The following is a 255943-nucleotide window of genomic DNA, read 5'->3' on the forward strand; positions in this document are numbered from 1 at the left end:
ACTCTGCCGGTCCTGATACCTTCCCACAGAGTTTTTGGGGAAGAAAATAATTTGGATTTGTTGTTCAGAAGGTCTGATCGTCTTGCTGCTAAATGGATTGTATAGAAGCATCAGAACTTTGTGTAATGTACTGTTACCTGAAAAGCTGCCGAGCCAGAAGAATACGATTTTTTTTATCCTTCTGATATTTACGGCAAAACAAAAACTTGGCTTAAAAAGGGAGTTGCTTTTCCGGCTCTGAAATAAGAGAGTAAGAGACTAATTCTGTGCTTGTAAGTGGACTAATTTCAAGTGACTGTCAGGATTCAAACCTTGATTTCTCTCTTTAACATGGCTGAATTAAGCATATTTTGATGGAACTCTGGAAATCTGCTTGTAAGTAGGAAAAGTCTTTTATTTTTTCCTACTTGACAAATACCAATCTCCAACCTCACATATCTTTTGTTGTTTAAATATAGAAATATGCTGGCGGTTATAGCGTAGCACTATTTACATTAGCTGAGAGTACTTTATAAGTGGAATCTCTTTTGCAAAATAAAATCAGGGTTGTTAAGGAGAATATATTTGACAATAATTGCTACTGAATATTGATTTATCATCTCTGCTGGAAAAATGGATTACCTTGGAGACAAACTGACAGTGGCACAAACTCACATGACCCAGTGGATGGGCACAGTGCGGAGATCCTTACAGGAAGCACTAAATTTAGTCACTACTGCGGTTGCTCATGAACGGACTAGCGGGGAAGGTGGAAGCAGGACTCCCTTCAAGCGCACCTCTTCCTTCAGGCACTTTGCATCCCGGAGCAGAGAGTCCTTCAGAAGGTTTTCAGTGCGGAGTCAGCAGAGGTTTTCCTCTTTGAGGAAGAGGCAGACCAGTTCAGAGCCACCTGAGCTTGTAAGCTATCCACCTTTTTGAGCCTCTCGAGGTAGAGAATACAATGCAAACCCCTCTTGGTTTTATCGCAGCATTTTATCTAATAACAAAACCTATACCGTGTCTGCTTTTCAATTTAAAAATAGCCCCCGAAACACTTCCAGGTAGTGGTGTGTGTCTGCCTGCTCCCAGCTGGTTTCTTTCTGCAGCGCAGGTGGATGTTTTCATTTGCCAGGGAACGCAGTTCATCAAGGTTTGGGGCATGGGGAAAATGTTGTTGTTCCTTGTTAAAGCAACGCAGTAAGGTAGGACAAATGTTTGTGTAAAATTAGAAGAAGAAAGTTAGTCTGAAGCTGCACTTGCGTGGGTCATTTCAAACAGCACAGGTCAGCGTGACTTTGCACATCAGTATTTGTAATCATTCAGTAATGCCAGAAGCTAAATTTGTAAAAAGAGTTAAGCGCTGTCACTCTGCAGTCAATGGTAAATGATCGTTAGTCTCTTCTTTTATTGAAAAGGAGGTGTTTATTCTCAGTATAATTGATACTTTGTCATGAGACAGAAGTTACATGACCAGCGTGACTTGTGAGGGCTGTAGCGGGGCAGAGGCAGGGTGTAACTTCACGGGAGCAAAGGAAAGGTGAAGAGCTCTTGGTTCACCGCGACGGTGTGCCACGCAGAGCCCCCCGCCCTCCCTTTTTCATTAAACGCCTTTCCTAGTCTGTAGGTGTTTTTCAGGAGGGACGGTCTGTGTCAAATGGCGTGGCAAAGCGGTGGGGGAAGCGCTGGTTGTGTAGGGAGAAGCCCCATCCCGGGTGGGCTCCTGCAGCCGGGCCGGGGTCTGCCGTGCCCCTGCAGGCATTATTCGACAGCCCCTGTTTCTAGTTCCAGCAAATACTGCAAAGCAGCATTGGTTTTAGGTTATAGTGTGTGAAAGGTAAACTGCTCCGGTTTATTCTGTTTTATTTCATGGAGAGGAGCCTAAACTGGTGATTTGAGTTGTACTTGAAACTGGTGATTTCGGACTAACGCTTGAGCTATGGGAAGTGGGTGAACTGTGATTCCTTGAGTGTAATTGGGACCAAAGCCTTGGTACCAGTATGTGAGTGAATCCTGAACTGCTTGCTCTCTGAACTGGCCAAAATGTTGGGGTGGTGTGTGGTTTTTTATGGTTTTTGTGTTGATTTTTTTTTTTTTTTTTTTTTTTTTAACAAAGAAGTTATTCACTGTAAATACATAAAGTTCTGATGTGGCCTCACAGAGGTTTGTTCACTGGATGATTGAAGGTATAGTTGCATTCCTTGGGCAGGCGTGGCGTTTGTGTACAGGCTATTTCCAGTACTTTTTTATCAGTTATGCTTATAGCATTTTTGTCCTAGCTTGCTATTAATCTCCTGCTTGGCTGTACTGGAAAAGAAAATACCGTCAAGTGAGCACAAAAGAATGAAGAGGAAAATATTTGGTAACCAGTGTTACAGTGTTAGCGTGCTGAAGTTCTGTTGGTTTCTTTTTTAAGCTGATATTTTAGCTTTATTAGAATGATCTGAATAAGAAACATGTTTAAAAGAAATTGAAGACGGAAAAATGGAAATGTGGAACCTGCAGAGGGCAACTGTATGACTTTCCTTACTTACACTGCACTGCTTACAGAGCAGAAATGCTGAGACGCAGGGTGACCTTTCCAGTTCATTCACTGGTGACGGCCACTGGAGCTGCTGTTCCTCTCTTTCAGCAGTGATTTTGTATGTGCTTGGCTTTACACATGAATTTGGCTTTACCTGTGCTCCAGCTTCAGGTCTCGGCGCTTATGAAAGTTCCTATTTTCTGCCATCGCATTTTCCATCTGGCTGGAACATGGTCCTGGTTTTACTTAGTCCTTGGCGCTCCTAACATTTTTCTACAAAAAAACCTATGGAATAAGTATAAAGCACACAATTCATCGTAAACTGCCTTCTAAGTTGTTTTAGGGATGTACTGAAGAGTAGTCACTCCGTGCTGATGCTTCAGCGATGCAGTTGTAAAACAAGGAGCGAGTGGGCTCGCGGGCTTCTGAGCCAGATGCTGCCGCGCGCCCGACCCGGCGAGGGCCGGCGGCGCTCAGCTCCCTCTCAGCTATCGCTGGTGGCTGCTGGATTGTACAGGACCAAGAAACCCATCAAAACTCAAGTCAAACAGCACAATTTAAGATAGCGTGAGTGAACTTGCTGCTGAGGTTGAAGGTAGTGGAGGCGTGAGAGCGCATTCCGCTGCATCGATGCAGCTGTCTGTCCCCTCTCGTGACTTCGGTGGACTTTCACATTAAGTACCAAGGGAAATAATAGGTTGCAGTTTGTATGGATCCCCTGTCACTGCTTCAGATATCTTGTAGAGGAATTAAAAGTATTCATCCATTTATTCATATATTTGCGACTTCTAAAAAAAGCTCAGTCTCAAAAATTGTCTTGTTTTCTGTTTAGTTCTGTACTTAAGTTGCCATCCTATGTTTGTAGCAACTTTTATGGCAAAGGGCTGATGCTGTGCGTGCTGCCTGCTGGGTCCCGCAGGGGGAGAGTCGGGGCTGTTCCACAGGTCTGACATAGGTGCAGTTCCCAATCTTTCTAAACATGGGGAAACTGGGAGGTCAGCACCTTATTGATAACATACTGCAACATATTTTAGCTGGGAACTACTGCAAGCTGTGTAGCTGGGAAGGGGCTCATGGGTATCGCATTTTTTTCTGGGCTGTAAGAGAGATTTTTATCTGCTACAGAGGAGCTCTGGGATTGGAGTGAAAGGGATTTGACGTAATTGGTTATTTCCTTGCTGGAGGTCATAAAAGTAGGAACCAGGCTGCAAGAGAGAAGAAATAATTTTCTTTTTAAACAGTTCTTGTTAACAGCTCAGGGATTACGTGTTCACTTTGTTATTCCGTTCATACCTTGTCACATTTTCCTATTCGATGTCTGCCAGGGCTGACGTCCTGACCCAGCTCCGACTCTATAGCGCCACAGAGAGGAAGTTCTGCAGCCGATTCCACCAGTGTATCTGAGTGGATATACCTTATTTAAAATGCAATCCTCTAGCTTTTGTATGGGAAACAGACTTTATACACTGGACATTGTGAATTTCATTTGTGCCTTATAAAATCTCTTATACCCCCCTTTTTTTTTTAATTTAAATCCATATGCCTTAAATTACACCTAGATAAATAAATGTCTAACACAGGGCAATCTGATCCTGAATCTAGAGAAAGTATAGCCATGTTTTTAAGAATTGATGGAATCATAGAACAGTTTGGGTGGGAAGGGACCTTTAAAGGTCATCGAGTCCAACTGCTCTACAATGAGCAGGGACATCTTCAACTAGATCAGGTTGCTCAGAGCCCCGTCCAACCTGGCCGGGGATGTTTCCAGGGATGGGGCATTGACCACCTCTCTGGGCAACCCGGGCCAGTGTTGCACTATACCTCATTGTAGAGAATTTCTTCCTTTATATCTAGTCTAAATTATTCTGGCATATTAATATCAGATCTGGGAATCTGTAGCTGAGCTTGCAGAAGTTTTTGCCTTACAGTCAAACCTTTTAAATGGAAGTTAATTTTTCTCCCAGACATTTTTATTGAGGCTTTTTTCCATTTTCTGTCTCATGTCATCAGCTTGGTGTCTTTGTTGTAAGAGGAGCAGAGATACTTTCATTAAACGCCGCCTCTGTTTTAATCATGATAATACCAGTCCTCTTTCTATTATAGGTGTGATATCTGCTTGCGTGGCCAACACCATTAGTTCTAGATCTCCAAGTTTGTTGCCAGGCAATAAAACCAGGGTGGTTAATACTCTCGGTTCCTTCGCTGTCCCCTTACGCTGCTAAAAAAGTGTGCAGTTTGTTTCTTTGCAAGAAGTTTAACTACTCCCAGAGTGGTAACATGGACAACAAAGCCTTGGAAAACCTCAGAGGTGTTTCAGGTTCTTTGGGAGAAGATTTTGAAATAGGACAGAAACAATTGATTCTGTGGCCGCTGGGGCTGCAAGCAGTCCCTGCGTTTTACAGGAGTTGTTCTGCTCTGTGTTAAAAATCACAGCAAAGTGCACTTCATTGTGTTTTGTTTTCTATGGTACTGGTCAGTTGATGAAAGTGGTCTTTTCATTCAAGCTTGATATGACAGCATCAGTTATTTTGTTTGGATTCAATTTTAATATAGTTCCAAAATAAAGATGGAAATGGAGTATTGTGTTTGACTGCACAAGTCCCAGGCGTGCTGGGAGGGCACTTAGTCCTTCCGAGGGGTTTTGCTGCATCCTGCAGCCCTTTTCCCTATCATCCTCCACTAGAGCCTGAAATTCCCATCGTCCCTCTAAGCCGATACACGCTTGTGCGGTCAGCTTGTTTCCTGGGGAAGTTGGTGGGCTCTCACTGTTCCCTTTGTGTGCTGGAGAGCAGGTGAGGGACCGAGAGGAGCCTGGTTCGAGTTATACACGCGCCATTCACCTGCGCATCGCCTGGGATTGTACCTCTGCTTGTAAAAGAGCATTGATCTGTAGTATCTCTTTTGGTTTTACCCAAGGTCTGTCTGCAAACGTTTGTCCTTTATGGTGAACATCCTTCAACAAACTGTTTGTAAAATGAAATTAGTACAAGTTGACATTTTTATTCAGAGCTTGGCTATTTTGATACAGACCCTACAACAAACAGTTGCTGAACTGTTTTGTCCTAATATCCACTGAAAGCCCAATAAATTGCTTTCAAAAATATTTTTTTTTTTACTGTACCATCAGTGAATGGAATTTTATCTTTAAATTTCTGGAGAGCTGTTACGGTAGCGTGAAGCATGTTTGCAGAAAGCGTGCTTTTAAAAATGAGTTGTTTGTCTTGTTTCAGGATGGGGGGAGAGGAGTAAAGCTGTTCAGTTTAATTAATGAAGATACAAGGGCCAATACTGAAACAGTTTGTGCTTTTTCATTCTTAATAACTTTTCTGTGGTTTAACAGGCCATGAACATAGCTGGCAGCATAAATCTGGGCCATACGACTGTAGGGATGGGTATTTAGTAGGCTGCCTTTGTTGTTCCCTTGTTATTTTGACAGGAATAATCACTTGGACGACTTTACTCTGTGATTTTATTTAGGCTGGCTGCAAGGAGTTGATTTTTACCATGTTCTTAGAGCATAAGAAAAGAACATAAATACATTTAGAGCTCGTCATTTTGTGCTCATTCACCTTGCTTTTTTTTTTTTTTTTTTAAAGCACAAAGCGATAGCAGTTAGCTTTCAGAGGAGAATGAATTGCATTCAACAAAAACATCCCTGAACACAAGTGGACACTGGCAATCCATTTTTAGGGAAATTTTGCAACGTTGTGATAGTTTCAAGAAGTACTAGTGGTGTTTCCTTGGCCTGTGTGTATTTTCACTGCTCCTTTCTAAAGTATCTTCCGAGTTGTCTGAGATTTTTGTTTAGACGAGCAGTGCACAGTTTCCAAAGTCTGTTTGTTATTCACTTGTTGTCAAGAAATGGTATCGCTTTCTGTACGTCCTTAAATCTAGATGTTAAAGAGCCCTTTTTCCCAGGAATGTTTGTTTGAAGTTTAACTTGTGGCTTATATGCAAAAACGTTAACTGTGCAGAAGAGCTGTGAAATAAAGTATATCAAGTGGGAGGTGTTGATTTCAAGCATGCAGCTTTTAAAAAAAAAGCAAATATATTGGCTTCCTAGCATAACAGTGTAAAATTGCTGTGTTCTGGCTTGTGTCTCTTGCGATGTTGGAGACGAGGGATCCTGTTCCGCTCCTAGTGCCAGCTGGTATTAACGCTGATGAGAGCTGCATGTGCCCTCCGGGAGAGCGCGGATTCCTCGGTCTCGGAGGGACAACAGCGCGATGCCGCTCAAAATGTCCCTGATGGACAAGCTGGCGTGCCCCTGGCTCTCATCCTCCTGCGTTTGGGTTCTCGGGGTTTCATTTCTCTTTAGTTTGACTGCCTAAGGCTGAAAAGAGAATTTAGTGTGTTGACACAGGAGGGATTTTAAAGGTGTTCCCAAGTATTTCCTCTGCTCCACTTTGGTTTTCTACTTCCCCACTTCTCAGAGGAGGTGCTGTCGGGCTCACTCAGCCCTAACAAGGTATATATTTAGAACTTGGTTCTTGGCTGCATTTTGCACATCAAGTCAACCTCTGCTCTGTCTGCAGCCTTGCACTGAAACCACATGATCTGTGCGTGGTGAGTGTTCGCAGCAAGTCATAGCAGCTCTATTTTCAGGGTATAAAAAAATGACAAACTCAAAAATGTCTTTGAAATCCTGAATGGAGCGAGGAGGGCACCTTCACAGAGAGTCACTGCAAAAGCAGGGAGTAGATTGCATAGCACGATGGTAACCAGATTCCTGGCAAAACTAACTTAATCTGGATTAATTTGGCCACATTCTGTTGTGGCCAGAGTCAGCTCAGGGTTGACTTTGGGTCTCTCTTTAGTGTTGCTGCCTCTCAAATTGTTAAGACTCTGGGCGGACCCAGCTCCTGCGAGGCACGGCAGAGCTGGGGTTACGAGCGAACGACCCGTTCCAGCGACTAGCTAAAGACCAGCAGGCAGGGCAAGTCATTTTGTATGTTCAAAAGGTGTGAAAATGATGGAGTCTGGGGAGCTGTGATAGTATTCAGCCTCTTGGGGGTTCAGGTTTCGGCTGGAAAGGTGTTGCTGGGAACACGCTGTTTGAACGCGAGTAAATCATTGAACTCACTGGCAATGTTTGCCTCTGGCTCCTTTTTTGCTGTTTACAGTGAATGTTCTGCGCTGGCATGGCAAGGAGGATCCCTCTCAGCTCTGCGCTAACCCACTTGTCAAATCGTTCGTAGTGGTTAGCTCTGCTGTGCAGTTTGGGTGTTTTAATTAAGGTGAAATTATTTTTTCCCGAGCATAAGGCATGTACGTGTTTCAAAGGGATCTGTGTTAAATATAGTGGGTTTAGTTTTGTTTGGATTTGATTCAAATATAGTACTGAAGCAAAGAGTTTTGTTCCGAAGATTAAGGCTGGTTTCCTATCGGCAGGGCCTCGGGAGCGGTGATCAGGTCTGTCGTGGGTGTAGCGTAAAGGGTTTTAAAGGGGAGCGGGTGAGTGGGCGGTGCGCGGGGTGCAGCCGCTGGGGATGCTCTCTGCCCTCCCCGTCCAGTTCTCTCGGGTACCAGCCGTTCCCAACCGGCTCTTGGCGTTTGTTCCCTTGGGTTCGGGGCTGGAAGGGACGCTCGCCCTTCCTGTCATTTCTGCAGACATGGCTCTGCTTTTCTACCTTTTTTTTCAGTGTCTTTTGGAGGGGGGGGGGTGGGATTCAGGCCTGTGCCTCAAGCTGGGAAGCTGTGAAAAGATGGGGAATTAAACCGGTCACCCTCTAAAAACAACTCGTGTTTGGTAAGGTAAACGTTGTCAGTTTTTAACATTAGGAATATAATTGGTTGTTGCTTATCGCATCCCGGTGGAAGAGGTAGAGCAAACACATATGGCTGAGACAGCCCTGGGTTGCATAGCAACAGGGAGGATGTAGTGCCTGATCGAATTTATGAGAATGTTTTATACCGTGGGACTTGGGACGTACTCCACTGCACATGGAAAAATTAAACATTTATGATTTAAAGTTTTTTTTTGAGTAGAGCAGTGTGGACCCTTAGGATGTAGCAGTGTTAAAGGTGTTGTGTGAGTGCTTTCGGATGCAGGCTGATGCAGTTGGGGCATGCTCGTGTGTTCATCCGCCCCTGCAGCGGCTGCAGTTTCCTGTGGTAAACTGGTTTGTCCTCTCCAGCCCAGGAGGACACTGGGGCTGGTGGGACCGTCCTCTTGAGTGGACACCAAGGCGGCTCCCTGCTGTCTCCTTACCTGAATCACAGAATCCCAGACTGGTCAGGGTTGGAAGGGCCCTCTGGAGCTCATCCAGTCCCACCCCCTGCCAGAGCAGGGGCACCTACAGCAGGTGGCAGTGGGGACGGTCTGTATGATAATGAAAAGACCTTGAGGTTATGAGACTGATTAACTCAATTTTGTGACTGCTCTTAGGCTTGGTCTCCAGTGTTTGTAGAGTGCTTCCTTCGTTGGGAGGTACCGCGCTGAACAGGGTTCTGGACGGGGCTGAGCAGTTCCTCCTCACCATGGATGCCAAGGGGTGGAGCCTGCACTGGAGGTCTCTTAACTTGCCTCATCAGTGAGGTCAGAAAGAAAATGTATAATTCCTGGAACTGTTTATCTGTCACTGCAGCATGGAGGGTGGGGTGGGAGGCAGAAGGTGCTGCCTGGGACATTACACTGAGGCTCTTATTCCTTTTAACAATTTATTTAAACACTGGGTTGGTAAATCTTCTCGCCTGATTGCTGGGAACCAACTGGAGCTTCTTCAACCATGACTTATTCCTTGTGGGCAGCACTAATTCGCCGGATAGTAAGTATACGTGGAAATCCTGGGATGCTGATTCCACAGGGTTAGACTCCCACTTGCTGTGTTGGCATTTAGATACTTACAGAGAAAAATAACATGGGCTGTGAAATGTATGGTTTCTAAGGCCCTCTTTTTGTGGTGGTTTTTGTTGGTTGGTCGGTTTTGATATGGTGTTATGTTCTTGCTAATTCTGTTAGCGGTCCAAAATATATAGCTTGCCTTTTAGGGGTAATCCTTGGACTCATTAGAATAATTGTAGAAGAATTCAGGGTAGGAAGGACCTCTGGAGGTCATCTAGCCCAGCATCCTGTTCAAAGCAGAGTCAATGATGAAATAATAGAATTAAATTTTAATAGAATAGGGTATATTGCCAGCTTCCTGGCATATTGCGGGGGAACAATTGAGACGGGTTTCTGGATTTGTAAGGGCTTGTAAACTCTCCGTAAGTGCAGTCTTGCACTTAAGGGGCAGGGGAGTTCTGAATCTGGGCAATTTGACCAAACTTCTGACTTTTTTTAATTAAAAAAAAGGAGAGAGAAAAAGGAAAAAAAATGCTCTTCAAGAAATTTGCAAAATTTTTTTTTCTGAGTTTTGTATTAACAGGGCACACAGTCAAAGCTTCATTCCATTGTGCAGTTACCTATTCACATTCAATTTGTGCCAGTAGATTTTAACTTTTAATTTTTGCACTTCAAGCTATGGGGTATCATTTTGGCTGTCTGATATCTCCGTCTCTTTTGCAAACAAAAGATATTTTTGAAACTGTCTGTGTAGGTTCTGACTCATGAGATCTCTTTCAACTGTGTTCCTCATATGCCGGGTCTTTATTTCACAGCAGTGCAAAAGAGTTTTTCACATAAATGTATTCGTTCATTCTTGGTTATGGTTAATTTTTGTGCTGGAGGAACCAATATTGTGTGTGCATCATTTTCAGGAACTGGAAATTGCAGGAGTAATCAGTCCTGGGCAATTGCCAAACCCAGCTTAATTCCAAGGGAGTACTGAAAGAGGCGTAATCATAATGTCTCATTTTAGAAGGAGAACTAGAGGCAAATCAGTATACAACTCGGCTGCTTTATTTCATGGGAAAATTAAGTTGATTTCTTTCCTGGCTATTGTTGTGAGAATTATGAAGTTAAAGAGCAAAGCGTGGAGAATTACAGCATTTGAATACTGGATCGAGAGTAGTATTTATTTGATTGGTGAGATTTTTCTGTGATTATAAATAAGAAAATTCATAATTTGGGTTTATCTTGTGCGCAGAGAAGAGACCAGACTCCTCTTTTTATTGCCTTTTCCTTTGAAATGTCTGGTATTACGATATCATGGATGTTCTGTTTATCGAGGCAATGGCTGTATCTGGCCTAGCTCCACATGTTGCACATCTCTTCTTTCAACTTTGGTTTTTTCTTCCAAGGGCAGGATAAAGAGCCAGAACGGATCACAGATATTAGCGCAAGTTTGTTGAGTTAATGATGGGTGGTTGTCTCTTACAGAAGAAAAGGTTTCTGTTCAGAGCAGATCTGTTCTCAAGAGAAACAAAAGTCAGAGCCAGAAGTGTCAGTTCTTTGTCTCGCAGGATCTCTTGTTCTATGGAGGTAACACAGTAAAAAAGAAAAAGAAAATATTATTTTCATCCGTGAAGAAGTGAGCTTTAAATTAGGATTTAGGATAGGGAACAAAGTTTGAAGCAGAAACTGGTCACGTTCGGGAGCAGTACATGTCAGAAAGGATTTCCCTCTTTCTCCTCCCAATACTTGGGTAAAAACTGGCCTTAGTGCACCTTATTGTGCCACGGGATGTGCTGCAGGTGCTCCGAGGCGATAGGTAGGGTGCTTCCATCTGTCTTCGATGGTTTTATGTAAATTAACATGATATAGGGCACTGTGGGATGTGAGATATAATGGGCTTGTGACAGACCTGAAAATTGTCACTCCGGTACCTTCAGTAAGTCTTACATTATTTTCCTCATCTGTCATATGTTTTAAAGCTTTCGATTTGTAATCCCGGTGTGTTCTTCATTCATGCTCTTTGTAACACCAAGTTGTTCCAAAGAAATGTTAATGCCAGGAAATGCAAATGTGCCTGTGTGATCTAATTTGAGTTGCTTGTGTCTAAAAGCATCTCAGCCATAAAACACAATGCTACATATATATATAGTTCTCTGAGAATTTGTGTAATTTTGACTGGAATTTAAAAACCCAGAAGTTTAATAGCAACTTTTAAGTGCCGTCCAGAGAGTATGAAGGCTGAAAGAGACTGGAAGTAGAGAAAATCATCCCTCTTTTTTTTTTTTTTTTTTTTTTTTTGCTAGCCTTTACTGTATTTTTAAAAATACAGTTATAGTTACTGAGGGTAAACATTTTGAAAACAAAGGGAATGGATTTTTCCCAGGCACCGCCAAGGTCCCAATGCCCAGTGCTTCTGGACTACCAGATTGCCTTCAGTCTTTCTGGGGTGCCGTGAAGGTGATACAAAAGAGATCTTGCAAAGAGAAGCTGAAACTCATCGTTCTCATGCTTGTTAATTATCACGGGCTGGAAAGAAGAATTTTCTGGTTTGTTGTCGCTTCCTTCTTCAACACACGCCATCTCCTCCAAGCTGCACGGGCTATAAATTGCCTTCCTGCGTCACCCTCGGTCCCCCCAGCTGACACCTCCTCCGCACACTGGGGAGAGAACCGGCTCCTCGCGCCTCTCCTGGTTTTGGCTGTAGTCAGTACCTTTTTCTCTCAGCGAGCTGACCAGGTTACTGTACCTCATTAAACTCGCCGCAGTTCTCAGCTGGTAGAAGCTGGAGTCTTTAAATGGTTTAGGAGCGGTGATCTGTAGAATTGAAAGAATCTATATTTTTTCCAACTAATCAGTTGGCTGATTAAAAAGTATGCGTTGAAAGGGATCACCAGACACACAGTCCTCTGCTGAAACGAGTAGCTTCCTCCAGAAGCAAAATGCAATAACGTTACTCGATATAGCAAAGTAACCTCTTAGAATTTAGAGTGTCTTATTCCTTACATTTAGGCTTTTCAGTTTGTTTTATTGGATTTAAGTTCACAATGTCTACAGAAGTAGCGATGGTATTTCTTTTTTGGTTTTAGCTTGTTTTGGTTTTAGCGTAGAGAATTGCTATCTGTGTGTTAATTGTGTCATTTCGGTTATAAAACAGCATCTCAAAGTTCAAATATATGTAACATCAAGTAAAATGTTGCCCAGAACTGAGGCATATGTGCTGATGAGTTTGTCTGCAGTGTAAAATTTTATTAAGAATTACTCGTCCTTCAGATGAGTGATATATTTGCATCTAAATTTCTTTCCTGTTGCTACCGAAACGGTATTATCTAGGTTGTGCATGTTTTCTCCTTACAACCATCACATCGCTGATAACACTGCCCTTTTTGTAAACGATGTCTCCTAAACACAAAGTTGCTTTTCTGATGCTCCCGTTCCTATTTCTGAGCTTTTTGGACTATATTGTCTAGTTAGAAACACTGTGAGTAATTGCAAGTAATACGGTCATACCATGCGTAGAGATAATGGGCGGTAGTGGTAGCTGGTGGGAATTACTGGCTTCCAACAAAAAGGGTAGAATCATAGAATGGTTTGGGTTGGAAGGGACCTTGAAGATCATCTTATTCCAACCCCCCTGCCCTGGGCAGGGACTCCCCCCCCCCCAGCCCAGGTTGCTCCAAGCCCTGTCCAACCCGGCCTTGAGCACCTCCAGGGATGGGGCAGGACACGCGTGTGTCTGTTGGTCGTCTCTTTGTGGCAGTAAGTGTTCCCGCGAGTATCGGGCTGTGGGGTGAGTGTGCTGCCACTGAGACTGCCGGATGCTGCAGATACAAGCTCTTTGCACAAATGCAACTTGTTCTGTGCAGAAAGTGGCAAAAATTGATAAATACTCTGTACGTATTGATTACAAGAATGCGGTAGCTTGTAATATGAGATTGGGATTGAAAAAAATTCATAACAAGCATCAAGTTGAAAAAAACCCCGAAGCAGCATGGACAGGAGGGAGGAGAGTGAGAACACCAATTTGCATTTGTTAATGCCTTTCCTAGACGGGAACCAACTTGCCAAAGGTTACGTGGCCACCAAGTGACAGCAGAAGGCTGAGCCCGGGAGCGTTAGTTGAGCCCTTGGTGCAAAGCATGAAATCAGGGAGCTGCAGAGGGAATTTCTGGAAACACAGACATATGCCTGAGCCAAGTAGGAGGAAATGCCCTGTGGTTTCCAAGAAATACAAGGCTATTTCCCCGGCCGCTCACCTAGACGAAGTGTATGCCTCGCTCACGATCGAAAGCTTGTACCTGGAATGGACTGAAAAGTGCAAGAACTTAGCTTACCTCTGGACTTGCATGGATGTATCTATATAGGAAGTGTAAGAGTTACTGCCAGTGAATTCTTAGGCTGTGGGAACATCTGGAAAATTAAGAGCAGGAAACTTCTGTTTCTTGTAACCCACTAACTGAGCCCTCTGCTTCACCTGAGTATCGCAAACTGAGAGTTTTGCTTTGTCTAGTAACAGTGCATTGCAATAGTTGGAATAAATGGTGGAGCCTTTTGTTGCTTATTTCACTCAGCGTTAAAGCAGACGACTTTGGCAGCAGCGAAGAGCGATAGAACTGGAGCATGGCAAGGGCTGATGGTACCGCTGGGGAAATAAGCTGCAAGCGTAGGACTTCTTCAGTAACCAAGAATCAGTATTGGTGAATTATCCTTAGTGTCAATATTTTCATAATCTTAAGGCAGCATTCTTTAGATTTACAAAATTAGGACACAAGAAAACAGGCAATCTCTTTTTTCCCAGTAATATTAAGGAATCCTGTCTCATTGAATATGGTCGTAACCTGGTGTGTGCTGTCTGAAGAGAAATAGATGTGTTGGTAGTTTCCACCGGCAGGTTCTGCTAGGGGGATTTGCGGGGGTGCTTATTTTTTTCCCCCTTTTTTTAAAAGAGAAAAAAAGCTTAGGACAGGTGGGAACCAATGAAATCTGCTGTCAGATGAGATCTTCCTAAGCAAAGTTGACAGGGCACTGGGAACCATACTTGTGTTTGTTCAGGATAACGAATGCAAAAGGGGCCAACATTTAATTATCTCTGCACAATGTATTATTTCAGTAACTATCTAACTTCAGCGTGTAACTCAACCCAACTGCAAAACAAAAGGTGCGACAGCGCTATATTCTGGAGCATATTAACGTTGGTCCGCTGCAGATCTGGGGTGCGGCAGCAGCTGACCCACTTCTCTCCCCTGAAAGGGAAGGCTCCCTGCGAGCTCTGGTTCCCTCTTAGGAAAGCAGTAGAGCTATGAAATAAAAATAGTTACTTAGGAAATGAAAGGTCGGAGTAGTACACAGAAGAAACACCGTGGTCTGTCCTTCTACATTTTACATTGTTTGAACATTACATTAGCACACATCAATTTGTCAAAGACTTTCTAGTGTCTGGCACTGTGCTTATTTATTTAGTTAGTTATGCTTTTTAGTTTGAATGTCTTCCAAAGAAAGACCTTAAAAAAATAAAAGGCCCTTTTATTAAACCCAGGAAAAAAAGCAGTAGAGTTGATGTTTCCCTTTTATGCTTGGGGAGATTACATGTCGTCCCCAGCAGAATTCTTTGTGTTTGCATAGGTGCTTCTAAAAATTTTGTGCAGCCTGAGATAAGAATAGATGTAAAGCATATATGCAGTTACTAACACCAGGGAGTCAGTTCCTCCCTCTAGAACCGCTTATTTCCCCAGGAAAACAGTGCTCATTTTATGGAGAATCATTGTTCTGACTTCATAGCCGTTTTCATGTTTCTTTATTCCCAGTTTTATGTTGACGAAGTTTAATTGGTAGATTCAAAAAAACTACAGCAAATAAAATCTGCTAATCATTTAGCCAAGGGATAAAGGAATGATGAAACGTTTCAATTGTTTCATTGCAGGATCAGCTGAAGCAGTGCTTCTCCAGACAGCCCGCGGGAGCGAAGGACACAGACACGCTTGTGCAGGAGCCCGACAGCCAGTACGGCACCTGGAACGAGCAGCGGCACAGTGGGGACAGGTATGGGCATGCCAGGTCCCCTCTGCCACGCGTGCAAGCTCTTCCCTAGCTGAGCAAGGAGAAGAAACTGTTGGTTTGGGGGTGTATGTGTGTGCGTGTTTGGTTTTTTTTTTAAAGTTGCATGCTTGGTTTCAGTGGCTATACAGTATATAAGGGAAGAAATATTTCTTTAATATCTGCAAATTGCAGTATGGTTTGAAATTTAAACTCCATCCTCCAGGGAGAATGCAGTATCTCCACTTTTATAAGTAATGACAAAACCAGCTTGGGCTAGAATAGATTTAACAAGTCCACTAGTACACAAAACACAAGTTACATGTTATTTTTTAGTGCTAAAATGGGAGAAAGAAGATATGGGAAAACATTTTTTTTTTTTTCAATAAATACACCAAATGGCTTTGACTAGATTAACATAGCTAGTAAAAACCTTTTTAATGCTTTGTATTTATGTGTTTGTAATTATAATTAGAAATGTACATTTTCACATTTAGAAAGTGGTTACCTGCCTGTGTGCTGCGTGCCTCTGACGGGCAGAGCTAGGGTGTGGGGAGACGTTGCTACCATTGTCTGATTTCCTCCCTCTCAGGTAGGTAAGGAAGTGTCTGATGATGGTTAGACAGGGGCCACTAACAGTTTTAGGGATTTGGTTGGGTTTTTTTTTTTGGTAAATTTGATCTCTCCCGTACCAATTACCCTTGCCTTTAGAGCTGGGCTACAAGATAGGCTGAATGGCAAAATGTGTTTGGGATGGGTGTGCTGAGGTCAGGCACCTGCTCCACCGGCAGCATTGCTTGGAGCAATCCCAAGCACAAATCCAGGCTGAGCGGAGAATGGCTGGAGAGCAGCCCTGAGGAGAAGGACCTGGGGGTGCTGATTGATGAGAGGCTTAACATGAGCCGGCAATGTGCGATCGCAGCTGAGAAGGCCAACCGTAGCCTGGGCTGCATCAGAAGTGTGGCCAGCAGGGCGAGGGGGGGATTCTGCCCCTCTGCTCTGCGCTGGGGAGACGCCACCTGGGGTACTGCCTCCAGCTCTGGAGTCCCCAACACAGGAAAGACATGGAGCGGGTCCAGAGGAGGCACAGAGATGCTGGGAGGGCTGGAGCCCCTCTGCTGGGAGGACAGGCTGGGAGAGGTGGGGGGGTTCAGCCTGGAGAAGAGAAGGCTCCGGGGAGACCTCAGAGCCCCTTTCAGTGCTCCAGCAGAGCTGGGGAGGGACTTCTTACAAGGGCATGGAGTGATGGGACAAGGGGGAATGGCTTCAAACTGGAAGAGGGGAGATTTAGATGAGATATTAGGAAGAAATTTTTGACTGTGAGGGTGGTGAGCCCCTGGCGCAGGGTGCCCCGAGAAGCTGTGGCTGCCCCATCCCTGGAGGTGTTCAAGGCCGGGTTGGACGGGGCTTGGAGCAACCTGGGCTGGTGGGAGGTGTCCCTGCCCAGGGCAGGGGGGGGCACTGGGTGGTCTTCAAGGTCTCTTCCAACCCAAACCACTCTGTGACTCTATGATTCTATGTGTATGGGGGCCCCTTAGTGTGTCCTGCCGAACCTCCAGGCGCAATGTCCGCGTCTCACAGAGTCTGAAGCATTTTAGTGTGTTGGAGGATGAAATGGAGTATCAGTTGAATGAAAGATTACTGATTCTTTTCTGTTGTTAAAACGATTTAATGAAAGAAAGCTAGAGCTTTAAAGTGTGAGGTTTTTTATAATTTACACCTGTTGTGTAAATTATAGCTTGATCTGCACTGTTTGAGCCAATATCCTGTCTGCTCAGTCTAGTGTGAAAACAGCATTTTATCTGGTTGTTTTAATGCTATACATGTTGAGATCTTATAGCAGACGTTAATGTCAATTATGTTTGGTGTGTTCTACACTTGAGAAGTGTGCGTTATAAATATTTTATTGCTTATAAAATCAGGGTAGCTTTCAGCTTGAAGTTCAGTGAGCTAAATGACAAGCCAACAGTGACATCCAAGTCTTCTGTAAAATTAACTCTGATTTCAGTGTGTTATAGACATTTTCTGAAATCAGTTTCCTGACAAAGGTGTTTGTCTCAGCTCCAACACAGGCAGTGTTTGAATGCCAGCTCAAACCTGGAGGATTCTTCCCAGTTAGAAAAGCTCCACCAAAATATTCTGGTTTATTGAAGTATCGAGCTCAGTCCCCATGGCCTAGAATTTTGTTTGCACTGTAAGAAATGTTTATTTTTTTCTTTTTTTAACAGTGTAATGATGACAGTATAGTGACTTTTCAGCATCTTGCCACCCCCTTGCTCTGCTTTAGCTTGACTTACGGTTCATTGTGGAGGAATTACTGGTGTATGAATTCAAGCAGTTGGAGAGGAATCAGAGTCATGTACTTTTAAATACTAAATTTATAATGGAAATCTTCCTGGAATGTACTGAAACTGCATTTTGTTTGCAGTTTATTTTTTATGAAGTAGAAGTCAGGCCAAGCGCAGGCGCTCTCCTCCTCTTGCCGGGGGTGATTTGAGAACATCTCTGCGTTTGGCCGCTGCGAAGGCGGCTGTTGTCTCCTCTGCTTGGCCCGGCGGCAGGAACTTGCAGGAGACTTTGATAATTCAGCTTTCCTGTTTTGCCTGGCTCACTTCCCTTCGGCTTTGTATCTTGCCAGCCCGTGGCGTTGCGTTCCTCACGCGCCCGATCCGCCCTCTGGGCTGGGGTTTGGCCATGAGCTGAACCCACGGCTGAGAGCGCGTGGGGGGAATGGGCACCGCGACTCGGCTTACCCGCACCCCGAGAGGGCACCCGGGCAGCAAGCGGGGAGCACCGTGACGGGGGACAAACCAACACCACCAGCCTACTGCTGCTGTGTGGGAAGAACTTCCAGTTTCTGGTATTTTCCAGCATTTGAGTCGTGAAGTGATTATTTTAGCCTCTTTAGGAGCATTTCATTGATGCATCTGTGAATGAACTCATTTTCTCTGAGAGAGGAAGAGAATTTTAAAATAAAAAGCCATGACTACATGACAGCAGGATAAACATGGTCCTTTTGCTAGCTAAGCTCCCAGGAAGGTGGAGGAAGGATGGTTTCCAACTAGAAGTTAGTCACTGCTGGAGTAAGCGTAAGGGGCTGCTCTTGGCTGGGTGCACTGAGCTTTGGCAAATAACTTCTTCGAATGGAAGGAGATAGTTTAATTTGGAGGCATTAATTGGATTTCTCTTATCCAAAAGATTTTATTTTTACTTTTTCTCAAGTGCTTTAGTAAGATTTTCCAAGTTGACATCACAGAAAATTCTTCCTTTTAGATGAGAATGGTCTTCATAAGGAAAAAATGGTTCCCTTTTACGGAAAAGGAACGGTGTTTTTCAGTGCTGGACCTATACGGCACCTGGATCTATACAGGTGGATCTATAGAGCTCTGACTTTGTAAGGTTTTAGCTATTTGTTTCTTCAAAGCCTTGAAGCTTGTCTACAACAAAGTTTTAGAAAGGAAAACCCACTATAGGGTATTGACTACCTGTAATAGATGGGAATCTGCAGTTACGACACGCTGGAGGGGAGGGACGCCATCCAGAGGGACCGGGACAGGCGGGAGAGGTGGGCTGGTGTGAACCTCATGAAGTTCAACCAGGCCAAGTGCAAGGTCCTGCACGTGGGTGGGGGCAATCCCAAGCACAAATGCAGGCTTGGGTGGAGGATGGATGGAGAGCAGCCCTGAGGAGAAGGCCCTGGGGGTGCTGAGTGATGAGAAGCTCACCATGAGCCGGCAATGGGCGATGGCAGCCCAGAAGGCCACCCGCATCCTGGGCTGCATCCCCAGCAGTGTGGCCAGCAGGGTGAGGGGGGGATTCTGCCCCTCTGCTCTGCTCTGGGGAGACCTCACCCGGAATATTGCATCCAGCTCTGGAGCCCTCAGCACAAGAAGGACATTGACCAGTTGGAGCGGGTCCAGAGGGGGCCACAAAGATGCTGGGAGGGCTGGAGCCTCTCTGCTGGGAGGACGGGCTGGGAGAGTTGGGGGGGGTCAGCCTGGAGAAGAGAAGGCTCTGGGGAGACCTTAGAGCCCCTTCCAGTCCCTAAAGGGGCTCCAGGAGAGCTGGGGAGGGACTCTTTACAAGGGCATGGAGTGATAGGACGAGGGGGAATGGCTTCAAACTGGAAGAGGGGAGATTTAGATGAGATATTAGGAAGGAATTTTTCACTCTGAGGGCGGTGAGCCCCTGGCGCAGGGTGCCCCGAGAAGCTATGGCTGCCCCATCCCTGGAGGGGTTCAAGGCCGGGTTGGACGGGGCTGGGAGCGACCTGGGCTGGGGGGGGTGTCCCTGCCCGGGGCAGGGGGGTTGGAATGAGTTGATCTTCAAGGTCCCTTCCAACCCAAACCATTCTATGAATCTATGATAAAAGGGCATTTTTAAACAGAGGTTATTTCTTGTGTGATGCCCTGGGTAGTGAGAGCAGTAGTGAGAGCTGGCTCTCGATTCTAACTCTCCAGCAGCATAAAAAGCAGGATTACGTTACTTTTTGACTCCTAATCTGACATGATTAAGCAACACATTCTTTATGGCCTCTTAGCACTGTCTTGCTAAAATGAATTAAATTTAATTGCAATTGAAAGTGAAGATCGATCTTAGTCTATTGCATATTTGTGATAACCATTCTGGTGATAATTGTGCGCACTACATGATGAACAGTTCCTCAGAGAAGCAGGTATCTGTAGATGACACCTGTTGAACATTGGTGGGAGCTTACGGATATGCTCATAAAACTCGAAATCTTAATGAAGTAATAGAAAAAGATGCATAATACATCTCAGTTACGAGATCTGAAAACATGTTTTACATCCCAATATTTGGCCATTTTTCTGAAGGGAATTTTTCCTCTAATTTGCTGTGCAGATGGAAAGAATCCACTGTGCATAACAAAGTGTTTGTACTCAAGCCACCCTTGCCGCCTTTGGTGATTAACTGTGCCACAGTGTTTAGTGTGTAATGATGCTGTAATTGTGCAAGAGCTCCAGAGGAGAATCCATTAGAAAGGTTTGTGCGTTGGAAACTACCAATCAGTGTAAATTCATTTGTATTTCCATCATTTCTTAGTCCCATGTATTTCCGTTTGAAAAAGTACACTGAGTTGTATTGGCTGAAACTGTAGGATGTAGAAGGGAAGAGGCTTTCTGGAGATATGCAAATCAGACAGGATCCTTTTAATATACATTTTAATTTCCATGAAAGGTGATAAGTCTGCAGATTGTCTTTCGTCTCTCCATTCTTCCATATTCTAGTGGATCTAAAGCCTAACGCTGCAGTTAACCACGTATCGTTCGAAGCAAAAATACTGGAAAAAAACTTCCCCCTGGAGCTCATTAGTACCATTTCTTAATTATCCTGGGGCCCACTGCTGACAGAGGGAAGAGGCATTCACCCTGCTGGTGTGCTGGAAACCCTCTGTGCAGTGCTCGCTCTGCCAGGCTGGAAATTATATCACGTACCGCAGCTTGATAGAAAGTTGTTATTCAACAGTAGAGTCCTGAGCGTTTTCCTCCCAAGATTGCTATCGCTGTGGACTGTACCAAGTACTAAGGTCTATTGTTTAAAAAAATGTGCAGATGTTCATACATAAATGTTCAGTTTTCTTTTGGTTTTAGAACAGTTTTCCTAGATATTTACTCAAGAAAAGGTGCTTAGTAACAAGACTCTTGTTAAGCAGAGAAGAAAACTCTGAACACCTTGAATACTTTAGGGTTTGTTTTTTAAACTAAAACCTAAAATTAGAAGCGGGACAGCCCTATTTTTCCTGACAGTAGAGTCTTACTGTGTTTCCTACCGTCTCCCGCTGCTTAAAGGAACACTCCGATCTATGTGACGAAGGGAGACACGTAACTGTACAGCTTTCAGTGCTGACGCTGCGCCTCCTTTCTGTTAGTTAGGCAAAGGGAGGGTTCCTGGGGATACACTGGGAATGTCGCACCACTGGGGTGTGGGTCCCACTGCCCCCCGACGCTCTTCCCAAGCACCCCAGCACGTCTCTGCCCCCCAGCTCTGCCTTCGGGGGCCGCTGCTGCCCCTCTGTCCCTCGGCTCCCCCACACATCCTCCAAAGGCAAAACTCACTGGCTGGGCAGCTGCCTCCGAAACATACTCTGAGATAAAAGAGCAGCTCTTGGGGAAGTGGTCGGTTGCGAGAACTGGTTCGGCAGTCCCCTGGGCATCTCTCAGGTTATTTTCCGTGATACGGATGCGCGTGGTGGGGGAGCACGGGGCATCTGTCCCTGCCGCTGTCCCCAGCCCGGCCACCGGCTCAGCCTCACCCCGGCAGAGCTTTCTGTAGTCATTCCCAGCCCTCCCCTTGCCCCCTTCTAGTTCCCTTCCCTGCCAGCTCACTCTTTGCATGTTTTAGAGTCACCTCGTCGGAAGCCAGCAGCCCTCCTGCCTGTCCAGAGGGAAGGGATGGGCCATAGCACGTCTGCGTGACCCTGCTGTTGCTTAAACACCGCTGAACCTCCCAATAGCATCTGATCCACCTCAACTGGCCACATCCTCCCTCCTTTTTTGCACCTTGGCAAATGGCTCACTGGATTACTGTTGCTTGTGTTCTTTGTTGCTTAAGGACCAAAATGAGAGGCAATGAGAAACCCCAAATCTAACACAGCTTCAGTGGAGGAGTTACTGGTCTCAGGACAGCACCAACAGGGACACTTCTTTCTGGCAGGACACAAGGGATGCATTTTTTTTAAATCTAATACTTATTGGTATCTAAAAATCGCATCCCAAAATGTTTAAGTCCTCTGTGCTGCTGAAGATGCTTCAGTTTCCTTGGAGTCATGTGAAATGGAAATTACTCACACCTGCGGCAGGAGCTGCCACGGTGGCTATGGCCATTCCCAGTACACCCCCATTTTCTTCAGGTCCAGGCACATATACACAGCCATGTTGTGATTTCAGAAAAGTGCGCATAGAATTTTTGTATCAACTCTCTATATAAAAATATATGAATATATTGATAATAGGTGAATATCAATTAAAATAAATATAATATAAATATACTTTAAAAATATCTATATATTGAAAAGCGCCCTCCTAGGGGAAAGATGTGAACATGAACAACAGAGGTGTTTGTAAGGTGTGCTCGTGAAAGGGTTGCAGGTAGCTTGTAGCATCCTGCAGGAATTCACTTACAGTGAAAGAGTATTTATTGTTTTGTATTTATAAGCATTTATATGGATTTAAGACAGTGTTGGATGAGCAAGGAGGAGGATCTTTTCAGGGTTACTCTTTGCCTGAGGCCTGCGAACAGGGTATTACCCTTCACAGTGTTTTAAAATGTATACAGTGCCAAAGTGTAAGGTCTGCTGCTGTTATATATCAAACGGGCAGATTTAGGCAGCTTTTAAGCAGCTCGCTATTTCCCTCATCTCACTCCGTGTATATATTTGAAGGGTCTTTGTGCTGGGGAAAAGAACCTCCAAGCAATAAAAGCATGTTCCAGTCAAATTATTACAATTTATCTGCATATTTGTATTATTCAATACACTGTAAATCCAAGCGGATAAAAGCTGTGAAAATGAAGTGATTCACGCCCTTGCTGCTGGTTCCTGCTGCCTCCAAAAATGCCTTTGTTTCTTTAACCGTAGTTTCAGTCCTGCCTTTGTTTATCATCTGCTGAGTATGCCTGATCCAAACGCTCTGTGCATGTATTTGGTTTCCCTGAAGTCTCATAGATTTTGTTTTCTTAATTTGCAGCTTTGCACCCGAATCTCCTTCCTCGGAAAATGATGTCATTTCGACGAGAAAGCAACCTCCAAATAGCCACGCGTCCTCACTGTCCTCTCAAACGGAACCTGCCTCCCTGGTTGATCACCATGACTTCTCCAAAGACCAAAGGAGCGCAAGTTTGGACCGTTCCAGCACTGACATGGACTCTACTGATGGGGCTGATTTACCTCCTCCGGGAGACACATACCCCGATGAAAAGGCTGATTTCTCTTTCATGGATGTAAGTTACCATAATGGGAAATGGAAGGTCTTCTATGTTAACCGTATTGTTACTGCGAAGCAGTATCTTCTGGAAATTTTGCGCTCAAGTCTTTCTCTGCCTTTTCTTTATCACATTGAATTTTCCCAGCTGACTTCCTGCCTGAAAAGGTTAAGATCAAAACTACAAAGTTCTAGTTCCTGTAATGCTTAGGTTCTGAGAGATTCCAAAAAGCTGTTGGCCCCTGGTAATGTCTGCCAGTGGCTTCATAAAGTTGCTCTTTCTCTTTCTGCTTCTCAGTGAGCTCTAACAGAAGAGTTCAATGGCTCTATGAACATTGGAAACATAATTAAATAACACAGCTAGTGACTGCTGTGGTATAAGCTGTGCAGTTTTAAGGCTATAAAGACATTTACTAATATTTTTCTTATTTACAATTGGTCTCTTTCTGTAATAGCTTACAATTGCATTTTAAAGGATTTTTTGCGTACTTAAGAATCTTGCAGCTGGTAAGTAAGAACAGTAATTTCTGGCCATACACACTTAGATGAGGTTTAGTGTTCTTTGAAAGCACTAACACAGCCGTAGATTTTCAGTATGGCATCTAGGAAGTACTGCTTTTTCTTTAGTAAGACTTGGTGCACCTCTTTTTTATATAATATCTAATGGCAGATATATTGGTAAGTGCAAAATTCCCAACTTAAATGGATGGTGCAGCTGCTGGGAAGGTCTCGGGTACACTGCCTTGCCTGCCGAAGTGCCATAACGCCTTCTGAACTGAGGAGTAGACTGCTCTGTGAAACGTGGGCAGGATGCGAGCAGGTTTGTGCTGCAGGCAGTTTGGTCTGGTGCAGCAGAATTGACTGTGAATATCGCAGCTGCTTCCTGCGTGGGCTCTTGGAAAGAGCCTCCAGCCCGCTCCGTTCTCCTCTGCCGTTGCCATGTACGGGGAACTGCAGAAACCTGCGTTCTGCCAAAGCAGGGGCTGTGCTCGTCTTCCAGCCCACTCCGGCTCTGAGACAGAGGCCACATTTGGTGGTCGTTGCTTTGAGATCCCCAACGGCGTGTGCCTCGGTGGTGGTATCAGTTGGAAGTTCTTCAGCAGGGTGTCCCAAGTGCGCTTTCGGCTCTGTAAGGGAAGGGTTAGTAGCCCATAACAGTGCGGATGGCATTTTGTCCCTGTCCGTCAGTGGTTCTGCAGGTAGTGGAGCTGGTCCTGTGTTGTGCTGTTCCCTGGGCAGCTAAAGGTGTCTCTGTAAAACATAAACACCTTCAAGTACGGCTGGCAATATGCTGTTTTAATAGGTAATTTGTTCCTGACCTGAAATGTTTTGAAAAGAAACAACACCACATCTTCCGGAGAAGAGGCTCAGCGATGTTTGTTGATGGCAGGCACATCTCTAACAACAAATTGCTTTCAATAAATAAATTACAGTTCCTTCTTTTGGTCTGTAAATGTTACTGTCTTACCGTCATGCCCAGAGATGGATGTGTTTGAGATGACCAGTCACAGAAATTTTCTGCATGCTGTGACAGGTAACTTGCCGTCCCCTTGTTGCTGGTGAGCAGCTTGAAATTTCTGTGGATGGCAACCTGGCAGAACAATGAAATGGCAGCACTATACCACAAGACAATTTTGTGTAGTTGCTCTTTTTAGATACCAATCTTCTTATTGGCCTTCAGCTGTGACTAGCTAGCAAGGTCTGTGTTCTTAAAACACTTTAGGAACCAAAATCCTGTTTATTGCAGTTATTTTTTTATTAATTTGGTAAAAAGAATTCATGCAGATTAGACAGCCACAGCCAAGAGAGATCAAAGAACCACCATTGCACCCAGTTAGCCACAACGTAGCATATCCTCATCATAAATTCTCTTTAATGTAGTTTTAAGTTACTACAAGAAGAATAATCAGGCAAATATATCTGGTTTAATTAAACTGAATGGGTTAATGCATTAAAGTAGGTTGGGAAATCATTATGGAGGAGATGATTTTTATTTTCAGACTGGTTAAAAATAAAAGCTTTGTTTCTTTTTATAGCAAACCACTGTTCTGGACTCCAGTGCGCTGAAAACTCGGGTACAGCTCAGCAAAAAGAGACGCCGTCGGGCTCCTATTTCCCACTCTCTTAGAAGAAGCAGAGGGCTGGAATTTGAAAACAGATTTTCTTTAACGGAAGAAGCAGATAATACCTGGATGTTTAAAGATTCCACAGGTATCCCTCAACTATCTGAAATAATTTGCCGTAATCAACTTGGCTGTAAGGGCAGGAATTTCTAAATGGTATAACATACCTGAAGCTTCATCAAGGTTTAACAGCTGCTTCTCCCACCTCGGGGTCATCCTCTCAATCGAGTCTTCCCCTCCATTCCTTGGAGCCTTTGGAGCGAGGGAAGCCGCGGGAGCCAGACCTACAGCAGAGCAGGGCGATGGAGAGCTTTCCTTTAGCTTCTGGCTGCTGATTTAAGGAATTTTGTTCACTGAGAAAATACTGCGTTTAGAAACTGCGATGGTTGGATGCGTTCTCCAGCACATTCTTCATATCTAAGCCCGCGTGTTATTGATAAGAGCAACCGTAATTGTTCATGTTCTATAGGTTGTCATAAATATTGTTTCTTTCTAGCATCTGTAAGTACTACAGCACTAAAGAGGCCTAGTTAAGGGCAAATCAACTCCTTCAAACCCTTAAAAACGTCCCCCACCTGGTGTGTCCCGTTCCTTAGGGTGCAGTAAGGAAACGCATCGGGCAGGGATAATCCCTGCGCGTGGCAGTGAGTGAATGGCTTGATGCACGCGCTCATAGACCTGTGATTTAGTACCTGCAGCCCTTTGGTGCTATGGTGATACGCGCTGCGGGTACCCTTGTGATATTCCCTGAGCAGAGGAACTCCGGGTGTTGCAGCCTGTTCTGTAGAGAGCATGGTGAGGTTTTTGTAACTGAGGGGCCCTCTTGAAAAGTCAGTTTTGTGACCTGCAGTTTGTTTTCCCTTAAAGCCTACGAATATAGAGAAGAGTGCGTGATCAAACTGATCTCTTGTGTAGCCGCCTAATCAATGGAAAGATGGTTATCTGTGTGGTGTAGTTTTGGAGCAAGTCTAACAGACCTAAAATGTTTTGAAGACTTCCCTTGACAAGCAGCGCTGAGCTGGAACTGGAGTGTAGTTATCAACTAAAGACCCGGGGGCTGTAAGGGCAACCGTACCACCGCATCTTTCCCTGCAGCACGCCGGCTCCTCTCTGCCTCTCTGCATCAAAGCCCCGCTTAAGAGCAGGGGGTGGACCAGATAACTTTCCGATGCCTCTTCCAGTCTAAATTAACCTCACGGTCTATAATCAACTGAGGTGTTCAGAAGCAGCAACGTTCATTAAATTAGGAGTACTTTCTGCTCCCTCATCTCTGTCAACCAGAAATCTTTCTGTCGCTGAGTACTGAGTGTATTTGTTGTTTTGATCTCTATTGAAGCATTGATCTCCATCCAGTGGTGTGTTAATATTACCCTTAATATGCTTTTGAATGGGAGAGATTTAGAACAAGGTATAGATGAAAAGCGTGCTGACTAAGGGTTTTTTTTCCCCTCTGCTATTTTTTTTTAAACAATTAATTAGAAGAGAAGAAAACTATGCAACAGGAAGATTCTGATGAGGAAGAAAAGATACAGCATACTGCAAGATCGCCTTCTGTACATGCTCAGAGACTCCCCGTGTTCCCAGGGATGGACCACGCTGTTCTCAAGGTGAGCCTGGGCAGGACACGTCAGGTGAGGGTCACACGGGTTCAGAAGCTGCAGGTGCTCTCTGGCAGAATTTCCTGGCTCTGCTCCTAAAGATGGCAATGTTGTTTGTGGGGTGTGGGTGTGATGCGCAGAAAAACCTTGCAGTTATTTTTCTCATTTTTAACTGTTGCCTGGAAATACACAGTGACGTGGAGAAAAATTAGCTTTGTGATAGCAAACATACTTTCAAAACTGATGCCTTTGCTGATGTCCGGCATGGATTTTTTTTTTTTGTTTGTATAAATCAGAGTGATTTGTTTTGCATTCCAAAAAAAGCCTGAATGCTGGCATAAAAAGGAACCCTTTCTTTATTTTTATATTTAGGCCCAACTGCGGAAAAGACAAGAGTCTGAGAGTGCTGGTGAAGTAAGTTCTGCTCAGCTGTTCAGATCCCCTAAACCGCAACTGCAGCTTGGAACTCCTGGTAGCAGACTGCTGCCCTCCAGCGTAGAGAAGGAGGACAGGTGAGAGACTTCACCAGTGCCAGAAAGATGCTAATACTCATTCTGCTGGAAGAAAAAAATAATACACGTTGGCTTCCCAAGACTGTAGGGGAGATTGTCTATTTCTCCTTTTTTTTTTTTTTTTTTGTTTCTGTAATGAGTTTTCATAATTAAAGAATAAGGAGTATTTTTTTTTTTTTTTACATCTTAGGTCAGAAGAAAAGTCTCCTCAGTGGCTGAAGGAGCTGAAATCGAAGAAGAGACAGAGCCATTATGAGAATCAGGTTTGAAAAGGTACTTTCTGACACAAAGAGGGGCTTTGCGAAGTGAAAGTGTACCGTGATAAACACACACATGGGAAGTGTTTCCTTAGTGTGTCAGTATAACACCTCTGTAAGCAGAAGCATTAAAGCAGACTTACCGTGAAGGCTGCACCCAGGAACGTAAAGTAATTCTGTGCTGAGGCAGAACGGTTTCTGTAGAAGTGAACTTTTCATCCACAGGTGATATCAGCTTCACTGATTCTCTGCAGATAATTTTATTTTAACAGCACTCTGTGCTGCGATTTCATAGCACTTCTGTCAAGCAGGAATGAGTCTGTCAGAATAACTGAGGATTGCACATGTTTTGAAAAACCTTGGTGTGTGTTGTTTCTGCAGTATCACGGAACCCCAGACTGGTGGGGGCTGGCAGGACCCTCTGGAGCCCCCCCAGTCCCACCCCCGCCAGGGCAGGGGTGCCCACAGCAGTGGCACAGGACACCTCCAGGCGGGTTTGGAATGGCTCCAGAGGGGGAGACTCCCCCCTCTCTGGGCAGCTGTGCCGGTGCTCTGCCGCCCGCACAGGAGAGAAGTCCCTCCTCAGGCTGAGATGGAGCTTCCTGTAGCCACGTTTGTGCCCGTTCCCTCTTGTCCTGTCACTGGGCACCACTGGAAACAGACTGTTCCCATCCCCCGGGCACCCGCCCTTTAAAAGCATTGATAAGATCCCCCCTCAGTCTTGTTTTCTCCAGACTGAGCAGCCCCACGGCCCTCAGCCCTTCCTCAGCAGAAAGGTGCTCCAGTCCCCTCCTCATCTCCGTAGCCTTTGCTGGACCCTCTCCAGCAGTTCCCTGTCCCTCTTGACCCGGGGAGCCCCGAACAGGACACAGTGCTCCAGATGCAGCCTCAGCAGGGCAGAGCCGAGGGGCACATTCTGGGCAGCTCTTGAGCATGTGGCACATTAAATAGGACGAGACGAAGCTGTCACTGTGACAGTACCGTGTGTGCGTTTGGGGGGGGCTTTCCTCTTACAGACACCGTGAGGGGGCTGACTGCTTTCTTGACCATGTCATACCATTACTTCAATTGCTTCTGGTTTTATTTTCCAGATAGTGGTTCTAACTAGAAGAAGATAAAGAAGTTTAACAGAAGCCTTAACTCATCTGAACCTAAAATTCACACGTCATGTTGCTGCTGTTTGCTTCCTGCCTCAACTGCTATGTGCATGGTGCCTTCCTGTTTCGTGGAGAAAGCTGCTTCATATTCATAGTCAAATACAAAGCTGTACCTTCTCGGATACGGGAGGATAGTCGCTTTAGACCCGCCCGGAAGAGGAACCGGTGGCTCATAGTTAGCACCTCAGAAAGTCTTGAACGATTGAAATATTTGGTGGAGGAGTGCTGAGCGCCAGGAAAGTCCCCGCGCTGTTGAACAGAGACTACGTTTCTACACAGGTGTTCAGCAGCTCAAAAGTACGACTTGTGGTAGACGTGTCAGGTGTAAGGCTGGGCTTTGTGTTTGCTTATGAAAATAACAATTTTAATCAAATTTATCTTTTTTTGTGAAAAAATAGTAAGCTCCTATTTAGAAGGAAGTTTGTGGAAGGTGAGAGTGAAAGAACAAATTCTGTTTACTGCCATATTGAAAAAGGAAACTTGATTATTTTTTTGTAAAATGTATTTTTGATTGGCTTATATTTACATGTGATCTGCTGACCCAGCAGACGAATATAATTTTTAGATGAACAAAATGTTAACTTTTGTCACTCTTGAAATGGTATATTCTGTGTTTTGTCAGCATGTGGAATAATTGCTTCATTGGAATGTCTTTCCTAAAAAAAGGATCAAGCAATAATGTCAACCAGTTCTCTTTAAAAAAAAAAAAAAAATGTAAATACTGTTTTTATAACAAGAAAGGAAGGGAAGAGGGAGGATGTTACACTCATATCAGGGTTCCAGTTAATTGTTGAATGTCACTTTAATAGCAGTTTGGATAGTCCCACTTCATATTTTTATTCGTTAATCTGTAAATACCAGGTTTAAGTTTTTATTTTTATGCTGATTTTGTGGGATAACCTAAATGTGATCTTCAGTTTCTCTGATGATTTACTTTTCTTCTTTTGGTAAGACCGATGTTATAATAGCGGTATAGATATCTCATGCGTAACACGGGTGTTATGAATATCACTAATATCTCAAATATGTTAATATCTTTCAATACAGATTCTGAAACATCAACCAAGATGTCCATTTAAGACATACTTTATTCTTTCCCCCAAATAAGTGCTCTTTTCAGTAACCCTTTACAGACGTAGCCCGACGAGAGAGGCTGTTGTGTTGGGTCAGTGTTCCTCTTGACTCGTGTTGGGACGCAGCGAGCCAGGGGGGCTCTGCGCCCCCGGTGCCCTCCCGGAGGGTGGTGGGGCAGCGGTGGGGCTGGAGCGGGGGCAGATCCTGCTCCTTGCGTTGCGCTTTCCATGTCCTGCTGATGGGCTTCTCTACGTATTAAAGATAAAGCACCAGCACTTCAACTCATTTTCTTTTTTTTTTTTTTTTTTTTTTTTAAATTTTATTATTACAATCAGCGTTTGGGAAAGCGTGATTTACGTGGGGTGACCACGACGGTGCGCCTGCTCGCCAGAGCGGCGTGCCTGGCCTGCTCTCCGTCGAGCTTGTAGCTGCCAAAACCGTGTGCCAATTCTTCTCATGGAGAAGTCTCAGACGAGGTGATTTTTCGCCCCAGTCTGCTCATGGGGAATAACAGCAGTATGTCAGGAGACAAGTCCCATATGCGCATATCGTGCTCTCCCAGATTTAGTTCTGATAGCAGCTCCCGGTACTTAATGGAGATGAAATGAATATGTTTCCCCGATGTAAAAAAGTCCTTACTTGCTGCTTTGCCCTATTTCACATCAGAGCTGTTGCCACCATTACAGTTTTACGGCCTCTTCTGCTACCAATTAAGAAATGATCACCTGAGATTTCTGCCAGGCGTTGCGTTCTGTGCGGCTCCTGACCCCGGGCGGCGGGAGAGGGACTGCCGATGGGACGCGCTCCCCCGGACTGTTAAAGAGCTACTCTTAGCTAATTTTAAAATGCTGCACATATTTTCTTCTTCCCCTTTCTTTAGATGTTGGTGGAAAAGGCGACTCTTTAAGATAAGCTTTGCATATGTGTCTTTCGGGATAGTTTTTAACGGCAGCGCTCAAGGGCGGTACCATCAGTGTTACACCACGTGGGACGCACGCTCCGCTCGGCCGCGAGCCGCGGCGTTTGCAGGTGGGAGAGCAGAACGCTGATTGCTTTTCTCAGGCAGATGGAGCGGGGCTTACTTTACCCGGCACCTAGAGATCAGGTGAATTCCCCCTGCTTACGTGAATATTTACACAGGCTTGATTTTCGAACTCGGCAGGTTGGCAGTGTTGCGTTAGCGATAGTTGGAGGATTTACTGGTTTTTGGTCTAATAAATGAAGGCCAGAAATTCTGTAACTGCAGTGTTTGCTCTGTGTTTGAGGAAACTGAGGGGATTAACACTAGGTTTCCACAAAGCCCTTTGAATGTGTATGCATTTCCACATCTGCTTGGACAATGCACTGAAACTTACTGTATTTAGTAGTTTAACCTACTACTGAGAAATGTTTAATGCTTAAATGTCTAATTAAAAAGCATCTTTAGAATGTTGTTGAATGGGAAAGTGTTTTTTCTGCTCTGTCATTTCTTTATATTGTACATGGATTAAATACTTCCTTCTCTTCGGGTTATCGCTATGTAATAAAAGATATATAAATATTATTACTTCGTAAATGATAGAACGTACTGTAATACACTTTATATAATTCTATTTTAATTCCAAATAATGCTTCTTTGAATTTTTTACGCTTTTACTTTTGTTGCCACCTACTTTTTTTTTGCTGATAGTACGAGATGGCAGTGAGCTCTTAGCTTCAGCACTCTCTTCAGGTACGTGTTTTCATTAATTACTGGAACGTGCCGCAGAGCGGGTTTCAGCTCTTGTCCTAACGAGTAACAGCGACTGCGATGGGGATCCCGACACTCCCCGTGGAGCACAGTGCCCTCGGCCCTTCAGTTACAAGTTTTTTGGTTTTTTTTTTTTTTTTTTTGCTTGCTTAAAAAGCTGCATCAGTAGAGTAATGTTTTTTTTCAGAAGTGAAAGTACACGGTTTGTGGAATTTAGAAATACTGCTTTTCTGATTGCGCTTCTCTCATTATTAGCAGAAATCCTCCCTCTGTTTTCGTTTGTCCGTTGGGGATTACATGGACATTCTGCTCCTTTTTATTGGAATCCCCAGTTGTGGATTTTTTCCTTTTCATTTTTCTGTTTGCAGATTCACCTTTTTAAGGTCTCTGGAGCTTTAATTTGAGTCCGAAGCTGTTCAGAGTTTTGCTGCTTTGGTTTTACTTCCTGCAGAGAAAGAGGTGATGTTTCGGTTCTTCAGCCTTTGAAGTCTGAAACCTTCTTATAAGGTGGCCCTATAGGAATTACCCCGCCGCATGCCCCTTTTCGCTTGCACAAAAGTTCGCTTCACCCTGTTATTTGTTTGCAAACAATTATTGGCAAACTGTTAAGTGCACTGTGTGTCAGATTTATAAACACAGACTGTTAATCGCCCATTGCGTCTGGTGCAGCAGCACCAGGTAGTTTATAACCTTTAGTACTTGGGCAAACGCGCTGAAATACGCCTCCTGTCTTGGGTATCAAACGGAGGATGTGGTTTGATGTTAAAGTGTTACATGGAGAGCTGATACACCAGAATAGCTTAGTGGGGATGGGGGCAGTTCTAAGATAAATACCATATAAATAGAATCATCAAATGGTTTGGGTCAGAAGGGACCTTGAAGACCACCCAGTGCCACCCCCTGCCCCGGGCAGGGACACCTCCCCCAGCCCAGGGTGCTCCCAGCCCCGTCCAACCCGGCCTTGAGCACCTCCAGGGATGGGGCAGCCACAGCCGCTCGGGGCACCCTGCGCCAGGGGCTCACCGCCCCCACAGCCGAGAATTTCTTCACAATATCTAATCGGGAGGGTGGAACTAGATAATCTTCAAGGTCTCTTTCCAACCCAAACCATTCTATGATTTTGGGAGATGGCAGTGTGTGGTGGAAGGGGTTTGCTGGTCACCTGCTGCAGATACCTGACTTGGAACAGTAACCCCACACTTTCCCCTGGGCTGGCTTGTTCTGGGAGCTGGGGAGCGGAGCACGCTGCCGTGCAGTGTGCCTCCTCCTCAGAAGATGTATCCCGGTGGAGAAGCTCCTGGAGCCAAGGTTTCAGTGCAGGTACTGCTGGTGCCGAGCCAGCCCACACGAGTGGAACAAACTATTCCAGTAAAAGCACAGTGCTGCCACCAAAACTGTGCTCGTGTGAAGAAGATGCTGTTGGCCAGAGATGGCTGTCTTCGCCTTCCTGAAGGACACTTGTGCAAGCCTGTGGTGTAGAGGCAGCAAAGCAGCCCGCAGTCCCCCTGGGGGCCCAGGGAGCGAAGGCTGGGTTTGTTGGGCACGTGACCCCAGGCGCTGCCGCCGGGGCGAGTGCCGCAGGTGGAGGTTTTGCTGTCCTCAAACAGAAACGCTGTGAAGGAGAAGCACAGGTTGGTTTCCTCATCGACTGGAGCTCTGCACTCACGAGAGCTGTCGGTTGTTCTTCCTACATCCTCATGTGGGTTAAAGGAGCAAAGGTGGGCTTTTGAGGAGGACAGGCCTCTGGGGGCAGGAACCAGCCCCCGTGGAGCTTTAACATGGCTTTGGGGACACGGTGTTCTGTGGCCTCTCACCGAGGACTGCAGCATCCAGGAGCCTCTGGTCCAACCTAGTGCTGCCTGCGGCGGTGGGAGCGGAGGGGTGAACGGTGGGAACCCCTTCCGAGGTGGGGCTGGAGACGCGCTCCTGAGGACACCTGGTCCCTCGTGTCCCCTGCTCCCATGGCTGTCCTCAGCCCAGAGCATCCTTGCCAAAATTTGTGATTCTTCTGGTGGGGTTGGAGAAGGAAGAGAGATGAGGTCTAATGGCTTACGGTTTTTTCTCTTTCCATATTAAATGTGATGGTATCAAGCCTGTTTTTAAAGGAGCTGGGACTCTTTAGCCTGGAGAAGAGAAGGCTGAGGGGAGACCTTATTCATGCTTACAAGTATCTAAAGGGTGGGCTGAAGGAGGATGGAGCCAGGCTCTTTTCAGTGGTTCCCAGTGACAGGACGAGGGGTAATGGGCACGAGTTAGAACACAGGAAGTTCTGTTCAAATACACGGAAACACTTCTTTACGGTGAGGGTGACAGAGCACCGGCACAGGCTGCCCAGGGAGGGGGGGGAGTCCCCTTCTCTGGAGGTTTTCAAGACCCACCTGGATGCAGTCCTGAGTCATGTGCTCTGGGCAATCCTGCTTTGGCAGGGGAGTGGGGCTGGGTGATCTCTAGAGGTCCCTTCCAACTCTGAAAACTCCGTGAGCTATCATATAGATTAAAATTTTATACCATTCCACATAGCCTTATGGAATGTGTAAATATGGGTCACAATAAATACATTGTTCTATAGAAAATATTTTGTACTACGTAGTTTCCTAATAAACATATTCTGGCTGTTGGGTATTGTATTGTACAATTACCATTCTAGTTTAGCTTTACCAGATATGACGAAAAAAAAAAATATCTATTTTCTAACACTATACTGTAAGCGTTTCTCAAAGGGATTTAAGAGGCTGACAGCAAAAGGAAATTGAGCTCTGTTAGGAAGACAAATCAATGAGATCGAGTGCCCCTTCTGTCGTGTTTTTGCAATTGCCTTATGAACGTGCGAGCTGCGGGAGTTTGGGAAAGGCGTATTCAGGGACTGCAGCCACTACAGAGCTAAGTGTAATGGGGACGCTGGCGAGAAAAATTCTGCATTTATAATCTGTTGAAAACAGACGCTATTGCGTTTGGTAAGAGAGACAAATTAATCCATTCCACGCTCTCCTTTGCGTCCTCCTTCTGTACAGAAGTGGTTTTCTGTTTTACAGCCAAGCCGCTTCGTACTCAGAGAAAAGATGAAAATGTGAAGAGGAGCTGCAACAAGAATGGGCTCTATCAAACCGCGGTCTGCGCTGGGGTCTCTGTGGGTATAAATGCCACTGGAATAATGACAACAAACGCGTTCCCGCTGCGCTGCGCAGTTAGCTGTACACTGCAATAGACCTCATCCCACCTCCCCGGACCCCCGTTGCTCAGAGATGCGCAGTGTCCCGCGGGAACGCTCCCATGGCGAAAAGCAAAGCTCCTTTGGAGGCGATTTCTCTCGTCCTTCGTCAGAAACTGCAGCAATGGGCAGCGGTGGGAAAGAGTCTGTTGGGGCGCGGCGGTACCACCGGCGCCGTGTGGGTCATCTCTGTCATACCGGGTTTGGTGCATCGTCCCCGCGGCTCGTCCCACTCTGTGCCGCGGCTGAGCATCCCCGGGGACGCCGCCAGCGCCGCCGTACGTTGGGGACGGGACGGGGGTGAAGAGCTTCTCCACAAACAGCTCCAATGTGGGGTACAGTACCGCAAATTGCCGCAGAGAGCTCCATCGGGTGCGCTCGCGGCTGGGACAGGTCTCTGGTCGCCTCCCAACCAGAGGAACTCCGAGTTTGTCCAGCCTGGCCAAGTGGCGTAGCTTTTTGGTGATTTCAGTAAATGCGTGGTGTGTAGCTGTCGGTGTGGAGCAGACAGAAAGCGCTGCAAGAGCCGTACTGGGTGGGGGTGTGCGGGGCTTGAACGTGGCTTAGCGCTCCCCGAAGAAGAGGGGATGGGGCCCACTCTCAGCAAAGTAAAATGCCCTCAGCTCAGCACCTGGGGGGGAGGGACTGCGCTTTCCCCCTGTTAGATCGTCCCTGTAACGAGGGATGAACCCACCTACGAGGCGCTTGGCTCCCGAAAGACCCTGTTAGTCTCCGTGTGCCCAGGGCAGCGTGCGGCCATGCTCCCGGCGAACGCGCGGGGCAGAGAGAACTGCGATGCAAAGGGACTCAATGGACATAACATTCCCCATAAGGGTCAAAGCTGAGGTGAGAGCCCAAATCCTGAGCGCCAGTCTCACCCTCCTGCCGTGGTCCCAGCTGCCCCCGTCCCCCACCGTGCTCCCAGCAGAGCCCCTGGGGCCGGCACCGACCCCGCGCCTCGTCTTGCGTTCGAGCCCAAACGAGCTGTAAATATTTTGCATGTGGTTTTTTTGGTTTTGTTTTTTGGTTTTTTTTGTGTGTTGTGCTGTACTTGATTTCCAGGCTAAACCCCCCCATTAACTGCTGATGGGAGAGTTTTCCAGAGAACCTGGCAAGAAGCAGCGTGAACGTGCTGATGCGATTTTCGACGTTAATCTTCTGTAAATCGAGTGGCACATTTTTAAGGGACAGCCGGGAGAAATCTGAATAACGTTTCCATAGCACGCTGCGAGCCCGCGCTATTGAGATGAAATCTCATGGATGGAATTCAGTGGACGCAGCTGCTGTATCAGCGTCCAAATAATGTGCTGTTCTGTTCAGAAGCAACCCATAAATAGCAGGGCCGCCCGCGCCGGCCGGCAGAGCGGAACCACGCCGGGAGAGGTAGCGGCGGCACTGCTTGGACTGGAAGGGGCTTTAAAAGAGAATTAGCATGTCTGAGTCGAGGTCTCGCTACAGCGGCTGTTTTGCTGATGCTTGGCGAGGTTTTGATTAAGGACACCGGTCAAACTCGGTTTCTTTTATTCGTCTCCTGTTAACCTCTCGACAACCCCTTGCGTTAGCGGGGCGAGAGCAGGCGGGGGAGGCGCGTCCGGACGGGCTTTCCTTTTCGAGGGGCAACTTTGCGCGATGTTCCTGGAGAGCGAGGGGAGGGCTCTCGCTGCCGTCCCACCAGCCGGCGCGGCGGCAGCGGCTCCACCGCCGGGCTCTGACGCCCCCCGGCACGCTGGAGCGAGGGAGAGCCGTCAGGTTTATGTCAGTGGGGAAAGATGCCCGTGGCTGGAGCTGGAACCTGGCGAATTCCTGCTGGAAATGCAGGCCAGGCCGGTAGACACGCGTTTAACTGAGCCACCGGGCGAGCTGCCCAGGCTCAGAGGGGGCTCCGTGTCACCTGGAAGACGGCTCGGGTTGGGGCAGGGGCTCTCCGGCCCCACGGTGATGCCTGGGGGGGGATGCGGGGCCCGTGCGCAGGAGGGAGAGGAGGACGGATAATGGAGCGCTTCCTTCTAGCCTGGACGTCCCGGGGGATTTATAGCTGCTGCACTCGGGGGAACCGTGTTAACTTTTGCTACCTGCTCCCGTGCCAGCTTCATCTTCTGTGTTTTATTAAGTGCTTTATAATTTAAAGGCTGATACCTCACATGAAAGCGATGCTGTGTTAACCTCCTACAACTTGGGTTTTCCAGGCACAATGACTGAGCAGCAAAGTCCCCCCGAGCAGATGGCGACCGGGGAGGGTGCTGGCGAGCGAGCTGGCAATTACAAGGTATACTGGGGGCAACTGGTTACGGACGGACTTTGGGTGATGCTGCAGGTCACCGTGTGTTGCAGCGTCTGTGCAGCAGGCTGGTGCCAGCCTGAGAGCACTGCGGGTTGTACTGGGGAAGCAAACGGCCTCCGGCTCTCCCGATGCAGCACCGCGTTAGTGTCACCGCTCTGATAATTAGCGTCACCGCTCCGATAAATCTGCCCCTCGCCCGCCGAGCTGATCGGTGCGGGGCTGCGGGCTGCGGAGGGAGGCTTCGGCCGAGGGATTTGCTGCTGCCTGGCAGGAGGAGACGCTGCTCGCTGCGTTTGCGGCTGCCAAGTGCGTTTGCCTGGCAGCCCGGGGTGCAGCTGCGCGGCGGTTTAATCCAGGAGATAAAGTATCCCGTCACGGCGGGGATCAGCTGTAGGTTTGAGCAGTGAAAGGCCCTGGGCATTTTTTTAGGTTGTAATTCTTACACGCGTAGGCCGGTTAGGGGTAAATCAGCTCTGGGTGCCGCAGTGGCTGCAGCCCTTCCCGCAGCTCGGGACGCCGGGCAAAGCCGCTCCTGGCCGGGGAAGGCTGCAGCGGGGAGCAGACCCTGCAAATGGGGTAAAGAGGTGTCAGGAGCCTGGGCCGCTTATTGCTTTGGGGTGGAAGGAAGTTCCTGAGGACCATGGGTGGCACCTCCATCCCTTGGTACCCTCCCCATCCCTCGGTACCCCCCCATCCCTTGGTAACCCCCATCACAGTACCCTCCACATCCCTTGGTACCCCCCCATCATGCGGTGTCTGCAGGAGGCTCTGCCCTCGTCCCGGGCTCAGGGGTTTCAGCTGGGACCCCTTTAGGGCAGGGGCTGGGGGTGCAGCCTGGCTGCTGTCCTGACCCTCCTGGTCCCCGAATTGTGCGGGGCACCCTGAGCCCCGCTCCCCGCCATGCTGCGGCCGCTGGCGCTGGCTCGAACTCGTCCCACAGCTCAGCCTCGGAGCTCTGCCGAGAGCGGGATGTTCCGGGGAGGTGTTGTGGTCTCTGCACCTGGGAAGGTTTAGATGAAAACACTGAAAAATGAGCATCTCCCAGGCCAGGCCAGGGGAAAGAATGGATCTAGAGGGAGCAGCGAGAGGGAAAGGATGGGCCATGACCGGGCTGGGGGCACGACACCGCAGCCCACCGCCCCAGAGGTTTCTTGGCACAAACCCTCTGCATTTTCGATGCTGTGTTTGAGCCGGTCAACTTGTTTTCAGCCCGTCACAGGTGAAATATCAGTTTTTGTGTTACCGAGCAAACATTTTTGGCCCATACACAGCTGCAGAGTGAAGCCCAGGAGCCGTCTGTCGGGGCAGAGGCACGTGGTGGGATCCGGCGGTGCCACAGGAGAGGAGCGACATCGGCGCGGGGCAGCAGGGATGGAGGGGATGCGGCTGGACCGCTTTGCTCTGCTGCTGCCGCCTGTGTTTGCCAAGGGGGGTCCAGCGCTGGTGCAGCGTGGCTGCAGCACCAGCATCAGTTGATGGCATCTCTTCCCACCTTAGATCACCATCTACGAGCTGGAGAATTTCCAGGGGAAGAAGTGCGAGCTGACGGAGGAGCTCCCCAACATCACTGAGAAAGACCTGGAGAAGGTGGGCTCCATCCAGGTGGAGTCTGGCCCGTAAGTCCGGGGTGTGGAGGACGGACAAGCCCCGGGGTTGGGGGGGACGGGACAGGGAGAGCATCCCCCTGCAGCGCTGCCTCGTGCTGGGGTGCTCGCCCTGTGCGTGGGTGGCCGTGGCGTCCCCGACACTCTGGTCCTGCAGGTGGCTGGGCTTCGAGCGGCAAGCCTTCGCCGGGGAGCAGTTTGTGCTGGAGAAGGGGGACTACCCGCGCTGGGACTCCTGGTCCAACAGCCACAACAGCGACAGCCTGATGTCCATCCGTCCTCTCCAGATCGTGAGTAGTGGCTGTGTCGGGGTGTCTGTGCCCCCTGGGACAAGCAGCACGGCCACGGCGATGGGGACCGCCCGGCTGGGAGGCTCTCGGGGGGCTGGGGGCACGCAGGGCAGGGCAGGGCAGCCCCTGAGCCGTGCTTTCTTGCAGGACAGCCCCGACCACAAGATCCACCTCTTTGAGAACGCAGGCTACACTGGGCGGAAGATGGAGATCGTGGATGATGATGTCCCCAGCCTCTGGGCCCACGGCTTCCAGGACCGCGTGGCCAGCGTCAGGGCCCTGAATGGAACGTAAGGACGGTGGCGCCGGGGGCATGCGTGGACACCCTAACGAGGTCCCATCCTGTGGCACCGTGGCTGGTCCCCCCGGGGCAGTGGCAGGGACGCCTGGCACAGACGCTGCAGTGGGGATGGGGTGGCTGTCCCCACGATGCTGCTCGTGCCCGTCATGTCCCTTGCTCTCCACCTGCTGCCACCCTTTCCCTGGCCCGCAGGGAGCAAGGGGGACCAAGGCAGTGTCACTAGGGCTGTGTGACAGCTCCTTGCCCCGACCCAGGGCTCTGCTGGGCACCGCCGCAGGAGCGGTGGAGCCGTGGCCCCTTCTCTGCGTTGGGCTCTCCCACCCCTCCCGGCACCGCGGCGTTTCCCGCCCCGGCTCTGCAGCTGCAGCCCTGTTGCAGTGACACGGTGGTGATGGAGCGGTGGTCCCGGGCAGCGCTGCAGAGCATCGCACGGCTGCGGCGGGCACAGGCGCTGCCACGGCCTCTGGGGTGGTACGGGGATGTCGCCCTCCCGCTCCGGGGGGGGGATGAGCCCCCGGGGCGGGGGGTGCAGGAGGGCAGCTGGAGCCGCCCCCGGGGCGCTGCTGAGTGCCGTCTCCATCCCCTGCAGGTGGGTGGGCTACGAGTACCCCGGGTACCGGGGCCGCCAGCACGTCTTCGAGAAGGGCGAGTACCGCCACTGGAACGAGTGGGACGCCAACCAGCCCCTCATCCAGTCCGTGCGCCGCGTGCGGGACCAGCAGTGGCACCAGCGGGGCTGCTTCGAGAACAGCTGAGGGACGCCCTGGCCCCGCGCTGCCCCCGCTGCCGCCCGTGCCGGGGGCTGCCTGCCGTGCTGCTGCCGGCTGAGGCCGTGACCTTGGTGTTTCTTTGTGCAAAAACCTCAATAAAGCTCTGAGCTGGAGGCTGCCGGGGGCCTTGCCTGGTCCTGGGCTGGGGTTGTGCTTGGAGGGGGGGTGTGCAGTGTGTGGAGCTGCGGTCCGGGGACGGTGGGATGCGGATGGGTGCCATGGCAGCGCCCCCAACATCTCCCGGGCAGAGCAGCGGCAGGGAAAGAGCGAGTATTGGCAGCGTTATGTAAAGGCTGCAGCTTTCCAAAACTAACCCCCCCGGCGGTGCCGTGGCGTGGTGCTGGCGTGGCCGGTGGTGTGGAGCGGTGCGGAGGCGAATCCTGCACCGAGGGCAGCCCAGCCCGGGGGGGGGATAGCCCTGGGGCACTTGCCAAGGCTTTTTCCTGTGATTCTGCCCCTTCTCAAAGCATCTCCCCGGGCCGGGGGAGGTCTACTCGGGGCTCCATCCCCACTCTCCCCAGCCCCCCCGCTCCCCTGTGGGAGGGCGTCCAGCCCAAAGGGCACGCTGGCGGCTGGGGGTCCTGGGGGACACGGGCAGCCTCGGAGGCGGTGGCCCCGGGAGCAGCGGGGATGTGCAGAACAGCCATCCCCAGGCGGTGTTGGGTCTTGTCCACCCCAAAGGGGGACTTGCCCCGTGGGGTCAGGGCTGTGTTCGGCCCCAGCACCCTGCAGTGCCCCCAGCCCGGCCCCGAGGAAGCTTCCCACCAGCACCGCGGGTTGTTGCTCCATGGGGTGACCCCTCTCGCGTGTGGGGCAGCTGGTTGGGTTGCAAAGCTTGGGCTTAGAGGCTCCTCTGGGCTACGAGCCCCGAGCATGCCGGCGGGGAGCTGAGCACCCCGGCACTGAGGCACGGCGAGGTGCAGGCAGAGCCCTGCCGCGGGGGCACAGCGGCCGCGCTTGGGGACCAGCCGGGGATGGGGGAGCTGCTCCAGGCTGCCTGAGCGCTTTGTGCCAGCCACCGGACAGCCTTTCCAGAGCTTTTCTTATTGGGCTCAGGCTGGCGACTGTTAAGGGAGATCGGGTGGCCCTGAGTGGCAAAAGCTGCCTCCAGGGCAGTCCATGGGGGTGCTGGAGCCCCGGGTGGCTGCGGCTGCCCACGGCATTGCCGCGGCTCAGATGAGCTAAAATCGTCCCGGCAGAGCCCAGGGGAGGTGGCAGGAGCTGCGCCGGGCACCACGTCTGCCACTCGCTGGGGTGCACGAGGGGACGGGATGTGCCCGACGGCAGCCGCAGGAATGCGAGTGCCCCGTGCTGGGTCCTGGGGCAGGTCCATGGGGGTCCCGGGCCGGGGAACCCTATCCATCAGCCCGGGAAGATGGGGAGGGCAGTGGCTGTGTCCCCCCGCAGTGCCGCAGCCGGAGGTACAGGGAGCGGAGAAGGATGGTGGCGGGGCTGGGAGCGTCGTAGGCACAAATCCGACTCGCCCAAACCTGTCTGTGGCGTGGCGTGATTTCTTGCAGAGCCGCACGGTCGCCCGTAGCCCCCGCAGCCCCATGAGGCCCTGTCGCCCACCGCCGGGGCGGCTGCAGCCCGTGGGCGCCGACCCACTCCGCATGTCGCTGCCAGGGCGGGCGCTGGTGGCAATGTCCCCGCCAAGGTGACCCCGCGTGTGGCTGTCCTGGGCACCAGCGCTGTGGGAGCAGCCAGAGGGGCCGTGGGGGGGCCGCAGCGCGTGGCTGGGGCTGGCAGCACGTCTGCTGCGGGACCCCCAAGAAACGTTGCGTGCGGGTGAGAGCTGGTCTGGGCCGCGTTGACGCTCTGTGACACTCGCTGGGGTGACAATGGGCATCCCGCTCTGGCGGGGGCTGAGAGGGGGCTGTGGCGCACCCCCTGGGTGTCTGAGAGCTGTGTTGTCATCCCCCCCCAATTTCCTGCAGCCAAAATCAGCCCACAGCCCTGATGTGTGTCCCGAGGTCAGCTGGCAGCAAGGTGCCAGCAAAGGGGCTTTGCTCATCCTCAGCTCGTCCCCGGGTGGGTGCTGCCCGCAGTGGGCACAGCCCGGCTATGGGGACGCGTGCCCGGCTGCGACCCCCCACCGCTGACCTCGGCTTTGTCCTGGTGCGATGGAGGGACCCCCGAGCTGCTGTTCCTGCTGCCCCGTGGGGCTGGGGCGCTCCTCGGGGACCCCAGAAGGGAGGGGGATACCGAGGAGGACCCCAAGACCTGGCACCCGCGTGCCCCCGCGCTCAGGCTGAAGGTGCTGCCCCACTGCATGGTGCCACCAGGACCAGGTCCTGCCCCTGCCCATCCCCGAAGCCCCCGGGTCGGCCGCGGGAGGCGGCAGCGGGAAGGGGGTGCCGTGGTGGCCCCGTGCCCGGGAGCCTCGCAGGGTCCCTCTGCGGCGGCACCGGCTCCGGCGGCGTGGCGCGGGCGCTGCCTCGCTGGGGACGCAGACGGGCAAAGCCGGACGTTTACCAGTTATTTGAAGGCCGGTTTTATCGCGCATGGAAAGAGCCAACTTCAGCAGTTTTCGGCAGTTCCAGCAGCGGGGCGGCTCGCTGGTTTGTCGGAGGGATAAAGTCTCTGGCTCCAAAACTCCTGAAGCAGGGCTGGCGGGCGCTTTGTTTGCAAGGGCCAGTCTGGGTCTTGGCATGCATTCGGCTGATGCATGCAAACTCCAAATCTCCTTGCCAACAAACCCAACAAAGCGGGCGACTCGAATGTGAAAGCTAATGAAATAACTGCCCGACTTGGTGTTTGGGGAGACAAAGGCTGCAGCCGATCAGCTGACCTTGGTTTTCATTGGGTTTTAATCCAGCATTCTCGCTTTGAATCATGCTTTAACTACTTTGTAAATAGTTTTGGCACCATTCTTCTGCGGCTCGGTATAAATTCTACCTCTCGGCCCCAGCCCTTCACTGGCTCAAGCGGGTACTGGTATAACTGGTAAGACTTTTCTATTTATTGTCCTCTTTTCTGTCGTTGCCTTCTCCTGACCCCCGCTGCCGGCGCTCCCTCCCGCAGTGCCGGGCAGAGGTGCGGAGGTGGCAGTGGGGTGCGGGCACGCAGCGGGGTGAGCCGTGGGGACAGTCCCGGTCCTGTCCCTGCAGCTCGAACCGGGCGGCCAGCTCAGGAGTACCGCCGCCTGGCCACGGCTCCGTTTCTGTTCTATTGGGAACGAGCCCTTTTCACCTGGTTTGGAGCCTGCTCAGACACGGGGGGTCCCGCTGGGCTTGAGGACGAGGGTCCTTCGTAGGGGTGGCTGTGCCAGGCGGAGCCGGGAGGGCTCAGCACCGGTGACACTGCACACGCACACATACGCGCACGGCCGGGGCTGGCGGGGGGAGCCCCACTGCTTCTCCCCGTCACCCCCATCAGGCACCCACGTGGGACAGGGACTCCTCGGCTGCCACTTGCTGGGCAAGGACAGTGGGCAAAGCCTCGGCCGCAGGGGCTGGGCTCCCCCGGGGACCAATTCGGGAATGCCCTGTGCTCACAGGTCCCCTCGCTCTGGGCTGGAGAACCTTTGCAGGTCCCATCACCGGCGATGCTGTGCTGGGACCGTCACCTGGGCTCCTCCTGGGCCTGAGCCTGGGGCGGTTCACCCCACGAACGAGTGGTGCTGAGCAGCCCTGAGTGGGGACTGCCCCGGTGATCCCCGTCTGTGCCCGTCCTGCCGCCAGCCCGAGCTCCAGCGCCCCTCTCCATGCTGCCCAGCATTAAGGAGCAGCCCCGGGCCGAGCGCGGGGTGGGCTGGGGGGTATGGACATGGGTCACGGACGTGGGCTGTGATGACAGTGCCGGGCGCATCCTCAGTGGCAGCTTTTAACCTTCTGAGTTTCCCTCCCAAGGCAGAGGACAACCCGGCTTATGATGGCTTCCGAGCACCAAATGCCAGCCTCCAAGCAGCAGCAAGCCAGCTCCAAGGTCAGTGTGTGGCATCTCCTCCACCCTGCGGCCGGGCCGGGGCACCCTCAGTCTCCCCAAGCACCCAAATTATCCTCCCGGGGTGTCCCAGGGCGCCAGCCGGGCTGGAGACATCTGAGCTACCACCGTGCACCCCTCGCCATCACCCCGCAGTGCTCCCGGCCGGTGCCGAGCATCGCCGGCTGCGGTGCTGAGCTGTTTGCAGAGGGAGGAGGGGATGGGAGTGGGGTGGGAGACGCACGGGACTTTGCTGGCGTGCCCCGGTGCAGGTGGAGCGTGTGGGAACGGATCAGCGCCTAATCTCCCGCCACCTCTGCAGACACAGCAGATCTGTCCCCCCGCCCCCCCGCCGCCCCACTGACCCGTGAAACGTGTGCTGAGCTGGCGGCGCGCGGCCCCCGTGGCTGCCCCGGTGCCTCCCCCGTGTGTGCCGGGCGCCCCGCTCGCTGCATCCCGCCGGCGGCCGCGGTGCTGGAGCCGGAGATGCTCAGGGGTTTGAAGCCCGGTGCGAGCGTGGGCATCACCCTGCGAGCAGCACCGGGGCGCTGGGCCGGCGCCGGAGGGGACGCGCAGACGTGCAGGAGCGAGAGCTGCGCGCTCAGAGGGATGGAGACGTTGGTTCCCGCTCGCGGGCTGGTTAAAAGCCACTGACGTGCCGGTTTTGGGGGGCGGCGTGAGGTCCAGGCTGCAGCAGATGTGGGGCTGTGCCGCGGTGGGGGCTGGGGACAGCGTGTGCCCCCCCTGGTTGCCTGCCCCGCTCTGAGGCCCCCGCTCTCTTCCAGATTGCCATCTTCGAGCAGGAGAACTTCCAGGGCCGCTGCCATGAGCTGAGCGGAGCCTGCCCCAACCTGAAGGAAGCCGGCGTGGACAAAGTGGGCTCCATCCTCGTGCATTCCGGACCGTACGTGCTGGGGGCCGGGGGGGGGCCGTGGCGGTGCGCGGGATGGGGGCAGGGGCTGGGGCACGGAGGGGGTCACCCCACTGATGGCACCTGCACCGCACCCCACATGTCACACAGCCGACGCTGCTGTGCGGCTTCCCCACCTCACCCCGGGGGGTGCCCCGTGCCCGGGGATGCCAGCGGGCGAGCCGGGGGTGACGGGGGCCCCTGGGCAGGATGGTCCCCCCCAGCCCTGCTTGGTGGGAGAGGAGCTGGAGGGGTTTGGGCATGGACACGGATCGCAGCGTTACCCCCAGTTCGGTGCAGGGACAGGCGGCGATGGCACCCCCTCGGCGGTGTGCGGTGCTGCCGGTGGCACCTCCTCTCCCCATCCTGACCCCTGCGTGTGCTCCCGCAGAGGGGCTCTTCTCCCCCCGCTGGGGGCTCTGGGCAACAGGGACCTCCTGAAAACCACCTGGGGGACCCGGGGGCTTCCCTGCCGGCACCCCACGTCCGGCAGCGCGCTGCACCCAGGAACAACGGGGCAGGAGCGCAGCCCCAAGTGGGATGTGGGGATGATCCCGTCCTTCTGTGGGTCCCCGGCCACCAGGGACGGGTGGCCACCGCGTCTGACCATCTACACCAGCAAGGCCGGTGCTTCTGCGGTGCCGTCGCCAGCGGAGACCCGGGACTGGCTGTGCCATGGGCAGCGCTCTGCGGGCAGGGCTGCCCGCTCCCGCCCTGGCACCGCCGCCGGCACCTCACCGGGCACCGCGGGGCTCATCTCCAGTTTCCAACATTGAGCAGAGGGGCCGGCGCTCCGCCGGGGGGCACGGCCGGGGGCTCAGCCCGTGGGCGTTTGCCGGGGTCGGTGCCCGGGTGCTGCTGCCGCCGCCCCGTCTGAAGCTCGTCCCCTGCTCTCTTCCAGCTGGGTGGGCTACGAGCAGGCAAGCTGCAAAGGGGAGCAGTTTGTGTTTGAGAAGGGGGAGTACCCCCGCTGGGACTCCTGGACCAACAGCCGGAGAAGCGACAGCATCACTTCCCTGAGACCCATCAAAGTGGTGAGAGCACCCAGACAGCCACTACCCACCCGCCAGACCAAGGTCTGCAGCCAGGAGTCTCGCCCAGCCTTCCCCCGCCCTCCCCTGCCCCGCGGGCGGAGGGGCACCCCCTCCTGCGCACCCTCGCCCCGGCCCTCGGGGCCCGGGGAGCCGGTGGGGGGGTCGGAGGGAGCGTGGGGACGGGGGCAGTGGCAGGTGACCCCGTGAGCGGAGGACGTCTGCTGGTAAGTCTGGCGGTGCCCACGCAGGCGCCGGCTCTCCGAGCCGGATGGAGGGATGCGGAGCGCACCCCCGGCATCGGCGGGAGCGGTGGCGCACGGTGCCAGCCCCTCGCCTCGGTTTCCCCGTAGCCCTGGGCTTTGCCCCCCCCTCCCTCCCCCGCCAGCCCCGGGCTCCGGCTGCTGCTGACGCCCCATCTCTGCTCTCCCCGCTGCAGGACAGCCAGGAGCACAAGATCGTGCTGTACGAAAACCCCAGCTTCACCGGCAAGAAGATCGAAATCATAGATGACGATGTGCCCAGCTTCCACGCACACGGCTACCAGGAGAAGGTCTCATCCGTGAGGGTGCAGAGCGGCACGTGAGTAGCGGGGGCGGTGGGACCTGGCCCATGCCGGAGCATCTCACGGCTGAGCAGCCTCGGCTGTGCCGTGCCGTGCCGCGGCTGCTGTGCCGGGTGATGATGCGTGACCCCCATGCTTGCCTTGGCAGGTGGGTGGGATACCAGTACCCTGGCTACCGGGGCTACCAGTACCTGTTTGAAAAGGGGGACTACAAGGACAGCTCAGATTTCGGCGCTCAGCACCCCCAGATCCAGTCGGTCAGGCGCATCCGGGACATGCAGTGGCACCAGCGCGGCGCCTACCACCCCACCAACTAGAGCCCCCGGCCCACGCCGGGGCACGGGGAGCGGAGCAAGCTTGCCCCCGGCCGCCGCTGTCCCCCCGCGGCCTCGCCTCCCGCCTCCCTCCGTGTGATGCGCGCCGCTGCCAAAGCAACTGAATAAAGCTTGGAGTTTCAAAGTCCCGGCTCTGGCCCCTTCATTCCTGGGGGGGCGCAGAGGGACCCCGCCAGCGGGATGCCCGTCCTGCCCCTGTGCTTCTGGGTGGGGAGGGGCGCCCATTGCCGCAACCCCAATGCTCTTACTGCCGCCTGCATCCCACGTGCTCGCCACCGGCGGCATCCCCGTGTTCACCGGCCGGCGCTGACAGAGCACCAAAGTGGCTGGGGGTTCAGCAGGAGGGATGGGAGCTGCTCACCTCCTCCGCCCCCAGCACCCCTGGGGGGGTCCGGCCCGACCGCGACGGCTGCGGGGCTCAGCCCTGTCCTGGGGGACACAGCCAAGGGCCAGCGGCTCCTCTGCAGCCACGCGTCCCGCTGCAAGAGTGTCCCCAAAGCGCTGTGGTGCCGGGGTGGATGCACCGGGGGCTGGTGGGGTTCACCCTCCCGGCTAGGATGCCTCCAAGCCAAATAATTGCTTTAATTATTAAGTATCAGCAGCTTTAATCATCAATGATGCTTTAATTCAGCATTTAATTGAGTGTTTAGCCGCTGCGTGTCACTGCGGCTTGGTGGGGCGGCTGTGGGGTCGGGGGGCTGCTCCCCAGCTCCGGTGATGGCCATCTGATGGGACAGCCCGGTTGCCCTGCGCTGGCTCCTGCCGCGCTCCTCTCCCGTGCGCCGCAGCTCCCGGGGAGCGGGGACCCGCCTGCGGCTGCCTGGCTGCAGCATTTTGGCGTGAAAACCAGCAGAACTGGGAATCGCGGGGAGGTGGGCATGTATCCCCCTTCTCTCCATCGGCTCCCACGCGCGACCACCCCGCCGGGCGGTGCTTTGCCCCCTCGGAACACGGACTCCTCCGCGTTTCAGAGCCTTTTCCGCCGTGCTCAGGATGACTGAGCCCAGCATAAATCAGCAGTTTGGCAAGGCCCGGCTCCACCAGGCGATAATCCGAATTAATCATTTGCCAAACGTTGCTGTGAAATGTCAGCTCCTCGGCGAGTCGTGCTTTGGCAGCGTGCTGCCGCGTCGCCCCGACCGAGCCGCTTCCCCGCCAAAATCTGTGCGTTTCCCTCGACGGGGAAAATTCAGAATGAGCCCCGACCTGGCAATTTCTCGTGAAAAATGGGGGTTTGATGGAAGCGGTGCCACACACCCCACTGCGCTGCTGCCGGGCGAGCTCTGCCCCGTCGGGGCGTTCGGCTGTGCATCGTCGCGGGGAATGGCATCTTCTGGGGGTGCAAGCTGCTAAAGTCAGCAACGAGGCGGAGGGCAGACGCGCGGTCCCCGCATCCGGGGAGCAGGGCAGCCCCCTCGGGGACCGCAGAGCCCGGCTGTCAGTAGGGGAGGAAAAGCACCGAAAGCAGAAGAGGAAAATGCGACTGAGCCCCGAGGCGGCTCGTCTGGGACTTGTCGGGGGAATTTCCACATCTGGCGGCTGGTTGCGCTCTGGTGGGTGCCCTCGGGTCTCCTCAGCGCAGCTTCAGCTCTGCTGAGGTGGCTTTTTCCACCTTTTTTTCTTCTGTTAGGTGGCAGCTGCTCCTGCTCGGTCTCACAGTCGCTCACTGGTAACCCCAACCCCAAAACCTGCCCTCGCCGAAGGAAGTCACATCCCATCCTGCAAACGGCACTGACAGGTGTCATCCCCGGCACAACCGGTGTCCCCGCGCGCAGCCGGTCCTTGGCCAGGCTGGAGAGGTGCTGTGCCAGGACAGAGCACCACGTTCCCCTCTCCCCGCTGCCCACGGAGACACCCCGACCTGTGGGGACGGCAGACGGACGACTGTGTGGCTCCGTCGCTCCCCGTGCCACCGCGGGTGCCGGCTGGGACCGAGCACGGCCATGCTGCTGGCAGGTCCCCAGCTCTCCTCTTGGGTGGGAGCGGCGTTGTTCCCTGGTCGCCATCCCGGCATCGCTGCTGTTCCCGTCTGCTGCGGGCAGGGAGAGCTCCGGAGAGAGCCGCTTCCCCGTCTGGTTGCATTTTTAAGCAGACACGGATAAACGTGAAGCCATCTGCCCAGGCGGGGCGGGCAGATCTCCCGGTCTCCCCACAGGCAGGGTCTTGGCCGAGGGGGGCGAAGAGCCAGGTCCGGCCTGGGGAAGGTCAGCAGTGAGTTGCCGCGCGGTGACAGCCCGTCCCTGCGGTCCCCACGCCCCGCGGCAGAGCTGCGCCTCCGGTCTCGTGTCACCCTGGGCCAAACACCGAGGTGGGAGCTCTCAGATGCCGGGACGCGGTGAGGACCCGGTGGGGCTCCGGCTGCCGCCCAGCTCGCCCAGCGGCTGCCGGCAGCACGCGGGAGGTGATGGCGTGAACGACCGCTGCAGCCTCTGCCGCGGTGCCCGGCCGTGGCGCCAGCCCCGCTCCCCGGGGCGGGTGGGGGGCACAGGGCAGGGCACCCACTAGCGCCTGCCCCGGCCCGGGGTGGCTGTGCCGTGGGAGCGGGGAGAGCCGGGGTTCAGCTCTCGGGGGAGCAACGCCGCAGGCACCGTTCAGCCGTTTATGGCTTTCCCGGGGGTTGGGATCCGCCGGCCGCGAGCGTGGGGCTGCGGAGGGCAGCGTGGGCTGCTCGGTGGCCTCCTCCGGGACACCTCCTCCTTCCGGCTCCCCTTCCCCTTTGCCTTCTGCAGAAACTGTAGAACTGGTAATCGCTTCCAACCCTGACCGTTCCGTGATTCTGTGGCGGGACCTGCGGGGGAAGCAGAAACTGGAGGCTCAGCGTGCAGCACGAGAGCCGCCGACTGGCACGTGAAGCTGAACAGGCCGAGGTGAGGAGCGAGGGCTGCGTTTGAGGGTGACGGCAATCGATCCGTGCGAGAACCATCCTCGGCTTTCGGGGGGGGATGCGCCGCCAGTGGCGACGTCACCACTGAACCGAGGGTTTTGGGAGACGTAGTCGCCCTAAAGGCGCAGCCCCTCGGCACTGCTGAGCAGACGCCGTGGCTGGCTCAGAGCAGAACATGCTGGCATTTTTTTTTGTTTTTAATTTTAATTTTTTTTTTTTTAATTTTTATTCAAAAGCATAAGATCGCCTCCGTCCCACGCGAGCTGCGGAGGTGCCATCTGGCACACTGCTATCCTGCCGCTCACTGCTCACCCCCCCAGCCCGGCCGCAGCGGCTCGGTACCCCCGGGCACCCCAAGCGGCGTCCCCTGGACCTCCTCCCTCCCCGCTGCCCCCCAGGTCTCGCTGCCGCGGGGCTGCGGAGGCAACAGCGGGCGCTGTCAGCGGCGGTAGCTGGTGATATTTCAGCAGTCCCACGGCTCTGCCGGCGGGTGGGTGGTTTTGCTGTCGTGCCAATAGACGGGAGAGCTAAAGCTGTTCTCCAGACTGCCGAAGTGTGGGTTTTTTTTTTTTTATTTTTTTTTCCACCCTGCAAATACCACGGGGAGGGCTCAATGCCCATTGCCACCAGCCGCGCTGGGTTTCAGCCCCCTCGGGTGGCTGTTCCCTCCGCCACCTGCGGTGGCTGCGGCACGGTCGGTGCTTGCGGGAGCTGGAGGTGCCACCGGGCGCTGGGGGTCTCCCGGGACCCTCTGCAGGTTAATCTCCCCCCCCCTCCCCGAGCGCCGGGAGCCCACGCTGCGCCCGCGGGCCGGAGGCAGGGACGGGAGCTGCCTGCAGGGGAAAACGCAGCAGCAATGTGCCACGGAGTAATTCACGCAAGAATAAAAATACTGCCAAGCCCCTGGTGATTTATCGCCTCTGAGATTTAGGTGCCTTTTCCTTCCTGGTTTATTTTTCAACTTGAGCATCGGCCATTGCCTGTCCTCAGAATGTGCCTTCACGGGGGACCGTGTCGGATGCAGGATGGCGAGGAGGAAGCAAATGCCACGGAAAGAAACGGAAAAGTGCCCGTGAGCTCAGCCTGGCTTTCCTGCGCCCTCCTGCGGGGTCTGCCGAGCCCGGCGGCGGCAGCGGGGTGCATCCCCCCCCCGGCGCGCAGGGGGCCGAGGCCCCGGGAGACACGCCAAGGTCGGGGAAATAATTGGCTAAAGAAACAATAGTCTTGAAAAATATGAAATGTTTACACTTAGTCACAGTGGGGGGAAGTCTTATCTTATCTGCAGCCTGGATACTTTGGGTAGTGAATGCGCCTTGCCAACTGTTAGGGGTTTACTGCGGGTTTCACAGATTTTTGTCCTTTGAAAATGATTGTTATTGCTATGTGTAATTCTCCAGCTTCTGGAGCCACGTGATTACACGAGGCTCTTAGCTTAGATTTTTTTTTTTCTTTAAATTAAATTGAGCCTCTAGCCTCATGTTTGTGCATGCAGGCACAGACCCCAGCCACAAATATTAAAGACTTAAGAAAAGGAAGGAAAAAATAAGCAGGAACCCAGCATATATTATTAAAGCCTTGTGGTTTTCAGGGCGGATTTGCGATTCATCAATGCTCAGCTTTGGCGTGCAGAGCAGGGAAGTAATCTCACCTCTGATTAATGCGAAAGCTGGGATGAGAGTGAAAGAAGCGGGCGTTATTTCTCCAGCCGAGGAGGAGCCTCTCTGTGCTTCGGCGAGGGACGCCGGGTTCCCGCTGTCCCCGGGGCGGCGGGGACCCGCGGCGCTGAGAGCGGGGCTGGATGCTGAGCTCCCAAGGGCCGCTGCTGCCTTGTTTTCCCATTCTTCTGATTAGCGAAAACATCTGTGGGGAGATGCTGTGAGCGAGGGGACCTGCGGCGCGGTGGGTCCCTGCCCCTGGCCGGGGGCCGGGGAGGCCGGGGAAGGCACAGCGGGCGCTGGCACCATGCCGTGTGCTGGGCAGAACGTCCCTCCTTGGCTCGTCTGTGTAAAACCACCTGCTTAGAGTGAACAATTTTTAATGCTCGTACGTGAAGGGTGCGCGGGGTCAAGCGATTTTTTTTTTCCATTTCAGGCTCTGACCGCCGCAGCCAAAACCCAGGATTAGAAGAGGAGAGGCAATAAGCCGGCACCGATGGCTGCTGGATGCCGGCTCAGGACTCGTTAGCGTCCCTGGATCAGTGCCAGCCCAGAGTACGGCTTCATCCGTCTTACAGGGGCCGTGCGGGTCAGCGGAGGAGATATTTATATATTTGTATTTATAGGCAGAGGTAATACCGAGTCCCGTCCAGCGACCGGTGAGACAAACGCGCCTTCATCCCCTGGTGGCACCTGGGGCTCTGCGCCGTGCCGGGAGCAGGTGACCGCAGCTGACGGATGCTCTTGCCCAGAACGCCAGGCTCCCCTTTTCTTTCCTGCTGCTCATTTTTGTTCCTAAACATTAGCGCGAAGAGGGAGAAAAAGGAAGGAAAGAAAGCATTACAGCTTCCTAGGCTTCTTCCAGCAAGTAAAACTCCTGTCCAGTTGAAATGCTAATTAAGAAACATCACTTCTTCAAAGGCCAGAATTGGAAACAGCCACATGGAGACATAATGGGATTAAGATGTCCCAGGGGATTACAGCAGCAGCGAGGACTCAGCGACGCTGCTCCTGCCCCGTCTACTGCAGTCAGTCAGTCGCTCGGTGTGTTTTTCCCAACGCTTGATTATGAAACGCTCAGGGCAAAACCAAAACGCTTTAATAATATGAAAAGTCAAAGGTATGGGCCGGGAAATAGCGAGTCGGCTGCAGCCGAGGGTGAGGAGCCTCCTGCTCACGGCTGCAGCGCTCAGCCCCGTCCCCCCCCCGGCGCGGGGGCTGCAGACCCCCCTGTGCCGTGCTCCGCTGCGGGACGAGGCTTTGCCTCCGGCGGCTTCGCCCAAACGCATCCGAAAAAAGAAAATGTCGTCTTTCCCTCTGGGCGAGCGGCCAGGGCAGCCCCGATTGCTTCCTCGTCCCGCCGCAGCCGGCAATTAAACGCCGGCGACGGCCAGCAAAGGCGGCGTGACCCGTCCGTTGTGCCCACGCACCCGAGCTGGGCTCAGCGCTGCCGCCTCTGTACGGAAAACAGCAGCTCGAGGTGGGTAATTGGGATATGAGCAGCCAACGCCATTAGATAATTTGAGGCTGTGAAAACCAGCGGCGGGGTCTCGCTTTCAATGCCAACACGAAAGGCAAAGAAACTATTTTCAGTGATGTAAACTCCTGGGCAGCAGAAGTGCCAATTAGGAAACATCTGTTCCTCATAGTCCAGGCAGACTACGAGCAACCACATGGCAACATAATGGGATTAAAATATAACACCGGATTATGTTAGTGCTGCAAAGATCAGCTGCTGTGGATGTTCTTATGAAATCAGGGAAAAAATGAAAAACAAGTTTCTCTCTTCAGGATGGACATAACCTTTTCTTTTTTCTTTTTTCTTTTTTTCTTTTTTTTTTTTTTTATATTTCTTCATTTGTATCTTACGTAACGTGTGGGAGCTGGTGCCATACCTTTGCTCTGTACGGTTCAGTTAATCTAAAAAGACAGCCGGCGCTGAGCTGAGTTTAAGCAATTTTAGATGAAACGGCCACGTGAAGAGCTGGTCCCTCCCGGTCCCTGGGCGCTGCCGGCGCGGCCGTGGCTGCGCGGTGGGCGGCTGCAGCCTGTGAGAATTGGCTTTACCGGGGTGCCCGGGGGTACGGGACGGTGCCTGCGACTTCTGCCACCTCTGTGTGGCCTCTGCTCCCGCTGGCGGCTCTGGGAGGTGCGGCGTGGGCAGGATGGGGTCCCTGGGGCAGAGCAGTGCCTGGCGCAAGGGTCAGGAGCCCCGCAGGGGTGGGAGGCTCCTGCGGGAGCGGGGCCGTGTCTGTGAGCATCCCCGGGGAGCAGCGGCCAGAGCCTCTTCCCCTCGGGCTTTTGGCCGGTAGGAAAACACCGAGCGAAGCATTAGGAAAGAGGAAATTCCAGGCAGGGAGAGAAAGATGTTCCGAGCAAGAGAGGAAGCGGCGTTGTATCCCGCGCCCTGCAGCTCGCAGCGCTCAGCCCACCTGCCCCATCCCGTGCACGGGGCTGCCCCGCCGCCGGGACCCTGATCACCGCTCGGCTGGTCCGGGGCTCCCCATCCCTCCCGCGCCGCAGCCCACCCACCGCAAAAGGGTTTCGCGCCGCACCGAGCAGCGGTTTCCAGCCATCAGGCGCTGCAGGCGCGGCAGACAATAGGGACGTTCTTCAGAAAACCGTACAAATAACACAGAAACGCACACACTATTTTGGGATGCTCATATGCTCTAAGGCAAATGTCATTTATATGTAACATCCATTTAGGGAGCCGAGTAATGAAGTCGTGCATCATAAGGAGGGAACCGCTCGCTTAGCAACCTTCCCAGCGCATGACGTCTTCCCTCTGCAGGACGGGATTGCTCCTTCGACAGCCAGGAGAGCAAAACGCTGCTTGCAGCTGCCATAAGAGGCATTTTTAATTGAAAGACACACCAGCTCCCATTAACATCAAATTCTCGATTCAGGCGCGCGCCCCGAGTTAGAGCCCAGGCAGCCCTTGTGCGGCGAGGGGCGGTCTGGGTCCTGCTGGCTCTGACTTTCCCCGGGACACTCGGGTGCTGCCTTCCTGACGGCGTCCGCTGCTCTTCCACGGGTGGAAAGAGCCTGGGGCATGGTGGGGAGGGGAACGGAGCCCTTTCGTTTTGGGGACTGAATGGGAGAGCTGCGATTTCAGTTCCCATCGAGAGCTGCTGAGCGCTGACGGCAAACGCAGCAGCGTTGCTTACGGGAAGCGCAGCTGTAAAACCCTCCCGGCATTTTGTTCACGACGAGCATCTTCGGAGAAGCAGGTTGAAAACCAGTCCCTGGTCTCTGCTGGTGCCGCTCGTGCCACCGCGGATTTTGACTGCCATGTGCCACGCATGGAGGCGAGCAGGCGCAGGGGTGCACTGGGTGCTCTGGTTGCACTGGGTGTGCTGCGTGTGCTGTGTGTGTTGGGTGTGCTGGGTGCGCTGGGTGCTCTGGGTGAGCTGGGTACTCTGGATGCACTGGGTGCGCTGGGTGCGCTGGGTGGGATGGGTGCACTGGATGCTCTGGATGCACTGGGTGCTCTGGATGCGCTGGGTGCACTGGGTGCTCTGGGTGTGCTGCATGTGCTGTGTGTGTTGGGTATGCTGGATGCTCTGGGTGCACTGGGTGCTCTGGGTGTGCTGGGTGTGCTGCGTGTGATGTGTGTGTTGGGTATGCTGGATGCTCTGGGTGCTCTGGGTGCACTGGGTGCTCTGGGTGTGCTGGGTGTGCTGCGTGTGATGTGTGTGTTGGGTATGCTGGATGCTCTGGGTGCGCTGGGTGCGCTGGGTGCCTGCTGGCAGCAGGACGGTGGCAGGGAGGGAGAGGACGGCTGTATCACATGGCGGGGAGTGTCTGTCCTGGCTCACTCCGAGGTTTCCGGATGATAAGCAATTAAGGGAGAGAGATTTACAAAAGATTAAGTCAGGAGGCAAAGTCCATTATCTGCCGAGATGAGCTCCGAAGGAAGAGGCTGTGCTGGACGAAGTAGGGCGTTTTAACTGTTGAAGTCCCTTCTGACACCGCTCTCCTCTTCCCGCGGGGGTGGAGGGCGCTGCAAGGACGCCGGCATGAGGACCGCGGCCGATCCGCGCGCTGCCTTTCCCTTGCCACCGTAATGGCATTTTGGTACCTGAATTAGCCCCAGTTCTCTTGTAAGAGCCCGGCTGCACGAGAAACGGGAGCACACGTGGCCGCAACGCTTGGTTTAAGCACTCCGTATACCCGCTGTGTGCAGCGTGCCGGCCCCGCTGCAGCTCTCACACAGCGAAAGCAACACGAACGGTGTTATTTGCCGAGTTTGCCACGCGTGCGCCTACACAACGAGTGTAATTAATAGCTTGCATTTCCCTCTGTGTGGTTCAGAGGCATTTAGTCCTTCTCTGCCCTACCCAAGCAGAAAGGAGGTCCATGCTTTTAGTGTTTAATTGAAGCGAGTGTCTTTTCTACACCCCGTGGTGGTTTGATTCACTGGTAATGACTGCGTCTTTCAGAGGACAAACGAAATTGTCCTGTAGGAGAGGTGCTTTTCGCCAGTGCCGGGGGCCAAGCTGAGCTAAGGATGCTAAATCCATGGGAATGCGTTTTAGCAGAAAGATGCTTTTGAGGTCATTGACAATTTATTCTCTGCGCTTTTTTTGACATGCAGATCCCGCTGTGAACTGTCCCTGTTTTCCCAGGCGGGCTGCCTTCAGGACGCTGCAGCTATCTGCCTGGATGCGCTGATGGTCCCCGTCCATGGACAGTCCTGCCGCCGGCTCCCGCGCGGCCCCGGGGCAAAGCAGCCTCAGCGGAACCGTTTCCTCAGCTGTGAAATGAACGTAATTTACTGGTTTGCTTTACAAGGGCATTGAGAGGGCAGATTAACTGTTTGGCATACGGGGACCGCAGCTAGGATGGGTTATGATCCTGAAAATCCTTCTGCTCCATTGTTATGCGCCATGCAGCAGGAGCGCGGCTTCGCTCCGCAGCGACGGTGGCCCTCGCCTGCGGGGTGGCTCCCGACCAACTGGCCACGGACTCGGGTGCCGACACGAGGGCAGAACCAGTGTCCCGGGGCCAGCGGGGCTGGCGGCTCTGGTGGCCTCATGCCTGGCACGCAAAGAGCAACTCGGTCTCCAGCATCCGCGCGTGGGGTGGTGATGACGGTGATGCAGCCGTCCCGCCTGCTGGAGGCACCGCCTGCCACGCGTACCTTTGGTGTCGGGTTAAACCCGGTACCTGGAGCCTGAAAATCTGCTTCGGGGAAAGCTGGCATAATTCTGTGCGCTGCAGGACGTGCGCTGCGGAGCGGGGGCAGATCCCTCCCTGCTCTCCCGCTAATCCGAGGGGGGTGCCCATGGACGGTGCGCCCGCGGGCTTTACCCGGGGCTGATACAGCCGCACGCCCCTTCGCACCATCCCTCGCAAATCCTCCTGTGGGATGATGTCAGGTGCCTGCAGATGGGCAGCGGATGTCCCCGACGTGGCCAGCCTGCCCGCAGCCCCCGGCCCTTCCTCGCTGCAGCGAGCTCCTGGGTGGCTTTGCCCCGTTAGTCCGTGGGGGGTGCGGGACCGGAGCCACGCCGCACCCTCTTGCTCCCTGCTGGCTCCTTCCCCGGTAGGGATGATTTCCCGAGCATCCCCGCGCCCTGCTGCCGGCACCAGTCCCTCACCGTCCCTGCGGTGAGCTGTGCCCCCGCTTTGCCGACCCATCAGCTTGCTGAGGTGCTCCTTCCCCTCGCTCCGAGCCAGCCCTGGCCGTGTTTGCTGCAAAATCAGGAAGATTTGGGGGAAGGCAGCGCACTGGCCCGCGCTGGTGGCTCTCCGGGCACGGCGGCACCGTGCAGCTCCTCTGGGACCTGGGCGCTGCCGACACCGAAGCGGGTTGTCGCTGTCATCTCCTACCAAACTGGAGAAAGCAGTAATTAAGGCTGCTGAGCACACACTTCTTCCAAAATTACCTCATTTATTCAGAGAATCAGATGCCGCAGTCTTTCATGGCTTCTTGCGAGGCTTGGATCTTGTGGGATGCGTGGCTATTAATAGGAACCAATCTTTCACCTTCTTCTCCTCCAGGCTGAAGGGAGAAGAATTCAAACAAGGGCCCCTTTGATGTGATGGAAGCGCAAATAAACTCCATGCCATTTTGTTCCCAAGCTGGCAGTGCGTTCCTGCCCCGTCGCCCCGTGTTTCTGGCGGGGTTTTGCCTGCGCGAGCGCTCGGGCCGCCCCACCTGGCGTGTGCCCTGGAGCGGGGCGGCTGCGGCGGAGGAGCAGCCCCCGGCAGCGCTGTGCCATCAGGGGACACGGAAAGACCAGGTTGGTTCTGTTTTGCGGAGAGAGTTGTTTTCTCTCACCGAAATAGAGCGCGATGCAGCCAAGTAGAAAAATGAACAGCGTAATGGCTGGCTCGGGCAGAACAGCGTGACTTCCCTCCCGGTTCCCCGAGCAGCCGCGGCGGGAGGGCTTTTCCCATGTAGGTTTTAAACACGACGCCCGGGCAAGAGGACAGGAGGGGTGGGACACGGGCGGTGAGGAGCAGGACGCCGGGGCAGCCCGCCTTTCCCCCACATCTTGCTTCCTCCATCCGCAGCCGGTGGAGATGAGCCTCCTTTCACGCCTCTCTAGTTTGTGGGCGCGATGGCCGGTGCCGCAGGCAGAAGGCATCCCCCTCCACGGGCCAGAAGGCTCCTGCCTCCAGCAAGACGTCGGTGGGTGAGCAGCAAAGGGCAGCGGCCGAGCCAGCAGCACCCGGGCGCCGGGGGGATGCTGAGCCGCGCGCCTCGGCTCGGCGCTGCCCTGACCAAACCCCCGCTGCCGGGCGGGACGGAAGGGGACACCCTGAGCTGGAGGCACCTCTGCTGCCACCAGATCTCCGCACCCCCGGTCCCGGCCCCGACGCTGATGTCTGGCTCTTGGTGCCATGTGGCTTCTGGTGTCCGAGCGTGGCAGAACCATCCTGTGCTCGCCCAGCACCGGGGGATGCACCGGCACGGGGGTGGCTCAGCCATGGGGGACCGCGGCTCCGGCTTCTGTCACCGTGCACCTTCCAGCTGCCACCGCTGTCGGCTGCGGTGACACCAGGTGCCCAGGGCCAGCTCGGAGACCAGACGTGTAATATTGGATTCGGGTGAATGATCAGCCAGGGCAGCAAATGCCAATTTGTGTGCAAATAGACTTTGAGCACAAAAAGCCAGGGAAGAGAAAAAACTAGAAAGCATTTCCCACGTAACTAGAATTGTTTCCAAGGAGCATATTTGGAAGGTTTTCTAGCAGGCTGGCTCGCCTGGCTCGTCGCAGGCAGCCTCGCTGGCGCTCCGGGGGGATTTCGGGCACGTGGCGCTGGAGCCCCGCACCCTCCGGCTGCCATCCTGCTCCCACCGCGCATCCGGCATCGCCGCGGGGCTGCCGCCCTCCCACTGCCTGCCAGGGCTAACGGGGTCCTTCTGACAGACTCCTGCCACGGGCAGCAAGACCGCCCTGGAGATGAGGGCTTTTATTTTCAGCACTACGTGATTTACCTTCCACCAGGCGTTGTGACAGAATCTGAATTAACTTGTGCCGTTTCAATACCTGCAATGCTGTCGGTTCTTCTCTTTCTATCCCTCAAAATTTATAGCTAAATTAGTCAATCATTGATTTTTTTTTTTTTTCTATTTTCCTTTATCAAGTTACATTCAAACCAGACCGTGGAACAGTGAATGCTCAATGGTTCCCTCTTGACATCTGTTTGTCTAATCAGTCTGTACAGGGAAACGCTGCTTTAATGCCAGCTGATATTAGCTCTCCCGCACAGTGCTGAAGGGGGACTCTTTTTAGGGCTTTAAGACATTTGCTGTTACAGTCCTCGTCGGGTGTATCTGCTGTAGCAACACACTCTGTTGTTTTTAAATCAGGGAGTTCTCGAAGATGGGTCTGAGCTGGGCGAAGGGACGGCACGAGTGGAGGAACGCGGGGGGTAGGGGGGTCCTCTTCAACCCCAGGATGGTGATGGGGGGGGGGTTGTGGGGGTCACTGTCCCACCTCTCCTGGCTCTCATCAGGCACCTCTAAGCCCATGGACAGGGCTGCAAGGAGCCTCTCCAGCAAGGTCTGCGCGAGATGCTCTCGCAGAGGAGCACAGGGTGGGTGCACGTGGCACGAGGACAAAACCAAAACCCGTTGAAATTATTCACAAAAAAAAACCAGGAGAGATGCATGGCACATCAGTAGCTGCTCAGGTGCGCCTGGTGTTTTGGCTTTTCTCTCCCTCTTGTTGGAGCCGGCCCCTCTTATTTGTTGGGCAGGGGACGGGCTGATTTCATTGCTCCGCGGTGGGGATACCTGTGGGAGCGGTGGGAAATCGCACTCCAGCTCCGTGCGGGAGCGGGAGCAGAGGGAGCCGGACCGAGGCAGGCGGGGAACCAAAGCCCTGTTTCTTTCTGTGCCATTTCGCCATCAGTTCGCACCTGAGCCTGAGAAACTCTTCCCATCCAGCCAGCGTTCTCCTGCGGGAACCTTCAGTGTCAGTGAACCCACCGTCAGTTTTAATGACCATTAACGGCTATTAAAGAGAGCGATGCTGCCGAAGTCTCAGCCCAGCTGATGGGTAAAGGGACGGGCTGGCTGAGACGTGCAGGCTGGGCACACAGAACCCAAATGCACTACCAGGAAAAAAGCGGCTGGGTCTGTGGGTGGCCACACGCCAGCAGGACCCGAGTTGTCGCATTTGGCGTTGTCCTATTCTGGTTCAAAAGCCGGGATCCCCGTTTATGACAGATATAGAATCGAATATTGTCTTGCAGCCCGGAGGGTGCATGACATCAGTAGCTGTTAGGCTGTTACAGAAGAGGGTTATTACCGCAATTAGTGCTGCTGTACGTGGACCATTCTTATGTGAGAAAAAACGGAATTTGCAGAGGATCCTTTCTGGCTTCTTTTAATTCCCCACTGAATGGGTAGAACAAATCAGAGTGGTTGTCACTGGTGTCCAGCTGTGCCCTGGAGTCAGACTCACAGAATTATAGAATGGTTTGGGTTGGAAGGGACCTTGAAGATCATCTTGTTCCACCCCCCTGCCCCGGGCAGGGACACCTCCCACCAGCCCAGGTGGCTCCAAGCCCCGTCCAGCCTGGCCTCGACCACCTCCAGGATAAAATCATAGACTGGTTTAGGTTGGAAGGGACCTTGAAAGGGCGCTCCTGCCCACCCAGCAGAATACGTGCCGGGCTGGTTGCTCGGAGAGGTGCACTCTGCTTGGCAGCACCAGAGACGGGCGCTGCCACTTCAGAAGATATTTTTTATTCTTCCTGCAGCCTCCCTTCATAATTCGGGCAAGCTCGCCGTGTTTGCTTTTCCAGGCCAGTGTTGCACAGAAGCCACTTGCAAGAACGGAAAGCCCTCTGGGGCGGGACGGGGCTCTGCGCTGCTCATTGGACACACGGACCGATTGGCAAACCCACGAAAATCAGGCTGGCGGCTCCCACGGGTGGGGAGATGAGTCGGATGAAGCCAGTACATCCATCCAAGCCGTCAGCTCCTGGAGCGGGGTGCTCCTTGCCGGTTAAACCAGAGCAGCGGGAGGTCCAGTGGGGCCAGATGTCTGGGGTGCCATCAGTACTGGCCCACCAAAGCCAATGAAGCCACATAAAACAACATCTGCCCAGGATTCGGGCCCCCATTTTTATGAGATGATCTGTACTGGAGAATGTCCTGCGTGGCCGGCAATCGAATTAGCGCCGGGTCAGAAGAACGCATTCTGATGTTGCCATCGTCTGAATTAGATTCGCTACTCCTTCACAATTTATTTTGGTAAAAAAAATACCGCTAAAATCATTTCAGTCAATTTCAAAGGAACACATATTTCCTCCTGGAGGATTAAGCCACGCCAGGAGTGCGGCCAGGCGCTGCCGCTGCGCAGAGCAGAGGGGACGCGATTTCCTGCCGTCCTCAGCGCAGCCTCCCCGACCTGCTGCCCCTGCGACACACGGGGAGACTCTTCTAAATTGTGTCCGCCCCCCCCGAACCATTTTGAAGTCTGAAAAATCGCAGGAGACTCCGTGAGCACACCTGGGGCGCATTTGCATGGCTCTCGGGCAGCCGTGGAGGAAATAGCAGCCTCGGATAACGAAGCGGCAGCCTGGCAAGGCACGGGCTGCGGAAGGAGAGAGACGGCAAACAGGACATTTTATGTGGCATGTCAGTCTAAGAAAATGCGGAGAGGAGAATGTCTGAAAAATATTTTTATTATAGCAGTGAGAGAAACGGTATGATGACGCAATCGGCAAGTGAAGGACCCGTACCTCCGGTGCCTGTGTTTCCTCATGCAAGACTTACGACGTTGCATGACTTTCAACTCTGTTCTTATCTCTGTCCCCAGAGGACATTATCATTACTAGTCAGACCATTCAAATACAAATGTTTGGTGGTGAATAACATTTTTGAGAATTGAATTGCCATTTGTTTCCTAATTAAAACTTTGCCGCATCATCATGTCAGCTCGTTCCGAAAAGGAATGTGATGGCGATAAACTACACCGAGTGCTTAACCTGTCAGAGGTGGTTGAAGTACCTTCGTTAAGAGTGTTCAGGAGAAAGCTGGATGTATTTGTAGAGATGCAGACGAGCCGGTGCTTTTCTCCAAGAGGCCAGAGCCGCAGCGCTCACTCCCCTCCCGGGATCCCGGGTGCCTAACCCAACGGCACCGCGAAGGCAGAGGCTGTCTTCTGTAAAATTGCTCCTTCTGGAATAGTCAGTGAATAAAAGCAGCAGCAGAAATGGCCATTAATTACTCTGTTTGTTTTCCATATCGCCTCGCACTGCTTATTAGCGTAGCATTAAGGAGACGGGATGCAACTTCAGCCTCGGTGCGGATGCTGCGGAGGAATGCCCTGTGCTGGGCCAGGACGTGCCCCCAGCCCCGCGCCGCGCGGCTGCGGAGAGGGGGCACAGCCGCCCTGCAGCCCAGCCCGTCGGAGAAGCCCGACAGGCAAAAGGGGATGGCGTGAGGCTCTTTCCCTGGGACCCAGGCTAAAAACATCCCTCCTCGCCATGTCCCACACGGCCGAGCGTGGGAGCAGTGACTCTCTGCACCTTCTTGTCCCTGCTGCAGGGCAAGGTTGGGAAAATGCAGCAGACTGCCTAATTTTTACTAAGAATAGTTTGCATTTACTTATCTCTTACTGTCCTCTGGGCGCTTTACCGTTGCTTACTAATGAATCCTCATGCAACCTCATTAAGCAGGAGCTGCTGCTCCTGTGCTTTACCTCCAGGTAACCCCGCGGTCGGAAGCTGATTTAAAACACTTTGGCAAGAGGAGCTCGGTGGAGGCGGCGTGGGGAAGGGATTTCTGCCCTCTCCCTTCAGCCAAGCGTGCGGTCGCACCCCAGGTAATCCTGCCAGGAGTAGGGGAGGCAGCAAAACATAACCTCTCTGCTTGGCTATTACGCAAACAAGCCACGGAGAGCCAGATCCCATCGGGATCCATCACCAATAAATATATTATCCTCTACCAGCGCTGCCGAGAGAAGGAGCAAGGAACGCGGCGGATTGCTGGCCGTTGGCTTGCTCCCTCTGTAGACGGCAGCGTCCCACGGAGGGAACCGAGGTAAACACCGCTTAATGCTCTTAATCCCAAACTATGTGCATTTCTGGTGATACATTAGAAATAGTTAAAAAATAGCATTTAATAATCTTCTATGTGAACATTCCCCACAAGAGGTATCCTGTTAGCGTTAGCCATGCAGAGCAGCAGAGATCTTATTTGGTATCAGATTTGCCACAGGTTCGAGGGCAGCAGGACGAATATGCCTCCCTCCTGGTGTGCCATCTTGCACCATTAGCTTGATGGGACGGTGCTAGCATAGGGCGCACTAATAAATCTACTTTAGGCTCGTTACTCTCTGTAGTATCATCTGTCATCCTGTGAAGCAGAGCCGTGCAAAATTAAACATTTAAATCTTACACAGATGGTGGGAGAAACTCACTCCTCGGAAGGAAGGAACGCCAGAGAGGAGGCAGGGTTTCTTGGCTCTGCGAGGGATGCACGCAAAACCCTGCGCTCGAGCCCAGAGAGGCCTCGAGACACGTTTAAATCGATGGAACAGTATCAGTCAGCATTCCCAGAAATGTCAGGAGATCCTTAACTGCATTCAGAGCGCGCCTGAGTGGATCGTATTCTGACCTCTGCTAACCCCGGCATCGATTAACTCCGGGTTTCCTTTTCCTAGGGGAACACACACACCGGCGCAGAGCACTGTTTGTAAACACACACAAAACCTACATACAAAGACTGAAACCAACACACCGGGCATAAAACAACACACACACAAAAAGCAAACCCCACAGGCAATGCACACAAAGACTACACCCCGGACAGAGCCACGCGCTAAGGAAAGCTGCAGACTGGCACCTGGGGAGTTGCACTTCCTCGCAAGGGGACCTCGGACTGCGCTGCAAATGCACTCCGTAAATAAATGGTGCAAAGAACACCCTTTCTTATAACCCACCACTGTTTTGGTTCCAGTTGCTGCCGCCACAGCAGCTAGCACCACTGGAAAGACCAAGGCAGAAAGAAGAGAACCATTTCTTAACGGGGTTTTTGTATTAGCCGTCACCAAATGCGATTTCCTAGAAACTGTCACTGAGAATGCCTTTGAAGTGTACATTACAAGATAAGAATGGCAAAAATGTGGCACAGGAATAAAAAGGAGAGGATTATGAATCCCTCGTGGCATTTTCGTGGCCGTTATTGCTATCATCATCACCGTAAAGTCACTTAAATGTGGGTTTCTGGTGGCCTTCTCCTCCCCTCGGTGCGGCATCACCTCCTGACGGTGGTGTTCAGCGACACTATCAGGTCAGTGCTGACAACCTGCCTAAAGCGCTGTTGCTTCTTTCACACCTTCACATTTCGGGAAATGAAAACCACTTCTCTCCATGGAAATATCTGTGAGCGGTGAAGGACAGAGGGGCTGCGGGAGCCGCAACATAGCCGTCACCTTGGAAGAGCCACAAAAGGCGTGTGTCTGCTCGCGTAACCAGGCCAAGGACGTGGCAAGGCTGACAAATGTTTACTCCTGGTTAAACACATCAGAATATTCCTTTTCAGAGCGGAGCCAAACAGTTTTGGACCCGTCATTAGACAATGCCAGCCCTTCTCATCAAAACTCAAGTGTTTTAAAACTCTAATGTGAGGTGCAGACCATGGGGTTTGCCTTAATCGGTAGATTAGTGCGCTTCAGCACGGGGCATCACGTATACTTCTGTATTTACAACTAATTAGGCAATAGTTCTGCAAGCGTTGCTGAGGGTTGCACAGCTGTACGTGCCCGTTCGGCTCCACAGATGACGTTGGGCCCGCTCACATGCGGAGGCTGGAGCAGGACGGCTCTGCTCTCCGGGGCAGAGGTACCACGGAAAGCAGCCGAAACCACCGCACCCGGAGGAGATGTGGCTCCCACCACCACCACCGCGGAAGGAGAGCCCACGCTTTGGAGCAACACAAGCTTTGGAGCAGGAGATGCGGGGCTGGTCAGAGCCTGCCGGAGCGATGGGAACCACGCCACGGCTCACACGCCAGACTCGCTTTTATTGATTAACATAAAAATACCCCTTTCCGCCTTGTAGCTCGGCTCTGCGCAAACTTCAGTCAGGGCTGGTGGGGAGCTCTACACTGCGGTGGCAGGAGGGACCTGCCGCGGGTGCTCCTCTGCTCCCGTCCACCCCCCGCCCCAGCACTGCTCTGTGGCCATCAGGAACTTCGCCAGTGGAGGAGAAACCTTCCCCAACGGCTCTGTCCTGGTGAAAAGTGTTCCTTTAAATTAAACGTTTTCAACAAAATGCTGGTTCTCAGATGGTTCACAATGAGCCGCGCGGCGAGATCCTCCCAGCCGTATACTCTACCCAGCTTTAATCAGATCATTAACTTCCACGAAGATGTGGGAAGGAGGAGTGGCGGCACTTGAAAAGAGCTCAAAACAAGCTGAGCTTTAAACTTCAGACTTGTCATTGACTTAGCCTTTCATTGAGCCAATTATTTATGACATATTTGACGAAATTCAGGAAGGAAAGAAGCCGAAATCTGCATATTTGCTCGGCTGCAGCAGAGTTACTACTACACCTCCGAGCAGGGCCGGCAGCGAGGTGCCCGCGGGGGCAGCGGCCGGGCCCAGCCCGCGCCTCCCCGTGCGCCATGATGCGCCCGCCAAAGAGCTTCCAGTAATGGGGTTTTCGTGCAGACGCGTCTACTCGTACCCGCTTTTCCATACCCGCATCACAGGTCAATAAACGGTGAGGAAATTTATCTTGAAAGACAGGCGCCCGACCCGCCGCTGCCCCGAAACCGGGGAGGCCGAGGCGTGGGCACCCCGGGCAGCCCCCGCACCCCGTCCCAGGCCAAGGAAGGAGGCGGCCCCCGCGCTCCCCTCCCCGCGGTGCTGAGGAGGCAGAAACCCACCGCGGTGGGGGCTCTACTCTCGGCCTCCCCCCGCCCGGGCCCCGGCCCCGGCCTCCCTGCGGGCTGGGGGGCGATGCGGGCCCACCGGGCCGCGGACACCCCTCGGGGCCGGGCGGACAGCCCCCCCCCCAGCGGCGGCTCTCCCCGCTCCGTTGGCCGCCGCGGAATCCAGGTCCGGATTTTTGCAGGCGCCGCCGCGCCGCAGCCCCGAAAGCCGCCGCCGCCGTCGCCGCCGCCGCCGCCGCCACCGGCGGGCAGCCCCTGCGGCCGCGCCGCCCGCCCATGGCCGCCCAGCGCCGCGGGCGCACTCCGACCTGCCCGCCCGGCGCCGCGGGGGCCGCTCCGCGCTGCCCTGCCGCCGCCATGGGCCCGGCGGGGGCGGGCGAGCGCTGAGGAACCGAGCGGGCGGGGGGCGCTGCGGCCCGGCCCGGCCCGGCCCGGCCCGGCGGGGGAGGCGCACGGCCCCCCGGGGCGGGGGGGGGGGGGGTTTCCCGCCCGCCCGCCGCGGCGGCCGCGGGCTGAGGGCGAGCAGGGCCGGCGGCGAGCCCCGGGCACGGAGGGCGGGGAGGCGGCCGCCCCCCCCCCCCCCCGCCGCCCTCACACACACACATACACACACACACACACACGCACAGGCGCACCCGGGAGGCGCTCGGCGGTACCGGCGGAGGGGGAGCCGCCGCCGCCCGCCTCGCCTGCCCGCTCTCCCGCCGCCAAACCCCCCCCCCCTCCCGCCTCCCCCCCCGGCCTCGGGGGCGGCTGCCCCCGGCGGAGCCTCCATCTGCAGCCCGGCGGCGGGAGCGGGAACATGGCGGACCTGGAGGCGGTGCTGGCCGATGTCAGCTACCTGATGGCGATGGAGAAGAGCAAGAGCACCCCGGCGGCCAGGGCCAGCAAGAAGATCACCCTGCCCGAGCCCAGGTACCGCCCGGCCCCGGCCCGCGGGGACCCCCTGCCCGGCCCCGGCGGCCCTTCTGCCTGTCCCCCCCCCCCCCCCCCCGCCGGTACCCAACATAACGGTGCGGCGGCCGCCGGCCCTCCCGCCGCGCCCGGGCACCCCGCGGCCTCCTGAGGTGGAGGTGGTGGTGGTGGTGGTGGTGGTGGTGGTGGTTGGGGGGGGGGGGCGGCCGCAACACGTCGTGGGGTCGGGTCGGGTGCGTTTATTTGAAATAACTTCTGCGGGGGCTTCTCGGTGGGTGAAGGTGAGGAGGAACCGGATTCTCCCCCGGGGATGGGGATGGGGATGGGGATGGGGATGGGGATGGGGGGGCGCATCCACCCCGCGGTTCGGGTGTTTATTTCATCCTAAACTTGATGCTTCGTCCAGCGGGAGAGAAATTCTTTTAAGTGGTGAGCTGAATAAAACGGGAAACCCAAACTGAACTGTTCTCGCTGTTTTATCCTGCAGAGCTGTATATATTTATTTTTTTTTGGGGGGGGGGGGGGATGTGATGCTTCGTGAGGTTTGACATGGGAGCGGGAGACACGGGGAGGGAGGACAGGCTCAGGAGAGGGGATTTCTCTTCGCAAGCGGCTGCCGGCGCAGAGTGAGCGGTGCAGGGCTCGGTCGAGCGGCCGGCTCGGTGGCCGTGGGCTTCCCCGGGTCTCGCCGGGTGCCCTGACACCGCTGAGGTCATTTTCTTGGGGTTTGGTGGTAAAAGTGATTTGTTCTTCTGAGCGACAGTCCCTGCTTGTGCACGCGTTATTAAATCACCTGAGCATCGCTTGCTTGTTTATTGCGGAAATTAAAAGTAAGCTTTCCCTCTCTTCCGTGGCTCTGTGTGTGTATATATGTATATTTAAAAAACCCGAAGATTTAGCCAGCAAACAGAATATTGCAAGAGGAAAGATCCGAACCAAAAAAAATATACTGCAAAATGTGTAGGCAGTTCGCAAGCCTGCTGGTGGCCTAGCCGAGCTGTCTGCCGTGAAGGAGACATCGCCGAAGCCCGCTTCTCACTTCTGCACTCGCTTTTTTTCCGCCTCTACGCTCGGATTCTGGGTAGCGCAGTGAGGCTGCGGCGCAGGGGAAGGTGGGGGGCATGGGGGTGCCCGGCCCACTGTAATCCCCCTTGCAGAGGCGGTGAAACCTCAGATGGAGAAGTTTGGTGGTCATTTTTAAGGTCTGGTTGAGGGTGGCTTGCTGGAGAGATGAAGGTGCCTGTTTTTTTTTCCTAGTGTGTGTAAATGCCTGTAAAAAGAATCAATGTCTATAAGCTAAATGTTATACTGTTAACCTGAGGTACAGCACTGGGAGCGCTGGTAGCTTTACATTACGCCCAGCACTGGGAGTGCTGGTAGCTTTACACTTATCGGTGCTGTGGTTATTTCTGTTGGTGTCCTTAGTCCGAGGGATGTGCGGCAGTGCTCCCTGTTTGCAGCAGGGACAGGAGTCCTCTGGGGAGGTGAAAGATGGGGATGCAGCGGGGATGCACGGGAGGAGTCCTTCCAACGCCGCCGTGAGAAACACCAGCGCCTTGGGTGCTTGTGGGGAGGCTGGAACGCTGCTGCCCGGACCGACGTCCCCTTGTGCAAAGCGCGGCGTGAGCCTCGTAGCACGGCACGAGGCCTGAAGAACCTGCGCCGTACTGCTCTCCTCCGCCAGCATGTGCGTTGTGCCGATGTTGGGTGGTTTCCCCGAGCTCGGAGAGGTGGTTCCACCTGCGTTGGGCTCTGCAGGGTGAGAAACGGCAGCCGGGTGCAGGAGGAAGTTTGGCAGAGCAGGAGGAAAGGTGAAGGGTTGGGTGGCCGCAGTGCCGCGCTCCTAGGGCTGCATGTGGAAGAACCTGCTTGCAGGTTGCGTGAAATAGTAAAGGAAAAAGATTGTTTGCCATCCCTGCCCGGGCTGTCGTGTTCTGAGGAAGGTGAGGAGCCTTGAGGGAGGGAGAGGTTTGCAGCTGTACGTGATGCCAGGGTGCCGTGGGACGTGTAAGACAGCTCGGCAGATGAATGAGAGGAAGCGTGGACATAAACGAGAACAGAGACTTACCTAAGCCTGGGACCACAAACGGCTCTAGATTGCTTGAAATGACTGAACTTCTCAGCTTCTAACTGAAACCAGGGATTTCCTCATACAGTAGGAAATTGTGACCGTTATTCTGGTGTCAGATGTCTTCGTGCTGGTTTCTGGTTGGGTTTTTTTTGATCCCTCTCATTAAAACAGACGTGGTGTGTTGGGTACACTTAAATATTCTGTATCACTGGCAAAGTGATTCATTTAAAATTATACAAATCGGCTGCTTAAATGCGGGTTGATATAGTAACAGTAAAAAAACCTACAACACACAAAGTCCTCTCTTACATGATTTTTGAAATCAAACAATTTTTCCAAAGAATTTGTTTAGTTCTCTGTGCGTGTGTGAAGGCGGGCTGCTCGGAGGGGCCCGAGCACAGCTCCAGCGCCGGGCTGCGAGCGGCCGTCCTTGCGTTCGGCTCCCGGCTGTCACCGGGACAGATAGCGGGAAGGTCACTGGAATATCACATCCACGCTTGAAAATAAATATCACGGCCTTATTGCAGCGCTCTTCCCGCAGGACTGCGATCGGTGCCGGTTTATCTCCATCAGGCAACCGCTGCCCGGCCAGGCCGTCCTGTGCTGCCGGTGTTATCTCTTCGAGAAATATTGCAAAGGTTTTACCCCCTCTTAGAATCTGTCTCTTCGCTGGAGCCTGATACACCTGTCCGCACCGTGTTATCTTTCCGAGATAAGACTGACGCTAAATGAAATAAATGAGTTTACTGTAATGCAAATTTGAGGGGGCTTCCTGTTTACAAGGAAATAGCTGTAGTGCAGGCAGGATAAATTCCAAGGCTGCAGGCCAAGGCTTAGCAGCAAATAAACTATGAGGGCGAAGAGTTTATTGGCCGTGGGGCTGATTATTGCTGAGTTTACGTGAAGCATCCTCAAAACTGTTTTTGTACCGAAATCGTTAAATATCACAGTTTGGGAAGAAGGAGGGCAGAAAACGCTAATGAGATGAGACTGCCTAAGGAAGCAGCTTAGTGTGTTTTTGTTTGGTTGGTTGTTTTTTTTTTTTTTTTCTAAAACACCAAAACAAAACAACCCTTTTTCCATCCTCTGTCATCTGCTTTTCCTTCCCTTCTGTGTTTCCTCCTTTCGTTCCTAAGAGCCTTGCCAGCAACTGGGAAAACTGCGATATCTTTTAGTTTTACGTCATTTCTTAAAAGCCTCTTCTGCGAATAGATTTACATGGGTGGACAGAAGGGCTGTCAAAAGCAGAATGACCTGCAGAAAGAGGTCCTAAAATGGGAAGGAGGACATACATACTGGAATATGAGCAAATACGAAACCTTAATCTTTTTCTACAGAATTACTGTCAAATGTTTGAAGTTTGGGGGGAACGCAGCAAATGAACCGCGCTCTGAATTTTGTAGGTTATTCGGCAGGCTTCTGAAGATTTTTATTTTTCCATGTGAATTTTAGATTTCCCATGTTTTGGTCAAAGGGAGTGGAAGAACACTGTATAACAGCTGGTTTTATTTGCCAACAGCTCCTTCTGTTTTGAGTAAAGGATTCGCATAATGTGAAGTTGAGAAAAATGGTCCAGGAAGTCAGATAACTGGAATCAAAGAGGGTGCAGGGCTTGCATACAGCACCGCTGCCTGTCCTCACGCTGGCTGCGCCTGTCCTCGCCAGGAAAGCGAACATTAAAGCTTAGGGTGCTTTCGGTGTGCAGATACCACGGGCATGGTAACAAAACACAGGGTGCATCTGCCCAGGCTTCTCTCCCGCTTCTCTTGCTGCAGTTGTAGATGTTTCTCATCTTCCCTTTTCTAACCTGTTTTTTTTTTTTTCCAGTAATCGCCTCTCTTTTGAGATAGTTCTTATTTTTCTCCCAACCTTTTTCTCTGGTCTCCTACCTTCCTCCAAATCCTATCCCCCTGGGAGGGAAAAAGGCATGTTTCAATCACTTTTTTCTTAAAAATCACATTTTTAACATGATATTTTTTCTCAGTTATCATCCCATCTTCACTTTACCTCCAGAAGTGAAGACTAACGCTCTGGTGCCCCGGCTGCTTCTCGCCAGGGCAGTTTAGTCTGTGTTGTGTCCTTTGCTTTCTTAACTAGTATTCAGACTAACTTGCTTACAGCTCTAATTGAGGTTCGTTGCATGCGTGGAGGTTGCCTTTTCTTTTCCAGTTCCATCCTGAGCTATTTGTGAGTTGCTTTCTTCTTGCTGCAGTGCTGAATATTGGCGAAACCCAAGCCGCATCTCCCGCTAGGAGTTAAGCATCATTGTTCTCTCCTCTATTGCTTTTTCAATTTTGTTCTCTTGGCATTACTATACTCTTTCTTTGATGTGTCCTTCAGCATGTTCTTGTACCTCTTGAAAGTTCTGTAACATCTCTAAGTTACAGGCTCAGACTCCTCCGTCTCTGCTGTCAGTCTCGGTTACTTTGACGGTATTTTCTCCGGCTTTATTTAACGCCTTCTTGTTGTGCTTACTCATTTAACGTGCTGTTTCTCAGAAAATTTCCCTGACAATTGTTCATGTCATTTTCATATTTGTTGCTCTTCCATTCATGTCATCCCTTTGCATCTTTCTAGGTGCTTCTTTGTCACTGTTGCTTTGAGCATACTGTTGGGTTCTGGGTTTCTGCAGGTGGCACTTGGCTCACTGAGCATCTCCCGGAGCTCGGTGGCACGGTGTTGGAAGCTGCTGCAGCTGGCCGGTGCTGCCGCCTCCTGCCGCTCCCCTCCGTGAGCCGAGAGGCACTGCCTGCTTCGGTCTGTGCTGTTCCTTGCCATCAGGTCTACAAAACTCCTCCCCTGAATCCCTCATTAAAACACTCTTTTTGTTGTGGAGCTTATGAACTTTGGCTGTGATTAGTCTGCCAGGGCTTGCTGTGCTGATGGAGTGCGCCACGTTCACCGGTGGGGGTTCCTGTCCGCCTCCCTCTGTCCGTCGGCATTCCTGTGTCTCCCGTGGGGGACCCGCAACGTCGTTTTGTGGTGTTGGTCCATGGCACGGCGCAGCAGGGTCTGACAGGGTCTCATCAGCGATGCTAAAACCCCAAACCCCTGCGTTATGTGCGGGTTGTTTGAGTGTCGTAGCTCCGGGAAGCCTTGTGCTATATTACGCTTCTTCCTCACTATGCGAATGCAAATGGTAGAAATCCTTAAAAGTACTGTTTTCCTGTTTTCAGTAAAAAAGTAGGCCCAGGTTGTGCAGAGGCTTATGCGTTTACCGGGCTTGGCAAGGAAATGGTGCCAATGAACGCAGAGTTAAATGGGAGATGCTATGAAGGATTAAGGATCTAACGGTTAATTCGGATGAATTTGTGTCACGGTAACTTTAGCTCTGTAAGGTGGTGGGGCTTATTGAAGCTCGTTCCATCTGCTTGTAGCAATAATGACTGTAAATCATTTCAGTAGAACTTATTAAGCTTGGCTGTCTAAAATTTCAAAACAGTTTGGGTTTCTGTTTGACATTTACAAATTTTTTTTAGTGTCAAGCAAGTTTGTTTCTTGGTATTTTTGTACCGCTTCCAGGACTTACTAAAAATTGAATTGAAAAAATTTGAAGTAAGAAATTAAAGCCAACGTGCAGGACGCTCGGAACTGTTCGAAGTGGTTTCATCGACGTGTAATTTGTGAAACTACAGAAGGGAAAAGGATTCTGAATGAAATGGTTTTATAAACTAATTTATTATTTTGCAGCTATACTACAGCCCCGCTGTTTGAGTTGAACATCTAAGCAAAGAGTAAAGGAAGCCAAGCGTGGCGGGAGCTGCAGATGGCTGCGCGTGGCGTGCGCCAGGCGAGCGTTCTGAGAGCCGCGTCCTGCAGGTGAGCCTGCAGTAGGTGTGCGCGGATACAGTGTGGGTTCGCGCTGCTCAAGGGCAGAGTGTCCCCGTTAAACGGAGCATCTCGGAGCTCACCGGGCACTTTGTTGAAGCAGATAGTGGACGACTTGGATGGAGGCATTCCCCGTTACTGTACTTCCCAAAGTGTTGCCGTCTACTTGGTGCAGCTGCTATTTCTGAGGTGGTGAATGTCTTCTCATTTGGGTTAGTCCTGCTCAGGGTGAGTAGAGACGGCCGAGTAGTTAAAAAACCCCTCAGTTTTGTTTAGAAATTCCGCCTCCTAACTTTGCTGTCAGTAGAAGCGTTGGTTGGGAAGGTAGGAAAAAGGTGGCTTTCTCAAGATAGCTTAGTATCCGTACGGAAAGCTTGGGCTGCTAACAAAGCGTACTTGCTTTTTATCTCATTAGCTTTGTACTACGGTACTTTCTTAGCGGGGAAAAAGCGTGCTTTAGGGATGGAGATGGGCCGTCACAGGGTAGGAGCCTGTACAGGAGGGCTCCCGCTTGCTGCGGGTGCTGCTCTCCGCGCCGGTTGGCTGCTCTCCCGCTTGGGAGTTCAGGTCATTATTTGCTATTAACTGCAGTGTCTGATACCTTAATAACAGACAGGTGGATACAGAAGCTCACGGGAAGATGAAGGTCCTGTTGCAAAGCTCTTGCAGCTTTAATAGACAAGAAATGAGAGCCTGGAAAAAGGGCACTGCTGTTACCTGTATTGTACAGGTCAGAAGCTGAGCCGAGTAGAAAATCGGCGATGTCCCTTTGTTCACACACAGGACGTTTGGCAGGTGCGGGGGCTGAAGTTAGATTTTTCGGAGCTTCGGATCAGCGGCGGCGGCCCTGGGCTGTCCCAGCTCCTGGGCGTACAGTACTTGGAGCGTCTTGGGGCACAGGAAAGGGAGATCTGCCCTTAAGAGAGATGTTCCAATTAGTTCTCCTGTGGGGATGCTGTAAGGCTGAAGCTTATGTTTTGAAACACAGGCTTTCCCTCGGGCGTCGTTACCTTAATTAAGAAAAAAGGTAAATGAGGGTGATCTGGGAAGAGATCAGCGTGCAGGCTTGTGTGCCATAAACAGAGGGATGTTTCTAGGGACGTTTTTGGGGAAAGCTTCCATCATGCGGTGTTGCGTTCTGGTGCGATGCATGCCCGTGTGTCGCCGTGCGGAGCCGGCGCCTGGCGCGGACGGGCTGGGGCTGCTGCTGCTGGGACATGCCTGGGACAGGCGGATTTGTCTCTCCAGTAAAATTAATAAACTTTATAGCTATTACTCCTTTTACAGGTAGGGTGGCTTTTCAGTGCCTGGACCTTCCCGTGTGAAATGTTTCCAGCAGAACGCTGGCACTACAACATCAGGAGAGACCGTATGCAGCAGGAGTGGTTTGTGTTCTGGTGAAACCATGTGGAATGGCCTGCTTTAATCTTCTTATCAATAATAGCATTATTTTTTTTTTTTGGTAATTAATAAAATTAGAAAAAAAGCCTATCAGGAGCCGTCAGGTCCAGGTGCACAAACCAATTCACATAATTTAATTGAACTAAATTGAGGTAAAAGCAGTTTCTAGCTTTAGAAAATACAGCCGTTTTCCACATAGAAAGCTTCACCCCATGCTTACCGCTTTCTCCAAGAAAATCATTCCGATACTGATTAAACACCTATATAAATATGTCTTGCGTAAATAAATAAAATTTTTGGAGAGTGTCAGGAGAAACCGCTTCCCTGTAGGACCCCCCCAGCCCCCTCCCAGCGCGCCAGGAATCCGTCCTGTCAGCATGTGTCGTGTCCTATTGGGGAGGGAACCGGGGAAAGGGCAGATTTCTCAGGATCTGGTAGCGCTGTGCAAATCAAAGCCTTCATTAAATGCCAACGGGAATTCAGGGCGGCTGATGCGGCGGGTGTTGCGACGCACCAGACAAGCACCAGCTGCATGCCGACCTGCCGGCGCTTGGCTGCAGCCGGGGGGGGGAATCGGCGCAGCGGCTCTGCGTGCAGCCGGGAGGGGACGCGGCTCGTCCCCCAGGAGGAGTTGCTACCTCTGCGTAAGGCGCAGATGAGAAAAGAGCTCCCAGTAGCTTCCGCATCCTCCCAGAAAACCGAAATAGCCCTGGGGGGACCCAATAAATGCTTCAGGCCCGAGGGCAAGAGCGCAGAACGCGGCCTCCGCGCGCCAGCTCGGGGGATGCTGCCTGGCTGCTGCTCTGTTGGTTACGCTTCTGTCTTAATTTCAGAAGGGAAAGCAGAGCTCGGTGAAATACAGGTCTGGGTTAAACTGAACTTTAAATGAAAAGAAGGCACAACACGGGTAGGCGTTTTACTCTGGAGGCCTCAAGTGTGTGGCGGAACGAGCCTGGCTGCGCCGCGAGCGGAACCGGCCAGGGAGGAGTTGGGTGGTCGCTGGCGGTTTGCTGGCTGCCCTGGAGCCTCGTGGCTTTCCTGGTGTTGGTTCCCAGCCCCGGGTGGGTGTTAGGCGTCTCCGCGGTAGCGCCTCTGAGGTGACTCTCCTTCCTGAGCCTTCTCATCATTTGCTGTTTTTCTTAAGCCTCCGGCCTGCCTTCCCCATGTCTTCCCCATCACGCTCTGCTCATTTTCAGGCTTAAGCGATGCTGGGTCTCGGAGCATCAGTCCACTGTTTGGTTTTGGTTTTTTTTTTTTATTTTTAAATTTTCTTTTTACCCCAGATTTTTCCAATCTTCTTTCCAAATTGTTCTAAAGATTGCAGTTACTTTCTTCACATCTCCCTTACTTTTGGGACCTTAAAATAACTGCCAGGTTAAAAGGCACAACGAGAAGCAAAAAAAACCCAATGAAGCCAACGCTTCTGGTCTTGTTGTGCGTTGGGAGACCGGCGGTTGGGGTGCGAGGCTTCGGAGCGATGCTTGCCTCTTCACGGGGGACCGTTTCCACCGGGGAGAAAAAAATACAGGAACTTTTCTGTAGTTCTAACTTGTTTAAAAGAGTTCTGAGAAGATCTGATTCTTAGGCCCGATATTTCCTAACAGTTTTCACTTCTAATCAATTTTGCATTGCTAAACCTTTTAAATGCGCTTTTCTAAAGGAAACAAAAAAAAAGCTTTGGCTGTAATGGCTGTGCGCCGTTCTGCCAGTGCTTTGAATTGCACTTGTTGACCCTGTCGTGCTTTTGGTTCAAAGGCCTTTGGGGCAGGATCTTTGGTCCATTTTTAGCAACTTTTTGATGGATTTGGCTAGTGCAAATAAATATTTTAAACTGTAAAATTGCATCCTGAGACTATAAATGAATAAATAAATCACAGGCGACTGTAGTGTGTTTTGGTCAACGTTGGCCGTAGTTCTCGGTGGCTCAGCGAATGTTTATACTCACGCGCTACTTTTAAAGAAAGCTCTAACCATTTTATAGATATGGAAAGATTAAAAAAAAAATTGGCGCGTCTTCAGCAATTTTGTATTTGTTTAAAAAAAAATTATGATTGACAAATTACTTAATTGCAGTAGGAGCGAGAAGATGTGATTTCGCTCCGGTTTCTGTGTCTCGTAATTTCTCAGTAGCAGCGTTCTGGTGGAAGGGCAAGTCCTTGACATTACAATTCAGTCTAATTATTCTTGAAAAATTCATGTACTTAGAAGCTTTTATATTAGTTTCAGATTTCAGCGATGATAATGCAAATGATCCTCAAGGAGCATGAGGATAAGTGCGTGTTTTGAAATTGGAGCTCCATAGCTATTGCTTTTGGCTCCCTCGTAAACTTTCTCCATTAATACAATTTGCATAAGTGGAGCTGCTTCGTCTCCTGGATGAGATGCACGCGCCGGAGGGGGGTTGTGGGAAAGTGTTGCACAGCTTTAATCCCTTCCATCGCAAACAGGGTTCTCGGGGGCAATATGCTGTTAATCACCCTTGACAATTATAAGAGCATTAGTCCGGTGTAGTGGAACGACTTGGCAGTGGGCTCAGCGTAAACTTCCCCGGGTGTGCGGAGACAGGAGGCGGGGTGGAAATGGGTGAACTTGGGACAGAAAAGGGCAGAGCCCTGTTCTTGCCCCATGTGACACCCGCTGCGGGAATGACCGGGGCGGGTCGTGCGGCGGCGCTGCTGTGCCTGTAGGTGTGCGCCCCGCGGGGTCGGGGTGGGCTTCAGGAGAGGGACGAAACCTGTGGGTTCCACTCGCGGCTACTCGATTTGTCGGCTAATGAGACTAAGAGTAGAACGGGCACGGGCACTGATTAGCATAGCACCAATGGCCCATTTTATTTCTCCATGAAATAATGAAGTCAGTTGGATGTTGCATGGCTCTCGGGGTAGTCTAGTAGTAGTATAGGATGCTCAAAAGTAAAAGAATAAAAGGAACATATCTTTTTCCATGTTATTTCATTGTTCTCCAAAAATGTTTTTTCACAGTCTTTTAATGATTTGTTTCCTCTTCAAATACGGAATTTTACAAGTAGTAGATAAATACATCAGATTGGATGGTCTAGTGGTCCTTTCTGGCTTTACGTGCTGGGGACCGACTTTGCCCCGTCAATTGCCTGAACAAAAGTTGCAGCGTGTAAAATACCTTTCCCGGCATCCGAGACCAAAATCATTTGGAGAAGTATTGACTTCTGCTGAACTTTGAACAGGGTACGAGTCCGAGAGGAAACAACACGAAACGGATCGAATGGTTTGTGTTATGTTCACGATATTTTCTCTCTTACCTAGGAGGGAAGGCAGTTCTTTTTCCCTGGTTGCACCAAGCGTCCCCCCCAAAGTGGCGATCAAGCTGACCGGGGGGCTGTGATCCAGTGACCCATTGCAGATGACGCTCTCGTTCAAGGGGAGTTATCTGGTCAGCTGGAGAGGTACTTCATGCCAGTGAAGAACATAGTACAAGAAAGTAATAGCATTTTTAGTAATCAGTCGCACAGATTTACTCTTTCTGTTGAGATGTTTCTTTCCTTCTCCCTGTTGTCTTCTTTTGTGTGACTTGTTTGGGTTTTTTTCCTACTCTGCAAAACCTCAGTAAAAATGCTTCTAAGGAGAAGTCCCCTTCCCTGGAGATTTTCAAGACCCGCCTGGATGCAGTCCTGAGCAATGTGCTCTGGGCAATCCTGCTTTAGCAGGAGAGTTGGACTAGATGATCTCTAGAGGTCCCTTCCAACTCTGATGATTCTGTGATTCTGTGATTCTGTGAGAAACTGTGTTACTGAGGACGCATTGGTAGTATTATACCTCCGACTTTCAGCTTTTCTTCTCGTTTGAAATTGGGTCTAAGCAGGCTCGGTTATTTTCTGGCTGCGGGCAAGCTCAGGTCTTTGTGGGCTTTGTGAGGCCTCCCTGCGCGCGGGCTGGTGCGTTTGTGCAGGATGAGAAGGCGAAGAAGAAAGAAGAGGTGAAAGCTGGGTGGGGTGAGGGGACGTGATAAATAACGGTGCGGAAAGCAAGGTGAGAACAGGATGAGAGAGGGATGGGGAAAAGGGAAATAGGGAGTGATAACAAGAAGGAGGAGGAGAAAGCGGACAAGAATAAATGGAAGGTCCAGCGTGGGAGCAGGACGCTCGCAGTGCGGAGAGCGGGAAGGTGCTGAGGGGCAGAGCAAAAGGTTGGCGGTCAAAGGCAGCGGTAGTGCAGTTGCTGAGTATCTAGCATTTTCTTGAAAGAATTACTAGCGTTGGAGTAGTTTTTGGACGTGCCAGGAGCCGTGAGGAGCTTAGTGTGCGGGGTACAGGATGCACACATGGCAGAAGGACGATACCTGCCCTGACGGCAAAGAGGAGGGAAAAAAAAGAAATACGGCTTTATTTTACAGACTGGGGATCTGAGGCAGATAATGTTTCTGACTTGCCCAAGATGACACAGGAAATGTTGGTAGAGCTAAATGCTGAACTCCGCTTTCCTCAGGCCAGCCTCTGTAAAGCTGCCATTTCGTTCTGGTTTTGTTTTGCTGTTCTCCTTTTTCTGTTTCAGCGTATAGGTGAATAGATTAGTGAGTGTAACGGCATGTTCTTAATGTAAGTATGAGTCTTTAATGCTTGCGATAAGGCCAAACATAGTTTTTTTTCAACCGTGGTGTGCATGTGCGCGTCTGTACAATAGATAATATCCCACAACTCTGAACCCTTATTGATTTATAAGAAAAAAATAATATGCTTTCATGATAAATAATTGAAAGCTCCTTTAAGATACAGTGGTAAGAAGGCCAATAGTAAGTAGCTTCTTGATCTAGTTCCGACAGTAAGGAGATATATATGTATACATACCGTCGCATCTTTCTTTACCCTTTCCATTTCCTAGGTGCGAGATGCTTTCAAAAGTACTTCTGCATAATTGAGTACAACAAACCTGCGGGGACAAAATCTGTGCGTCTCGGAAATTAATAGCAGAGCTTTTAGGAAACGTCGAAGTGAATGCTGTTTATTTTATTCTCCTCCGTAACTCCTAGTTTCTGCATGCACCCGCATCCGTTGCGGTCGTATGGACTCTGGGCTGCCTGATGGACTGGTCCTGGGGCGCCGGTGCCGTCCCGCGGGCTGCGCGGCTGCAGGTACAGTCGGACACCCAGCGAAGCGCGGTTTCTGCTTACCCCTGGAGTCACGGAACATTACCGATCTGTTATGGGGGGGCTGAACAGCAGGAGTAGCTATTGCCGTCGGCACTGGCGTGTGGTTCCGGCTGCAGCCGAGGGCAGGTGCTGGCTCCGGGGTGAGCTCCCCCGGGAAGGCACCTCCTGCTTCGCTGCTCCCGGCGTGGCTCGCCCCAGAGGGAGGGTTGCTCTTGCCGTGCACATGTCCTCTTCTGTGTTAAAAAGAACAGAATGTGTTTTCTTCTTAGTTTTTCAGGAGATGTGTTTTCAAGTCGGCATCTTCTGCCGGTGCTGACCTTGGCGCTGCGACGGCTGCCTGCGCCCTGCCGGACTGCGTGCCTCCGTGCCGGCTTGTACGCGGCGAGAACCGTTTAATTACAGAAAGTGTTCTAACCCTGAAGGTTGCTTTTCAGTGGATTTCTTTGATCAGGTCTGAAAGACCAGGATGCTGGCTATAGTAACTAGAGCTTCAGGAGGCGGCTTAAAGCTCCTTTGAACGGATTCTTCAGCTCACGCCTGTAATAAACCCCTTTTCTGGGGAGGTGGAGGAGCTGACCAGGTTAGAGCGACCTGTGCTCTTCACAAAGTTTACGGTTTGATGCCGATAGTCATCTTTCCTCCTGCTCCTGGGCAGGCAGCGCGCTCTGAGCGGCTTCGCGAGCCGGCTGTTTTCGTTCAGCCCTTTCTTTAAGGGCAGCTTCTCCCCTGGGGCTGCAAGAGTCGCGCCGGCTGAGCGCCCACCGCCGCGCCGCAGCACCCTGCCGCCCACGGCCCCCCGCAGCAGCCCGACACCCTACGTGAGTGCCGTTTGCGTCGCCGGGGAGCGAGGTGCTCATCTTATTTGCAATTAAAAACCTCTCCCAAAACTGCTTTACCGTCTCACTGCTGCGTCAGGTCTCCCCGGCTGACCTGGGCGCGGGGCGAAGGGCTGCACCCTGCTGCCGGGTACCCGCTTAAATGCGGTCCCAGTTAAACCAGCAAAGAGGTATCCAGAGTCCAAATCGCCTTTCCCACAAAATTTTAAGCCTGACTTTTGATTTCCCCCAAATATACTTGTCCTGTTATTTCAGTTTTACTTGTGGCATGTGGACCTCAAACGGAGTGTTTCTGAAATTTTTGTTGTTTGCTGTTTTCTTCCTCTCTGAAATAAATACACGGACAAAAGGTTTTGCTACAGTACAGTCGGATATGCTTTTGTTTCTGAAGTCTCCCTGGATTTCGTTTTTAGCCAGCTTCTGTTTCTGCTTATTTTGAGTGTTGCTGCTGAGGTAGATCCTGCTGTGAACTGAGATGAACTTACGCAAAAAGTCCACTTCTCGCATTAGCGCGTTGTTTGTGCTGAAAGCATATTTGGATACGGAAAGCTTTTTAGAAATGGCTACTTTTCTGTGAAATGCAGCTTTTAATCCCAGATTGTTTACGTGCAGGGCAACTAATGATTCGATACACAAAGGCAGAGAGGGAACCTTCCTTCCTGTTGGTGGAATGCGCTAGGCTCTGCTTTAAAATTTTCCATCCTTCTAAAGGATATGCGGATTCTGCTTCGTTTCTTTTGAACTCGATAGGATTTTTACCTTTAACTGCCGTGTAAGAACTAGAAGTCAATTATTCTGGGTAGTCATAATCCACTCCATGTAATTTATTCCTATTTATTCGTATGGCTAAGGAGTGGTGGTTTTGAAGGTGAAAGTGTTGTTTAGAAGCTGGAATGCCCGTGTGGGCTCCCGTGGCCTGTGATCATTTTACAGATTTGTTCAGATTCTGTAGCTGCAAAAACGTTTTGTGCCTTTGACATGTTATCCGTCGGACCAGAAGTGCGTGATGTCAAGGGGGAGGAGGAGAGAAGCGTTGGAGAGATTTGTTCGTTACACAATCAGAGTGTTTTCCTGGACACTTCACTCATACGTTAAATTTTTCATTATCTTCTCCCATTGTCTAGACTAGGGTGTGTTTGTGTAATTTCTTGCAGTGCGCTTGTTTGAGCAGAGGAAAGCTTTCTTGATGTCGTTATTATCAAAAAGGCTTATTATGTTACTAATGGTCTAGCGGTCAGTGGGAACGGGACGTTGCCGAAGAGTGCTCCGCGTGCGGGCGCTGGGCTGGGCAGCGCCCGTGGGCTCGGGCCGGCCGGGAGGCCGAGGAGAGGGACCTTTGTGGCCTTTGGTGACACACACCGTGTTCGTTTACAAGTGGTCTTCCCGTAAGCGTGGAGGGGAGAAGGGGAAGGTGTCGCTGGGGGAAGAGGGATGGAGAGGGAGGGAGCGGGCAGAGCTGCAGGCATCTCCCAAACCTTCCTGTGCCTCCGGCCGCCCCCGGGCTCCCGCCAGCCCCACCGCGCTGCTCCACGGCCCCGCGCTGCCGGGGGAAGCCATGGGGCTTGTGCTGCCCGTGCTCACCGGTACGGGAAGGTGTCAGTGCAACTAGAGGTATTTTGCCATCAGCGTGCTAACGTTTTATGGATTTCTGCAAAGAACTAAGTTTTACGGCCCCCATTTTAACCATGTTTAGCTAGGATGTGTATTTTTTTAAATCCACCCATAGAACAGGCGGCCAGATTTTGCAATTCTGTCAATTACGTGATCAATTTTATTTTACTACCTTGCTTTTCCCGAGAACAGAACACGATCTCTATTTACTGCTTCCTCTTCCTTTGAAATCAGAATTTTGTTTAGGTTGTGAAAATACACAGAGAGTAGACCCAGTTTTTAACGAACAAACAAAAAGACTAGCAAGTTCGTCACTGAATAATTTATAGTCTGAAACCTGATTAACAACGCTTCGCCCTCCCAGTTCTTGTTCATCGTGATGTGGTGGTTAACCTCCGGAGTTCTCGCAGCATTCATAGATCTGCCTTCCATGTGGGCCTTTAAGATCTGCACAAAAAATATTAATAGAATAATTTCCTGGATGGGAGTTTAGGGCCTTCGAGTTAATTCCTTGGCTTTTATCATAGACTTTTTTTCTGGTCGAGTCGCTCAGGCTTCATGCCTCGGGTCCTCGTTGGAGGAGGAGGAGCGCAGATGCTTTCCTCCCTCGAAGACGATGGAGGAGGTGTTTGTGAGCAGTGGTGCGGTTTCGCAGGAGCTCCGGTGCCGGGCTCCTTGTGAGCGGGTGAGAGGGGACCGTCTCCGCCCTTCGCGGCACCGTCCGCCGGGTCCGCAGCCTTCAGGGCTCTGCTGCCCACCGTGACCCAAACCTGCACAGCCACCGGTTAGTGAAGGAAGAGGCTTGAGAGGAAAAAACGGATGAGAAATAACCCCAGAAATCGAGTTTTTCCTCTCCAGAAAAGGTTGACATTTGTCCATGAGAACTGGCCTGTTCCGCTGCATTTCAGAATTAGATTTTTCAGTGTTTTCCTGACATGACGTAGTTCTGAGTCAGCATTTTACAAGGATTAGGTGCTCAGTCTTCTACAGAAACGTGAGTGCTATTTAACAATCTTGTTTAGGGCATGAGTACTTTGTACAGGGTATTTGTGGTTATTTTTATAAAAGTAAACAGTACGTATGAAAATACCAATTTTAAAATTGGAAACAGAAAAAGCCTAGTGGAATTTTGCCTTAATGCTGTGACAGCGTAGTAGTTGTTTTACCAAGGCGCAGCGCTGCTGGGCTACATTGATTTTAAAATTGATGTACTTGTATTGTTGCCCGTATGCAATTTTTATAGGCATTATATTAAAATGAATATTGAGGCTATTTGACGAATAAAGGAAATCTTTGTTAATGTGGTTTAAATGAGTGATTGTGACATTCTAAATTAGGCAAAGTAGCTGTTAAGTGCGCTGCAGCCAAGCTGGGGGCCTAATGGAGCTTACCTTGGCTCACGTTCTAAACGATGTATGGCAGTTGCAGTGTTAACAGCCTGACCTGGCGTTGACTGACTCCTGCGTTTATTTCACAAGGTGCAGGCTGAAACCTGAGGCAGGAACAAAGAAAGGAGGCGCTGGCCAGGACTGGCCAGGACGGCCCCTGGGAAGTGCCGTGTCCCCAGGGCTCAGCCCCCAGGGCTCAGCCCCCCGGGTACAGCCCGCGGGCTCCTGCCCGCCGTGCTTGGTCTCCGGGAGGAGCACCCAGCCTTGGGTGGTGGCAACCCCGTCCTGCCCCTCCACCCAACCCACAGATACCGACCCGGGATAAAAACCCCACTGGGCAGCCCCGGGAGAGCCTGGGAGCTCTCCGTTAGGCTGTTGTGCTCTCGCTTCTCTGGTGGCATACCGTGAAGGGAACTATGTGCAATCACCGATGGCTTTTTTATAATTTTTTTTTTTTCTCTTTTTTTCCAATATATGCTCAGTTGTGGTATTTTCAAACTGTATTAGATAAGTATAGATTCCTGAAGGGGAGTTCTAGCAGCATCGTGCTGTGTGGCGTAGGCTATCGGTACGTTAAGCTTGGAATGTAAAAGCTATGTCTCTTCTACGCTGAGTAAATAGTAATATTACTAATATTCTACACTGGATGGTAATAATATTTACAGTGGGGAAAAGTGATTTTTCTTGTGTACCTCAAACTCCAAGAACCTTTGAAAACAAACCCTTAAAAATCATGGTATTGAGAGTACAAGGCTAATTTTAGGCTGGCGAGGTGATGTCTGGAAATGTATTCAGGGATGAAGATTGAATTTTCATAAAGTAATTTGCAGTGTTGAATTCTGTGAACTCGCAATCTCCCTGTGTTTGTGACACGACTGCGGGCGGTTGGCGTTAGGAGTTGCAGTCCAACGAACCCTCGTGCTCTTCAGCTAGAGCAGCAGGCTGCCGTGAGTTGATGCAGGAGGTGGGCACTGGTATCTCATTTTGCACGAGTCTTTTACATTGATGTTCGTTTTAGCGATCCCTTTCTCCAGAGTATGTTAAAGGTCTGGTTTAAAATAAGCAGTTCCAAGTAACTCTTTTTTTTTTTTTTTTTTTTTTCAGTATCCGCAGTGTTATGCAGAAATACCTTGAGGAAAGGGGTGAATTGACCTTCGACAAGATCTTTCATCAGAAAATTGGTAAGTCAGATTTCAATAAAATGTTACTCACGTAAATATTTTTAAGGTTGGCTTGCCTGCCACTTCCCTGTGACCGCTGCTGAAAAATCGGTGGTGTAGGTGGTCTGATGCACACGGGAATACGGACAGGGCTTAGTAAAACAAAGGTCTTCAATAAAATGAAATGTTGTGGAAGGGAAGAAGACGAAGCAAGGCAATCTGTCAACTTAACTTCATGTTCTGGAAAACTGCTGGAAAAATAATTAAATTATTTGGAAACATCGAGGAGAAAATTGTATTACTTGGTATGGGCTTGTCAACAATATAATGTGTCACATCAGTTAAACTTTTTTTTCCTCCTCTGCAGGGGTAATAAGCCTTGTCGATAAAGGGAGCAGTAGTAGGAGAGATACCACGCGTGTTGTCTTGACTGTCTGACACCGTGTTCTTGCTAGCGCCACGGGGAGACGGGGCCTGGGTGAAACTGCTGCGTGCAGGGGGCGAAACTGTTGGGAAAATTGACTTGAGGAGAATTATCGGTGCTTCCGTGCGCGTGGGGAAGGATGGATCCAGGGAGTTTGCAGAGGAGCGTCAGAGGTCAGTTACCACGCAGCGTTTCAGTGAACAGCGTGAACGCTGGGGTGAAGAGCCTCTGTGTTCTGCTCACGTGCTGAGAAGGACTGTAACCACACCGAGGACGAGGACAGAATTACAAAAGCTCTCCGTAAACTCCAGGAGGGGAAAAAAATGCAGTGCTGCTCAGTCAAAACGAGCGGTGTCTTCTGTGCTGGAGTAATTACAGAAATAGAGGGTGGAGAACAGGTAGACGTTTTTAATTGATTTGGCTGTTACAGTGAGCTGTAGGTTGTACTGTCTCAGCTGGATCACACCACTAAAAATAAAATCAGGATTGTAGCCAGCGAGGCATGTGAAGTAATCCTCTTTTGGCAGAATATTGTGTCCGTCCTGGCACTGGACTCCAGAATATACATGGACCTGCTGGAAGGAGCCCAGGAAAGAGCAGTGGGAATGAGCAGACCTTACTTAGCAGTCTGCTAAATATGACCTACAGGAAAGTATTGAAATCGGGTGTTACGTAGGTTATGAAAGAGAGAAGTGAGGTCGAACAGTCTTCGAAACCAGAAAAGCTGTTGCAGAAACGGTGAGGTTAGTCCATTTTCCAGAGGCTTAACGTGTGAATTAAAAAAAAAATCTGGATATGAATAAAACCATTCTAGTAGTAGGATGGATAGTAAGGCGGGGGAAGGGATTTCACGAGGGGTTGTGAAAACTTTGTCCAGTAGATTCGAGGAGTGGGTTGGCAGACACCTGCGAGGATGGTACGGCTGCTGTTGTCCTGCGGAATGGGGACAAAACCCATAAAAGGGGCTGGGAAGGCTCGAGGGGATCAATGGATCTACCGCTCTCTGAAATACACTGAGACTGTAATTAACAGTGGAAGCAAACGCCCAAGAACGACGTGCCGCCGGGCCTTGTATGCCAGGGCAGGTGGTGCAGTGGGGGCATCTCCGGTTGAGCTGTAGCTGGTCTCCCTCCCTAGCCGGAGCAGAAATGTCCACCTTTCCTGGTGGCCTGGAAACGTGCGGCTCGGTAGGTATGAGAATATTCTGGAGTGGGAGTTTTTAAGTGTTGCCGGATTAAAATAAATAGTGTTCTTGTATAATATCACAGATTGCCATTAACGGATGTCATAGCTTCGTACGACGAGGGCTGTGGAAAGACCGGTCTGGGGGATGTGTCCGTAGCAGTCTCACGGAGCTTTCCATTGTATTACAGTAACTGAAGCGTGGTCTGTATCTTTGTGCATAAAAACTATGACTTTTTATTCCGGCCAAAAATGTTACGCTGTAAATGCATGGATACCGCGTTTGCTTGTACCGACATCTCTCAGTATGTGCTTCAGTTTAGATGTCTGTGCTGAAGCAGGAATATTTTGCTGTAGCTTGGTTCTGTTTGGTGGCAATGAAATGAAGAAGTTGGGGGTGGTTTTGGTTTGGTTTTTTTTTTCCTCCTTAAAAAAAAAAAAAAAGGCAATCAAACAGAACAGCTCATGTGTAATGGATATTTCTATTTATGTAACGGAATACTTTTCATTAACAGTTGGTTCCAAAGAACAGGGAAGAACATTGCAGTTATGTTGATAAGTTATAGCAATTATAGTTAGGTAACTGTAACCTTGGAAGGATTGTATCTATCTTTTTTTTTTTTTTTCCCTCCCGTGTTGGTAGCCAGCAAACCTGGAATTTTCGGGCCCAGAGTTTCGTGAACATGTTAGTTTCTCGCCCAGATCTTGAGACGCGCAGTTCACGGATGTGCGGAGAGGTTTTCTCCTCCTCTGCCCGTGGTACACTCATAGCAGTTCTTGCCCTCTGTTACCTGGAAATGAGGAGGTCTTCTGTGACCACTTTGCTGGAGTTTCGGTTACTTCTGAAGCCGGTTTCTTCTGAAGTAGGGCTTAGAATGGATGAAAAAGAAGATTAAAGATAAACATGACTGTTTTTAACAGAAGACTTTGCACTGCACTGGAAAATATTGTATTTCCTTACTGTGGTTGTTCATTTAACTTTTATTACATTTTCTAGCTTGTTCTCTGCCATTAAATTAGTTCTGTTTCCAGCCATTAGCATAATTGCTTGTGGTAAAGTACCTTCAATTTTAGACAAGCATTATGCAAAGGGCTGTGAAAATAAATATGGTGAGGTAATTAAAAGTCTAATCACCTTTTTACTCTTGCCGTTGTCTCTCTGTACGGCGGGGATGCGGAGAGACGGCGGCTCAGGACCTGTGCGGGTCTGGGGCAGCCGCCCCACGGGAGGCAGCTGCTGCTCGGGGGGGTTGAAATCAACCTGAGTCAAACGAGTCTCTGATCACGAGCTGTAATTCTGCCGCTCCGTCCCCCTGCTGCTGGCTCTTCCTGTGCCTTTATTTTCTCAGTTGAAGAGCCGTCTGGCGTACGGTGCTTTATCCTTATATGCTAATGATAAAACTTCATCAAGCTGCCTATTTTTTCCTTTGGGAAGTGATGTAGATGAGGACTGCTAAGCTTTTTTTTTTTTTTTTTCTTGCCAGACCACAATTTTTTCTTACAGCTCCAGTTCGTTGGTTTTTGTTTTTCTGTTTTTCAGTATCCTTCTTTCAAATATAAAACCCAGGGCTTTGATCAGTGGCCCGATCCAAGTCTTTCTGATGTCGTACATGGAGTTGTTCCTGTTGGATGTTTTCCTATGAGTTTGTCTAATTATGGTGCCGCAAGTGTTTATCCTTAATGAGCCCTTAAATCCTTTTAGGATCAGTGCTTTCCAGGTCCCACTGTAAAAGATTGGCCCCAATCGCCTCCCTGCCACCTCCCCCAGGTGTGCGACTGCGGGCAATCGCCTGGGCAGCTTGGGCTTGGGAACCAAAACCTTTGCTCTGCCCTTCGGGATCAAAATAAGCGCAGGAAACTCCGTCAGCAGTCCTTCCAGGGACGAAAATGGCCTGGAGACTTCCTAAGATTTGCATAAACAAGTGTCTGTCCTCTATTTACGTCTTTTTCTTCGTGAAAGCCAATAGGTTGCTCTCATCTCTTGAAGATGGCACGACTGTTGGCAGGAGCCGTGCTCCAGAATGATCTTGAACTCTCTAAGAATCGCCTAATGAGTCAGAGGACATGAAGATAATAGAGCCGCCCAGAAAAATGCTCTGGCAGCGCTTAATAGCCCAGCAGCCGGCTGTTCCTGCAGAAGCTGCTTCCTCCACAGCAGAAGCTTCATGGGGAAGTACAGCATGTCTCGAGGCAGAGCGCGTAACCACCTTTAGCTAGCTTTCTTTTTACCACATCCTGTTTGCTACAACGCCGCATTATGAGTTTGCTTTAGAAAAAGAGGCCTTTTCAGCTCTCCCGATGTCTGTAATTTACCCGTGGAATCCACTCTGCTTCACGACCGCGTTGAAGTCGCGCGTGGAGTTGTGGTCGTGCTGCCGGCGCTGCAGGGTGGGCGCGCTCGCCACAAGGCCCCTGTCCGAGGGCAGGTTTGGAATGAGCTGCCGGGCGCATCGGGGTCTGCTGCAGCGCCTGGAACCGCCAAGTGGTGGAGGGAGTGAATTAGGTCACTGTATTACTTTGGAACAGGATTATCTCGCTTATTGAAGTCAAATGCTTCGGAGCAGACTTGTTGCCGGTTATAGTTCAGTGACTCTTGTGTCTGACACTGGACTTTCTGACAAATTGCATCTGCCCGGGAGGCAGTGAATAAAGTTGGCTTAGAAATTCTGGGATGTGACAGTGAAGCGTCCTACAAGTTCAGGTCCTGGCTTAGGTTCAGCGGTGGGTTCTCTGGTGAGTGCTTGGAAGCTGGTGGGACATGCCAGGTTGTCTACGCCCTTCTCAGATTCTCATCTGTTCCGTGGAGCCGTTGGGTTTGGGTCTTGGGAAAAGATGAGAACAGAACATATTTTAGCTGTTTCAGCAGCTGCTTGTGCTGCAATATAAGCTTTTCACCTTGCCTAGTAAGTAACTTGCGTTTTTTCCCCCTGAAGCTGAATCTAATTTCTGTTTTACTTTCTTGAGATTTAACACTTGTAAAAAGAACCGATTAAAAAAACTTGTAGTTGACGTAACAAGTTACAAACATTATTTTTTTTTTTTCCTTCCTATTTACCATCCACTTCTGTGTAGCGAGGAATGATCTTTCTGGGGTGATTCATTTAACGGTCTTTTATATCCTCTGAAATCAGCGGGCTCCAAGTTGGAGGTCTTCCCAGCCGGGGTGAGCGCTTTGCCATCTGTACGAGCGCTTCTTCCTACACACGCCCGTCTTGTGAGGGGCTCTCTCGCTGCTTATCCGCTCCCTTTATCCTGCTCCAGCGAAGCGTAGCGAGTGGATATTCTGGTAGCTTTTCAGCTGAGTTTCCAGAGCAGATGAGCGGTTGGTCTGTTTTGTAGTTCCTTCTGCACAGACAACCTACGACCGTGGGCAGGGACTTTTCTGCCTGCCCTCTGCAGAGAGGGGGAAACGTGCTCCCGACCCTTCTGGCTGCTGTTTCCTCCAGCTTTGTCAGGGACAGCTTTCTGTTGAGAAAAAAAACCGAACAACCCCAAACAACCAAACCAACAAACCAGGGTGAGAACGGCTAAAGAGGTTTTTTTTTTTTAGGGCAACGAATCATGCTTTCTGGTGCTTGTTTCTGCAGTTACGGACCCATCATACTTCATTATTTCAGAATTTTGATGCTAATCATTACATGGACCTTGAGTTAAAAATCTGTCGAGAAAAACATTCTTGCTCTTCCTCTTTCTGTTGCCAGTGTGGCAGCACAGCGCGCTGCGCTCCCCGAGACACCTAAAAATAACAGGCTGGGAAAAGTACCTCCCTAGAGCATTATTTAAGCTATTGTTTAATTTAAGCATAAGATCTATGTGCCGTTGGCATTCTGAACTAATTAAATAGTCCTCTGAGGAAATAACAATGAAAGCAATAAAACTTGGTTGGGAGTAAAGCAGAGCACCTGGGTTTTGGCTATTAAATGAGCAGGGGAGGACAAAATTGTTAGCAGATCTTGCTTCCAGTCGTTTCCAGCCGCTGGTGCCGACTCGGGAGCTGGAGGCTTGTCTGCACCCTCAGGGCCGGAGGTGTGAGCCGAGGGGGGGTCGTGCCAGCGGCATCTGCCCCCCCCGAGGTCCGGCCGAGCCGGCGGGGCTGGGGGTGGCCGGCGGCGCAGGGAGGATGAGCACCGCGATGGGCTGCTGTGCGCCGGTCCCCGCAGGGATGGGCTGAGGTCCTCCATCCTTCCCAGGGGAGGAGGGTGGCGAGTAGGAGGGGCTGCGCAAAAACCTGTGCTAAAGGGTCTTTAAAAACACGGTCATTTTAGAGCCAAAGTCAGCTGGGGGTGTGCATTAGCTCCTGATCTGAGACTTGAATGATTGAAAGCGTCACGGCCTTGGACTTCTTTCTTAGCAGCGCTCACGAGTCTTGTGTCACTGCGATAATTTTACTCTGTTCTGGGGTATTGACGTTAAGTAATGTGCAGCCGTATGACGGGGACGATAGTTCCTGGCTTGGCGGGGTTTCTGTGAGAGCAAGAAGGCAGGTTGGTTGTTCGAGCGGATTTGTTCTGGGCTTCCTTTTCTGACCTGGGGAAGACAGCCACCATACAGAAGTAGACACCGTCAAAATCGGGAAGTAACTATAGGAACAAAAAATGATATTTAAAATACTGTTTGAAGACTGATCTTCTTCTTTCTCCTGTTACTTCTTGTTTTCTGTTCAAGTTTAGACTAAAACTCGGGTTGCAGATAGGCTGCAGGAGGCCGGCGTGAATCTGTGGAACCTGTGTTTTTCTTGCACGGTTCGTATGATCGGTTAAAAACAACACAAAACCCAAACCACAAGTAGATGTCGGAAACTGTGTGATTGTAAAGCGAAACAGAAACTGTAAGTGTAAGACATTTCACAGCGGAGCTGTTCCTTTACAGCACTTCTCCGCTTGTATCAAACTGGGGCGGGGACAGCGAAAGAGAGAAAATCCGCACTCGGAGCCTTCTTATAAAACTCAGTCTGTTTTGCCGTGTGCAGTTTTTTTTCGCCAAATTAGTGTTAGACTTAAGATCTAGTTTTTACGTCGTAATGTAAACGTTACTGACAGCTACATTTCTTTCAACATACTTTTATTTTGTGGTAAAATAAATGTGGTACTTGCATGAATTACATCGAAGAGCATTTACAGAGGCACGGGCGAGGTTTCCCACTGCAGATTTTACGTGCATTTTACCTGCAGGCAGTTCTTAGGAGGTGTCTGTCTTGTGGGTCATGGGCAAAGAGTATCCAAAGTCACGATAAAAAATGCATGTATTCATTTTGGGTTTTCTTGTGATGATAAATAATTGATCATTTCTTTGTTGAGAGGCAGCCCGCTATGCTCCCGTGCCCTTCTTCGTGAAGGGGTTGAAGGGACTCAGTTGTGTGATTTCCCAGTGGACTTGCAGGTTAAGTCGGAGCTTTAAAATAGGAAAAATATATATCTTATCTGGAACTTCACATGATGGGTAATGTACACATGCTGATATATATTAGCATTTATATACAGTATAGTTGTCGGAAGATTTAAGTCGTGGGGAAAATAGTCTTTATCACAGTAGAGCAGTGTAATTATATAGTTTTTGGGTTAGGTTATCAAGAATTCCAGGCAGACTGGAAATGTTGAACTCCGGAAGTAATATTGTGGGAGAGAAGATGAGCAAGATAGATAATGAATATGACATATCTAGAGATAAGAAATGATAAATTATTTGGATGAAAAGTGACTTGGATGTCTCCACATTTAAGTTTGCTGCAAACATGCATACCAGGCAGCAAAGCCCGAGCTGTGGCACACCGCCTCAGCCACTGCCTTGTGTACATTTCGTAGGTTTGTTTGTTTTTCCCCAGGAAGCATGTACGTAAACTCATTCCTTTCAGATTAGATGGGCCCTCCGTGATTTGTTCAGTCATCCCGCAGCCGCACACCTGAGGCTTCGGCAGCGCTCTCCTGCAGCGGCGAGTCTCCAGCCTTTCCTTCCAGCTCCGTTTCCAGTGGCTTTGCTGGTGTGTGGGGGAGATGGCATCTGGCTGCATGGGGGTGCGGTGAGGGGATCCGAGGAGGAGGAGAGGGCAGCCGGTGTAAGGCGCTCTGCGTGGGTCCTGGCGAGGGACGGGCATTTCCATATCCGCTTGGTGGATAAGGAATTGGCTGGATGGTCGCGCTGGAAGAGTTGTGGTCAGCGGCTTGATGTGGAGCGGTGGTGAGCAGTGACAAGTGGTGTTCCTCAGGGGTTGGTGTTGGGACCGGTGCTGTGTAACATCCTTGACAGTGACATGGGCAGTGGGATTGAGCGCACCCTCAGCAAGTTTGCCGATGATTCTGAGCTGTGCGGAGCGGTCGACAAGCTGGAGGGGAGGGACGCCATCCAGAGGGACCGGGACAGGCGGGAGAGGTGGGTCCGTGTGAACCTCATGAAGTTCAACCAGGCCAAGTGCGAGGTCCTGCACGTGGGTGGGGGCAATCCCAAGCACAAATGCAGGCTGGGTGGAGGATGGCTGGAGAGCAGCCCTGAGGAGAAGGACCTGGGGGTGCTGGTGGAGGAGAAGCTTCACGTGAGCCGGCAATGTGCGCTGGCAGCCCAGAAAGCCACCCGCATCCTGGGCTGCACCACAAGCAGCATGGCCAGCAGGGCGAGGGGGGGGATTCTCTTCCTCTACTCTGTTCTCATGAGACCCCACCTGCAGTATTGGCTCCAGCTCTGGAGCCCTCAGCACAAGAAGGACATGGACCCCTTGGAGTGGGGCCAGAGGAGGCCATGGAGATGCTCCGAGGGCTGGAGCATGTGGGGCAGAGGTTAGGTGGGCTCCAGCGTTAGGTCCTACTGCTCGGTGAGCTGTTTGGTACGCCTTTGTGGCTCCCCTGGTCCGCTACCAACTTGCAAGGAAGGGTTGCAAAGACTAGTTTGGAAAGCTTTGAACTAAAATGTTAAAATCCCATCTTTAATATAGTGCAAAGTGACTTCCATACCAAAGGTAGCGTTTTCTATCTGCTTGTACTCACCTGAGCGTTCTTAGCCCGTTTCTGATGGAATGTTCTACTTGTGTATAAACAGAGATGGTGAACAATCTTGATTTCCCCCTCCTTCCCCCAGTTTCTCAGTCAATCCGAAACAGTTGCACTCCTGTGGAGCTTTTATCAGTGTGTCTTGACACAATTCACAGACCAATTAAGCCTCCGAACACCACTGTGAAATAGGTAAATATTAGTTTTCCATGTCTGTAACGTGGCATAATAACAGCTTTAATGAGATTTACCTGCTCTGTACTACTAATAAAGCAGATTCTCTGGTCCTGCCAGCGCTTCTCATTCCTCTCAGTGGGATAACTCATTAGTAACAGGAGGAAAGCTCAGAAACCAGGAGAAGAGTAAGTAGAATCTAAATTACTGAAGCTGTTAAGTCTTCTAACTTTCAGCAGTGCTTTTAGGAGATTGAGCGGTTAGAAAGTCGCAGAGGAGCCGGAGAGCTCTGACTCTCCGTTATCTCGTGAATTCATTTCTAGAGCAGGGGACAGACATGGATATTTACCATAAGCCTTTCAAATGCTTTTATTGTTCTATACTAATATCTGTCCTGTAAAAGAGCGAGGCATAGCACAACTTGCAGCCCCCCGGGGAATTGGTCCGCATTTGCGAGGTCCTTGCTGCAGAAGGTCGCTTGGTGCACTGTCAGGAGGTGAGTAATGTACACCATCAGACCGCCGAATCTTCAAACTCCGTAGGGGAACAGAGCGGTGACCTTATAGGGAAGTTGCTCCTCTCTTTCCTGGCCTCGTTCCACTGCCGGCCTTACGTCCAGCCACTGCTCTCAAGCGTGTGCGTGCCTGCGGTGGTGGGATAGGTAGGTTCGGAAAGAGGCAAAACAGTTTCTCAACGTTTCTAGATACTTCTGTGGATAATTCCTTTTATTAGAAGGGGAAGGAGTCTGAAGAGAAGTAGAGCCATCTGTTTCTGAACCTCCGGCCCTCGCAGCTTTCTTCTTGGAGCGCACAGAGCGAACCGGAGGAAGGCTTCAAAATTCACGTCGGAGAATCATCTGCGCTCTGGCACTGTTGTTGGAGTGGTTTCGCTCCTCTTTACCTATCTAAGTGCTGTGTGTATTTACTGACTGAGTGCTGCGGGGTTTGTGTTTTGGTTTTAACCACAATGCAACAGCCTTCCTCGATGCCGTTGCAGAAGTTTGATTCCTTTCAGTGGTTGAGGTGCTGAGCAGTACTGGCGGAGGTGAGTGCCGGCGTCAGAGACGTGAGAGTACCCTTCTGTTGGGAAATTATTCCGTGTCTTCATGAAACGAGCCTGTCGCCTCCCTCTCCCCCGGGAGAGCACACACACAGGTGTAGGCCCTGTCAAGAAGTAGAAGTACACCTCCCAGGGTACTTTGTGCGATAAATAATTCGTAACAGCCAACAGTTCGTAGTGTGGAGCGCGTCAAAAGAAATCGCGTGCTTTCTGGTAGTAAAGGGCTATCGGCTTGCGTTAGCTAAGTAATTTTAAAATAAGTTGTATGATGGAAAAATATTGATCAAGAAAATAGCGACTGTCACGTCATTCGCAGGGACAGAATATTCTTGTGACGTGGGGAAAGAGCCGAATCCGCAAGTGACAACCAGCCAGCCTGGCGTTATTAAGCTGCCGATGCTCGTTAGCTTGCCAATAGCTTGCTCGTAGCTGCTAATGCCACTTGCTAAAGCGGTGGGAGTTTCTCCTGTGTACAAGTGAAAAAAGAACGAAACCTCAAGTGCTGTGTATTTCTTGATGAGCTCCAGTGAAGGAATTTAATCGCGTTCTTTGCAATAACGGACTGATTGAAATGGGACGCTTCAATTCTGTGTTTAGTTGTTCTTTTAAAAATTGGAATACTTTTACCTGTCGTTGTTTAGTGCTATTAGTCAGTCTTTTAGAGTTACTTGTTCATACGTACAACCCTTTTTTTCGTGCACCTTTGATATGCTGAATGCTTTTGATAATCCACTTTCAATGTATGTATAGATCTCCTTTAGTGGACTGGAATTCTGCATGTTAAGGGAGAAATGAAAAGATACGTACTAAAGTATGAAAGATACGTACTAAATGTGTTTCAGATGTAAGTTTTCCCTGTTCTTTTCTCTTCACGGCTTTAAAAAATTATTTATTACGTGTTCGATATTCAGAGGCACATTTCATGAGGGTCTTAAGATGATACGTGATGGGTTGAGGGAAAGATCCAGTGGCAGTTGCAGTGGGGGAAGCACAGACAGCACTTTATTTTTTTTTTAAATGATTTACAGCTGCGTGTTAAAAATAGAGCACATTCTCCTTTTCCTTCGAAATCCTTTTATCATTTGAATTGGTGTGCCACCACTTGACATCTTGACGAGCTGCGGGTCCTACCCTTTGGAAGCGCTGGAGCCCTGGCTGCTCTCCGAGGAGGTGGGAGGGGGTTTCACCGCGCGCCCCCTCGTCTGAAGCGCAGACTCTGTCATCCGCCTCGAGGGTTTTGCTCCTAACCGCTCTTCTGGGCTCAAAGCAGAATAATAATCCATTGCTCTCACTAAGCCAGCATATGAGCTGCTTGTGAGGCTGTGTCGAGGTTTGACGCGGACCCTGGGAATACTCCTCGGCGCGTCGGGGCTGTGTGTGCTGGAGGAGCCGCACAGCGCTCCGGCGCCTGCGGGCTTCGAGGCACGCGCAGGGCCAGCGCTGGGCAGGACGGCTGACCACGGATTAACCAGCGTGAGTGGTTCCACTGGGCGGAAAGCTCGTGGAAAATAACGCCTGGAAATAAGGATTTTCCTTGGAGGCTCTTGGAACCCTTTAGCCGAAGTTTATTTTCATATAATGATTTATAGCCGTCGTTAAACAAGCTACCGGGCAGCTAACAGACTGATTGCGAGCTCGGTTTGATACTGTTCTGGCGAAATTGTTCTGCGCTCCTCACCACTGCATGCGAGTCCTGTCTTGTAAAATATAATTCGTTCTTTTACCCTGCTTGTTATGCACAGAGATACCTTTTAATTTGTTATGATGTATAATTTATAATGAAAAGTGAACGTATATTAGACTCTATTAGGAAAAACAGGTTACGGACAAATAGCTCGTAATTGGAAAGAAAAGTAGTGCAATCTGTGGTGCCTTCTGGGCTGTGAGGATTTTTGTGGCTTTGTACCTAGCCGGCGCTGCGGTTCCTACGCAGATGAGTTTTCCCTGGTAGTAGCAAGCCTCTTTGTTCCCGAACAAGGAAATCGGTGGCGCTCTCAGTTCTGGAGCTTTTAGGGGGTCTTAATTATCCTGTGCTATGGCAACTGCCTGCGTCTACCACGCAGAACAAGATTTTGAACTTGACTGGGGGTTCTGTGACAACTGCAGGCTGGTTTGAATTCCAATTTTTATATGGTTTAATAATAGACCTCTAACCCTAACGTTCTAAGACCGTTATTGGTACCGATGGTGGGCTCGGTACAGTACTTGAGGCAAATAAAATCAAAGGGGATAAAACAGGAGATGGCACACTGGGAGGAACGGTAGTTTTCCAACAGAAAAACCCAGCGTGAACCTGTGTTTCTGGTGCTGGCTCCCTCTTGTGCGGGGGCTGCAGCGCACGGTGGGGGAGAGCCCCGGGCTGGTCCCCAGCGGACCCGCACCCGTCCCTGGAGGGGTACCAGAGCCTCGCCTCCGGGTGAGGGCTCTGGCAGGGGGTTAAAAAACCCAACAGCCGGCTTTAAACGCAGACATAGGGTAGTGTCCCTGTGGCGCGCAGGTGGAGTGTGGCTGTTCTGCGCGCCGCCCTGCAGCTTCCTCCGCACTTCTGCGCAAGAGGTTTCTCCGGGGACGCGGCGTGCGTGATCGCCCCGCGTGCAGGTGTCCCGCTGGCCCTGCTCCTCCGGCTTCTTCATGCTGTTTCCCGAATTCGGCCAGACCGGAAAGGTCAGGGGAGGTCTTGTGGCTTTGGGCAGAGACCTTGAAGTGCCCGAAGTGAGGACAGAGCCCCGTGCCGCACGGTTTGCGGAGCACCGGCGCGCGTTCCCGACCAGCCTGGTGCGGGGAAGGTTGGCTGAAGCTCCGTCTGCCGGGGAGCCGGAGCTCTTAGCCGCGGTCGGCGGGAACCGCGCTGGGACTGATTCTGGTGCAGATGTCGCCCCCCCCCTTTTTTTTTTTTTTTTTCGTTATTCTGTATTTATACACAGCGCGTTTACCTTGGATTTGGAAACAGCTTGATGTGTTTGTTTTCTAATTTACTATTTTGCCCACTAGAAAGAGTCTACATCAGCGTTTTGGACCACGTTCAGGTCTGCTGTAAATAGACACAGCTTCCTTTCAATCAGTGACATTGTGAATACTTGTATCAGGGCTAAGCGTGTCTATTTTTAGCTCTGCTGCCTTACCTAGTCACTTCTGTTTGTTTTAATAAGATTTTTATTTACTCCTGTTAAAAGGGTATTTGAATCAAATACTAATAAAAGTCCAGTTAGAATTAGATGAGCAGTTTTGGCCGAGGTTTGTTTTATTATGGAGTTCCTCATTAATTTTTATTTTTTTTTTTATTACTATCCCACGCTCTCAGTTAATTGACATTCTCGTGAAGATCAAGACATGGTGTTTGGAATGCAGAGGTGACCTTTCGACGGCAGGAGGAGGCAGAAGGCCGGCGCGCGTCCCTCTGCCTGGCTGGCAGCCTGGCTCCAGAAGCTGTCCCTTGGCCAGCGGTGGCAGAGCCGTCCTGGCCGAGCGCGGCATTTCTTTATTAAAACTGCAAGAGAAAGGTTCTATATTGCAGGTTTTACTTCTTTTTTTTTTCTTTCTTTTTTTAAAAAGAAGAGTGCTAACAAAGAGGTGGCTTTTAAGTGTTCTGTGTTGGCCAAGCGGTGCCCAGTTCTGTCGGTCCCAGTAGCGCTGGGCAGTCCCATGCTGGGAGGATGTTTTGGGGAGGCTTCAAAATGGATACAGCCCGTGGGCATCAGTCTTGCTGCGGAGCACTGGGCTCGCATCCCCCCAGGGCAGCCACAGAGGTGTGAATTCAGCATCTCACGGGTGGCGTGTGTTAAATGGATAAACCTTCCAGCCCGGGATCGCCTGGGAAGAGCTGCGGGCTGGTGGGGAACGGGCACGGAGCCGTGGGTACCCGCCGGCCGTGTGGTGGGAGAAGGGTGGCGTGGGCTGCGTGGGAACACGCGTGGAAGCGAGAAGTGGTGCGGGAGGCTGCTCGGGCTAATAAAACAGTATAATCCATAACCGGCTTGTAAGCGTGGTGCCGGCGGCCGGGCCAGGCTGGGCAGAAGGGCGTAGGCTGGTGACCAGCCGCGTTCCTGCCCTCTGCCCGAGCCTGGCCCGGGGCAGCGCAGAGCTGGGGGAATGGAAGTCAGGTCTTCCTGGGTCAGGCGTGGGGTGGGGGGGTGCTGCTGAGTTAAGGGCCGACTTCCACACTGAAAGGGCTATCAAAGACTGGAGCAGGCTGCCCCGGGAAGGGCTTGAATCGCCACCCTTGGATGTATTTAAAAGCCATCTAGATAGGGTGCTCAGGGACGTGGGTTAGAAGTGCGCCCGGTGGAGTTAGATAACGGTTGGACTTGATGATCGTGAAGGTCTTTTCCAGCCATAACGATTCTGTGATTCTAGGAGTCAGGGTTTCATGCAAATGTACTGAAATCACGTTGGAAAAACATGCTTTTTACTTCTATATTTAGTTCAAATTATGTTCTTTTTAAAAAGAGATGGGTTAACTGAATTCCCTTGCCTCGTCCCCTCCAGGCTGGTGAAAGGGACCGTGTGCGGCCGGGGACGAGCTCTGGGAACGGCCCCATCGCTCCAGCGGGCTCAGCCTTTCTCGCCCCGGTCCCCTGGAGCTCACCCGCTCTCCGCATCTCCCCATCCGTACCTGGTGGTCAGGGGCCGGTTAGGGCTGAGCTGCAAACCTCCGGGGTCGTCTTGATCCCTCCTGGGCAGACATTGTGTCTCGGTAGTTGGAGTTAGTGCAGTTAATGGCATTTGGCAAACTTAGCTGTCCAGCGTTGGCCACAAAAAGGCTTGGAGCTGGGGGCTGCATGTATAATTGATATCATCCGTCACTTTGCTGTTAACCAGGAAAAGCTTTCAGAAAATATTTTCTTTTTTTCCCCTTAACACCCAGTGATCTGGTTGTTGCAGATATTATATAATATAGAAGAAGAAATCTTTAAAGCAAAAGCTGTCAGCATCTTTATTTCATAAATAATTGCTGGTTCCTTTTATCTGTTACTTAACGCTATCATTTTTTTAATTCCTGCTTTCTGTTCTTGGTCTTATTTTTCTGTGTGTAGTTAACTGTGCTTATTGTGCTTTTCGTCAATTCTCCCTGAACTTCTTAAAACTACTGTCACTTATTCAATGCTGCGTCTGTCAATTAGTTTTGCCATTATCCGAGAGCTGTGGTTTCTGGATAATAATTTTTCACTCAATCTAAGAACATCGGTAGAAGAAGAGATTTCCTTTATGCTGCAGTGGAAGTGCGGAATCCGGTGATACAACGGGTGGTTGAAACAGAAACACTTCCAGTGTGGAGAACATGAAGCTGTAATTGGATTTGTTTGAATTCAGGACAGTGGAAATATTTCAGCTGCAGTGACACGTGGGGAGGTGGGTCGCGCGGTCAGAGAGCCGGGAGCGCAAGAAGAGGGAGGAGTAGTGTGTTTGCATCTGTGCTGTGAGAGCGCTAATTGTTTAAGGCCAATCATTCAAAAAAAAAAAAAAAAAAAGATAAAAATCAGGGAACGGGACTTCTTAAATGAAGAATTTACCCACAAAATCTTTTGGATTTTTCTTAATCCTTTGGAGATTTAGATCCTTTCGAGCAATACTCTGGACTGGTAGTGGAGATTCTGACTCTCTTTTCCTCTGTCGTAAATCTTTAGTGAAGTAATTACAAGTCACTAAGAACCGCTCTCATCACTTGGCAATCTGGTTTTGTTTCTTGGCTTCCCCAAAGATTTTTCCTTCCCATCTCTGTCCTCCAGGCTCCGCGAGAGTCTCTTACAGTCCCCAGATCCGTCTTCATTCCTTGTCCTTAACCATCAGCCTCAGATCAATCATCCCTGGGAACAGAGCTTTCCTGCAGACCTCCCGGCACCGCGGCAGCCGTTCGCCTCCTCCCGCCGCTTCCCAGCGCGGCCGTGGGACGCCGCCGCAGCCGTCCTGCGCGAAGAGCCGCTCTCCCTCCGGGCAGGGCGAGGAGGGATGTGTTTTGCCGCCTGACGTGACCGTCATTTTGACAGAGAAAATGCCCGAGTTGACACCTTTCCCCCCCGTTTTCAGGAGGCAAGTGGGGAAAAAAAGAATCTCGTTACTCATGAGATTCCTAATTAATTAAAAATATCTCCATCCCTCGGCTCATCCTTCCCCAGATACAACCTGCTGAAGGAAAAGGTTGTGCTGGACACCCGCAAATTTTTCTCTGATGTCTGTGTCGCTAATAATTTTAAGAGCAGCACGTGGGGTCGCCTGGTGCCGGCCCAGCATTTGGATGGACTTAAAAACTCCGCAAGAATCTGATTCTTGTCAATATCGGGTGTAAAACGCGGCGGTGGGGAGGAAGCTCGGTCCCCAGGGCGGCGTGGGGAGCGGGCTGCCGCGGCGCCCGGAGCCTTCACCGGAGGCGGCCGGCACGGCTCCATCCCGCACGGGACCCGCAGCGGCGGTAAGGAATTCGGCAGGTGGCTCTCCGCTCCCACCTCTGGAGTATTTTTCCAGTGCTGGAGCCACCAGATGGTGTTTCAGTGGCGGGTGCAGGCAGCGTCACACGGTCGTTAGAAATGTATTCCTGGAGGTGTTCAAAATCCATAGGTTGCAGCTGTAAGGTATGGGGCCGCACTGACAGGCACGGGGAAAACTGGTGGGATGGAGCAGGCTGGTACGGGCAGAGCAGCGCGTGTCCAGCGTTGTGAACTGATGCTTGGAAAGCTTATGGTACATAATCCTTCTTATGGTCTGGTTAGAGCATATCTTTTAAAAAATAATGCTCGAAACCCTTCTGTCAAGGGAAGTTGTTTGGGTGAAATCCCGCTTTTTTGATGCGGTATAAGCTGCATGTATGTATACAGTATATCTTAATATACATACATAAACGCTCCCAGTCTACAGGTTCTTCAGAGGAAACTTGAAATGTCTTTTTATTTCAACTTAACTGGTGTCAAACAGCATTTCTTAACAGGGAATGTTTTTTGGTTTGTTTTTTTTTTTTTTTTTTCTTTCCTGAAAGGACAATGGTGAATGGTTGATGAAAGCTGATGCTCTGATTTATGTGTTAAACACTCCCTAAGTGTGAGAATAATGTTCTGCTTGGGTGCTACTGACCTTTGCAAGTGTTGTATTTTTTTTTTCCCCTCTCCTGCAACTTACAAAAATTACTATTAAGATTGTAATCATTTTTCTGGCTATGAAAGAATTTCTGCGTGACCTCCTGCTGTACCGAACACGGCTGTGCCTGTGTGCGGTGCCGCCGCTGGGGCCGAGGGGACGCCCTGTCCCCCTCCGTCTTCTCCCCGCTGCCCTGCTGCTCTTCGGGGTGAAGAACCACCCAACGGTTTTGTCTGCAGCAGGCTTGCCCGTGTCTCGGGCCTCCTCCTCGTGGACGGTTACAACATCAGTAACTTCATGGAGAGGAGGTCGTAGAATCATCGAATGGTTTGGGTTGGAAGGGACCTTGAAGACCACCCAGTTCCCCCCCAGCCCCGGGCAGGGACACCCCCCCCAGCCCAGGTCGCTCCCAGCCCCGTCCAACCCGGCCTTGAGCACCTCCAGGGATGGGGCAGCCACAGCTCCTCGGGGCACCCTGCGCCAGGGGCTCACCGCCCGCACGGGGAAGAATTCCTTCCCAATATCTCATCTCAATCTCCCCTCTTCCAGTTTGAAGCCATTTCCCCTCATCCCATGGCTCCCCTCCCTGACCCAGAGTCCCTCCCCAGCTCTGCTGGAGCCCCTTTAGGCACTGGAAGGGGCTCTGAGGTCTCCCCAGAGCCGTCTCTTCCCCAGGCTGACCCCCCCACCTCTCCCCGCCTGTAATGCTGAGATGATGCTGCCCAGATGTTTCACACTGTCATTTATTTTACTGCAGTATTTTTGAATTGTTTATTTTTATTCGTGCATTTTAAAATGCTGCTGTTGTTAAAATTCTGCTCATCTTCGCTGGGACCTGACCGGCAGCGTTTTCGCAGTACTGGTTGACGTGGCCATAAGCTGTCACGAGTATATTCAGAATGTCTGACCCCTTGGTTTGGGTGTCCGTGGGCTTGTGCCCGGCGGCGCAGTCTGGGCCGGGGCCGTGGTGGGGCGCGGGCTGCGGGAGGCGGGCAGCGCCGGCCGGCTCCTGCTCCGCCGCCTCCGGGCTTGTCAACCTTTCCTTTCTCTGCCATAATTAAATTAAAAACTTTGGAAAATAATAAACGGGGCTAGAGTGTTTGGCACGGCGTTGTTGAAAATGTGCGTTGGTATATTTTCACACTCCTCCCACAGTTGTCTTTGTGTTTTGTTGGGTTTTTTTTGTTTTGTTTTGTTTTGTTTTGTTTTGTTTGTGGGTTTTTTTGGGAACCAGCCAGTAGCTGGGGCCGCGCCAGGGATTTTTCTTTCACTGCGTTCATTGCTGTTTGTGCCACTCTTCAGCCTCTTAATTACATGACTGTAATCTTCTTTGGTTCATTGTCCAAACGAAAAGTTCAGTCCATTCAGCGTTATTTTGCTGCTGCTGCTGCTGCTGTTTCCGCCACGTGTAAAGGAGGAGGAGGTCATGAGCTCCGGCTCCGGGTTGGGCTCCGGCGGGTTTTGTTCTCAGCACCGGCTTTGTGCCGCGTTGGCCGCGCCGGCGGGGGAACGGGCGAAGAGGTGCGCTCTTCGGGCGGCTTTGGCTGCCGGTTGGCAGCGGTGGGGACAGTCTGTGTCCCCCGCTGTGACAGAGCCGCCCGGGCTTCGGTGGGTGGCTGGGAGCCCCCTCCGTCCTGCGGGGTGTGGGCATCCCCGGGGCTGCTCCCCTCCTGTCTCCTCTGCAGTGCGGGAAGGCAACTTGTTAACAGTATCTCCAGTAAAAGAGGAACTAAGACAAGCCCTTAAAAAAAAAAAAAAATAAAAAAAAGAGAGAAATCAAAACCCCACTTGAACTGCAAATTGCTTTTAAGGAATAGAAAACTTGGGGTGGGTTGGTTGGTTTGTTTTCAAGGAAGCCCATTTGTTTATAAAATATTTCAAGAATGATCCTTTTTGTTGAGAAGAATTACAAAGTTTGGAGGATCTCATCAGAGAGGCTCGTAATTCGATTTCTGTCCTTATTTAGAGAACAAAACTCAGTAAAACTCAGTTTGTATAATCTTCGCAAGATCATCCTCATCAGCTAAATGAGCTGAGCGAAGTATAGGAGTTGTCTGGTTGGAATCCCTCTTCTGGAATTCTGATGGTGACCAACTGAATCCGGGGGGGACAGGGAAACGGGCTCTTCCGACAGGAAATTTGACTGGGGACCCAGTTATCGCCTGAGAGGCTACTGAGAAGCTGATACTCGTTTATACATAAATTAAAGTTTTTGTTTGCCTGATGGGTATTGCTTTGTCCGCTGTCACTAATGCTTTTGCTTCTGAGTAATTGGTGGGTTTTTTCTGATTTCGGTCTGTGCTGAAGTGAGGTGGTGGTGAGTTGAGAGGACACGACCTTCGCAGCTGACAGGGAAATGCTCTCCTGTACGCACGGCGATGAAATTACCGTGTAGCACATGAAGTGGGGTTTGTGTTTTTTTTAAAGACAGTGTACTCTGGAAAACATGAGATGTTGTAGGTGGTTGTATTATTTCTTAGTTGAGCGTCCAGTGATGCGCTGCTTTTTTTGGTAATAGAATTTTGCTATAAGTTCAAATTACAATTACATTTTCCTTAAAAAAATAGGTCTCTTGTATATATACATATATTTTTTTTTTTTTTTTAAGTTGCAAAGGGGTGTGTGATATCCTGATGCGCTGCGCTGTTGGGAGAGGAGTGCAGCAGGGAGCGGGCTGGAGCGGTTCCCAGCCAGCGCCAGCCCTGGAGTTACCTGCTCTGCCCTCCCTTCCTCGCTCTGCCCTTTTAGTTTACGCCTCTGCGGTCTTACCTCCCGAAGCTGGGTGTGATTTCAGTAAGCACGCGGTAAGTCTGAGTAAGGCAAGGCATTGCCCGCTGCAATGAGCAACCCGAAAGCGGGTTGGTTTCCAGCTCTGAGGGCCTTGCAGATAACCCAGACGTGGCAGCGGATGCCATGTAAAGTAAAAGGGCAGCAGGTACCAGCTCAGCCGGATGGAAGAGATGGTGCTTCCATGAGGGGAGGCGTTAAAATGCGTATAATGGAAAATACTCATCAGCAGGCTGCAGAGGTCATGCTTGCAAAGGAACTGTAAAGACGCTCATGTAATTTATTGTGCTATAAAACCTATGAGAGGTAACATCAACCAGTAATTCTAAAATTAGAAAGCAGAAGGGGTTGCTGTTTATCAAGGAAAAGTAGGTAAATCTGTTTCAGAAAACCAAACCATGTGAGTAGTAAGTAGTTTTTCCTCTGAAAAAAAGAAAATCTGATCCGTCAAAAGGAATGAGATATTCCCATTCAGAAGTATCCCAGCGGGTCCAGGAGGCCCTGGAGATACTGGGAGGGCTGGAGCCCCTCTGCTGGGAGGACAGGCTGGGAGAGGTGGGGGGGGTCAGCCTGGAGAAGAGAAGGCTCCGGGGAGACCTCAGAGCCCCTTCCAGTGCCTAAAGGGGCTCCAGGAGAGCTGGGGAGGGACTTTTTCCAAGGGCATGGAGTGATGGGAGGAGGGGGAATGGCTTCAAACTGGAAGAGGGGAGATTGAGATGAGATATCAAGAGGAAATTCTTCCCCTTGCGGGCGGTGAGCCCCTGGCGCAGGGTGCCCCGAGGAGCTGTGGCTGCCCCATCCCTGGAGGTGCTCAAGGCCGGGTTGGACGGGGCTGGGAGCACCCTGGGCTGGGGGGGGGTGTCCCTGCCCGGGGCAGGGGGGGGCACTGGGTGGTCTTCAAGGTCCCTCCAACCCAAACCATTCTGTGATTCTCTGATTCTATATTTTGGTGCATTACGTAAACATCTCATAAAATTCACGGCAGGTAGAAATTGGAATATGCTTAGTACACCTATGGGAGGTGAGTGAGGGTCCCCATCCTTTTCTGTTCAGAGTGCTGTAGAGCCCCTTGATAATCAGTATCGCTAAGCCGCGGCAATTAGGGATGCCCACACAGGTATGTACAACCCCTGATGTTACCTGGGCGGTTTTGTATCCCTTTTCACAAGTTACCATAGTAATAATACATCTTTACTGATTTTTTTTTTTTTTTAATCTTTTTTCTTTCCAGGATTTTTGCTTTTTAAAGACTATTGCATGAACGAGATCGATGAAGCTGTTCCTCAGCTGAAGTTTTACGAAGAGGTAAGCGGCGGTTGGCGGCGCGGTGGGGCTGCGGGGGGCGGTGAGGGGAGGGAGGCCGTGCCGCCGCTGCCCCTGGGGCCGGGGATGCTGAGGGGAGGGAGAGGCGTGCGCGGGTGCCCCGTCCTCTCGCTCCTCCCCACCTCGTAGTGGAACGGTTGGCTCTTCACAAGAGACAGTATTTTATGTAGTAACCTTTGCATCTGAAAGGGACGAAGCTGTCGTTTTGAACAAGTTCCAGAGACTTAAAAATAGCAGTGTAACTATTTAATCAAGTTGGTAATCTGCTACAGTACTCTCACAGCGTATTTTATGAGTGGCGTAGAGGATTTTTTTGCCCTCTTACTGGGCAAATACTTAAGATTTAGAAAATGGAATGTTTGCAGGAAAAATCTGCTTCGCTCAACTTCTGACGGTGCTTTTATTTGCATGTACTGAACTATGTCTTTTTATTAAACGTAAGCTAACAAAGCATTGTAAAAGGTACTGTTACAGTCTTTTGTCTTTCTAGAGTTAAGTATGTTTAGTTTTAAGGCATGATGTGTTGAAAACAAACCAGTGGACGTTACCTGAGCAGCAGCTTACCCAAATGTTCACTCATCACGTTCATGTGTCAAAAGGTAACTTGGAAAACACTGAGCGAATGGTGGAACGGGGAAGAACACTAACAGAGACTAAAGCAGCTTTGGGTTCATTAATGTTTTCTATCGTAAGTTCGCTCTTTGACTATGGTTCATTGGAACGATTCGTAAGAAATGAGTAAGAAACTGAAATCTCAGTCTCTATTGTTAAATATCTCCGATACCGTAAGTTAAGCCAGATGTGTTCTTGAGGAACGGGATAAGCTTTTGATCTCCACTTGTGAAGCTCAGTTCTGCTACGAAACGGGGATGAAGTTAAAGTAAGTACCGTTCACCACCTCTCAGTGGAGTTACGGCAGCGGATTCGAGTGGCTGCGGGAGAACCCCGTTGGCACTGCCGGAGGATCCTCCGGAGAGCGGTGCGAGAGGGGCTTGAGATGGCTGAGGGCAGGTGTGCTCCGTTGGCAGGAGGCAGTCACGGGAGCAGCTGAGAGACGTGGTGCCCGAGGCCGGCGTGCGGCCAGAAGGATGGCGCCCTCGGAGGAGCGCCTGCTGTCCTCCCCGGCCCTCCCGGGCCCACGGCGCCCCTCGGCGCTTCTGCCCGCGCCGCTCGCGAAACCGGAGGGGTCGTAGCGCTCCGTTCGTTCCTAGTTATACGTGTGACGCTCTAAATATACCCCTGCAGTTAATCCTCTCGGAGGTGGTGGTTTCAGTTGAAACATGCACACGTGCTCTTAAAATGCAGCCCGTGTTGCTCAGTATTAATTAGACCCGCAGCCTGGGGTAACCTTTTGTCTGGATTACTCTTAAGCTGCCGATTTAAAATTTTTCTTGCTAGTGGGTTAACAGCACAAAATAGGCTAAGCCGGTTATCAGTTTGGAGATAAATCCTTAGCGATATGCAGTTCCCCCACTCAAATTAGGTACTCGCTGTCAATAAAAGAAGAGTCTTTTTCTATCGTTTTCATCTTTTTATGTACTGAAGATATCACTGTCATAAGTAATCAAAAAGGCATGTTGTAGCAGATTGTTTAGCAAGATATTTTTAGCTGCCTCTTTATCTCTGAAACAATTTGAAATTGTATTTTTAGGTTATTAGCGAAGTGTTGCCTAAAAAGAATTTAAGTGCTTTGTCATGTACTTTTCGAAAAATCCCATTAAAGCTATTTAAGGAGAGGTTCATTGCGTTTTCTTCGGTGACATCCTGGATTCAGAAGCTTTTCTTTTTTTTATGTATATTTGATTTACTTACTGCATTTATTACATGTAGAATAATTTTGAGTACATTGCTACATTAAAAACCGCTTGATGTAGAAGAGCTCTGTGCTCCAGGGATTTCATATTACTGCAGCTTAAGTCACGATCAAGCATTTAACTGGATGAGTGATTCATCTGGATCGGTTTCAAAAAGAAAAAAAAAAGAAAAAGAACTTCTGGCTGCTTGAAAACTAATGCATTCTGATTTTGGTTTTTGAAAAGATACTTTGTCAGACACTTTTTGTGAGGTGAGCCGCAGTTTGCCAGGGCAGCGCTGAAGTGCCTGATGACACCGGCCATTATCTCGGGGTCGGGAGCGATACTGCGAAGCTGCTGCGGGCAGAGCCGCGTTACGCTTACGAACGGGGACAGTCTGAGCTCTGCCTGTCGCTGTGGTTTTTTGGCGTGGTACAGTAATGTTCTATTTGATAAGCATGTGAAATGAGCTTGTGAATGTCAGGCGTGTATGTTAAATGCGATCACAGTAGAGGTGTCCCATCGCATCACCTGTGTGATGAGAGGCGTGGGGCAGCCTGTTGGGAGGGGGTTCTCCTGGCGGGGGGAGCGGGCTGAGCTGCCTGGGGATGTGTCCCCGATGGGCACTTCTGTCATAGAGTCATAGAATGGTCTGGGTGGGAAGGGACCTTGAAGACCATCCAGTGCCACCCCCTGCCCTGGGCAGGGACACCAGCATCTCTGGGACCTCCTCTGGCCCCACTCCGGCAGGTCCATGTCTTTCCTGTGTTGGGGGCTCCGGAGCTGGATGCAGTACTCCAGGTGGGGTCTCCCCAGAGCAGAGCAGAGGGGCAGAATCCCCCCCTCGCCCTGCTGGCCACACTGCTGGGGATGCAGCCCAGGATGCGGGTGGCTTTGTGGGCTGCCATCGCCCATTGCCGGCTCATGGTGAGCTTCTCGTCACTCAGCACCCCCAGGGCCTTCTCCCCAGGGCTGCTCTCCATCCATCCTCCACCCAAGCCTGCATTTGTGCTTGGGATTGCCCCCACCCACGTGCAGGACCTTGCACTTGGCCTGGTTGAACTTCATGAGGTTCACACCAGCCCACCTCTCCCGCCTGTCCCGGTCCCTCTGGATGGCGTCCCTCCCCTCCAGCGCGCCCACGGCGTCACACAGCTCGGTCTCATCAGCAGACTTGCTGAGGGAGCACTCCATCCCACTGTCACCTGCTGTCCTTTTCTCCAAAGCTTTACGAAACCGAGGGACTTTGGTTACAAAGCCCACTGCAAAGGCAGGTGGGAGAGACGCTGAGCTGGTGCCAGCGTGGCTGGGGGCTGCGGCGAGAGACCCCTCCGCTTTGGGTGCTCTTAGAGGGGTTAATAAAATAGATGTTGAAGGGCAGGAGGTTGCATTCAGGTAAGACAATATGATATGCATCGGGCTTTCTCCTGTACTTCTAATTATTTTGCGGCATTGCATTAATTAAAAAATGTTTCTTTGGCAAAGATGTTTTGAATCGTTTTAATTATAAATTGGTACCAAGGGGGAAGTAGTCACAGATGGCAGATCGTGGTGGAACTGTTGCCTTATCATAGTCAGCAAACAAGAGGACTACAGCTAGAAAAAATACCCAGTTTAATTACGGCGTTCCACCTTCAGAGATCGATTGGTCTGCGTTTGTCACGCGGAGACCCGGGCAAGGGCCGTGAAGTGCAGCTCATCCTGTGAAAGGAGCAGCCTCTGAAGGGAGGATAAAAGAAAAAGTATATTGTGACACAGAGGCAAACCACTTTTTTTTAAAAAAATCCTTAGGTTTATAAGTCCTCAACGATGTGCCTTCTGTTACCCCTGGTGCTGCTCTTGCTGTTGAAGCACGGCTGGCAGGAGCGGCGGAGCCGTGCGTGTCCCTGGAAGCGGCGTGTCCTCCCTGCCCGGGGAGGAGGAGACGCTGAGGTGGCCTGTTCCTTCTCAGACGGGCACTGGATGAGATCCGAGTAGGTGCAGGGCTCCCAAGCTCGTCCGCACACTTCCATTTGTCCAGACCCTGGGACCTCATGGGCTGATGCCGGGAAGGTCCAGCAAGGAGAGCTGAGACTTGGCCCTAAAGATCTTGTACAGTTTTTACATTCCGCCAGTCCTGGAAGAGCTCTTTCCCTAAATGCGCTCCAAAGGACCCTTGGACTTGATGAGTTTGGGTTTTTTTCTGGAGCCGGTTATCAGGTTTTGCTCTGTACACAAACCGAGTGGGGTTGCTGCTGCTGGGACACGCCGACCTCCTCTGTCACACCTGAAGAAACTTGGTATATTTTGTGAAACCGTCTTTCTAACCATCTTTAGGATTCAAATCCAACGTGCGGCTGAACTGTGTGAACATTTTGAAAGGTGCTCAACATTCTCGCTCGGACACCCGTACTCAACGCGCTGTGACGGCGCTGGAGCGGGAGGCTCGGGCGCACCGGGGGCTGTCACCGGGCGATGCCTCCGCTGCCTGTGTGATACTGCAGCTCTTCTGCTGGCCCGGGGGCTCGGCAAGGGGCCCGTGTCGGTGTGCTGCGGGTAGTCCAGAGCATCGAGCCAAATAATCTGAGCGAGGGGTCAACGCTCTTGAGTGTCAGAGGAGCGGGGGCGGTGCTCTCCGTCCCTGAGCTGAGCAGAGGAAGGGAACCCTGAGTAATACCGCTGTGCGCATCTCGCGCTCCGCGTGCCGGGACCGCTCCCCTCCCGCAGGCGCCTTCTGCGCCTCCCACGTGGAGGCGGAGGAAGACACGCTGCTTTAGCTCAGTCCTTTTCACAGCTTGGAAAACAAAGCTTCGTAGAAATTTTAATCAAGTCGGTTTCCTTGCATAAAAAGATGGGAGGGAAGTCAAAGGTCATCTATACCTATGGTATTGCAGGTGGTTTCCCTTCGTGTTAATTAAGAAAATGATAAATTAAAATAAAACTTCAGCCAAAGTCTTGTTTTTACTAAGTTGAGTGAAAAGTCATTAGAAGTGTGCTCACCTAATGCATCCTTCTCTCTTGTGTTGCAGATAAAAGAATACGAGAAACTGGATTCTGAGGATGAGCGCATGACCCGAAGTCGACAGATTTATGACACGTACATAATGAAGGAGCTCCTCTCCTGTTCACACGTGTGTATCACCCAAATTTCACTCTGCTCTTTGCCTTACTTGAGTAGCTTGACAGCAGCCATAATTCAGAATAACTGCTATTTCAAAACTAACCGCTGTTTCATTCAGAGAACAATTAAAGACTATTGCTGGAGGAATTGTTACTACAAATACTCATAGTGCTGTGGATTTCCGTTTGCAGTCTGTGGGACTGAGTTTGGCTGAATTCATGAATTCAGCGTACTTTTTGCTTTGTTTTTGGTTTTTTTTTTTTTTCAGCAATCAGATGTAACGATTGGTGATGTGTGCCAATTTTTATTAAACTTGGTGGTACACAAAAGAAATATTTGGAGATTTATCTGGTTTATATTTCTTTAAACTAAATCTCTGTTTTAAACGATGATGAGTGCAGTTTGTGTGTATATATACACGCACATATATACACATTAATCAACCCCCTCCAGCCCAGCAACAACCCTGCCCCCAAAACCACAAAGAGATGTGAGTTGCCGGGGGCTCCGCGGGACAGTTTGGGTGCTGAACTTCGGTGTCTCTGGAAGCGCAGAGTAAAGTTTGAGATTTTGTCTGAAAATGATCACACGAGGATTTTTTAATTATTATTATTGTTATTAGTTTGGTCGTAAAGCAGTCTTTCCTACCGTACTAGGGCCAATCCGCTTTTTAGCTGCAACACGGTAAGTTAAAAGCGTGGAGCCGCGTTGTGACAGATGCGGCTTCGTTCAAGTCAATGAAATCGCACGTTTCCTCCAGCTGAAGTTTTGGCCCATTGAGCTGTATTTAAGTCTCATTTGCTCTTATTTTAAAGAAGAATTTGCAGGGCGCTTTACCCTCGTGGAGTGGTTCTGCGGGAGAAGGGTTGAAGTAAATTTTGCGAAGCGTGCGTGACTGGTTCTGTAGTGCTAAAAAGTCCATTCTACTTCTAACAGTAGAAGTCTACTGCTAAAAAGTCCGTGTCCACTTCTGTCTCTGGACCTGTCCCCGTCTATGGGATTTTTCATTAGTGCGTTCAAGGAGCACCATCCGGCCCCTTTATCTTCACCTCCCTCCTCCTCATCTTCCCCTCTCCGGCCTTCCCGCTTTAGAATTCTGAGTTTACTGGGTGGGTGGATCTCCGTGTTTGGCAGTCGTGTCGTGGGGGGCTGCAGTGCGTTCATTCTGAAGCGTGTGTATTTTTCCTATGCTTAAAAGACCAACAATGCCGTAAACTTTAAATGAAGCTTCTGACGTTTCCAGCTGTTTGAAATCTTTCTTCTTCTTTTTCAAAAGCCTTTCTCAAAACAAGCTGTAGACCACGTACAAACACATTTAGCCAAGAAACAAGTGCCCGCCAGCCTTTTTCAGGTGAGGTTGAGACAGTCTGAATGTTCACGTTTTCTGCGCTTCTTTGACGTTAAGTGACTCTGTGCCTATTATGTAGAGAGATGGAATAAAACGGTACTGGAACATATTCTTTGCTGTAATAGCGATATTAGAATGCTTTTCTAAGTCAAAGAAAAATTACAAATTACTATTCTTATCTAAAATATTTTAAAGCACGTTTATGAAAGCAAACTGTACCTTGGTATATGAGCAGAAGAGTTTTTAAATTTATGTAATTTTAAGCCATTAAATAATTTAGAGGAAATCACTTTGCGTCATGAAGATGTACATCCTGTCAGGATAAACCAAACTGCAGAGTGGAGAAATTGCCTTGATGTTTCAGTAATGTGGAATCTTTGAAAACATTTTGCCTTTATTTGTAAGGTGTATTAATTCCTAGTTGATGATGGTGTGGAATTACGCGTTTGTGCCATCTCCTGTGTTTTTCTGTCTCTCCACAAGACCAAATCCAGTCAAAAGTTACCTTTCTAAAGCTGAGTTTCTGCACCATTAAAATTATGGTGGTGTTTTAAACTTTCTAAAATTCTGAATTGTTAAAAGGACGTATGGGATTTGCATATCCGCCATTTGAATATAAAAATAAATGGTATCCTGGCTCGTTTGCGAAACGACACATCTTTTGTGTTGTTATTTACTTACGAAAATAATGAGGAATGGAATATTTATTGTATTGTTACAGCTCTGATGTGCATTGACACAAGACAAGAAGTTCAGATATATGCTAACTTTTATAGCCAGGTGCATGAAACCGCTGTGGATGTGCACGTAATGAGCCTCATCAATCACGGCAGCTTATAAGCTTAAATGTCTTTGATGTAAATCTTGCATTTTTTTTACATATTGCAAGAACGTGAAGATTGCCCCTGCTTGATTTTTCTTACTGCTCAGTGAACTGTTTTTAATGTCGCAATTAGATGAACTGGCAAATTGGTAACTCCCTTGCTTGAGTTACATCTCGCCGCTAATGGGGTTGGGGTTCGAGGTCGCTGCGTGCCAGCGCGCATCAGGAGAAAGTATTTCCCCCGAAAAAGTCACTGGCGAACCGAAGGTGCGGGTCTCTTAGTAAGGACAGGGGGGAGAGAAGCGCCAAAAAGCTGAAGCGTGGCAACGGCTCGGGGAAGTGCGGACTCCACAGGAGTGACCGTGTACTTTATTTCAGCCTATTTGAAGAAGAACTGTACTGACATGGTTTTGTCAGCTGTGTTCTCCGCAGGCAGGTGCCCTGCACAGGATTTGTGTGCCCCCCCCCGAGGCAAACATTTAAGGTTTGCTAGCTCATGAAAATGTTCTATGTTTGACTTTAGGGCACCAGCTCGTGTTCCAAAAGCTAAATGGAGCTTAAATGCTTCATGGAGGCTTCTTCCAGGAGAACGCAGCAAATGCTGTAGTTGCGGAGGGCAACATGAGGTGTGTGTAATGGGTAGTATTGCAGAAACAGTTTATTGTACGCTTAAATACTAACTGTGTTTCTTGACCCTTTTTTAGCCATATATAGAAGAAATTTGTGATAGTCTCCGAGGAAAAATATTTCAGAAATTTATGGAAAGGTATGACCGTGACATATCTGAACTTTCTACCTAATGTAGCAGGAAGCCAGCTGCCTTAAGTAGTGCTGTAAAATAAGGCTAAAGATGTTAAGTAAACTTCATTTAATTAATAGTGTATTACCAGCAAGCTTCTGCAAATGACCAGCTTTGTCATGTATCATGATTAATGTCAGGATGTACACGTGAAAAAATTGTCAAGATGAGAGATTTTTCTGTTGCTCCGTGTAGCAGTAATAACAGATTGCAGTTTGAGCTTAAAGTTTAAAAAAGTTTAAACCTTAAAGGTTTAAATCTGCGGAACTGCCTTCTTGTGGGATGTGCTCCTGAGTAACCAGCTCTTGCGTGTGACTGGAAGACCCAGACAAGGTGTGTATCTGGACACCTTGCAGTTAAGCAGAAGAGGTCCCGTAAGGAGCCGAAGGCATGGCCCTCGCGCAGCAGGGCAGCCCGCGGCACCCTAACGAGCTGCCGGCGCCCGCGGGGTCGGCGGAGCGTGGCGCTCCCCGGCCTCGGCCAAACGCACCGTGTAAAACGCTGCGGTGGTGTTCTGCACTCAAACCGAGACACTGGGAAAAATGCCTCCGTAGAACTATTATTTCTTACTCCGAAAATAAATACTTAATTATTTATGTAGAATTAAGAAACTTTTTTTTTTTTTTTTGGCAACAGCTTGTGGTATTATTGATGTTTTTCCTGTTTTAAGGAGAAATGAGTTTAAAATGTTCCTTCGGGTATACGGAGGTTCATTAACACAAATCGAGCCGCCTCTATTTTCTTATAATTATCTTTCTCTTTATGTAATTTAAATGTTTGTTAGTTCCAAACTTAGTTGTTTTTAAAAATTAAAAACCGTCTGAGAGAGATGTGAGGACATACTCAGCACTTGCAGTTACAGGGATAAGGTTATCTGGTATCTTTCTCTTACAAGGATGTAAAATATAAAGTGTGCGCTGCCTAGTAATTGTTTTTCTTGGGGGGGGGGGTAAGATTACAGTTGTGTGAAAGGAAGGCTGTCAATTAATAAATATCACAACACACCCTAGCGCAAACTTTGTTTTAAATAGCAGAATCTTGATGTTTTCGGTAATTCTTTACACAGTAGTCTCAGACAACTTTTAAACTTCTTTTTCTACAGTGACAAGTTTACTAGATTCTGTCAATGGAAAAATGTAGAACTAAATATTCATGTAAGTACTTACAAGTATGTTTATCTTGTCAAAGGCTGATACAGGAAGGGAAATGTTCAGTTTTGAATACCGCTTCTGAAAAGGCCTTATTAGAGAGTACGGTGAACGTTACTGATCCGCTCTTCCCTCCCTGGGCGTACAGTCCTAACCCTCCTTTCCGGCCGGCCCTTCTGCCCGTCTCGCTTTAATAGCTTTTTGGCTTTTATAATGGCTGAAAGAAACTGAGCTGCCAGAACTGCGTCTCTGTGTCAGCCCCGGCCGCCGTCTGTCCCCTTTTCCCCAGAGGGTTCTGACGTTGTCCCCGGCACCCCATACCTCGGCCTCTGCTTTTGGCCCTCTGCGCTGCTCTTTTACGGCTTTGCCCGCAGGAATAGCCCTCCTCTCTGCAGACCGCGTTCTGAAGGAGACTGTCCGTCTTCGGCAGCAACAGTCTCATTCCTCTTGTTTGTACTTCAGACTGTAGCGCTTGCAAGTACCTTGAGATGTAAACAGCGAGGAGCTCCTTTTTGCAAAGCAATAAATGCTTTATGAATTACAATAATTAAATATCTTAACGCATTAATAGGTTATTTAGATGTTTTTACAGTAAGCTTTTTAGTACTGAAAAATGAAGTCTGGTTTTGTTCTGTTGTTTTTTTGGTTTTTTTTTTTTTTTCATTTACAGCTGACCATGAATGATTTTAGTGTACATAGAATAATAGGAAGAGGGGGATTTGGTGAAGTGTACGGCTGCAGAAAAGCAGACACTGGAAAAATGTGAGTATGGACACACTTTATTTTAGAGGTAATTGTAAGCTCTGAACTAGTAAGGAAATGCTTCCAGTCATTTCTTACAAAATCACTGGAAAGCGGTGTTGCATTACTGTATAGTTCTTTGTAATTAAATTTTAACCCAAGAGGTTCTGATTTCCGGATCATCTTTAAGCTGGGTGTGACACTTGATGCTGTTCCGTGCCATGCAGTGGGGCTGCAGTCTAGCAGAGCTCGTAAGCACGTCCTTCGTTTAAATGGTCTTGTCAAAATGAATGGGGACCGCACATGCGTTTAAAATTAAGTATGTGCTTAAATGTTTTCCTGGATCAGAGCCTGACGGTGCAGAGCGATGTTCTAGTGGACATCGTGGTGGTTGTGTGAGGCGTCACCTCTCCTCTGCTGGAGGTCGCTCTCCTCGCAGCGCCGTGCGGCACGTCGCTGGTGCTGGCGCGGGGTCGGAGGGTGACCCGGGAACACCACCTCGGGGCTCTGCAGCCTGTCGGGTCGTGCCTGGGCACATTCTGACTGTGGTATTCGAGACTTGCGTGATTGCATACGTTTCTGCCCTGCTGAGCACGTTTCACTGGAGAAAGCAGTGATCCTTCCTTACGTTTGGAATAATATAGTTCCAGTGTTGAACTTCTGTTTAACAGAGCTCTCGGTGGGAGCTCCAGGATCAACCCTGTCTGGTTTTTTTCTTTTTCTGGTCTTACCGTTTGCACACTTTCCCTAATCAGCAGATTTCAGTCTCTAGGCATAATTGTCCCATTACGTCCTGTTTTGAACGTCTGGGCATTGATGTAACAACTTGTCCTCAATATCTATCTATTTATTTATTTATTTACACCCTACCCTCCCCTTTCATCTTGCTTTTCTTTTGACAATTTTAGTCCAGGGACCATCCATAGCATTTCTCTTCTGAGTAAGCGTGAGGCGTTCAAAGTGCCGAGTCTCTGCAGTTACAGCTGGTTTCGCTGGCAGTTGTGTGTGCTTGGCGTCCTTGGTCATAATCAACTTCTGAGCTGTTAACAAGTGGAAGACATCTTCATGTTGCTATCATGCTCAGTATTTTTGCAGTGGCCTTAAGGATTTCTATTAATACCACTACTAACAATACTGGTTTTATTCTCGCTTTGGTCCTTTTTTGTTCATGTACAATTCATTATTTTGTCCATGTACAAAATAAATGTTTTATTTAGCCTGAGCTGCACTAGGTAGACGTCCACCCCCAAGAGGTAGTTCTCAGATTCCCAGTCGTTTTCATGCCTGAGTTTCGCTCTGGCAGGAGGTGGATAAGCCTTGGGACTAGCGAGGGAAGCGAAGGGCAGTTTTTATCAGATATAAATAGAGTAAAGGGAAGTGAAATGTGGGAAAAACCAACCTCCTTCAAATTTGAAGCAAAACTTTAGATTAGGTTCAGTTTCTGGGTAGAGGTTTGGTTTAGTTCTTTCTTAATCCAAACCTGTTTACCCATCCCTAATCCAGATCCCGTCCACTCTAGATGGCTGCCTCTGCTGCATGTACTGCCTGCAAGGAGCGTGGGAAGCCACCCCTCCAAGGTAACTGCCATCGGTGTTTCACTAACCCACAAAGATACACCTGAGGCTTCTTTCACATCACCTCCTTCAGGGATGTCTAAATAGGGGCCAGAAGTACGATGCAGAAAGCAGTCCGGAGGGGGGCGGGGGTAGCAGTGCGTTTTGAGCACGCAGCTCCATGTAAGACTGAGATCCTTGATTTCCATCAGCCTTAAACGGCCCCACTCATTCCCTTTGGTCGGCGATGGCAAAGCATAAACGAAGGGGAGCACGTGGAATGTTACTTACAGTCATCGTTTACCGACCCCTCAGCAAGAGCACGTGCTGTGAATATAGCCCTTGTTTTGGAAATGTAAAATTCCAGTGTGCTCACGCTCACTCTTCCCCCACTCACAAGACATGCACGGCAAGGAATGACGTGGCTTTTTTAGGGCGCGCAAAGGGAAGGTGACACGAGGCCCTGGTTCTGTACGGAGCTGTCCCGGTGTAGGCAGTTGATGAGCATTGATGCAGTGCTGTAACACAGTGTTTTCCAGAACGTATTTTAAAACCAGTGGCCTAAAAACCCCATGGTTGCCCATGTCTCGAAATCTGCTGTGGAGGAACACACGTGGCCTTCTGAGCTGTTGTCTAATAGTAGGCTCACCTAACGTCTTGAAAAAATGCCCAGACTCTATTATACCCTGCTCTTGGTCGGTGGTTGTTAGGGTAACACTTTTTCGAGCAAAATTTTATTAATTTGTGCAATACAGATGGTAGAAGATTAAAAAAAGCTTTCTTCTGTATATCTGACCTTTTTTTGAGTAGAAAGAAAACTTAAAAAAAAAAGCACGTAAAACTCAGCATGTGTTCAAGATATTACTTTCCTGGTAGAGCTGAAACCGTTAGAATTAAATGGAACCGTAACAGAGTCTCTGTTATTTAATTCAAACTGCAAATCCTTTCTTGTAGGTATTAAGAAATGAATGTATGATATGTAATTCCTATGTCACTGTGGTTGTTTGGACATAGAATTATTTGTTAAAGCACATTTCTCTGCTAGGAGGCTTCTCTTGAAAATGTTTTAATTCTGTGAGATTTTGGAGGTTTTCTTGTTTAGTAATGTAATGATGTTTTTAGTACTGGGTTTAAGTCTTTAAAGAAGTTGCTTACAGGACACTGTAAATATGCATGGCGTAACGGCTAGTGAATTATACTGAGTATACGAGGAACTTTTTTCTGGTGCTTTTTCTGAACAGTTAATATTTTCAGGTATGCAATGAAATGTTTAGATAAGAAGAGAATCAAGATGAAGCAAGGAGAAACATTAGCCTTAAATGAAAGAATTATGCTGTCTCTTGTCAGTACAGGAGTAAGTATCATTGATTCGTTATTCTTTTTTTTTTCTTTCATATTACATATAAGCTGTTATGTATAATACATATTCCATCAATTCAGTTGTGTGACATGCAGAAGTTAAAACCCCCCCGGAACCTTCCCCCTGATTCTAGCACTGTGTCTGAAATAAGAATGGAGAAGGAAGTTGGCTTTTCAGTTTGGGTGCTTGCAGAAATCAGTATCTCAGCTAAAGAGGTTTGATTGAGGAGGTTCCCATTTATTAGGTAATTCATTCTATCTCTCCCCAACCCATTTGCCTTTCTTTCTCCCCTTCCCTTTCTCTTTTTTTAAATATTTCTTTTTCAAGTATTTATATCCAAAACATTTCCAAAACATTATTCTGTCTTGTAAAGCAATTTCCTTTTCTGCTGTAGTTACATAGCACTTTTGTAGAATATAAGATGCTATTTCAGAAAAACCTGCAGTTACCTGTTCTTCCTCCCTTTCCTGTGACTCTCATATTAGCTTACCCAATTTTTCCATTTTTTTTTTCATGTACATTAGCTGAGTACCTCTCAAGGTGTCCCGAGTAAGTCTGCCCACCTAGCTTGTAAGGCTGTTGAAAATGAGAAGTATCACTAATGTGCATAAAAAGCAACCCGACTGGCATTGCTTTCACCGGGCCGTGTCTTGGTACTGGCAGAAGAGCAGTTCAGCAGCGGCCGCAGGGTGTTGTGCTCAGGCAGCTTCAGGCTTTGAAGTGCCAGAGCCTCTGAGTATGCTGTCCTCATTAAACAGAACTTGAAATGGGCTCGTGTCGCCATGGTTACGTGTGATGCTGGTAAAAAGGTTAATTTTCCTCATGACTGTTGTGGTGTACGAATTAAACATTTGGTTTTGCAGCTCAGTGTTAACACGTCCCCTTTTCCCAGTGCAGTTCAAGCTTGAGAAGGAATTGCGTGTGGTTTTGTTCTAGGCTGGTACAAGAGGTGTGCAAATAGCGTAATACCCGCAGGGCAGGAGGACTACTGCTGGCAGAGAGCAAACACTCCGCTCTGCTCTCAGACAAGACCTGTACCTTGCAGAGACTAAGTAAATTCTGGGTTTTGTTGCATTGCCCAGGTGGGTTAGTAAATACTGATTTGTTTTTAAAAAAAAAAATCTCACTTGTGATGTATTTAGCATCGTTCTGTCCTTTAAGCGCATGCGCAGCATCCTTGCTGTCTTCTGCTGTTCAGGGAGCCCATCTGTTGTGGTTTGGGCTGAGCTGGCCACCAGATGAACGACAGATGCTCTCTTTAACCTCTCTCCCTTCCACCACCTCCTCCGGCTGTGGATCCCGCGCCTCAAACCAGGACACATCAGCCTGATCGGGCTTCAAGCTGGGCTCTCCTCAGCCCGCAGGTGGGCTGGGACTTCGCGCAGCTGCAGGAGAACTGCTGGTACTGCGATGGCCCTTGTCTTCTGCAAACTTGGCTTTAAAAAATGGAGCCGTGTTTTTCAGGGCTTACTTATAAATAGGGAACTTTAACTGCTAAGCAGTGCCCTTTTATTGTCAAGTGAAAACACCGTGAATCAGACAAGACTTGGTACTTCTCAGCCTCACAACGGGCATGTGAGATGCTCTCTTGCGCAGATTGACAGAACGGGAAAGCTGATTGCCATTTTGTCCCTAGAAGATCAGCTTTTGAACTTCTCATGCTATCCTGGTAAGGCAGATCGTAAACCAGAAACTAGGAAAGCTACACACCAAGGTCTCATCGTAAGGTTGAACTTTTTTGTTACTGAAAAGCTCCAAAGGCAGGACGAGGTATTTCTTCTTGTGCCTTTCATTGGAAACCCTTCACCTGCCTCAGCCTTTCTCTGGAGAAGGGCGGACGCGCACTGAAATGAAAAGTCAGAGCATTTCCTTTAACATAGAATTGCGTTCACACTTGGCTTCAGCATGAAGACAGAAAAATGATTGGAAAATATTTCATAGAATCATGGAATCATAGAATCAGTGAGGTTGGAAGGGACCTTTAAGATCATCAAGTCCAACCATTAACCTACCCTGATAAAAACACCACCACTCCTAAACCATGTCCCTAAGCACCTCATCTACCCTTTTCTTAAACACCTCCAGGGATGGTGAATCCACCACCTCTCTGGGCAGCTTATTCCAATGTTTAATAACCCTTTCAGTGAAAAAATGCTTCCTAATATCCAATCTAAACCTGCCCTGACATAACTTGAACCCGTTTCCTCTTGTCCTATCACTTGTCGCCAGGGAGAAGAGGTCAGCTCCCATCTCTCTAAAACCTCCTTTCAGGTAGTTGTAGAGGGTGATAAGGTCTCCCCTCAGCCTCCTCTTCTCCAGGCTAAACAACCCCAGATCCCTCAGTCGTTCCTCATAAGGTTTGTCCTCCAGACCCTTCACCAGCTTTGTAGCCCTTCTCTGGACACATTTCTTTGTTCTTTTATCTGTGAAAGTAGCAATTGGGATTTATTGGTTGGACTTTTTAATCAAGTTAACTCTTTTCACTAAAGGTAAGTTGTGGCTTGTCCAGAAGTGTCGGGAGTCTTGACAGCCAGCGGGGTGAAGTTCTGTAGCAGAGACCAGACAAGAAGTCTAGGCAAAATTAGTAATAATTGTCTTATTAACTTTGATTTGTGATTCTGTTGCTCCAGTACTGAACATGAATTTTCATGTCTAGCGATTCGAAAAGAAAATTGTTCACAAGGCCGCTAATGGCGGAGCGAGTTTCCTTAGGTGACAGCGCACAGCTAGTCATTTAGCAACAGAAAAGCGAGACAAACCATTTGTTTTTTCCGTTAAGGATCATCAGCTCTTTAGAGTATAACTTCTTTTAGATTCTCAGAAATTTGAAAGAGGGTTTGAAAAGAGAGATTTTGTACAAAAGGCTACCCATTCAGGTTAGGTACACCTGCCGGTGCAGGAGATGCTGCAGCGTTTTGAATATGCAGAATTAAATACATTTGAAAGGGGTAGAACAAGATAATTCATTTCGTTCCTGACTGCAAGCTGTTCGGTTTGAATGGCGCGTGCCTTCCCCAGTGACGGGATTTATGCGCTGCCCGGAACAAAATGGAACTGGGAAGTTCATCATAGTACAATTAGTCATTTAACTGGGAATCCAGATGTCTCTGCAAAATACATAATAACAGCTGTGCAGATTACACAGACGTTTGTGTAATCATTTTTGTTAATCCACCTAAAATTTTGGCATTCGCAACTACTTACTGAGTAGGGAGCTCCCAAATCTGAGTATGTGGTGGCCGCCTTGTGAAAGCAACTTTTCATGGTAGCGTTTCAAACTGGCGCGGCTCAGAAGCGCGACAGACACCTCTACGGAGCGCCAGGAGCTGCTTGGATTTGCCTTGAGCCACAAGTGGTGGGCTCTGCCTTACTCGGGCTCTCCGTTGGTGCCTTCGCCTGGTCACTGACCGCTGGTGTAACGTGGACAAACTGCTGCCGAGGGCTGCGTTGCCCCTTCTGCGCGCCGCAGGCCCTGTCTGCCTCTCCCGTAGAGACGTTCAGCTGGGCGGCTGGAAGTGGGTTTTGAAATTCTTAGAGGAAAGCATAGTAGGGAAGATATTTTACTTTCTGTTAAAAGAAAAAAAAAAAAAAGATTATTTTCTGTGATAGCCAAATTTGCCTAACGTTCAAAAACGATAGTACTGAAATCACTGAGACGGTCACTGCTGATGGAGTGTGTAAAAACAATCTGCCAAAAGGTGCGGTGTGTGGCAGGCAGCTCTCAACACGTTTTTCACCTCTTTGTGGTCATTTCTGTGGTCGTGCTTTAAAGCCGGCTGCTCGGGTTACAGGAAAGAGTCAGAATCGGTGTTTTCCTTCTGAAGAAACTGTTAGGGTGCTAATGTCTTTAAAATATTACATTCCTACATTTTTTAATATTCTAATTTTTTTTCCTTTCACGTTATTTATTACCAGAAATTTGTCTTCTACAATTTTTTGGACTTAATCCAGGATTGTTTGGGTGTGAGGAACTGTTTTTAAATGAGTCTTAATTTACACATTGTTGTCATACCGTCGCTTATTTTTTCAGAGCAGAAACTTGACTGCAACAAAGTATTACTCTCTTGGGAAATTTGCTTTATTGCTTTATGTTTAATTTAAAAAAAAACTATAGTTGTTTGTTTGTTTGTTTTGAGCTGGAAAATACTCTTTTGCATTGGTTTTTGTGTCAGAAGAATATCACAGTACTACAATTTCTTCTCTCCGTTGAACAGTGAGAGGATAGTTATTAAATTAGGAAGTCTCACACAAAAATGAATTATGTGTCATATTTACATTTGCAGTTATGTTTTCTTTTAAAAAAATAAGATCCATAAAAATATAGGCATACCGTGTTCTGGTATAAAAACACCCTTTTATTGTTCTATGCGTGGTATTTAAATTCTAACAGTAAATCCTTCTGGGTAAATAGATCGCTGTAAGATTTTAGGAAGCCTGCCTGGGGACGCTTTGCAGTTATCCAGTTGATTCAGAAAATTAAGTTAATAATTCTACTAAAGCTTTTCTTATGGAGTTAAAGCAGTAACTATGCTAATCCGCAGTTCTGGGCCGTACACAGTTTATGACGAGAGGAGGTATCTTTTGTTAGGTGTCATGCTGCCCTGCCTGTAGCCCCCTTATTTCCAGGGCCGTGTAGCAGGGAGGGGTTTTTCCACGCGTGCCTCCCCGGGGCGTTGGGACGCGCGCCGGCGTTCCGCAGAGCTGCCTTTGCCATTGGCGCCTGTGAAACACGGCGCGGTCTGAACGCCGGCGCAGGGTCGGCCCACGGGCTGCGGGCGTCGCTGGGGACTGCAGCCGGGCATACGAAGCTTTATATTCCACCCTTAGGTGGTTTTGTGGAAGGATGAACCCACTCGAGCTGTGCCGGCCGGTGAGGACGGTGTGGCCGTCCCCTCCCTTTCCCGCCTCCCCCGCGCTGCCCGAGGCCACCCCGCCATGGTGCCCCCGAGCCTCGATGGAAACGAGTCCCTGTTAAGAGATTCCCAAAGCTTTCACTATCGATATTGCAACAATTAACACAGTGTTTAAGTCACGTTAGGTCACCTTCATGCTTCCTGCGTGGTGTCCTGGCTCGTGGGCGGTTCCGCTCGGCTCCGGCCGGCCGCCGGCGCCAGGCCCTGCTGGGCCCCGCAGGCCCCTCTGCTGCCGCGGCACGGCCCCTCCTCCGGCTTCCTCCTGCGCCGGCCGAGCAGCCCGCGGGTCACACGGCTTCGGAGAAGGGGTCGACGAGGTAATGGCCACCCGCTATTCATTAGCCACTGGTAGGCCTAATGAAGAGAGGAGGATCTGCCGCCTTTCTGCCATGGCGTCTTCCAGCGCATTGCAGAGGCACACTGAGCAGATCGTTGGCACTCAAGGAGGTGGTTTTCAGGCTGTACTTCTTTTTATAAGCCTACAGGAGAGCTGGGGAAGGGCTTTTTACAAGGGCATGTGGTGATAGGACGAGGGGGAACGCCTTTAAACTGGAAAAAGGGAGATTTAGATGAGATATTGGGAAGGAATTCTTCCCTGTGCGGGCGGTGGGCCCCTGGCGCAGGGTGCCCCGAGGAGCTGTGGCTGCCCCATCCCTGGGGGTGGTCAAGGCCGGGTTGGACGGGGCTGGGAGCAACCTGGGCTGGGGGGAGGTGGCCCTGCCCGGGGCTGGGGGGGAACTGGGTGGTCTTCAAGGTCCCTTCCAACCCAAACCATTTGATGATCTTATAATTCTGTAGCTGCTTCTCTTAAACATCTGTGTGAATTCAGCCTAAAGCGCACCAAGAGGTGGGGATGTAACCCATGTAACCCTCCCCCCCCGTGCCTGGCTGCCGGACGGTGACATTCGGAAACCTGCGCCCACCATACTTGTTTTCTGGCTTTTGCGTAGTCCGGACCGTGTGTGGTGTACGCGTCGGAGTCGGGACTGCCTTCCCCATGTGTTTATGTTCCTTTTAATCATCGCTCACCAATGCTGCTGGCGGGCTGGGGGCGGCAGGGGGTGGCAGGACACCTTGCTGCCACCTTGGTGCAGCTCTGCCGGGGAGCTTGGCGGCGGGGACGGGGTGTCACCGGTGTAGCTGCATTTAATATATGGGTGAGGATAAAACTTTCTTTCCCCCTGAGGTTTTGTACATGACGCAACTCAGGTTCTCAGTCAGTGTTCTGATGGCTGAACGATTGCCATGCAATCGTGGGAAATAGCTCGTATCCTTTACACTTCATGAGAACAGCTTTATTTTTTTCTGAGCTGGCCTAAAGCTTGTTAGCTTTAATGTATCTTTCATGTAAGTCTAGTGCAAACACAGGTGAATATTTTTAGAATATTTCTGGCTGCTGTAGTTGCAAGTCTGTGGAAGGTAGTAGTGCTGCCTGCAGTTTTTAAGCCTCCTCATTGCTTTTTTAATTTTTGTATTGAAATGAGATAGCAAAATCTAAGATCTCTAAACTGTAAGTGAAACATCAGAGTATGTAGATTAGTACACAAATTGCTTTCGAAAATTATTACGAATATTGGCAGATATCATAGGAAAAATATGGCATGTATTTTTAGCTTCTCTAAGCAGTACTTTGCTTATTGCCCGAGATGAACTCTTTGCTCCTTTCCTTCTAGGACTGTCCTTTTATAGTGTGTATGACCTATGCCTTCCACACCCCTGACAAACTCTGTTTCATTCTGGACCTGATGAATGGTAAGCAAGACTCACGCAGATGATGACAGCATTACAGCGGTATTGGCAGGAGGACTTGCTGAGATCATGAGGGCAATGAGGGAAAAATAAACCGAGGTGTGAAGCATCGTCCTGCGAGCAGGAGGGGTAAATTGATCTAAAGCAGGGAATGTACACGACAGATGGGAAAACCTCTGGTACCTTGTAATATTGACATATTTAAATACAGATATCAAAGGGCCTACTAGGCTGGAAGCTTAAGAAAATGATGGTCATGTGGAGAAATGTGTGAGGAGATTCGGGATACAGCTTTCAAAATAAAAACAAAAGGGCTACTATAAAGAGCTCTGCAAAGAAAATAGATGGGGGAAGCATTCCTCAAAAGAAAGAAATTATACCTAGAAGCCTTATCGTAAGTCTCGTGAGAACACACAGAGAGAAATTGGCAGAGTTCAGAGAGAGAAGGTACTGCAGTGCCCTTATTTGCTCAGGATGCTCAGCTCTTGTGGGACTTCGACTCCCACCCTGGCTGTGGTCCCACAGTGAGCACCTGAAGGTGGTGGACGCATCTGCACGTACCGCCTTGCAAAGCTGGAAATTTAATTGAGAAATAGAGCTTATATGCTGTAAGTAATAGAGACTGGCTTTGGTGTTTTGCAAGTGAAGTTTCTCATTAAAATCTAAGCTGTAGGTCAAATTCAAGTAACTGGTTGGTTATTTGAAATCTGTAGCTCGATCAGAAACAGTTTCCCACTGTTTCACTATTTGATGTGTTGATGGTGTGGATTAGCTCATGGAGGGACATTGTATTGTGCCTGTTCTTTGATTAGGAAAGTGTGAAAACATCCCCAGCATAAATATTTGAATATTTTGGCCTGTTTGAGGGATATTAGTTGTTTCAGTTTTCCAAAAACCTATGTACATGAAAGCATTTTCCTTGCTGCGGAAATCCTTTTCCTGAAGACTCAGTTGCTGGATTAGTCACTGAATGCAAATGTGTGTGAATTAAATGTATTTTTTAAATGGAGTTTCAGATTGGTCAAATGTATTTATTAAGTTTCTCAGTATTTTGTCACCATGTGTACTCGCAGAGTGTAGGTCCGGGGTCCTGTGTGCTCCACAGGTTATAAGAACATATACATGCTATACTGGTCCCCCCCATATCATGCTGTCTGCCTGTGAGGCAAGATGTTGCTGTTCTTTTAATCGCCTCTCAATTCTTCTAATCTTAGGAGGAGATTTGCACTACCACCTCTCCCAGCACGGAGTGTTTTCTGAAAAAGAAATGAGGTTTTATGCTACTGAAATCATCCTGGGTTTAGAACACATGCACAATCGCTTTGTTGTATACAGAGACCTAAAGGTAATCGTTAACGTAATGACTGCATTCACACAGGTGGTTGTTAGAAAGCAGCAAACAATCCAGAGATACTGATAATTTAAATGAAGTACCTTACCTGAACCCTTTTCTTGGGAAGAATACGGATTATTTGTTTATCTGTGGCTATTCTTCATCATAGTTCTAATCTGTGCTATTATCCAGTTTAACTGGCCTGGGAGATGCTTCCTTGGGGTCAAAATAAATCCTGTGCAGTGTTATTTATCTCACTTACCATCATAGTGATGCTGTTAATTTAGAGAGCAGACTATATTTCTGAGAGCCCTGAAGGTGGAGTGTGTGTGGTGGGAGACTAGTAGGAAGACAGTTGCTCGGGGGTGTTGCAGTGATGGTTGGGCAGTTGAGGACCTCTCCGAGAGAGGTGTCCCTGAGCCAAGTGACAATAAAAGTGGGAAAAAAGTCTGCACAGGGAGTGCAGAGTGCAGATGGCAGGTAAAGGCAGTAAGAGCCCCACACAGACCCTTCTGTGAAAGAACCAAAAGCAATGTGGACTTGGGGCCAAAAAGGATTTATTCTTTCATGTGCTTTCCGTTTCAAACCTTGCCTGTATTTTCTCTTCTGCTATTCATCAGTATGTCATCATCTCCTCTGGAATTGATGGTAGTGCTCTGCTCGAATGTAGATTTTATCTAGAATGTGTCTGTTCTATTGATGTAAAAAAAAAAAAAAAAGGCAATTACCAATTACCAGAGAGTATTGATGTTTGAGAATGAGTTCTGTGTTCTGAGAATTTGTAGTTATGTCAACTGAAAAATACCAAGAGGTAATCTTTCTGTGTCTCTGGGTTTCTAGCCTGCAAATATCTTGTTGGATGAACATGGGCATGTGAGGATATCAGACCTTGGGCTGGCTTGTGATTTTTCCAAAAAGAAGCCACATGCTAGTGTGTAAGTATTCCATATGGGAGCTTTGCTGCATATATAGTTATTGCTAAATAAATCCTTTATGTTTCTTTATAATTTAACTTTGTCTAAAGGAAAAAACATAACACTTGTGTGGCATGGGCTTGCTTTGTGACACAGCGACGCTGGATACACTGATGAGGTTCTTTAGTCTCCTCGTTCTGTTTTCCTGCACAGTTGTAGCAGCTGCTGTGTAGGCATGGCTGGAGGATGACACATTATTTCGAGATGATTCACTGTTCAGAGAAGATAAGAACCCGACTGAGTTAAAGTACCAGATTGTTTTAATTGTCCTAAATGGATAATTAAATATTCTGAAACTGACTAAAAAACAGGATTTATTGCGTCTTTCTCATTCTGGATCTTTGTAGAACTGGAGGCAAATTGTGTTCCTTTCTGCCTCTTGGCAACAGGTCATGACTGGGATCTGAATTTCTTGGATTGTGTGTGGATTCCACATCTCATCTGGCATGTTTTATTCTTAGGTCCTCCTTTGTCCTGATTTAGGCTCAGAATTTATGCAAAAAGGAAAGCTTTGTCCTGTCATGTCTTAAAAGATTTGCAATTCAGTAGCTTCTTGAAGAAGTTAGTAGGTTCCAGTTACGCCAAGGGTATGAGCAGTACATGGTGACTGCTTTCCAGTGGTGACCAGCAGTGACTTCTGAAGGAGGTGGCCCGTTGTTAAACACACAGGTGCCAGCTGGAAGGAGACGTGTGAAGCGCATCGAGAGAGCGCGATCCAGCTCTGCTTGCCCCGTTTCTGGGGCTGTGGGTAAAGTCTCGCAGCGCCCAGGGCTGGAGCCATCTGGCCTGGCATACCAGGAGCCCTGACTGGTCCTGATGTCTGTCTTTCCTGTGAACTGAGCAGACAGAGTATGCAACTTTGCCACCTCTCTTTTGTGTTCCACTCTTAGAAGGCTCCTTGCTGACCCCTGCGCTGATTCTGCTAAATCCTGCTGTAGCCATGTCAGTTTGCCTAATCATTTCTGTTGGTTCTGTTGTTTATGTTTTAAGGTATTTCCTCAGTAGACATATACAAAGAGAAAACGTGTATGTATGTACAGCCAAAGAAAAAACAAAATAAAATCATGTTTAAAATTAATTCTCTTTAAATTAGGCTATCTTACTGAGAAAACACTGAGTTGATTTTTTTTTACAGTTATAGTTTTGGTTGTAATCAAGATGTTGTTCTTTCCACGTGGCAGAGGTACCCATGGATACATGGCTCCAGAGGTGCTCCAGAAGGGAACAGCATACGATAGCAGTGCAGACTGGTTCTCGTTAGGCTGCATGCTTTTCAAACTTCTGAGAGGGTGAGTAAAGTTTTATGTCCCGTGTGTTGGTTTTTTGTTTTTTTTTTTTTTAGCCTGGGCCTCGTCATCTGTCGCTTGAAATACTGATATGTAATGTATTACATGTTACCTCAAGTGATATCTTATTGCCATCTCTGCAACTTGGATCACGTCTGCACATGAGACTAAACCAGACTTTTTTGCTTCCAAAACAAACAAAAGCCAAGCCCTGCTTCCTTCAGTGGGTACAGGTGTGGGCAGTGAGGAAGGCGATGCTCTGTCCGCTCTTTGGATTCTACTGCTAGGCGATTTACTCATCTCTTGGCAAGTGGTACTGTTTTAAATGATATGACACTATTCATTGCTTAAATACACTAGCAGCCCTGTGACATTATGGGCTTCAGTTTAACGCTTAAAACGTGCTGTTACAGTGAAACTCTTTGCTGCACCATTCCCTTTTCACATGATACTCAGTCTTCCCGTCTGTAGTGTTTGGGTAAGTTATAATGCGTGGATACTTCCATTTACTGAATCTGGCCTGTGACCATATTTGTGTACAGAAGTATTGATAATTACAGTTTTGTCAACTCTTACCTTCTCAGTAAACTTATGTGGCTATGTAGAATTTATTAAGACTGTGGGATTTATCTGAACAGTCAATAAGCACTGATTGGCAACTGTTTGTTGAAAATAGCATCCTCAGTGTTAATGGCGAGACAGAAAAAATCTTCTAAGCTTTTCAGAATGCTTCTCTGTAAAGATTAGTCATTGGTTAAATCATCCTGTGTCCTTGCACATAATTAATTATAAGCTCTTACCCCTTTCCCAGACACTGTAAGGAAGGTAAGTGTGTGTCTTCTGAACTGAGTATAAGCTCTATCAATTTAACGTTTTTCACCAAGTAGACTAACCGTAAGCATGCAAATAAAGACAGAAATGCTGTTTAAATCGCAAGGGAAAAGAAAAAGTATTTTTAAGTATGGACAGCATCATGCAGCTGGGAGCAGTACTGGGAGCAGTCTCTGAACACTCACTGTGGACTACTGTAGGCAGCAAGAGACCTAATGGTTTGGGGTTGCTGGGAGGAGAGAGGAGAGTGCCTTTCACATGCGGGACCACTGTGAACTCCTCGTCTTTTCTTTCGAGCCCTTTTCCTTTTGAGTCACTTGGGCACAGAGCATTAGGGCACGCGACTGACTCTGGCGTGGTTCTTCCTTCACAGGACTGAAGTTGTGTGATGAAAGAATTAGCACCCAGGGGCAGACGGTCCCATTTACCGCAGAAACTTGGACTTGTGGGGAGATCTCAGTCTTTTGGGGCTGTGATTCTTCCTGACAGAGATGTGCGGGGTGGGATCGGTGGTCGGCCAAAAGCCAAAGCATTATTCATTGTGAACTATCCTATCATCTGTTCTGAAGCCAATTAAACAACTCACATACCAAAACAAGGGTTGGGCACATGGTGCCATTTCTTGGTGTTTGGTAAATTTAGTCTGGCACAAAATCTGCCCATAAGTCCCCAGTGAATCATTTGCTTCCCTGATCTACGCAGAGCTTCATTGTCGAAGTACGTGAGGCTGTATGTCAGCCGTTTACTCTGCCTTCTTACCTGTCGTGCTTAAAAACAAAAACGAAAGTCCTGCTCTGCCCATTACATCTGTTCATCAGAAACGTTTTTGAGGATAAAAAGGAAATAACTTTCGAGTAGCAGGTCCCCAGCTGAAATAGGCTAGTACATGCTGCCATGTGGCAAGACAAAATGCTTTATAATAGCTAATTAATGTATTGATAAGTAAATAACACTTTAATTTTGAAAAATATCATTCCCTCAAGGTTTTGAAGAAAACTAAGAAACAGGGAATGTATCCTAAATCTAATTTAAAAACCTCGTACTAAAATGTTTCTGCTTGCTTTCATGCTGTTACTTAAATACTTCATGATAAATCTGTTATATTCTAAGATCTTCCGTAGGTAAAAGGAAAAATTCAAACTCAGAATTATAAAGCAGGAAAGGGATGAATATGATAATTTGCCAGATATCATCAAATTTCTTCCCAGGCACTAATGTTGTGGTATCTGTGATTATCTTCTGTCTCATCTGCTTACTTTACGATCTTGCCTCATTCTTCCCATAGAGATGAGTGGTACGTTCTGTAGGTCATGCTCTGTTTCCGCATATAGATCAATGTTTTTAAATATCTGTGTTGTGATAGCTCTTCTGGGTTTTCTTGTTAGATAAACTGTTCTGGGTTTGGGGAGAACAGATGTAATTGGGAAGGCATTTGAAGCACCGTCTTTAAGGACAGATCAGGGCATTTAAGACTAAACTAACCCTCTGCATGCCTCTAAGTGGAGTAACTAGATCGGATTTCCCTGTTGTCCTGGTTTGAGGCCTAAACCACGACGCCTGTGCTTGATAATCCTGGGGGATATCTGTGTGTAGTCTTTAAAGAAATTGAATGGTTGCTTTTCTCTGAATTTGATTTTGATGTGCACCGTGTGCAATTGTACTGAAGACAGAAAGGACAGACTTTCTTGCAGAGTGGTGCAGCTCTCTGTAGTACGAAAAGAAAACAAAGTTGTAAGAGGTCAAACATTGATATTTTTGAGGTAGCCAGTAGCCACAGCATAGTGAAGTCTCATTTATCATTTAAATGCTAAATATTTTACTACTTGTTTTATTGTTCTGCAGGACAGGCTCGATGAGGTGCAATAACGGGACTAGAAGGATGCTGCGCGCTTTCCTGGGGTTGCCACAAACTGAAATAACCTGATATGTTATGGCTTTACATTTACCAGTGCATTTTCTTATTTCTACAGTCACAGTCCTTTCAGACAGCACAAAACCAAAGATAAGCATGAGATCGACCGGATGACGCTCACCGTGGTAAGGATCCTGGTGACAGTTGCAGTTACATTCCTCTTGTTTAGTAAACTCCCATTTCCTCTAAAAGCTGGAACTTTAAAGCCTGCTTTATGAGAAAGCTCTATTTACACGGGGAGGAGTTGTTTACAAACACTGTCAAAGAAAAGCTGCTCTCCTGTGTGGGGACAGCAGATCACACTACTTCTGTAACTAAATGTCTCTTTTTGTATTTCTTTTTTCATAGAACGTGGAGCTACCAGATTCATTTTCCCCTGAACTGAAGTCCCTTTTGGAAGGACTCCTGCAACGGGATGTTAGCAAGAGACTTGGATGCCAAGGAAGAAGGTAGGTGTTGTCTTCTCCTTGGACCACTCACTGCCTTTAAAAATTTCCACTTCTCTGTAAATGAATTAATTCATTTCAAGTAAAAACCTGCTTCCTGTTGTGATGAGTTTAATTTTGGAAAGAGAACATTAAAAAGTGCTGTTGCATGGAATTACATTTCATCTTTCTTTGGTTTGGACAAATTTTTGGACAATTTCTGTCATTAAAGACTTCCTCCGCGTTCTCTGCAGTCGTGCTTACATTGGATGGTGTTCATACTTTTCATCCCTGGGGTGGTGTTATGTTTTTGCCTGATCTGTTTTGGCACGAAGTCATATTCCTTGATTCAGACATACTGATAGCTAAAATTTATTGCTTATTTTGTAGCTGTAACGACACACGCAAAAACCCCAACCCAAAATCCACCAAGCATAGAAAGCCGTGTACAGTTGCTTCTTTTCGGGCTGCCTCTCTTGCCGGATGTACCCGGTTCAGTTCGTGACTCTAAGGAAAAGGGCATTTATTGTTTATTGACTACAAAGCACTACTTGCTCCTGCCAAGCTTACCCTGCTTATAGCTGTTAATGGAAATTGTTGTTAGCGCCTGTTTAAAACGCCAGCGTGTGCCTCCTGTGGAACTAGGAGAGAAAACTGAGAGAGGAGTAAATAACCCTTGAGAAACCATTGACAATGTGTGGTAACAGTTAACTGATAGTCACACCTGAGACTGGGGCTGGCTCTAATTCCAGGGAGAGGTTCAGAGGGTTTTTTATCATGGGGCCTTCTATGATAATCATAGAATCATAGAATCATAGAATCAGTGAGGTTGGAAGGGACCTTTAAGATCATCAAGTCCAACCATTAACCTACCCTGATAAAAACACCACCACTTCTAAACCATGTCCCTAAGCACCTCATCTACCCTTAATGACCTGGGGTTGCTTTTCAGCCTTGGGCCTGTCAAGAGTAGTTGCTTAGTTTGCCATAAAATATGTGTATTGCCAAATGGAGTGGAGTAAGCTTGTTACGTCAAAGTAGTGTATGGGATCTGGCACCAGGCGAGTAGGGTTTGTTGTTTGAAATGACGGAATACCTCAGCAAACCAGGAGTGATTGCTTGCCAGACCTACAGCGCTATTTCCAGTGTTCCCACATGAAAGGCTTCTCTTCTGTTGCTTACTTAGGAAGACTTCCCCCCCCCCCCCCCCGCCTTGAGAAAAAGAGCATTTTACTGACGTTTTCAAGTGATAGAAATGTGACCTTTGAAGGCTTTATATTTCTCAAATTCATTTGAAAAGCCCCTTCATTTTGTTGACTTCAGTTACTTTTATTTTGCAGTGCACAAGAAGTAAAAGAACATCCTTTCTTCAAAGGCATTGATTGGCAGCAAGTCTACTTACAGAAGGTAAAGGATTAAGATAGTAACCTTGGCTCTCTTGGTAAAGCAGTGAAAGGAAAATAAGTCTAAACAGGTAACGGGCAGAAAACTTCGGGGTTCCAGTCCCCAGCACATGTACTCATTTTCACGAATATATGGAGGATTGTTGATGAACACCACTGTATATTCATTACTACAAGTCTTCCTGATCAGTAGTACTGAGTTATTACTTTTTCAGTTATTACTTTTTCATGGTTTCTTCTGCTTAGCTGTCTCTAAGCTGTAGGGTTTTTCCCCCGAATTTTGGGGGGACTGTTTAATAAAGGAGTGGAGAATGTCTTTGCATGGAAGTTTAATTTCAAGGCACATACTTTTGCACAGTCATGTGGAACTTGTGCAAAAAATAAAAAGGCTGTCTATATCTATAGAGTGGATTTAAATAATGTCCATTAATTTGTCTTTAATTACGCCACTTTTAATTTCTAGTACCCTCCACCATTGATTCCTCCCCGGGGAGAAGTAAATGCAGCAGATGCTTTTGATATTGGGTCATTTGATGAAGAGGACACTAAAGGCATTAAGGTACACAACTTTAAAGGATTGGTAGAGGATGGCTCTGGGAGTGCCGCTCTTCACTTTGCCTGTGGACACACCATTCCTTCACCTCAGGGGCTACTGACTGTGCAAGGAATTGCGTTCTTGGAAACTTAATCCATGCTGTTACGAAAGAGGTCGCTTGGGCTGGTTGACGGGTGTGCTGTTGCTTGCCAAGTCCTTATGTTTTAGTTTTTCGATTGACTGAAATCTACCTTCCTATCAAAAGATTTATAAGATAAAGCAAATGTTTCAAATGGTCAGGCAACTTTGGGGCAGTCCTCAGATTTTCAAGAATATTTAATGGTTCGTAGTTTTAAAAATTGTAATTTGTTTGTGGTGGCTTGGATAAAGTGAACTAAACCTTAATTTAATAGTGTTACCTCACGGTCAGAGAGTGCAGTGGAAGCGCAACTTCCTTCAGTCTCAGCAACTGTGTAAGTTAGAAAAGCGATAAAAGAAACTTTCAGGTTCTGGTATTATCCACAATCTAATGAAAACAGTGTAAAGGAAAAAATGAGAAGTTGAAGCTGCTGGCCCGTTTCTGCCTCGCATGGAGGTGGTGTGACATACCCTGCGTGTTCACCCCCTCTGCTGAAGCCTCCCTGGTGCTTGGAGGCAGTAGGTGAATCGGTGCTTGGCTTGCGTCCGTCCTGTTCATTAGTTTTATCATACATTTCTTCAGTAGATCAAACTTTATTCTTGTTATCACAGAAGTGAGTCAGGAGAGAAACTAATTGCTCTAAACTTTATAAGCAACAAAACATGTTAAGTACTCACTGTGCCTAAAAACGAACTTGTCTGTCAGTGTCACCTGCTGTAATTGCAGAAGTTGGCACAGAAAAGATTTTACGTGTTTAAAGAGAAATGCAGAGAACCCAAGATGTTCTTTATCCCAGAAGACTCCAGATCTTCAGCATCAGTGTTAGTCTAACAGGATTCCAGTTCCCTGCAATTCTGGAATGCCATAATTCGGAGGGACATTTTTCGAGGAGAAACCAGGTGGTCTTTTTATTTATTGAGGGGATCAGATATTCTCAGCAAGGCCTATAAATCATATAGCCAGGTCACTTGCATGTAATCTTTGTTCAGGCTGCCTATAAGATAAATTTATTCTCAGTCATGAGTCAGTGAGGGATATCATGTACAGCTTTGCTCTGCACTTTCACTGGGATGTCACAGTCTTTCAGAAGGGGCTGAATAATTCGTGCCTCTGAGTCAGCTGCAGTCGGAGCTTCCATTAAGGTGTCAGGAGCCGTCTCTGCCCATGAGGATGCCAGCGTTGAGTGCCTTGCTCTCCTCCGTTGCCCCTGCGGATTATATTTATACTGCAGAGTGTCCTGTGACACCGAGGAGAACACATGTTCTTTGGGGTTACAAACTGGAAAGCCAGCAGTGGATGCCCGTGACTTTCCCCTCTCACTCGGGTGCCGTAAGGAGTCCCCGTAAGCCGCTTAGCAGAACTGCAGAGAAGTCTTCTGGCTTCAGATCCAGCCTATATCTTCCTGTCGTGATAAGGCTATGGATCTCTGGAAGGGAGAAGAGCATCTGCTCTGGGAGCATCTGGCCTGGCTGCAGAAGGAGAATTGAATCATAGAATCATAGAGTGGTTTAGGTTGGAAAGGACCTTGAAGATCATCGGGTTCCAACTTGATTGAGCGAGGCTTTCCTATGCCGCTCCTGCAGAGCGGAGTGCCTGCGCGCCCTTTGGGCGGGATCTGCGGGGCCGGCAGTGCGGGCTCGTGGCCTTACTGCGCTCTTAACCCGGCAGAGGATGCCTCTGGCTTGCTCTCGGAAAGAAAGGTCTAGTTGCTCTACTGATAGACAGACAGAAACTGAGGCAGCTGAGGAGTGGCCGTGGAGAGTTTGAACTGATCCCCAAATGAAAACTTTTAAACATTTTATAGGGAAAACATTGATCACCTTTAATAATTTTATAGGGAAAATATCGACCGCTTTTTGTACTGCATCAAAGGGCCTCGTGGCCAAACCCAGGACATGGCTGTGTCAAGCAACAAACAGTCCTTCCTGAAGATCAGGAATGTTAGTTTTCTTCACTGCAATTCAATTTAAGTGCTGTAGTTAAGGATTTGGGGAGAAAAGAATCTATATGACAGGAAAATTGAGGTCTGCAGCATGCGTGCACTGCTGAATTTTGAAGGTTAATTATTAAGAATGTAAAATTAAGCTGTGGAAGCATGGAAGGCATTTTTGTGTAAAAGGTATCTGTTTGTTTATTCATGGAATTTTTGTGCTGAGAAAGTGCTTAACACAATTAGACATTTTGTTAACATTGATTATGCAACAAAGTTAAGAATACCGCGGCTTACATTTAAGTAATTATTTAAATGTAAGTCTAGAGAACATTATGGGACGATGTTGAGTAAGGCTTTTGGAGCTATTAAACTAAACGAGTTTTGAGCAGGTGGCCTGTTCTCTGTATATAAATGAATATTTTTGCTTAAATTACTGTCCTTATTTTCTCTTGTTTGCACCCGTTTGTTCTGGTAAGGTTAGAGTTCAGTGCATCTTTTAAAAGAATGCTGTTATATGGGTAACCATTAAGTACTGGGGATAAGAATAGTAAAAGTTATTAAAATGTTGGGCTTTTATCTTGTTTTTCTCTTGCAAGTTGCTTGACAGTGACCAGGAATTATATAAGAACTTCCCTCTGGTGATATCGGAGCGTTGGCAGCAAGAAGTAGCAGAAACTGTTTATGACGCAGTAAACGCAGACACAGATAAAATTGAGGCCAGAAAAAGGGCTAAAAATAAGCAGCTTGGCCACGAGGAAGGTAATCTGTCAAATACACTTCTCTCCACCTTTTGCTACTAGATAGTAATTCATGTGTTCGAAGTTTCACACAACAGACTCTCATATTCCTGTCATTCATCAGTAATTGTTCGAATTCATTTAGTCAGTATCGTGTTTCTTAAGACGTTTCTTAATGTTTTGAAATGCAGTATGATGACATAATGTTTTGGAAAATCTTTTGTACTCTCTTTTAAAGATTATCTTGTACAGCCTTTCATTGTTTTTGTTTATGGTGTATGCTCAGAAAAAGAGTATGCGGGATTTGATTTCATGAGAGAGGAGCCGGGAAAGAAAACGGGAGGTTCTCTGCAGCAAACGTCACTTGTTTGCACGAGGATGGTGCATCACAAACTCTGAACTTTGGGTAGCAGTGTACAATTCTTTAAATAGTTTATAAGATACTTTTTTAAAAACCAAGTTCTGTTCTTGGTTACTCCGCTGCAGCCACATCAGCTCGTGTAATTAAGGCAGAATTGGCTGTGTGTGTGCCTGCGCGCACAGAAGCACCATTGCAAGCCCGGGGAGGGCACGTTGAGTCACACCGTGTTCAGGACTCTGTCCTTCCTCAACATGGCATGTCTGAAGAATGCTTTTAGGCGGTACCTTGTTTTGCATCCTAATGTTTCCTCTTGTCCCAGATTATGCGCTTGGGAAGGATTGCATTATGCATGGATACATGCTGAAACTGGGGAACCCGTTCTTGACTCAGTGGCAACGTCGTTACTTTTACCTCTTCCCAAACCGACTGGAATGGCGCGGAGAAGGCGAGTCACGGGTGAGTGAGGTTACTCTAGGGAGCAGCAGCTTCCGAGGGCGGGGAAGGCAGGTGGATTTGGAGGGAAGTCTGACAACTCGGACTCAGGCGTACCCCCCATGGAAGTAGAGTTTTGTCCGAGTAAATGATGAGTGGATTTGAGTAACTTATCTTGAGTATCGCTTTAGTTAATGGGCAGCTACACTGCACTGAGGAAACATAAAGTTGTCTTGAGAAACCTGTTTACTTTGTTTTGTTATGTTTGTAAAGGAATTTGGTAGTTCATGGTGTCGTTTTTCATTTAGGACCTCTGGACTATTTATACAAAAAAACATAAACTGGTAAGGTCATAGATGCTATAGCATTTTATTGCAAAGAAAATGCTATAGTAACTTTAGTTGAGTCCAGCTGTGATCATGTGGCAGGCAGACCATTTGTATATTTAGCTAAGTAAGGTTTTGGAATTTCAAAACATTATTCTCCTCTTACAGTCTATAGGGAAAGCTTTTCTGCAAACTGCTGTAAATGTTTGCTCCTTTGTAAGTGTTTAGCGTTTAAATAGTCCCTTTCAGCTCTTTGAAATAGTCAGTAAGATTGTCCTTTTTTTTTTTGACAGCAGTAATACTTAGAAAAAAAAAATATATGCAACTCTCTTGAGGGAAAATAATGAATATTTTGTTTGTAGGCACACCTATTTGTAGATTCTTATTTCATGCTGTCATTACTGGCTTTCTTAGCTTACATTTCACTGTCTCTGTTGAAGCAACCAAGCCCCTTGCTACATCTCCCTCTTACCTTATAATCTATCTGTAGTTGATGAGCCAGTCTTCAGAAATGAAGAAATGTTTGTGTAATGACTGTTAATGTTCGTAACTTGATTTATGTGGGTAGTCCAGAAAAATTAGAAAGTGGCTTGGTTTGATGGGCAGCAGGTTTCTTTTGAATCATCCCTCTGCTTTGTTTTTGCAAATGCTGCAGCAAAACCTGCTGACAATGGAACAAATAGTATCTGTTGAAGAAACGCAAATTAAAGATAAGAAGTGCATCTTACTGAGAATTAAAGGCGGAAAACAGTTTGTCCTACAGTGTGAGGTGAGACGCTTGTTTTTCAATAACTGTTAATCAGATTGTTTTGCATATGATGAAACGATTGAAAAGTTTTTCAGGTCCTCCCATCACGTATTGACGAAGCGTGCTTTACGAAGCAAAGCTCAGCCTAGGCAAAACTGGGAAGTTTTTTATCACACTTGCATTTGGAACGCGGGAAACCTGCAGCTATGCCAGTTTCTGTCGTGGATTTCAATGGTATTTGGGCCAAAATGAGTTCAGTTTAATAAGTAGCTACAACCTTCAAACCTTTTGAACCCACGTGGGCTTGGGAGGCCTTGTTGGCCCGTGTCTCCCTGCGGTCAGTTCCTGGTAGTGATGTTTTTGCGAGGGAGGAAGTACACAAGTCCTCAAAACATCTTGACCGCCTGTAGTTGCTGCTGCCTTGCCTGGCTTCGGCAGGGTGACGGAGAAGCAAAGGGCTGCGCGTTTTCAGTATCCAAAGTTCCTTTGGAAAATTAAAATAAGTTGCTTAAAAGTGCTGTCTAAGAGAGAAGACGCTGTTGGCAGTTTACTATGAAGTGCCAAACTACTTCTGTATCTCTTTCAGAGTGACCCAGAATTTGTTCAGTGGAAAAAAGAGCTGACAGAAGCTTTCACTGAGGCACAGAGGTTGCTGCGTCGGGCTCCAAAGTTTCTCAATAAATCTCGCTCAACAGTTGTAGAGCTTTCAAAACCACCGCTCAGCCACAGGAATAGCAATGGGCTGTAGGAGAAACAGAGAACAAAGTTCACTTAGGGACAGCTGCTTTGTGAACTTGTTGAGTTTCACGGAATCCTTATGAATTACTTTGTGCAATCCTGGACGCGGGATATGCTTAGAAAAGGAAGAATTAGATGTTTACAGCGTGGGATAATGTCAGAACTCTGTCTCTGGAGGTTGTGAAGACTGGAACAATGGCAAGTGAATTCATGCTCCCAGCAGCGGTGGAAATCACCGAGCGTAGAGGCTGGATGTTGTTCCCATGCATTCCTGCACCCTGGCGGTGTCTAAAACGTGGTCCGTTACTCTAGAACTACTGATGGAAGGAAGATCCTGTTTTCTCTGCAATACCCTTGTTTGGTGCGTACCGAGCCTGGAGGCTGAACCGGTTACTGCTGGCTGGGATGACACTTCCGTGTGCGATACCGACAAACCCCTCAACTGTGGAAGGAGCTGCAGACTTGCCATGTTGGATAACCTTTAATCTGTCGTGTTGCCATGTTCTTTCCGACCATTACTGCTGACTTTATAATACCCTTTCTCCATACTGCTGGTGATCAACAGTGTGACTCTTATGCACTTCAAAGTACTGAATTCTAACTGTCCTGTGGTTTAAATGTTATTGCTACTTCATGGAAACATTGAACTCCAATTATTCACTTGGTTTGTTGTACTCACTAATAGTAGCTACCACCGGTTTGCTTCTTCTACGTATATGCAGTACTATAACTGACACAATAGAGTAATAATTGGTGAAGAGGAATTTATGGTAGCTTCATCTAGTGCTCTGTTGTACAAATTGACTATTTTAGCACAGTTTTTAAAGAGCAGATTCCTTTTGACAAGTTTACAGTGAACATAAAGACAGTTCTTTTCCATTTCAGGTCAACTGCACTTTTTAAAAATTAAAAAGAAATTATTCAAATCCAATGCATTCTAGTGCATGTGCTGGGTTAAAATGTCTGGGTGCCTCGGTACGTACTCTGGATCACTCCTCAGTTACGGGACTTGTGGATCCTTCTCTGTTGTACACAAAAACATTAAGCGGGTGTGTTCTCATAGCGTAGATATCCCGGACTTTCGCTGTAGCTCAGCTCAGGAGGTTCGTGCGCACATCCCGTGGCTCGGCGGGCAAAAGGATTTTCAGTTTTCTTTTCTGGGGAGTTCAAACTGTCCACGTGCAAAACAGGCTGAGAATACTGAGGATGGAACTGACAGAACGAGCCGATCAAATGCCAGATTTATATTAATTCTACTTGAGACATCAGTCGTGTCATGCGGAAACTCTTGCTAAAGTAAAGATATAATCTCTTAACTGTTAGACAACTTTAAGCATGTGAAGTCAGCCTTTCCCCGGGTATTGTGGTGTTTTGTAAGAGGTAGGTCAGGGCTTAACTTAAGCTTTTTTTCTGTTTCAGTAAACACCTTCAAGAACATTTTCTGCCTAATTATGGTGGTACAACTCTCATCATCCCTAAAGACGATGGGAATTGCATCTCCGTAAATGGGAGCAGAAGTTGCACCAACAGCTTCCTCCGTCCCCCTGGTGCGCGCGGGTTCTCTAGCTGTGTCGCTGACAGATAACCACAGAGCTCTGCACCCGTTTCCTTGTTGGAAAGTACCGATTGGCAAAAATAGGAGAATTATTTTGAAGGTATTTGTTTATCCTCCTGAACACACTCGTAATAAAATCGGATGTATTTGCTTCTAGAAGTGGGAGTGGCTTAACTCTGCCTCGCCTGCGCTTTCACACGTGTGCGAACTCAGTCTTATCAGCTCATGCAGCACAAAAGGAAAAATGCGTTTTGGAAGCTACCCCGTGTGAGTCAGGCGATATCTTTTAGTGCTTTTTTTTTTTTCCCCATTTATTTTTGGATTTACTCTGTAAAAAGAGTACCAGCTTCTCTGTCGTTCTTACTGGTGAGCGATGTTTAGCATCTCAGCATCCTCTGTAAGGAGCAGTTGAGGTATTTACCGAGGTGTGGCACAGAAAATGTCTCATCTTGCTGGCGCTGCCGCCGCACTGGGTGTTGTTAAGCTTTTCCTACAATGCCACGCAATGCTCGTACTTTTCTTCTGGATTTGAAAAAAACCCCGAGATTGTGATAAAACCCCCTCTTACTTCTCATGCGACTTGTTCGTACTTTCTTAGTTCATTATCGGTTCCATTCTTCTCTCTTAGTTATTCTCTGCAGTAGCTTTTGATGCTAAACCCTTCTTGGCAGAGTTTTGCAGTTTCCGATGCAGCACTACCGTAGGTTCCGGACGCCGGTGACTGTGAGGAGGGGAGGGACGGATCCGCAGCTGGGAAGTTGTGCCTCAAAACCGTAGATATTATATGAAACGAAGGCTGTGTATTCACTTACGGAAATAGGCATATTTTGAAGCGTAACGGACTTGAGGTGTCCCAAGAACATGCGCATTAGCGTGGTGGGGTCGGGTACGCGGCAGCTGAGCTGTGCCGTCGGTCAGCACCGCTGGCCAGGGTCACATAGGAGCGGAATAGTAAAAGATTTTGTTTCCTTTAGTCGACTGATTTATCGACAATTTATAAACTCTTTATATTTGTGACTCACGTAGGACTGTGCTGTTAGGAGAGAGGGAGAGATGACTGTAGCGAAAAACTCGTGTATGCGTGGGGAAGGTTGGGATCCCAGTAACAAGGGGGGTTCTGTGTGGAAGGGACTGGATCTGCTGGTGTGGAGGGAGAGCTGGAATTCCACCCTGCAAGGCAAAGTGTTAGATACAGCTCCGAACTGATCGTTCCTGGTTTAGGTACCAAATTCTCTGAAGTTTTTTCTTGGACGAAGGTGTTGTGGTGTTACTTTCCATGAGGGTCTTCAGCTGTATGTGTAGAAAATCGTGTTGAATGCAGAGAAGATAAGGCACGGCGTTGTCTTTTACGCATTGTGGCCGCATTTGTAGGACTTTTTTTTTCTTTTTTTTTTAAATGTTCAGGGAAGTAAAGATAAAAGAAATGAGAGCGTTGGGCATCAACAGAGCTGAGTTTATGATTAACCACAGAATTTCAAACAAATTATCTGAAAGCCCTTTAAAACAAAATCGGCCGTACTGAAGAATTAAGCATGTGCGGGAATTGTTTTTTATATTTCAAAGTAGAGAATTACACGCCAGATAGAGCCGCATTAATCACTCCCTTGCCATGTCCACGTGCCTTCAGGGCTGCAGGGATTATTTTCTAATTATTCTTTGTCTCTGACGTACCAGCTGACAAACGCCGTAAGACGAGACCCTGGAAAGCAAGCGCGCGAGTGACGTGGTGGTAGAGGGATGTGTCATTTCTGCGGGAGCCGGGCGCGGGGGGTCGCGGGGGCTTTTAGGAGAGCTGCAGCTGCGTGCTGCGCGCGCTCTCGGGGAGGGTGGCATCTTTCCTACGTGGGAGTTGCTGTAAATTAACGTCTCACTTCAAGAACAGGGGGACAGCAAATTCTAGCCAAAAATCAGACTTTTATGAGTTGAAGTTTAAGTGCAGGAGGAGCGAAGCACCTGCTGCAAGCAGAGTGTAACCGAGGAACCGTTTGGAGCTGGGCACGGGCTTGGCCGGTGCTGTAAAGTGTCACCTGGGCACCGTGTCAGCTGAGGTGTCCCATCATTGCAGGTACAAATTAGGCAATTTTTATTATTCAAATTTGTTCGGTAATTATTTTGCAAATTCATGAAACTGTTAAAAGAACATTTACCCTTTTTTTTTTTTTTTAAATCCTTCATCTCAGTGTAGCCCATCCCGTTTTCTAAGTAGTAGCTTCTTCGTATTAGCTATGTTTGAGCCTTCTGTCTTGTCACCGGTCCAGCAAAGTCCGTGGCTGCGGTCTCACGAGTTGCTTCTCAAACCGCCGCTGTGAGATAAGCCCTGCTGGTGTCAATACTGGAGCTGCTCCAGCTTGCATTGACGTTCCCGGTATGTTACCCCCAGTTAGGCTTCAAAAAACAAAGACTCGGAGCACACTAATAATAGTTGGGTGTGCGGATGGGGACCTGGCAGGTAGGGAGGTGCGCGGGTGACGGCGCAGCTCTGGACAGCTTAGTCGCATTCGAATTTTCTTTAATTTCAACAACTCTCCTTTAGAAACGCAGCAGTTTTCCTTCTCCCCCTTCTGTTGGGGGGGTGTGGAGGAAATAGGATCATCGGATTGTTTTTGGTTTCAATATAAACGCAGGTGTTTGCAGTCCAGTGCATGGATATAGGAAAGGTTGTGTATTTGGTGCTAAAAACAAACCTGTTCATCCAAATTGTGATCCCGTACGAGCGGCGGCTGTTGGTGCGCGGTAGACCTGTGCGGGGTGTTGGTTTCACAGCAGCTTTGCCGCCGCGGGGGGCATCCCGCCCCCGAATCGTGATGCCCTGCGCATCACCGTTTCCCGGGTTTACAGTCCCCGATGACAGTCAGTCGGCGCCTGACCAGTGAACTACCTGTTGCTCTTTTCCTGGCAGCGGGTCGGTTCTAGGACTACATTCTTCTTTAATATCCCGTGTGTATCCGCGTAGTGCAGACGTTCGCAATCGCACCCTGGTTTCGCTGTGCCCCACACGGCAGACGGCAATGACACGGTTAATTTAACTCTGAAGTGCTCGCACTCTGAGTGTATGTGGAGGAAGGACTATTTTGAAGTGTACAGTAGAAAGTAAATAATTCTAGTTGTGTTGATTAATGTAAGGAATGAGTCAGTTCTACAAATTAAAAAACCTGAAAAGCGTATTTTGAAAAAGCATAGTATTAATTTTAATATTGTAAAAAAAAAAAAAGGAAAATATCTAAAATATACAGAGAACATATGTATATCCAAATGTCTGAGGAATTTCAAGATAATCTACTTTTGTTTTCTGTTGATTTCTATTCCATGGTGTACATATTGTGTGGATTGAACATTGGCTGTTTTAATACTATTGTTAAATTGTATTTTTATTTTGTGTTAAACTAATCATCACAGACTCAGCTTTATTTTGGTTATGTAAAGGTTGCTATGCTATGTAGGTATAAAACCAAGAATTCTATTTTAACAAAAAAGCATTTTATATTATTTATTAAATACATGTTTCTCCAACTTCTGACATTCCACAGAATTTCTGCTCCGTATATGTATAGAAATGGCAGTTCCTTTCAAGTGGGATCAGTCAGCTTTATTCTGTTTTTCATAATAAAGTCGCAGCAGTTTCCGTCAGCCCGTCCGGCGTACCCTTCTGTTACGAGCAGAGGGACTTCCAGGCACTGTCGGGACCATCTCGAAGCGCAGTGGCTCGTGAATGCAGAAACATCTGAAAAACTCTTGCAAATAAACCCCTGGGTCTGGTATTCCTAAATGTCCCCGGTACTCCTCGGCATTCCAGAGAGCCAAGCTTTTATTCACGTGAGTCTGCGCTGGGTTAACGGGAATTAATGACCTTAAACCGGGGCAAGGAATCAGCTTGATATTTGAAAAAGGTCAGACATGGGCTCAGCTATTTGCAAAGCTCTTTAATTCTGAGGTTCCTGCGGGAGCGGAGGGGAGCGCCCGGAGAGGCTGCAGGGCTCGGAGCAGGGCTGCTCGCGCGGTGCCTTCTGCCGCACCGGCTGGCGTCGGCGAGCGCGAAAATATGTGCTGGAAGCGAATTTGGCTGTCTCGGGGTGATGGCTTGGTCCTTAAAAATAGGTTTAGAGCCCATGAAGACAGGAGAGGTGTCCCGCGGAGGCGGGTGGCCGGGGCAGGTGCCGGCCGTGGCGTGGGACTGTGCCCGCGCCGCCGCCGAGGAGGGGAGTGGGCACCCCCGGGACCCCGCAGGGACCGTCCCTTGGGGGTGTCGGGATGGGGAACCTGCGCTGCCCGAGCTGAAGCCCCTCGGGAGCCAGGCCCTCGCCGGGAGTAACGGGGGACAGGCTGGGCCAGGGGGGAGCGGGGCTCAGCCGTGGCACCGCCTGGGCAGCTCCGAGCCCCCGTGGCACGGCCGTGCCTGCGCTCCCCGCCTGCGCTGAGCCAGAAGGGTTTGCCCAAGCGCTGCTACCGCTGGGCACATCTGTACATCACCAAACCAGGCACCTCCCTCCCCAGCAGGGTACAAAAATAGCACCAAATTCATCAGATAACTCATTCGCTAAAAATAATTCCAGTTGCAGTTGTGGCCTCTGCAGTTTGAGGAGTACTGAAGGTATTACAGCCCATGCTTCTAATTTCCACTGTGGTGGAGCTTGAAGCACGTACCCTTCGGGGGTTCGCTGAATGACATCTGGAGGGTGAAATGTGGCTTTTGCCGGCCGTGCCGCTGAAGCCGCCTGTTCTTGCAGGGATAGGGGGCTGCTCTCCACCCCTCCTCCCCCCCCAGTACTTCTTGCCTTGTTTTCCATTTTCCCCGTCTCCCGCCTGCCTGATCGTGTTGTGTTTCTGCGGCGGCAGAGCGGGCTGTCATGTTGGGCTGCTCAGCCCCAGAGCACCCGGAGGGAAGGAGAGGCCGGTGGCGGTGGTGAAACCGCACCGGTGCCGGTGAGATCGCGGTTTCTTGGCGTCACCCGCCAGAAACGTGCGGTGATTGGGATAGTGCCGAGTCCGGTGCGGCAAACCTGACGCGTGCCCAAGCAGGGCTGTGTTAGAAAACCTGGTGATGGGCGCGGAAAGCTGGTTGGTTGTGCAGGGTCGGGATTTATCCAGGTCTGTGTCACGTTATGTGTTGCCAAACTGGGAGAGGAGACGGCCCCGGGTGTCGCTGCGGGATTGCTGGGGCGTGGGGCTGGGGAGAGGCTGTCCCGGCTGAAGCCGAAATATTTTCCTTAAGGAAAGGGAGAGATCGGAGAGCAGGTGAGATGGCAAAGAAAAATGAGCCTGAAAAACAGAATAAAGCGAGAGCATCCTAGGAGAGGTGTTTTTACGAGCACTGCTTCAGTGACTGCATTCGGTCCCTAAAAACAAAAACAAACAAACAAACAAAAGGAGCAGATTCACATGAATAGCTACTAGTGATTTAAAGAAATCTATTGAAAGAGAACCTGTTTTCAATGTGTAATTTAATGGTAAGAGAAGCCAGTATCTGTAAATAACTTTAGATATTGTATCTATGAGAAATCATTCTTTGTTTTATGTACTTGGCTCTTTTCATATTTATTGTGCAGGGGAGGGTGCGCCCCGCACCGGCGTGTGCTGCCGCGTGTGCCGGCGGTACTTCTGTACTTCTCACAGAGACTGTCCTCAGAGTTTACAGTCCTCGGCGATTTGTGACTGATGTGCCACACTTGGTTCATGCCGCCGTTATTTTTTTATAGGATTATTTTGGCACAGCTAAGCTGCTTCTGTGTGTTGGTCAGTACAACTGCTCTCCTACGACGAGAACCCCAATAAAAACCGTCCTTTGCGTGTGTGCTGCCGCCTGGTTCTTTGGGTCTCGCCTGCCCCTCGCCGCGCCGTCCACCGGGACGGGCGGCCGTCTGCGGGGCACGGCCGGGCCGACCCCCGCGCCCCCCTCGCCCCCGGCTCCTCGCCGCAGAGGTAAGTCCCTTCGCTCGCTGGAGCAGCCCCCGTTGGCGCACACGGTGTTTGGCCCTGTTTTTCCCAGGGGTGGCTGCTGGGGGATGCGCCGGCCGTGTCCGGCCGATGGGATGGTGCCCACCGCAGCACGGAGGGCCCTGGGGGTGATCCTCAGCCCGGTGTGCCGGAGCAGCACCAGAAAAATGGCCCTGGCAGGGACCAAGAGGTGCGCTATGGGTGAGAAACGGTGGCTTTCCAAAAGCACGGTGGGGACCCCGATGGCAGCGAGCCCCGCAGACAGCCCGGCTCCCCCGAGGCTGTGGCACTGTTGGGACTATGCAAAGGATAATCCATGTCCCTGTGCTGTTCCTGGCTGGAAATGGGGTGTGTTTTATCCGGTGTTGGTAAGTCACTTGGGGCAACTCTCACTCTTCTTATGGGGAACTACAGACTAACAATCCTATTTTAGCCCCCAACAGCAGCAGGACACGGAGCTACTGGAGCGGGGCCAGAGGAGGCCCCGGAGATGCTGGGAGGGCTGGAGCCCCTCTGCTGGGAGGACAGGCTGGGAGAGGTGGGGGGGTCAGCCTGGAGAAGAGAAGGCTCCGGGGAGACCTCAGAGCCCCTTCCAGTGCCTAAAGGGGCTACAGCAGAGCTGGGGAGGGACTCTGGATCAGGGAGGGGAGCCATGGGACGAGGGGGAATGGCTTCAAACTGGAAGAGGGGAGATTGAGATGAGATATTGGGGAGAACTTCTTGGCTGTGGGGGCGGTGAGCCCCTGGCGCAGGGTGCCCCGAGGAGCTGTGGCTGCCCCATCCCTGGGGGTGCTCAAGGCCGGGTTGGACGGGGCTGGGAGCAACCTGGGCTGGGGGGGGGTGTCCCTGCCCGGGGCAGGGGGGGGCACTGGGTGGTCTTCAAGGTCCCTTCCAACCCAAACCACTCTGTGATTCTATGATTTCCATTCTCACTAACAGACCTTCCCCCCCCCCCCGCCCTCACTGATGACCACGTTGGCGTTGGCACTGCAGAGACTTTTTCTTCCCACCGATGGGAGACTATTTTGGGTGCTGCTCTCGGGTCCTTCCCCCCACCCCCCACCCCCCCCCGCCTCCCCATCCCCGGGCTGGGGGGCTCCGGGGACCCCCGTGTCGGGGCTCTGACCTGCCATCCCCGGGGGGGGTGGGGGGGGGAACACACACAGGATGGGGGACAGACGCCACTGCCCGGGGGGGCAACAGCCCGGGGTTGCCCTGTTAGCCCACAGCGGTTCCCCCGCCGCGCCGTGCGCCGGGGAGGGCACGAACACGCGTGGCGGGGGGGGGGGGGACACACGAGTGCTCAGAGGGGCCATGGCACGGGGGGGCCCCGCGGAGCCGCCGCCTCTCCCCACCCGAGGCCCCGGTGCCACCGCCGCGGGTATTTTTAGCAGTGACATGTGTCACCTCAGCTGCCGCCGCGGCGGGGGGGAGGGGGGGGGGGAGGTGCTTGCTGTCCCGCCGTCCGTCCGTCCGTCCGTCCGTCCGCCCGTCCGTCCGCCACCTCCGCTCCGCGCCCCGACGGGGTCCCGGCGCCGGCGCCCCCCGCACCCCCCGCCCCAGGTACGGCCGCTCCGGGGGGGGCTTCGGGGCGCGGGGGGGGGGGGGGTCGGGGTTCCGAACGGAGATTTTGGGGTGCGGGGGGGGCCGCGCCGGGGAGGGCTATCGGTGGGTGGGAAGGGGCGGCGGCGGCGGCCCCCGCTCCGGGGGGGCTCCTGTGCCCGAGGGGTGCGGTGGGAGCGGGGCCGGGGGGGGAATGGCCAGGGACCCCTCAGCGGCCGCGGCTCTGGGCACCCCCGGGGGCGGCAGCGGGTCCGGGGTGGCAGCCAGGGCGCCCCCCCCCCCCACCGGCTCCTGCGTGGCGACCAGACCCACGAGGCTGTTGCCCAAGTGGGGCCGCATCCTGTTCCCTGGGGGTGGGGTGGTGGTGGTGGTCCGCAGCCCTTGGTCGTGCTATGCTGTGCGCTTGGTCGGGGCACGGCCCCCTCCGTGCCTCAGTTTCCCCGTGTGCGGCGCAGGGACAGGATCCCGCTCTCGCTGGCGGGTGCCGGGTCGCCTGCCGCAGGCTCGGGGCTCCCGCTGTGCCCTTCGGGGCCCGCTCGCACCCACAGCCGCGCAGCCCCGGCTGGGGGACAGCGTGGGGGCCGCATGGGCCCCCAGTGGGAGCGAGGGCACGTGGCAGCCGGGGCTGCCGCCCGAGAAGGCAAGTGGCATTCCTCAGCCGGCTCCTGGCCGCTGCCGTGCTCCTGCCCTTTACTGTACAAGGAGATGCGGCTGGCGGTGTGCGCGGCAGGGCCGGACGAGCCCCGACCCGCTCGGTGCATGAATGATCCCGACAGGTGAAGCTGGGGTCAGCCCGAAGCGGGGGACGGGCGGCTTCCCGCGGCCACCCGGTGCCACCCAGCGCAGGGCAGCGGGGGCCCAGCACCACCCCGTGCCCCCACCTCCCCAACACCCCCCAGGCTTCTCGCCACGCCATGACATGCCGTGCCGGGGGCTGGAGGCGGCTGCACATGGCTGTGCCCTCCCCGGCACCGCCAAACGACCTGTCCCCTCCGTGCCCGGGCTGCCGCGCTCCAGCCAGTGCCGTGAGCTCAGACTGGGACAATGCCCAGCAAGGTGATGGTGCTGCCAACCCCAGTGTGGCCTCCGGCGTGGCCCTGGGGCCGGTGGGAGTCCCTGGCTAACTCTCTCCTCTCTCTCCACCTCGTGCACCCGGCGTGGCCCCGCGGCTCTCCGTACAGCGCCGTCCCGTCTCGCCGCCGCCATGGCCATCTCCTCGCGCCTCGCGCTCTGGGAGCAGAAGGAAAGTCTCAGTCCGGGGGGGGCACCAGCGGTGTTTCGGGGCTGGATGCTCACGGGCTGCCCGGGGGGGCTCCGTGCCGGGCGGGGGGACGCTCTGCAGCCAGGCTGCCGCACGCCTCCGGCCTCGCCGTCCCCTCGCCTCCCTGCGCACGCTGCTCCTGCTGTGTCTGTCCCTTCGCAGCCTGACTGTGCTGGTTTGAGCGATTTTGCTGCCGCTCGGGGCACGCGGTTCCCTGCAGGGCTGAGCCTCGTGGGGCGTCTGCGGGGTTTGGCGCTGGCGCTGCTGCGTGGTGGCACGGCTGGGGATGGCTCCCTTCGCTGAGGGACCTGCGGAAAGCAGGGCTGGCTTTCGACTTGGGGCCCGGCATGCAGGAGGTCCGCGTGTGGCCGCAGTGATGCCAGGAACGGCTTCGTGACTCGCGGCAGCCGGGACGGTTCCTCCCGTGGCCATGGCGGAGGTGCTGAGCACTGGGCAGAGCTGGCGGCGCCCGCAGGCTCCTCGCGGCACCCAGCCCTTGGCGGGGCGCGGAAACGTCGGTGCTTCGCAGTGGGGCTTTTCTTCTCGGTGCTTCTCCTCCTGCTCACCACAGCATCCCCAAAGCAGCCTGGCGCTCACGGGTGGCCCGCGGCAACCTGCCAGATGCCCGCGGCTGGCCCCACCGGCAGAGCGGGGTGCCGATGCTCTGCTGCTCGTGCCGCTAACGCGCCCGCAGGGCTGTCTCTGCCGGGGCTCCCGTCCCTGCGCCCTGCCCCGTAACCCCCTCTCTGCTCCCGCAAACAGATACGGGACGAGGACCGGGGGCCGCCCCCATCTGCCCCCCCGCTGCTGCTGTCGGTCATCCCCGGGGGGTTCATCAAGCAGCTCGTGCGGGAGACCGAGAAGGAAGCCAAGGCGGCGAAACTGAAGAAGGAAACCAAGGCGAGCGCCAAAGAGGAGGTGAGTGGTGATGAACGCCACGCAGCGCCACGGCCTCCCGCCTGGCTGTCCCCGTCTGTCCCCAGCCCAAAGCCCTTCCCGTTCAAGGCACCACGACCCCAAACTTCTTTTTTTTGCGCGAGGTGGGTTGTAGAGCGAGGCCCGGGCTCACAGCACGCCGTCGGCTGCGGCAAGCTGCGGCCCCGGCCGGCCACCAGCCTCGAGCAATTAATGCTGGAGACTTCATTAACGCAACTTGCCGTTCCTGACTCGCTTAATGGGAAGGCGAGTAATTAAGTAGAGCATGAGGCTCTCCGGTTCGGCTCACTGAGCGCAGGAAGGGGAGTGCGTGGGGCGTCCCTGGGCACGGCACTGAGTGGTGACCCGGGATGTGGCGGGTGGAGGGGCGGGATGCAGCTGAGCAGAGGGGGGAGGAGGAGGAGGAGGAGGAGGAGGAGGATGCCACCACCAACTACAACTGTGCGGCCGGGTCCAGGCAGCCACCTGTGACCATCAGCTGAGCCCCGGGCGAGCGGGTCTGGGCTGGAGCTGCGTGTCCTGCCAGGCGGTGCTTGGCACGGGCATCCCGCTGTGGCTGCGGCTGCGGCTCCTGGGGCCGGGGTTGGGGTGGCGTCCCTCACCCAGTCCCCGTCGGACCCGGCTCCTCTCCTTTGCTTGGCAGCCCGCGGGGGAGGACGGCGAGGCGCGAGCCGGGGACGCCCCGGCTGCCGCAGGAGAGGCGGTCAGTGCGGGGCAGCCGCTGCAGAACGGGCTGCACGCAGAGGGGCAGGGGGGCGAGGGGGTCCCGGGCCCCCCACGCAAGGACCTGCCACCCGGGAAGGCTGCAGCAGGGGCCATCCCCAGCAAAGCCCCGTCCCCTGCGCCTGGCCCGGCAGCGGCGGCCCCCAAACCGGCGGAGACCTCTTGCCCGGAGGCTCCCAAGGCGGCGAAGCCGTCGTGCCCGGAGGAGAGCCCCAAGGACCCCCGCCCGGGGGGCAGCCCCCCGGCTCCGGCCCCTGCACCCAGCAAGGGCCCCCAGCGCTGCAGCAAAGTCCCAGCGAAGGAGGGGGACGCACTGAAGGAGACGGGCCCCGAGAGCCCCAAGAAGGAGAAGGGGGCACCCCCCAGCCACGAGCAGCCCCCGGCCAAGGCGAGAGCCAAGAGGGAGCCGGGGCCGGTGAGGAAAGAGCCGGAGAAGATGAAGAAAGACGTCGGGGGTGGCAAGAAGGAGCCAAGGGAAATCAAAAAGCCTGGAAAAACTACAAACAAGCCAGAGGGGCTCAAGGAGGAACCGGGGGGGATCCCAGAAAAGTCCGAAGATGTGGTAAAGGAGGTGGGGAAGGCGAAGGAAGAGCCGGGAGAAAGTAAAGAGGCGCCGGGAGAGAGCAAAGAGACGGGAGAGAGCACGGCCAAGGACCAGGTACCGTGTCTGCAGACCGGCCGGGCTGCTCCCCAGTGTCTTTGGGGCGCTGATGCCATTTTCTGGTTTCATGCAGCTCTTCCCGTTCCCGTGGGCTCGGCTGGGGGTGGGGGGCAGCGGAGGGGCAGGGGTTCTGCCTGGGAGCATCGCTCCCCATGGGGCAAATACAGTTTGTCCGGCGCAGTTTTCTGCCGGTTCCTGCACGGTTCCCCTCTCTCCTCCCGGCAGGCTCCGAGGGACGTTTGGTACGAAGCGGAGAAGGTCTGGCTCGTCCAGCAGGATGGATTCACGCTGGGTAACTTACCTTCCTCTGCTCTCGCTTTCCAGCGCCGAAGATACAAGCTGTCCCCAGCCCGGCCGTGGGTCGGGAGCAGGGTGGGCGCCGGGGGCTGTGCCGGCGCCGTGCCGCAGCCATGCCCCCGCGGGGCTGTGGTCGGAGGTGGTCCCTCGGGAGGTCCCCGTGCCACAGCCGGCTCTGCCCAGCGCCGCCTTGGCCATGCCGCGCCGGAGGGACTCATCGGCCTCTCGTTGCAGCCACGCAGCTGAAGCCCGACGTGGGGACGCCCGAGCTGCCGGCGGGGAGGGTGAGGGTGCGCCGGGAGGCGGACGGCAGCGTCACCGAGGTGGACGAGGACAGCGTGCAGCGGGTGAGCCCCCTCCTCGGTTTTGGCTGGTGCGGGGGACGGGAGCCCTGCCCGCAGCGCCCGGTGCGTGGCAGTGCCCAGGCAGGATTAGACCCAGGGCAGCCCCCGTGCTCGGGCCATCGTCCCCGCCTGGATGTCCTCGTGATGCCGGGGTGCCGGCGGGCTCCGGCACAGCCTGTGCCACCACGGCAGAGCTCGAGAAGGGGGGTCTGGCTCTCTTGCTGCAGACCAACCCCCCCAGCCTGGATTACGCCGAGGACCTGACCGCGCTCGTCAGCCTCAACGAGTGCAGCGCCATGCACACGCTGCAGCAGCGCTACGGCGCCCGCCTGCCCTACACCTACGCCGGGCCCAGCCTGGTGGCCATCAGGCCCCGCTGCGCTGCCAGCCCCACCGCGGGGAAGGTGAGCGGGGGGGACCGCGGGGCGGACGGCATCTCCCGTGGGAAGCGCTCACCGGACCCCCCGTGGGGACAGTGGCGGAGGGCGCCGGGCGCCGCGGTGCCGGCAGATGGCACCGTGGGACTGTCACAGGGCGGCGGGGATGCTCCGGCCGGGGGTGCTCGGAGGACGCTCGGGACTGGGGACACTCGGGGATGGGGATGCTCTGAGGACACCGGGGGCTGGGTATGCTAAGGGCTGGGGGTGCTTGGGGCTGGGGAGGCTCTGAGGACATTTGGGACTGGGGACACTTGGGGCTGGGAATGCGTTGGGGCCAGGGATGCTCTGGAGGATGCTCACGACTGGGGATACTCAGGGCTGGGGATGTTCTGAGGACACCGGGGGCTGGGGACACTCAGGGATGGGGATGCTTTGGGGCCAGGGATGCTCTGGAGGATGCTCATGACTGGGGATACTCGGGGCTGGGGACACTGGGGGCCGGGGACACTGGGGGCCGGGGACACTTGCAGCTGGGCACCGCTCCCAGCAAAGGAGTTTTTCTGGTTTCCCCGAGAAAATCACTGTGTTGCTGTGACCGCGCTCCCCGAGCAGGCGGGGGGGGCCGGGGCCAGGGAGGGAAGGGGCCCGGGGTGTGGGGCCCAGCAGAGCTCTTGCTCACAGGCAAGCTGGAGCGGGTGCTGCTGTGGGTTCCCTGGGTCGGTCCCCAACTGTCCCCAACGGGTGCAGCCAGGCGAGGCTGGGTGGCCTTTCCCCTTCCCCTGCGAATCTCGGGGGGTTCTGCGCCCTGGGGAGAAACCGTCACCCCGAGTGTGAACGTCTTCAGGATTTTCTCTGTAAGAAGCCCGTTTTGGGATGTGCTCTCCCACTCTGCCCGCAGGTGTTCAAGGGGAAGCGGGACAGCATGCCCCCCCACATCTGCTCGGTGGCCCAGAGAGCCTACAGGAACCTGCTGATGCAGCGGCGGGATCAGGCCATCGTGCCCCTGGGGCGCAGCGGGGCCGGGAAGACCACGTGCTGCCAGAGTGCTGTGGAGTACCTGGTGGGCACGGTGGGCAGCGTGGACGGCAGGGTCTCAGGTACGGGGCCGGGCGGGCGCTGCGAGCTCTGAGCCCCGGCAGCGATGGCCGCGGGGTGCTCGGTGCCGGGCAGAGGCGGCGCGCGGAGACTGCCTGTGCAGGCTGGGGAGCGCGCACAAACGCGAAGGTGGTGCTCTTTCTGTCCGATGGCCTCCGTTTCACCCCTTCCCGGTCTGGCTGATGCCCCTTTGGGGTGGCTCCCGAGGGCCGGGGGGAACTCGGCCGCACGGGCTGGGGGGGCGCAGGGCTGCAGGCGGGGGCAGGCGGGCGGCAGGGCTGCGGGTGCTCCTGCCTCTTGCCCATCCCAGACCCAACAGATTCGCTGTTTTGACAAACACCCGAGTGAGCGCTCGAAGGGAACGACTTGCGTGCTTGGGGCAGCGCTTTTCCCATCTGCTCAAGTTACTGGTGACACGAGAGGAAGCGCTGTTGAGCAATTGGTAGCTTTAGAGGGCAGGTTTGGATTTCGAAGGTCTGGGCGAGCTCCGGGCACACCGTGCTCTTGCGAAGGGCTGACGAACAGCCTGGCGCAGGGTGAAGGTGCAGGCAGGCTGGCACATCCCCTTCCCACCAGTGCACACATGCTCTTGTGGCGCTGGATTGCTAACCCCGTGCCCAGCCGGTCCCTGTGCGCTGGGACAGACCCCCGGGAGGAGCAGGCAGAGGTGCAGCCACAGGAGAAGGCTCCTCCGGTGCCTGTTCGCAGCCCTGAGGTCATGCTGGTGCAGCAGCGGTGGGGTCTGGCTCTCTCCCGGCGAGCGCCGGAGCGATGCGGGGCTGCAGCCACCGCCGGGCGGCTCAGAGGGCTGCCGCTGCTGGTTTTGCAGTGGAGAAGATCCAGGCGATGTTCACCATCCTGGGAGCCTTTGGGTCAGTGACCACCGGCCACAGCAGCTGCTCCACGCGCTTCTCCATGGTCCTGTCGCTGGATTTCAGTGCAACCGGGCGGATAACCGCTGCTCACCTCCAGGTACCCCACGGGCCGTGTCGCCTGGGGAGACGGGAGGGCTGTGGCTGAAACTGGGGGTCCTCAGGACGGGGGCGAACAGCCCCTGTGCCGCGCTGCCCGGCCAGGCCGGGCGAGAGAGGAGGGATGCCCCTCTCTGCCTCTCCTGGACCAAAGGTGCCGAAGACGCAGGGGCTCTGTCAGCCGCGTGGCAGCGTCCCCACAGCCCCCCACCCCCTCCTCCGGCGGGGAGAGCAAAACCAGCGCTGGGATGAAACGTTTATGGGGAAATGCATAATTCAGCATTTCATTAGCAGCACCTTACCCGTCAGCCGTGAGCAGGAGCATCTGGGGGCTTTTATCGCCATCGCTCTTATGCAAAGGCGCTTTAATCGGAGCTGCGCGAGCCCCCAGGCCTCGGCTGCTGGAGGAGGGGGCTTGAGCCCCCTCTGCTTGTGGGGGACACCACAGCTTCTCTTCGCTGCCCCACTGCTGCCCCTCCTCCGCCCCAGGCACCCCAGGGAGCTGGTGGCCCAGCGTGGCCGGGGGCCTTGCACAGGAGTGGGAGCGTGCTCCTGGCAGCATTTGGATCCGGACCACTGGTACCCTCCCGGGATGCTCGTGGGAGGACAGCCGTGCTGGGGCTGGAGGCTGATCTCGGCTCCTCTCAAGCCCAGGCGGCAGCTGCGGCAGAGGCTGTAGCATCTCTCTGAGAGCCATCGCGTCGCCCGGAGCTGCGGGGGTGGGGAGGGACCATGGCTGTCGCACCCATGTCCTGAAATGTCATCCCTTGACGCACACCGGGGGCACGAGTCGGCCCTTGCTCGCACGCCCTGCGGCACGCAGCCCTGGGCTGGAGGAGCAGCCTCCAAATCCAGCCGTGGCCCTGCGAGGAGAAACCCAGCCCCTCCCTGGCATCTCCCGGTAGCATCTCCCCGTCTCCGGGTGCCAGGCTCCCCTCTCCTCCCTGCGCGCCCGCCTGCCCCGGCACACCGGCCACGGCAGGGGCTGTCGCTCACGCCTGCCTCCGCTCCCTCCCCAGACCATGCTGCTGGAGAGGGGCCGGGTGGCCCAGCAGCCCCGCGGAGAGAGCAGCTTCAACGTCTTCCCCCTCATGCTGGCGGGGCTGGACGCGGCACACAGGTGGGTGTGCGGCTCTCGCGGCACCGGGCGGCTCCGCTCCTCGCCTGGCTGCTCGTGTGACGGTACCCCCGTGGCACGAGGGGGTCCCCCGTGATTTATGCCCACGTTTGCTCCAGCAAGGTGGTTTTTGAGACCTCTCTGATAAGAGAGAGACTGTGAGGGTGATCGCACTGGTGATGCTGCAGGGATTTTTATATATTTATATATTAGAGATTTTCTAGGAAACGGGCATTTTCGGGTGCTTTGTTTTCCCCACCGCTAAAATGGAAATGGGGCTGATCAGAAGAGGCAGAGGTCCCTCTCCCTGTTTGCTGCTGGCTTTCCCCACAAGCTGCGCATCCCCGGGCTGCCCGGGCAAAGGGCCCGGCTGCGGCTGCTGCCGGTTCCGTCCCCCTGCGCAGGGCAGAGCCACGGCGTCCTTTCCCGACAAAGCCCCTCGGACATCGCTGTGGCGGCAAAGGGGCTCCGTGGGGGCTGGGCTGGGGCAGAGCACCAGGGGCGCTCCCCGAGGAGAGGGCAGGGGGCCTGGGGGGCGCGGGGGGCAGGCGAGGAGGGAGCTTGAGTCTCATTTGCTGGAACTGCTTCCAGGACGATGCTGCACTTGCACCAGGCGGCTGAGAGCAACTCCTTCGGGATCAAGCCCTTCTCAAAGGTAGGGAGAGATGCGGGCGCCGCGCGGCCGCCTGCAGCGGGATGCTGCAGCGCACACCCTCTGTCACCCCCCGTTAGAGGATGTGTGGGGTCCGTGGCTGCTGGGAGACTCAGGATGGTGCCGGAGGCGCGTGGAGGGAGAGAGCGGATGCTGGGGGGTGAGGCAGGGTCTGCCCAAGCAGCCTCCAGCACCTCTCCGACAGCCCCACGGCAGCAGGGGTGCTGCCAGGATCGGGGCTGCCGCTGCCTGCCATCTGCACCCGCGTTTTGGACACCCCCAGGTGCCCCAGGGATGGGTCCTGATGCTCCGGGGTCAACAACCCCCACTGTTTCCCCGTGGCAGTGACTCCTGGGGGCGAGCGCATCCTTTGGAGAGCCCAGAACGGGAGTTTTAGGAGCTAAAAGCACCGCAGTTGATTTCCAGCACCGGCTCCTTTTTAGTCTGAGCCGTTTGCAAAGATCGGGCACGTTGCCCACGAGCCAAAGCGCTGGGATGAATCGCAGCAATTTGCAGTTACATCATCTACTGATGAATTCAATATTCAATCTTCATTAGGAGCCAGTGCTCCGCTCGGGCAGCCAAAGGGATCGGCTGTTTGAGTAGCAGCTCTCGCGGAGGGCACGGCGAGGTACTGCGGGTCCTCGCTCTGCTGGTGCAGCAGCAGATTTGGGTTCCGAGACAGGGTTTTACCCTCCTTTTGCAGCCCCCGATTCCTGCGGGCTCCCCATCCCAGCACAGAAGGTTTTCCCGCTGGGATGCAGAGGGTCGGCAGGAGCCGGGCAGCGCCGGCCCCGGGCAGCGCCTCTTCAGTCCAGGGCGTGTGAGCTCTGCAAAGGGGACATGCGCTGTCCCCACCACCGCTTCTCCTCCTTCCCAGCGATGTTCCCCACAGCACACACGTGCCCCCGAAAAGCCGGGCTTGGCCGTTTGGCTCAGCGCGGCGCGGTTGCCCGAGGAGCACCCAGGGGGATGGGGATGGGGTGCGGAAGGATGAACCCCCCAAAAACTCCCCGGGGGGCTCAAATCCTGCGCCGCAGCCTGGCTGTTGGTGGTGGGTTGTACGCGTGCTCTGGGACCAGCCCAGCAGGAAAGCCAGAGCGCTTGGGTTGGGTTGGAGTTTGGGGAAATTTGTCGGGTTTTCCTTTCTGAGCAGTGCTGTGGATGCTGAGACTGAAAATTTAATTGGCGGCTTCCCAGCGCTCATCCCCGCGGGCGGTGGGGATGGATACCCCCTGCTGTGACACCGGTGCCACAAGTATTTGGGGTATTTTTTTGAATCTGGAGAAATCCCAGACCTCAGCTGTATTTTCTCATTAGTAGCCACCCCGTCCGTAGGCCTCTGCAGGAGCCGCCATCCGTCAGACCAGGCAGGCTGGTCCTGGCCAAGGCAGGGGTGCTGCCAGCCCGAGCCTGCGTGCGGTGCCTGGCCCCTGGGCTGCATGTGCCTGCACTGAAAATCCTCAGTTTAGGGGCGAAAAAGCCCTAATTTTGTGGTGGGGCTGCACTTATTAAAAAAACGGCCGGGGCCGCAGTGTTGGAGGAGGGCAGATGAGGTGGTGCCGGTGGCTGGAAGCGGCTCAGCCGTCCCCAGCGCAGCCGCGGGCAGGTGCGTCTGGCGAGAAGCGAGAAGATGTATAGCGTCTGTCATCTCCAGCGGCTGCTTAACGTCTCTGTAGACACTCCTGAAGCGGGAATTATGTGTGGTTGTATGACGAGGAGACGTACCCAGGCTGGCTCCTAACTCCAGGCTCTCGAGGAGCTTCCCCCGTTGCTGCCCAAACTGATCCTAAGGTCCCCTTATTGCCCCTTCCTTGCCAGCCATATGGGGTTTGTGCGCCCTCTTGCGTGTATCCCTCTGTCCCCCTCTCCCCAGCGCCGGCGGTGCTCTGGCAGCGGCAGAGAGGTTTCCCCTCCCGTCTCTTTCTGCCTGCAGCCCGAGGAGAAGCAGAGAGCCTCGGCGGCGTTCGCCCAGCTCCGGGCTGCCATGGCCACGCTGGGCATCACGGCGGAGGAGCAGGCGGCCGTCTGGCGCGTCTTAGCTGGCATCTACCACCTGGGAGCCGCCGGTGCCTGCAAAGGTAAGGGGGGCTCCTGCCTCTCCTTTTCTTACACCCCGTCTCGGTGCCGGGGGTTCGGGGAGGGCGAGGAAGCGTGTCCCGGCGGCGTTCGGAGCTTGGGCGCGTTGCACACCAAGAGGCATTCGGGAGCGATGCTCGCCCGGAGGCCATAGGGTGCCCTGAGCTCTCCGTTGCCCGCGGAGGAGCTGGGCGACGCTGCGTGCCGGTGTCCTGCCCTGCGGGGGCTTCTGGAGCGGGTCCGTCCCGTGGCCGCGTGCGGAGAGGAGGGGGGCTGCGGGGCATCGCCCGGTCCCTGGCCTTTGGGAAGCAGCGGGGTGGGTAACGCCTTTGTTGGCCCACTGTCCCCACTGTCCCCGCGAAGGGACAGCTTCAGGTAGCAGTAATCGTACCATCTCTTGCGTGCCGAATACGGTAACTGAACTATGATAGGATGAGGCTGGATGAAGATTGTATTCATAAAGCCTTTGTTAATACGGGCATGTAGAAATTGCCTTATCCCTTATAAATTACTTTAAGATGTGCTCTAACCCGTTTTAGAGACAGCCACATTGATTTACACACTTCAATTTATGAGGGCTGCGTAAAGGCTGCTATAAACTGAGCCGTAGACATTTATAAATGTCTCTGCAACATGTCATAACACATCTTATGGTAATTTATGCCATTAATCATTTATTAATTATTTTAAAAGGATGAATGCTGTCGTCACTTACAGTGAGTTCTCTTTCTCCTTCTCTCTGGTGCTCTCTTCCCCCATCTCCACCTCCCCTTAACGCCCTTCCAACTTCCCCAAAAATGACCCTGCTGTCCCAGGCTGAAGTGCGTGATAAGGCTCTTGGCAAAACCCAAGAAAGTCCTTCTGCCCTGAGAGTTGTCAGGAGGGCGCGTTTTGGGGACGCGTCTCGTTTTCGGGATGACCGGCAGACGGAGGGACCCTCACGGTGCTGGCCACGGAGGCTCTGCTGGGGGAGCTGCGCTGGTTTGCTCACACTTACTGAATATTCTGTCCCCGGCGCCCTGTAAGTCAGCCTAGGAGCGAATCAAGTGCTATACTCAACAAATCTTGCCGCGGTTATTTCGGCATGAATAGGAATGTTAATAGCGGGCCCAGGCAGGGCGGGCGGCTTCGGAGCAGCCTTGGGTACGGGATTAACAACCAGAGCATGTCTCGGCGTCGCTCACTCTGGTATTGATTCCCTGATCGTGCGTCAACAAAAGGGGAGAAATGAAAGGAAATATGGATAAAAAATGGATCAAAGCAGGATGGAGCAAAAGTCTCGGTGGGGGCGATGACTCTTTTAATGTGGTTAAACCTGTCTCCTGATAGCCATCTCTTCCCTTCTCCTTTCATGCGCTTTGAAGTTGTATATTCAAAATCCTCTCCTTGAAATCTCACCGAAGGGAGCCTCGTCGCTGGTTTTTCGCTTGCATTCAGGAGCGCAGCCGGGGGCTGCAGCCGCCGTCGCAGCCTCTGCCACCGCCGTCCCTGCGATGGTGGCCCCGGCACGTGCCGTGCCGCGGCTGCTGAGCCCCAGCACAGGTTAAATGCACTTTTTTTTTCCCCTCCTGCTGATGGCTACCGTATCGTCACAAATTCAGTTTGTCCAGGAATAAAACAGGAGGGAATAGCATCATCTCTCTCTGGCTGAGAGTGGAAAATACATTTGCAGTGAGAAAAACACCGAGAAGAAAAGGTTGCATTTCAAAAGCCGGCGCCGTCCTGGTGTCAGCGTTTCCCATTGCCTTTGAAACACGTTAGAGCGGCTCTTTTTGTGCGAAGCAGCCTGACAGCCAGAGGCCAGCGGGGCATCCGAGGTACCCATTCACCTGAGTGCTTCTAGTCCCCTTTGTGGGCTGCAGAATATTACATATTTTCATTTATTCATTCCCTCTTTAACCGGGAAGGAGGTTTCGGGCACGGCTGGGGTTCGGCATTCAGCTTGCTCTCAAGCTGGCCGTTTTGCTGACTGGTATAAAGATAAAGCATGGCGGTACCCTGCTTGCTGCGGGCTTCCCACCGCCTGCCTTTAATAGAGGCGACTGGGTTTCCAGCAGCCGCAAGTCACCGCACCGACGTCCTGCCGGCGCTGTGGGCGGCTGTGCGCCGTGGCTGGGAGCCAAGCGCGGCTCCCCCCGCGCCCGCCGATGCACCAGGCAGCAGCTGCAGCAAACCCAGCAGCCCGAAGCCCTGGGATGGAGGGAAAGCACAAGGGCAGAGGTGCAGGAGCGGGGGCTGGAGCCACTGCTCAGGCTGGGGAGGCTCTGAGCCCCCCCAAACCCTGCAGGGGTGAGCGGCACCAGGGCAGCATCCTGCATCCGCCGCCCTCCCGCGTCGCCGCGCGGATGGGGCCGGTCCCCTGCGGCGGCAGCAGCCCCGACGGCGGAGGGATGGGAGCGCCCAGGCAGCCAGGGGGGATTTGTGGGGTCCAGCAGGGGACCCCCCCAGCAAGTCGCACAGGGTCAGTGCCCGAGCTGCGGGCAGCTGCGGGCTGCGGGCTGGGTCCAGCACAGCCCCGCCGCCGCAGCGTCCTGCCCTCGGCAGGCAGGAGGAGCGGCATCCCCGTTTCAGACGCAGGGAACCGAGGCATCGAGCCGTTTGTGAGATGGGTTTGGGTGATGCCGGGGCTGGAGCTGAAGGAGGGGCTGAGCACTGGGGTCCCACGTGCCGGTGCGCAGTGCCCGGCTGTGTCTCTCCGGGGCGTGCGGGCAGGTGGGGCCGGCGGGAGCAGCAGGGATGAAACCCCCTGCAACGACCTTTTACTGCTCTGAAATGGAAAGTTTCCTGGAGGGCTGGAAGCCATTTAGCCAAGTACAGTAATGGGGACGTCCATGAAAACCTGAGAGGGAGAGCACCTGGCAGGATCCAACGGGCATTAATTATGCAGCTTCTGAGCGCAGATGTCAATCAGCGGTGGACTCGGGTGACTTACTGCTTTCCCACCGGAGCTGAGAAAAAAAGCCTTAAACTGCATTATCGCTGCTGTTTTACAGCCTCTGAGATGTAGTGACCTTTCCTTAATTGATGTGGGAATGACACTGCGTTCTTAGTTCCACCCAAGCTCGATGCCCAGATTTACCCTAATTTTTTATTGCTGCCCGTTGCTAAAAGGAGGAGGGAACAGCGCATCCGTAATTAGCACTGCGCCAGAGATTCCCGTTTGGGACAAACGCGTCCGTCCCTGGGGTGGTCACTGTTGCAGAGAGAAAAATGCACCGGTGGCTCCGGCGCGGTGGGTGGGATGGAGCCGCGGTAGTGCCGCCGGCGCTGCCCGAGTGCAGAGGACACAAGTTTACGAGAAAAGCGCGGGCATCGGGGCTTGTGGTCCTGGTGCCACTCGCGTGTTCCCTGGCACCGGCTGCGGTGGCCGTGCTGCTGTCGGGGGTGAGGAGGAGAGAGCGGGACCGATGCGGAGAGCCTCTGCCCCTGCTCCAGCCTCGCTCTGCCTTTGCAGGGAGCTGTGCCGGGGCTGGTGCCCAGCGGTGGCGTTGGGTGTAGTTAAGCCACCGGCTTGGCCTCAGCTCGGTGCTGCGGGTGAGCGATGGGCCACCGCGCTCCTGCCGGGAAGGGCTCCTCTGCTTTCCTGCATCGTTCAGCAAAGTGATTCTCGGAAAGGATTGCGTTGGGGCCGGCCTCTCCATCTTGCCAATTTCTTTTTTTTTTTTTTTTAACTCTCCGTTAAAGTCTTTTGCGCCCCGGCGCCTGCCTTTCCGTGCCGTAGAGGCAAGCGCGGGTGATTTCGCCTGCTTTGCTTTCGGTAGGATGGCGGCTCTCTGCACACCTTATGTTGCAGCCCTCAGGAGCAAGAGTTCTGCCCCGGTGAAGCCCCACGGCTTCACGGGAAACACCTAAACCGAGGTGGCGCGGTCTGCGGGGGCCGGGTCTCAGGGTGGCGAGCACCCTGCCACAGCCCTCTGTACGCTGGAGGATGGCCTTAGGGTCTCTTTGCCCCAGGCACGAGGATTTAGGCAGGATGATGCTCCCCCCCCTCCCCCCGGGGGACTCTAGTTTGGAGCACAAATTGGGCAGAGCTGCCCGGTCTGCTGCCCGGCTCTGCCAAACTGGGGGGGTTGCTGGAAATCGTGCTTTGGGCGCTTTGGGCAGGGAGCGGGGAGAGATGCAGCCCTGCGGGCGGGGGGGGGGGTGTCGGGGGGGTCTTCACCCTGGCACAGCCCTGCCCAGCGCGGGAGCTGGGTTTCCTCCGTGCCCTGACCGTGGTCCGGGGTTCAGAGCTGGGGGAGCGGGAGCAGAAAACACTGGGAATAGCTGGAGTTGGGGAATAGCTTGTTGGGGGCCCGGGGCCGGTGGGCTCGGGGGGGGGGGGGGGCGGCTCCTGTTGACATTGCCTCTCCTTCGTGGAGGTTTGTACGCTCACCGGCGCAGCTGCTGGTCCGGGCGGGCTGTCTCCCCGCGCGCCGAGTTATGGCACTATCTGTTCAGCGCTCTGACATCTTTATTACAAACAGTCGGGGAAATGCAGCCAGAACGGCAGATTTCTTTAATCATGCTATTACACAGCTCTTCCCTTTGTTATATATAGGCTTTAATATGTCATACATCAGGTGATGGGTCAACAGAGAATAGACTGGAGAATTTAGTGCAGGACAAATAAATTAAAGGTTGGAGGCAGGAGGAGCCTCCTCTCTCTCCCTGTCCCCTCCCAGGGTAATAAAGAGGAACAAATGGGCTTTTTTATTTGTCCCATTAGTGGTGCAAATGTGTTAATGACAAAATAAGTGGAAGAAAAAATGCAGGCAGAGAAGGTGCACCCGGAGCGGCCCGGGGAGGGGGGGGGGGCCTGGGGAAGGAAGGTAAACGGGGCTGCTGACCTGCGCGGCTTGCAGGGAACGGGGGCTCGCGGCCACGCTGAGCTGCCCCGTCCCCACAGCGAGCCTGCGGTGCAGCTCCCCTCCGCTCCCCGGCACCGCTGCCGTCGGCTCGCAGGTACCAGCCCAGGCAGCGGCGGGCATGGGGACGGGGTGACGAGGTCCAGCCCCCCGGGGCTTCCCTGCTGCTCCCCACGCTTCCCCACTCGAAATAAAAAATAGAACCCCAACGGCCACACACGTGGGCGCGCAAGCGAGACGAAGCTGCTGCTGACCCTGTATTTTCCTACTGCTTCTCTTAAATATTAAATGGGCCGAAGTAATTACCTCTAAGGTGTTAAAGCTGGCGTGTTTTACAATGGCCACATTACACCCGGGAGGGCTGCACGCCGCTGCCGCTCTTTATATTTTATGAAGTGTGAAACGGTGCCCGGCCTCACCGGGGCGGGCTGCCGGGGCGCCGGCGGCTGTGGGCTGGGCAGATCCGCGGCTGGGCAAGCTGTGGGCACAGTGGGGTTTGCAGCAGACTTGCTGACTCAGCATACGCCAGCTGCTTACGGTGAGGGTGCAATTTGGGGAGCACCAAAGGGATAAGGAGCGTGTCTCGGCGGGTACCGACACACTGGCCAGCATCACACCAGCCTCTGACGCTATGTGCTGGTCAGACAGTGATTGTTTGGTTTTGTGGAGGTGTGAAACATGGAGCTGCATCCCTCTGCTCAGAGCAGCAGGACATCTGCCACGCTGGAGCAGTGTGGTGGGAGCAACTGGTTTCCTCGCTTGTATTTGCTCCATTGGGAAGAGTTTACACTGCAGCAGGCTGGGCTGGCTTGCACGTCCCAGGGATGCCGGAGCAGCTGGTGGGGATGCTGGAGTGGCTGGTGGGGATACTGGAGCAGGGATGCCAGAGTGGTCGGCATGGGATGCTGGAGTGGTTGGTGTGGGATGCTGGAGCGACTGGCGTGGGATTCTGGAGCGGTCGGTGTGGGATGCTGGAGAGACTGGCGTGGGATTCTGGCTGCGGGAGCCCGGGTGATGGGGCAGGTGTGTGCAGCCCTGGCTCCGCAGCCCCTCCGCTCCCCGGCATGCGGCAGCACATGGAGATCTTCTGTCTGATGGGGACCAGCCTCTGTCCAGCCAGCTCAGATGAAAACAAGCGAAAACAAAATAAATCAAAGCCCGTGCTGTTGAGGCAATTCCTCTGTCTGCTCCAGCACAGCCCTTGATGTTGGAGTCCTTCAGGGAGAGTAAGAAATAATGGGAAAAGATCAAAGGGGAGGGGAAAGGGGGGGGATAACTCTCATGGGTGTGCTGCGGAGCAGCCCCCCAGCCCCTGGCCCCAGGGACCGTGGCTTTTTGCTGCTTTGTGCATCACCTCGGCCAGGAGTGGGGGACCCCAGTGCCGCACAGGGCTGGCCGGGATGTGGCCCTCTCCCACTGCCCATCCCAAACCCCCTCCCTGGCCAACAGCCCCCTGCTGTGTTTTAAGGGCTTGGCTTAGCCGTGAGCCCCCCGGGCTGGCTCCTCATCCGTCACCACCGAAAACTGAGGTCTCTGGGTGACTTCGCTCGTCTGCTCCTGTTTCTGCTCATCCCCCCGTGTTCCTGAGCGTGCGCCGGCCGGCCGCCTCCGCGGCACCTTTCCTTCCTGGATTTGTCGAAGGACTTATCCTGCAGATTGCTTCCCTGTTGATTTTAATCGTTCAGCTGGAATTGCCGTGGCTGGATGTAAACAACGCATGCCGGCTCTGTCTGCTGCCGGCGCTGGGAGGAGCGCTGCGCTGGGGCTGAGGGGGACGGGAAACATTGCTGGGGCTGGGGAAGGTGATCGGGGATTTGGGAGGATTGGCTCCTAATCCCGTCAGCTGCCATAAGTACATCTGCTGGTTTGCTCCACTGAAGCTCTTCAAACGCACAGCGTTACCGGTGCCGTGCTGGCAGCCGGAGCCTGGGCGGGTCGCGTGGGCCACCCGGTCCCTGACTTGCCCTGAATTGCCTCGAAACACCTCTTTGGAGCACGTCTCCTCTCTGCCTGGTCTCGCTGGGCAGGTGGGATGCTCTGAGCACCCGGGGAGCACTCGAGCGGGGAAAATAGGTTCAAAAGCATTGGTTTGAGATCCTGAGTGTTTTGAACTAGCTTCTGACCGAAAAAATAAAAAGTCCTTTTATGCTAAATAATTGCCCAAGGGACAAATCTGTCAACCTTTCTCCACTCAGCCAGTCTTTAATATGATAAGTGACTTGCAAAGCTGAGAAAATCCTTACAGCTGTTGTTAGCAGAAGCGCGTGCGCAGGGAGGGCAGCCCACGTACCGCACACGGCGGGAGCCGCACGGGCCACCGAGACGGGGTCGGTGCCTGGAGAGAGGTACGGGAGATGTCCCTGAGGGAGGAGGGACTGCAGGAGGAGGTGGATGGACTTTAAGGAGGATAAAGCTTTTCCCTTCAGTTAGTGATGTCACACCGGTGGGCAGTAAGGTGATGCTAAATCTCTTCCCCACGGCCATGCCTTCGAGGTGGAAACCGTCTTTTGCTGTGGGTTGATTTGCAGCTGGTTTGCATCCTGGTCTCAGCCAAGCGTCCGAGCGCTGCTGGGGGGCAGAGACCCCCTCCCCGCCCCCCGGCACAGCTCCTGCCCGCTTTGCCCAGGCCAGCTCTTCGCCCAAAGGGCATTTCCAGGCCGTGGTCCTCAGGGTGGTTGCTCCGAGCGGGTGGGCGAGGGCAGCGCCTGGTCTCAGCCTGCCCGTTAGGGATGCGCGGGAAGGGCTGATGCAGCAGTCTTGGGGGGGGATGGAAGGAAACTGGGGTACAGCATCCCCCCCGCCTCCCCGTCCCGTGCTACGAGCAGCGGTCCTTTTTGTGTTTTATTCTGTTTTGATTTGGGGGGGGCTGCGCGTGGGAGTGAGCAGGAGGGGAGTTTGCCAGAGGGGCCGAGCCTGCGCCCGCTCCGCTCGGGCTGGCTCTGCCGGAGCCCTCGGCGCTGCCCGCGTCCCCCTCCCCAGTCGGCAGGAAGCAGTTCATGAAATTCGAGTGCGCGGGAGATGCCGCAGAGGTGCTGGGCTGCGACCTGGAGGAGCTCACCACCGCCGTCTTCAAACACCACCTGAAGCAGATCCTGGCGCAGGTCACGGCGCGAGGCAGCCGCCTGCCCCCGGCGGAGGAGAGCCCGGCAGGTACCGGGATGCTGCATCCCTTTTTCCTTCATTTATGGGTGATTGGGAAATGCTGCGCTCTGGGCTTTTCTTTTCAGGCAGTGAGGTCCATTCGAGCATGTTCATATTAGTGAAATTATTAACTGCTCTGTCACATAGCTCCCCTCAGCCGACCCTGCCTGTCGCTCCCCAGGGACACCCAAAGATCAGGCGAATTCAGATAATGCCCCCGGCAGAGGAGTGATGTGGTTTAAATGCCATGAGAGCTCTCCCGAGAAAAGCGGGGGGAAACTCCCTAAAGCAGGAGGGCAGCGGGGTGGGCATCCCGCCCCGGGCCCACGGATGAAGCCGTGCGGGTGGCGTGCTGCGGGTACCCGTGTCCTGCAAGGAGACCCGGACACGGCGGGGCGCTGTGCTCCTGCTGGACCAACTGCTGCTGAGCCACTGTGAACCCCAAATTAATAAATGGGTGTAATTCACGGAGGCAGATCCAGCGTGCACGTGGCAGGGGGGCGAGGCATCGCCCGGCTTTAAGCTCAGCCTTTCCACGCCGGACTCATCCTCGGGGGCAGAATGACAACCAGGTCCCTGCAAGTTATTCTGAGGAAAGCGAGAACTTGCAGAACCGGCCTTTAACACGGCAGTAGTTTCATTTCTTCAACGCACGTGAGGCGGGAGGCACTAGCGGGGCTGAAGGCAGGCGGGTGGGAACGCGCCGCCTGCGTCACCGCCGCCATGCCGCGCTTGGCGGGCAGAGGCCGGGAGCCGTGCGGGTCATCCTGCTACCGGCTGGGCTCCGTGTGGGCTCAACTCAGCGGGAAATAAATGGCGCGGCTTTGCCTGCTCTTCTCTCTGCCTGTGCCAGGGCCGAAGATGACGGGTGCGGAGTGTGTGGAGGGGATGGCTGCGGGTCTCTACGAGGAGCTCTTTGCCGCCGTCGTCTCACTGATCAACAGGTACGGAGGTGGCGGGCGCCGCGCTGGGGGTGTCTGTGGGCGATGGCTCCTTCTCCAAAGGGAAAAAGCCGAAGAGGAGCCTTTGCGGGGGGCTCTCTGCAGAGAGGCGCGGAGCGGTCAACCGCTGCCTGCCGGAAAAAGAAAGTTATGTGAAAATCTCCGTCTGGGAGAGCACACTGGCACTCGGGACCGACGGCGGGCTGCCGGTCGGCAGCGAGGCAGCGAGGACGAAGGGCCCCGCGGGGCAGCAGTCCCTGTGCCTGCGGGCGCTGCACGGGGCAGCGCGTGTCCTGCCCGGCACAGAGACCCGGCGCCGGCAGCGCCCGGCTGGCACCGCTTCTGCTGCGGCTGCAGGACGTGCTGCTCGCGAACGCAGAGCAGCGGCGAGCGGCGCGGCGCAGCGCTGAGGGGAGCAGCCCGGCTGCCAATTAATAATAGATGTGACTTTGCAGACTGAAAGCAAGGTTAGCGGTACGGGCAGAGCGATAAATCAGGCGGGGAATCCCACAGCGAGCCCTGCGCCTGCGTGGTAGGAGTCGCTGCGTGATAAAAGCTTGATGGCAGGAGAGGATTGAGGTGTCGGGAGTGGTCCGGCACCAGAGGAGCTGCCGCGGTGCCCCGGGAGGCCGCGGCTGCGTCCTGCTGCCCGGTGCCGGGGCGGCCGAGCAGGCGGCACCTTCCGCTGCCCAGCGGCTTCTCCTCACTCTGCTCAGTGCCCTCTGGAGAGCCAGGATGGGAAGGACGTCCTCTGCGCCCTGATGTCTCTCTTTCTTATCCAGCTCTGGAGCCCCCAACACAGGAAGGACACGGAGCTGTTGGAGCGGGGCCAGAGGAGGCCCCGGAGATGCTGGGAGGGCTGGAGCCCCTCTGCTGGGAGGACAGGCTGGGAGAGTTGGGGGGGGTCAGCCCAGAGAAGAGAAGGCTCCGGGGAGACCTCAGAGCCCCTTCCAGTGCCTAAAGGGGCTACAGCAGAGCTGGGGAGGGACTTTTTCCAAGGGCATGGAGTGATGGGAGGAGGGGGAATGGCTTCAAACTGGAAGAGGGGAGATTGAGATGAGATATTAGGAAGGAATTCTTGGCTGTGCGGGCGGTGAGCCCCTGGCGCAGGGTGCCCCGAGGAGCTGTGGCTGCCCCATCCCTGGAGGTGCTCAAGGCCGGGTTGGACGGGGCTGGGAGCGACCTGGGCTGGGGGGGGTGTCCCTGCCCGGGGCAGGGGGGTGGGACCGGATGAGCTTTAAGGTCCCCTCCAACCCAGACCACTCTGTGATTCTATGATTCTTCAGGTGGTGTAAATCCAAAATTATCTACTCAGATAAATGGAATATGTTAGCAGCGGGGTAGGGATCAGGCCCCCAGACTGTTCCGTTTTCTCAGTTCCGATGTGCAGCTCCGTTTGTTGAAGTCAGCATCCACAGAAAAGCTGGTGCCCAAAATACTCTGTGTTGTTGCTGCAGGCTTATTTTAACCTGCGGTTATTTAACCTGCAGAATATTTTTGTTGTAATTCCTATCAAGCACACTCCAAGGGGAAATTGCTGATGGTACTCAAAGGGCTGACAGAAGGGCAAAATGTTGCTGATTCTCCTGAATAACAGCATTAGCTCGGGATGTGCCCTGGGTCCCCCCTTCCCTCTAAAGGTAGCTTTGGTTTGGCTGGTTTTATTTTCCACACCAGCCCACCAAAGCCCGTTCAACCGTTGCAACAACGACCCAGAAGGGACATGTTTCAGTGCAGCTGTGAAAGTGCCGTTTTCCTCAGCGAGTTGATGGCGAACGTGAATCTTTTCAGCTGCGGCTGCCGGGGGGTGCTGGTGTGAAATTCTGCAAGCAGTTCATAAATACGCTGTTGTTTCTTCGTTCAACCCTGGGCCTTCATGGAGGTGCTGGTATCCTCGGTGCCTCGCTGGGGAGGAGAAATGCATCTCCTTTAATCTGGCCGAAGCAGCCCGCCACAAGCCAACGCAATGGCTGTTTCAGAAATACACATTAAAGACAATCTCGGAGGTTTCTCAGGGCCGGACTCCCCGGCCGTCCTTCTCTGAAATCCTGGAAATGGCTGCAAGCAACATTTGAAGAAGTGAACATCTCTGTTTCTCCCAAGGACCCCCTTGATGTCTGCTTCTCAGATCACGTGTAGTTACGGGCTGTGGTTCCTCTTAGAGATTTCATCAGGAGCTGAACATCGGCAGATCCCCGGCGGGAACGCCGCAGACGGCATGGCACGGCGCAGCCGCTGGGGCTTTGGATGTTCATGGTGTCCTCAGTGTTGGCATCACGTGCCAGTTTAGCCACTTCTCAAATCAACTGGTCCATCAAACTTAACATGTTTGGATGAAGATGTGGTACTTTAAATGAGGGCCAGGATGGGGCCAAGCGTGGAAAGGGTGGCACCTCATCCCACCCCACCGTTAAGTGTTCGTTAGGGCAGGGCAGGGCCGGCGCAGCCCGTGCCGTGTGTCTCCATCCAGGCTGGGAGGAGACGCTGGCTTGAGCAGATCAAAGAAGAGGCAGGTGAAGCGTCAGGGAGAAGCAAACAAGCCGTGGCAGGAGGTGTGGATGGTCCCTGACTGGGAGCACTGGGAGAAGGGGAGGTGGGAAGCGCTGGGCTGGTCGCTGCTGCGTGGGATGGCGCCCACTGTGGGACGTGTGTGTCGGGGGGAGGGAGGAGGCAGCGTCGCCTCTGAAGGCAGAGCTGAGGCAAGTCCATGGGTAAAGCCCGGTGGTGTGTGGGACTCTTTCCCCAGGTCCTTCTCCTCCCAGCACCTCTCCATGGCCTCCATCGCGGTGGTGGACACTCCCGGCTTCCACAACCCGCGGCACCGGCGGGGCGAGCGAGCGGCGACTTTTGAAGAGCTCTGCCACAACTACGTGCACGAGCGGCTGCAGGCCCTTTTCTACGAGAAAACCTTTGTTTCAGAAATGGAGCGGTACAGAGAGGTGAGAGGTGGGGGCTGGGAACGGCGTCCCGGGGAGCAGCTTCCCGGGGATGGGGCTGCGTTTGGCCCAACCCTGTGCCCTGCCGTGGTGTGGCCGAATAACACACTTCAGCAGCTTTAACAGGAGGGGTGTTGCAGAAATGAGGGGTCTGTACAGAGCGGTAGCCTTGAGCCGGGTCTCTCGTCCCCCCGCTGCCCCACTCATGGATCTTTTTGGGTATTTCTGGCATGCCAGAGGTGCCAGGCTGCCTGCGCATCCCTTTGGGCAGGCTTCCTCCAGCTCAGGAGGCTTCGTGCCCTTCTGTTGCTGCAGCTGCATTTTTCCTCAGGTGATGAATAATGGAGAGTAGAAAGGAGAATGATAAATTATGGCAGAAATAAGCTGCTGATAAATCTACAAGCAGAGATGAACTTACTAGGCTTGCAGAAGTTTCTTTAATACCTTTAGCCTTGGGAAAATAGTTGAATTCCCATGGCTTAATATTCACACATCACTTGCGCCGAGTAAGTATACACGTGCTGTATATATAGCGATGAATATGTAGTTACTGGCCGAGCTTGAAACGGCAGCGGGCTCAGCAGGCTCGCCTCGCCTTGGCTTTGTCCCCGGCTAAGGACGCCTGCCCTGCTGCCAGGCATTGCCCTGCGAGCCCCGGGACTGCCACTGGGAGCCCTGGTGACCCATCTGCTCCCGGAGCATGGGGGCCATGGTGGTGCGTCGCCCGTGGCGGGAAGAAACTGGGGTTCAGTGCTGCTTTCTGCTCCACCTGCGCGCTCCGGCTGCAAAGCTGAGCAAAATCTCCCCGTGTTACCATGGAGAGACATTAAAGCTCCGGCTCTTGCTGAACATCCCCGGCGCACACGTGAGCAGGAGGGAGCCGTGCTTGCCCTGCCGCTCCCGGGGGGTGCCCGCGCTGCGGGGCACGGCGCAGGGGGGGTCGGGAGCGGGGGCTGGGGCTGGGAGGGGGGGGGTGGGGGGGTGAGCCCCGCAGCCGGGGGCTCGCAGCGTGAAGCCCTCGGTGGGGAAAGGGAGACAACGCCTGCAAGCTGCAAGTTAAATAATTGATTGTTTTCTTGGTGCTTTCTCATTAAGCCTTGCGTTCTTGTCCTATCCTTGATTTATGCAGCTTGTCTGACATCCGCAAAGCGCTGCGGAAGCCCCTTGGGCGTGGTGGTCCCGACAGCCCTTCCCGCGGGGACAGACGTGGCCGTGCCTCCGTGTCACGGCAGAGATGTCTCCGGTGGCTGCTTGGCTCTGCCGGCGCTGCGTCCCCGCAAAGCCGAGCGGGAGCACGGCCCGCACCGTCCTCCTCCCCCTCCGCGCAAACGTATCTCCTCTTGGCTTGCAGATGCCAGACCGTGACTGAAGCGAGCTTTCAAATAATGTTTTCCAGGAAAATGTTGAGGTGTCTTTTGATCTTCCAGAGCGCTCACCACTGGCCACGCTGTCCATCCTCGACCTGAGCTCCTCACAGGTACCCCGTCCCCGTGGCCACGGCGGGAGCTGGTTGCCCCGGCCGCGCTTGAAGCATCCGTGCGCTCAGAGGAGTGCGGGTTTCGGGGGCAGAGGGGGCCCTTGCGGTGTGTGTTTTGCACAGAGCAGTCCAGGCTGTCGCAAGGGAGGGCACAGCATCAGTTGGGACCTTTTCGGCTTTTTAAAACACCTTTCCTGGTCAAGGCCTGCACCGCGGGCACCCCTGCCGGCCTGGCCACAGGCCGCCCCTCCAGGACACAGGGTCACTGTGGAGGTCTCAGGGGTGATGTCCAGAGCCGGATCGGGCCAGGAGGGTTTCCTGACCCTGGTCTTGGCTGGTCTGGGGCTGGCGATGCTGTTGAGCAGAGGCGGTGGGGAGCAGGGTGGGAGCGAGGTGGGAGCGGGTTGGCGCGGCTGCTCCTTCCCCGTCACCAAGGGCCACGGCCCTTCGGCAGCCGCAGGTGCTGCCCGGCAGCCCGGGGACCGATCGCAGGGGGCTGCTGTGGATCCTGGACGAGGAGGTGCTGATCCCAGGCTCCGGGGACGGCGCTGCCTTCGACCGCCTGTGCTCCTACTTCGCCACAAAGGGACCGGAACAGGAGGGTAAGTCGGGGTCAGCTCGGCTTCACGGCCTCCGGCCTTGTCGTTTAGCTTGGGAAACTTTAAGAAACCGCGCAGCAAGTTAAATATCTCACTGGGCTTTTCTTCTTGGGCGATCCTGGGGCGCCGTCGCAGGGGATGGCCACATGCGCAGGTGCGAGCAGGCGCTGCACTTCGAGATCTCCCACCAGCTGGGCACGGACCCCGTGCGCTACGACCTCACGGGCTGGGTCAGCAAAGCCAAGCTCAACCTCTCGGCAGAAAACGCCATCCAGGTGCTGCAGCGGTCCACGGTGTAAGTAGGAGGCAGGTGCTGTGGTGCCGGCCGTCGTCCCCGCGCCCGTGAGAGCGGTTCGGTGTGACTCCCGTGCTGCTCCAGCGGGGGCTGGAGACTGCAAACCTGCCCCAGCTCCAAGAGGGGGTCCGTGGTGGGGAAAGTGGAGGGTCGTGAGGCATCCTGATGGGGCGGAGAGGACCCGTAGCCTGGCTGAGGTCAGCCGTGGCTGCAGGGGGGGTCCCTGCCTGTCCCCCCACCTCCTGCCCAACGCACAGCCCAGGGCACGGAGCTGTTCTGGCCTCGGGTGGGTGAGGAGGGGACGGGACCTTGAGCGGATCCCATCTGCGGGGCAGCCCGAGGCACCTTCCGACACCCGTGTTGCATCGCCGGAGTCCAGCTCCACCTGGGGGAAAACCTGTAAGGAAGCCGGAAAACCCCACAGCTTTCAGCCCAGCTTTGTGGGGATCTTGAGAGTTTAGTTACGGTGGGGGGAGCAGATGTCAAGTGATTTGACTTACAGCTTTCAAGCCCCCGGGCTGAGTGACAGCCCGATGTACGCGCTGTGATGGCGGTAGACGCTACAGGCGGAGCTGGTGAATAATGAATGCCGCAGTGATCAGCTTTCCATCAAAGCTGTCTGGGCTCTCCGAGTCAGCACATCTGTGCCACTGACGGTTCTGCGGGGTCCCCTCCTGCAGGCATGGGCGGTGGGGGGTGGGGGGCACAGGGGGACCCCACGATGTCCTCGGCTCCGCAGTGCCGTGGGGTTGGGTGTCCGGCGTGGTTCGGGACCGTAAGACATCACCGGCGAAGGGTAGCTCCCCGCGCGGCAACCGCACAGGTTTTCCCCGCCACTTCGGGGACCCTTGTAAACTAAACTGGAATTGAAACGTAATCGAGCTGCTGCAGATGTCCCCGTACGAGGGGCGATTTTGACCTTCTGCTTAAATACTCCCAGCTCATTTTGATTCAGGCTTCAATTCAGGGAAGTTTTAATAGCGGTGAATGGCTCAGTGCCCAAACCAGAGAGGAACAGGAGGGTGTCCCGGTACCCTGCTCTGCTCCGCTGCTGTGTGCCCCGTGGCAGCACCAGTGCTGAATTTGGGGCGCTGGGCATCACATTGCGTGGGGGTTGGACTAGATGATCTCCAGAGGTCCCTTCCAACCCTATGACTCTATGATTCTGTGATCCCTGTTGAAGGGGCTGGGGAGCAGAGGTTCCCCGGCACCGGCACCACTGTAGCCCCGCCGTCTTGTTGCTCGCCCGACAGAGATGCCGTGAAGGAGCTGGTGCTGCCGCGCTCGCGGGCGCCGCTGGCCTGCCGCGCCGTGGCGGGGCTGGAGGGACGCTCCCAGGCCGTCCTGCACCGCAACGGCTGTGTGAGGAAGACCTTCGCCAGCAGCTTCGCAGCCGTGAAGAAGAGGTCGGTGTGCGCTCAGCTCAAACTGCAGGCGGTGAGTGCGGGCGCCGGGACCCTCGTGTCTGCGGGTTGGGGTGTTTGCAGTGCTGTGCATCCTGACCCCGCGCTGAGACCCTGCCTTAGACACACTCCTCCTTAGCAGGGAGCCCCGCGCCCCCCCCCCCCCCCCAGTAGGTACCTTCCACTGGGGTCACCAGTGTGGCTCTGTGCCCTGCAGGGCACTTGGCCCAGGATGCTGCTTTGGCCACGGGTGGCCACGAGCCTCCCCAGCACCACTGTGGCTCAGGGAAAGCATCTCAGGCAAAGAAATCATAAAGCAGATGACACACGCACACCTTGCTGTGCCGCCGCTTCATCCTCTTAAGCACTCAGACGGGTAGACTAGCCCTCCGTGTGGGGCACATGCCACACTCCCGCTGATCTCAGCCTTAATTCGGTGCCTAAACTGGCTGGAGGAGACAAGGCTCGGTCTCCGTAGGCGCCCTAGCCAGCCCACCTTGCGGTCCTGGCCGGCCCTGGCAAACCCCTGCCCAGCAACCCTCAGCCCTGGTAACTTTTTGTAGCCCATCAACAGAAAATGTGGGACATTAGGAGGAAGGTTTCCTCTCAGCATCTCAGCCCTGCACTTTGGGCTCTCCTCTCTGACCAGAGCTGTTGTCCCTAACACGCACTTGAGCTTTGAGGGCTCTGGGGATGACTCCTTTACCTGCCCAGCCACCCAGCAGAGGGTGCATGGGCAGCACTTCCCACAGATGCCACAAGCTGTCCCTTCACCCCGCACTCCCCTCCGTCCCGGCTGACCTCTGCTTGCCTGGCAGGACGCGCTCACGAACCTGCTCCGACGGTCCCACCTCCACTTTGTGCACTGTCTCCTGCCGGGACCGGAGGCGGAGGGGCCGGGTCAGCCCCCCGCGCCGCCCGATGCAGCCCTGCGGCTGGACGTGCCCACCCTGCGAGCCCAGCTGGAGGGGACCCAGCTCCTGGACGCCCTGCGCCTCCACCGCATCGGTACGCCCGGCCCTCCAGCGCTGCCGTGTGCCCTGCCAGCGGCTCAGCCCTTCCACGCTTTGCTCCTCACCTGCCTCTCGCCAGCCCCGCTACAGAAAGCCCCCGAGTTATTATTGTTGGTTTTTGCGGGGGTTCCCAGCCCCTCTCCTGCCTGCAGCCTGCGGGGCTGCCGGGGGGCGCAGCCTGCGCAGGGCAGGTGGGCTTCCCCCGTGCTCCCCTTGGGGCACCCGTGCATCGGCTGTGCCTGCACCGACCGTGGTCACAGTGCGTGCCGGGGGAGCAGGACCCGTGCAGGAGGCCCAGGGGAATCTCTTGCATGAACACGAGGCACTGGGATGGCCTCTGGCCACCTCAAGTGCATCTCTGCTGCTTCTCCGCTCCCTCCGCCCTGCGCTCGCTGCAGGGCTTCCTCTCCGCCGAGGGCAGCTCCCCCGCTCCCCACCACCCCACGACACCTTTGGCCGCGTGCAGGACCTCTGCCACCCCTCGCAGCAGCCCCCGCTGCCGGTTCCATCCCCGGCGTTTCGGTGCAAACCAGGTGCCCCGGGGCTGGCGTGACCCCCAGCGACCTGTGTCTGCCCCCAGGGTATGCGGATCGCCTGCTCCTCACCCAGTTCCGACGGCGCTTCCAGGTCCTGGCTCCGGACGTCATGAAGAAGCACACCTCTGCCTACGAGGTGCCCGACGAGAGCAAGGTGGGTGCCGGACCGGCCTGGGGAGCACGGGCTGAGAGCCCCACGCGGGACTCTGCCGGTGCTGGAGCTCTTCCAGCCCTCCCAAATGTGGTCGGGGCTTTGCGATGAAGAGCAATTCCTGGAGTTCCCTGCAGGCAGCACTGCGCTGGCATTGCCTGCACGCTGTGTGAGCCCGGCTGTGCCCTCTCCCAAGGAGCTGGGTCGTACCGGCATCTCCCTGTCCTGGGACAGGAGCTGCTTCCCGGTCCCTGCCCCACTCCGGCGTTCAGTGTCGCCGATGTTATTCCTTTGACTGCTGTAGCGTCGGTACCCGCAGGTCTGTGGGCTGCTGAGCTCCAGTGTCTCCCCACAGCGGTGGGCGATGCTCCTTTGCTGCGTTGCTGCAGGACCCGCTATGGGTGGGAGCGCACATCTGGACAGCTGTTGGGGCGCTTTAGGAGCAGGGTTGTCAGTGCAGGTCTGGGGGCTTTCTTAAATGTGGGGCTGTCCTCAGGAACTAGGGGCGAAGGAGGAAAAACCCCCTTCGGCAAAGGCTCGGGGCAGCCCGCCAGCAATCGCAGTGCTGCTGCGAAACGGCGGTGGGGTTTGGGAGCCCGCAGGGTCGGTCCGTCCGTCCGGGCTCTGGGCGGTCGGAGCTCCCTGGCAGTGACCAGGAGGGATCTGGCGGTGGGGCTGCGTCCTGCGTGGGTGCAGCTGCCTGTGGCGCTGGGTCGCAGGGGGTGGCTTTGCATCCCACTCCTCCTCACCCTTCCCACGCGTGCCCGAGCACGGAGGGCCGCGGGTCCTCTGGCAGCCTGGCAGGGCAGCCGAGCTCGCCTCTTCGCCCCGGAGTTTCTCCCCCTGAGGAGGGTTTTCGCAAAGGCAGTAAACATGCCCGGCGTGGGCTGCCTTTGTTGACGTTATTGCACCGTGGAGAGGACTTGGAGAAATCCGCCTGGAAATGGAGGCTCTTATTGCTTCTTTTTAATACTCAGGAGGAAATGGCTTTGAAACCCCGTCTTGCTGGGGGCTGTGCCTCGGTCCTCCAGCGCTCTTGCCGTGTGCCTGGCAGGGCTCGTTTTGCAGGGCAGGGCACAAGCCGTGGGACTGGCGGCAGGATCCCTGCAGTGCTGTGCTCTGGCGTGGCAGCGCCCCATCCTTCACCCCAGCTCCCCCAAAAACCAGCTGGCTGAGGACAAGCCGGGCGGCATCCCCGGGGAGCCAACAGAGCAGGGGGCACGTGGGGGTTCCCCAGGGACCGGGCATCACCTGCCTTCGGGCACCTATAAAGCAGCAGCCCGGAGCGGCTCCTCGCCTGGTCCCACGGAGCCTGAAAGTCAAAGGAGCTCGGGAATGAAGGCGGAGATTTGCCAGTTTTATTTGTTTCATAATAAACTTGTGGCAAAAACTGGGGAGAACCAGCCCTGCCCCCGGAACAGGCTGTGCGCGAGCCGAGGAGCGCTGAGAGCCGGGAAGAGCCGAGAGGGGATGAATTAAACATGGGCACGTGCTCTGTTGTGCAAACTGCCAGCCAGGGTGTGCAAATTCAGTTAAGACCTCGGGATTTAATAAGACAAGTTTGACAGTCGGTAAAGGTCAATATTGTTATTAAAAGCTGTAAGGAGGCAGAGGGTGCCTCGTCAGCAGCGTGTAAGCAGGGGATTTGAAAAATCCCATCCTCCCGGAGCTTGTTGCCACGCGGTTTTGGTAGCTGGAGGCGGTTTCCCCGTAAGCTGCATTAACTCGGCCGCTGGAGCACAAGAGATGCTCGGCTGTAGGGAGGGTGACGGTGCAGCAATAACCAACCCAGTGTTCACACCGGCCCCGCTGTTGGGGATGGGGTGGGATGGGATGGGGTGGGATGGGGTGGGATGGGATGGGATGCGATGGGATGGGATGCGATGGGATGCGATGGGATGCGATGGGATGCGATGCGATGCGATGCGATGGGATGCGATGGGATGCGATGGGATGCGATGCGATGCGATGGGATGCGATGGGATGGGGTAGGATGGTCCCACACAGCCCTGTACCTGCCCCAGTCCCAGCAGTGCCGCAGCAGTGGGGCACAGTCACGGTGCTGGCACTTCCTTGCCTCCAGCACCCAGTTTTGGGCACCGTGGTGGTCTGTGCCCCATGCACGCGTGTGCTCTGTCCCCACTTTGCCCTGGTGCGTGGGGAGGGCTACGAGTGCTGTTCTGCTGCAGCAGGGTGCTCCCGGGGCCGTGCCAAAATATTTCTCAGGTGGGTTTGTCCTTCATGGAGGAGATACACGAGGCTGCCAGAGGCTGTTGTATGGAGTAAAGTATTAGCGAAGGATATTTGTCACAGTTTCTTTAGCTCTGGGGTTTTCAAATCATCCATTCGTCCGGCTAGTGTTTGCTGCCTTGGGAAATGTACGGTATTTCTGGCTGTTGCGTTCGCATGTCAGTCCAAAGCTCAGAGTAATTGAGTTCAGGAATTCTCCCGCGGCTCGGGACTAATCTCCTGCTTGCCTCCCCGCGGGGGCTCGGCCCTGCGCTGTCAGGCTAGGGAGGGAACTTGGTGCTTTTCCTCTGCTTTCGGCTCGGCGGGCCGTGCCGTCGGCAAGCCGGGCAGGAGGGCAGTGCCGGGGGCACGCAGCTGAGCAGCGCAGTCGGACCCCACTGGATGGTGCTGGGTCGGGCTCTTGCCTTCGCCTCTTTCCACGGCCACCCATGCATCGGGGTCCTTCCACACCAGGGATGGCAGGAAAATGGGGGAAAATCTTGCATGCAGCTGCAGATCTCCGCTCCCCATCCTGCTGAAAGCCTCTGGGGCAGAAAGCCCTTCTCGCACCAGGACTCGGGTTGGGGCAGCCATTTCGGGGGTTGCTCTTGGGCTGGGTGGGTGCGCTTTTGCAGGGGGAAGAGGAAGCAAGAGCCCAGTTGGATGCACCATAACTGGGTGCCCGTAAGCTGGATGCACCCTTGCTGGGTGCCCATAAGGACTGGGGGTCTCTGCGCCCCGTTTCTGCAGGCTCAAACCAGGGTGTAAATGTTTTCTGAGCAATTCTGCGATGTTCTCCTTCTCCACAGGCTATAGAGGAGCTCTTCCAGGCACTGGATCTGGAGAAGAAGAGTGTTGCCATAGGACGCAGCCAGGTACGCCGGCTCCGCTCTCATCTTCCCCGTTGCTCTTGGTGGTGTGGGCACAGCCAGCACGGTGCCCAAAGCTCCCCAAACTGGAGGGAAAGCCTCTCTGCGGCGCCCGGGTGGGCTGGGAAACCAAGCCTCACCGAAAATCAAAGCAGAAGGCTCCTAATTCACGTGGGGAAGCACTACCCTGGGTAAACTGTGTACCTGATTATCAAAATCCGACCCCTCATGGCCTTTAAGTTCCTAATTGCCTTTGATGTCTCAAGGGAGTGAGTGGGGCTTGGGCAGGTGGTGGGTTTGGTGGGCTGGGGTTCACACCGCTGAGCGGGCAGCTGCAGGTGCAAGAGTCGGTGTAGCAATAACATTTGAACTTAAATGCGATATTCTCAAAGAAAAGCTAATTTTACATGCGTGCTTGCCTTCAGCTCTTGGAGTCTATAAAGAAAGAATTCATGAAACGGTTCTGTGGAGCAAAATAACTTTCTTTTATCCTGCACAGTGCAGTTTGCAATTATCTCTTCTATGAAACCCTTGTACTTAATCAATAGTGCGATAGCAGCTCCAGTCACATCGTGTTATAGAGGAGGTAGTTTTGCCATTGCTTTGAGCATTGATTTTGTACTAGCTCCTAAAACTCGCTGGCTTGTGAAGTTAATACAGACATTAATGAGACAATCAAATAGGTGGTGGAGCAATCATAGCATTATCGCAAGAAAGTGAGTTTCCTTGGAATTGTTCTTTGATTCAATTTGGCCTCTTTAAAACGCAGCTCTTTAAGTACGCCACCGGCTTCACAAGTGTAATTCAGTTTTTATGAAAGCTGTATTATGCAAATGGCACACAATATTCAGAAGTGATTGGTCCCATATCCCAAGAGCTTCGCCTGGCAGTGACCGAGAGACGTCTTGCACTCTGAGCGATCGATACCGGGCTAAATTTGATGGCGTCAGCAAATCTGTACCATTTATGAGGTGTTTCTGACAAGTTCAGTTACAGAAAATGATGTGGTTAATTTTGTTTTTCCTATTGTAAACTGGCATCTTTGCTGTTATCGGTTGTGTAGGCTGTCAAAAATGCCGTTTCCAGCAGGGGTAACTCTGCCGTCCAGGCGGCGGGTGGGAAATAGGCAGCGGCCCAAGGGAAGAGTTTCAAGGACTTGCAGCTTCTTGTGACGGTTGATGCCTTTGTGGAAAAGGAGGAGTGAGAAGAGGCCGGGGCAGAGAGCAAACACCAGCGTGCGCACAGCACAAGGGCTGGGCCCCGAAGGGCGCTCAGCAGCCCAGTAGTCCCCGGGGAGTCGGTGGGACCTGGGCAGCCCCGAACGTCCCGTCTTGGCGATGCCCAGGAGCAGGAGATGGAGGGGCGGGTGGAAGGAGCTCTCCGGGACGTGCAGCCATCCCGCTGCCGGGCTCGGGGATGGGGCAGAGCTGGGACACAGCTCCCGTGGCTGTCCCATGAGTGTCCCCAGGGAGGCTGATGCCAGGAATGCCTCAGGTGCCTTCGTGCCACGGGGCAGATGGGCATGTTGGGGTTTGGCTAGCTAGGGCTGGAGTCCAGTGTTTTGGGCTGGTGCAGTGGTTGCACTTGCTGGTCCCAGCTGGTCCGAGGACCCTCAGTGTCCCGCAGATCTTGGGGGCGACTGCCAGGTCTTAGCCAGAAGTACATCCCTTTGGCTGCGGGCAGGTTTCAGACCCGTCCTGGGGGTGCGTAACCTCCGTTGTTTGCTGTCAGGTTTTCCTGAAGCCGGGGGTCATCGCAAGACTGGAGAAGCAGCGTGACAAGCTGATAGCCCAGAAGATGATCCTGCTGCAGGCTGCTTGCAAGGGCTTCCTCAGCCGCCAGAAGTTCAAGAGGTTGAAGGTACCCATCCCACGGGTCGTGCATACCCTGTGCCCACCGAAGCCCAGGCTCGGTGCTGCTGGGATACGGCCCAGAGCATCCAAATTACAGCTCTCTGAGCAGAGCGGGCTGCTCCTCTGAACAAGAGTACCCACTCTGCCCTGCCCCGTGGGCAGCCATAAGGTGCCATGCTGCTGTCCCCTGCGGTGCAGAGCTCCTCCACCACCTCATCCCACTCCATCCCAGTGCCCCAGCCTGGTCCTTCCTGGTGGGCTCAGTCGTGGCTGGGCAAGGGGCACTGCTGGCCATGTCTCCCCACAGATCCAGCGCCTCGCTGTCCACTGCATCCAGAAGAACCTGGTGGTCTTCCAGGCGGTCAGGCACTGGCCCTGGTGGCAGCTGCTGAGCCGCGTGCGGCCCTTGCTCAGCGTTAACCTCGGAGAGGAGCAGCTCCGTGCAAAAGAAGTATGGACTGAGGGATGGGATAGGATGGCATGGGACAGGATGGGATCAGACAGGACGGGACGGGATGGGATGGGATGGGATGGGATGGGATGGGATGGGAAATGATGGGACCAGACAGGACGGGATGGGACGGGATGGGACGGGATGGGATGGGATGGGATGGGATGGGATGGGATGGGATGGGATGGGATGGGATGGGATGGGATGGATGGGACCGGACCAGACAAGACAGGTCGGGACGGGATGGAATGGGACCAGACAGGACGGGATGGGATGGGACGGGATGCTTTAGGGGCTCTGCCTGGTGGGTAAGTCAAACTGGAATTCACTTCTGCCAGGGCAGAGTTGTTTTGATGACCATCTAGAAGTCATCATCTGATTCTTAGCACTGCATTTTTTCCCCCAAGTAATGTGTTTTGCAGAGCTGTGGAGGGAGAAATAACTCTCCTTCCTTAGAAGGACAGTAGTAAATGCACCGTGTCCCCACAGCCGAAGCCCCGTCCCAGGGCCGTGGCTGCCCCGCTGCCCTCCCCGTGCCCCCCAGGAGCTTGCTGGGGCTGGGTCTGCTGAGCCGAGCCCTGGGGACGGGTGCCCCACGTCAGTCTGTGGGAGGACAGATGATGAGCAGCCAAACGCATCCTTGACACAGGGTACTCTGTCACCAGAGCGCTACTGGCTCCCACCTGAGCTGCCACTGGTGACGGGAGACGTTAATGGGCATTTGCTGACCCGGGAAAGGCACCTTTTGCCCCTCTGCACCTCCGAGGTCTGCGCTAAATTCTTAGTCCGTCTTCCTTGGCACCCTGCTCCTCCTCTTGCCTTAGTGAGGTTTTAACAAGAGGTTTTCAGGCTGGTTCAGACGAAATAAAAGCTGCCCAAGGCTCTGTTTCTCTCTCCAAACCCGCCCGGGATCCATCAGGCCCCGTCACCCGTTAACCTCTGTTTTTATCACAACTCTGCACGTTCCGCTTCTGCTCAGTGTTGGACATCAAAGCAGGACGAGGCTGCGCCGAGCAGCTCTTTCTGCGGTTACGGTCGGGCTGCCTGAAGGAGAATCAGAGAAAACAACGTGCCTTTGCCCCGGCTCTGTGATAGCCCGCCAGGGCCCCAGGAATGCGCCATGAGCAAAATTCAGACGTTTGGCTGCTCATCCCCAGCTTTTGAGCTTTGCTTCTTTCTCATAAACCGTGCTCTGTGCGTACACCAAAGCTGACATTCCCTCCGATGCAATTCACGTCAGGAGCCGCAGTCCCGGCAATTTGCAGTCAGCAGCCTTCAAAGTTGCCTAGTAAATTTTATTAATAAGTCAGCTCTGTCTCTCCCACTTATTTTTAACAGAAAATGAGATTTTCATAAATAAACTGAGGGTGCCGGAGCTCTCCACGTCTGTTGTTGTGCAATGTTCCCTAGGAGGAGCTGGCGGCGCTGCGAAGGAAGCTGGAAAAATCCGAGGAGGCGTGTGGCGAGCTCAGGCAGACCGCAGAGAAGCTGGAGAGCAAGGTAGAGCCCCCCAAAAAGCCCCGCTCGGTCGAGCTGGAAATTAAGCCGTATGGAGACAAATACGAGCCCCGATTACATGACGGCGGGAGGAGCCGTCATCAGCAGCGTCGGGCAGGGGCAGCTGTGCAGCACCCAGAGGGTTGCAGTGCCGACTGCGGCACCCGGGGCCAGCGTCGCGGCGGGGGCCCTGCTGGGGGGGATCCCGCCTGCCGCAGCAACGGGTCCCCCCAGCGCCTGCACCCGGAGAGCAGCCCGGGCGCCCTGAGAACGGGCCGTTCCCGGGGGTGTCCCCAGGGAAAGCCTCATGTCCCCTCTGGGAAGGACAGCCGTCACCTCGTGGTGCCACTGGCACAGCGTACGGGGCTGAAGAGCGGCAGTGCGAATGTCGTCCTTTCTGCCGACAAAGGGGTATAATTAGAATGGGGAAAAATTACAGACAGATGTATCACGTTCTCATGACGCTCTCAGGACAGCGGCCTCGCCAACCTCTGCAGGCACCAGAGGCGACTTAGTTTAATGGGACGAATGCTAATGAATACCGAGGGGACAGCGCGCAGGAGAGGTGTCCTGCCCGTCCCCTGGCTCTGAGCGTGACCCCACCGTGCGCGGTGCTCGGGGGGCAGCAGCCGCTCGGCCGCCCCATTGCGCGTGTCAGAAGGGACGTGGGAGCGTGTTGGGGACCACGTGCACCCCTGGCCGGCCGCCGGTCCCATGCAGGGTTCCCCTTCGGATGCCCGGGCTCCTGCGCGGCTGCAGCTGGGGTTTCGTTGAGCTCTGGGAGGAGGAGGAGAAGCTGAGCTGTGGTCTGGTGTAACGCTGCAGCTGTGGATAACGGTACCACCACCCCCCAGGGCCAGGGAGCCCCTTCTCAGTGGGAAGCGGCTAAAGATGATGTTGAAAATGAACTCACACCCATGGAAATGAAATCACAGGGGTGAGGCTGGGACTGCCGAGCGAGGCTAAAGCCTCAGGACAGAGCTAGAGAGATGCCAGCTCCCCAGGGAAAGAGAACTTATTGAGCTCAACGGGCTGGACCCCCCTGAAGAGCTTGTGTAGGGCACCGGCAAAATGTGAAGCGCCCTAAAATGATGCCAGCTGGGGGAAAAGCAGCACTGGAAGGCTGCGTGCTCCTGCTGGCCCTGCCGCCTCTGCAGCCCCTCGCTCGGCCGGCTGAGCGGGATGAACCATGTTCACCTCTGCTTTATGGAAAGCGGAATTAATTCTCCGGATTGATAATTTCCCCTCTTCATTCACCTGCTTGTTTCAAGTGAAACTTAATGCTCATCAGCTAGAACGGTGCAGGAATCTGATGAGTCCTGCCTGCCGCGCACAGGCAGCCGTGCGAGGGGTGCAGCCACGGGCTGCAGCAGCAGTTGCTCTCTGCTGGGTGACACTGGTCAGTGATGGTGTGCACTTACTGCACCCCCTAAGCATAGGCAGCTGCCAAAGGGGCGCAGTACGGACACTGGGGTGGGTGCAGGATGGCTGCCCCCCCCCCAAGCAGGCGTGCACAGCGATGCCCAGCCTGACTCCCTGTTGCCCCCCCAGATCATTGACCTGACGACGGAGCTGTCGGATGAGCGGTACAAGGGCGACGTCGCCTGCCAGGTCCTGGATGGGGAGCGGGCAGAGAGGCTGCGGGGCGCCCGCGAGCTGCAGGAGCTGCAGGTAGGAGAGCCCCGAGCCATCAGGCCGTGCCGGTGGCGGTGCAACGCTCTCGGCACAGCCTTGCTGGAGCCGAGTGCCCTGGAGCCAGGTAGAGCTGCTCCCATCCCTCCCCGGGTTTCCCCAGAGCAAACACGACCAAGTGCAGAAGAAACTGGAGGCGGTGGAAAAGCAGCTGGAAGAGGCCCAGCAGCTGGTTCAGTTGCGTGAGATGAAGATAAGTGGCTCTGGAGGAGGTAGGAGAGTCCCTTCGGGGGCGATGCATGCTCTGGGCATCCAGCCTGACCTGCGGGACCAGCCCGGCCACCCCAGCGGGGCAGCAAAGCCTCTTGCAATGGGCAGAGGTTTGGCCTCCCTAAGCAGTGCTGCTCCCCCAGCCCCTGGCCACCCCCGTGTGTTTTTGGCACCCCGTCATTCTGTGTCGCTTGCCTGGCGGGAGCTGGCAGCGACAGCCCGGTTGCAGACGGCTCTGGCTCCTGCAGGAGGCTGGGGAGGCGGGCAGGGATTCTGCCTACGGGCGCTGCTGGCGCTTGATGGCACTGCCGGCACTCCCGGCGGCTCAGAGCGTGTGTGGAGCATGTTCATGATGGGGAGGCTGCTGGGATGCAAGTGGGACGGGACAGGATGGGATGGGACGGGATGAGACGGGACGGGATGGGACAGGATGGGACGAGATGGGATGGGATGGGATGGGGTGGGAAGGGGTGGGATGGGAAGGGGTGGGATGGAAAGGGATGGGATGGGAAGGGATGGCATGGCATGGCATGAGCATACGTGCTTTGCATAAGGCGGGAGTACACGTGCTGTGTGAGCCGAGGCAGCCCTGGGTGCACAGAGCAGAGCTGTGCCCTACGAGCCGGGCGCTTGCATTCATGCCATACGGGAGCCGCGGTGCTGTTGTGCATTTGCCCATCCGAGCCCGGCACAGCCGCTCGGGCTGGTGTGGCCGGAGCACCCCCCCAGTGCCTCCGGGTGTCTCTGTTGGCAGAGGACGAGTGGCAAGTGCGCTTTGACTGCGCGCAGACGGAGATCGCCTTCCTGCGGAAGCGGCTGGTGCTGCTGGAGCAGCGGCTGGAGTCGGAGCTGGGCGCCAGGACGGGGCTCGAGCAAAAGGCAAGCACTGCCGGCCCCGGGGGCGGGAGGGGACGGGGACTCCCCGGGGTCACACCGTGGAGCAGGGCTGCTGCTGGAGCCAGTTGTCCTCTCCTCGCTGCCAGGCCAGGTGAAGCTGGCTGCGACTCGGAGATGCTGATGCTCTCATTGACCAGGGGAAACCAGCCGGGTTTTGCTGGTCTGAGAATAAATACCCCCAAACTTCCTTCAAGCTTAAAAAATCACTTTTGCACCAAAACATGGCAAAATCCACCCCCTGGTCAGGCGTGAGCATCAGCACAGGGCTGAAAGCTGTGGGGTGGGGAGGGGCTCGGTGGCAGGTCTTGGGGTTGGTCTGGTTTTTGGATACTGGTCGGGGTTGTGCTCATACCGTCTGTCCCGCAAAGAGCTGCTAATGGAGAGAGCTGGCAGTTCCCGAGCTCTGCCGCGAGGAGAGCAAAAGCCAACGTGCCTGGGAGTCAGGTTACTTCCCATAAGGAGAAAATAAAGAAATGAATATTATTCATGGTACATTAAAAAGTAATAAGAAAATCAGCCCGGTCTTAGGAGCTTGGGTAAAGCAAAACAGCCCATTTGCTTTCAGATAGTTAGTTGGGAATTACAGGCTTCATTAATGCAAGGTTTTGCTTACTTAAAGTCATTCCTTAACGACTCCCTTCTCTGGCTGGCAAGAGCTCTGCGTGTCTCTCTGCCCCAAACACGATGCGACTCCTTGGGGGATCCGGCTCGTTCGGTCCAGGCACTGCCTTTAGCAGAGGAACGGGATCAGGCGGTCGCCCCTGCGGCAGTTTCGCTGACTCAGCAGGAGGGTTGGGATGCTGCAGGCACACAGGAGGGTACCCGGAGCATGAGGCGTCAGGGCACCTAAATTTATCTTTGTTTGGCGGTAGATGTCTGGGTGAACCATCCCCTGGCACCGGAGCGGGGCTGAGCCCCATGGCGGGGAGCGGCTGCGGGTGCGTGTGCTGTGTAGGGTCCCTCCGCCGCTCACCGTCGCCTCTGCCCCGCAGCTCGGCGAGGCGCAGGCAGCCTGCGAGGCAGCCAAGAAGGTGTCCCAGCAGCTGCGGCGGCGGTGCAGGCGGCTGGCCTGCGAGCTGGAGGACGCGCGGGTGCTCGCCGAGAGCCAGCAGAGCCGCAGCCACGAGCTGGAGAAGAGGCAGAAGAAGTAAGGCTGGTGGGAGCGGGCGGGGGGGACGCGCCTGGGAGGGATGGGGCTGCTGGAGCGGGAGGGCACGGGGACGCTTAGGGTGGCTTCGGGTGAGGAGTCCCTGGAAGAGCTGCTATTTTCATCTCCCTTCAGCTGCTGGAGGTTGCACCAAGCGGGAGGTTATTTTTACATCCCGTCGCTGCCTGACTGTAACACGCTCCCGTGATAGAAGTCACTCCCAGTGTGAGGCTCGGTGGCAGCCTGGGGAGGGCTGCCCGGGGCCGGGAGAGGGTGCTGGCTCCCGCGACGCTGGGGGCGAGGGCACCCTCCTGCTGGGTCGTCCCGGCGTCGGTGCGCCCTCGGCACGGAGGCGCCCGCGCTGGGAGCGCTGCTGGCAAACCGGGCACCGGGCAGGGAGGAGAGGAGCCCTGTCGCTGAGAAATGGTCCCCGGTGTTTTCAATGCTGCTGTTTGGTACCCGTGAAGGAAATAGGTTTTCTGCCCAAAAATAGCATACCAAGACTAAGCAGGCACAGAAAACGTGGGAAATCAACAATTGCTTTCTTTGTAATTTCTTTTAATTTACACTTCGTTGCCGGTGTTCCCTGCCTGCCTGTGCTGCGGCGCTGGCTGGGGGCTGGGGCTTGGCCCGACCCGGAGGTATGGAGAGGCTGAGGAGCTCTCAGGATTATTGCTCGGAAGCAGTGACGGTTCCTGAGCTGACACCAAACCCTCGGGGGGGCAGAGTCCCGGCCCGCCCTGGGCACGGAGCTGCCGTGGTGAAGGGGAGCGGAGGGCTGCTGCCCACGCACGAGTGCGTTTTGGGGGTATTTTGGGTCTGCAGCAGCTGATCGCAGCAGATTTTCGCCCTCTGCTCTCGGTGACCGCCCGTGTGCACGTCGCTGCTGCTTCCCGCGGCCGGCACTTGTGTGCAGTAATTAGGGATTCACAAAACGATGGCAGCACTTCGCAGACAATAGGCTGCTTTCCAATTTATTTATTTATTTTGTCCTCTCAAAAGCGCTTGGAAAGTGCTCGCCTTGGCGCAGCCCCCCCGCCCTCGCGGACCCGCTGGGGAGAGGTAACGCGTGTTTCCCCCTCCAGGTTCGACCTGCAGTTAGCGCAGGCCCTGGGGGAGTCCGCCTTTGAGAAGAGCCTCCGTGAAAAAGTGTCGCAGGAGAACACCAGCATCCGATGGGAGATGGGCAAACTTCAGCAGAGCTTAGAGGTAAGAGGAAAACATCCCACCTCGCTGCATCATATCCAGTTTCGGGAGCAGCTCTCAGAGCAAAGCCGTTATCTTTGCAATTATAGCAGTGGCAATCAGGCGCAAACCCGGCAATTTGTTTCCAATTTCTTTTGGTGCAGTTCTAGGATATGCCTGATGTATTTAAATAACATTATCCTCTGCCGGAAGAATGGCTGTCACTTTTCACAAGTGATACCCATCCCATGGTTTAGCTAATTAGGCCCACCCTCGTTTTCACTGAAGTCACCTGTGCTCTTCTTCACACCTCTACCCCCAACCTCACCCGCAAGAACCGCAGGTCTGTGCCCCCATGGGACGGGGCTGCACAGGGCGCCTGCTGAGCACCCGCAGTGGCGGGGCCACGGTGTGCTGGGGCTGGGGGGAATCACAGAATCATCCAATGGTTTGGGTTGGAGGGACCTTGAAGACCACCCAGTCCCCCCCCTGCCCTGGGCAGGGACACCCCCCCCCAGCCCAGGGTGCTCCCAGCCCCGTCCAACCCGGCCTTGAGCACCTCCAGGGATGGGGCAGCCACAGCTCCTCGGGGCACCCTGCGCCAGGGGCTCACTGCCCCCACAGGGAAGAATTTCTTCCTGATATCTCATCTAAATCTCCCCTCTTCCAGTTTGAAGCCATTCCCCCTCGTCCCACGGCTCCCCTCCCTGATCCAGAGTCCCTCCCCAGCTCTGCTGGAGCCCCTTTAGGCACTGGAAGGGGCTCTGAGCTCTCCCCGGAGCCTTCTCCTCTCCAGGCTGACCCCCCCAGCCAAAAGGTGGCTGCCAGCCACGCCGGGCAGTGGGGGCTGCGGGGAGCCCCTGTGGGGCACAGCCCGTGGGGAGAAGGTGAGGTCAGGAGTGAGTGAGCAAAACCAGGAGGGAAAGGATGGCTCGGGGCTCGTGGTGGCGATGGGGCTGCCAGAGCAGGGAGGGGACCGAGCGCGGCCTGCTGCTGCTCCCGGGGTGTTCCTGGTGCTGCTGCTGGAAACGGTGGGGGTTTTAAGAGCGGGGTGCTTGTGCAAGCCCCCTCCCCCGCATTTGGGGCTCAGCTGCTGACCCCCCGTTCTGTCCCTGCCGAGCAGCAGAAGGAGGCGGAGGTGGCCAGCCTGGCGCAGCGGGCGACCCTGCTGGCCGGCCGGCTGCAGGAGCTCAGCACCCCCAGCGCCCTGGACGCCCGTGCCGTGCCCGCCCTCAGGAAGCAGCTCTGGGACCTGGAGGCCAGCGCCGCCGAGCAGCGGAAGGAGCTGGAGCGGCAAACGGCCGCCGTTGATCACCTGGAGCAGGTAATGCAGCCCCCAGCGGGGCTGGGGCCGGGTGTGCCGGGGATGTTCATCCCTGCACCTTCCTTGTCCCTCCGGGGTGGTGTGTCACCGCTGGGCATTCATCCTTCAGCTTCACCAGAGGCTGGAGCTGGAGATAGAGCGGATGAAGCAGATCCACCAGAAGGAGCTGGAGGACAAGGAGGAGGAGCTGGAGGACGTGCGGCAGTCCTGCCAGAGGAGGGTAGGTTGGCGCCGGGTGGAGGGAGGATGCCGGGTGCTCCCCCCATCCGCAGTGCAGAGGAGGAGCCGTTCCCGGGGGTCCTTCCTCCCCGGAGTCCTTCCTCCCAGGGGACGGCGGGGTGGCCAAGCGCTGCTTCCCCACCGCCAGCCCGGCATCAGCCCTGGTCACAGCCCTGCGGTGCGAAATGGGGGTCTGGGTCAGGCAGGAGTCCCTGCCGCACCGGAGGGGCTGTCGTGGATGGTGCGCGAGAGCCACGTGCCATGCAGGACACGGGCACGCTGCTGCCGGTAACACCAGCGTCACGCCACGGGCAGCAGCGGCAGCCAGCCAGGGCCTCGTGTTCAATGATAATGGACAGAAAATACCCTTTCACCAAGGCCGCGAGGTCGGTGGCGTGCCGACACAAATTCCAATTTCTTTGGAATCCCCGGGGTGTTTGATTCCGGGCTGCGTGGTAGCAGCCAGTTCCTACGAGGCCTGGGGCATACCTGGCTGTCCATAGTGAATTAACATTGCTGAGGCTTAATGAAGCGCCTGATGGGGCTTTGCGTGTGCTATTTTAGGAAGGCGGGACAAGCGGAGAGGCAAATGAGGCAGCCTCTGCTCCTGCTCCTGGCAGCACGTAGTCGTGCCCTGAGCCACACGGCTCTGTGTGCCACTGGGGGGCTGCCACCGGTTGCCACCGCCGCCATCTCCCACCGCGCTGCCGCCTTCCCACGGTGCTGCCCTTCTGCTGGATGGTGCAGTAAAAGCTCAGTGCTGCTCTCTCCCCCTCCCCAGTGGCCGTTTTTTGCCCAAGCTGGGGGCTGGTGGCGAGGATGCGCTGCTCGGGGCTCTCCCGGGGTCCATCCCTGCCCTCGTGCGCCTCTCCGCCTGTTTAACCGCCCTGTGCAGACAGCGAGGTACTGCCGGCATCGCTAAAGGAGCCGCAGTGCCTTGTGGCTGCTCCCGGCTGAGGGGGTGTCATTCATCCTTTCTCTCCCTCACCCTGCGTGGCCCGAGTGTTATTTTCCAAATGAGTAAATGGCAGAGGCGCTCTGGAGAGCAATCGATATTTAGCAGCCCGCTCCCGTTCCCTTTTTAAACCCCGTTCCTGAGCAGCGGCGGGGGGTGGAGGGGGCGGCCGGGGCTGGCAGGACTCGGGGGGCTGTGCCGGGGTCACCGCCCGGCACGTCCGCTCCCGCGGGCACAGCCAGGCAGCTGCTTGCCAGGGGAGGAGCGGGCCGTCAGATGGGCTGGCTTGCTCTGTGAACGCCTTCCCACCACCGCCACCCCCCCGGCTGGACTCGCTGCAGCTCTCGCCGCTGCAGGGCAGAGCTCTGCGCCGGGTCCCGGTCCCTCCCGCAAAGCTCTTGCCATTGCTGCGGCGCTGCGGGGCGGCGATGCTCGAGCGGAGACAAAGGCGGAGGGATGCAGGCTCCCGCGCTGGCTCTGGCGCTCCCCCTGCTCCCAGGAGCGGCACGAATCCTGCCTTTATGGCAACGCTCTGCCCTGCGAGGCCACTGCCACCTCCTCGCTGGTGGGGAGTTGGGGGGAGAAGTGCGCTGCCTGCCTGGCTTGTGGTCACCGGGTGCCTTGAGGAAACCTGGAGGGCTTAGAGCCGACCCCTCGTCTAGCGTGGCCGAAGGCCCCGTGTTGCTGCTCCAGAACTGCAGGCACAGCTCTTGGGGACCTCTGAGTGTGCGTCACAGGCCGGGTGGCTCAAACAGCCCGTCGCGTCCCCAAAAGTGCTGAGTGGTCTCCTGGACCACTAACCCTTGCTCCTCCTGGCCAGGAGCAGTTGCGTTGCTCTGGGAGCAGTGGGTGCTCTGGGGTACGTGGCCCGGTCCCAGTCCCCCATGCCGGCTGCAGTGATGGGGGCTTCGATGCACACCCTCCCCCGCAGCTGCCCGGCCACCCGCGTCCCCGCCGCGGTGGTGGCTGTGCCTTGCTGGGACGTGGGGCTTTGGCTGGTGGTGTCTGTGCCTTGCTGGGACGTGGGGCTTTGGCTGGTGGTGGCTGCACCTTGCTGGGACATGGGGCTTTGGCTGGTGGTGGCCGTGCCTTGCCGGGACGTGGGGCTTTGGCTGGTGGTGGCTGCACCTTGCTGGGACATGGGGCTCTGGCTGGTGGTGGCCGTGCCTTGCCGGGACGTGGGGCTTTGGCTGGTGGTGGCCATGCCTTGCTGGGACGTGGGGCTCTGGCTGGTGGTGGCCATGCCTTGCCGGGACATGGGGCTCTGGCTGGTGGTGGCTGTGCCTTGCCAGGACGTGGGGCTCTCGCTGGTGGTGGCCATGCCTTGCCAGGACGTGGGGCTTTGGCTGGTGGCAGGGGGCAGGTTCTGAGCATGGGTTGGGTTGTCTCCTACACACAGCTCCGGCAGCTGGAGATGCAGCTGGAACAGGAGTACGAGGAGAAGCAGATGGTGCTGCATGAGAAGCAGGACCTGGAAGGGCTCATCGGCACCCTGTGCGAGCAGGTAAGAGGAGGGTGCCTGCCCCGGGGCCGGGCTGGCGGGGCTGCCGGCGGCGGGGAGCGCGCCAAGCCGGGGCTCAAGGCACTGCCCATATAAAACAAAGCAGTGTGAATGCACGCATGTGTGCGGACGGGGTGACAGCTTGGTTGTTCCCGCCCGTGCAGCCGGCTGCCGTGCCCTCCGTCCCTCGCCTCTCCCAAACACCACCCGTCGGAGCGGCGGCGCATGCCGCGGCAGGCACTGGGTGCCGGGAGGGTTTCAGGACGGCGGGCAGTGTGTAGGAGACAGCCGGTCCCACTAAAGGACCCACGGAGGGGAATTCTTCGCTTTTCTACAGGAGAACTACCTAAGCAGAGGGAGGGATTCGCTTTTGGCTGGTGTTTCCATGAGAGTCAAACAAACCGGGACTAACGCTGGAGCAGATCCAACTGCCCAGAAAAGCAGTTTATCAGATTCTGCTCTTTGCAGAGGAATTCTGTTCCAGACGCGTTTGTTGAACAAATCCTTTTTTTCACTCTCTAATGTGTCTGTGGCAGTGATTGAAGTGCACGTAATGGGGAAAGCACACACAGCTGCTCCCTGTTAAATTAGGAGGCGAGGGGCTGAACGCAGCCTCATTGAACAGCGTTTATCGGCTTGGGCATCGCTTAGCGTCGCCGAGCAGCCGAGCCCGGCGGCCGCCTCACGCACCACCTCCTGCTGACGGAGCTTTGGGGACAAAGAAAGGTCCTGCCCGGCCCTCGCCTGGGGCTGCGGTGCTGCCGGGGCGGAGGATGGCATCAGCCCGGTGCGTTCAGCGCTGCCATCTGGGTGCCGCTGCGCCCCCGCGCTGCCCGGAGCCCGGCAAGGCTGGGTTTGTGCCGATGCCCCCCAGCCGCCCTGGCACAGCCCCCGGGGCACTGCAGCTCACCCGCCGGAGAGGCGAAGCTGATTATCTGGAGCTGCGGTAATGAAGCGGCGCATCCTCCGGCCGTTGGCACGAGCCGGCTGGATTTCACCCTTTCACCGGCCCCGGCAATTAACCCGTGTTCATTAAGCGGGATGAATCTGGGAGGTTTGCAACACTGAAATGGTGGGCATAGTTCAAGTAGACACAAAATGGTCTGACGAGGCTTATCCGTAACGTCCCCCCCGCTCCTGGCTTATAACATGTTTTGGGAACTGTCAGAATGAATCTTGCTGTGTAAAAGCAGGGGATTATTATAACTGCCTCTCAGCCCAACACGTCCCTCTTGTTCGGTGGAGGAGAACTAAGATGGATGAGGAGGCAGCCGGAGCTGCGTGGCGCGAAGCTCGGGGGCTCTCCGGGAAAGGCACCTTCTCCTTCCCCGGATTGTCCCCCGGCGCTGCCCACGCAGCCCCCGGCCCCCGCCAAGAGGGGAAGGGGAGATGGCACAGCGTATCGGGGTACTGCTATAGCGCGTGCGAAGCACAACCGGAGCCTCGAAAGCAGCTGTTGAGTTAAATCCCGGCTTTGTCACTCAAAAAGCACCGGTCTGCAATGGTGGGAGGCGGCGGCTGCCGTACCTGCTGCTTCCAGCTACGGCACAAAATCCACCCTCCGTGGCATCAGGCAGACCCGGAGCGACGGGAAAGCGATGCTGAGCGGCGTCCAAGAGACGGCCTGTGGGCATGGCGGGGACAGCAGCAAATCTGCCGCGCTGCGGCGGTGTTATAAACGCCGCCTGATTTACGGTGGACAGTGTGCTTCAGAGCAGTTTATTAAAAAAGAAAGGAAAGGAAAAAAACATAAAACAACTAACCAACCCAGCAAACTAATTAAGGAAATGGAGACGCCAACGATTGCTGGTTCCAGCAAATGCCAGCCAGCTCCAAACCAGGTTACAAGGTCAAATCTGCACAATTAATTTTAGCCAGCGAACAGAAAATAGGAGGACGGGTTTGAAAGAAGAAGAGCCGTGGAAAACAGACGAAATGGGAAATGCTCTTATGCTTCAATTAGTCCGAAATCAGGCCCTGAAACCGTGTCCCTGTTTATTTGGTGTTTTTCTAATTCTTTTATCCTCGTAACCATGGTTGCTCCCAGCTTGAGGGGGAAGTGTAGCGGGGTGGGTTTTTTTAAGGTGCTTCCCACTCCCCTTCTTTAAAGGGCTCCGGGGTACTGCGGTGACACCGCGCCGCCCGGGGATGAGCCTCCAAAGTCCCCCAGGGGTTATTTTCCGCCAGCGCTGCTGGGGATTCACGCACGAGAGATCGCTGCCTCCCCCGCCGGAGGCGGCAGCATCGGTTACATCCCTCCGCGGCTGACGGGGACTCCAGATGCTTTGCATTAGAGATGTGTAAATAACTCCTAATGAAGCTTTCCTCATCAGCGTTTCGCTTTTTTTTTTTTTTTTTTTTCTCTTTCCCCTTCGGGCTGACTTTCTCCTGCCTTAGTCACTCTTTTCCCCAAAGGGCCAGAGGGGTTTTCTGGCTTTTTTTTTTTTTTTTTTTTTTTTCTTTCGTGCAATGATTTTCACTTTTGCTGTGCCACCTCTTGGCGCAGACGCCGGACCCGCGTGTTCCGGGTCTGCCCCTCGCCGACCCTACCCCTTGGCCAGGGTGGTTTCCCGGGGGGGTGACAGGGTGCTGTGGCTCCGGGGACCCGCACTGCCCGCCTGTGCCCCGGGCCGTGTGCCCCGTCTGTCCCTCTGGCCACAGAGCTGGCTCGCTGGGCAGGCACGTGGCTGGTGGAAACCAGGGGTGGGCTAATGCTTTCAGAGGAACAGCTTTCTGGTGGGGAAAAAATGTGGTGTTGTGGTGGAATCTGCCAGCTTTGATGTTTATGTAATTGGTTTTCTCCCTTTTATTTAATCGTTAAATTATTTTTATTTGATAAAGAGGAAAAAATGCAATATCTATACATAGATATTTAATATCTTCTCGATTCATGACTTCAGCATTACCAAATGGTGTCCAAATCGGTGGTTTTCAGAGCTTTAATTTTGTGGGCAATGCCTCGGGGTGGGAAGGAAAGCCCCGAGGGAGGTTTTGTGGGGCGGAGCGGGGCGGCAGAGCCTCAGCACACCCCCTCTCCCTTCCCCAGATCGGCCACCGTGACTTCGACGTGGAGAAGCGGCTGCGGCGGGACCTGCGGCGGACGCGCGCCCTGCTCGCCGACGTGCAGCTGCTGCTGGCAGCCCCCGCGGAGCCCGGCGCCAGCGCCCCGGAGCTGGAGCGGCTGCGCAAGCAGGTAGGCGCCTCGGGGCGAGCGGGCATCGCCCTGCCCCTCGGAGCACCGCCCTTCACCGCCGCCGAGGCGAAGCTGCAAGAAATATCCGCAGATGTCCCGGTTTCAGCGGGGCAAGGAGTGCCCCTGTGCTGCGCGAGCATCGCGCTGCCCAGACCCGGGCGAGAGGCGCCTCTTGTGCTGACGAGGGTCTCCATGGAAGGAGCACTTCTCTGTAATTAGGCCAACAGTGATTAAGTATTTTTTTTTCTTTTTTTTTTTTTTTTTGTTTTCCCGAGGCCCTGTTAATTACCTTCTGTTTGGCGTGTTTTCTATCTGTCTAATCAGGAGCTCCAGCGGCGCGGGGTTCGGGAGGCGTTGTCATAGGGATGCTGTGAGGCAGGAGCAGAGATCGCGGAGGATTTGTCGTAGTTTTAGTGCAGCCGTGCTGGGTTCACAGCCGGCGGCGAGCGCTCAGGCAAGGGGTTGCGTGCACGTGCCCGCGGCGCTGCCCGTCGGGGATGGCCTCAGCCCCGGGGGGAGCCCGGGGGCCCGCGGGGTGCCCTGCCATGGGACAGGGGTGGCACGGACCGGTCTGTCCCCACGCTGGCGGTGCAAGTGCATCCCGTGATGCTGAGCGCCGAGGCTAAGCTAAGGATGCCGGTCCTCCGAAACCGCTCAGTAATTAATCTGTACTGTACATTTCCCCTGGAAACAAACTAATGGGGAGGCGTGAGCGATTCCAACAACATACAGATATAATTGAGATAATAGTTCTGCATAAATAACAGCTGTGAGCAGCAGCTGTTCCCACCTGCGCCGAGGGAGAAGGGGAAGGGGAGCTCAGCCTGACGCGGCTGACGGAGTGCCCGTACCCATCCTCATGTCCGTACCTCTGCCCGTGCCCATCCTCATGTCCATGCCAGTGCCACTGACCCCGACAGCCAGGGCAGGGCATGGCCATGGCCGGTGCAGGCAGCAGGAACGGCCATTTTTGGCACTCTTGAGTTCTTTCTTAAACGTTATTGAGCTAACGCTGTAATGCCACACTTCACAGTTAATCCTTCAGCATTCCCTGAATCCCACTCTGGGGCTGATGATGCGCAGCCCCTGCCTCGCTCTTTCCCAGCCCCCGGTGCTCTCAGTGGGGTTGGGCCCCGGGGAGCGCAGCCACGTCTTCCGAGAGGAATAACGCCGTGTTCCCGGGGAGCCCAGGGCCCGCAGCGAGGCGGGCTCGGGCAGGAGGTTGCTTTCTCTTGCCCGTGGCCACGGTGCCGTACGGTCCATCCCCGGCTCCCTCGGTGGGTGGCCCCTGCCCGGCTGCCTCATGCTTTGGAGAAGGAGCGTGGAAAGCCTTAATATTGGGACTACTGCGTTTTTGCCGTGCTGCCAACACGGAGACTCTGCATGCGTTAAAAACGCCTCATGATTATGCCGTCCTTTAAATTTAAACGATTTCTAATGGCATTCATGACGACTTTCTCAAAAGTCAATACATCCTACCACCAGCCCACAAACCTCCACAGGAATGAAAACTTTGCTAAAATCCTACATTTCCGTTAATCAAAATCCATATGGCTGCAAATATAGCATTGTTTCTTAATAAGGCTGAAGCATCCATTTTACGCAGGTATTTAACAGATGGTGTAGCACAGCGAACTAATGTTGTTCAGAAGTTCATACATTATGCATTTTGGGGAGGGGCATTTCAATTTTATTCTTCCCGAGTGGGAAAATTCCATTACACAAAGTGAAATGGAAGCCGGCGTTTAACAAGAGGTCCTGGGGATGTATTTTTCTCTGATTAAACTGTCCCGAGTTTTAGCTCAATCGTGGCAGGGGAAAGGGCAGTCCCCGGGGCTGCTCGCGGACGGGGTTGCTTCTGGGGGGGCCCGAAGCTGGGCAGGTGGAAGAGCCCTTGGCCAGAAACCCGGCAGTCAGTCCCATCGGCATCTTTGATGTCTCTCAGCAGCTATCGCTCGGGTCACAGAATCACAGAATGGTTTGGGTTGGAAGGGACCTTGAAGATTATCTCATTCCAACCCCCCTGCCCTGGGCAGGGCCACCTCCCACCAGCCCAGGTTGCTCCAAGCCCCGTCCAACCCGGCCTTGAGCACCTCCAGGGATGGGGCCTCAACAGCCTCTCTGGGCAGCCTCTGCCAGTGCCGCACCGCCCGCACAGGGAAAGACTTCTTCCTCATGTTCACTCTGAACCTGCCCTCTTCCAGTTTAAAGCCATTCCCCCTCGTCCTATTGCCACATGCCCCAGTAAAAAGCCCTTCCCCAGCTCTCCTGTAGGGCCCCTTTAGGGACTGGAAGGCCGCAATAAGATCTCCCCGGAGCCTTCTCCTCTCCAGGCTGAACCCAACTCTTTCAGCCTCTCCCCATAGGAGAGCTGCTCCAGCCCTCGGATCATCCTCGTGGCTCTCCTCTGGACACGCTCCAGCAGGTCCATGTGGGTCATTTCAGTAAGAGCCGCCCGAGCTTTATGCAAAACACAAAGGCTATTCTTCAGCTGGTGGAAGAAAGAGGAACACGGCGCAGTTCCTACTCTACAGCACTTGCACACTACAGCAGTGGCACAGGACACCTCCAGGCGGGTTTGGAATGGCTCCAGAGGGGGAGACTCCCCCCCCTCTCTGGGCAGCTGTGCCAGTGCTCTGCCGCCCGCACAGGAGAGAAGTCCCTCCTCAAGTTGGGATGGAAGGGCTCAGAGGTGGAAGAGGTGGTCCCAGGAGGCAGAGGGCAGCCACCGCTTCGTCCTGGCTGGTGGAATGACGGCGCCGCGGGGCAGATGCGGGTTTGCTTCCGGAGGTTTTGTTGAAGTCGCTGGCGGGAGCCGTTGGCGTTGTGCCTCGCGGCAACGGAGGACCCGTCCTCAGCCTGATTTTCTCACCCAAGGAGTTGAAAACAGGGCGTGCAATTTAGGAAGGAAAGTGGAGGCTGAAAGTCACAACCCTCTGACGTTTCCTTGCGCGGCAGAACGGCGGTTGCTTTGGCCCTGGGATGGAGGGGCACTGCAGCGGCGGTGTTTGGTCACCCTCTGTGTGTGTCCATCCCTTGGGGTGCGGTGTGCTGCGTCCTCCCCCCATGCACGGGGCTCTCCCTCGCAGCGGGCGGGCGGGCGGCCGTGCAGGGATCGCGCTGTGCCAGGTGTATGAAAAGAATCATTGGCTTTAAGGGAAAAACGCCTTCCGTTTCCTCTGCAGATTTGACACCGAGGAAGCAAATTACCTGCTCGGTTTTTCCAAGTAGGTCTCAATCACCCCAACCAGTGGAGGGAAACGAGCCGAGGATTGCTCCGGTTACAGTACTTTGTAATCCCCCCCCAACTTTTTCTTTTTTTTTTTTTTTTTGGAGGGTGAGAGTAAAAAAGATGAGTAAACCCTGAGAAAATAGCCTAAAATGCTCAAACTCTCACCGTGGTGCGCAGTGGCTGCCGTCGCCCCCGGGAGCTCTGCGTCCTCCCCCGGGGAACGGAACGGGGACGGGGCACGGGAAATGAGCAGCAAACGGAGAGGTTTAGTTTTCTTTTTCATAAGGAAAAGAAAGAAACCCAAACGAGCACGGGAAGGAACTGGATGTTCAGGTACAGCCTATGTAAAATGCTCCGTCCCCGCGGTGTGAGGTTTTGGGATGACGCTGCATCTTCCAGCTGTTTGCAGCCAATTTAAGATCATTGTGGTCTTAATGGCTGAGCTATAAAAACCCGAGAGCAAATTAGCATTTATAAATGTGATATTTCGTGTGTATTTGCAAATGCAATTTATGCCACATGAAAAGCCCATTTGCAAACTCCGAATCGTGAATTGCTCTAATCAGGAATTACGTGTAATTCACATAATTTTGCAAATTAATGATCCCAGCTCTGCCTCCCCGTGGCAGTGCCAAGGGTGGGTGTGCAGATCGAGGCGCTGGCTTCAGCGCTGGGCAGGACAGTCAGTGGCGCTGGGATCCGCGGTAGGTGTGCCGCGAGCTGCCACGGGAACCTTTTTCATAGAATCATAGAGTCATAGGGTTGGAAGGGACCTCTGGAGATCATCCAGTCCAACCCCCCTGCCAGAGCAGGGCCACCTTGGAGCAGGCTGCACAGGAACGCGTCCGGGCGGGTTTGGAATGTCTCCAGAGATGGAGACTCCACCACCTCCCTGGGCAGCCTGTGCCAGTGCTCTGCCACCCTCAAGGTAAAGAAGTTCCTCCTCATGTTTAGGTGGAACTTCCTATACTCGAGTTTGTGCCCGTTCCCTCTTGTCCTGTCACTGGGCACCACCGAAAAGAGCCCCATCCTCCTGGCACCCACCCTTTCAGTATTTATAAGCATGGATCAGGTCCCCCCTCAACCGTCTTTTTTCCAGACTAGAGAGACCCAATTCCCTCAGTCTTTCTTCAGAAGAGAGGTTCACTGTAAACCCAGAGCAGACGGTCTGGAGAGCAGCACAGATTTTAAGAAGCTGAGTTTCCCTGTGCATTAGGAGTGGAAAATGCTCCGGGGGTGGAGTGTAAATAGCCGCGGCTGTGCGGCAAGGGGAACGGCAGCGGCAGCACGCGGCTTCCGCAGGCACCGAGCGCTCCTTTAATTATGGTCTCTCTCGATTTTTCCCAGTTGGAAGAGAGCGAAGCGAAGTGCGCGGAGGCCCAGAGGTCCCAGCAGACGGCAGCCCTGGAGCTGGAGAACTTACACACGGAGCTGGAGACCCTCAGCAGGAACAAGACGCTGGTGCGGAGACGCAGCCGGGGCTGGGGGCGGGGGGGGGCAGCGGCGCGCTCCTACCTCCTCGTGTTCGGTAGCAATAATCAGCTTTTTTACTAAATCAGCCAGAACCAGCATGTTTACTAAGTCACCCGGCATATTTTCTACATCACCCAGCCTCTTTGGGGACAGCGGCCCCGGGGTGGCTTAATGGGTGGGTAGGGGTGCAGCATCGGATCGTAACAGGGTGCGGCGTCCCGCAGTCCCCCTCTGCACACGCGGGGGCTCCCTGTGCCCCTCCTGCTGCAAACACGGGGGTGGAGGCGGGCGGCAGCGCGTCCCCGAGGATGCCGCGGTCCAGACGGTGCTGTGCCGTGCCGTGGGTCCCCCGTGGCACGCGTGAGCCAGCGGCCCCGTGGGCCTTCCCGCAGGCGGAGGAGCAGCTGTACCAGCTGCAGCACGAGAGGGCCGACCTCCTGAAACGCATCGACGAGGACCAGGAAGACCTGAACGAGCTCATGGCAAAGCACAAGGCTCTGATCGCCCAGGTAGGAGCCGGGGCGGTGGAGGCTGGGCAGCGTCCCCCTCCCCGGGAGGGCCCTTGGGCCACCCTGCCGCCTGGCTGGGGGCACCCCGGGGTGGTAGGGGGGGGACCTGGCAGGGTGGGGACCCCGGGAGGCAGATGCTGTGATGAGAGGAAGGGACGGCTCATGGCTCTGGCTCCTCTCACCCATAGTTTTGAGTCTTCTTTCCAGAGCTGCCTTAGCTTCAGTTTCGATAGTTGGGAAACCCTATAGCTGGATTCTTTTGTAGTCTTTCTTTCACTGTCTTATCACATGGAGCTTAAAAAGTGCTGACAGACAGCCCTGGGGCTTTCTGCGCAACGTGCAGGCTAAGGCAGGCTCTCCCAGGGGATTGTGCCTGGAGCTGAGGGGCTCCCAGCGGAGCAGGGCTGGGTTGGCGAGAATGGCACGTCTCAGCCCGGTGCCCCTTGCAGTGGTGTGACGGAACCGGCCCTCTGTGCCTGGAAGGACCCTGAGTTCAGAAACGGCCTTGACAACATGGTTTCTGACCCGATCTGCAAATATTTGTTTTGAAAATTGGGAAAGTTGCGTGCAATGAGGAGAATTAAGCTCCTTCAGTCCAGCGCCGGAGTGGCTCGCTGGTTCGGTGGTAGGAGGGGCGGGCACGAGCCAGCCTTTGCCACCGCGCTCCCCGCGGCGTGTGCCCTCTGCTCCGAGCCCTCCGCTCTGCTCCCACTGCTGCACTCTTCCCTTCCCGCAGTCGGCGACGGACATCGCTCAGATCCGGGACCTGCAGGCGCAGGTGGAGGATGTGAAGAAAGAAAAGCAGAGCCTTCAGGAGAAGGTAATTCCTCCCCAGCCCGCAGCACCCAGAGCTGAGGAGCGAGAGCCGTGCAGGTGTCCTCTGCCGTCTGTGCCCGCCGCGTCGCTGGTGCCAGTCGTGGACGCCGTGTTCTTGTCTAAAATCAGACCAAGTCCCTATAGCAGTGGTACAAAACCATTCCTCCTGTGTAGGATGTTCAGGTTCCTCTCCTCTTCCTAACGCGCTGCGCATGCCGCCGAGAGCAGCGCGGTGCAGGAGCCGCTGTTCGCCTGCTGCATGCCGGCGGCGCTGACCCTGCGGGCAGGACGGGGCCGGGGCGGGCTGCGGGCTCTGCCTTGGGCTGGAGAAAGCTTTCCCTGGGAAGGCTCTTGGGATGGAGAGCCCTACTTCTCCCTGCTGCCCTCCCCGAGCTGCTGGTGCCGTGGCTGGGATGGGGCTGGCGCCGGGGCGGGAGCCGGCGGGGGCTGCACTGCCTCCCCTGGGCGGCTGCGCCCACCCTCCTGGAGCGCCCGGGTTTAATGTCAAACACATGAGTAATCCCGTTAACTTCAGTGCTTTATTGGAGCGCGGCGAAGCTGCCCGGGAATCAGAAGCGGGACTCGCTGCCTGCGAGGCGGAGCAGGCGGTGCTTTAGAGATAGGCCAGATAAAAGAAGGCAAATTCCCGTAGTTCTAGGTCAAATGCAAAATCTGACCCAAACTTGTACTGGGATCACTGGAAGGGCACTTTGCTTTGGAGATCTCGGCGTAACGGCTGAAGAAAAACTCGGTCCGGGCAGCTTTCCACACAGGGGTAACTTGTGGATTTTTACGCCTGCTGTCCTCAAAGAGTTTGTGAGGAGAAGGAGAAGAGCAAAAGGGAACCCGGACACGTGTTGTCTTGCCAGCACGTTTCTCATTCAAAAAATGCGTGTCCGTGTCATGCATTTACTGTGGGGTATCAGCAGCAGGGAATGCTCCAGCGAGCCGAGGGCAATGCTGTCCATAGTGCCCCCTCACCTCAGGGGCCGTGAGAGGCGCTCGGTGCACGTCACCCCAAGGTGAGGGGGTGGAGGGGGGTCTGGGAAAGGGACAGGGAGGTGTTTGCGCGGGTCGGGAGCCGGGGAGGTGCTAACGCAGCCCGTCCTCGCCCAGCTGCAGGCAGCGCAGGCACGAGCGGCGCGCCTGGAGCAGTGCCCGGCCGAGCGCTCCATCATCAGCCGGCAGGAAGCCCGCATCCGCGACCTGGAGAGCCAGCTGGACTTCCAGGCCGTGCAGATGAAGCGCTTTGAGGTACCACCTCTTCGCCGCTGGCGGAGGGGCTGCGGGGCCCCGGGGAGATGCAGCTTGCTCGCGGGCGCAGCAATGCCACCGCCTCGGCTTTGGGGGAAGGAGCAGCCGGGAGGGGGTGGGGAGGGAGGAGTGGGGTCTTGGGTCAGCTCTGCTGTGCTGGTGGGCAGTCCACGGCGCTCATCCACTGCCGTTATCTATACGTGCTTCGCTGTGGTGGTTGTTGAAAGGCAGCAGCGCGCCAGTCCCTGCCTCTGGACACAGAGCGTGGTGTGCGCTGACTGCTCAGCGCATCCATCACAGCACCTCTGCGATGGGCTTCCCTCTGCTTTGGCATCGCCCAGAAGTCAGGACATGGGGCTCAGTCATAATGTTTCACTGTCCCCATTCATCAGCACATCTGCTGGTGGCCCTGGGATATGTTTTTGCTCTCGCTTCTTCCCAGAGTTGTGCTGCCCAAACGAGCCCGGCCCAGAGGTGAAGGAAGATGCTCTTGTGCCCCCGGAGCAGCTGCCGGCTCCGGGGGAGCCCTGGGGGAGGGACACGGTGTGGCCGTGGGGGACGGCGCTGCCTGCTGTGGTGGGAGCGGAGCTGGGCGCAGGGACGGGCGGGGGGCTCTGGGGTCTGCACCCGCTGCAGGCAGCTGCAGGTTTCAGGGTGATGCTTGATAACGATAAGGGTAGTGAGTGGCGCTATGGTGGGGAGGGAGTGCTCTCCACATCGCCTGATGCTCATGGAGAGCTTCGTAACTCCTCACCTCCATCTCCCTTGCTTCACCTCGCCCCCTCCTCCCCAGGTGCTGGTGCTGCGCTTGCGAGACAGCATCATAAAGATGGGCGAGGAGCTGGAGAAGGCGGCCGAGTCGGAGGCGCGGGAGAAGGAGAGCACCAGGTACTACCAGAGGAGGATGGAGGAGATGAAGGCTGACATGGACGAGCTGGTGCAGAGGGAGCTGGAGTCCAGCCGCCGGCGCGTGGAGCTGGTAAGGGGATGCTGCCCCCGCGGGCTGGCGCGGCCATGGAGCCGGGGGAGGGAGGGGGCAGGGGGGGCTTTGCTCTCCGTAACCTGCAGATTGGTCTGAGGCTCCTGGAAAAGTCCTTTTGTGCGCGGTGCTTTGTGTTTGGCGATGGAGCCGGCCCGCTTGCCGTGAGCTGGTCCCCGCGCGGGTGAGCCGTGTTTCCCGGGCTCTTCCCCCGCGGCCGCCCCGGCTCCTGCTGACATCGGGCTGTCGGGCTCGGCTTCGGCGAGTGGAGCCGGGGAGCGCCCGGAGGGGCAGTGAATTGCTTCGCGTCCCTCCACGGCCCCAAACCGTTGAACCGAAGGTGGTGTTGAGGCACCTCGCGTTTCATTTCCCCGTAGCCGGGCTGGCAGCCTGGGCAGTCCCTCCGCTCCGCGTGGCGTTCCAAGAAGGAGCTCGCTTTGCCTGCTCAGCACTAAGAAATGCTGAGAAGATGCTCCGGTCGTTCCAGCACCTCCTTGTGCTGGTTTTACTCATGTCAGGCGGAACCTCAGCAGGACCAAACGTTCCCCTGGCACCGGGGAGATGCCCCGTCCTCCTGCCAGCCCCCCACGTGCCGAAAGCCGGCGGCGTGGCTCGGTGTGCCGGGGCTCAGCCCACGCGCCAGCTCCACGCGGCACTCCCGGCTTCGCCAAATAACCCCCCTGCGGCACGGCGGCGCGTCAGACGGCGCTGACAAGCAGCTAACCTGCTCTGCGCACGCAAAGCTCCGACCGCGTTTGCAGTACGGCAAAAATAGATTCACCTTCATTTTACGGCCCTCTACGAGCATCCCGTATCATGTTGGTTTTTTTCCCAGTAAACAGAAGGAAAGCCTTGCTTCCGAGCAGTAATTGAAAGATATTGCATTTCTGCTGGCAGCGCAGCCGCATTAGAAGCAGTTATTGTATCAATAATCTTTTATTTAACAATCAAGGAGATTTCAGCACGTATCTCGCCCCGAGGCTGCCAGCCTTTCTGAAGGCAGCGGCGCTGTAGTGGGAACTATCCCGCGTGCCCTGCCAGCCCGAATCCTACGTGCTCGTGCGCGGCTCTGGCTGCCGGGACGCCCTTCCCCGGCCACGAAAGGAGTCTCCCCCCTAGGTCGGAGTCGTGCAGCCATCCGTGCTCTTCGGAGTCATGAGGTTTTACAACCAGAGGCTTTGCTGGGTGCGCCCGCCAGCCCCGGGCACGTCGGGGGGCGGCAGGGGTGCCCGCTGGGCTTGCAGCAGCCCGCCCCGGGGGCAGATCCCGCTGCTTTCCCTGCGGGCGCCCAGCGAGACACGGCTTCAGTTGCTATGATAACCGGGTGTTTATCGCAGCTTTGTTAGAAACGCGATGTTGTGGAACACAGATGCGCTGTCTGGTAGGATACGGGTGGGTTCTTTTAACTGTATTTTTGTATTTGTGCATATATTTTTAGAAGCTTTTTGACTGTTTCCGATGGGGATGTGAATGACGGGTGTAGCGAGTTACTTGGTCTTCTTAGCACGCTTCTGTTCTCGCAAATGAAGTCTGCAAAGAAGTCTGAAAGGGATTTTAGAGGCGCCTCCCTGCAATAAGACACAAACCCAGGCAAACTCGTAAGCCAATACAGAGGGGTCTGGGTTTATCTGGACCCCCGGGCATTTGGGGTTATCTGGGGTCAGCTGCAGCGGTGGCCGGAGGAAGGAGCCGGGCAGGCCCTGCAGTGGGTGAGCTCCCCCGGAGACATGGCACCGGCCCCGGGTTTCTCCCCGCTGGCACGCGGCGGCTGGTCGGGGCGATGGCTGCGCGGGAACCGGGGCTCCCTGAGCCCACCGTGGCGCGGCCGCGGGGGGAGCCAGGGGCTGCTGCGGCGTTCCCCGGGAGCAGAGGCGTTCCCCCAGACTGTGTGTACTTCTAACAGCGCTTAAATAAAACATCACGGGAGAGCCGCGATCGCAGAGCCCCGCCGCGCTTGTCGAGCGGCTGGCAGGCGGCATCAATAGTTAATAGAAAGCCACTTACGGCTCTGCTCCTGTTAAATCCCCCATCAATTATAAATACGGCATGAATTATTCACTTAACATTACTTAAGTCGTGGTCTGCACCTAACATATTTTTTTAATTTATTCAAATAAACAGTTGCGAGGTTGTGGGCTTGCCACGCGCTGTCAGGGTTTAAGCGATGGACGGACAAATCCGTTGCACAGATTGGGTTAGAAATCCCGCCTTGTTTCCCGGGGAGCTGAGAGCTGGTGCCTGTATATAAGGTATTTTGTTCTCGCAGCTCATGTTTATCAGTGGTGGAGGCACTTGAAAATCCCGTCCCACTGTCCCCGCGCCGTCGGCCAGGCTCGGGACGGCTATTTTGATCCCCCCCTCGTGTTGGACCCCGCTTTGGGGGGCGGGGAGGGGAGCTGGCGAGCTGGCTGCCAGGCAGATGGCTCTGCCTTATGAATTTTGTAAGAAGAAGGGGTTTTGAACGCTTTCCAAGCCCGGTGCCATCACAGCGAGGGAGGCATGTTTTCTAATGGCGGGGGTAGTGCTCGGCCCCGGTTGTCTTTGTCTTTGCTGTGGTTGCACGTACTGGATTGCCTCCACCGAGCTGTAGTTCCTCTTCCAGTAAAATCTGGATCCCAGCCTGCACCGGCTCCTCCTTTCTCAGCTGCTGTGCTGACACCCAGCGCCTGACAGGCGAGACCCAGCCGCCTGGCCGCCTCGCGCCGCAGCAGAAACTGAGTCCCAGCGAGAAGCGGGAGATGGATTTCCGACGTAGAGTCGATCCTGGGGAGCGTAAAAGCACGCCCTGGTCTCTTTGCTCATCGGGTATGCACCTACGCTCACGCTTCTCCTTATATGAGTCCCCCGGTGCGGTGCAGGGAAGGATGGAGCCGGGGCTGGGGGCAGGCGTGGGGCAGGGCTGTGTGGGGCGACGAGCTGCCGTGGCTGCGGCTGGGACCAGCCGCCGGCTGGGTTGTCCCTCCTGAGGCTGCTGCCAGGGCAGGATGGTGCTGGGTGCTGGGCACCGCTCCCGGCTTGGGCGCCCTGGGGGTGACGCTGGCTGTGGGGCGACGGTCCATCAGGAGCAGCGGGGAGACAAGGGCGTGTTCGCAAGAGGCCTCATCTCAGCTGCTTTGGGTGTCCGCAGCCATCGCTGGAAGCCCCGGGCAGGGGCAGGGGCGCTGCGCCAGGACCCCGTCCCATGCCTTGCCCTTACGGGGCTGTCTTCACAGAGCTTCCGGCGGAGCGTCTCCCTCCTGACCTGCGGATTTGCTGTGGCAGCAGGGGGAGATGCGCGCTACCGAGGAGCCGGGATGGACTGATCCACCTTTGAGACAGTAATTCTTCCAGTACGTGCCAAGGGATAACCACAGCGCTTAAAGAAGCGCCTGTTTCTGTGAGGGGGCGCCTACGGCTGTGCCGCCCGTGACGGAGCAGCTTGGGTTTCAGGGGAGAGCTCAAGCGGCTGCGGGAAGCTGGGGTGGGAGCTCCGGGATGGAGGCCCGGGGTCCCCCCTGCCCCGGAGAGCCGGGGGGCTGCCCGCCCGGGGGGCTGCGCCGCGGCACCTTGCTGGGATGCTGCAGGGAACGGCAGGGCCCGATCCTGCCGGGATGAAGCCCCGTCTGGCAGAGGTGCTCTCTGGGGTCCCAGCCGGACTGGCTGCGTCTCCTCCAGCCGCCCTGCGCCAACCGGCAGCTCTGTGCCCCCCCCAAAGCCCCCACCGCTGGGGCACGAGGGGGGGGGGGAAGGGCTTGCGGGCGCTGCCTTAAAATCAGGTTTCTTTAAAGAAGCTGTGAAATCCATCAGCATAATAATTAACTCTTTTTACTGGGAACTGAAGTGCAGGTGTGAAGATATTCTTCACACTTTTTTTTTTTTTTTTTTTTTTAAAAAAAGATGAGAGTCACAATGTAAATAACCTTTTTTTTTTTTTCCTGGTTCTTCTGGTGGCAAATCTGCTTTGTAACGCAGCCCCTGTTCTCGCCGTGCAATCCAGCGTGCTGTACCACATTACGGCCTGATCTCTATGACTGATTTTTTTATTTTTTTATTTTTCCCTTTTGCAAGCTTTAAAGATTTTCTTTTTTTTTTTTTGGTGCTTTCGGTGGACGCAAGAAGCAAAGTGGGAGCTGTTTGTGCTTCCAGCCGGGAATGCCGCGCTCCAGCCCAGGCAAACCTCCAGCTCCCAGTGGGGTCTCAGCCGAACCCCCTGATGCCTCCGCAGCCCCCGGCCCCCGCACCGCCTGCGCCGGCGGAGCTGCTCTTTTCTGTAGAAGCTAATGGCTTTGGCTGAGCGTAAGGACAATTACCATCAAAGGGAGCCCGTCCTCAGAGGTGAGGTTGGGTGATGGAGGAGCTGCCAGTGAAAACTCAACCGTCTATATACGTGCTAATTAGGCGTGTGGTACAGCAGGCAGTGTGATTTCGGGTTTGCCATTAAAGAAGTAAATTCTTCAGGAAATCATCCGCACTTGTGGCCGCTCACGCCGATTACTGGTAACGCCAGCGCCTGCAAGCGCGGAGAGCGCCGCTCGCCCCGTCTCGCTTGAGGCTTCAACCGCGGAAATTTTGTCACTTCAAACTTTCTGAAAACCTGCGAGTTAATTACTTAATTAAAAATAATAATGATTGATGAATACTGCAGGTGTACGCTAAATTATTCAAATAGAAGCAATCCAAATTGGACTAATTAGATTACACTTCACTTCAGGTGGATGGGAGCTTGCAAAGGTTATGTTGTGACAGCAGAACCACAAACAGAAATAAAAGCCGGCGCGGAGGCCGCGGCGCGGGACGCTCTGCGGTGCCTGCCTCGGCAGCCTTTGTGCTCCCATAAATTATTTCACTACTGTTTTTGCTTAGCTCTTTTTAACTTATCTTCAAATGCTTCCGAGACAAAATTAGATGAAAAAGAAACTCTTCAAAAAAAAAAACAAAAAAAGCGTTTTAGAAATCCTTTTCCAGAGAAGCGAAAGCGGGCTGCGGGGCGATGCGGGGGCCGGGGGTGGGAGGTAGGGAGCTGCCGGCGGAGATGTCCCCTCTCCCTGTCTTTCCAGGGGCCGATAAGCCGAGCTGCCCGCTGGTGCATTCTTCCAGGGCTGGAGCATCTTCTCCCGGCTCTTGGAAAAGACCACTGGTGAAGCGCCGGAGGAAGCCCCGGCGATGCTCGGGGAGAGGGTGGGCAACGGGGTCTCAGCCGCCGGCGGCACAGGGACGGAGCGGGGCAGCTCACTCCCCCCGGGAGCGAGTGCTTTCCAGCCCGGATGAGCGGCAGCATCCTCCCGCGAGCCCCCCCGGCGAGGGCAGGAGTCTGGGCTGGGAGCGGCAGCGTCTCAGTGCGGGTTTGCTGCGTGCTGACCGTCGCCAAGCGAGCGCCCGTCCCCCTTGTCTGGAGAGAGCCTTTAATTCGGGCTCCCTCTCGGCAGAAATTAACCTCGGCTTTCTAAAATAAATGCTTTTGACCCGCCAGCGGACTGGCGCCGCCAGGTTTTGGGAGTGCTGTGCTGTCCGCCGATACGCTGCGAACGGGAGAATCTAGTTTGGAAATGTACGCGAAACCGGGCAGAACGTATATTTTATTTATTGATCATAAAATATACATCAGCCGGGGTTTTTAAGCTGGTCAGGCTGGTTTCCGCTGCGCGTGACCGACTGGTTCGGTGGAAGGAGCCAGATCCCCAACCCCACCAGGGACTGGGGCTGAATGCCATAGGATGCTCCTGAGCCGGTGTAGCAGAAGCGCTCTCGGAGCGCCGCTTTGGAAGCCGGAGCGCCTTTCCCCGGGCTCACAGCTGGTGCCGCATCCCCATCCCTGCCCGGGTGCGTGGGCAGGTTCCTTGCTGGCCAGGAGGATGGGTAGAGCAGGGCTGCCCCAAACCGCTGCGAGGCAGGAGAGAAACGAGTGGAGCTTTTTCAATGAAAAACCGACATACGCGGGAAGCAAAGGACCGTTTGTTCTGCTTCTCCGTCTCGGGTTTGCGGCAGTAGCTGCAGCCCCTTTCCGAGGCGCTGGGGCTTCTTGCAAGTCTGGTACCGCTGCTTTGCACAGGAGAGGGCCATCATCCGTGCGGGCTCCTCCGCGGGAGGAGGAGGGAGAGCGCGTCCAAGGGCCGACGTGAGCGGCTGGTGGGGACCCCTTTGGCGGCGCAGTGCTGCACCCAGACCCTTCCCGGCCCCCAACTCCGGTGCTGACCCCATCCCAGCGGCCGTGGGGTTCCCACCCTGAGCAAGCAGCCCCCCCCCCACCTGTGGGACACATTTTGGGGAGGCGCTGGGCTCCCGTGGGGCAGCCCCGGCACTGCTCCTGGTGAGCTGTGGGCTGGCAAGAGCAGCGCGGCCAAGGGGGGGGATGGGGGGGTGGGGATGAAATACCCCCCCGGATCAGTTTGCCGCGCGATGCATATCATATCCCTGCGGAGGTTAAAGAGCAGCAGCAGCAGAAATCTCATAAACAGTCGCAAAATTGCTGCCTCTCCTCCTCAGGCACCGTGCAGCGTGAGGGCAACTGCTCCAGCCTTCCCCCCTCCCTGATTAGGCAGGACGGGCTGGTGCCCCTGCCAGCACTCGCGTTATAAGCCCCGCTCATCAGCGCGGCTCCTCTGATTGCAGCCCCCCCCCCCCAGCCGCCGTCTGGGCTCCCCATCAGCAGCAGCACCAGCCGGAGCACGGGGGCCTCCGATAACGGGCCATTAACGATGAATAACGTGGGCAAAATGATGTGCGAGTCACCTTTCGGTCCGGCTGCAGTGCGGCGTGTCGCTCCGGTCCCCGGCAGCCTCTTCACTGGCGTCACGCGTGGTTTCTCGCACGTGGCGAAGGGCAGCGGCCGGCTGGCTCCGGCTGTGGCCACCGAGTCCGATGGCGCAGGGGAGCCATTGAGGGGGGGAGCAGGTCCCTTGGCGCACGGGCGAGGTGGGGTGCTGCTGAGGGTGCGGGCGCTGGCGGGGTGCAGCAGTGCCGTCCCCTGCTGTCCCTGCAGGCGGGTGATTTCCACGGCTCCCGGCTGCTGCCCACGCTGGGGGAGGACGAGCGCATCCCCGGGGTCCGGCGGGACGGGGAGAGGACACGGCCGGGGGAGCACCACCGCTCGCTCCGCTCCGTGCAGCGCTGCTCTCCCCGGCGCTGCCGGTGCTTCCACATGAGCAGGCGGGTTATGAGTTTTCTCAATAAGCGCATTCCCTCTTTGTTTTTTGTTTTTTGTTTTTTTTTTTCTCCCCCTTTTTCTGCTCAGAGGAAACAAAAAGCCAGCAATGCCTGGCAGCTCATCCCGCCTGAGGATGTAAGCGCTCGGACCGGTTGCTGTATTAAAAGGGAAACGCTTCTTGCATTTACATTTAGATTGAAACAACATGTGTCAAAGGTGGCCAATGGCTCCCCGGGATAGCAGTGGCCTGATGGCGGGACCGTTCTTGTCAGTTTATATGATGAAGATAGCGGGTTTTGCATTTGAAATTTGATTACACCGACATAATTATTCCCTTTGTTGAGACAATTGTATGGTACAGAGTAAAACATACGGTGCCTCCGTGCATGAGATGCGGATGGAGCACTGGGCTGGGTGGGACGGTGGGTTCGCAGTCTCCTCCCCACCGCGGCGCTGCCCCCATGAGCGCAGGGCTGCTCAGCACAGCTGCTCTCTGCCTCCGGGAGCACAAGCCTTTCTCTTTTGCACTGATTTGAGCCCAAAATGCTGAGTAGCACATTGACTCAGAGCGTTTCCCCTCACTCTGCCCCTGGCCGTGGCTCTGCCGGCCGCCTCCTCTCTCTCCTCCTCCTCCTCCTCCTCCTCCTCTTCTTCCTCCTTCTCCTCCTCTCCTTCTTCCTTCTCCCCCTCGCTGGCTGCAGCATCCTCGGGAGCCGCGGATGTGCTGAGCCCATGCTAAAGGCAGGGCATCACAGAAACCGAGCGGTGCCCCTTCTCCTCCCCCCGTCTTCTTTCTGCAGATGTATATCGCCAGAATTCGCTTTACAGTAACGCCCGAGCCCCGAGAGCTAAAGCGCACTTTGGGCACAGGCTCGTGCGAATCCCTCGGCGGAGAGCGCGCCTGGAGCCGCCCCAGATTGTCCTCTGCAGGCGACTGGGGCTTTCCTCTGCGGGTAATGAGCCCGGGTGCCTGGGGCGACGGCGGGGGTCTGCTTTAGCAGCATCGCTGTGCTTGAGCAGCGTCAACTCTCATTAAGAAACAGGTATTTCCATGCTTACACTCAACCTGCCGCTCGGGCGGCGTGGGGGCAGGGGACCCCAAGGTCACCCGCAGCGTGAAGAGCCCATGGCCGTGCAGTCCCCAAAGCCACCCCGGTGCCCTGCACAACCCCCGCCTGAGGCCACTGGCTCCTCTCTGCCACGCAGCGTGGGTGCCCCGGACCGTGGGTGCCCCAGACCGGAGTGGGGCATCCCCGGGGGGAGGCGGGCTGGAGCCCCGGCTCAGCAGCATCAGCCCCGCGGTGGTGCCATTTCTTTCGGCGTGCCCGTGGCGGTCGTGCAGAAGGCAGCGGGGCCGGGGGGGGGGACCCCACCAGCCGCCGGCACACGCTGTTTGCTGCTCTCGTTTGCCAGTGGGGTCGGGGGGGCCGGGGGGGTGCGCGCCGCTGCGTGCCCACCCGCCTCCCTGCCAGTCACTGTCAGGTTAATAACAGCGGAACAGAGGAAAGGGATTAAATGCAGCCACTGAACTATATTTAATTTGTGCTGTATCCTGGGGCTGAGGAACTAGTTCAATAGAGGCTCTTATCAGCCTGCTCGAAGGGCTGAGCTTTTTATCTAGCGGTTGTTTTCCTGCCTGCTCTTGCGGTTGCAAAGAGCTGAATACGGGCGCGCAGAGAGGCGAAGCTTGGGGCTCTCTCCCCTGGGGCTTTTCTCCTCTCGGGGGTCAGCGTTTCACCCCATGCCCCCTCCCGAGCCCACGGCTGCTTACGGGGCCGATGCCGGCCCGGGGAGCATCTCCGCTGCCTGGGCAGCGGGCCATCCCCACGCGACTCCGAGCAGTTCCCGTGACAAAGCGGATCCTTTCCACCCTCTGCGTGTGCCCGGGCCGGGGTCGGGGGGAAGCACAGGGCTCGGAAGCGCTGAATTTCAGAAAGCCTCTTGGCAGCGTTCAGGTTTTTACCAATACCCGCGCATTTCCAGAAGCCGCTGTGATGCTGTGCAACCCAAACCGGGATATTTCTTTGCATGCTTTTATGAACTGAAATGCTCTTCCCCTCGGGCCCGCGTGCCCGGCGATCCCCGGGCTTCCATTACTTACTCTGACAGTCTGCCGGCTCCTGCGCCGTGGCCTGTCGCAGCCCGCGCTGCAAATCATCTCTCACCTTGTCACCACCGAGATGGCAATTCTACTGCTGGCAGCTTCAGTCGCGGTGAATTTGCAGCTCACGCTCCCTCTCCTTCTCTCTCCGCCGCGTGATGGTTTAGAAAACATCACGAGGATTTCCTTCCGAGCTGAAAGGACACGGAATGCCGTGAACACGGCGGTGCTCAGCCGCGGTGCGCGGGTGGTGCCGGGTCGGCATCTCTGGTGTGCCGCGAGGCCGCCCGGCCGCGGGCGATGCTGGGTCCATGGTGCCATCCGGGCCATGCTGCTCGACCAGCTTTTCCTCACTGTAGTTTGAATTATGAGTTGAGTTTCTGGGTTTTCTTATCAGCTCCAGCGCCTCTGAAAAGGGCTTCGTTTCCAAGCAGGTGCGTGAGTGGCGGAGCAGCCCCGAAACGCCCGGGAGCAGCCCCACGGTCTGTGCCCCGCTCTGTCCCCCGCAGGGACACGGTGCTCTCACACCGGGTGCTTTTAATGTGTAATCTCAGATTTACTCATTTGGTGTGTCGGCGTTACATTTTGATTTGGCAGAGCCATACAGCCGTGTGCTCAAATCACAGCACGGGCACAACACCGCAGTTGCCGTACGCAGCCGGGTCACTGCTGAGACGTGCCCGTCCCCAGTCGCGATGTGCTCACCGCCTCGGCGCGGGGCATCCCCGGCTGCAGCGCGGGACGTGGGGGTCGGAGCCAGCTCCAGCCCGTTGCTCTCTTCACACTTTGTTTTATTACTTCTCCGGGTTTTATACTCTACGTTGGGCTGAGCCACACATTTGCTTGGCCCACGCTGGTCTGGCTGGCCCAGGAAGACATTACTCCCTGCTAATTATCTCCAGGAGGGCTGGTTGTACAACCGGTGATGCCCCGGTGCAGCCACGCGCCTGGCGCCACAGCCTCCATCCCCTCCCCGGAGTTAAGTTCAGTTTCTGCCTGGGACTCGCTGGTGGCTCCTTACATTCTGCCCGGCGCCTGGGACTTTTGGCTTCTCTCCTCTGAGCCTTTTTCCGCTGTGGGGGATGTTTGTTGGTCACGGAAGGGTCCAGCTTCATTTGCTGCTGCTCTCGTGTACGATGGAGATGACATTTTACAAGTTATTGCATGTGCAGCAGGGCGCGGGGGCAGGTAGTGGGGTGGGGGGAGCTTTGGTGGGCGCCTCGCTCGCCTCCTCCGGGGTTCGGGGGCGCCGTGGCGGGGCGCAGGCGCTAACCCGGTGCCCTCCGCGCAGGAGCAGCAGCTGGCGGAGCTGGCGGCGGTGCGGCAGGTCCTGCAGGCTGACCTGGGGACCTCCATCCGGCGCATCGCCGATCTGCAGGTGGCCCTGGAGGAGCTGCGGTCCAGCGACGAGAGCGATGCCGAGAGGTGAGGGCAGGAGCGCCGGGGGCTGCGGGGGCTGCGGGGAGGCTGCGGGGGGGCAGGCTCGGGTGCTTTGCGGTGGGGGAGGACGCCGCACCATGCGGAGGCGATGCCAGCGTGGCTGTACCCGCACATCTGCCTCCGCGAGCGTTTGCGCTGCAGTGGCACATGTTTACAAAGAAGAAACTTGGTGTTAATGAAAGGTTTCATGAAAAAGTGTCACCCCGCTTTGCTTAAAGTAAGCAAAAAGGACAGAAAGAGTCCCCTTCGCAGAGCAAGCTCCCGTCCCCAGCAGCGTGGCGTGCTGCCACGCGTCACTGGGTGCCCCAGCACTGGATTTACGGGTTGAAAATCCTGCGCTTTGGTCAGCCACAGGAGCTGGGGAAGGAGGGAGGAGGATATTACTAGGAAAAAAAAAGGGGGGAAAAATTCTAGTAAATTTTTCAGGTTTTATTTCTACAGCCCTCCAATTTGCCCCTCTGCTGCGCCGCCAAAGGGGCATCGTGACAAATGGAAACAAAATAGATAAATGCATTTTTTAAGGAAAAAAAAAAAAAAAAAAAAAAAGCAGAGATGTACTTGTCACTGTGCCGTGAGAAGAGATTTTCTTTCTGTAGTGATTAAACCGGGGAAGGGTGAGACAGAAACCGCGAGCTCAGAAATTCACTCCTGCGTAAAACAAAAGTGATTTCCAATACAATTGACACATTAGCGGGAGGTGAGAAGCGCTTCGCGGCAGGGACCTCCGCGGCTGCTGCCTGCAGGAAGAGCGGTGTATTTTGCTCCCTGCCCTCCGCGGCGCGGGCACGGCCGCAGCGCTCTGCCGGCGCAGACGCACCGTACGCTGCAGCAGCGGCGCCCGTCCCGGCCGTGGGGCTGCACGCACTGGGGTCCCTTTGGCAGCCCGGGGCCCGAGCAGCGCAGGGAGCCCGTGAGGGGGTCTTTGGCTGCGCAGCGTGTTGGGGACGGCCCCGCTGCTGCCTCCGCCACTGCTGCAGCTCTGCTCGGGCTGGCGGAGGGGGGGATGTTGCCCGGGAAGGTTTTCATCTCGTCAAACTCACGCGGTGCCTTTGGGGAGGCCGTGAGAGCCATCGGCAGCGCCGTGGGTGACTCTCTTTTGTCCCTTGGTTGCAGCGCGCGGACGGCGCGGGAGTCGCTCTGCTCCAGGAGAGAGCCGTGAGTGAGCCCCGGGGAGCTGCGCAGGGGCAGGAGCCTGCACCGCGTTGTGCGGTGGGTTGCGGACCACCCGCTGCCCGCGGGCAGGGCGCAGAGGGGATTTCGCACGGGCCGGCTTCGTCTGCCCCCCCATGCCCGCCGACCCGCTCGCTTTCCCTTCCAGCTCTCTTTTAAACGGGCGGGATGCTCTCGCTCCTCCGGGCTGCGCGTTGAGAATGCGAGGCTGATCTCTGGCTTGGAAGGAAAGCTGAGATCCTAAAGGATTTAGTCTGCTGCAGCAGGAGCGTGGGCTCCCGGCGGGCGGGCAGGGGTAGCGCCGGCCCCGGGGGGAGCCCGGGGGTGCGTAGGGCACGGTGGGTGCCTGCGCTCACACCGCCTCTGCCGCTGCAGCGCCGGTCCTGCGGCACTGCGGGCGACGGCGGGGTTTTCCTGCCCGCTGCCTACAGGCTACTGGTAAAAGCATGAGGGAGTGAGTTAATGGCGGCAGCGGTGGCACAAGGACCAGGCTGCCTGGGAGGGTTTGGTTTACCCAATCTGTGCCGGTGCCCCAAAACAGCCAGCGCAGAGCCCACCAGCTGGAGCCGTGGAGGAACCCCCAGTCTCTGCCCGGCCTCACACGTGCTCCAGGACTCCTTCCCGGCCCTCTTGCCTGCGCTTGTGGAGCTAACGAGGTGTCATCTCTCCCCGCAGGGACGCCTGCTCCAGCGTCGGCTCCACGCTCAGTCTGGAGCCCGCAGAGAGCATCAAGTCCTGGCTGGGGTCATCTGCGGGCTGGTCGTCCCCGGCGAGTCCCAGCGTGGCCGGGAGCCTCTCCGTGCAGTCCGTCGGCAGCCGCAGCACCCAGGGCGCGAGGTAAGGGACCCCCAGCCCGTCCCGGGCATGGCCACCTCCGTGGGTGACGGACCCGCGGCTGCTCCCCCTGCACGGGGCGCCCGTGCAGCTTTCCTCTGGGGGAACCGCGGGCGCTTGGTGCCGGCTCCAGCATCTTGCAGGGGCACGGGGGGTAGAAAAATACCTTCGCAGCAGCAAACCACCACAAAGGTATTTTAAACCCTCCTGTATTTTTTTTTTTTAATAAAAAAAAAAAAAAGGCATGAGAGGCAGGAGGAGGCTGCGGGCAGCGCTGGTTTCCCGGCGTTCGGGCGCAGAGAGGCGGCCGCGGGCGCCCTGCCCCGTCGGGGCGGCGAGGCGGCAGAGCTGTCAGCCCCGGCGGCTGCTCTCCCCTCGCAAGTGTCTGCGTGGCCCTGACCCCGCAAGTGCTGCCGCTCCCCTGGCTGCTGCCTGCGGGGGCTGTGGCTGCCCGCGGCCCCTCGGACGGGGGGACGCATGCGGTGGGTGCTGCCGGTAACTCCCTCAGCAGAGCCGAGCACCCCAAACCGCCGCGTTGTCCTCGGCGGCTCCCACGTGCGCTCTCTTTGGCTTTTATTTTCCCCCGGGGAAAAAACCAAAGTCACCCTTTAAGGGTGACGGATCGCACGGTGCAGTGAGGAGCACCGCGGCGGCACCGCTGCAGCGCCTGCAGCTGCTCAGGGAGAGGGGGACCCCCGCGGCTCATCGGGGTGGGGGCTGCAGATGCCGGCCCGGGGACGGTGGGCGCTTCGGCTGCGCTCCTTTCAGGACGTGCGGACAGGAGCTCGGGGGGACCCGTGGTGTTTTAAGGTCAAAACATCAAATCGAGGAAGGTAGTTGCTGCCACGCCGGGATCAGTGAAACGCTAGATGAAAGTCGCTACATCAAAAACATGCTTCAAGCAGTATAATATCCCTTGATGTATTCTCTAGAGATGATTTAAAGAGGCGATGCAGCCTATTTGAGGATTTGTATGCCATATGCTCGCCTTTTGCTGCTGAGGAAACAGTATGCATTTATACAGTTCTAATATAAAATATGTTAATTGTTTGGACGGTAATGCCGATGGGCTGTGAGGGAGTTGGAGAGTGGCCCAAGCACTCGCACGGCCAAACTGCCTCTGCTCAGCTCCCGCTGCTGCCCCGGGGGTCCGGCCGGGGCCCGTCGCAGGGACCCTCCGGCCCAGAGACAAACCCACGGTTTTACGGCCGTCCCCGGCGCTGCCGCGTCGCAGACAAACCGCTTCTTTGCGTTTCATGCGTGAGGCGGTTGCATGGGTTGAGTTTTGGAAAGCCCTGTAAATCGGGGTCTGGTGGCCGCATCTCCGAAGGGAGGCGGTGGGGACAGGGGAGGACGGTGGGTCTCCGTCTTGGGAGGGCTGTAGGTGAGCAGAGATGGAGCTTTGAGTCCCGGGGCCAGAGCAGTGCAGGGCCAAAGTGGCTCCAGGGAGCATCATCCCCACCGGGGGAAGGCGCTTCCTCTACTTTGCGTGCAAAAATCTGCAAAACGATAGCTTTATCGCGAACAAAAGCACACTTTGATTGCATGATGCATGATCCGTAGCGGATTGCCATGGGACAAGGTGGCAGCCACCGGTGCATGCGGATGGAAAACCCGACCAGCCGAATTCAGCGTGGGCAGGGCTGCCGGTCCCCCTGCCTGCCGGTCCCCCTGCCTGCAGCCCTGCCGGTCCCCCCGCCGGCAGCCCCTGCCTCGGGGCCTCCACACCGCACTGCTTTCCCAGGGATGGTGTGTCAGGACCCGCGTTGCCATTTTCCCATCTTTTTCCACCGTTCCCCCCCAGAAGGGGTTGGGGGCCCGGCTGGCGCTGGGCGCAGCTCGCTGGACAGATGCTCCGAGCCGACGGGGTTCGATGGGATTTGCGGACTGCCGTTTCGTTGCAGACATGAGTATTAAGCTCCCTGCTCCGATTCTGGCGAGAACTGTCCCCACTGCATTCACCTGCTTTGTACGGTGCGATAGCTATTGCCAGAATGAATTTTCTGCAGAGCGTGTCCCCCGGCAGCGGACACCTCGAGCACGCCGGAGCAGTTGGAAGCGGTCCATTGCTGCCACAAGGCAGGATTTAAGGGTGGTCGGGCAGTGCAGGGCAGGGAGCTGCGGGGGGAGGGGGGATGGGCGGGAGCCCTGAGAGCGGCCGGCTGAGACCCTGTGCCCCACCGCAGCACCCGCCAGAAAAGTCATCCCTCTGTGCTGCTGACAGGTCTTTGGTCCGAATCACTCAGCTCTGATCGTAAATGAACGGCAGCAAATCGGGAGTTAGGGCTAGTAGCATAGTTCTGAGCTGAAACACACTGGAGTCACAATAAAAGGGCAGGTATGCAGGCCTGGGGCTTAATAAAAATAACTCCCTGGACTGACCGTGGCCATTGCGAGAGTCAGTTTGTACCTCGACTTGGAAATAGTGTGACAATCTGCCTCCATCCTGGGGGTCACGAAGAGGCGAATTGCAAATCCTGATGCCGTAGCTGTGTTTGGCTTCAGCTAATCTAAGATGGAAATATTGGAGAGGAGGCTGTATGAAATGCAAACAAACAGATGATGAGACTGGTAAGGTAATAAAAATGAGATCAGCGAAATGAGCTCTTCCTTATTAAGATTCCTTTGTCTTACACAAGCATCCAGTAATGAAAAATGAATCTTCCTAGCATTCGCTTCTCAGCACTACATATGGGCTATTTCCTGAACAAACAGCTGCCAAAAGCCAGAGGAAAGCATGGAAGGCTGTTATCGTCAGTGCAGTGCACAGGAATGAGAGATTTGATTAACATTTTCTTTAATTCTCTGCTATTTAAGTGCTCGTACAAAATGTTGGCCAGCAGGGCTAAGCCTCAATAAATACGACACATTGCAGAGTTGGAATAACCTATCAGGTTTTTTTTCTTAGAAAGCCAAATCAAAACTTCATGTATTTTTTCCACCCCTCGCCAGGCCGGTCGGGGTTGCGTCGCGCCCGAGGGGCTGATCCTGAGGTGCAGGAGGGGATGGTCCTGCAGCGCAGGGCTCTGCCTCTCGGCTCCTGCATCCCGTGGCACCGCGGCATCCGCAGCCCTGGCATCCCCCGGCATCCCCCCGGCATCCCCCCGGCATCTCCCGGCATCCTTTCCCCTTCTGCTTCGGTACGTGAGAGCAGGAGCCCGGGTCCCAAGGCTGGTGGGGATCCGACACGTCTATTTTTAAACATTATTGTGTCAAAAGCAAATCAGTATATGGGAAACTGGGAGCTCTTCCGTAGGTGATGGTGTGACAAGAAAATCCTCTTCTGACAGAAATTAGGCCAGTCTCTTTTTTTCTCCCTGAGACGGAGTTGTCTTGGCTTTATTTATGAGCTACCAGGAAAAGCATCCGAGCCGCACTTCCATCCCTGGCCATGCGTTGCAATGCACGTGTGGATTTTATTGTATAAATTATTTCAACTAGCGTAATTGTAATCATGTTAATTGCTATGTAATCTTCACTAATTGTTGTTGTATGTCATTTGCTTTGGTGTGAACGGCACATTGCAGAACTCCGTTTGGCTTCGAGATGCCTTCCGAGTTCTGCATCGGGCTCTGCTTCTGCCTTCGGCCGGGGAAGACCCTCCCCGACGCGACGCTGCGGCGAGGAGCGGGGCTGCGCTGGGCGGCTGCAGCGCGCTCGCGGTCCTGCCTCCTGCGGCGTCACCCGCCGCCGGGGCTGCCACCGGCTCGGCGGGTTATTGCGAGCCTTGGGCGTTACTGGCGGCACTTAGCCGGGGATTTGCGGATGAGCAGAGGATGCTGCAAGATGGGACGGGACCGTCTCGCGCGCCTGCCCTGCCTTGTGGGGAGGTTCAGAGAAGATCGGCCCTGGGGTGGGTTTTTCGGTCGCCATCGGGGGGGGGTTAGAGGAACAAATGATGAGGATGGGGCGCTGGTATAGTAGTGTGGGGTCCAGCCGCGCTTGCGTGGCTCGCCCGGCGCTGGGGGGCGGCAGCCCGGCCTCCCCGGCTGTGCCAGCCCGGCGGGACGCGGCAGCACCGGCACCAGCCCCCGGGCTTGTTCCGTCAGAAACCTGCTGCATGGGAGAAATGACCTTGTGGTCCTCGGGCTCCTTTTGCAGAAAGTAATTAATTGCAACGGAGGTGTGATTTCAGCGCACCCATGATGCGGGAGCGGGGGATGCCGCCCTCACACATGCCAGGGCACACCGGGGCACACCGGGGCACACCGGGGCACGCCGGGGCATGCTGGGGCACACCGGGGCCGGGGTGGGCAGCAGGTCAGAGCCATCGCAGGGAAGGGTCTCCAGAGGTGGGCAAAGCGGATTTTGGCTTCCCAGGAGGGCGAGCGATGATGGGTTTTGCTGGAAGGACCCGAGCATTTTAGATGCTGGAAAGCAAGAGGAAAAGCATCAAAAGCGGAGAAATCCCGGCAGTGTTTCCCCACCGCGCGGTGCCCTTTTGCTGCTGGTGTAAGCCCTGAGGAGTATTTGCATTTTCATGTGAAACGCAGTCGGACACCAGACCGCGCCTGCGCTCGCCAGGCAGCTGGTGCTGCTAGGGGTTAGCACGCCACGACCCGGGCACCGACCTGCCGGCGCCGGCACCGCGCGCTGACCGGGGGCTGATGAGCCGTGTCCGGAGAGATACGGCTTCCCTGGGAAAACCAGCCCTTTCCCTGGCGTGTGCCGTTGGGTTTTGCTTAACGAACGCGGCTAATAGGAACTGTTGGGAGAGACAAGGATGGAGGGGGCGGTCCTGGGCTTCAGCTCTTCTGCGGGAAGCCGGGGCATGGCGAGCACGGGCAGGAGATGCTCCGTTACACAGAGGTCCCCGGGGGCTGCGGGCGCTCGGCGGCCGGGCTCCGACTAGCCGTGGGAGCCGCGGGAGCAATCCCGTGTTTGTGGCTCTCACTCCATTTCAGGCTCTAAAGATTTGCATTGAAATAGTAACTGTCCGTCGTGCCGAGCAGGACAATAAATAGCAGCGCGTAAACCGTCCCTCTTCACAGTCCATTAGTGTTTCTTACCTCTCCAGCTCACTTTTATCTGAGTCTTAAAAACTAAAGAAAAATATTGAAGCTGGCTGTTTAATTTATGCAAGCCGGTTGTGCAGCGGTTTACAATATTATTTGGAAACGTAGAGAGTGATTGGAGCAATTTCTGTGCAAATTCTCATGGAAAGGATTACAGCAGCTATTTAGGTAAGACGCAATTTAGGCTCCTAAAACCCGGTATTATCGAAATGTCTTAAACTATTAATCAGCGGCGAGGCCTCAGCAACGGCGGGTGCAGCGGTGCGGGGTAGCCCCGGAGGTTGCTGCGTTCCAGGGAGATTAAATCGCCGGTTAATTCATTTCACGTCGGATAATCAAATGGTTTGGGCCCGTTTAATGAGCTGCGGGGCCAGGCGGGCATCGCCGTGCCCTGGGCTGTGCCGGCGGGCGCCGGGGACCCGAAGCCACTCCATTACCCCGTCGCTTCTGCAGTCGCTTGCGTTTCCCGGCCACGGAGTTTGGCTGTAACCCGTCTCGGCGTGTGAATTATTTCACGGGTCAGCGGAGCCTGGTCCGAAGGGGTCCAGCGCAGTGGCTGGATTATCTGCTCTCACCCCGTTCCCATGGCAACCCCGGCATTCCCAGGGCAGGATGCTTCATTAGTGGCGATGTAAAACTTGACCAGTGCTCCCACGCCTCGAAGCCTGCTGGCCTGCCAGAGACGGGTTTATGTTTAGGTTCTGCTCCTTTACTCTGCCCTTCGCTCCCTTTTCCCCTTCTCCGCTCTCTCTCAGACAAATTCGCACCCCGGCAGCCTTCTCATTAAGGCCAGGTCCAGCTCCTCGGCTGAGGGGTGCCGGGGTGTCCGCCAGTGGGGATAATCCAGTGGCAGCTGCCAGCACCGGCCGCAGCCTTTGTCGGAACGCGTCGCCCGCAGGCGCCTGCGCTCCCCGTCCCAGCGGCAAGCGGCTGCGCGTGAGCCGCCTATAGATAGTGACGGGCTGTCATTGATCTGACGCGCTGTGCCGAGGAGAGGCACGGCGGCGCGGCTCTGCAGAGCGCCTGCCTGGTTTCAGACGTGCCCTGGCAAAGAGGCCCTTTGCCTTTCCCCACAGTGGGACAGGCAGAAAATCCAGTTTTTCAGCCCTTCAAGCTGAAAAGGTGCTTAAAGCGGAGGGCACGTAAAGTGTCACACTGGGAGCTTAGTGCCAGCAGTGCCACCGAGGCCACCGGTGACCGCAGCCCCCTCCCCATCTCTGTGCAGCGGCTGCACGAGGAAGGGGACACACTTGGGGCAGAGAAGGCATTTGGCAGCTGGCGTGTGCCACCGTCCAGCCGCTCGGGAGGGCCTTCGGCAGCCGAACAAGCACCGCATTGGCATCCCGCAGTGCCCGAGGAGATGCTCCCAAGCTCCTGTCCTGGTGGATCGGGGGGGGGGGGGGGGGTCAGTGCCATCGAACGCTTTGGGGAGGGACAGGCGGGTTCTGGAGGAAGGCAGGACCGTCCCCTGCTCCCACCACACTGCCACCCCGTCCTGGTCCCGCTCAGCGAGCGGCTGCTGCGGGGGTGGGTATGGTGGTACCGTAGCAGTCCCGGAGCAGCTCATGCAGCCCCACGGTGAGGGGCAGGAGGGAAATGCCGAACGCCGCCTGGCCGGCAAGGCTCCTCCTGGGCGCCGTCTCCTGCAGGGCTGCCACCGTGTGCCCATCCCCGCCACAGACCTGCTGCCTGCTGCTCTGCTCTCAGCGCGCAGGGCCGTGCCACGCTATCGTTATTATTATTGGTATTATTACTGTTGTTGTTGTTGCGGCGGTGGTGATCATCATTACTGCCCTTTCTGCTGCTTCCCCCCTGCACAAGCTGCGACCCTGGTGGCAGGAGCAACAGCTGCCCGTGCTGAGCCGATGCCGTCCCCAGTTTGGCACCGCGTTTCGGCTAAACCAAGGCCCCAGCCGGCCCGCCAGCCTGCCGGGGATGGGCTGCGTGCTCTGGGCATGCTCTCCTGCCGTGACGGTGACCCGTGTGGCTCCTCTTCGGCGAGCGGAGGTGGAGCCCACGCAGCTCCCACGTCCGCATCAGTCCCCATTTGCAGCGCGACGCCCCATCCCCACACGTCGCTTCTGTCAATTGCTCTTGAACGAGCGGATTTTTTTCCCCAAAGTGCGTTTGCTTGGCAGGATTGGCGCCGTCGGGGTGGGGAGAGTCCTCCAACCACCCGGCTGTGCACTGCTGCCCGCTCTGCAGGCTCTGCCTCCCCTTCTGGGCCTGTCTCCGCTCCTCCGAACCTGCCTGAGCCAAAGGAAATCCCCACGGGAAAGCAGTTTGTCCCTTCGGGCGTGCTGCTCGTGCTCAGCCCCGGCCAGGCGTTATTTGGCTCTTGCAGTTCACAATCGTTTTTCCTCCCCAGCAGCCGCCTGGGTGAGACGTGCCCCAAAATAACGTTAAGATACATTCGGGGTGCCCTGTCAGCCGGCTGCATAAGATTTCAGTGAATAATCTTTGGTTTGGACAGAAATAAAATAAATCCTACATATTGCTATAATCTGACAGGGAAAAAAAAGGACACGTGGAGGTGCGTGTTGGTTTGGCAGAGCTCAAGGCGGTCCCATCACACACTATGCTGCGGATTTCGCCAGGTTGGCTGACTTAGGGTTATTTAAGATAAAATCTTTGGGCATTGCCCAACCGCTAGGTGCAGCAGGGGGAGTTTATTCTGAGGCTGCTATGCAAATAGCGGCTTTTCGCTGCTCAGCCTCCTCCTTGCTGAATGACATTACGGATACTGGAGCTCACGCAGCTGAGACTAACGCCAGCATCTCTTCTTTAGGGTGAGCAGAGACGCCAAGGAACCAGCAGCGAGCCGGCCGGCGTCCTCCCGCAGCGCCGCCAGGTCCGTTGATGCTGCCGATCCAGGGAGGGTTGCGAGTCCCGCGCTCGGTGCTCGACGACGGGAATATGGAAAACCTCGGGCAGATGAAGAGGAGCTGGAGAGCCCGAAAAAGGCTGCGGATAGGACAGGAGAGATGTCCCCGTCGCTGCTGCGGCGAGGGGGGTCCCCAGCCCCAGACGGGAGGTTCCCCAGCCCGCTGTCGCCGACGGTGCCGAGGAGGAGAGGGCTCTCTCCAGCGGCGGGGCCGGTGCCCAGCTCGTCGGCCGCCCTCTCTGAGTATGTGGAGGAGCTGCGGCGGCAGCGGGGAGCGGAGCGGGAGCAAGGGCGCCCGGCGCTGGGCGACACCTCTCCCCTCCCCATTTACCGCACCACCGGTGCAGCGGCCCTGCGGCGCTGCAGGGCTCTCCCGGCAGCGGCGGAGGATTCCCCAGGGAAGCTGGATGGGAATCAGGTGGGGGAAGGCGAAGGAGCAGGCGCCGGCCTCGTGCGCTCCTCCAGCCTGCGGAGCATGGCCTCGGAGCCGGCCGAGCCGGCGCGCTCCCCGGCACTGAAAAGAGCATCAAAGTTTGGCTCCTACGACTCCCTCCTGCAAAACCTCGACAGCTCTGGCCGCCGGCCGAGCTCTGCGGCCGTGGGGATGGAGGTGCTGGGCACACTGCAGCCCAGCTCCTGGAGAAGCTACTTGGAGCCATCGGTGGAAGAGGTGGAGGTGGGCAGGGGCGCTGGGGGGCTCCTGAGCTCACCGTCCAGCGACGGGCCGGGCGAGGGGAAGGGCAGCGACCCCTTCAGCTGGCGAATACCCACCCTCAACTATGAGAGGAGAACCAACATCGACTTCGACGACTTCCTCCCGGCCATCCGCAAATCCCGCTCCACCAGCAGCCTGGCCAAGCCTGGGAGGGACAGAAAGGACGGCCACCGGCCCCTCACCGTCCGCTTCCAGGATGAAGCCGTAGCAGGCGGCTCGGCGTCCACCGAGACAAAGGGCACGGCCAAGCGCAGCCCGGCCCCACAGGAGGACCCCGGGGACCTCTCCGACTCCTCCTCATCCTCCGGCTCCCTCCTCTCCTCCCGGAGCGCCGACAGCATCAAGCGCCGACCGCGGCCCCAGAGAGGGGATGGGGAGGGATGCAGCGGCAAAGCCACCCAGAGCAGCGGGGCAAGCCGCCGGGCGGAGGCAGAAGGGAAGGAAGACGATGTCAACAGCATCATGAAGAAGTACCTGGGAAAAGACTAAGGTAACGGTGCTGAGCCTCCCACCGGCACCAGCTCAGAGCCGTGGTGGCAGTTTGGCAGTGCTGCCCCCGAGCCGCTGCTCCTCCAGCCCACACAGTGCCTGCAGCGATGCCGTGGGGTGCGTGGGGACAGGGTGGCACTGGGCCAGCGGGTGTCCCCGTGCTGCCCCCTGACATGCTGGAGCAGCCCCGGGCAGGGGAGGTGCTGGCCCGGCTTCGGCCCCGCTGCCCGCCTGTGCTCCCTGCTCTGCCGCAGCCAGGACGGTGCCAGGGATGCCCCGCGACGCGTGTGGCACTGGGGATGGCACCACACTGACCCTCTCCTTGCCCCCTTCAGAGCTGCAGGGGGGGTGGGCAATGGGGACGCTGCCAGTGCTGGGGACAGCCCCAGAGCTGGCCACAACACCAGCCCCGAGTCCATTGGGGTCCCCCGGCGACCCTGTCCCCCAGCTCCTACCACACCACCCAGCAGACACATCCTCCCGAGCCCCGCTCAGCGCTCGCCCCGCTCAGCGCTCACCCCGCTGCTGGTGCTCATTCAGTTATTTGGAAATCCGCTTTGGCCGGACGCTGGAGGTCACCCCCTCCGGAGGAAGGGGGTCCCGCCTGGACCAGGCGTGCTTCCCCCGGCTAGCAACTGCCTCCGACAGCCGCTTGGCTCCAATTTCTCTATTGCAACTGACACTTCCAGAATTAGGATTTATTACTGCAATCCAGGTTTGAAAGCGAAGTCCCTAATGAATGCACCACAACTGTAATTAAGTGTTTAAAATAGATTAGAAAAACATTTTGTAAAACCATTGCCTTTAGACTAACTTATTGGATGTCAAGCTGTGACCAAATTGACTAAGCCAACACAAGAAGGGAGCGCGTGTTAATAAAACATTTCTTTCCAGGAAGCGCAATTTGCATAATGAAACGTCCCACTTTCTCCAGACTTTGTTTCAATAAACGGCAGCAACCGGCCTCAGCACCGCACCGGCCGAGGAGCCGCGACCGGGCAGCCCGCTGCCTCGCTCCTTTGGAAGAGCGCCCCATCGCAACCCTGTCATTTAAACAGAGGCTGAAAGTGGCTCCCCAAAAGTCGTGGGATGGTTTTACAGGCGACGAGACTTTTTTTGTTTTGTTTTCAAACATATCCTGCTTTCCGTATGCCCCTGCCCCGTTTCCCATCACCGCAGCTTTGCTCAGGACCAGCCGCGGGGATGAGGGACTTTCTTGTTCTCCTGCAGTCGTTTGACTCGGGAGTTGGTGCTGTAATTAAAACCCGGCGGCCGCCGTAGGTGCCTGATAATTTGCCACGCTGGCCGGGGGAAGGCCACGCTGTAAAGACCTGAAGAAACACCAGAACTTTTTGACCCGGAAGGTGCAGCCCAGATGTCTCATCCCACGTGGCGCTGCTCAAAAACCAGCTGAACGGCCGAAGGATGCTCTTGGGTCTGGATGTGACACCCAGCAACAGTGGAGCCGGAGGGTCCGTCAAACCGAGCCGCACATCGCAGAACCTCTCTATATGCTTTTCTTTTCTTTTCTTTTTCTTTTTAATGTTTCCGGAGGCTGAGACTTTCCCTGAGGCTTTTATAATTCCGTAGATGTTTGAAGACAGATCTGTATGTGCTTTCATGGCTTCTGCCCATCTGGGACACGTGGGCACATCCCGCTGGCACGCAGGGCAGCGCTGCGGTGCACGTGGCGATGGGAGGCTGCATTCGGATGGCTGCTTGGTTTTTACACAATAAAATATTTGCTTCTTTGACACGAGCCTCTCCTGGTCTTTCCTTTGCCCGCAGCGAGAGCAGGTCCACAGAAGCCGCCTGGTGCAGAGCCGAGCGCTCCCCCCGGCGGCCCCCCCGGCTGGGGGCTTCTCACCGGAGACCCTCAGAATCACAGAATTACAGCATCTCCTAGATTGGAAAAGACCTGTAAGATCATCTGGTGCAATCATTAACCTCACACTGACGACCCACCACTAAACCCTGTCCCTGAGCGCTATACCTACGCGACCCTTAAATACCTCCAGGGATGGGGACTCCACCGCTGCCCCGGGTAACGCATTCCAGTGCCTGATGACCCCTTCAGTAAAGAAATTCTTCCTAATATCCACTCTAAACTTCCCCTGGCGCCGCTTGAACCCTCCAGCCTCCCCATCTCTCTGTACTCACAAAAAGCTCTTTTTTTCAGCCTCGAAGGGATCCAAACTTACTCATTTATCGGAGGTTTGTGGCAAAATTGTACAGGTACGTGAACATATCTCTCCTTTCCCTCCGGGATTTCTAAGTAATTTGCTCGCCTGGGACATTGCACCAACCCAGTTGGAGCCTCCGGGGCAGCCGCAGCGCGGCAGCGGCTTGGAAAGGCAAATTGGGCAGTTTTCAGCCTTTTGCTTTGCCTTTTGGATTCTTCACATTCATTTCCAGTCGAAACCAGAGCCCTGCAGCAAGAGGCATTTTCCTTGTCGCAGGCAAATGCCAAAACCTCCGGATGCGGGTTCGCATCAGCAGTTTGCTGGGCCGCCCGTGGGCTGTCAGCAATTCCCGGCAATTCCGCGCTGCCGGCCGGCTCCGGCTCCAGCTCCGCGCTGCCGGCGGGCGGGAGGCAGCTCCGCGCAAGGTGACATTCCCCCCGCTCCCAGGGCCCCCTTTCGCAAGACGACAGCAAGTGAAGAAATAACCTCTAATTAGTTTTAAATTGGCCTTTCTAATGATTCCGTTAGTTCTGGAAACAAGAAATCAATGCGTTTTGTAGTTTTTCCGTGTCTGGGCGCTGCGGCCAGCGCCGTGCGCCGGGGGGGCGGTGGGATCCTGCCCCATCCCGGCTGGCAAAGCTGCTGCTGGGACACCCCGTGCTTTGCTCTCTGCGGCGAGTCTCGCTCCCCCGATGGATTTCAGGCTCCTTTGGGCAGAGATGGGCATCTCCTGCGGTCGGATTCGGACCTCAACAAGCAAGAAAAACACCGCCCACCGAGCCCCCGCCGGGGGACTGTGCTTCACCCCAACCTTCCCCGCCTTCAGGCAGGTTTCGTGACACGTACAATGAAGATGATTTATTTCGGATGTTTATCCGGCCACGCGCTCTGCTTTGGGAAGCAAGGGGCCAGCTTTCGCTGCTGCAGCACGTCCGCGGGGTCGCCGCAGAGCGGCGCTTTCTACGAGCACGTTCCGTTCTCTCAGAGCTCAGTGCAACCCCGATAAGAAAGCGTCCGTATGGCTTGGGGCTTTAAAAAGCTTTTTTTTTTTTTTTTCCCCCTTGGAACTGGCAAACTGCAGTGCGCTGCGCTGTCATTGCAGTCTCTGCAATTTCACAAATTAAGGGAAAGGCATCTTCTCCCTAGTTCTCTCTGCATAAAGTATACAACTCAAAGAAGAAAAAAAAAAAATTCCAAAAAATCCTGTACTCCCTTCTGTGCTTTCAGATGAAAAAAGAAAAATCACAGATTGTGTGGTTTGGAAGAGATATCTTCCTGGTCTGTCCTTCCAACTTGTCTGGAATTCTTTAATAATATATTCGAACAAACAGTTCAGGGAAAAATCTTACAAAGTGGCACCGGCCGAGCTGGGCGGGAACGGGAACTTTTTCCCCATGAAACTTCATGTGATGCTGAACCTGTCCTGGCCCCCCCCGAACCCCCCGCTCGGGGGGACACTGTGGGAAGGGCTGCGCAGGGACATCGTCTGCTTGGGCAGGAGGTCCTGCCCCTCTCCCACCGTGGTGGCGATGGGCGCAGGACTGGTGCTGGCTGTCCTGGGAGCTGTCACCAAGACCCGGCTTCACACATGGGAAGAGGAGGAAACCACCAAGCCCTGGATGCGGCTGCTGCAGCTCTAACGAGCTCTTGTGTGCGCTGAAAAAGTGTTTAATTACATCAAGCGCTGATGGCGTATTGAACCCGATCCTGAGCGCTGGTCGCGCCGGCAACTGCTTTGTAAATGAAACTGGGACCAGCGGCTCTGGAGGTGGGCGATACTCTCGGAGCATCCAGAGAAACAAAACAGCTGGAAAAAAAAAAGAGATGTAGTGGAAATGCAGACAAATCACCGCCTGCGTGGTGCGGGGCTGTGAGCCGGAGCTGCCTGCACCCCCCCGGCAGCGCCGGACACTCGCGATGGGGGGGCGAAGGCTGGGGACCCCCCGCCACGGGCACGGTGGGTGTGGGGTGGCCGGGGCAGGGGCTGCAGCGGGGGCACATGGGACGCACAGCACGGGAGAAAGCAGCCACGGAGCTGCTCACCGCCAGGAATTCCTACGTGCGTGTGCCATTGGCAGGACTCATTGAGTTAATTGCCCAAACGAGCTGGGCAAACCGGTATGATCTGATTAAACTTCAGCACAGTGGCAACACTGGTGGGGTGGGAACGCCGGGATCCCGCGGCCCGGGGCAGGCAGCGGGGGAGGCAGAGTGGGTCCATGCCCTGGGAGGGATGGGAAACATGGGATACAGGGCTGTAGGAGAGCGAGCGGGACACGGATCCGGGATGAAGGCAGACGGATGAGCGGGAAGAGCATTGCAGCATGGCTTCCTCCAGCGGCGGCGCAGCTCGGTCGCCTCTCGGCTCCTTCCCCACGCACACGGCGCTGGGGGACACGCCAGCACCAGCAAGGGCTGCAGGTGAGGAGACCGCGGCTCTCCCAGCGCACAGCCGGCGGAGAGGGACACCGGCAGCGCTTGGAGGGAGGGATGCCCTGCAGGGCACCCAGCACCCGTGCCAGGAGTGCAGCCCTGCTCAGCACCATCGCCACTGTCCGCCTCTGAAGCCTGACCTACAAACCCCGGCTGGATGAGGTGTTGGCGTGCGGTTCATTTTTAATCTAATCTCAAAACGCTACAAAAATCGCTCATTATTTGGTGGATGTAGCAAAATGGTTCCTTTGACACTGAGCCTTTGATTTGGAATTACTACAGCGGTGGGTTTGCCAAACATTAAGCTGTTACTACTTAAACTTGCAAAAGCAAAGCAGATTTGTGTGTAACACACTGACTTCTTTTTTTTTTCCCCTTTTGCTTCGCGGGGCACAAAGGAAATTGCTCTGTCACTTGAAATGGCTCTGCACATCCTTTAACAGCAAACCAGGGAAAAACGATGCCGGGACTGGAGCTTTCCAGGCTGAGTCCAGAGAATTGTTTGCCCTTGAAGCAGCCGGAGCAGGAGGAGAGCGATGCTCTCGGGCAGCGAGAATGAGCCATCCGTCAGTGCCGGCCGGCAATAAGTACTGCGCGGGTACGGCGCGGGGTGTGGAAATGCCTGTTCCCTGCCCGCTCCTGAATGCACAGGAGACAGGTAACCGATGGCCAGGTCAGTCAAATTTAGGACCGCAGCGGTTTATAGCCTGGAGTAGGAGGACAAGGGTTATTTTCTTCTCCCCTGTGTTTTAGCCGCATTTACCCGCTTTCAGCACAAGAGCGTTGCCGTTTGCTGCTGTGAGGGATGGTGCCCGCGGGGAGGAAAGCACGACTTTGGGCAGCGCGCTGCGGCGCCTGTGGGGTGAGTTTTGTTGCCGAAGGTGCGAATGCCGCCAGTCCGGCTCGGGGCTGCCGCGCGCTCTCTGCCTCGCAGGGCGCAGCCCCGTGGGGACATCCGTGCCGCCCTGGGAGAAGGAAGGGCGCTGCCAGCAGCCGTCCCCCCCCGAGGAAGGCAGACACCGGTACGGGGAAGCGTCTCCACGTCAGACAGAGAAGCACCGAGCAGCCAAGGCTGCCAAGTTTCTAATTAGCATAATTAAAGCATGCTCTTTTCTTCCAAGGGATGTGCCCTCGGAGAGCCTTCATCAGAGAAACAACCTCTGTAAAAAGCTCCTTCGTTTCCAAGATGCTCATCGTTCAGGACCGAGAGTGTCCAGCGCCGTCCTGCCGCCCACTGCAGCGCTCGCGCAGCCCAGACGCGGCTGTCCTCCTGCTGGCAGGCGCTCTCTTCGGCACGTCATGTCCGTAACTGATGGAGACTCGAATGCTGGAGCGGGTGAGTCGAGCGGGCTCGTGTGCTGCCCGGTGCACGTCACCAGCCACGCCGTGCCCGGTCCCTTGCTGGGGCGGGGTACCATCATCCCCCTCAACCGTGACACCTTCACAGGAGCTGGCTGTTGGGGAGGTGCTCTGTGGTCCCCTCCGACACTCTCGGGGAAGTCAGGGAACTCCATTTGTTGTACTTCCAAGTTTATCAGCAGGGTCTGTAAGCCTCTTTTCAAACAAATAAGCTGTTTTTCCCAGTGCCTGCATCTGGCAACACTCCACTTTGATTCCCAGCCCTGCTCAGTGGGATGGCAAGTGCACGGCGCTGCACGTCCTCACCCTGTCCCTCCTGGGGACGGGACCTGGCGGAGCAGCCGGGGCTTCTCCTGCGGGCTGGTGGCCGCAGCCGCCGAGGCGGAGCGAGGAGCCTCCCGCGCCCCGGCAGGCAGCGCCGGGCAGCGCCGGGCTCCCGCCCCGCATGCGACAGGATTCAATTTCACGCCTGTTGGACGCAGGGAGTTAATACCCGCTTGCTGCCACGCACGGAGCCTCTCCGCCGCTTAAACGTGTCCCTTCCGAAAGGGAGATATAATTGAAATTATTCCTCCTGCAGGCGGTTTAACAGGCATGGAAGCCGCCTCGTGCTCTCCTCAACGTTGGCCATTGTGGCGGGTCTGGCGCTGCAGGGTCGGGCGCCCCAGCAGCTCTCGCGGCAGCCGAGCCCCGCTCCAGTACAGCGATTTACCCGTGACCTTCAAACGGGCTTGGGCTGGGGAAATTGCGCCGCAAGGAGGTGAGCCCAGTCTTTGCTGACACGGCAGAGCCGGACGGGAAACGAAAATAGCCCCGACTTGACAAAGCCTTGGCCGACCTCCCTCCTCCCTGCGTGGATGGAGAGCAGGGACGGTGCCCCCGCGCTGCGCAGGACCGCTAAGTGTGACCCCCAGCCCCATGTTTCCAGCAAGACTGGGACCAGCGGTGCCACCCCCTACCCCTGCCCCGGCGCGGGGACCGGCGGGGAGGCAGGCTGCCCGTGTGCCCGCTCCCCGGCGGCGGTCCCTGCCGGGCGAGCTGCAGGAAGGCGGCAAGCTTTGCGCTCCGCGCCCGGCTCCCCGCTGCCCGCCTCCCTCCCCAGCTCCGGGCTGAGCCACCGCACATTCGAGGCCATCTGTCAGACCGGGGGGTTGTTTTACCAGGCTGAACTGTACCCCTCTTGAAGTCCCGCTAGGTTTCCCACACCAGCGCCAGCCAGCCCGCCCCCTCCTGCCGCGCCGGTGCCAGTTGCGTGCCGTGCTCCGGAGAGGCTAATCTGGTGAATACTTAACTGCACCGTGCACACATGTGCCATCACTTCATGTGCGCTGAGCCGGCGGCGATCCAGGGGAGCGATTCCCTAAGGTCAGGACAAGGACCCGGAGGACAAACCGGTGTCTTTGGGCTGCGGCTGTGCCGGGCTCGGCTTCGGCTGGCGCTGCTCCCCGCAGCCCCTCCATCTGCTGTGCAGCCTCCGCAGGAGCTCCGGGCTTTAAGGCTGATATCTGGATAGCAAATTAGCAGAGGGTGCGATAGGACCGCGGGGCACAAATGAAGAGCCAAAGGTGTATTTCAGGGATCCCGCGGCGTGGGGTCTCCCCGGAGGTGCGGTGGGTCGGGAGCAGGGGAAGGGCTGTCTCCGCTCTGGTCACTCCTGTCTCTCTGTGTGGCTCCTGGTATCTCTCTCAACTCAAAGGTCTAGAATGTGCATTACATGCAGTATATATAGTATGTATTTTATGTGTATATATATCTCTATGTATTATAAAGGAGTTTGACATGTCACCAAATGACTGTGCATTAGGAAAAAGCAGTGTGATTATCCTCTTTCTATTTTCCAGTTCTCACTAAAGGGACTTTTGCTTGAACTGTTAGAATTGTTATAATTAATTTTTGTTTGGGATTTTTTTTTTTTGATTGTAGTCCCGTGCAGGACTTTCCCACCTGTATCTAAAGAGATGATTTTTACCACACGCTCACTGACGTCCACCCTTGCTTGTTAAGCAGTACTGCTGCAAAATGAACCTGATACCATTACGTTTCGCCAGACAGGTAGCGACCATTTCTAATAATTTCTATCATGCTAAATAATTTATATCGCCTAAGGACTGAGAGCAGGAGACGGTTCCTCCTCCGCTCTCCGGGCTGGTGGAGACGGAGCAGGGACACCGCCGGGACCGTGGGCTGGGAGGAGGCGAGGGATGCTGAGCACCGCGCAGGGGGGAGGCACCCCTCGCTGCCTGCCGTAAGCCCCAGCGGGGCTGGGGACCCCACAGGGGATGGCTGTGGGCAGGAGGGGCTGGTGGGGGGCAGGAGGGCGCCTGGGGTCCCCCCCGGGGCTGCCCCGGGGGACGCTAACCTCAACGCATCGGCCGTGGCTCTGCGGGAAAAGCGTTGTTTCTCCCTGACTTGCCGTCAAGCTGCTCGTCGGCGTTAAGAGTGATGAATTTCTTTGAATTGAAGCCCTGAAAGAACAGCGAGAGCTTAATTACAGTAAAAGGTCCTTGTGCTCGTGCAGCACATTGCAAAGCAGCTGGGGAGAAAAGTTTCTACAATGGGAACCTTTCCGGAGTAACGCACTGGCGTTAGGGGACCTGGGAGAGGGAGGGAGGTTTTTAAAGCGGGGAAAAAGAAAAAAAAAAGCCAGCAGAAGAAAATCACTAGTCTGAGGTTCGTTCGCATTCCTGTTGCAGAGCTCCAGCATTGGCAATACAAATTCAGCCCACCCAGATATCACTTACAGCAACAACTGCAAAATCCAGAACTGGGGCAAACTGTTGATGCTGAAAATGCTTTTCAAAATGAATATTAATGTTCTCAGCTGCTGGTCGGAGGGGCCAAGGGAACGGGCCCCCCGGAGATGGCTGTGATCCCGGGGCCGTGTGAGGAGGCAGTCACGCTTCTGCCATTTTTTGCTGACGTGTTAAAAATAGCTCAAAGTTGTGTTGTTTGGGTTTTTTTTTAAGACAAAGGTCACAGAGTTTGGTACCTGTCCGTTTTAATTACTTTCCAACAGCACAACCTTTGTCAGCTGCCATCCTACAGGATGAAACCATCCTGCTTGGCCAAAGTTTCTCAGCAAAAGTGGGATTTCCCTGGTTACTTGCAGGCATGGCGTTGTACGAAAAAACAGGGTGCAGGACGGACCGACAGCCCCTCCGGCTGCCCGGGGCTCCTGCTGCCCCGGAGAGGTGCCGGCGAGGAGGCGCAGGGTTTGCTGCCGCAGCTTCTGGGGCAGGTCGGGGTGCCCCGGGCAGGGGCTGCGACTCGCAGCCGCCCACCGGCATCGGGAACGCGGCGGCTCATCCGCGCACGGGGACCTGGGGAGCGCGGGCAGGGATCCAGGGAGACGGGGAGACAGGGAGACAGGGCTCCGCGCCGAAGACGCGAACATGTGCTTTACGGAAAGCGCCAAGAAAGCAACATTTGGAGGTTAAGAAATGGCAGAAAACAGACAGATTTCTTCATGTGAAATTCAGTGAAATGACGACTGCGAGTTTCACAGAGCGCAAGCTGTGCCGCTTTGATAATTAATTAATATTTGCAGAGGGCTTCGGGATCCTCAGACGAAAGGGGTCGGGTGTTATTACGGCGATAGATGGCGGAAGACGAAGCAGGGGGACGAAGGCGCACGGGAAGGGGAGCTGCCGACCAGCCTCCCTCCTGCCCCCGGGGGGTGCCCGGTTTGGCGGGCGGCTGGCGGAGCTGCTGGGGCAGACCAGAGGAGTAAAGGTGCGCACCCAGTAAAGACCTCCAGCGCTTCGCTCAGACGGTGCTGACCAGAGGCTGGGCAGTGAGACGGTGGCCACCTTCCCCGAGCCAGTGGCCAGCGGCCCCAGCAGCGGCAATGCCCGGCTCCCCCCTGCGGCGAAGGAGGCGCGGGGGGCTCCCAGCTCTGCACCCTTCAAGCATCTTTGCGTTGAGGCCGCCGAGTGCAGTTTTGAGCCCCAAACACCCTGCAAATTAAATTATTTATTCATACAAAATGTGCTTACAATTGCAAAAGGGATTCACTTAATTGAAAGTGCAGCCAGCATTTTAATAAAACTATAAAAGGGTGAAACGTGCATAAACGGAAGAAAAGCGTTTAATCTCGGAGCGATCGCTTGATGTTAGTGAGCGCATTTAGCTTCCAATATAGCTAAGCAAATAATACTGAGATCCCATGAGCAAAGAGATATTTTTATCTTTTTGCACAAGCCCTCGGTTTAAATTTGACATTATAATTGTGAATTATGTTAGTTCATTACCATAGCTACAGAAGGCTTTGACCAGCTAGTGGATCGCATTACTAATGGCTGTCACAGGTTGGCGGCGCGTGCGGCGGCGCGGCAGTAATCCCTCCCGCGCACGCGGGGCTGCCGTGCCCTGCGCGACACCCCCAGCCAGCATCAGCCGCGCCAGACACCCAGGGCACGTTATGGATGCAGGGTCAGCGCGGAAAATAGCCCCTGCTCGTATTTAAGCCACTCAGACCGTCGGAGACGGCAGTTACGGGGTGAACCCGGCTAACGAAGGGCACTGCCGGGTCACCTGCCGCCATCCCCCAGCTCTGCGAGTGCCCCGCAGCTCCCGGGGCAGCCCCGGGATGGACCCTGCGCCCAGCGCTGGGCTGGAGGGTGAGAACGGCTTCTAAACACCTTTTGTTCTACATCTAGTGCCAGCCTGGGGTGCTCCACTCTCATAGAGGATATACTATATCTACGCTCATTTCCCAGCCGGAAGGCGCTGCCGTGGCTGCACCGAGGACAAGTGGACAAGGGGCAGCGAGATGCTGGTTCAGGCACCGAGGATGCTGCAGCGAGGCCCTGCCCAGCCCTGCCCAGCCCGGGGGGAGCGCAGGACCCGAGAAAGCATCTGCTTATAGAGCATCAGCCCAACGCCGTCCTGCACTGCGCCTCCTCGATGGCAGCACCACACCGACACCTCCCCGGTGCACTGGCGCCGTGAGCGGCACCATCGTACGCTTCACCGAAGGCGCTGGGCGAGGGCTGGGGCGAACCGAGCCCTGTGCCCGCCCGGCCGTAGTCCCACACCGGGTGTAACGGGCTGCGCATCCTCTCTTCGGCAGCTCCCAGCAGCCAATTAATCCTTTGTCTTGTTAATACCTCGGAGCAGCTTGTCTGGGCTGCGTGCGCCTGTCTGCTTGCCGATGAATAATACAGCACAGCGGGGATGTTGCTCAGGAATTATGTGGTGATGATAATTAGGGTGGCAAGTGGAAACGTGGGGCACGGAGGAGATGTTCTCCGGGAGCGGGGCAGGAGGATGGAGGCAGTGAGCTCCGCTCCGGCCCAGGTTGGAGCATCCACGGGGAACGCGGCTGCCTATTAATAGCACCCGGCTCCATGTCAAGGACGAGGCCATTAACGCTGGAGGAGCCGCCTCTGCCCGGCCCTGCAGCGATGCTGCCAGGGGGGTTCCTGCCAAAAACCTCCTCTTCTTCCTTCAGCCATCAGCCAGCAGAAGCCCTGGACACCCTGCAGGGGACTTCGCTGCCTCCTGTAACGCTCCTGCCTGGAAAATGACCCGTCCTGCTCCTCGGGATGCGCTGAGCCGCCCAGAGCGGGGTTTGTCCCTGCCAGGGCAGAGCTGTGGGGCAGCCGCGGTCACAGGGACAGTCCCAGGGGACACAGCCGAGAGACCCCAGCTCCGGAGGGATCCCCACGCGGGTGCCGCGGGAGCCGCTCAGGCTGCGCTTCCACATCCCAGAGCCGATTTCATAACCGGCGCTAATACTGCTAAATCACCGTAGCAAGAGAGCACGCGAGAAGTCCCGGCTTCCACTTTTATAGAGATTAAGTGAGAAACGTGCCGAGCCAGCCCCCGGCGGCCGCGGCCTCCTGCCCTCGCTGCAGCGCTGCAGCTCCGCTGTGCCACAGCCCTGGAACGACGAGCGATGGCCGGAGCAGGGCTGGGGGGGGACCAGCGGCCCCCCGGCCGGGCTCCCCCACCCGCACAGGGCACCACACAGGCTGTTCCCCTCGGCCCAGCGAGCAAATCCCCGGGGGATTTCAGGCAGATTAGGCGCGTTAGCAGCAGCTGGGCAGGGGTGACCACTTTGACTTTGCAGGTCCGGGTCCTCCTGCTGCTCTTGAGGTCTTGGAAAACTTGTCACAGGGGAGCTTTTGGCTCCTCCTGCTGCTGGGCTTCACCCAAACCCCTGCCCAGCAGTAAAGCTGTGGGGAAGGAGCCAAAAGCTTTGGTCTTTGGCACTGAAAACCCTCCTGGTGTGCGCCAAGGGGGATGCTGGAGCTTCTCTCCCTGCCCCAGCCCAGGGATAAGGCGCCTGTGTGTGGCTCCTGGGAATCAGAGCAGGTTTTGCTGGGGGAAAACTCCCCTCCCTTCCAGGAAGGCAGCTGAGAGATGTCCCGTGCTGCTCTCTGCCCTCCTCAGCCGCAGCCCGGCGCTTCGGGCTTCGCACGCTCATCGGATCCCTCTCCCACGCTGTCTCCTGCCTTGGCTTTAGGCTGGGCTTTCTACTTCCAATGGTAAAAATAAACAACATCACCTTTAAGAGGCATTAAACACACAGATTCTGCAAAATCTTAAGAGATTCCTAAACATCGCCTGGAAGCAAGCACTGCCTGCAGGCTGCGCGTGGCACTGGGACGCAGCCGAGGAGGCACTGGAGACCAGTAGTCTCTGGGCAAAGCCGGGTCCGGCTTCAGGAGCAGCCGGGATGGACGACATCAATTTGAACCAAATCTGCGCGTTTGGGTGCAGGCGCGTGAGCGCCTGCACGACACCCTCCTCCTCTGCAGAGCATCCTTCCAGCGCCACCACCGACTCCCCGAGGTCCCCGCGCGGCGGTAGGAGGCAGCGAGATGGGGAACCTCTCGAACGCGGGATCCCGGCTCTCCAGCTGTGAGGCTGCTGCTCGCAGCCTGGTCTGCGGAACCGCATTCGTATCGCCTGTTGTGTGGAGTTACTGTAACCAAGGAGATCGGAAACTCGGGGAAATGGCCAGTCCCGCTTATCAGGGGCTTTTCTTCATCTCCGCTATTGCACAGGATTGTGCTCGGTTTAATAAAGAGGTTGGGAACGGCGTAGCCCTTTGCAGGGAGAGACTATTCTTCACACGGTACGCTCAGCTGGCATCTGCTGATATGAAAAGATGAACAACTTAGAAAATCAGCGCAGCCAGCGGCTGAAATCCTCTGCGCTGCCCTAGTCATAAAACTTCCATCTGAATTGTAAAAATTACCGGGCAGTTTCCACGCCGGCGTGAGCTGGCGTCGCGCCGAGGAAGGCGCCTTGCACCGGCGGTGGTTTGCAGGGCTGCACCCACCCTGCGGGGACCCCTCTGCCGCGTCCAGGGAGGACAGAAGACACGGAGATACAGATCACCGGGAAACTCCTGGTGAAGGCGCACTGCCGCCCCTGCGGCCCCCGGTGCCCCCCCAACCCCCCAGCGAGGAGCTGCTCTTTCCCGTACGCGGGGCAGAGCATTAATATATTCCTGCCTATTTTGGAGTCTGCTCCTGGGGAGGAAAGCCATTATTTAAACATTAATTCCTTGTGTGGGCTCTCCTGCAATAAAGCAGGAGTGCGGAGGTGTTGAAGGAATTACATTTTTATTTAATCACGGAGTAATTACAGGGCCGTAGCTCTGCGGAGCGGCTCTGATTGACTTCCCTGCCCCGATCAGCCCCAGCTCCCGGGAGGGGCTGAGCTGAGTGACACCAAACGCGCGCAGGGACACCGTGCGGCACCGGCCCCTGCCAGGACCATCCCACAGCCTCCCCGGATCCTGCGTGCCGCCAGCCCCCCCTCCGCTGCCAGGGGACACTGGGCCACATGGATATGAGGAGAGGCTGAGGGCCGTGGGGCTGTTCAGTCTGGAGAGGAGAAGGCTGAGGGGGATCTTATCAATGCTTTTAAAGGGCGCGTGCCGGGGGATGGGAACGGGCTTTGTTCAGTGGTGCCCAGTGATGGGACAAGAGGGAACGGGCACAAACGTGACCACAGGAAGTTCCATCTCACCCTGAGGAGGGACTTCTCTCCTGTGCGGGCGGCAGAGCACTGGCACAGCTGCCCAGAGAGGGGGGAGTCTCCCCCTCTGGAGCCATTCCAAACCCGCCTGGAGGTGTCCTGTGCCACTGCTGGAGGTGCCCCTGCTCTGGCGGGGGGTGGCACTGGGGGGGCTCCAGAGGGCCCTGCCAGCCCCCACCAGTCTGGGGTTCCGTGATACAAGGAGAGCCCCGGCTCGGCGGGGGTTGGGCTCCAGACCGGCTTTGCAGCACAGAGCTGTGGCCCCGTCCCTCGCAGCACAGACCCCGGGGCCACATCCACACCACTCTCTGACTTCAAATTTTGCACAGGGCACCGTTTTACAAAAGGCAAAGCAAACGCCCCGCGGGTGGCAAGGGTAAAAGCAGCGACACCGGCGGGAGCAGCAGTCCCGGCTTCGCTGGGGACGGGGACAGTGCTGGGAAACGCCGCCTCTCCCCCAGCCCACGGCAGCCACTCGGACCCTGTTTTGCCTTAAAGCTTCCACCGGTCTCATCAACGCGTGGTTACACTGCTTTTAAGGCCAGGGGGATTCTGCAGGGTCTGGGCTGACCTTCCAGCATGGGCAATTAAATTCCTCCGCTTGCTGCTGGATGGAGCCCAGTCATTTGTGTTCAAGTAAAGCTTCTTCTCGGAAAAAACATCCCGTCTTAATTTGAAAACTTCAAGAGATGGAGAAAGCACCACTTCCCCTTGATAATTTGTTCCAGTGGTTAATTACCCTCACTCTTAGAAATGCGTCCTTTGTTCTAATTTAAATGTGCCTGGCTCCGGCTTCCAGCCATTAGTTCCTGTTATGCTTTCCCTGTTAGATTAAAGGCCCTTTCAGAGACCACTTTATTCCAGAGAAGGTTTTGCACAGTGGATTTGAGGCACCTCTGGATCCTTTTTTTGCTAAACCCCACGGACCACGCTCCCCCCTCCCCTCTCAGATGCATGTTTCCAGACCTCAAAGCATTTTCCTGCCTCTTTTATTCACTCTCTCCTATTTGCCCCAACCCCTCTTTAATTAACCACAGCTCCCCGATCTGCCTGGAATATTCCCTTGGTCCCACCGGCGCGGCAGAACCACAGTAAAACCACCCTCAGCCGCACGCCACGGCCGTGCTGGGGCTGTTTGCTCCAGCGCAGCGAGTGCCATAAGTGCCTGTTGAGTTGCTTCTTTCCTACAGCCTCTTAATTTTCATATTTGATGCTTTCTGGGACGCAGCCTCCCGGTTTGCGAGCGTGGGCTGTATTTTCTGCCTTTAGATTGCAACATCGCCTTGAATTGCATTAAAATGTATTTTTGTCTTGGATGGCGGTTAATTCACCAAATAACCCAGATCCCTCTGCTCCGGCATGACACGGGCTTGCCGGCAGTCCCAGCAAATGCGGTTCTTGAGCTGCTCTCCAGCAGCATCCAACCCTTGCAGGAAAGCAACTGCATCCAAGTGCTCGAGCTCTTAATCCCACAGAAACGCCCTCAGCACCGGCACCGCCGCCAGTGCTAATAGGTTTAGCATCGGGCCCCGTGGCTTAAGCCCTTTAGCGGGAGTAACGCTGTGTTTTGAGGGGAGATGAGGGCAACGCTGCTGCTGAGGGATCCCCGCTCCCGGCCCCGCCAGCGGGGGCAGCCCGGGAACCACAGGGGAACTCCCTGCCCTGCCCAGTCCTTGTGGCTCACCCCACGGCTGCCCCACCGGCACACGCCGGCGTGCGAGGGGTGGCCGAGACCCCCTCTGAGGGCAGGCAGAGATGCGGGGAGGGGGCGAGAGCGTGTCCCCCCGGGCTCTGGCTCGGCAGCCAGAGCAGAGCAGCGCAGCATCCCCATCCCGGGCCGGGTTGCCGTGGCAGCGCCCGGCGCTGGCACCGGTCCAGCCTCGCTCGCCATCACAGGACTGCAAGCCTGAGGTGTTCGCAGCAATTATATGTCACTCCTAACGATGTCTCCAGTCAGCTGCGGCGTCATTGCCCACTCAGCAGGACAGCTCTGCTCCCCGCCTGCTGACACCAGCAGTCTGTCCGGGGATCCGGCCCCCGGGGACACTGTCAGCACGAGCACGGCACTGCTGGTACTGCGTAAGCCAGTTACTAGAGACCACGCCACTCATCTAGTGCTGGCCTTAACCACCTCCTCCCAGGGCCACCCGTCCCAGCCCAGCCCTGGAATCATGCTCTTCATCCCCATATTGCGTGGGATTTTGTGTCACCACGTTGCGCACTGCTCAGCACCGGGCTCCCCGTGCGGGTGGGTGGCTTCGGCGTTCGCGGGCATTCACCAGACGGTGGCCGTGGCCGGTTTCCAGGTCAGGGGACGCCCGCAGAGAGCTCGGCTGGGATTACTCATGGCTTGCTACTTGCCTTGAGCAAGTGGCATCACTCCTGCTGCCTGGCTGGGTGACAAGCAAACAAGATGAGACCACGCAACACCTACCACAACACAGGAGGACGTGCGGGGGGGGGGGGTGTTTCTTCAGCAGTAAGGGAGATCTCTGGCAGTTTCTTTGAGCAAGACAGAGGCCAGTTTCCTCCTTTGACAAGACCGGTGCCCCCGTGAGAGGCAGGCTGGGCACCTCTGCCCTGCACGGGGAGGTTTATAAACCAGTGAGGACTTTCTCAGCCCTCCTCCCACCGGTGCCTGGTCCTTGTGGAAGTGCTCCAGGAAGGTCTTTGTGGACCTGCTGCTGCTCCTCCTCCTCCTCAGAGATGTTCCACACCAGCATCAGGAAGTCATCAAGTAAATAAAGATAAGACTCTTACTCGCTGCTGCCCATGTGAATCATTGTCGGGTCCCACAAGGGCATCAAAGGAAAATGCTCCATTTTCCTCGACCTCTGCATCCCACTAAAAAAAGAAATCCTGGCTGTCCCCTCGCCCTTGCTCTCGGCTCTGCCGGCAGCGCTGAGCTGCCAAAGCCCCGGCACGAGAGACCTTCGCCAAGCATCTGCCGCCAGCGCAGAAACACAGAATTAACTGTGCTTTCAGCAGTCTCTGCTGCTTTTTTCTGCGTGTCTTTTATCCTGCAAAGGCGCTCGACGCAGGGGAGAAGCACCAGTGGGAAAGGCACCCGGAGACGAGGCGAGGCTGCCCGGAGGGGACAAAGCAGCGCTCGCAGCAGGGACGTGACCCGAACGCCATCGGCTCGGGGACCTGCGGCTCTCCAGCCGGGTTGGATGGAGAGCAGGGCTCTGGGGACTCAGATGGCTCCAAACCCCGGCAAAAGCCCTTGTTCACTGCTGCGAGGCGACAGTCGCAGCCTGTGCGCCGCGGGGAGCACGGCCCCGGGGAAGCGAGGGGATGAAACGCTGCTCCAGGACCTGCAGCTTCTCCCAAGGGGGTTAAAGGAACTGGTCCTGGAGCCAAGAGCCCAGCACCAGGGCCGGGCTGGAGTAACACACCTCGCCTGGGGAACGGGCCACCGCTTTCAGCTGGCCTCCTGTCCGAAATCGCAGGCCAGCCTGCAGCCCTGGGCAGGGTTTACGGCTGCACAAACGGATAACGAGGGGTCTTGTCACCAGCGCATCCCCGGTGTGACTCTGCCTGCCCAGTCTCCTCCACAGACATCCCTGCCCTGGCTTCCAAGCCATGGCTTTAAAAACTGCTCTTGTTAAAGAGCCCGTCTGCCATCAGAGCGCACCGGGCGAGGGCAGCAGCCGGCACGGAGCTCCTGCCGGGAGCGGGGGCCGAGGCAGCAGCGCGGCAGCCAGCGTGCGGGCTGCGTCCTCCACCGCCTCCGCCACCAGCAAACCTCCACCGCTTGCTCCCGTCGCAGGGCACACGTGTTGCGGCATGACTGATGTTTGTTCCGTACCAACCCAGGAGCTGAAATAAATTGCAGCTATACAATGAAGAGGCACTTTATTGCTAAGGCATTAGGCAAAGCTAATGTAATCTGAACTGATATTGAATACAAATCCTTGACTGTGAGTCACTCTGCTTTTACATTGTGTTCTGCGGCGGAGGAGCGGCATGCCATCAGAAAGCCAGGCATGAGAAAAAAAATAAGAAAAGAATATGCTTTTCTTTCGCCCTGTGAAAGACAGCTGCAATGATGGCCAAATCACCCAATCATTGCATTAATTAATAAGTATTTGGAGCCTCCTGAGATTGATTGGGTCATTATAACACCAAGTGAAGCCTAAAGAGAAAGAACTCCCGGGGGAAGACGGTGCTGATTTCATGTTCTCCTTTGGCTCTGCTCACTTGCAGAAAAAGCGTACCAAAGCCGAAGCGGTTCGGGAGCACACAGAGGGGAAGACCCTGCGTTTTTCCCGGGTAATCCATTCCCTCAAGCTGCACGAGACTTTACAACCGGCTCCTGTTCTTTCCCACTGAAGCCCAACGCGGTGCCGAGTTGCTGTGCCGGGGCAGAGCTGCGGCGTACGGACCTCGCAGCCCCTCGCACTCCCTCCCCGAGACCGGAGCTGAGGTCCCGCTCAGCACAACGTTTGTTTAGCACACCGTGATTACAGATGCCACGTTTGTGCACCATGCACAATTAACAACCATAATAGCGCTTCGTACTGACGGAGCATCGTTCATCTCTTGCGTAGGCATGCATTTTTGCAGACATTGATTAATCAAGCCCCTAAATGCTCCTGCAAGGCAGGTGCTATCGATGCGCACAGCGTTAGGTGAGATTTAGACTGGAGCGTGGCCTTGTGCTGAGTTAGGAAATTTCTGCCGCTCGCCATACCTGAGGTCAATACTAATGCAGTCCTCGATCCCACAGCCAGCTGGAGACTGAAAAATCTTCCTTCTTATACGGCCAAGAACTTTTCCCTGCTCAAGCTCTCACTTTCCGTTTAACCTTTTGTTTCAAGGCTACACAAACCCGTGTAAATCAAAACGGTGTCTCTGGTCCACCAAAGCCAAGAGCCCCAGAGCATCCCGGACAAGTGGGCAAAAGCCCAGCAGTGACAAAGGGCAGAGTCAATCTCCGCTCAGGGACGGCTCACACCGGCTCTCTGTAGCCCCAATCCCCTGCCAAAACCTGCATCCAGGCACCCCTGGGGACAGCCTGCTCATCCTCTGCACCCTACAACAGCCATCCTTGAAGGGTGCCAAGGAAATAAACACGATCCCAGAAAGAAAAATCAAAACACCTCCCACTCGTGTATTGGATCATCACCTCGTCAGATATCCACGCGGTGAGCACACGGGTCTGAAATAACCATGAGTGTTTGAGTGCGGAGATGGCTCTCCAGCACAACAAGGTGCCACCCCTGGCTGCAGGTACGCTTCCAGCCCCGTGACATGCCTGGCTGCGGCGTGCTCCCAGCCCTGCCGCAGCCCCCGTGCAGCCCAGACCCCTGCAGTGGCAGCCGTGGCCAGCACATGTCGGGCGGCCGGCTGGTGAGCGGATGCACAGCCACCGAGCCCGGCGCTGACGCCACCTGCGCGCGCTGAAGCTGTTCTGCACCGCGGGAGGCTCAGAGGGCAGCACTGCCTTGTGTTTCCAACTTGCCGCTGCCCTGATCAGGTCCTTTCACTCGCACGGTCGCGGGTCAGATGGGACCATCCTGCTTTGGATCATCTCACCAGTTCCTGCCAGGCAGAGCTGGAACGGAAGCGCTGCGCTCAGCCGTAGGGAGACAGCGACAGTGACCTGTGCTGCACCCCAGCCCCCGCCTGGCATCACCCCCGCTGCCCCGGGGACCCCACATGCACCGAGGCCAGCGGCGCCCGCAAGACACCCGCGATGGGGGTGTTGAATGCGCCTGCTGCTTCCCCTGGCTGTGGGGAAGGAGGAATGAACCGTGCCTCGCGCTGCCATCGCAAAGGCGATAAGTCATCTGCTCCTCTCCCTCGCAGCGCACCCCTCTTTAATGAGACCATCCATCACTGGGTTGGGGTTTTTTTTAAGCTATCAGCGTGGTTCAGGGTGACAGACTCAGCCATCAGTCACAGGGATCCGTCAGCGTCTGAAGGCGAAGGCACCAACTGCCTCCCAGGGCCCAGCACTGCTCTGAGCCCCCCCCGCGCCCCCCACCTCGGCCGTTTGGGGTGCAGCGTGGCACCTGGTCCCACCAACAGCATGGCCGGTCCTGGTAAGGTGCCTGCTGCTATGCCACTGTGCTCAAGGCTCTCTGAGCAGTGAGCATCAGCCCAGGCCCCGGGACGGGCCACCTTTCCGGCAGCGCCCCCATCCCGGCAGCGCCCCCATCCCGGCAGCGCCCCCATCCCGGCAGCGCCCCCATCCCGGCAGCGCCCCCATCCCGGCAGCGCCTGTGCTGAAAGCTGCGTGCAGCGAAGAGCTGCCTCTGCCAGGGCCGCATACCGAAAAGGTCAGGCTGACACGGCACAGACTCTCAGTAAATGATGCCCTCCAGCCTCGTGCCATCCCTCCCGCTTGTTTACTTTCTCTCCCGAAAACCACCGGGGGAAGGGAAGCAGAGCGGCTCACAAGAGGGAAGGCGCGAGGGCAGTGGGATGAAAGGGGATGAAAGCAGAGGGCAAGATGGGGAGGGACCAGCAATACCTGGAAGGGTTGAACTGCGGAGAATCGGTGTAATGTGCGAATAAGTGCATTTTCCACAGTGCCGCCCAGCGCAGGGGCACAGGCAGGGGCTGCCTGATGGGCGGCTTCTGCACCATGAAATCAATCCCAGCCAGCACACACAGGCGTCTCTGCTGGAAAACACCGTTCGTTCCGCCGGGAGTCCTTCCTGGGCCTCGCTAACCCACCTCTGATCAACACCCACAGTTTGCAAACGGAATTAGAGCAGTGATGAGTAAATTGAGACCTTTTTTTTTTTCAGCGTGGAAAAGAGCTTATGAAAGTGAGAAAATGCCAGGAATGACTGGTTTTTCAGGAGCAGTGAGCCGAGAGGAAGCTCGCACAGAGCAGCGCTGGTAGCAACACGGTTCTCCGGTGCGGAGCCTGGCACCGCACCCTGGAGACAACAGCCGCGGGGACCACGCACCATTGCGAGTTCATCTGTAAACAGCAATTTGCCGCAGCACACAGGCGGCGCTCCGTAACATCCTTGACGCGCAGTCTCAGCAATCCCTGAAGAGATCGGATCAACAAGCACCGAGTTCTGCGGAGCGCAGGAGCCACCTTGGCCGGGGCGCGGGGAGCTCCTGCCCACCTTTGCTCGTAAAAGCTGATTAAGCAGTTGCGCAGCCCGGCTGGTGTCGCGTGAGAAGCCGCAGCCCCGACCTCCTCCAGCCCCGGCACCGTTGGCAGCGCCCCGGCACGCAGGGAGCAGAGCCTGCCTCAGCTCACCGGCGCTCACACCGGCGCCGCAGGGCTGGAGCACGTCCCAGTCCACCAGGCGATGGCAGGAGCAGCCCGAACGGCCGCGCTGCACCAAACCTCCCGTCCCCAGCAGCTGCAGGGCGGAGCGATGGAGCACGTTGAGCCAGCACGTTCCTCGGGGTTCAGGGGTCCCGCGCAGCCCCTTTTGCCAAGTCAGGCTTTGCGATGGCCACCGAGATGTTCCTCAGGGCGCTGGGGCACGCAGCAGCCTTCGCACAAGAGGAGCGTGCCCAGAGGGAGAGCGCGGGCAGCGGGGGCAGAGGTGTGCAGCCCCCTCCGTGCCTGCTCAGAGCTGAAGGTGTCCAGGGCAGTGATCCCCATGTGCTGCCCTTTCCCTTCATCCCTCTCGTGCCATCGGGGCTTTTCTCGGCTCCGGGGAGAAGGGGAACAGGACCTTGGAGCTAATGCGAGAGGCAGCCCCTGCCTTGGGCAGAAAGGCTCTCGGAGGATGTTGGGGAGCATCCTACGTGGGCTCTTACGCACAGGGGAGCTTCTGGCGACCACGGAGGGCTTTGCAGGCGCAGAACAGGGACGGCACTAAATAGGGCCATGTGCACTGCACAAATCTGCCACCACATGTACAGAAAAGGAAGCAAATGCAAAAGCTTTACTAAAAGTCTTAATTTTTGGAGAACCATAAGAGAAATATCACTGTCCGTGGTTACAGACATTACATTATTGGTGCTCCAGGCATGAAAACGCATACAGCTCATCCTCTCATCATCCTCAGACCCAGGAAGCCACACACGCGGCTGGGGAAGGTCTCCGTGACTCAGGGCTGTGCGTCACCATCCCCAGAGATCGCCCCATCACACCCTCACGTGCATGCAGCCCAACACGCGACCTGCCAGAGCCGAGCCCTGTGAGCAATCAGGACACATCGCACGAGTTCATACGTGATGGGGACACTTGTGGGTGTCTCTGTGCTCACGCACCCCGTATACATCCGTCCATACACGCATTCAAGCTCTGCTATTCCGGGTTTGCACGCGTCTAAACGGTGCCTCTATGCACAGCTTTACATCGCCGCTCCCGCTCCCCAGGCGATTATGGAAAGGGTGATTACACCTAACTCTCGCAGAATTAGAACTTGAGACAGCAATGACTTCGTCCCCAGACCCACAGTTTTCCCGATGGATGTCAGCAGCAGCCGGACCAATCTGTGCCTATCCCTAGCTACGGGCCACATGCAGAATCAGAGGGGCAGGTCCCAACACCATGGGGCTTCTCTCTCCCTCCCACCCCCAGGCAGAGCCCCCAGCAGCTGTATGGCTCATCGGAGGGCCTGAATTGCTGAGCAGTAATTCATTACTCGCTCAAAATACGAGTTTGAGAGCCTGAGAGGAGGTTGCATGGAAGCATCTTTCAGCCTGGGCCAAGGGCATGCGCTAGCACTGCCCTGGGGACAGTGCTAATTAACACAAAATCATTACAACCAGGGCACGCAGAGCTGGAGTCACCCAAGTGAGAGACTGAGTGTGCTCTGGACTGGGCACACCGCGTGTTGATTCCAAATTGGAGCCTCTCTGAACGCACATCTTGCCTAATCCTCTCTGCCCACCCCCCCATCTCCATCACTGCCAGGTCTGATCCCGCAGCGGCGAGCGGAGCCGTCGCCCCCGGGAGCACGGCCACCATCCCTCTGGAGGGGCGGCTTGTCTGGGGGCTGCCAGCCTCCCTCCTCCCCATCCCCCAGCGTAACACCACACCGCCACACACGACAGCTTCCCTTATCCGCTGCCAGGCTGATCAGTTCTGGCTGTAATTTCATGCTGTTATAAGCAATCATACTTGTAAAGCAAAAACCATGGCTGTGTTTCAGGGCAGAGGATGTGAAGTCGGCTTTTCAGCGCTGGAGAAATCCCGGCTGGCGGCTCCTCCCTCCATCCCTCCACCGGCACCAGCTCGCCCCAGTGTCCCGACGTCCCCGCAGCCACCCCCTCCCGCTGCACACAGACCCTCTGCCCCATCCCCATCCCTCGAGATCGGCATCCGGCAGCACCCACACTGGGGCACACAGGGATGCGCTGGGGGACGATCTCAGCATGCAGGCGGAAAGATGAATGACTCCGGGCAGCGCTGGAGCTGCACGGGTGCTTGGCATTCCCGGGGGACCACGTGTGCAATCATCGCTGAGCCCTCACCAAGCCCGGGGCAGCACATGGGCTCTGGCACAGCAAGAGGAACAAATACTTTGAAGAAATCGGTGCAAAACTCTGCTTTTATGGCAAGGGGCTTAAACAGTGCCGTGCTGCTTCTGTCCTGAGCCTTCTCTAGCCTTTTGCTGGGTCTCAAATCAGTCCTTTTGCACAGGGGTGGAAAGGGCAGGTTGGTGGGATCGGAAACCACCCTCCTCCCAAACCCAAGCACTTCTCCCATGGGACAAATCTGACCTTGGAAAGGCGCTGCCGTGTCCTCCCCGGGCTGGCGAGAGCAGCAGGGACCAGGCAGGACACAGGCAGGTGGCAAGCGATCCTCCAGCTCCCGTCGCGCCCACCGCAGGGAGAAGGTGGGATCCGTGAGAACTGAGCCTCCGGAGGGCTGAACAGGGCTATTTTTAGAAATAAAAAGAGAGGTTTAAGACATCTGCAGCTGTGTTTTATAGCAGGCCGTTTGCAGACATGCCTGTGGGGAGGGATCACCCCAGGGAGACAACACCAAACCAAAACGCCACATCTTCGGGGCTGGGCAGGAGGGGACCCCAGGCAGAACCCAGCCTGCTGTAAGCCCACCATGTCCCCGTGGGAAGCCGAGCACTCGCTGGGGACGGTCCCACACTGCCCTGGGTGCTGGTTACAGCGGGGGAGCAGCCAGCACCAGGCACCCCGAGTTCACTCCGGGGCCATTCCCCACCCACGCTCAGCCCTCACGTGGGGGCCGGTACTCCCCCCCGCCGCACTCCCCCTGGGGAGCCCGGCACACCGCACTCCCTCCTCGAGGGAGCGGAGACTCCAGCAAGCACCTGAGGGTGCTGCTGCAAAGCGGGGTGGGACGCCCGGCTCTGGTCTCCATCGCTCCCACCCCACCGCGGGGAGCGCAGCTGGGCCAGCAGGGACGCTGGGCTTTGGCACCCAGCACCAGAAGGGCGTGCGGGATAGCGAGCCCTAAGCGGGGCTATCTGCTGTAGCGGGAAGCACTCTGGCAAGCCAGCCCTGCTAGGACACCGCTACGTACCATTTGCACAGCATCAGCCCCGGCCAGCATCAGCCCCCTCCACACCAGCAGCCTCCTGGGAGGAGCAGCCCCATCCCTTTTTAATGGCTCTGAGGAACGAGCCCCAGGTGGAAGCGAGCATCTCCAGCTGGGCTGTGTCCTGGACCTGCCCCTCAGCTCCGAAACCCCCTCCATGCCGGGCTGGTGCCAAGGAGCGGGTGGTCAGGCGGTGGCCACCCCACAGGGGCGCTGGGGCGGCCGCAGCCTGACCCCGCTGCCGTTTCCCCACAGCCCTGTGCACGTCCGCACCAGCCCCGGGGCTGACGTTGGTGTGGCTGCGATATCCCCCGCGTGCTCTGCGCAGCGTGGCACCGCGTGTGCTGCGGGGCAGATGCACAGAGCTTTCCGGGCACAGCAAACCGTGCACAAAACATCCCTGAGCGCAAGACGCGGCGCGCGGCTCTGCTCCAGCTGGACATGGGGCACGCGGGGGCAGAGAGCTCCCCATGGCTCCTCGCCGCCGAGTCGGAGGGAAGGAGCATGAATGATTCCTGCAGGGCCAATTGTGCCCTGCGCCACGTAACGCAGCCCTGCGCGGACACCTTGTTAGACAGGCAGAGAACGTGCTGCGTGTTTTGGGAAGGAAACAAAACTCCTTATGGCGCTCTCCATCTGGGCTGAAAGGTTGCCTGGCAGGAAGGACAGCCAAGAGCACAGGGCGCCGTACCAGGGCGAGCAGAACCTGTCCCGCTTCCAGCCCAGCCCAGCCCAGCCCCCCCCGACATGGCTCTGATTCCCATCCCTCCGCGTCCTGTGCCACTATCCCCTGCCAGTGTTGGGAAGAGGGGCCAGGAGCCACGGGCTGGGCAGGAAGGCACCGCGCCGCGGCTCTACGGAGCGGGTATGGCAGGGGAGGGGATGTGTCGGCGGAGGGCAGCCCGGAAAGGATGTCAGGCTGAGAAGTGATGCATCTCCTTTGGCCATAGCAGGAGGAGAATAAGAGCAGGTCGGCTGAGCCGTGGGGGGATGTGTTTCTCCATCTGCAATGGGATTTTCAGCAATGAGTCGGGATAGAGACTGTCCGACCTGCAGCTCTTCTAGCCGGCTGCGAATGCCTGAGTTTGGATCTGAGTTGTCGAATAGCTTTGACGTCCTGATGGAGGACAGACCCCTCACCCATTTCACCTTGGTTTGCACTCTCGCATTTTTGAAGAGTTGCGGCAGTGCAATGGAAAATCTTTTTAAAGAGAGATAACTCCCTACTCATGTCATGTAGGTTAAAGTGGGACAGCTCAGGGAGGAAAAGGTTGTTGTAGTAAGAAACAAGAAGCTCCATGGACTTGTTAGTGTGGCTGGTCCTCAGCCGGCTCCCGGCACCCCAGAAACCCCCGTACCCACCTGGGCTGAGCCCCGCACAGGCACCCGGCACGGAGCCCGCCTGCCTTCCCCCCAAACCCATCCTTCAGTGGCTGCCGGGGGCGATGGGACTGCCACGGAACCGCAGCTCTCGGCAGCCCTCTTCCCTCCCAGCAAAGCCTCCTGCAGACCCTCCCCAGCCCTGCTCTGGGGCAGCCAGGACAGAGTTACTGGGATGTCAGACAGACGAACACCGCAGGACCAGTAAAGACTTTTCCCACGTACCAAAAAACCTCCTGAACTCGGGGAGTTTCCTCCTCCCGGCAGGAACTGATGCAAAGGTGTATTTTCGGGCTGGAGGACACACGGTTTCCACTCCTGCGTGCCCCGAGGGGAATTGCCGCTTTCCATCTTATTCATATGTATAAGTCCAGACCTGGGCCCAGCCAGGCTCCTCCTCAGGAGGAGATTTACAACCTGTGCTAATAACGAGGCTCCTGCCAGGACTGCTCCGAACGGCGGCAGTTTATGCTGTGCCCAAAGCTTTCGAAGGACACGGCTCGTCCCGGGCAGTGAGGGTGAGGAGGAGCCGGTCGGTGCTCCCCGTCCCCGGCAGCGGGTGAATGAAGCCTTTGGGGGGGTGGAAGAGCTGGCGGTGGCTCAGGGCACCCCCCGAGCTGCAAGGACTGCGCCCCGCTGACTGCAGGCAGCAAGACGCTGGGAAAGGAATTTGTGATCGCGGTGCTGCTGAGAGCTGTGGGGTCGGGATCGGGATCGGACTCCGGATGCAGCTCAGGGGGACGTTCGCAGCCACAGCCCGAGCAAACGAACAAAAGAGCCAGTGAAATTCCTGACTTTTTCCTTCCTTCCTGGGAGAAATGCCGGAGACTCAAAGCTCTCTCTGGTACTTCTCACCCGTGAGCTTGTCCTGATCTTGTCTTCTGCCTCCCCCAGGGAGCCCGGGCACCCCAGCCCCCCCGACCCCCACCCCTCTCCTGCCCTCCGGCTCTGGGGCCGAGCCCTGCGCTGGCGTGGCTGTGCCGTTCGGTGCCGGTCCTGTCTCAGGAGAGGGATTATTGATCCGCCGGCATCCTGCGCTGCGGCGAAAGCCTGCTGCAAAGTTTAATTAATTGATCGGTAAGTGCTCAGAGATCCCCAGATGAAAAAGCCACGTAATTACCGAGTATCATCCGGTGGCACTCAGAGTAATTGCAGTAACTACTGCTCAGGGTTAGCTCTCAGAGGCAGAATTACCTCCGTGTTCAATGTTACCCTCCAGGGACAGACGATACTCTCCCTGTGCCGTACAGAAGGGACTGGAGAGCTTGGGTCCGGGAAACAAAATCCCATCCCCGGGATGGTGGTCCTCCAGGAGAGAGAGGCTGGGGACAGCGGGAAGATGGTCCAGAGCGTGCCAGGCGAGGAGCTGCTCTTCAGCCTCCAGACTCGAAGCGGGGACTTTTCAGAGCACAGAATCATTCATGTTGGACAGGACCGCTTGAGATCTCCTGGTCCGGCCCCATCACCACCCCATCAATCAGCCACCCATCACCAGTCCCAAGGAAGCCCATTGAACATCTCAGGGTTTGGGCAGCAGCGCTGATGGGAAGCTGCTCACACAAGCGAAAGGACTCTTCTGCGGGGAAGCCCTCAGCAGGGCCGGTCCCCAGCACACCCCGGGGACCCGGGCTTTCCAGTGGAAGGCGCTGGAGCCTAAAAAACCGCGGTTATGCAGAAATTCAGCTCCATGTGGGTTTCTCTGACAATTCCCAGCCTTATTTTAGATTTTTACAGCCTGCCATAAAAGCAGTTATAGTAAATTATTAGACCTACATGTGGGCTGTCAGGAGGCTTCTTACACTTTAAATCCCCCACAATGTTGTTAATTCATTGCACTCAGCCGGGGCATGTGGACCACGTCCCTCCAGCCGTGCCCCTGTGCTCTGCCACCCATGAGGCACGACCACACGGGGCTTACGGGCGGACAAACACACCTGCGGGGAGAGGGAACGCTCAGGGGTGATTTCCTGAAAAAGAGGGCTGTGCTTTGGAGGAGAGGCGGTGATGCCGAAAGGGTACCAGCAGGACGCCGTTATTCCCGGAGATGTTTGAGATAGACATCCATTGCGGAGCTGCCCCAGAGCAGAGCCGGCTCTGCATGGTCAGTGGACGTTGTTCCCCAAAACATGGGGTGGAAAAGCAGCTGGGGACACTCTGGTGCCGGGGACAACGCCGTGCCCAGGCCAAGCGGCAGCACCACTAAGAGCATCACCATTCCCCGCTTCGAGGGCAGCTGCCCCAAGCGCGGCTGAAGCCCGAGGTCAGACGCAGCCCCGGGACAAACTCTTTGCGCACGAAGCTGCTGCAGGCAGTTTCTCCCCCCCTCAACTCCACTTCACATGGTTCCTGCGTGAAGATCCTGCAAAAGACAGATCCCTGTACGGTGACATTAAGGTTTCCAAAGATGTATCCTCAACTTCACCTCTTCAGTCCCAGTTAGTAATGATATAAAAGTGCAGAACAAACCCTGTGGGTATTTTGTATGAAGAAGCATCGTCAACACCAGGACGCGCAGGGTTTGGGAGCCAGCAAGCCTGCCGGGAGCCCGGGCTGCGTGCCGCGTGCCTTACCCCGCGGAGCTTTGTCCCGGTGTATGAAAACCTCTTGGGAGTCAAATATAGTCCTCACTAAGTCATCCTAATGGGCAGGTCAAGGGAAAGCGGGACAATATTTGCTTCCACTGCCAAACACAAAGCAAAAACTGATCTCTTGGGTGCTCGGGAAAGTTTTACAAATTTCACTGGTTTATTCTATTAACCCCGAGGCTGCCCCGGGGAGCTCAGCCGTCACTCAGCCTGCAGTAACGTGACCTCCCTTCAGCCCGCAGACACCGCTCCTTCCCCGCTCTCCCAGCCGCTCGCCCGCGCGGAGCCCGTCTCCCAGCCCTGCCTCAGCCACAGCCCCAGCAGCTCCGTGCCTTGGTGCAGTCTCAGGGCGAGAGGCCGGGGCAGGACATCTTCCCAGGGGCCAAAAAGAGCTGAGCTGCCGCTGAGCGCACTCATGTCCTTCAGCTGGTGATCACAGCAGGCTCGTCGCTCCGCACAGCAATTAGCTGCGACTGGAAAACGCTTCCGCGGCGCTGGCAGTAGCGTAGGAGCTGCGTGGAGGTGCTGAGCTCTTTGGGCAGCGCACCGCAGAACGAATTTCAGGTGTCACTTAATGCCGTTGTGTTTCCCTGGCGGGCAACTAAACTTGCCCAGCTGGCAAGCGGCCGGAGCTGTGATCCCTGCCGCACCACCGCGCTTGCCTTCCTCGGTGTGGAGGGATGCCACCACTGGGGACTGTCCCTTCGCAGGGCCTGCCCGTGCCCCCACACCCTCTGCTCAGCCTCTCGCCTTCTCAGGGGCTCTGGGAGCCCCAGCCCTCGCAGGGGGCTGCCGTCCCGTGGCTGGTGTCGCCGGGTTGGGAACCGCGGCTGGAGCCACCCTGGGGAGCTGCCTCGGTCCACGTCTGACGAGCCGAGGTGACGCACAGCAGAGGGGCGGTGGACGTGTGCCCACGCCAACGCCAGCCAGCATCCTTCCCCTGCGACATTCCCCCGACCCTTTGCCTTGAAATATGGCTATAATAAAGCTGCCCGCGAGAAGAGCCGAGCGCCACAGGCAGCGGAGGCGGTATGATTGCCAGGCAGCGGTGGCATGCCCGGCAGCGGGCTGTCTGCAGCAAGGACGGGCACAGAGGCCCTGCAGGTGGTTTCTCTGGGCTGGCTGGAGAGCCTCGGCCACAGCCTGGGCCAAAGAGGGAGCCCTGAAGTTAAGGCGGGGTGAATCCAATCGCCCCTGCGCACAGGCGGCCTCAGGGCAATGGCAGCTCTCTCCCCGCGCAGAGCGACGTAGGCACAGAGGAGTTCGACTTCGGCTCTGCTCTCTGCAAAGAGCGTGTCCTCTTATGGGATGTGCATATAATGGAGAGAAGGAAAAATAATCTCTCCTGTTGCAGTTGTCACCATCATCAACGTTACAAGCGCAGCTACGTGTCTGAAGAGACCTTTCTGCTCTGGGGCTGGTACGTACCGAGGGTTCGGAGCGAGCCCGCAGCCCGCGAGAGCCCCTTCCATGACAACCGCTTCTCTCTGCCAAGCATCTCGCAGCCCGGCCGTCAGCGTCATCCGAAGGCACGTGGCTTCGTGCTAATTGTAACGGAGGCACCGCGGGACGTAACTGGTTATCAGCGGCTGCACACCGGCCCGAGGGCCCTTCGGCTCTCCCTCCCGGGCGGCCGGCTACCACGCTGCGTGGCACCAAGCCCTGCCCTACGTGCCTAGCGAGACAGCGCGTGCTCCCGCCCCTGGGCGCAGGGTGCAGGCAGCACACAGGCAGGGCCATGGCTGGCAGCTCTTGGGAGCTGTGAAGCGTGTGCCGCGACGAGGCAGCCGGAGCCGTTCCTTTCGGAGGGGCGCAGGCGCTGCCGGCAACGTGCCAGAGCTGCGGGAAGCAACGCCGGGTGCTTTCAGCCCAGGGAGCGCTCCCTGCACAAGCATTTACCAACGGCCCCCTGGCTCCCCCCGGCTCCCCGCAGCAGGGCACGGGGGTTAACGGGCGACATTACACAGCAAACTGGGCAGAAAGATTTGCATTTGTTGGAGAGAGAGATTTCCTGACTAGATGGTTTGTGTTTGCAGTACATTAGCTAATCTCATTTCAGCTTGCGCTACATCTCCCACCGTGCGAACGCACACGCGCGCGCGCGCACACACACACACACTGCGATGCTGAAGCCCTGCCAGGGCCCCACACATGTTGCTCCCGTCTGCCTGCTCCTGCCTCCTCCCCAGCCTCCCTCCTGCCTTTCCCGGTCCTGCCCGCATCCCCACGGAGTCCCCGCGGAGTCCCCCCGGTTGCTGCTGCTGCCTCCGCAAACAGGGAAGGACGGCGGGGCCAGGGCCCCGATGCCTTCACACGCCGGCTGCTGCGGCACGGTGCCGGAGCTGCCGCCGCGGCAGAGCTGGGTTTGCCGCCCACCCTTCCGAATTGCTCAGAGCAAAGCCCTGCGCGGCGCGATGGCCGGATCCTGCCAGGAGCACAGAGCCACGGGGCCGGCGCCGAGGGGCGAGCCCCGCCGGGAAGAGCTGCTGGATCCCATAAGCGGCTGTATGAAGTACCGGGAGCCAACGCTGGACCTTCCCGCCTCCGCAAATCCCCGCTCGCAGGACTCTGAGCAGGTGCTGGGAGCCAAAGTACTGTTATTTCAGAAGAGGCATTTATACAGCAGCACTTAGTGACTGCTGGTAGGTTTATTACCAACCCCTCATCATCCTGACACACTCGGCAGCACGAAGCTAGAGCAAGCCTTGATAATAGCTCCGCACAAGTGAAACGTTATTATTTTGCTAAGATGTCTGGGAATGAACAGGCCTGTGCCCGTGTAACCTCGCAGCCAGTGCTGCAGGACGCG

At 54.5% G+C, this 255943-nt stretch overlaps 5 protein-coding genes across 8 annotated transcripts; all 5 read left to right on the forward strand.

Moving 5' to 3' along the window:
- Nucleotides 1-9095: 9095 nt before the first annotated feature.
- Nucleotides 9096-31568, forward strand: KIAA1671. The gene is made up of 8 exons (XM_082491554.1): nt 9096-9267; nt 15193-15311; nt 23012-23264; nt 25282-25456; nt 26848-26975; nt 27339-27478; nt 27669-27751; nt 28827-31568. The coding sequence occupies exons 1-7, from the start codon at nt 9229-9231 to the stop codon at nt 27745-27747; spliced, it is 933 nt and encodes a 310-aa protein (XP_082347680.1). The 5' UTR covers nt 9096-9228; the 3' UTR covers nt 27748-27751; nt 28827-31568.
- A 5526-nt stretch (nt 31569-37094) lies between these two features.
- Nucleotides 37095-40251, forward strand: CRYBB3 (crystallin beta B3; the record flags this gene model as incomplete). The annotated part of the gene is made up of 5 exons (XM_082491785.1): nt 37095-37169; nt 38682-38800; nt 38946-39078; nt 39226-39368; nt 39969-40251. The coding sequence occupies 5 exons, from the start codon at nt 37095-37097 to the stop codon at nt 40132-40134; spliced, it is 636 nt and encodes a 211-aa protein (XP_082347911.1). The 3' UTR covers nt 40135-40251.
- A 3768-nt stretch (nt 40252-44019) lies between these two features.
- CRYBB2 (crystallin beta B2) lies at nt 44020-46896 on the forward strand (the record flags this gene model as incomplete). Its single annotated transcript, XM_082491831.1, has 5 exons — nt 44020-44076; nt 44859-44977; nt 45885-46017; nt 46454-46596; nt 46728-46896. The coding sequence occupies 5 exons, from the start codon at nt 44020-44022 to the stop codon at nt 46894-46896; spliced, it is 621 nt and encodes a 206-aa protein (XP_082347957.1).
- A 19696-nt stretch (nt 46897-66592) lies between these two features.
- On the forward strand, nt 66593-139505 carry GRK3 (G protein-coupled receptor kinase 3). The gene is made up of 21 exons (XM_082491731.1): nt 66593-66739; nt 84100-84176; nt 105055-105128; nt 109948-110049; nt 111316-111390; nt 112915-112976; nt 114112-114163; nt 114828-114919; nt 117706-117805; nt 124398-124476; nt 125688-125818; nt 126647-126741; nt 127962-128069; nt 130868-130934; nt 131158-131258; nt 132575-132641; nt 133101-133196; nt 135841-136003; nt 136662-136798; nt 137756-137869; nt 138435-139505. Exons 1-21 carry the CDS (start codon nt 66627-66629, stop codon nt 138594-138596), a joined length of 2067 nt encoding a protein of 688 aa, XP_082347857.1. The 5' UTR covers nt 66593-66626; the 3' UTR covers nt 138597-139505.
- An 8019-nt stretch (nt 139506-147524) lies between these two features.
- On the forward strand, nt 147525-226500 carry MYO18B (myosin XVIIIB). 4 transcript variants are annotated; one of them, XM_082491697.1, is made up of 44 exons: nt 147525-147635; nt 148817-148876; nt 149657-149814; nt 150476-151213; nt 151442-151508; nt 151748-151860; nt 152085-152261; nt 153136-153334; nt 154162-154304; nt 155323-155423; nt 156012-156075; nt 158009-158153; nt 165978-166148; nt 166993-167083; nt 169827-170019; nt 171413-171493; nt 171948-172095; nt 172228-172387; nt 173641-173824; nt 174609-174798; nt 175384-175493; nt 178529-178594; nt 180320-180448; nt 180749-180892; nt 182303-182392; nt 183941-184060; nt 184185-184293; nt 185046-185170; nt 186181-186335; nt 187421-187544; nt 188644-188844; nt 188954-189064; nt 191418-191522; nt 194566-194712; nt 199292-199405; nt 199810-199926; nt 200663-200746; nt 201859-201996; nt 202790-202975; nt 213491-213624; nt 214753-214794; nt 215485-215646; nt 223447-224747; nt 225641-226500. In XM_082491697.1, the coding sequence occupies exons 2-43, from the start codon at nt 148840-148842 to the stop codon at nt 224744-224746; spliced, it is 7173 nt and encodes a 2390-aa protein (XP_082347823.1). In that variant the 5' UTR covers nt 147525-147635; nt 148817-148839; the 3' UTR covers nt 224747; nt 225641-226500. The 4 variants fall into 4 exon arrangements, with proteins under 4 accessions (XP_082347823.1, XP_082347824.1, XP_082347825.1 ...); XM_082491698.1 differs by having other exon boundaries at nt 201865-201996; XM_082491699.1 differs by having other exon boundaries at nt 188963-189064.
- Nucleotides 226501-255943: the final 29443 nt, after the last annotated feature.

This window comes from Vanellus vanellus (assembly GCF_965231255.1).
Source record: "Vanellus vanellus genome assembly, chromosome: 16".
Lineage (NCBI taxonomy): Eukaryota > Metazoa > Chordata > Aves > Charadriiformes > Charadriidae > Vanellus > Vanellus vanellus.

Coding starts and splice junctions, on each gene's coding strand:
- KIAA1671 (XM_082491554.1), top strand. CDS start 9,229: ATGACTTATTCCTTGTGGGCAGCACTAATTCGCCGGATA. Junction 9,268..15,192: donor CAGCACTAATTCGCCGGATA/GTAAGTATACGT, acceptor GTTTCATTGCAG/GATCAGCTGAAGCAGTGCTT. Junction 23,265..25,281: donor CTGATTTCTCTTTCATGGAT/GTAAGTTACCAT, acceptor TTCTTTTTATAG/CAAACCACTGTTCTGGACTC.
- GRK3 (XM_082491731.1), top strand. CDS start 66,627: ATGGCGGACCTGGAGGCGGTGCTGGCCGATGTCAGCTACCTGATGGCG. Junction 105,129..109,947: donor AGCTGAAGTTTTACGAAGAG/GTAAGCGGCGGT, acceptor CTTGTGTTGCAG/ATAAAAGAATACGAGAAACT. Junction 111,391..112,914: donor TGCCCGCCAGCCTTTTTCAG/GTGAGGTTGAGA, acceptor ACCCTTTTTTAG/CCATATATAGAAGAAATTTG.
- MYO18B (XM_082491697.1), top strand. CDS start 148,840: ATGGCCATCTCCTCGCGCCTCGCGCTCTGGGAGCAGA. Junction 151,509..151,747: donor GCAGGATGGATTCACGCTGG/GTAACTTACCTT, acceptor CTCTCGTTGCAG/CCACGCAGCTGAAGCCCGAC. Junction 194,713..199,291: donor TGGAGCGGCTGCGCAAGCAG/GTAGGCGCCTCG, acceptor GATTTTTCCCAG/TTGGAAGAGAGCGAAGCGAA.